The sequence below is a fragment of the Lynx rufus genome, unplaced genomic scaffold (genome assembly GCF_022079265.1).
Source record: "Lynx rufus isolate CCGP_SWC_20201006 ecotype Redwood Valley unplaced genomic scaffold, mLynRuf1.p SCAF_7, whole genome shotgun sequence".
Lineage (NCBI taxonomy): Eukaryota > Metazoa > Chordata > Mammalia > Carnivora > Felidae > Lynx > Lynx rufus.
In genome coordinates this window covers 84,020,620-84,303,109 of record NW_025814889.1, presented here as the reverse complement: position 1 = coordinate 84,303,109, position 282,490 = coordinate 84,020,620, and the positions used below count along the sequence as shown (strand labels likewise).

General features: G+C 46.9%; 11 protein-coding genes and 1 pseudogene across 22 annotated transcripts; 7 read left to right on the top strand and 5 right to left on the bottom strand.

Annotated features, from left to right (window-relative positions):
- Window positions 1-71,291: 71,291 nt before the first annotated feature.
- ATP23 (ATP23 metallopeptidase and ATP synthase assembly factor homolog) lies at window positions 71,292-84,660 on the bottom strand. Of its 8 annotated transcripts, none has more exons than XM_047066525.1 (8): window positions 84,292-84,335; window positions 80,573-80,618; window positions 80,321-80,418; window positions 79,809-79,890; window positions 76,369-76,551; window positions 75,827-75,964; window positions 74,153-74,236; window positions 71,292-71,744 (listed from the first exon to the last, which is right to left on the bottom strand). In XM_047066525.1, the coding sequence occupies exons 6-8, from the start codon at window positions 75,923-75,925 to the stop codon at window positions 71,541-71,543; spliced, it is 387 nt and encodes a 128-aa protein (XP_046922481.1). In that variant the 5' UTR covers window positions 75,926-75,964; window positions 76,369-76,551; window positions 79,809-79,890; window positions 80,321-80,418; window positions 80,573-80,618; window positions 84,292-84,335; the 3' UTR covers window positions 71,292-71,540. The 8 variants fall into 8 exon arrangements, with proteins under 8 accessions (XP_046922481.1, XP_046922483.1, XP_046922486.1 ...); XM_047066527.1 differs by lacking the exon at window positions 76,369-76,551 and adding an exon at window positions 76,088-76,338; XM_047066530.1 differs by lacking the exons at window positions 76,369-76,551; window positions 80,321-80,418 and having other exon boundaries at window positions 84,292-84,660.
- Window positions 84,661-142,140: 57,480 nt separating this feature from the next.
- LOC124501945 (tigger transposable element-derived protein 1-like) lies at window positions 142,141-143,883 on the top strand (annotated as a pseudogene).
- Window positions 143,884-171,455: 27,572 nt separating this feature from the next.
- On the top strand, window positions 171,456-195,580 carry CTDSP2 (CTD small phosphatase 2). The gene is made up of 8 exons (XM_047067342.1): window positions 171,456-172,044; window positions 185,882-186,030; window positions 187,888-187,926; window positions 188,345-188,446; window positions 189,050-189,106; window positions 191,104-191,196; window positions 191,353-191,538; window positions 191,738-195,580. Exons 1-8 carry the CDS (start codon window positions 171,981-171,983, stop codon window positions 191,861-191,863), a joined length of 816 nt encoding a protein of 271 aa, XP_046923298.1. The 5' UTR covers window positions 171,456-171,980; the 3' UTR covers window positions 191,864-195,580.
- An 889-nt stretch (window positions 195,581-196,469) lies between these two features.
- AVIL (advillin) lies at window positions 196,470-216,060 on the top strand. Its single transcript, XM_047067341.1, has 20 exons — window positions 196,470-196,576; window positions 198,926-199,010; window positions 200,327-200,401; window positions 201,093-201,289; window positions 202,751-202,859; window positions 202,939-203,049; window positions 203,316-203,518; window positions 203,983-204,061; window positions 204,168-204,266; window positions 204,959-205,112; window positions 205,216-205,316; window positions 205,815-205,952; window positions 206,059-206,217; window positions 207,248-207,427; window positions 208,987-209,132; window positions 209,271-209,415; window positions 210,809-210,997; window positions 211,654-211,722; window positions 213,910-214,026; window positions 215,645-216,060. The coding sequence occupies exons 2-20, from the start codon at window positions 198,945-198,947 to the stop codon at window positions 215,756-215,758; spliced, it is 2,451 nt and encodes an 816-aa protein (XP_046923297.1). The 5' UTR covers window positions 196,470-196,576; window positions 198,926-198,944; the 3' UTR covers window positions 215,759-216,060.
- A 1,031-nt stretch (window positions 216,061-217,091) lies between these two features.
- Window positions 217,092-229,420, bottom strand: TSFM (Ts translation elongation factor, mitochondrial). Its single transcript, XM_047066499.1, has 6 exons — window positions 229,343-229,420; window positions 228,894-229,067; window positions 228,161-228,289; window positions 224,730-224,852; window positions 219,990-220,077; window positions 217,092-217,669 (listed from the first exon to the last, which is right to left on the bottom strand). The coding sequence occupies exons 1-6, from the start codon at window positions 229,397-229,399 to the stop codon at window positions 217,263-217,265; spliced, it is 978 nt and encodes a 325-aa protein (XP_046922455.1). The 5' UTR covers window positions 229,400-229,420; the 3' UTR covers window positions 217,092-217,262.
- Window positions 229,421-231,093: 1,673 nt separating this feature from the next.
- On the bottom strand, window positions 231,094-237,504 carry EEF1AKMT3 (EEF1A lysine methyltransferase 3). Its single transcript, XM_047066197.1, has 3 exons — window positions 237,247-237,504; window positions 237,014-237,125; window positions 231,094-231,849 (listed from the first exon to the last, which is right to left on the bottom strand). The coding sequence occupies exons 1-3, from the start codon at window positions 237,421-237,423 to the stop codon at window positions 231,458-231,460; spliced, it is 681 nt and encodes a 226-aa protein (XP_046922153.1). The 5' UTR covers window positions 237,424-237,504; the 3' UTR covers window positions 231,094-231,457.
- A 531-nt stretch (window positions 237,505-238,035) lies between these two features.
- Window positions 238,036-241,323, top strand: METTL1 (methyltransferase 1, tRNA methylguanosine). The gene is made up of 6 exons (XM_047066540.1): window positions 238,036-238,156; window positions 238,875-239,038; window positions 240,006-240,190; window positions 240,281-240,394; window positions 240,554-240,655; window positions 240,819-241,323. Exons 1-6 carry the CDS (start codon window positions 238,044-238,046, stop codon window positions 240,972-240,974), a joined length of 834 nt encoding a protein of 277 aa, XP_046922496.1. The 5' UTR covers window positions 238,036-238,043; the 3' UTR covers window positions 240,975-241,323.
- A 1,144-nt stretch (window positions 241,324-242,467) lies between these two features.
- LOC124501071 (25-hydroxyvitamin D-1 alpha hydroxylase, mitochondrial) lies at window positions 242,468-246,336 on the top strand. Its single transcript, XM_047065010.1, has 9 exons — window positions 242,468-242,662; window positions 243,320-243,510; window positions 244,018-244,220; window positions 244,301-244,501; window positions 244,587-244,759; window positions 244,966-245,138; window positions 245,345-245,423; window positions 245,708-245,905; window positions 246,223-246,336. The coding sequence occupies exons 1-9, from the start codon at window positions 242,468-242,470 to the stop codon at window positions 246,334-246,336; spliced, it is 1,527 nt and encodes a 508-aa protein (XP_046920966.1).
- A 3,704-nt stretch (window positions 246,337-250,040) lies between these two features.
- MARCHF9 (membrane associated ring-CH-type finger 9) lies at window positions 250,041-254,308 on the bottom strand. Its single transcript, XM_047067072.1, has 4 exons — window positions 253,510-254,308; window positions 252,326-252,481; window positions 251,162-251,354; window positions 250,041-250,899 (listed from the first exon to the last, which is right to left on the bottom strand). Exons 1-4 carry the CDS (start codon window positions 253,864-253,866, stop codon window positions 250,565-250,567), a joined length of 1,041 nt encoding a protein of 346 aa, XP_046923028.1. The 5' UTR covers window positions 253,867-254,308; the 3' UTR covers window positions 250,041-250,564.
- Window positions 254,309-257,007: 2,699 nt separating this feature from the next.
- CDK4 (cyclin dependent kinase 4) lies at window positions 257,008-259,723 on the top strand. 2 transcript variants are annotated; one of them, XM_047065147.1, is made up of 8 exons: window positions 257,008-257,197; window positions 257,647-257,883; window positions 258,042-258,177; window positions 258,295-258,474; window positions 258,597-258,706; window positions 258,960-259,010; window positions 259,147-259,282; window positions 259,552-259,723. In XM_047065147.1, the coding sequence occupies exons 2-8, from the start codon at window positions 257,666-257,668 to the stop codon at window positions 259,642-259,644; spliced, it is 924 nt and encodes a 307-aa protein (XP_046921103.1). In that variant the 5' UTR covers window positions 257,008-257,197; window positions 257,647-257,665; the 3' UTR covers window positions 259,645-259,723. The 2 variants fall into 2 exon arrangements, with proteins under 2 accessions (XP_046921103.1, XP_046921104.1); XM_047065148.1 differs by having other exon boundaries at window positions 257,012-257,197; window positions 258,295-258,462.
- Window positions 259,724-260,168: 445 nt separating this feature from the next.
- On the bottom strand, window positions 260,169-263,580 carry TSPAN31 (tetraspanin 31). Of its 2 annotated transcripts, XM_047065149.1 has the most exons (6): window positions 262,717-263,571; window positions 262,050-262,217; window positions 261,689-261,769; window positions 261,240-261,371; window positions 260,804-260,917; window positions 260,169-260,691 (listed from the first exon to the last, which is right to left on the bottom strand). In XM_047065149.1, the coding sequence occupies exons 1-6, from the start codon at window positions 262,777-262,779 to the stop codon at window positions 260,617-260,619; spliced, it is 633 nt and encodes a 210-aa protein (XP_046921105.1). In that variant the 5' UTR covers window positions 262,780-263,571; the 3' UTR covers window positions 260,169-260,616. The 2 variants fall into 2 exon arrangements, with proteins under 2 accessions (XP_046921105.1, XP_046921106.1); XM_047065150.1 differs by lacking the exon at window positions 260,804-260,917 and having other exon boundaries at window positions 262,717-263,580.
- A 1,993-nt stretch (window positions 263,581-265,573) lies between these two features.
- AGAP2 (ArfGAP with GTPase domain, ankyrin repeat and PH domain 2) lies at window positions 265,574-281,193 on the top strand. Of its 3 annotated transcripts, none has more exons than XM_047065146.1 (18): window positions 265,574-265,828; window positions 272,410-272,468; window positions 273,067-273,154; window positions 273,338-273,423; window positions 273,571-273,718; window positions 274,742-274,876; window positions 275,203-275,312; window positions 275,953-276,111; window positions 276,273-276,359; window positions 276,447-276,551; window positions 276,996-277,158; window positions 277,338-277,457; window positions 278,180-278,308; window positions 279,505-279,653; window positions 279,758-279,848; window positions 279,955-280,177; window positions 280,299-280,554; window positions 280,719-281,193. In XM_047065146.1, the coding sequence occupies exons 1-18, from the start codon at window positions 265,669-265,671 to the stop codon at window positions 280,959-280,961; spliced, it is 2,511 nt and encodes an 836-aa protein (XP_046921102.1). In that variant the 5' UTR covers window positions 265,574-265,668; the 3' UTR covers window positions 280,962-281,193. The 3 variants fall into 3 exon arrangements, with proteins under 3 accessions (XP_046921102.1, XP_046921101.1, XP_046921100.1); XM_047065145.1 differs by lacking the exon at window positions 265,574-265,828 and adding an exon at window positions 269,505-270,715 and having other exon boundaries at window positions 280,299-280,544; window positions 280,763-281,193; XM_047065144.1 differs by lacking the exon at window positions 265,574-265,828 and adding an exon at window positions 269,505-270,715.
- The last annotated feature ends 1,297 nt before the right edge of the window (window positions 281,194-282,490 follow it).

Here is a 282,490-nt window from a genome sequence, read left to right as displayed (position 1 = left end):
GACAGCGTAGAGCCTGCTTGGGATTCTCTCTCTGTCTCTCTCTATCTCAGTCTCTCTCTCTCTCTGCCCCTCCTCTGTTATCTCTCTCTCTCTCTTTCTCTCTCTCTCTCAAAAATGAATAAATAAACTTAAAAAAGAAGATAGAGAACAAATTGAGGGTTGACAGAGGGAGGTAGGTGGGGGTGGGCTAGATGGGTGATGGGTATTAAGGAGGGCACTTGTTATGATGAGCACTAGGGGTTGTATGTAAGTGATCACTAAATTCTACTCCTGAAACCAATCTTGCACTGAATGTTAACTAATTAGAATTTAAATAAAAATTGGGGGGAAAAAAGAATACAAAAACAGTAATTCAAAGGGATACATACACCTCTACATTTATAGCAGCATTTTTTTTAAGTTTACTTATTTATTTTGAGAGAGAGAGAAAGAAAGCGCAAGTTGGGGAGGGGAAGAGAGAAAGAGAATCCCAAGAAGGCTCCGCACTATCAGCTCAGAGACAGATGCAGGGTTCTAACTCATGGACCATGAGATCATGACCTGAGCCAAAGTTGGACACTTAACTGACAGACACCCAGGTGCCCCAGCAGCATTATTTACAATAGCCAAGCTATGGAAGCAATCCAAGTGTCCATCCATAGATGAATGGATAAAGAAAATGTGATTGATACACACACACACACACACACACACACACACACACACAATGGTATATTATTCAGCCATAAAAAGAATGAAATCTTGCCATTTGCAACGACATGGATGGAGCTAGAGAGTATAATGCTAATAAGTGAAGTAAGTCCATCAGAGAAAGACAAACTCCATATGAGTTCACTCTTATGTACAATTTAAGAAACAAAACAAGCAAAGGGAAAAAATAAGAAAGACAGGAATAAAACAAGAAATAGATTCTTAAATATAGAGAACAACCTGATGGTTACCAGAGTGAAGAGAGTAAAGAGGGGATCAGTAAAATACATCATGGGGATTAAGGAGTGCACTTTTTGTGACGAACAAAGGGTGATGTGTGGAATTGTTGAATTACTATATTGTACACCTGAAACTAACATAATGCTGTATGTTAACAAACTGGAATTAAAATAAAAACTCTTTTAAAAACAAAAATTCCCCCTTCCCCAGATCTCTCCCATCCTCGAAGGCTCATAGAAATGCCTGAGTCCCATGTCCTTGGATGACCTTATTATACAGATCATTTTGAGTTTCCCTTAATTTCTAGTGAATAATTCATTTTAAAACTTTGGTAACTATTATTAATGACAAACTACTTGCAACACACCTCACAACAGACATATATCAATTGAGAACTGCTTCTCCAGGTGAGGGTTACTGAAATTAGTTAAAAATATTAATGTGGGGCACCTGGGTGGCTCAGCTGGTTAAGCATCTGACTTTGGCTCAGGTCACGATCTCGCGGTTTGTGAGTTGAAGCCCCGCGTCAGGCTCTGTGCTGACAGCCTAGAGCCTGCCTCAGATTCTGTGTCTCCCTCTCTCTCTGCCCCTCCCCCACTTGTGCTCTGTCTCTCTCTGTCTCTCAAGAATAAATAAATGTAAAAAAAAAAAAACATTTTTTTTTAAATTATTGATGCAAGGGGCTCCTGGGCGGCTCATTAGGTTGAGGATCCAACTCTAAGTTTTGGCTCAGGTCATGATCTCATGGTTCATAGGATCAAGCCCCGAGTCAGACTCTGCACTGACAGCAAGGAACCTGGTTGGTATTCTGTCTCTCCCTCTCTCTCTGCCCCTACCCTGCTCACATGTGAGTGTACACGCTTGCTCTCTCTCTCTCTATTGTAAAAATAAACTTTCAAAAAATATATTGATACGAAATGACAGCTATGAGAATTTGCAGTAACCTAACCTATCCTATCATCTATAATCAGTTATATGTTATATTTTATAATTCACAAAAAAAATTTTCTACTTCATTACTTATGTTTGCTTTTCCATGATCCAAAGTGTTTAAAAGGACAGCATGTTTTAGAAATGGTTTATTACATTTTCTCCTCTCAAATATTCTTCATGTAGCTGCTCATGGTCATTTTGAATATCATAAATTAACTGCCACCAAGCTTTTATGAAATGGTTTTCAATAATGCGAGATTTATGAAGCGTCTTGTGTTGAAACAAGTTTCCATTTTTTTCTGCATGTAGCATAATTAAGATTGAAATATTATGTTTGTTCACCAGCATGCGTACTCCTGTACAGTTCATATTTGTGACTATTTCCTGGAATAATTAGATGGAAAGTAAATAAAATTAAAGATCCTTACTATAAATGTTTACCCTCAAGATACACTGTCCATATTAAATTGTCTGTAGATCAGGTGCTCATCTCAATGGACAACCAACAGATGGAGTGCTCTGTTTGTCACATTATTTTGGAGCTTCTAAATGTGCCTGGTGGGAATTCCATTACTTGCACCAGCTGTACAGGTGACCTCCTTGCCTCCCACTTGCCAGATTCAGAATATATGAGGCGGTTTCAAGCATGATTTTAAAATACAACATATGCAAATATGGCCATACTTGACATATTTACTCTGGTGCAAAAAAAAAAAAATCTGTCCTTTCTGCTTTAAATCCTGGAATTATGAGATGTATGGTTTTCCATCTTCAAAATCTTTCTGCAAAAAATGGTATTTAATGAACTTCTGCATTGGGAGAAATTTCTAAGTCTTTTTTTAATGCATACAGAAGGGAAATATGGTTTCTCTTCTGTGGGAACACTGTATAAAGAGTATTATTTTCTTATCAAATGGAATTAAATGATTAAAAGATAGAATTTGAGAGACATCTGGAAGGTACGCCCAACCCGGAAATATCTTCCTTCCCAAGACCTGACAGTTCTCCCTCAATGATACATTATTTGCAGTTCATCAGTCTCTGTCCAGGTGCCCATTTTATAAAATGCAAAACAGAGGAACCAAGATTGAAATCCAGTTTCATTTGCTACAGTGGTCTTGCAACTTTCCCCTCAAATCTACTGCTTCCCTTGAAGAATAACCACTAAGAAAGTTCAATTGACCCTTGAAAAACACAGAGGTTACAGGTGCCAATGCCCTCACACAGTCAAACATTCATGTGTAACTCTGACTCCCCCAAACTTAAATACGAATAGCCCACTGTTGACCAGAGCCTTACCAATAATATAAACAATCAATTAATACATATTTTGTGTGTTGTATGAAATATACTGTATTTTTACAATAAAGTAACCTAAAGAAAATGTTATTAAGAAAACCATAAGACAAAATACATTTACAGCACTGTAGTGTATTAAAAAAATCTGAAAAAAAAGTCAACCCACACAGTGGAAGGAGTAACTGTGAAGGAGTTTTCTTCCTAAGTGAGAAGGAAAAACTCAGTACATGAAAACACGGAGAACAAAGAGGTGAGGACATAGGGAACGGGGAAAGGGGAGAGGGGAAAGGGGAGAGGGGAAAGGGGAAAGGGGGAAGGGGACAGGTAAGGAAACTGGGAATAACATCTACCATCAAAGGAATAACATCTACTTCAGTTTGCTTCAATTGGCCATAACCTGAGTTTAACTTCCAGTAAGAACTCCGTCTACGATATCATCTAGCAGTAAGCTATTCCACCTTAAAGACCTTCTGTCTGAAATTCCACTTCAATGGTCCCTGTTTATATAAGGTATTACAACATGGCAGATTGGACTGAATTAGAAATGGAAACATCCAGCTATTTTCATTTGCTGCCTTATTGAGTGCATTGTAAAATAACATTTCAAAATATTGCAGTGGCAGTGAGCACCCCTAGTACCAGATTGCATACCATTTCCCACTAAAAGGTAAATAGCTCCTTGAATAAATGACTCATTCCATGTCTGGGGCCAAAGATGCATGAAGATGAGTCTGGGACACCCTTTGAAAAGGAGGTTTTCGACAGTAAATGAATTCACATCAAAGGGAAATAGGACCCACTAAAGAAGTCCCCACTGGTCTAAAAGAAATCAAAAAGAACAATAACTACAATGGGTTGAAACACATCAGTGCTATAAAGCATTAGAACACATATAAATGTTACGGAGAAATAAAAAGGAGGAGGAAACCATTCTTGGTTAAAATAAATTGGGCACTGGGTATTGTATGTGAGTATTGAATCACTAAATTCTACATCTCAAATTGATATGACACTATATGTTAACCAACTGGAATTTAAATAAAAACTTAAGAAAATAAATAAATACATACATACATAAGTACATAAATACATACATACGTACATAAATAGAATTAGCAGGTATATGATCAAATGCATTGTTTGGTTGTCGCTGAGATCCTGTGTCAAACAAACCAACTGCAAGAAACCATGGGGGCAGCTCGTGTATGGACTGGGCACACATGACATGAAGGAATTACCGTTAATCTTATTGAGTGTGATGAACGCTCGGTGGCTACGTATAAACAATACAACAAAACAAAACAGAACTTACCAGAGATGCAAACGGAATTATTTTCAGGTAAAATTCCTGATTTCAGGAATTTGCTTTAAAATATTTTAGCAAAAGGGGAGCCTAGGCGGCTCAGTGGGTTAAGCGTCTGACTCTTGATTTAGGCTCAGACGGCGATCTCGCAGTTCGTGGGATCAAGCCCTTGGTCGGGCACCGCACTGACAGGATGGAGCCTGCTTGGGATTCTTTCTCCCCCTCTCTCTCTCTGCCTCTTCCTGCTCACTCGTTCTCTCTCTAAAAAATAAATACATAAATAAAAATAAAAGTGGAGTAAAAGAAATAGATCAAACAAATTTGACCAACTCTTTATATTTATTGAATCCAGTGATAGACGGATGGAGGTGGATTTACTGTGCCCTTACCTTTTATTTAAAAGCTATATATTTAAATTTTTAATTTTACTTAATTTATCTTTAAAATTAAATTATTTTAAATGTATTAAAGTGTGCCTAAAATTTTAAATTTTATGTAAGGCTTTTTCTTCATTGCATTATTATACCTATATCTACCTGACACCAAAATAACGAGTTGAGATGAAAAAGGCATTGTGGTAGCCAGCCTTCAAGATGACTACTACTGGGGAGAGTAATTAAGATGACAGAGCAGTAATGGAGGCCCTGAGCTTGTCTCCTCCCTGAAATGCAGCTAGATCAGCACCAAGCCATTTTGAGCACCTAGGAAATTGATCTAAGGATTAACACAACAATCTTCAGAACTTGAGCCCCAGAACTCAGCAGGTATACGGTGCAGAGGGGTGAACTGGGGGGAGAGAAAAATCACAGAAGGTAAGGAGCTGTTTTTGTGGAGAGAGAAGAAAGAAAAAGGGGGGGAAATGAAGTGCCTCAGGACTGTGCAAGGAAAGCACTCCCCCAAAAGCAGATGGAAAGAGAGTGAAAATGCTCACAGGGACTGAACAAGAAATCGGTTCCCCCAAAAACATTGATGGGAAGAAAGGAGAGGGTTTCAATACCACCAGGATTCTATAAACAGTAGAGTGCAGTGTCTGAAGTCTCAGAGCTCAGTGCTCCCCAGGAACAGGCAGTGGGGTCTGAGGGTGTCACACAGGAAGAAGTGGTTCCCCTGCTTGAAGTGCATTTGGTAGAGGCCATATGGCCTCCACAGGGGCAAAGGTCCCACATTTGGTCCTGCTGAGCAGCCACATTTGCTTGTACTGGGCCAAAGACACCAGAGTGCCAGGGCGCCTGGGCGGCTCAGTCGGTTAAGCGTCCGACTTCGGCTCAGGTCATGATCTCACAGTTTGTGGGTTCGAGCCCCACATCGGGCTCTGTGCTGACAGCTCGGAGCCTGGAGCCTGCTTCGGATTCTGTGTCTCCCTCTCTCTCTGCTCCTCCCCCACTCATGCTCTGTCTCTCTCTCTCTCCTTCAAAAATAAATAAAAACATCAAAGACACCAGAGTGTTATGAAACCTGGCACCAGCTGTGCGTTGTGATTTGCCATAATCTCTGTACCTCTGCCATCGCACGAATGTTTTCTGGGGCAAGCCGGTACCCTTCCGTTGCTCAGCGAGACCCTCCCCCAGAGAGTCAGTGGGGGTCCAGGCCACGGGGTCCTCTGAAGTGTGGGGTTTTGAAACACAACCCCATCTGAGAGAAAACTCTGGAGGGAGGTGCCGGCTGGCAGGCAGACAGCTTGGACATGGAGAGGGTAGAGGTGATGAGTGGACGGAGGCTTGAGACAAAGGAGGGGAGCTTGATTGTGGATCGGTGAAAGGGCAAAGTTCCTGTGCCAGAGACTGGGGAGCTGGGTGAAGCCATTTCTGCCTCTCCTGCACATGATCCACCCCAGTAAGCTAAGCAGTGCCACCTAGTGAAGAACAGAGCTATTACACCAACTCTGCCCAAGTGCACCCTCCAAACACATCCCCTCTAAGACCAGCACTGGTACAGACTCCAGAGGGCTTCATAGTTCCAGTGCTAGGGGAAACTGGATATAACTTCATTCGGGTTTCATTCTGTTTGCTGGTGCATTTATTTGTTCATTTCCTTTGCTTCTGTTTTTGCTTAAATTGTTTTCTTTTTTCTTTCTTTTCGTCCTCTTGCTGGGATACAGGAAGAAAAATTTTATTTTGATTTCTTTAATTTTTTATTTGATTTCATTTTCTTTTCTTTTATTATACACATTTTTTCATTTTTAAATTTTTTTCTTACCCTTTTTTTTCTTCTTCTCTTTCCCTTTTTTCCCTATTCTATCAAGCTTTTTTCAACAAACAGACCAAAACACACCTAGGATCTAGCTTCCTTTATTTGATTTTTTGTTTTGTTCTTCATTTTTATTTGTTATTTTATTAATTTTTTTCTTCCTCCAAAATTACAAAATGAAGGAATTCACCCCAAAAGAAGGAGCAAGAAGAAATGACAGTCAGGGGCTTAATGAAGACAGATAAAAGCAAAATGTCTGAACTAGAATTTAGAACCACGGTAATAGGAACACTAGCCAGGGTTGAAAAAAGTATAGAATCCTTTTCTGCAGAAATAAAAGAAGTAAAACCCAGTCAGGATGAAATTTAAAATGCTATAACCAAGATGCAATTTCAAATGGATGCCACGATGGCGAGAATGAATGAGCAGCGAATCAGCAATATAGAAGACAAAACTATGGGGAATTAAGCGGAAAAAAAGGAGAGAAACAAAAGCAAAAGATTACAATTCATGACTGAGAGAACTCAGTGACTTATTAAAAAGGAATAACATCAGAATGATAGGAGTCCCAAAAGATGAAGAAACAGAAAAAGGGACAAAGGTTTATATGAGCAAATTATAGCAGAAAATTTTCCTAATCTGGGGAAGGACCCAGACATCAAAATCCCAGCACAGAGGGGCACCTGGGTGGCTCAGTCAGTTAAGCATCCAGCTTTTGCTCAGGTCATGATCTCATGGTTTGTGAGTTTGAGTCCCGCATCGGGCTCTGTGCTGACAACTCAGAGCCTGCTTTGGATTCTCTGTCTCCCTCTCTTTCAGCCCTTCCCCCACTCGCACTCTCTCTTTCTCTCTCTCTAAAAAATAAGCATTAAAAATTCAAAATAAAAAATCCAAGCATAGAGATTTCCCATTAGATTCAACAAAAACCATTATGAAGGCATATCATAGTCAAATTCACAAAATACACAAAGAAAGAATTATAAAAGCAGCAAGGGGATAAAAGTCCTTAACCTATAAGGGAAGACAGATCAGTTTTGCAGCAGACCTATCCACAGAAACTTGGCAGGCCAGAAAGGAGTGGTGGGATATATTCAACATGCTGAAACAGAAAAATATGTAGCAAAGAATTCTTTATCCAGCAAGGCTGTCATTCAAAATGGAAGGAGAGATAAAGAATTTCCCAGACAAACAAAAGCTAAAGGAGTTTGTGACCACTAAACCAGTGCAGCAAGAAATTTTAAGGTGGACTCTTTGATGGAGAAAAGACAAAACAAAACAAAAACAAAAACAAAAACAACAAAGACTAGAAAGGACCAGAGAACATCACCAGAAACACCAACTCTACAAGCAATACAATGGCACTAAATTCAGTTTTTCAGTACTTGCTTTAAATATCAATGGACTAAATGCTCCTATCAAAAGACATAGGGTATCAGAATGGAAAAGAAAACAAGACCCATCTATACGCCGCTTACAAGAGACTCATTTTAGACCTAGACACACCTGCAGATTGAAAGTAAGGGGATGAAGAACCATCTATCATGCTAATGGTCATCAAAAGAAAGCTGGAGTAGCCATACTAATATCAGACAAACTAAATTTTAAAATAAAGACTGTAACAAGGGATGAAGAAGGGCATTATATCATAATTAAGGGGTCTATCCACCAAGAAGATCTAACAATTGTAAAAATTTATGCCTCCAATGTGAAATATACAAATATATAAATCAATTAATCACAAACATACAGAAACTCATTGATAATAATGCCATAATAGTAGGCAACACCCCACTTACAACAATGGACAAATCATCTAGGCAGAAAGTCAAGGAAACAATGGCTTTGAATAACACACTGGACCAAATGGACTTAACAGATATATTCGGGACATTTCATCCTAAAGCAGTAGAATACACATTCTTCTCAAGTGCACATGGAACATTCTCCAGAATAGATCACATACGATGGAGGAGCCAAGATGGCAGAACAGCATGGAAGTTTTTGTGTGTCTCGCGTCCATTAAATACAGCCAGACCAATACTAAACCATTATGCACACCTAGAAAACTGATTGGAGGATTAACACAACAATCTGCACAACCTGAACCACAGAATTCAGCAGGTACGCGGTGCGGAGAGGTGACTTGGGGAGTGAGAAGCCATGGGAATGGAGGTGCTTTTGTGGACAGAGAGAGGACAGAGACAGGGAGAGGGGACAGAATACGGAAAAAACACTCCTCCCCAAAAGCAGCTGGAGAGAAAGTGGAAAATTGGAAACAGCTGCAGGGACTAAACTAAAAAGGGAGAAAGGAGAGGGTTTAAATTCCATTAAGACTGTAAACAAGGGGAACTCAAAGGCTGCAACTCCACAGCTTGATACCTGGTGGTGCTCTGGTGGGACAGGTGAATCCCCAGGAACAGAGTGGTGACCAGGAGGTTCTCGGGCCACACAGGAAAAAGCGGTTCCACTGCTGGAAGAACATTTGGTAGAGACTGTTGAAGCCACCTGGTCCCAGCAGACCCCAGAAAACGGCCACATTTGCTGGTGCTGAAACAAGGTCGTTAAGGGTGAAGCCTGGTGCCAGATGTGTGTTGTGATTTTCCATAATCCCTGAAAAGCTGCTGCTACACTGTCTCGCGAACTTTTTCTGGGGCGGGCTGGCACCTGGCTGCAGTCTCGGGGCACCGGCAGCAGCAGGGTCCAGCGGGCGTTCCTCGGTGCAGCCGAGGCCATTGCTCATTTGGCTGTTGCTCGGTGAGACCCTCCCGCAGAGGGGTGGAGCGGGTCAAAGCCGCAGTCCTTCGGAAGTAAGGGGCTGGGGAAAACAGCCGCATCTGAGACAAAACTTGGGAGAGAGGTACCGCCTGGGGCCTGGTCACGGAGAGTGGAAAAGCAGGCAGTGGATGAGAGCTGAAGAAGGAGGACCGGTGCGTGACTGCTGATCTGGGAGAACAGACTGGGTGGCTGGGTGGCGTCATTTTTTGTTTTTCCACCGCTCCCGCGCATGCGCATACACACCTACAAACACCACAACACTCCACCCCAGTAGGCTAGCAGCGCCATCTAGTGGAGAACGGAGCCGTTACACTGAGCCCTGCCCAACTGGGCCAACCTTGCTCTTCCAGAACACAAATCTCACTGCCTACTTAGTTTATGGACTATAAAGCGCTTCATAGTCTAACTTTTAGGGGAAAACGAAATAATTTCAGTCCTATTTCAATCTGTTAGCAGGTCTACCTATTCAATTTTCTTTCTTTTTTTTTTTCTTTTCTTTTTTTTTCTTTTTCATGTCTTTTCTTTTTCTTGAATACAGAATAGATCACATACTAGGTCACAGATCAGCCCTCAACAAATACAAAAAGATCAAGATCATACCTTGCATATTTTCAGACCACAATGCTATGAAACTCCAAATCAACCACAAGAAAAAATTTGGAAAGACCATGAATACTTGGAGATTAAAGAACATCCTACTAAATAATGAATGGGTTAACCAAGAAATTAAATTTAAAAGTACATGGAAGCCAATGAAATGAAAACACGACAGCCCAAAACCTCTTGGATGCAACAAAGGTGGTCATAAGAGAGAAGTATATAGCAATCCAGTCCTTCCTAAAAAAAGAAGAAATGTCTCAAAATACACAACCTAATCTTACACCTAAAAGAGCTGGAAAAATAGCAGCAAATAAAACCCAAAGCCAGCAGAAGAAGGGAAATAATAAAGATTACAGCAGGAATTAATGATATCAAAATAAAAAAAAAAAGAACAGATCGATGAAACCAGAAGCTAGTTCTTTGAAAGAATTAATAAAGTTTATAAAACCCTAGCCAGATTGATCAAAAATAAAAAGGAAAGGACACAAATAAATAAAATCACTAATGAAAGAGGAGAGATCACAACCAACACCACAGAAATACAAACAGTAATAAGAGAATATTATGAGCAATTATATGCCAACAAATTGGGCAATCTGGAAGAAATGGACAAATTCCTAGAAACATATAAACTACCAAAACTGAAACAGAAAGAGATGGAAAATTTGAACAGATCCATAACCAGTAAACAAATCGAATTAGTAATCAAAAATCTCCCAACAAACAAGAGTCCAGGGCCAGACAGCTTTCCAGAGGAATCTTACCAAACATTTAAAGGAGAGTTAATACCCATTCTTTTGAATCTATTCCAAAAATAGAAATGGAAGGAAAACTTCCAAACTCATTCTACAAGGCCAGCATTACCTTGATTCTGAAACCAGACAAACACCCCACTAAAAAGGAGAACTACAGAGCAATTTCCCTAATGAACCTGGATGCAAAAATTCTCAACAAGATACTAGCTAACCAGATCCAATAATACATTAAAAGAATTATTCACCACAATCAAGTGGTATTTATTCCTGGGCTGCAGGGCTGGTTCAATATCAGCAAAACAATCAACATGATACATCACATTACTAAAAAAAAAAAAAGGATAAGAACCACATGTAGAGAAAGCATTTGACAAAATACAGCATCTTTCTTTTTTTTTTTTTCAGCGTTTATTTATTTATTTTTTTTTTTTTTTTGGGACAGAGAGAGACAGAGCATGAATGGGGGAGGGTCAGAGAGAGAGGGAGACACAGAATCGGAAACAGGCTCCAGGCTCTGAGCCATCAGCCCAGAGCCCGACGCGGGGCTCGAACTCCCGGACCGCGAGATCGTGACCTGGCTGAAGTCGGACGCTTAACCGACTGCGCCACCCAGGCGCCCCAATACAGCATCTTTCTTGATAAAAACCCTCAAAAAAGTAGCGATAGAGGATCATACCTCAAGATCATAAAAACCATATATGAAAGACCCACCACTAATATTATCCTCAATGGGGAAAAACTGAGAGCTTTCCCCTAAGGTCAGGCACACTACAAGGATGTCCATTCTCACCAAAGTTATTCAGCCTTGTGTTGGAAGCCCTAGCCTCACCAGTCAGACAACACAAAGAAATAAAAGGCATCCAAACCAGCAAGAAGGAAGTCAAACTTTCACTCTTGGCAGACGTCATGATACTCTATGTGGAAAACCCAAAGACTCCACCAAAACACTGCTACAACTGATACATGAATTCAGTCAAGTCGCAGGATAGAAAATCAATGTACAGAAATCTGTTGCATTCCTATACACCAATAATGAAGCAACAGAAAGAGAAATCAAGGAATCGATCCCATTTACAATTGCACCAAAAACCATAAAATACCTAGGGATAAACCTAACCAAAGAGGTGAAAAACCTATACCCTCTACACACTGAAAACTATAGAAAGCTTATGAAAGAAATTGAAGAAGACACAAAAAATGGAAAAACATTCCATGCTCACGGATTGATTGGAAGAACAAATATCGTTAAAATGTTGATACTACCCAAAGCGATCTACATATTCAATGCAATCCCTATCAAAATAACACAAGCATTCTTCACAGGGCTAGAACAAAAAATCTCAAAATTTGTATGGAACCAGAAAAGACCCCGAATAACCAGAGCAATCCTGAAAAAGAAAACCAAAGCTGGAGACATCACAATTCCAGACTTCAAGCTGTATTACAATGCTCTAATCATCAAGACAGTATGGTACTGGCACAAAAACAGACACATAGATCAATGCAACACAATAGAGAAATGGACCCCAGAAATGGACCCACAAACATATCGCCAACTAATATTTGACAAAGCAGGAAAGAATATTCAATGGAAAAAAGACAGTCTCTTCAGCAAATGATGTTGGGGAAATTGGACAGCAACATGCAGAAGAATGAACCTGGACCACTTTCTGACACCACACGCAAAAATAAACTCAAAATGGATGAAAGGCCTAAACATAACACAGGAAGCCTCAAAATCCTAGAGGAGAAAACAGGCAACAACCTCTTTGACCTCAGCCACAGCAACTTCTTACTTGACATGTCTCCGGAAGCAAGGGAAAGAAAAGCAGAAATTAATTACTGGGACCTCATCAAGATAAAAAGGTTCTGCACAGTGGAAGAAACAATCAGCAAAACTAAAAGGCAACCCACAGAATGGGAGAAGACATTTTCAAATGACATATCAGATAAAGGGTTAGTATCCAAAATCTATAAAGAACTTATCAAACTCAACACCCAAAAAAAAAACAATCCAGTGAAGAAATGGGCAGAAGACATGACTAGACACTTTTCCAAAGAATACATCCAGATGGCTAACAGACACATGAAAAAATGCTCAATATCACTCATCATCAGAGAAATACAAATCAAAACCACAATGAGATACCACCTCACACCTGTCAGAACGGCTAAAATGAACAACTCAGGTAAACAACAGATGTTGGTGAGGATGCAGAGAAAGAGAAACCCTTTTGCACTGCTGGTGAGGATGCAGCCACTCTGGAAAACAGTACTGAGATTCCTCAAAAAACTAAAATTAGAACTACCTTACAACTCAACAATTGCCTACGAGGTATTTATCCAAAGGATACAGGAGTGCTGATTCGAAGGGGCACATGCACCCCAATGTTTATAGCAGCACTATCAACAATAGCCAAATTATGGGAAGAGCCCAAATGTCCATCAACTGATGAATGGATAAAGAAGATGTACACACACATACACACGCACACACACGCACACACACAATGGAATATTACTTGGTGATAAAAAAAAATGAAATGTTGCCATTTGCAACAAGGCGGATGGAACTAGAGTGATTTATGCTAAGTGAAATAAGTCAGTCAGAGAAAGACAAATACCATATGATTTCACTCGTATGTGGAATTTAAGAAACAAAACATGTGAACATAAGGGAAAGGAAGCAAAAATAATATAAAAACAGAGAGGGAGACAAACCATAAAATACTCTTAAATACAGAGAACAAACTGAGGGTTGCTGGTGGGGTGTTGGGTGGGGATGGGCTAAGTGGGTGATGGGCATTAGGGAGGACATTGTTGGGATGAAGACTGGGCGTATATGTAAGTGATGAATCACTAAATTCTGTTCCTGAAATTTAAAAAAAATTTTATTTAATTAAAAAAAAAAGATGACTACTATTGATCTTTGCTCCTGATAGTCACAGTCCTGCACAGTCCCCTTCCGTATTGTTTCAGGATTGATCTGGGTGACTAACAGAATCCAGTGGGAGTGGTGATATGTGGTTTCTAATGCTAAATAATAAGACATGCATGCTGCTGCTTTGCTCTCTTGGATCACACACTCTGGGGGAAGTCGACAGCCATGTAATGGTGATATTGAAGCAGCTCCATGGAGAGGTCTACGTGGCAAGGTACTGAGACTTCCTGCCAGCAGCCAACACCACCTGCCAGCTATATGACTGAGCCCTCTTAGAAACAGATCTTCCAGTCCCAGGTAAGCCTTTGATAACTGAAATACTAGCCAACATCTTTACTACAGCCTCATGAGAGACTCCAAGCCAGAACAGCCCAGTTAAGCCACTCTGGATTAGTCAGAACTCAATCAGAGAAGCAGAACCAGTAGGCAATATATGGATTTATTACAAAGAATTAGCTTACGAAATTGTGAGGGCTGGCTTAGCAAGTCTGAAGTCCATAGAGCAGGCAATCAGGAAGGAAAGATCACAAGCAGGCTGGAACCCCAGGGACAAAGACCAAAGCTGTTGTTCACAGGCAGTCAGGAAGAGATTACAAGCGAGCAAAGCAAGCAAGGTGGAACTCCATAGACACAGACAGAAGCTGTCTCTCTCTCTCTCTCTCTCCCTGTCAATCTCTGTCTCCACTCACCTACCACCCTCGGGCCTAAACCCTCTTCGAAGGCCTTCCGGTTGTTTAAGTCATGCTACCACAGAAAACCTCCCTGTCAACTGGATAAATTACGACTACCCAAGATAATCTTCCTTACTAAAAGTCAACAACTGATTAGGGTCTTTAATTACACCTGCAAAATCTTTTCCCAACAGCACCAAAATTACTGTTTGATTGCACAGCGGGAGAAGGTATGTGCGTGATGAGATGGCTTCCACTGCTCCTCCACCCTGGAGCTCTCACAAGACACCACTCTTGTCACCGACCCTATCTGGAAACATACTAGAAAGGAAATTCTAAGGAATAGAGTTTATCCTAGCCAAGTGGATATACCCCAAATGCCTGACCCATAGAAACTGTAAAAGATAATAAACGTCTGTCATTGTTTTAAGCCTTTGGGTCTTAGGTAATTTGTTACACAGCAGTAGAGGACATACACGTTTGATTGAACTGATTATCTGGGATCAAGTATAACAACTAATGGAAGCTGTTGCCTGAGGTCACTTGAGTTTTATTAGATTTGTACTTAAATTCAAATAGTGTCTGTGAGTATATAATACATACGTGTAGGTGTGACTGGAGATGCTTATCTTTTTTAAATTTTTTTTAATGTTTATTAATTTTTGAGAGAGAGAGAGAGAGCACATGAGCAGAAGAGGGGCAGAGAAAGAGGGAGACACAGAATCCAAAGCAGGCTCCAGGCTCTGAGCTGTCAGCACAGAACCCAATATGGGGTTTGAACTCAGAAACTGTGAGATCATGACCTGAGCCAAAGTTGGATGTTTAACCAACTGAGCCACTCCGGCACCCCTGGAGCATGCTTATCTATGGGTGTTGTTGGTTTAGATACAACCTTCATCAGAATCACACTAGCAGAATGACAAAGTACAGGAAGACATCTTGAGTCTCTCCAAATATCTCATGAATCTTAGAAACTTGCTGGGGAATAGAGTAAAAAGACATACAAAAGTCAATTAACCCAATCTCTCTGACCCACAAAGTCACAGTCTAAAATGATCCTATACTTTAGGTGTGGTATGAAAGAGGACAGATTTTACAGTCAGATTCACCCAGATTCTTGTCCCAACTCCATCTCTTATCAGTTATGTGACCTTATCCACTTTATATAATCTTCTTGCTGTAGACTAAATTGTGTTTCACCAAAATTCGTATGCTGAAGCCCTAACCCTTAGTATCTTAGGATGGAGCTGTATTTGAAAATAGGAACTTTAAAGAGATGATTAAGGTTAAGTGAGGTAACAGGGTAGGACCTAATCCAATATAACTAATGTCTTTATAAGAAAGAAAAACTACATTGGAAAGACTATTTGAGGACACAGCAAAAAGACAGCCATCTGCAAACTAAGGAGAACGGCCTCAAGAGAAATGAAACCTGCCAATAACTTGACCTTGGACTTCCAGTCTCCAGAACTGTAAGAAAATTTATTTCTCTTCTTCAAGCCACCCAGTCTGTGGTATTTTGTTATGGCAGCCCTAACAAACTACTGCACTCCCTGAGTCTCAAATCCTGCATGTATAAAATTAGAATATCTATAGCTCCCAGAGTCTCGCCCTACCTTTAGGTGCCAGAGCCTCTGGGGGCTTACAAACAGATAAGAATGTTTGGCCAAGAACAATCTTAGATTTTATTAAAGGAATGAGGTCCGGAGTTGGGAGTCAGGTCACGTTCCAATTCACACTTGACTCAGGTTTTATAAGCCAGACTGTTACCATATTTTCCCAGTCTTCTCTGAGAAAACACACCCTCCAAATAGCCCACATAACAAAATGGGAAGGAAAAGAGATTGTTGGGGCTACCTTGTCCTCGGGCTGTATTTGCTCTGATAGTCCATAATTCAAGAGAACTAACATGCGTTCTCCATTGTTCTTTGAAGAAGGCACTTACCTGTCTTTTTCAAATTAGTGAACCTGGTTCCTATCAGAGAAATGAGAAAAGGAGGAGAAGCTGTTTGTTAGGAAAGAGGGTTTGCTAAAGAAACTACCCGGAGCAGGAAGATATCACGAATAGCCATTCTGAGAATACCTGGACATTCACAGTCACAGAAAACCATTCTGCTGCCATCCTTAGGGGAAACTGGGAAAAGCAAAAGGACAAAATTCCCATCTGTCAGGTCCACTTTCAATTCTAGCTTTGTATTAAAATTCCTCATGATTAATAACCATTTAATATTAACAGCCGCCTAATAGCTCAGAAGGTTATTGTAAGGATTATAACAATAACTTATAAGGCACCGAAAATATAAGAGATGCTCAATAAATGCTCAGTGCCTTCTTCCCTCAGTGCACCAAAGTCAGTTCCTTGTGCAGGTTTTTATATCCGTCCACCTTCTCCTATATGTCCCAACAACACACACATATACACACACATACACAAACACACACGTGCGCACACACACACGCCTTAGCCTGGTGTTTTTGAAGAACACAAATAAAAGAAGCCTCCACCAGGAAATTCTATGAGGTAAGGGATTTTGTCATTTCCCCACAGAGGAACTCACCAGAATTTGTCTTCTTTCCTGAGAGACCCAAATGGCTCTGCCTCTAGGGTCTAAGCCTTGGATTATACAGCCGTCTTCCCTCCGTGATTTAACCCCCTTCAGTCCCAACGTGAGCAAAGCGTCCCCCAGCACCAGGCCTGAGCTGCACGCCCGGGTCCATGACAATTTGGTTTATCCCTCTGTGGTCTACTTCACAATGCCTCTTTAGCAACAGAGAAGCCATTACGCCTGGGTTCAAATCATAAGGTTCAAACCCAAAATGACTTTAACATTTGTTCCTTTCAGGGACCTGCTTTACAGAGTTTTATAAACACAGTTTATATTGGGCAGGACCTCAGAGTCCATATCTCTTCCCTTTTTTCTCCTGGCCAGGAAGAGGTTTGGGAACAATATATATTTGTTCAGCCCAGGAAAGAAAGGGGGAGTGGAAATGTATTTATGTCACTTAAAAAAAAAAAAAAAAAAAAAAAAAAAAAAAAAACACCTTTAAACCCAGCACTCAGTACACAGAGAGATGCCTCCAGAAACTGAAAAGGGATAAACCTGAGCACATTTAATATTAGAATCTGGCAAACGGTTCTAAAGGTTGGTTTCCAAATCGCTGTCCTAGGATCATTTCTTTCTCTCAGCACACGGATACCAGGGAGCCAGTGGACCAAAGAAGGTGGATGGATAATTGGGCAACAGCACAACTCATTTCTCAGTTGGCAACCTTTTAAAGCCTTTTAAATCCCGAACAGCAACTGGCCTTTCCATTCCTCCTTTCCTCCTTCTGGCTGATGCCTGCAACAGACTTTGCTGCCTCTGTTTTGATGGGCCTGAAAACTGTCCTCTGCCTCTATCAGGAAAAATACCTGACACAAACCATCTGAACATAAACAACAAGCCATTTAGTAGCACAGAATGTTCCCTGGTATCCAAGCTTCTGCCTAATGGTAAAATCCTGTTTTTCGCTTGGGCTGCAATAAGGGAAGTTGTTCGTCTTGTGAAAGATGGTGAAATAAAACAGTCCTTCTATTTGGTCAGCAAGTGTACAAAGAGAACAGAATCTATAACCCTCCAACAGTTCAGCACTGGGGAAAGGCAGAACTATGGTACGACACAAACCAAGTAGAAACTGCCAAGATCATAAGGATTTACAGCAAGCACTTTGAAGAGCTGTTTTTGAGGGAGCAAATCTCCCCAGTGACACTGAAATGAAAAAATTGGTATTTAAAACATTCATTCTCAACTCTGACTGCACATTAGAATCAATCACCTGGGGAGATTTTTTTTTTTAATAGAAATGCCTGGGTCCCACCCCCAGGGATTTTGCACTTTAAAAAAAAAAAAAAAAAAAACTTCACCAGGAATTCTGATGTGCACCCAGGATTGAGAATCACTGACTTGCAATGGTGAAAAAGCTTATAAACAAAGACTGGAGATCAGAAGCCTGGTTTCAGAAAAAAATATCTGAGGTCCTTGTCCAGTACAGCATCCAACTGAGCCAAAACTGAGTGCAAAGTCTAGTTCCTCACTACTCAAAACAGTGCTTAGACCAGCAGCGAAGGCATCATCTGGGAGCTTGTTAGAAATGGAGATTCTCTTGGGGCACCTGAGCGGCTCTGTCAGTTAAGCATGTGACTCTTGATTTCAGGTCACGATCTCGTAATTAGTGAGATGGAGCCCAATGTTGGGCTCTGTGCTGACATCACGAAGCCTGCTTAGGATTCTCTCTCTCCCTCTTTCTCTCTCTCCCTCTCTCTCTCTCTCTCTCTCTCTCTCTCTCTCTGTCTGTCTCTCTCTGCCCCTACACTGCTCATGCTCATTCGTTCACTCTCTCTCTAAAATAAACAAACATTTTTGAAAAAGATTCTCTCTTTCCTTCTGCCCTATCCCCAGCTCACCCTTTCTCTCTCTAAAGAAAAAAAAAAGGAGATTCTCAGCCCCACTCCAACCCTGCTTCATCAGAATCTGCATTTCAGCAAGCTACTTTCAGGTAATAAATTCACTCCTTAAAGTTTGAGAAACAGTGGTCTTGCTGTTTGTGGAACTGACAAGTTAGTGATCCTTCCAGAGACTTGTTTTCATAAAGTGACAGGAAGCAAGAATGGGAAGTTTGCCTTGTTTGTTTTGTTTGTGGTTTGCTTAAATTTGCTAAAGAATAAGGCTTTGGATACATGGGTGTTCGAAGAAAAAGGAGACAAGGACAATGGATGAAGTGGTGTTCTAAGCCCCAGCAGGAAAATAATGATGATGGTGATGATGATGATGATGAAGTCAGCAAGTAAAGGAGTGCTTTTCCTAGAAGACTCAGTGAGAACCTGGTAACAGGGGGGTGCATTTCCAGAACCCAGAGGACAAATCAAGATAGGGGAAGGAGAAATCTCCCCACTACTGTCCACACCCAGCACTGTGCCGACACAGCCAGGATTGCTGGGTTGGAAGCACTGACAGCAGCCTTGGTGCATACACTGGCATTTTCAAGATCTGTATCATCCTCAGAGGCAATGGTAAGGCTCCTTGTCAAGGCAGCACCAGTACCAATGAAATGACTAGAATTGTTCCTGAGTCTATGTGCCTGGCACATGGCAGGCATTCAACAAATATCTGTTGAATGGATAGGTGGATGTGAGACACGATCAGGAGACTTCAGGAATAACTGGAGGGAGAGAATCTGCAGGGAGACTATGTACTGCAGAAACGGAGATGGCACAAAGAACCATCAAAGTGTAAAGATGAATTTATGTGACCTCATTTGTACCCACAGACAGTGCAGTGTGTCCTCATGAGGTCCAAATCAAAGAATTCCCAGGTGGTGTCATAACGAGAGATTCCTGGAGAAGGTGGACACTCACCTGACCATCACTGCCAAAATCATGGTCTCTAAAACTTGTTATTCTGAAAATTGGTAAAGAAAAAAATAAGAATAAAGCATTTATTCTTCCTCCTTACTCTCCACGTGCAAGTAGCCAAATAGTTGATGAAAGTTCTTAGTAAGAAAATCCCAGTGTTAGAAAAACTAGCTACCCACAGGCAAAAGAATGAAGTTGGACCCCTATCTTACACTACTCATAAAAATAACTCAAGATGGATTAAAGACTTAAATATAAGACCTGAGATCATAAAGCCCCTAAAAGAAAGCATGGGGGAAAAGTCTTTGAAATCAGTCTTGGCAATAATCTTTTGGATATAACACCATAAGCACAAGCAACAAAAGCAAAACTAAACAGGTGGGGCTACAACAAACTAAAAAGCTTCTGCACAGCCAAAGAAACCATCAACAAAATGAAAAGGCAACCTACATAATGGGAGAAGATATTTGTAAACCATATATCTGTTAAGGAGTTAATGCCCAGTATATGTATAAGGAACTCCTACAACTCAATAGCAAAAAACAATCCAATTTTCAAATGGGAGAAAGACCTGAATAGACATTTTTCTTTTTAAAAAAAAATTTTTTTAATGTTTATTTATGTTTGAGAGACAGAGAGACAGAGTGTGAGCGGGTGAGGGGCAGAGAGAGAGGGAGACACAGAATCTGAAGCAGGCTCCAGGCTCCAAGCTGTCAGCACAGAGCCTGATGCAGGGCTCGAACCCACGAACTGTGAGATCATGACCCAAGTCAGATCCAAGTGAAGATCCAAGTGAAGTCAGACGCTTAACCAACTGAGCCACCCAGGCGCCCCCTGAATAGACATTTTTCAAATGAAGATACACGAATGGACAACAGGTACGTGAAAAGGCATTCAACATCACTCATCATCAGGTAAATGCAAATCAAAACCACAATGAGATATCACTTCGCATCTTTTAGAATGGCTAACATCAAAAAGATAAGAGATAACAAATGCTGGCAAGGATGTGAAGAAAAGGGAACCCTGTGCACTGTTACTGGGAATGCAAACTGGTGCAGCCACTATGGAAAACAGTATGGAGGTTCCTCAAGAAATTAAAAGTAGAACTACCATATGACCCAGCAGTCCCACTTCTGGGTATTAATCCAAAGGGGGAAAAAATCAATATCTCAAAGAGACATCAGCACTCCTATGGTCATAACAGCATTATTCATAATAGTCAGGGCAGGGAAAAAACCTAAGTGTCCTTCAATGGATAAATGAATATAATATGGTGTGTGTACGTGTGTGTGTATACAGAAATGCATATACATACATTGGAATATATATATATATACATACAGTGGAATACTCTTCAGCCTTGGAGAAAAAAAGAAATCTTGCCATTTGCAACAACACAGATGAAAAGTGAAGGCATTACGCTAAGTGAAATAAGTCACAGAAAGACAAATAATACATGCTCTCACATATGTGTGGAATATTAAAAAAAAAAAAAAAGGAAAAAGAACTCATAGAAACAGAAAGTAGACTGGTGGTTGCCAGGAGCAGGTAGAAGGGGAGAAAGTGGTCAAAGGGTCAAATTTCCACTTCTAAGATGAAAATGTTCTGGGGATCTACAGTGACTATAGTTAACAATATTGTGCTAATTACTTGAAAGTTGATAAAAGGGAGATATTAAAAGTTCTCACCACACACACACACACACACACACACACACACACACACAATGGCAGCTATGTGAGCTGACAGGTGTGTTTAACCTTATTTTGGTAATCATTTCACAATAAATACGTATATTAAATCATCTTGTTGTACACTTAAACTTACACAGTGGAAAAGCCAATTGTATCTCAAGCCAACTGAGAAAAAAAGAAAATCTCAGCTAATAGGTAATAAAAGTAACAGAATGTCACCACTTGGAAACTCCTACTGAAATGAAGAATTTAAGCCAGGAGTTCTGAAGCTTGACTGCATTTGGGAATCACCTTTGGCAGCTTTAAACATAGTGATGATTACTGGATCCCATCCCCAGAGATGCTGCTTTAATTTGCCTCATGGGGGGCCTAGCAATGACAATGCGGAGGGTTAAAATCTCCTCACATGATTCTAATGAGCAGCCACGGTTGAGACTATTGATGCAGGGATTGAGCATCAGTGTCCATTGGAACAATCAAATAGAAAAGCTGGTCTACAATAAATGGATCAGGTGGATAACAACTGAAACCACCGGTCAATCCCGCCACCATAAAAAGATGTGATGCAGGGGTGCCTGGGTGGCTCAGTCAGTTGAGCATCAGACTTCAGCTCAGGTCATTATCTCACGGCTCGTGAGTTCAAGCTCCGCATCGGGCTCTGTGCTGACAGCTCAGAGCCTGGAGCCTGCTTGGGATTTTGTGTCTCCCTGTCTCTCTGCCCCTTCGCCCAACCTCATACTCTCTCTCTCTCTCAAAAGTAAATAAATATTAAAAATATTTTAATTTAAAAAAAGATGTGATGCAAATAGAAGTACCCAACACTACCTATGAAGTGTACTTGTCAAAAAATCAGTCTGAATCTGATCAAGCCTCTCAATTTAACTATCACAAGAAATGTAAGAGACTTGAGGGAAATATAGGACACCCTCAGGATCCAATAAGCATAACCCAGAATGTGGAAAAGTCTACAGGACAAATAATCCACTCTTTCCAACAAATAAACTATAAGAAAATAATAAAGGACAGGGAACGTATAGATTAAAAGAGTCAAAAAGACATATTAACCAATGCAACAAGTGGACCTCATTTGGATTTTGATTTAAATACACAACAGTTAAAAGAACTATGAGACAATCAAAGAAGTCTGAATATTGCTAGATATTTGATGATATTAAGACATTTATGTTAAGTGTTTAGGTCAGTAACTTTGTCTATAAAGGGCCAGATAGTGTTTTAGGCTTTGTGGGTCTATAGTCTGCTGCAACCATTCAACTATGTCATCGTAGCCTGGAAACAGCCCAAAACAACACATAACAAACAGCGGTGGCTGTATTCCAGTAAAAGATTATTTACAAAAACAGGCAACAAGATGGATTTTGTCAACCACTGTTTTAGAGCTATATTCAGAAGAGCTTATAGATGAAAGTATGTGATGGATGGAATTTGCCTCTAAACCTTCCACTGGAAACGAGGGGGCTGTGAGCGAGCAGTATAAATGAAACAAGGTTGGTCATGTGCTGATAATTAGCTGAGGACAGGTAACAGGGGAGTTCATTACACCAGTGGTTCTCAAAGTGTGGTCCCTAGACCATCAGTGTCAGCATCAGCTGGAAACTTGTTATAAATGCCAATTTCAGGCTCCACCTAAGACTTACTGAATCAGAAACTCTGGGGGTGGATCCCAGCCATCCATCTTAACAAGCCCTCCAGGTGATGCTAATGCACACTAACGTTATTCTCTCTCTCTTTGTACTCTCCTATCTGTTTGAAATTTTGCATAGTAATAAGTTTTTTTCATCAGATTCCCAAAGTGGCCATACGAGATAAGCAGTCCCTTTTAGGAAATATCAATTGCTTTAGATAGAGTATGATACATTGCTGAAGCAGGGGAATTTAAAAATTCAAATGAAGCAACCTCTTTTGAAATGCTCATCAGATCTATCACCTAACTCAAAACAAATGACTAGCACACACGTATTTTGGTATAGTCCTAGGCTTTTTTTTTTTAAGTGTTATTATTAAAAGTTAACCCACTAAAAGTTTACTTTATATGTACTATCAGCTAAACATCTTCATCAGTTTTTCAGGGAAAAAATAAATTATTTGATCTGGAAACACCTCTATTATCAAGATCAGGAGCATATCATTTTTCAATACGTATAAATATCATATCATTATGTCATATACCTAAAACTAATGTCATATGTCAATTATATCTTCATAAAAAAGAATATATTTTTCTAATATCTATTTTAGTTTCTTATCAGATATTATTTTCCAGGTTTTGTGACATTTTAACATTGATTTACAGTATTTCTTATGATCGTGTCTTGAATTAATTTGAATTGAAAATGTGACAAATTTCTCAACCTCATCACCAGCAGATTTTTTTTTTAACCTTGTCATCAGTAAATAGTCCGCTATTGTTTTGGAAATTATGTAGAGCATTTCTCCATTATTCTTTAAAATTTATGCTAGCTATTATAGAATGAAGAGGCTCTCTGTGTGGCAAAACAGTCTGTAATTTACTGTTCTGTTGCATAAATTCACTACATATTTTCATTCCTCTGTAACTGAGCCCTTCTTGGCCAGCCCCTACGTAGATCAATTACTATTTCCAAAACTACTAACGGGGACAAGGAATCTAGAGGAGACATCCAAAACATAATATGTTGTATAAATAATGTAACATGAGCAGAGGTTACACCATTTCTATTTCTTGATTTGATTTGCCTAAATACCTTTAGTCTATCAGAATTGAAATATGCTACTGAAAGGTGTTATTTTTATGTTACATATTCAGGGTCTTAAAAAGCATATTTCCTACAGAATAACTGATCCAGGCATATTGTAGCCAACCTGTATAAGATACAGATCCTCCAGGATACTAGGAAGATGGCGGCGTAGGAGGACGCTGGGCTCACCGCGCGTCCTGCTGATCACTTAGATTCCACCTACACCTGCCTAAATAACCCAGAAAACCGCCAGAGGATTAGCAGAACAGAGTCACCGGACCCAAGTGCAGACGAGAGGCCCACGGAAGAGGGTAGGAAGGGCGGCGAGGCGGTGCGCGCTCCACGGACTGGCGGGAGGGAGCCGGGGCGGAGGGGCGGCTCGCCGGCCAAGCAGAGCCCCCGAGTCCGGCTTGCAAAAGCGGAGGGGCCTGACGGACTGTGTTCCGACAGCAAGCGCGACTTAGCGTCTGGGAGGTTATAAGTTAACAGCTCTGCTCAGAAAGCGGGAAGGCTGGAGGACAAAGGGAGGGTGAGCTGCGGAGCCCCCGGACGACAGAGCTCAGTTTGGCGGGGAACAAAGGCGCTCTCCAGCGCCATCTCCCCCGCCCATCCCCCAGCCAAAATCCCGAAGGGAACCGGCTCCGGCCAGGGAAATTGCTCGCTCCGCTCGAACACCCAACTCTGTGCTTCTGCGGAGCCAAACCTCCGGCAGCGATCTGACTCCCTCCGGCTGCACAGGGCCCCTCCTGAAGTGGATCACCTAAGGAGAAGCGAGCTAAGCCTGCCCCCCCTGCCGCCGTGCACCTTGCCTTCCCACCCCAGCTAATACGCCAGATCCCCAGCATCACAAGCCTGGCAGTGTGCAAGTAGCCCAGACGGGCCACGCCACCCCACAGTGAATCCCGCCCCTAGGAGAGGGGAAGAGAAGGCACACACCAGTCTGACTGTGGCCCCAGCGGTGGGCTGGGGGCAGACATCAGGTCGGACTGCGGCCCCGCCCACCAACTCCAGTTATACACCACAGCACAGGGGAAGTGCCCTGCAGGCCCTCACCACACCAGGGACTATCCAAAATGACCAAGCGGAAGAATTCCCCCCAGAAGAATCTCCAGGAAATAACAACAGCTAATGAGCTGATCAAAAAGGATTTAAATAATATAACAGAAAGTGAATTTAGAATAATAGTCATAAAATTAATCGCTGGGCTGGAAAACAGCATACAGGACAGCAGAGAATCTCTTGCTACAGACATCAGGGGACTAATGAACAGTCACGAGGAGCTGAAAAACGCTTTAAAGGAAATGGAAAACAAAATGCAAACCGCCACAGCTCGGATGGAAGAGGCAGAGGAGAGAATAGGTGAACTAGAAGATAAAGTTATGGAAAAAGAGGAAGCTGAGAAAAAGAGAGATAAAAAAATCCAGGAGTATGAGGGGAAAATTAGAGAACTAAGTGATACACTAAAAAGAAATAATTTACGCATAATTGGTATCCCAGAGGAGGAAGAGAGAGGGAAAGGTGCTGAAGGGGTACTTGAAGAAATAATAGCTGAGAACTTCCCTGAACTGGGGAAGGAAAAAGGCATTGAAATCCAAGAGGCACAGAGAACTCCCTTCAGACGTAACTTGAATCGATCTTCTGCACGACATATCATAGTGAAACTGGCAAAATACAAGGATAAAGAGAAAATTCTGAAAGCAGCAAGGGGTAAACGTGCCCTCACATATAAAGGGAGACCTATAAGACTCGTGACTGATCTCTCTTTTGAAACTTGGCAGGCCAGAAAGAATTGGCACGAGATTTTTAGGGTGCTAGACAGCAAAAATATGCAGCCAAGAATCCTTTATCCAGCAAGTCTGTCATTTAGAATAGAAGGAGAGATAAAGGTCTTCCCAAACAAACAAAAACTGAAGGAATTTGTCACCACTAAACCAGCCCTACAAGAGATCCTAAGGGGGACCCTGTGAGACAAAGTACCAGAGACATCACTACAAGCATAAAACATACAGACATCACAATGACTCTAAACCCGTATCTTTCTATAATAACACTGAATGTAAATGGATTAAATGCGCCAACCAAAAGACATAGGGTATCAGAATGGATAAAAAAACAAGACCCATCTATTTGCTGTCTACAAGAGACTCATTTTAGACCTGAGGACACCTTTAGATTGAGAGTGAGGGGATGGAGAACTATTTATCATGCTACTGGAAGCCAGAAGAAAGCTGGAGTAGCCATACTTATATCAGACAAACTAGACTTTAAATTAAAGGCTGTAACAAGAGATGAAGAAGGACATTATATAATAGTTACAGGGTCTATCCATCAGGAAGAGCTAACAATTATAAATGTCTATGCGCCGAATACCGGAGCCCCCAAATATATAAAACAATTACTCATAAACATAAGCAACCTTATTGATAAGAATGTGGTAATTGCTGGGGACTTTAACACCCCACTTACAGAAATGGATAGATCATCTAGACACACGGTCAATAAAGAAACAAGGGCCCTGAATGAGACACTGGATCAGATGGACTTGACAGATATATTTAGAACTCTGCATCCCAAAGCAACAGAATATACTTTCTTCTCGAGTGCACATGGAACATTCTCCAAGATAGATCATATACTGGGTCACAAATCAGCCCTTCATAAGTTTACAAGAATTGAAATTATACCATGCATACTTTCAGACCACAATGCTATGAAGCTTGAAGTCAACCACAGGAAAAAGTCTGGAAAACCTCCAAAAGCATGGAGGTTAAAGAACACCCTACTCACGAATGAGTGGGTCAACCAGGCAATTAGAGAAGAAATCAAAAAATATATGGAAACAAACGAAAATGAAAATACAACAATCCAAACGCTTTGGGACGCAGCGAAGGCAGTCCTGAGAGGAAAATACATCGCAATCCAGGCCTATCTCAAGAAACAAGAAAAATCCCAAATACAAAATCTAACAGCACACCTAAAGGAAATAGAAGCAGAACAGCAAAGGCAGCCTAAACCCAGCAGAAGAAGAGAAATAATAAAGATCAGAGCAGAAATAAACAATATAGAATCTAAAAAAACTGTAGAGCAGATCAACGAAACCAAGAGTTGGTTTTTTGAAAAAATAAACAAAATTGACAAACCTCTAGCCAGGCTTCTCAAAAAGAAAAGGGAGATGACCCAAATAGATAAACTCATGAATGAAAATGGAATTATTACAACCAATCCCTCAGAGATACAAACAATTATCAGGGAATACTATGAAAAATTATATGCCAACAAATTGGACAACCTGGAAGAAATGGACAAATTCCTGAACACCCACACTCTTCCAAAACTCAATCAGGAGGAAATAGAAAGCTTGAACAGACCCATAACCAGCGAAGAAATTGAATCGGTTATCAAAAATCTCCCAACAAATAAGAGTCCAGGACCAGATGGCTTCCCAGGGGAGTTCTACCAGACGTTTAAAGCAGAGATAATACCTATCCTTCTCAAGCTATTCCAAGAAATAGAAAGGGAAGGAAAACTTCCAGACTCATTCTATGAAGCCAGTATGACTTTGATTCCTAAACCAGACAGAGACCCAGTAAAAAAAGAGAACTACAGGCCAATATCCCTGATGAATATGGATGCCAAAATTCTCAATAAGATACTAGCAAATCGAATTCAACAGCATATAAAAAGAATTATTCACCATGATCAAGTGGGATTCATTCCTGGGATGCAGGGCTGGTTCAACATTCGCAAATCAATCAACGTGATACATCACATTAACAAAAAAAAAGAGAAGAACCATATGATCCTGTCAATCGATGCAGAAAAGGCCTTTGATAAAATCCAGCACCCTTTCTTAATAAAAACCCTTGAGAAAGTCGGGATAGAAGGAACATACTTAAAGATCATAAAAGCCATTTATGAAAAGCCCACAGCTAACATCATCCTCAACGGGGAAAAACTGAGAGCTTTTTCCCTGAGATCAGGAACACGACAGGGATGCCCACTCTCACCGTTGTTATTTAACATAGTGCTGGAAGTTCTAGCATCAGCAATCAGACAACAAAAGGAAATCAAAGGCATCAAAATTGGCAAAGATGAAGTCAAGCTTTCGCTTTTTGCAGATGACATGATATTATACATGGAAAATCCGATAGACTCCACCAAAAGTCTGCTAGAACTGATACATGAATTCAGCAAAGTTGCAGGATACAAAATCAATGTACAGAAATCAGTTGCATTCTTATACACTAACAATGAAGCAACAGAAAGACAAATAAAGAAACTGATCCCATTCACAATTGCACCAAAAAGCATAAAATACCTAGGAATAAATCTAACCAAAGATGTAAAGGATCTGTATGCTGAAAATTATAGAAAGCTTATGAAGGTAATTGAAGAAGATTTAAAGAAATGGAAAGACATTCCCTGCTCATGGATTGGAAAAATAAATATTGTCAAAATGTCAATACTACCCAAAGCTATCTACACATTCAATGCAATCCCAATCAAAATTGCACCAGCATTCTTCTCGAAACTAGAACAAGCAATCCTAAAATTCATATGGAACCACAAAAGGCCCCGAATAGCCAAAGGAATTTTGAAGAAGAAGACCAAAGCAGGAGGCATCACAATCCCAGACTTCAGCCTCTACTACAAAGCTGTCATCATCAAGACAGCATGGTATTGGCACAAAAACAGACACACAGACCAATGGAATAGAATAGAAACCCCAGAACTAGACCCACAAACATATGGCCAACTCATCTTTGACAAAGCAGGAAAGAACATCCAATGGAAAAAAGACAGCCTCTTTAACAAATGGTGCTGGGAGAACTGGACAGCAACATGCAGAAGGTTGAAACTAGACCACTTTCTCACACCATTTACAAAAATAAACTCAAAATGGATAAAGGACCTAAATGTGAGACAGGAAACCATCAGAACCTTAGAGGAGAAAGCAGGAAAAGACCTCTCTGACCTCAGCCGTAGCAATCTCTTACTCGACACATCCCCAAAGGCAAGGGAATTAAAAGCAAAAGTGAATTACTGGGACCTTATGAAGATAAAAAGCTTCTGCACAGCAAAGGAAACAACCAACAAAACTAAAAGACAACCAACAGAATGGGAAAAGATATTTGCAAATGACATATCGGACAAAGGGCTAGTATCTAAAATCTATAAAGAGCTCACCAAACTCCACACCCGAAAAACAAATAACCCAGTGAAGAAATGGGCAGAAAACATGAATAGACACTTCTCTAAAGAAGACATCCAGATGGCCAACAGGCACATGAAAAGATGTTCAGCGTCGCTCCATATCAGGGAAATACAAATCAAAACCACACTCAGGTATCACCTCACGCCAGTCAGAGTGGCCAAAATGAACAAATCAGGAGACTATAGATGCTGGAGAGGATGTGGAGAAACGGGAACTCTCTTGCACTGTTGGTGGGAATGCAAATTGGTGCAGCCGCTCTGGAAAACAGTGTGGAGGTTCCTCAGAAAATTAAAAATAGACCTACCCTATGACCCAGCAATAGCACTGCTAGGAATCTACCCAAGGGATACAGGAGTACTGATGCATAGGGGCACTTGTACCCCAATGTTCATAGCAGCACTCTCAACAATAGCCAAATTATGGAAAGAGCCTAAATGTCCATCAACTGATGAATGGATAAAGAAATTGTGGTTTATATACACAATGGAATACTACGTGGCAATGAGAAAAAATGAAATATGGCCTTTTGTAGCAACGTGGATGGAACTGGAGAGTGTGATGCTAAGTGAAATAAGCCATACAGAGAAAGACAGATACCATATGGTTTCACTCTTATGTGGATCCTGAGAAACTCAACAGGAACCCATGGGGGAGGGGAAGGGAGAAAAAAAAAAAAGACGTTAGAGTGGGAGAGAGCCAAAGCATAAGAGACTGTTAAAAACTGAGAACAAACTGAGGGTTGATGGGGGGTGGGAGGGAGGGGCGGGTGGGTGATGGGTATTGAGGAGGGCACCTTTTGGGATGAGCACTGGGTGTTGTATGGAAACCAATTTGTCAATAAACTTCATAAAAAAAAAAAAAAAGATACAGATCCTCCCTTAATGATAAAGTAAATTATTTTATCATCTAAGATTGGTTTGGCTGCAAGACATAGAAACTGCCTGGTTAATTTAAGTAGAAAAGAAAGAATATATGGCAAGGACATGGGGTAACTCACAAAATGGCACAGACTCTGGAAGGGCAGAGACTAGAGCAACCCCAGGGAAAAACAGAAGCATGAACAATGGTCAGTTCAGGGAGGCTGAAGAGATAAATAGTGCCAGCCACGTGTGGTCTTTATATCATCCCTCTTATGGACATAAACGCCTTCTAGCCACCTGGCTTAGGTCGGGAGTCATCAGGTCCCTGATTGAGAGTCCTATCAAAGCAAAACTGGGGTGCTGTTAAGAAGGGAGATAGCTGATGGGAGGCAAAAATGATCAATTTCCACTGAAATTAATTTTAAAACATTGGCAAAATACCACTTAAAAGCATATTAACTATAGGAATCCCTCATTTGAGAAGTACAGACTGCCAAAAAAGTTGTCCATAACACAAAGGCTAGCATCTCTTTAATTCTGTTCATATCATTGAACATAAACACACACACACACACACACACACACACACACACACACACATCCACCCAAAAGTGTAAATAAAAATTATAATAAGGTACATAAGTCTGAGTCATATTCAGCCTAATTATATAAGGGGTTCATTCATTCATGTGTCCACAAGTATTTAGACATTATTCTAGATACTAAGGATACAGCACTGCTAAAAAAAATGTTTTTACAGCTTGCCTCATGGAACTTATACTTTCAGTCAGAGAGAAACGAGACGAAACAAATAAGTAAATTATGTAGCATCTTAGGAGGTGCTACAGAGAAAAATAAATGAGAGAAGGGTGATAGGGGAGAGGGAGTGCCAGGTCAAGGTTGCAAATTTAAAGAGTAATTAGGGAAGGCCTCACTGAGGTGACAATGAAGCAAAGACTTATAGGAGAGAGGAAGTAAGTCAGGCAGGTATCTGGAGGAAAATCTTCCAGGAAGAAGGAGCGGTGGGTTCAAGGCATTGAGGCAGGTGTGTACCTGGGGTGTTGAAGGATCATGAAGAGGCCAGTGTGCCTGGAGTCCCTGAAGTGAGCAATGGGAGAGGGGTCGAAAGTGAGGTCAGAGGGTGGTCAGGTCATGACAGGCCTTGTTGGCCATGTGAAACCTTTGACTTTTTCTCTAAGTGAGGTAGGAAAACCACACTACAGAGAATTAATTCCTCACCTAAGAATTCACTTTCCCTTGAATCATCTTTCTAGTCTAAAATCTATTAAATATCAAGACCATCTCTTCTCCCCTGGCTCTCAAGGCCTATCTGTACATTTCCTGGATGACTAAAGATTTCTGCAATATCCAGGCATTGTCTAACTCCCAGAACATTACTACTTAGCTGTATCAGTCGGTGTCCAACCAGGAGATAAGAAATGATACAGTAATTTTAACAAGGAAGTTCAACTATAACAGAAGATTCAATAATTGGGTGTAAGCTTGTAAGAAGTAAAGAAAACTCTAAAGAATATAAGAATTGCAGATCTAAGGAGCAGTTACTACCCCTGGAGCTGAGATAGAGTGCCCAAGGAAGAGCTCCCCTCCTCCCAGGACTGAGATCCATACCTTATTGGAGACAGCACCATCACACCTCACTGGAGAGAGAGTAGTGGCTGAGATGCCATTACTGATGGAACTTGCTGGAAATCCACCCTCTGGATTGCACGAGAAAGCCATTGACAAGGAGGTACGATGCTTGGAATTTGCTGCAAAGCTGCCCAAGGGGCCACCAGAGGAAAGCTGCTAGATACTGGATGCTGTTGGTTGCCAGGCACTGCAGGGGCCAAGCCCTGGAGAAGCCATTCACTAAAGGAGCCGGATGCTGGAGACCCCATACACTGCAGGCAGCAAGAGGTGAACAAAGCTGTGCCTCGCACTGCCAGCCTAAGAGGTAGAAGTTACACACAGAGCAGGAGTTTGCCAAGAGAACACATCGGGACCAGGACCAAAACAAAACTTTTTCCTCCAGTATCCCTCCAGCCCCTCCTACCAGCAAAGCTAACATCATGCCAGCTGGCAAAGAAGCATTTCAAGGGCCCAACTCTATTTTCATAGAGCAGACAGTAATGGACGGACTTGAAGTTGAGAGGCAATACATTTATAACTGGCATGCCAGCTTTTCTTATTTGGATGCAATATGCTCAGCATAAACTGTTGATGAACCGCAATATGATACTTTAACAAGTGTTGCTACTTTCTAATGCAAGATACACTTCTACCCAAAAATAAATAAATAAATAAATAAATAAATAAATAAATAAATAAATAAATAAATACGGGGCGCCTGGGTGGCGCAGTCGGTTAAGCGTCCGACTTCAGCCAGGTCACGATCTCGCGGTCCGTGAGTTCGAGCCCCGCGTCGGGCTCTGGGCTGATGGCTCGGAGCCTGGAGCCTGTTTCCGATTCTGTGTCTCCCTCTCTCTCTGCCCCTCCCCTGTTCATGCTCTGTCTCTCTCTGTCCCAAAAATAAAATAAAAAAAAAATTAAAAAAAAAAAAACGTTGAAAAAATAAATAAATAAATAAATAAATAATAAAATAAAATCCAAAGCCATGCCTAAGTGTGAAGCTCCAGGTTCTAAAAAATGAGATACGGTCTATCCATTCTGAAAATTCTACACTTAGAAAATAAGAGAATATCTATTTAAGGCACTGAAGAGTCCCCTTGTTAAATAATGCCCAGTGCATGCCTGGGTGCATGCCGTTCTATATAATCACAAATTTAATTGATTTCATTCCACTTTAAATGCTTGCCTCTTAGTGTTTGCCTTTGTTTTTTCTTCCTGAGGTAAGTACACAATTGTTGTCTTCTTCTACTTGGATGCGTTAGGAATGAATGGCCCAGTAAGATACATCATGATGAGGGGCGCCTGGGTGGCGCAGTCGGTTAAGCGTCCGACTTCAGCCAGGTCACGATCTCGCGGTCTGTGAGTTCGAGCCCCGCGTCAGGCTCTGGGCTGATGGCTCAGAGCCTGGAGCCTGTTTCCGATTCTGTGTCTCCCTCTCTCTCTGCCCCTCCCCCGTTCATGCTCTGTCTCTCTCTGTCCCAAAAATAAATAAACGTTGAAAAAAAAAAAAAAATTTTAAATAAAAAAAAAAAAAAAAAAGATACATCATGATGAAAAGAACATGGGCTCCCTATCAGACAGACCTGGTCTTAAATTCTGACTCCAATGCATTCTGGGTGTGTGGCCTTCAGTAGATCACTTAATCTCTATGAGCTTCAGTTTCCTCATCTCTAATTGGGACAATAGCACCTACCTTTCAGGGCTTGGAAAGACTATCTGGAGCACCTAGTAGATAACCTGCCCCCAGAGAAGTACCTATTTTAAAAGATGGCCTGGATCTGTGAATTTCATTGCTCTTTTATCTGTTAGGAATTTTATTCAACTGTCCATGGTGAAAATTGTAAGCATGCCAAGTTAATTCAAACTTTCATTCCAAAGACAGCCACAGAAGCATAAAATAAAATCTTGTAAAATGTTCCACTAACTACCATAGAATTTCTAAACAATATTCCAGTGTTGTTGGGGAAAAAAAAAAAAAAAAACATTAATTGGCACAGACATCAAAGGTTAATAGAGATCCTCCAAAACGTAGGCTGTCCCCCTTGCTGTTTCTTCCTGATTTCTGTCGTTCTTTATAACGAGATATCATTTTTTAAGTATAATTTTCTTTCCTCTTGAAAGTGTCTTGTTATGATAATTCTATTCTCAAATTCAAAAGTTCAAATAACTACTCATAGGAAAAGGAAACATGCATTTACACAGAATGCAGCTGTTGATGACAGTTTACCAAACGGAATGAGATGCTACACTAAAGGACCGTGAAAGTAAGTCTCCAACATGAGATCTGTACACTTCAGTTAGAAACACCAAGGTGACCTCAGACTCAAGGTTCCCATCACAATAAACAAATTTCTAGAACTTTCACGTAGTTTAATCTCACTTTCTTTTTTTTTTTTTCATCGTTTATTTATTTTTGGGACAGAGAGAGACAGAGCATGAACGGGGCAGGGGCAGAGAGAGAGGGAGACACAGAATCGGAAACAGGCTCCAGGCTCCGAGCCATCAGCCCAGAGCCCGACGCGGGGCTCGAACTCACGGACCGCGAGATCGTGACCTGGCTGAAGTCGGACGCTTAACCGACTGCGCCACCCAGGCGCCCCTAATCTCACTTTCTAAAAACCACCACGAACTTTCTAGACCATACGTTCCTTCGGTTAATTGCCTATCGCCAATGTTTTTCATATTCAAATTACCACCTGATGCCAAATATATTTTTCTACTTTTTAAAGTAGATGCAGCAAGAGGACTCTGAAGTTTCCGGTAAGCCCATTGAATTTTCAATACAAGATCAGACAAACAAGAATATAATGGAACCCAGGTGTTAGACTAATTACTAATTTAACCATAAATGAAGGAAAGGGATGTATTAATCCTTGATGCAAGTTGTCGTGTTAATACAGAATCCATCATAATGAAGTAATGACCTCCCTGGGCTCAGAGGTTGACTGTATGAATGGCACTGTATTCACCGAATGTTAATAAGTTGTGTGTGTGGCAGCAGGTAAGCAGGAGATGGCAGAAAGAAGCCATTGTGGTAGCTACACAATTACAATGGACGTCGTGTCTTGGGTAACGAACAGGATTCACATCACATCTTACCGGTCACAGCGCAATTTTTCTAGCTCTGTTTATAGTAATCTGTGGGATTATTTGACAGCAAGATGACATTTTGACTTTGGAACAGGTTTTTCTCATAGAAAGCACAATTACCCACTGATCTTGTAATACTCAATTAGGACACAGCCATGCTGGGCAATTTAGATTTTTTTTTTATTAAACATACAAATAATGGACATGTTGTTCATTAGCACATGAGATTCTTCAGTCTCCGCACATAGCCTTCTTGGTCTAAGTGTCTTGGTCATAGGCAATAGATGCAATCGAAAATTTTTAATTCCCTATTATTTAAATTAGAAGTTTCAAATTTTTAAATATCGAAGAGTCCCAGCAGCTGAAACTCATATCTGTGATGGATCAGATCGTTACTGTATGCAGAGACTGTGTTTCAAGGAACATTATTTGGCTCATATTCTATCTAAACCCATTTAACCAAAAAATCCATATTGTAAAGGAATTTTATTATAGTGTAAAATGTAATACGCTAGAAATATGTATGAATTCTTATGAGTCCAGTTGTTTTATTTAAACTCACTGAGGCGTCAGTAATGCACCACACTGAGGATGTAAGGGAGAGAAAATCTCCTTTTGTAACCCTTCTAGGTTTTGCCAAGTTCAGAAAAGGAATTCTTTCTCTGGAGAGTGTGTGTGTGCTGTGTGTGTATGCATTCACATGCATTCATATTTGTCCACATTTAGCCATCTCTCAATTAACTGCATGTGAAATGGCCAAGTTTTTATCCTTCACTGATTTCTCCTGCCATCACTCAGAACCACCTTCCTTTTTCCTCAAAGTGTGTTCAGGAGAAATCAGTCCGTTTTAACACCAGCCCAACAAAAACATAATTGAATGGAAGAGAAGTCTGAAATAATGATTCGTCACATGTCATAATCAAATAAATTAAGCATCAATGATGTGCTTAAAATCACAAAAAATAAGATAAATGTATTTTCTTTCTGTGGTATTAATGATATTTAAAATATACTCAAAACATTGGAAACTGTATTCTTCAGTGAACATGTCATTAGTCAAAAGCAAAGAAAATCACACTAACTTCTTGATGTGATATTATCTGATTGCCAGAGATTAGCAGAAATACAGTCGTCCCCCCCTTATCTGTGGGAGATATGTCCCAAGACCCCCAGTGGATGCCTGAAACCACAGATAGTACTTAACCCTCTATGTACTATATTTTTTCCTATACATAGATACCTCTGGGAAAGTTTAATTTATAAACTATAACACGGAGATTAACAATAACTAATAATAGGGGCGCCTGAGTGGCTCAGTCGGTTGGGCATCCGACTTCGGCTCAGTGAGTTTGAGCCCCGCACTGGGCTCTGTGCTGACAGCTCAGAACCTGAAGCCTGCTTCGGATTCTGTGTCCCCCTCTCTCTCTGCCCCTCCTCTGCTCATGCTCTGCCTCTCTCTGTCTCAAAAATAAATAAACATTAAAAAAATTGTTTTAAAAACAATAACTAATAATAAAATACAATTATAACAATATACCGTAATAATATATCTCTCTCTCAAAATATCTTCTCATACTATACTAATGCTTCTTCCTGTGATGATGTGAGATAAAATGCCTACGTGATGAGATGAAATGAGATGATGTAGGCATGCCACATAGCGTTGGACTTCTATTCACCTCCAACAGTATGTCAGAAGGATCATCTGCTTCCAGATGGTGATGGACCTCAGGTAACTGAGACCACAGAAAGCAAAACCACAGACAAGGGGGGACTACTATAGCAACTTCTGCAATTTTCATCTGTACTATGAGATAATGTAACTACCTCACAAGGTTTATTGTGAAGATTTAATTAAATAAAGCAGGGATCAGCAATCCACGGACCATGAGCCAAATCTGGTCAACCACCAATTTTTTTATAGCCCACCACATAAGAATGATTTTTACATTTTTAAATGATTTTTTTAAAGCAAAAGAACAAAAATATTTCATGACATGTGAAAATTATGTAACATTCAAATTCCCGAGTCGATAAACACAGTGATATTGGAACACAACTACACTCATTCATTTCTGTATTGTCTGCTTTTGTACTTGTATGACTGCTTTCACACTACTACAGCAGGGTTGAGTAACTCAAGCAGAACCTGCATATGACCTTCAACACCTAAACTACTTACCGTCTGGCCCCTAGCAGAAGAAACATGTTGACCTCTGAAATAAGCATGAAACTCATTTAGCACAATGCCAAGCATGTAGTAGGGGCTCAATAAATGGTATTCATTTATGTAAGTACAGCCAAGTGCTATTCATGACTACAATATTGTAATATGGAGAGACCCACCAGTCCACATTGGGCCACGAAAAGGCTTTCTCCATCGCTCCCCACTTCCCCAGGACTTACCTCCATGCACCCTCTGTTCTGCAGGCATCTTCTGGGTGCCTCATCTGCAGCTTTCAATGCTGGTTTAGAATATTGCTCAGAAACTTTCCCTTCCTCCTCCACCATCCCCATGGATGGAGTATACTCTGGGAATGGCCAAATAACTTGCTTGGAATGGAATATGAGCAGATGTATCATGCTCTACTGGAGTCCTCATTTTCAGAATATTCATTCTAGACCTCAGTTACAAGCAAAAGTCATTAGAATTAGAAACAATCCACTAACAAACTGGCCACCTATAAAATTAGTCCCCGCTTCAAACTTTCCTAGCCACCGGGGTCATTCCTGCCCATCAGATCAGAACCTTAATCTTCCCTCTCAAATGAAACAATGTTTCTGCATGATTGGACCCAAATCAACCCAGCTAGCCTAGATATTCCCAGCCCAAGCAGTTGTCGAGGTTCCATTTTTGGTCTACACAATACTGAAATGGATGATTCACAAATATTAAGCCTCAGTAAAATTTATTCTTTCTGCCAGCCACATGGAAAAGAAAAGTTTTGGTGTGAACATAAAATGCAGTCATTTGGGGTTACAGCTCATTTTTCCATGAGATCAGCTTCAGATTTACGTCTAGACTAGATTGTTTCCAAACTCATAGGTTTAAAAGTGAGGAAAGAGAGAAATTGGATTTATAGTCATTTCAGCAGTAAAAGGTCTATTGACCACCTTGACACCCTATCTTAAGACCCCTAATATCTCAGCCAGTAGGTAATTTCGAAGGGGAAAAAAATGGATGAATGTATTATCATTTATTGGCCCACTGAGGATTTGAGCTAGGTAAAATATCTTCCAGGAGGAAGCCTCAAACATCATTCCAGTGAGTTTCTTACTGGGCAGAGCATATGCTTCTCGCCATCATTCTCTAATAACGTAAAGAAAGGATTCGTGTCATCAAAGAAGAACAGGAATCCTGCTAACAAAGGGCATTACCCCTGAAGATTCCACACCAGTAGAATTTTTGGCTCAATTATGTAATAAAAGAATCCAAATGCTTTTCTCCTAACACAATCCACTCTGACCAGACTTCCTTCATTCCTGGTTCATCATTTTAAAAATGTTTTTAACTTTACAAAAAATGTCTTCGTTTTTAAAAACTTCTTATGTAAATATTCAAATCCAATTCAAGTCCTGTTTTAAATTTACCTCTTGGGGAGAGGAGGACCTACTTCTTTGCCAAGGGCACTTTGGTTGCTATTTTCTATTTACAAGAGAGCGTATATTTCCATGTTTTAGCAGTTAGTCAGGCATAAATGAATAAATTAGCATTTACCTACATTTAAATCTTATAACCTAAACTATTGGACAGCTGACTCTAATTGATTTATTATTGCTCGGAGTTATTGTGTGCCAGCTGAAGCCAAGTGTTAAGTAAAGGACAAGTTACTAACAAAAAAAATGATGCCTCAGTGCCCTGGTTTTTGAGTTCAGAAGTCTTCCTGTGGTCCATGATTGAGGACTGGGTGAGTCTATTTGGCATGCACAGTCCATTTCAACCACCTATCTGAGACTTTGGGCTTCCATAGATTGTGAGATTGGGTTTTGACTCTAGTTTATCTCATTATCCAAAGGCCAGATACACTCAGGTACATTTAGCCAGTACCCAGAAATCTCGGTGATATTTCTGAGAGTAAAACCCATCATCTATCACATTGCCCCCTCCACCTGTGAGCACAACCCCAGCAACCTAAATATTTATGTGCTTTGATAGACATCGCCCATCCTCATCCATATATAGTTCTATTTTTTTCTTACTAGATTTCAGAAGATTACACCTCCCAGCCTTCTTGTAGTTAGAAGGGGCCATATGACTGGTTCTGGCCAGTAAAAAGTGAGTAGTGATTTGTGTCACTTTTAGATTGAGGAGGTGACATGACATTATACAGTTGTTTGGACTTTCCCCAGTCTCTCTCTCTTGCCCAGCTGGAACAGAAACATTCCAGATGGTGGAGCTGCTGTCGGACTGGCCCCTGAGTGACTATATGGGCAGAGGTCCACCACCATGCTATCCCACATTCTGTGTCCCACCACCTGACCACTCAAATTAGATGTGCAGCTTAAGAAAGAAAGGAAGCTTTATGGGGTAGGCTACTGAGATTTGGGGCCAATATGTCCCTGTAGCATGGCATAGCATATCCTGACTAACATGGTAGCAGTTGTCTCAATTCAGTGATGTATATCTCAGAGGAATTCCTTCTGCATGACTTCTATGTCATTGTTGCTTGATTCTCATGGAAGAAGTCACCTTCACTTACTCCCTCCCACTCAAGACCTGAGATTGACTTGAAAAGATAAATAGGATTTGGAAAGGTGAAGAAAGGGAGGAGAGCACCCCACACCAGAGAAACAGGTTGAGATATTCCGATCATTGCAGAAAATAGTATGACTTAAGAAACATATTTCTTTGGTGAAAATGATTGATGAAAATGAAAGATGCGGGGCGCCTGGGTGGCGCAGTCGGTTAAGCGTCCGACTTCAGCCAGGTCACGATCTCGCGGTCCGCGAGTTCGAGCCCCACGTCAGGCTCTGGGCTGATGGCTCAGAGCCTGGAGCCTGTTTCCGATTCTGTGTCTCCCTCTCTCTCTGCCCCTCCCCCGTTCATGCTCTGTCTCTCTCTGTCCCAAAAATAAATAAACGTTGAAAAAAAAAAAATTTAAAAAAAAAAAAAAAAAAAAGAAAATGAAAGATGCTCGATTTCAACTTGGCCCTCCCTTAGTGGGTGGGGGAGTGAACAAGCACAAACCACAGGTGAGGCTCTCCATGGAGTTGTTAATTAGAAATAATTCCGCCCTTCCCACCTGTGACTATGTCAAGCCAGCTTCTTGAATATTTGTGTGAATGCATAGCCCCCAAAGGGACTTGGGCTTGACCAAGAAAGTCAGTTTCCCACTTGAATTGACCTGTCCATGGGTCCCTACCACGAAAATTTCTGACAATTTTGAAAGTGGAACAGAAAAAGCTGATATCTTCAGTAGTGGTTACTGGAGGAGGAGGGAGTGTTAGGGAGGAGTTAATGTACCTTTGCGATTTTTATAATGTCTGCATTATGTGGGTGTATGTGGTGGTTTGGTGTGAACATATGTGTCATGAGAAATATCACTTATACTTACCACTGTCCTGAGAAGAATAATAGCAAAAAGACAGCATAACTTCTGAATTCCCTTAGGGAAAAGGTTACTCAATATAAGATTTTTTTTAAGTAGAAAATGTTAGATTAGCTAGAAATGTAGAATATAGAAATATAGAAATACATCATTCTTTAACACTCTAGTACATTCCCAACACTACTGAAAGCACCTGATATGAATTCCTCATAACAACCATGTGAGGTAGGAGCAATTACCTTTATTTTATAAATTGAGGCCCAGAGTGGTTAAATAAGATCTCACAGCCTACAAGCGGTGGAACCAGGATTTCAATACAGCAGTCTGACTCCACAGCTCAGGCTGGTGTGAATCTCAATACATACCTACTCTGAGTTTGATTAATACATATGTTATTCCCAGAATTCATGATCCCCAAAGACCACCAGGGAGCCGAGTCCGATGCAAAAGCAAAGAGCCTTTATTCGAGCTAGCTCGAGCTCAATCCCCTACCTGCACCAACGCAGCAGTGAGATGCCGGAGAGAGAGCGAGCGAGTTTCAAAAGCACAAAGGTTTTATAGGGATCTAGGGGCAGTTGGTGGGGTGATGGTCGTGGCCTTAGCCGATTAGGTGGGGAAGGCCCAGAGTCCTGTTGCGCAGGTTACCGGGGGTGGTTTGAACGGGAAGTTTGAACGGGTGAGCTGGAAGTTACTCAAGGGGAGGAGGCATGGCCTGAGGTTTGAGCGGGAATTTCTTTCTGTGGTTTTCCCAGAAAGGGGGCCATGTCGGGGACATAGTCACTCAAGATGGAGGACACAGAACAAAATGGAGTTGGCCGGCCTAGGTCCGCTCTTTCACATACAAACAATCGAGTTTCCAGTTGCTAACATGAGAACTCTGGAAATCATCCTCCATGGGCTATGGCCAGCTTCTCGCCATCAGGCAAAGTTCTGAGTCCTCCAACTCACTGAAGGCTTCTGCTATTTCTATCATGTGTTGAATATTTTGGAGGAAAAGTAAAGTGGTTTGGTTTTTTTTTTAATGATTAACAATCTTTATTTAATCCTCTTGAAAATGTTTTTATCGTGAAATTTTCAAGCACCCAGAAAAGTAGAGGAATAGTACAGTGAACTCCTATACACCAACCATCATCTACCTCCTCACAATCCATTTACCCCCTTGAGTCCCCACACACACACCCAATTCTGGCTTCTGCCTCTGCCATGCCATTGTACTCAGTGACCCAATGACCTCCTTGAATCACAATCCAAAGGATGTTTTCCAACTTGTTTCATTCTTTACGAACTTTATCTGTGCTAGGTATAGCCCTGAGCACTTTTTATACGCCATTTCATCTACTCTTCAAGACAATATTGAGGTAGGTACTATTATGATCCCCATTTTCTTTTTTTTTTTTTTTTTTTTAATTTTTTTTTTCAACGTTTTTTACTTATTTTGGGGACAGAGAGAGACAGAGTGTGAACGGGGGAGGGGCAGAGAGAGAGGAAGACACAGAATTGGAAACAGGCTCCAGGCTCTGAGCCATCAGCCCAGAGCCCGACGCGGGGCTCGAACTCACGGACCGCGAGATCGTGACCTGGCTGAAGTCGGACGCTTAACCGACTGCGCCACCCAGGCGCCCCTGATCCCCATTTTCAAAATGAGGAAACAGACTGGCAAACATTCTTCATTTTGAGGAAAGAAAATGAGGTTTAGAGAGAGTAAGTCAACTTGACGTGGATCACACACCTAGTAAGGGGTAGAACCCGGACTGGAAATGAGGTCTGTCTGACTCGGAAACTACCAGCATACACTGCATCTCTTTCCTCTCTGGCTTTCAGTACATCACTCTCTCCTGGAGTTACTTATCTCCTCACCCTCCTTCTCTGTTTCCTTTACGGGCTTCTCTTCTTTTATCTTCTAATGCCAGTGGGCCCTATGATGTTGCCCTCAATGCTCTTCTCTCTTATACTCACTCCATCTGACGGACCTCACTCATGTCTAATGCTTCAGTTGTTACTATATGCCAATGACCTCCCATCTGTGATTCTGGCTTGAACTTCTTGCAGTTTCCAGTTCCAACATTCTCACTCCGTCACCTCTTGACATCACCTCCTGTCTGTGTCAGAGGAGCCCCCACCTTAGTATGTCCATTCACCGTCTTACCCTTGAAATCTACTTCTCCTCCTATGGTTGCTGTCGTTCAGCTGTCCACCAAATCCTATATATTCTGTCTCCAAAATGTTTTATGAATCTGTCCCCTTCTCTCTGCCCCTGTCAGTTCAGGTCCACACCACTTTTTTCCTTGGACTATGGCAAATAGTTGATTATTGCCCACCTTGCATCCTCCAATTCATTTTCCAAAAATTTTTCAGATTGATTTTTTTAATACAAATTTTATCACATTTCCTTCTTAAAATGCTTCAAACAATTTCTCTTAACCTTCCGGATAAAACCCAAATTCCTTATTATGGCCTACAAGATCCTTTGTAGTCTAGTCTAGTCCTAGAAGACTTGTTGGAATTGTATCTCATCACTACTCATTTGCACTCAATTCTTTAGCCATGTTGTATCTCTCTGAAATTATTCTTAAGTGTTTATCATCGATTATATTTTCATTTCTTCTACATGTCTAAAATGTTCTTCTACTCATTCCCTTCCCCGCCCCTTACCACCATACAGCATACACAAGCTTACATATTTTCTACTTAGCTAATTCTAACTCACTTGTCAAGATCTATCTCAAGAGTCATCTTCAAGGGCTTCTCTGACCACCCTCTCTCCACCCCAGTCCATGTTTCAGACCCCTCCCTCATGTTCCCATGGCACTCCGGATTTTGGTTGCAAAATTTGTAAGTTACCAACTCAATATCCTTTCCCCCTTCTTCCTTACTAACAGAAGTCCAATTCTGTTTAGTGTACAATGTGTCCAGTTAAAAATACTCATTGCCCCAGACTCCTTTGAGCAAAGAGAGATCCTGTGACCTACTTTGGTCAATGATATGTCAGTAGAATTCTGTTGGGTGTGGCTTCCAGAAAGCTACAGTTTTCCTAATAAAAACAGATGGACTTAGTGGGCACAGCCCTTGCCATTTACCCTTTCCCTGTCTTCCTGCCCAGAACAGGATCAGAGCACCTAGAAATAGAACAATCATCTTGTATCTGTGAGGATGAAAGCCAGACACAGAGGATGGGAGATCAGGAGGTTGGATAGAGCCTGATATTGCATGGCTTCCTTGAGCATTTGGACCGGCCCTGGATTGCCTTTCTCTAGACTTGCTGTTACAAAAGAAAAATAAACTCCATTAGATGAAACCACTACTGTTGGGTATCTGTTGTGTGTGGTCCAACACGGTTCTGGCTGATAAACTCTCTCTTTTTCTTATCACGTATCAGGTTTAATTGTTTGCAGTTGCCTATTGTCTCAGTCCACCAGCAGATAATAAGATTTATGAAAAAAAGTGGGCTTTTTTATCAGCACAGAAGCCTCTTCTGCCTTATCTCGCATCCACTTGGCCCTCTTTTTAGTCTGGCTTTGGCCATGGCAACCAGCAGACGAAAGCTGAAAGTGCATTCTCTTAACTTTTTTTTTAATTTTTTTTAATGTTTTTGATTTCAATTTTGAATTTGATTTTGAGAGAAAGAGACAGAGCGTCAGCAGGGGAGGGGCGGAGAGAGAGGGAGACACAGAATTTGAAGCAGGCTCCAGGCTCTGAGCTGTCAACACAGAGCCCGACACAGGGCTCGAACTCACAAGCCAGTGAGATCGTGACCTGAGCCGAAGTCGGACACTTAACCAACTGAGCCCCTCTCTTCACTTTCTATTGGGGGTTCTTTGCTTCTGCTAGATGACACCAAGAATCACTGAGCCATTCTGATTCTTACACAGAAGTGGAAGAAGTTAATACCGCCAAAGATGATCTTTATTCAAGGGATTGAATATTGGCCAATTCCATATTTCAAGTGGGCAATTTTGAGGGACATCCTACACCATCCTCAGGGGGATTCCAGTGGGGCTGGGCCCTAGTTACCCACATTGATAAGCCAGCTCAGTATCATTTAGTTTCTTTCCCTATTTCATTATTTCCATTTCCCACTCTTGTTTATTTCCCAAAATAAAACTTCCTACCAGTAAGGCCTTGTCAGTCTCTGCTTTTGGAGGGAATGGTAGCAAAGGCAACTGTGACTTTGTATCTCACCAGCACTTAGTGTTCTTCCCAGTTCTCAACAAATATTTGTTTGTTGATGCATAACTGAATGAATGGACTTCTTTTCCAATTATGCTTCTTTATTAAAACGGCTTTTTATTTCATTAAATAAATGAAGGAGAGTTAAGTTTCTGACTTCAGCTTAGGTCACAATCTTACGGTTTGTGAGTTCGAGCCCAGCATCAGGTTCTGCATTGGTGGTGCAGAGCCTGCTTGGGATTTTCTCCCTCTCTACCCTTTCCCCATTTGCATGCTGTCTCTCTCCCTCTCTCTTTCTCTTTCTCTCTCGCTCTCCCCCCCTCAAAATAAGTAAATAAACTTTTAAAAAATTATAATCATTTGAAAAGTTAGTAGTGAAGATTAATAGCTCCTAGCTCCTACATAAAATACTAGCCACAGAGGGGAGAAACATAACAGCAGCGTCTATCCAGATTTCAACCAGTAAGGATCCCTGAATTACCAATATGACATTCATTGTCCCAAACACAATGACACTTAGGCACTAAGCCTTGGCTTGTTGATGACTGGAACATTAAAGCTAATAAAAGTCTTAAAATATTATAAAAATTTAAAGATTTTGTCAGGAAATCCCCAACAGCTATGACTATACAATCATGTTTTCCCCAACAATGTAACTCCAGTCCCAAAATAAATCTTCATATCTAAAACAGCTATAATAGAATATGCCAACCAATAATTTTATATTATCACACAATCAGAAGAGAAGTAACTAGTTTTTAGGATAATAAAAAAATGTTAGTCATAAAGCATTATTAGAAAATATGGGGCAACATTCTGCTACCATGGGCTTTGTTTTTAGATCGATGATTTAATAAAAATTCATGTGTCCCTTTCTGTTTATTTTTAAAAAGAGATAAAAACCTACCACAGTAAAATGCCTCTAGGTCTATGCATGGTGCTTCAGAAATAAAAAAAAAAAAATTATTATCAAAGGATGACTATAGCCTCAGCTCATCCAAAGAGCTCCTCCTACTGTTTTTTCAAAATATAAAAGGAGTCTGAAGAGAGGAACTTTCGTTGAAGAAGCAGACCATGACAAAATCAAGGAGCAGGAACCAAGAGAGTTAACACTCCCGAGTCAGAGCTGGGTGCCTGGTGCCCGGAGCAAGATGAACCAAAGGCCAGACTGACACCAAACAGCTTCCCGAGATTCTCAGGTCTCTCCTTCCCCACAAACTGCCTTGTCCAGGAACTGTGCTTACTTGCAACTTTATAGGGGCTTTCTGGCAATAATAGCTTAACTCACAAACATCAGCTCTACTCTGGCAGTAGCTTCAAATAGAGTCGTGGGTGAGAATTTTTTTTTTTTAATGTTTATTTTTGAGAGAGCGCAAGCAGGGGGAGAAAAAGAGGGGACAGAGAATCCCAAGAGGGCTCTGCACTGAGGGCAGAGAGCCTGATGCGGGGCTCAAACTCACGAACCCTTGAGATCATGACCCGAGCTGAAGTTGGACACTCAACGACTGAGACACCCAGGTGCCCCTGGGAGAGAATTTTTTAACAAGGCACCCCTTCTCATTGTCTCCAAACACTCCTTCAAGGGCAGTCTCTTTGCACACAAATCATCTTGGAAAGGAAACGAAAGATTTAACTCAGGCATAAAGCAATTATTTTTAAAACGAGTGGTTAGTAATAAGTTTCTAATTTAACTTAGAATTAATTTTTAATTAATTCTAATGACTTAATTAATCTCTGACATTTTTGGTGAACGGGTAGTAGATGTTGTTTTTCAATTCATGGACATGAGGACACACACCCGAACTACAAAGAGTATATTACAATGTGCAGAAAATAATAAAGGCTGGAAGGCTACACACTGAATTTAACATCGGTATGTGTGGGGAGGTGAGGAACTGGGGAAGAGAAAGAGTGGGGACTCTTTCTTCTTACTTAATATCATCCTCTCTGTCCCTCAAAAGTAAATAAACATTAAAAAAAATTTTTTTTAAAAAAGGGGCGCCTGGGTGGCTCAGTCGGTTGAGCGTCCGACTTCGACTCAAGTCATGATCTCACGGCTCGTGGGTTAGAGCCCCGCGTCGGCTCTGTGCTGACAGCTCAGAGCCTGGAGCCTGTTTCCGATTCTGTGTCTCCCTCTCTTTCTCTCTGCCCTCTCCCGCTCATGCTGTCTCTCTCTGTCTCTTAAAAATAAATAAACATGAAAAATAATTTTAAATATCATCCTCTGTTGTTTGGATCTTTTACAAAAAGAATGTTTTTATGTGTCATTTCTGAAATTCTATTTTTTTAAAGATCACTTACAATAATATTACTATCTGTGATATACTTACCCTTCTAGGCAGTGATCCATGTTCTCTGGTCACTTTTTCAGTCATTCCACACTAGCTCCCTTAAGGCACCAGCCCCCAAATCAGCCACTGCAGGGACTTCAAAGACCATTCTTGCAAAAGCAGGCATCTATGGACTGCTGATTACATGCCAGGCATTGTCCCAGAACTTTATCAGAACTATTTAATGTAATCTTCACCCACATTTGGCAGTACTAGGATTATAGCCATTCCTCAAAGGAGGAAACCAGGAACAGGGAGATTAAGTAAATTGCCCAAGACCATTCAGCTGATATAGATGGAGCTGAAATTCAAATGCAAACAATTTGGCTTCAAGCCACACCCCTGATAACTATGCTATTTTATCTCCCTAAAAATGAAAACACTTCCCCGTCTCTGAGGGTTTACAATCTAGTTCGGGAGAACTGGAGTAACCAATCAGAATGCTATGTGCTAAATGGTCTGATGAAGGTATGCACTAAGGGAAATAAAGGAAGAAAATTTGAGTGTGGTTCAAAGGAATGGGGAAAGTCAAGAAAGGTTCCCCAGGGGTGCCTGAATGACTAGTCAGTTGAGCGTCCGACTTCAGCTCAGGTCATGATCTCACAGCTCGTGAGTTCGAGCCCCCCGTTGGGCTCTGTGCTGGCAGCTCGGAGCCTGGAGCCTGCTTCAGATTCTGTGTCTCCCTCTCTCTCTCTGCCCCTCCCCCCTCCTCTCTCTCTCTCTCTCTCAAAAATAAATAAAAACACTAAAAATCAAAAGAAAAAAAAAAAAAAAGAGAAAGGTACCCAGAGGAAGCCTCCAGCCAAACCAAAAGCTTGTGTCACCACAGAGCTAAGGGAGGGGAGAGTCATGAACATCCACTGTGCACCTGCTGTTTACTAGGCAATTGGTGAGTGTTTCACGCAGAACATCTCATTCTGCCCCCATAATATGTGGTATTATCCACATTTTATGAATCAAGAGACTGATGCCCAAAAAGTAAAATAGCTTGCTTAAAACTGAACCAGACCCAAGATATGAACCTTTATCTGTCTAACTCAGAAGCCCATGCTCTTTCTACTCACTACCACCATCCCCCCCACACACACACAATAGAGGAAAAAAGGGAGAAATGGCATGCAAAGAGAATGTATAGACATACATTAAAAACATCCTGACATGGGGCACCTGGGTGGCTCAGTCGGTTGAGCGTCCGACCTTGGCTCAGGTCATGGTCTCGCTGTCTGTGAGTTCGAGCCCCGTGTAGGGCTCTATGCTGACAGCTCAGAGCCTGGAGCCTGCTTCGGATTCTGTGTCTCCTGCTCTCTCTGCCCCTCCCCTGCTCATGTTCTGTGTCTCTGTCAAAAATAAATAAACATTAAAATAAAAAACCATCCTGACATGATAAACCTCCATGCTCTCAGAAACCAAAGCCATCCAACCATAGAAGGAACTCTCTTATAAGATGAAATTCTATCCCCAGAAAGGTTTATGCAAACGTTGACATCTGTCTGCCCATTGAGGAAGGTTCAAGGTGAAAGTTTAGACTACCTGACCTTTAGGGGCCCTTAAATCTAGAGATAATAATATTCCATAGGCTAACTGGGTTTCTGCAGTAACACAGATACGCAGAAGCCACATGTGGCCCTAGAATGGAGTGCTGCTTAGGATTGGTTCTGTGTCTGAGACAACATGGTCAGTTCTTTGAAAAAATAGATTGAGTCTCACCTTCTCTGTCATCCTGATCAAAGGCCTCACTCTTCTCAAGGTCATGCATAACCTTTAAGACACGAATTGAAGTGACCATTTCTCTTCTCTGTTCTCATCTCAACGTATTTCTCAGCAATGTTACACACCTCCTTCCTAAAACACTTTTTTCTTTTGGTTTCCATAACATTCGTTGCTCCAGCTCTCCACCTACTGTGCTGGCTACTCTTTCTCTCTCCATCTCTTTTGCTGGCTCCTCCTTCTCTTCCCAACCTCTGGATTGATGTAACCTAGGATGCAGTTCTGGACCATCTTCTCTTGGATCTACACTCTCTCCTAAGGTCAGCTAGTCCAGTCCCTGGTCTTCAAATAACCATCCATATGCAAATGATGCCCTCAGTTACTTACACCTTCAGCTCTGACATATCTGACATCATTGTGTTTTCATGTCCAATAAACATGTGAAACTAACCACATTCAAATCAAACTGTAAATGTCCCAGCCCCCTAAAATTCTTCTTTCCCATCTCAGTAGATTGCTCAGGACAAATACCTCTTCCCCTCAATCCTCACATCTAATCTATCAATATATCCTATTATTTCCACCTCCAAAGTATATTTTGGAATCAACCACTTCCCTGCATTTCCACTATTTCCACTTTAGTCCAAAGATCCTGGACTTAACCTGAACTGGCCCAAATTGTCTTCCTGCTGCCACTCCTGCTCCCATTGTGATTCTCTTCATGGTAGCTAGAAAATTTCTTCTGACTCAACAGTTTCTGAACGACACATAGAATAAAATCCAAACTCTTCACTAGGGTCTTACAAGATCCCACAGAGCCCGTGCCTGCCAGCCTCTCCTTCCTCATTTTCCATTCTCCCACCCTTGCTCATTAGGCTCTAGCCATAACAGCTCCTTCCAGTGCCTTGAACATGCCAAGTTTGCTGCTGCCTCAGGGCCTTTGCATTTGCCATTTCCAGTGCTCGAGATGCTCTTCTCCCTCACCTTCTTATAATTGACTCCATCTTATTGAAGAACATTCCCTCAGAGATGCCTTTTCTTATCCACACCCCTCACTCTCAACCACATCACCCTATTTGATTTTCTTCATAGACTCTATGTAAACTTATTTATTGTCTTAGTCCCACTGGACAGTAAACTCTAAGAGAGCCAGAATTTCGTCCATCCTGTTCATCATTCCCAGTGCCCAGAATGATGTCTAGCACAAAATATGTACTCAATAAATATATGTTGAAGAAACAAATATTAGTATTGGAAAGAGGTTTTTGGTTCATTGAATCTAGTGAAGATTTTATCCCATAATTGGAGTTACAGGTGTTAAAAACTTGTCATAGACAAGTGATTACAAAATCCTGCATCGCTCAAGTTGACCTAACACGTTTACAACAGACTTACTAGTGGTGCTGGGAGGAATTGCAGCCAGTAACCCTGAGGCTCAATTCCTTTTGTTTTGCATCTTCAATTTCTTAATGTAGGAAAAAGAGTTTAAACGATGAATTGACCTGTTTCTTTCTTTCTGGCACAGTGTACTTCTGTGAAACACAGAGACATCAAGGCAGAAAGCCTGAAAATGGTGCCAATTTGGACCAAGACATGAATTATGCTATTTATATTGTCAGATAAGTGTCTTGTTCCCCTAGGAAACTATCCAGAGTAATGTCGTGAGCCACTTCCAATGTCATATGGAAAACACCCACGTGGACATTCTCTGCAATTCCTAGTGAGTTCATAGTTCCATTGTAAGCACGTTTCCAGAAGCGTCCACCAGTTTTCAATAGTAAAGTAAATCTCATAAGGAGGATAAGGATTAGGTGTTATCAATATAAACAGAAAATAATCATTCTTAATCATGACTGCATTATGTGAAAAAAATGATTTCCTTTCATTGGATTTTTGGTTTAAACCGTTCTACTGAAATTGGCTTCTGAAAAGTTGTCTCAGGTAACTTATTTACAGTCATGATGTGGAAAAACACAATTTGCCACCAGTATCCTATTATTTCTACACTGCTCAGTTATTTGTGACCTGAATAAATAAGGCCCACTGGTCTAATAGGATGAGAAGGCTGCTAAGATATGTAGAAGCTAATATAAAACCCCCTGTCTCTTCTCTCCAAGAAGATGAGCTCCGTTAGATGAAGGTCATGATAGTCATAGGTCATAGGTCATGATACTTCGCAAAGCAGGGCTGTGTGCCCAGGGTCTTTCCATGCCGAGCCCTGCTTCAAAGGGGCACGTAGGGTGAAGTCATGGGACTGGCTTACATCAGGTGACTCAAAAGGAAAAATCTACTTTTTGTTTTGGCACCTGAATGCCTCAGGAAAATATATTTCAAGATGGAATTATCTAGATTATGTTTCATCATTTTCACGTTTCCTTTTGCATATCTAATCACAACTGAATATTTCATTTCCAATTCCTCTATTAGTGGTGCAACTATGAACAGATTTCATTTTCCCTGTTGGTAGTATGCCACATTGCTTGATAAGGCTTTAAAAGATTCTTAAAGAAAGGGTGCCAGAATCAGGTGAAATATCACATCTCTAGAGAAGAAAGGCTACAGGTTACTCTGGCTTAGTGAGGACTTCCCAGCCATCAAAATTACTGACAAACACCTGCAATTCTTTGTTCTTCAAACTCCAAATCCTTCGGCCAATCCCCTGATATAGATAATCCACATCCTTCATTTGCTCCTGTTCATCTAACAAATGACATGAAGATATGATGCACCGATGAGATGAAATTGAGTGTGTGTGCACTTGCGTGTGAAAAGGAGAACATCTGTTTTCCCAGGCTGTGTCAAAGATGTACGATTCTTAATGACTTCTATCTAGGATTTACTTGTGATCAAATGTTTAAATTTCTCATCTTCTGAGCATCTGAGCCATACTAAATTAATGGAAGAAAAAGGTAATTGTTCACTAGGGGAACAAAACAGAATGCCACATTAAGAAATCGTTGGAAACTCTGGTAGCCACTAGGGCCATCCTCCTCTAAAAATGGGAGAAATAAGGTCACAGGAATTAAAGTTACATTCCCATTCAAACTAACAGCATTTTCACCTCCTCATCTGAACAGTAAAGTCTTTTACAACAGGGTCTGTGTCATAGCTCTGGGTCCTAACCCAATGCCCTACAAACAGAAGGAGCTGAATACTTGTTTGGGGATCATGATAATAATAATGAACCAATTTCCGTAATTCCTACTATGAAACATAGTCTTTCTATGTAGTCATCAGACCCGTGTTTCCCAAAATGTGTGCCACAGGAGGTACAGCATGTCTTGCAATATTGGGGGCGTTCTATTAAAAATGGAGGGAGAGAAGGCTCATTAGCCAATTAAGATTAAGAAACCTGAGTTGTACAAGGTTAAATGTTTCACTGCCACATAATTTCTTAAGAAATTTTAGAACATTTTTCTGCATTGTGAAACTCTAAAAAATAATTAAGGTTTGCAACATTTTGCAAAAATTGTTTAATAAGGAAAACGAGAAACCTTGAAGGGCACCAGCGTCTTTCAGAACAAAGTTTGGGAAATGCTGCCTTAGACAAATGTTACAAGAATACGCTGTTTGCAAGAAGCGTGTCCGTGCCCTTTCCCACAACTTCAGTGGGTTTTGTTTTTGTTTTTGTTTTTATTTGTAAACAGATGAAAAGAATACCTACCTCATAGGGTTGTCATGAGATTGAAATGAAATCAAACACATAAACTGCCACGCCTAGCACAAAGCAGGCCTGCAATGAATGTTCGTTCTCTGCCTGTGGGGCAGTACTGTGGGAAAAATAAAAGTGTCCTGAATTTCACTAGACCCATACACACTCTTGAGGACAGAACTATAGCACATGACGCTCCAGTCTTTGGTTCAAGAATCAAGTCAGGCCAGCCATGGCCATCTCCCACCCAAATGGGATTTTTACTTTCTTCACTTAGTAAAACTCCACCTGCCAGTGCCTTTGCTAAATTAGACCTGTGATCTCTCCCACAATCACATATACTTGCAAAGACCCCAGCATTCTGACCTAAACCAGAAGTATAGTGTTCCAGTTTCCAAGATGGGCTAAGTACACATCTTAGCCAAGCATCTTGGGCAGAAGAAATATATCATTTAGGGCAACGCAAGAGCTGAACAGCACCCCAGAACTGTGTTTAGTTTCTAATCTGTTTTAGCAACACTGCATGGTGAAGTTGACTATAATAAATATTTCAATAAAATCTAAGTTGCGAAACGCTTTGCAAAAAGGAGACTTTTGTGACTCAAAATCCATCAGTGATACGTTAGCACCCTCTGCTGGCTAGATTTTCCAACAGCTCAGGTTGTTCAATACTGCTTTTCTTTTTCTTTCTCTTGTTTTTTTGTTTTTGTTTTCTTCTAAGAACATGCAGTGTTTCACTCTGATTCCTTTTTTTTTACACATAAATTGGTTAAAAACAGATATCAGTAGAATGGCAATCAGAATGCATGGAATTATTTTGAATTATTATCTTGTGTTTCATATATATATATATATATATACATATATATATATATATATAATGTATTACCAAGTTAGCTAACATACAGTGTATACAGTGTGTGTTTGACTTCAGGAGTACGTTCCCATGATACATCACTTCATACAACACCTAGCGCTAATCTCTTGTGTTTCATTCCTCACCTCAAAGAAGTGTTTTGGTCAAAAGAAGAAATTTCCTGTTGAGCTGTAATCAGGGAGCGTGTTTAAATCATAAAATATTCCATAAAAGGCATTTTGCACAGGGATTCTGCTAGCACAGAATATAGGTTCCAATTTTTACTCATTATAGATTTAATGTACTCCTCATTTTACATGGCCTGTTTCTGAGGGTTGCCAGATCTAGCAAATAAAAGTATGTTCCATGTACTTGCATGGGACATACTCATGCTAAACTCTTATACTAAAAAAATACTAAATTATTGAGCAAAAAAGCATCCATTGTTAATTTGAAATTCAAATTTAACGGGGTTTCCTGTATTTTTTTCTGGCAAACTTACCTATTTTCACATGTACTCCGAATTTCATAATTGAAATTCTTTTCTCTTGTGACATTCAGCGTTTGCCTTACCAAAATAATGAATAAAAGCAAAACATCTCTTTCTCTGTTTTCTATTCCCTCACATTTTGTGAGACACCGATTAGTTTTAATTAAAGCTTAAAGCAAAAGGGATGCTCAGGTGGCTCAGTCAGTTGAGCATCTGACTGGATATTGGCTCAAGTTGTGATCTCTCTGTCTTGGGATGGAGCCCCCTGTTGGGCTCCACACTCTGCGTGGGGCCTGCTTGGGATTCTGCCTCTCTTTCTCGCTCTGCTCTTTAAAAAAAAAAAAAAAAAGCTTAAAGCAAAAGATTGAATTAGGGTCATCTAGGCATGAGATTAAAAGCATTTTTTTCTTTTAAAAGTGTTATTGAATTAACGAATGGATTGAATGAGAGAAATCCTGAATTCCTAGGCTTCTTTTATGCAGCAACAAAGTTACTATACAAAATATGTGAAATGTTTTGTTTTGTTTTCAGAATGGTAAATTTGAAAATAAGGGCACCTAGCTGCCTCACGATCCTAAGGCAGTGAATCCCAAGCCTGCGGGGTAGAGTAGCCTGTGGAAGTTTTATTTATTTATTTTGTTTTTAGTTTATTTTTGAGACAGAGGATGAACGGGGAAGGGTCAGAGAGAGAGGGAGACAGAGAGAGGGTGACATAGAATCGGAAGCAGGCTCCAGGTTCCAAGCCATCAGCCCAGAGCCCGACGCGGGGCTCGAACTCGCGGAGCGCGAGATGGTGACCCGAGCTGACGTCGGACGTTCAACCGACGGAGCTACGCAGGCGCCCCGCCTGAGGGAGTTTTAAAACTCAAGGATAGGGGCGCCTGGGTGGCGCAGTCGGTTAAGCGTCCGACTTCAGCCAGGTCACGATCTCGCGGTCCGTGAGTTCGAGCCCCGCGTCGGGCTCTGGGCTGATGGCTCAGAGCCTGGAGCCTGTTTCTGATTCTGTGTCTCCCTCTCTCTCTGCCCCTCCCCCGTTCATGCTCTGTCTCTCTCTGTCCCAAAAATGAATAAACGTTGAAAAAAAATTAAAAAAAAAAAAAAAAACTCAAGGATACTTGGGCTCCACCTCCAGGCCAATTAAATCAGATTCCCTGAGGTTGGAATCCCAAAGAATCTAAGGGCTTGAAAGCAGCCCACGCAATTTTAATATGCAGCCAGGGTGGCCACCCACTGTCCTGGGGCCATCAGGTCCCTTCGGGGAATGCTTCTTGCTTTTGTTGTGCCTGTGAATCAATAGAGATTGATTTAGTAAAATCTGGGCATTTCTAACTAGCTTCCTACTGATGCGGTTACTGCTAGGCAAAGGACCACACTTTAAGCAGCAAGAGTTTAGGAGAGGCCAAAAAAGAAAAGGCAGTTTGTTTCAAGATGGAATTGTATGTGTGAATTGAAGATGCAGATTACAAAATTTTTTAAAAGAAAGAAAAATTAAAAGAGAAAGAAAATGCAGATTACTTACAACCACATTGCTGTAATGATAACTGCCATAGAAATGACAGAGGGAGGGACAGTGAAAGGAAACCTTATCCTAATCGTTCTGCAATGGGTTACTGTATCATCTTCATTATCTTACTGTTTCTGTCACAATATCCCTCACAGGCCAAATGGAGCTAATATTTGCTCCCCAGCTACTTCTTCAGAAACGGTATGAGATTCGCATTAGATCATTTTATGTGCAGCATCTCAAATATGCAGTAATTTAAAGCATACACACTTAGATCATATTAGCATTTAGCTCATAGTTCATTTCCATCAGACCTTTTTTAACCATTTTAGTCTGTTGGAGCTTAAAGCAGCAATATGCAGATTGTTCAACCATGTGAAACTGATCAAATGAACCCTTGAAAGCGTAATTGGTAAATCTCCTCATGTGCTTTTGAAAAATTAATCAAGACAGGTTTGGTGAACCTTTGCTGAAAGAGTCTCTTTAGGACAAATGACTTGGCTCCCAATGTATTGTCATAAAGGAAAATTCCAGCTGCAAATCCCAAGGTGACCCATATATCTCGCTTGGATGGAGCGTAATGACTTCTTAAGCACTGCAAATAATTCTGCTGGTTTAAAATCAATTTGGTTAATACAATTAAATGAAACTATTTGATCCTTCAGGTTCAAAAACCATCAGTTTGACTCATACATTAATATTTTAATATGGAAACAGCCACCATAATCTTCCAATGCCTTCTAATAATGTTCTATAGAGATATGTTGTAGAAAACAGTACACATAGTGTTGTCTTTAAAAATCTCTCCAAAAAATAAATAAATAAATAAATAAATAAATAAAAATAAAAATAAAAATCTCTCCAGAATTAGTCGTGAGAATCGGTTTTAAAATATTATTCCTCAAGTACTCATAAAGCAATCAAAGCTAATCCCTGTCTAATGCCTTTTTGCATGTGCTCATCAGAGAAGGCAGAGGAGCCACAAATGGTGCCTCAGTTTCCACTAGATGGCCACTCTCCCCATCCCACCACCGACAAAGGTGCAAGACCTACTCAGAACACACATGAATAGTCAATGATATTTTCAGTTCTCATTTTAAATTTTTTTAATGTTTATTTATTTTTGAGAGAGAGAGAGAGAGACAGAGCACAAGCAGGGGAGGGGGAGAGAGAGAGGGAGACACAGAATCCGAAGCAGGCTCTGGGCTCTGAGCTGTCAGCACAGAGCCCGACATGGAGCTTGAACTCACGAACAGTGAAATCATGACCAGAGCCGAAGTTGGGAGCTTAACCAACTAAGCCATCTAGGCGCCCCCAGTTCTCATTTTAATGATTCAGTCAAGGGGATATAGCACAGGTGACCACTCCTCCTCTTGGAATAATCTTCTATTTTTCTTATAGGACACCACCCTTTCTGGTCTCTTTGACCACATTTTCTCTATCTCTTCCTTCTCTGACAAAACCTTAAATGCTGATATATCCAGTTTCTAATCCTCTGCTATCTTCCCTTCCCATTTACTTATCCCCTCTCTCTTTATGGCTTCAACCATCACCCATAAGGTGATTACTCCCTCTGTAATTCCAGGCCTGGCCTCTCCTCCAAGGTCTAGATCCATGCTGTTCAATAGGGGAGGTACTAGGTACAGGTGGCTAACAAACTTAATTAAAATTAAACAAAATTTGAGATGTCTGGACATCTCAGTCGGTTGAGTGTCCAACTTCAGCTCAGGTCATGATCTCATGGTTCATGAGTTTGAGCCCCACATCAGGCTCACTGCTGTCAGTGCAGAGCCTGCTTGAATCCTCTGTCCCCCTTGCTGTCCCTCCCCCCCCTCATGCCCCGCACAGGCTCACAACCTCGTTAGTTCTCTCTCTCAAAAATGAATACAAATTTATAAAAATAAAAATAAAATTAAACAAAATTTGAAATTCCACTCCTCAGCCCCACTGGCCACATTTCAATACTCAGCCACATATGTCTAGCATGTACCACATGAGGTAGTTCAGATAAAGAACATTTCCATCGGCACAGAAAGTTCTACTGGACAGCGACACCTAGATAACAACAGCTAGTCATACATGTGCGGACACTCTTCCAAGTCTTTTGTATATCAACTAATTTAATCCTCACATCAAACTTCTGAGGTACTTACAGTAGTCAAAATTATACAGACAGGAAGCAGAATGTCGGTTGCTGGGGGTGATCAGGAGGTGGAGATTGGGGAGTTATTGTTTAATGAGCATAGAGTTTCAGTTCTGCAAGATGAAAATAGTTCTGGAGATGGAGGGTGGTGATGTTGGCACAACAATACGAATGTACTGGATGCCACTGAACCCTATGCTTAAAAATGGTTACGATGCGATTTTTTTTAAATGTTTGTTTGTTTATAGAGACACAGAGAGATAAAGAGATACACCATGAGTAAGGGAGGGACAGAGAGAGAGAGGGAGAGAGAGAATCCCAAGTAGGTTCCATGAATAACGCAGAGCCTGACACAGGGCTCAATCTCACAACAGTGAGATCATGATCTGAGCCAAAGTCAAGAGTTGGATGCTTAACGTACTGAGCCACCCAGGTGCCCCAAGATGGTGAATTTTCTGTGTATGGTAGCACAATAAGAACGAATGAACAGCACAAATACAGCACGCACTTTAGCTTTGGAAATGAGTATTTGGGACTCCTCATGATCACAGATAACGTGTGCCAGCACTAAGACTACTGAAAGAGAATACAGTTAAAATGGGAACTTTAAGGTAGACAGTTTAAGAAAAAAAAAAGTGGGTTTGGAGCGATGGCTTGAAAAGTGAAACTGATTTGATGGAAATAAATTTATCATATATTTCACAACATCCAGGCTAATATTATTTGTTCAAACTTCTAACAAAGACTCATTGGTTATTTGACGTAACAATTTTGAAAAAATTAGGAAGAATAACAAATGTGTGTTTTTGGTTTTTTTTTAGATTCCACATATACGTGAGATCATACAGTATGTGTCTATCTCTGATTTATTTCACTTAGCATAATGCCCTCAAGGCGCATCCATGTTGTTGCAAATTGCAAGATTTCATCCTCTACGGCTGAATAATATGCATATGTGTGTGTGTATGTGTATACCAATACAGTCCCAATGTAGACCAATTTACCTTCCCACCAACAGTGCACAAGACTTCCCTGTTCCCCACATCCTAACTAGTACTTGCTATTTCTTGCCTTTTCGACAATAGCCTTTCTGACAGGTGTGAGATGATAGCTCATTGCGGTTTTTATTTGTTTTTCCCTGATTGTGAGTGATGTTGAGCAACTTTTCATGTGTCGGTTGGCCATCTGCATGTCTTCTTTGGAAAAGTGTCTATTCATGTCTTCTGCCCATTTTTTAATCTGATTGTGGCTTTTTGCTGTTGAGTTGTATGAGGTCTTTACATATTTTGAATGTTAACTCCTTACCAGATATATGATTTACCAATATTTTCTCTCACTCAGGTTGCCTTTTCACTTTGTTGATGGCTTCTTTTTCGTTTGATAAACGTCATATTTGTCAATCTCCTAAGTGAAAAGTAGTATGTCATGGTTTACACATTTCTCATTATGAGAAAGGTCACATAAGTCTTATGCTTTGACAGGCACCCATATGTATTTTGTATTCATGTCATTTGTTCATTTTTCTGTTGAGTTGTTCTTTATGTAGATGTAAAAACTGTATAGTCATCATTTTATTGTGAATGATATCAAATCTTTGACGACATATTGTTGAAAATAGTCTTTTATTTAGCTTTTTTTTTGAAGATTTAAAAAATGCCATTAAGTATGCAATATCATCTTTTATGGTTTCATGATTTTTATGTTGCTTTAGCCTTTCCCATTCTAAGATGATAAAAAATTCTCCCATGTTCTGGTATTTTTATGGCTTTCTTTCCTATTAACATCTTTGATATCTCTGGGATTTATTTTGGTATAGGAATGATATAGGGATTTAACTCAATTTTTTCCAGATGTCTCTATTTCCCCAAAACCATTTACAGAATATGTCATTCTTCCCCACTGTTTACCTTTTTGATTTGACACTGAAGTCACATAGTGTCTCCTCTTTCTGGGAACTGGGTGTGAGTTTCCTTGGGAACCAGGTACTTTGTTCAACATTATCCCATTCCATAGGCCTTCTCCCATCACCCCTGCTCCATTCTAAGGCCTTCACACAAAGGGTCTCTCCTTGTCTGGAAATTTCCTCTCCCCACCCTCTTCACACTCCAGGTATCAGTTATACGGCACTTTCTCAAGCTGGGTGCCATTTGGGTGCCCCAAATCACCCCATATTTTTTCCTCTTTGGTGCAGCTGTTCCCCACAATGATAAAAGTCCAAACTGTGTTGGTTATGTCAGTGTCCCTACTGTCCACATCAGTACATAATAAACAGTGAATGGTTGATAAATATTTACTGAATGAATGCAATGTTTATTTTTTCCCCTCAGATTCATTCTCTTCCTCATTCAGTGGTTGCAGAATGAGGGGCAGATGTGATTCCCTCGGTGAACCCTGAGTCCAGCCGCTTGGCTTTTCTGAGGCTCCTCGGGGCCTCCTACTAATAAACAATCACTCCAGCAGCCTGCCTGACCCCCTCCAGACATGTCTGGCTTTGACCTTACAGATCCAGATATGGAAGGTGCATATAGCTTTGGCCTTTGCACTGGGGCTCTGTGACTTACTAATTTTCAGAAAGAGAAGCACATGGCAGGAGACTTTTCTTGACTTAGTTTGATTTTTTCTTCCCTCTTTTTTTAACCACGTTGGATATGAGGCAATATGAATGCAGTTAGCACTCAGAGAAGTTGCCACTAACCACTTAGGGAGGTTGCATGATTATATTTTTTTCCTTTTAACTTAGCTTTGGTAACTGTTGAATGAACACTATTGTCCTTATAAAATCCCATATATTCTACTTGGTGGTTTCTACACAACCAGATTCTGCTGTTGGGGATTCTAACTCTCCCATTATAAAAGTTAGAAGTAGAAATCAGCAGGGAAGAGAAAGAAGAAAGAGAAAAATACAGGTTATTAGCAGAATGGTTGGCTCTTGCTTCTCAAATACTTTAAATTCAGAAAAAATTTAAAAATTCAAGTGCAACATTATCATCAACATAAATTAACATTTAATTAATTATACACTCAGGGTATTTCTCTGAAGTGAGTTTAATTAGCAAATAACTAGGTTTGGTAAATGTTGGCTGGATATCTCTATCCCCTTGAGAAGGGGAGGTTGAATAGTTGAAATAGCATGGCCTGACTGCTGCAGACTAAGATTGTCCTGATTCATTCTTCGGTCCACCCTTCCTTCTCTCTCCCAAGGGCAGAAATGAAAAAGAACAATGGTTTCCTAATTGTTTAGCAAAGACTGTGTGATTATACCTGTTCTCACATAGCTTTTTGTAAAAAAGAAAGATATTGTATTTAGAATTCAGTGCCTACTAATCTTTCTAATTCATTTCCTCCTTTAAAAAGACTCAAATACAGAGAACAAACTGAGGGTTCCTGGAGGGGAGGTGGGGTGGGGAGTTAAATGGGTGATGAGCATTAAGAAGGGCACATTTAGGGATGAGCACTGGCTGTCATATGTAAGAGATGAATCACTGGGTTCTACTCCTGAAACCAAGACTACACTGTATGTTAACTTGAATTTAAATTTTTTTAAAAATCCCATCTATAAAAAGAAAGAAAGATTTTATCATTAAAAATTTTAAACAGTTACTAAGTACACAAAATAGTATAATGAATATCCTTGGATCCATCACTCAGGTTTAACAATTATCAACATTCTGCGCTTTTGTTTAATCTATACCTCCACCTACCCTCCACCTGCCCAAATATTAACTGTACACCTTTGACATTGGATATATCTATGTAGCCCACATCAAAATGAAAATATAGAACATTCCTATCACCCCAGAAAATTACTTGTGTTTTCCCAGTCAATTCTTTGTCCTTTCCCCAATCCTCCAGGCAACCACCATTCTGATTTTGTTTTCAAAAACATATTAGTTTTTGCCTGTTCAATAATTTCATATAGAATCACCATATATGTACTATTCTGTATCGTATGCTTCTTTTAATTAGCAAAATGTCTATGAGCACCATTCACCTTATTACATGTATCAATAATTTATTCCTTTTTATTGCTGTTCCATGGTATGAATATATCACAATTTACTTATTCATTCCCTTATTGAGGGACAATTGGTTGTTTCCAGTTTTTAAGTATTGTAAATAAGGTTGCTAACATTCTTGTGCAAGTCTTTTGGTGGATTTGTTTTCATTTCCCTTAAGTAAAATACTTAGCATAGAACAGGTGAGTCAAAAGATAGGTAAATGTTTAGCTTTATAAGAAACTGCCAAACCTCTTTCCAAAGTGACAGTGCTATTTTACATTCCTATCAGTAGTATATGAGAGTTCTGTTTGCTTCACATCCTAACAAATACTGTCAGCAGCCAATTAAAGTTTTGCTTTTCTAGGGGGTATGTTGTGGTTTCTCATTGTGGTTTCAATTTCCTTTTTTTTTTTTTTTTTTGATGACTAATGCTATTAGACATTTTTCGCAAATTTTTTGGCCAATTATGTATCTTCTTTTGGAAAATGTTCAAGTGTTTTGTCTACCTTTTTACCTGGTTGTTTGTCTTTTTATCACTGAGTTAGAGAAAGTCTTTATATTTTCACACAAGGGTCCCTTGTCAGATAAGTGAATGTTTTTTTCCAGTCTGGTGTTTGCCTATTCATTTTCTTAATATTTTTCAATGGGCAGAAGTCTTTAATTTTGAATGAAGTCTAATTTCGCAACCAGAAACATTTTATCATTTTTACTTCCTATGTCTTTAGCCCAGTTTGATCCAATTTGAGTTAATTTTTGTATACAGTGGTAGGTAAAGTTCCAGTCATTAGTTTGCATGTAGATATCTAGGTTTCTCAAGACCAAAAGGTCATCTTTTCCCCCATTAAATGGTTTTGGCACTCTTATCAAGAATCATTTGAGCATATATGCAAGGGTTTATTTCTGGGGTCCCTATCCTTATCTTATCCCGTTGATCTATAAGACCTCAGTTTTGTTTGTTTTTTACAAGATTGTTTTGGCTATTCAGGTTCCCTTCAGATTCCATATGAATTTTAAGATAAGTTTTTCTACTTCTTGCAAAAAAAAAAAAAGTCATTGGAATGTTTTTAGACATTACTCTGAAGCTGTAGATCACTTTGGGTAGTATTGATATCTTAACAGTATTAAGTTTTTCCAATCCATGAACATGGGATGCATTTCCATTTAGTTATGTCTTCTTTAGTGTCTTTATGATCTGTTGTGTTCATTGTACAAGTCTTTTACCTGATGAAGTCAGTTCCTGAGTATTTTATTCTTTTTTATACTACTGTAAATGAAATTATATCTTTAATTTCCTTTTCAGATTGCTCAGTCTCAGTGTATAGAAATGCACCTGATTTTTGTGTGTTAACTTTATATCCTGCTACTTTGAGGAATTTATAACCTCTAATTGTGTGTGTGTGTGTGTGTGTGTGTGTGTGTAATCTTGAGGGTTTTGAATATTCAAGATCATATCATCTGCAAACAAAGATAAAAAATAATTTTACTTCTCCCTTTTCAGTTTGGATGCCTTTTATTTCTTTTTCTTGCCTATTGCTCTGGTGAAGATTTCCAACAATATGTTGAATAGAAGTAAGAAAAGCAAGCATCCTTGCCTTGTCCCTGACCATAAGCGAAAAGTGTTTTGTCTGAGTATGATGTTCACTGTGGGCTTTCCATATAAAGCTTTTTATTATGTTGAAGTTTTTATTTTCTACTCCTACTTTGTTGAATGTTTTTATTCTGAAAGAGTGTTGAATTTTGTCAAATGCTCTTTCTTCATCAATTGAGATGACCACGTGGATTTTTTCCCTTTATTACATCGATGAATTTTCACATGTTGAACTATCCTGGCACTCCAGAAATAAATCTCACTTGGTCATGGTATGTATTCCTTTTAATATGCTGCTGAATTCAGTTTGCTGAATTCAATATTCAGTTTTCTTTTCATCAATATTCATAAGGGATTTGGGGCTGTATTTCTCTTTTCTTGTTGTGCTTTTGTCTGACTTTGGTAGCAGGGTAATTCTGGCCTCAGAGTAAGTTGGGGAGCATACCCTCTTCTTAAGTTTTTTGGAAAAGTCTGAGAAGGATTGGTAGTAGTTCTTCTTTAAATGTTTGGTAGTGAGAGACTAAGAGAAAAATTACCAGGCGTACTCACAACTGCAAAGAAAAGACCCTACCTATTCTGTCTGTAAATCCAAACCCCCACAACCCCTATAATTTGACATGGGAAATTACTAATTTAGAGACTCATGAAGTCTACAACAGAACCCTAGGAACTGCCCCATTAAATACCTGGTGGCCAGATTTATATTTTAATTTAGAAAAAATTAGTCCATTAAAAGAAATGGAAGGAGGTAAATGGAGGCAACTGCAAAGGAGGTTATCAATAAGTAGAAATGGATTTTATGCATGTCCGGGATTTAGGACGGGGGCGATGAAGCACACATGTGGAGGGTTTAAAAACCTCTATTGCACAGCCTGGAGTTGTGTCACCTCCAATGATGGGGAATGGAAGTGGGAAGTAAAACCCCAATTTATTGAAATGTCCTATGTCCAACCATGTACCCGCACCAGGTATGATGAAAACTGTAAACTTATTCGTGTAAGATTTACAGAGGAGGGGAAAAAGGACAGGCGGTGGGTCTTAGGACTCACTTGGGGACTCTACTTATATCAATATCCCCTCTTTGAGACTGCCATTCAAATAAAATTAAAAGTCTCCCCTCTTGTACAACCGGTGGGGCCAAATCAGGTATTAGGAAAAAAAAGAAAAAAAAGAGACGAGCCTATCCCCAGGCAGATCCCCACTACTCCCTCCAGCAGGACCCCCGTCCTTATCCCAGGAGTAAAAGCACAAGCTGTCCAAAGAAATCAGAACCCAGAAGGTATAGACTCCCTATGGAAATTGCTAACAGCAGCGTATGAGGCCTTAAACCGATCGGACCCTGAGGCAACAAGGGCCTGCTGGCTATGTTATGATATAAAACCCCCCTTCTACGAAGCCATAGGTCTAGCTGCCCCTTTTTCACAGTCAGGAGAAGAGTCGCCAGCAGCTTGCAAGTGGAATCAAAAGGGCCCCAGTCTCACACTGCAAGCGGTCACTGGCAATGGGACTTGTATAGGAAAGGTCCCCTCTAGCCATATCCAGCTCTGTGCCCCGACTAATTACTCTATGGGTGAATCTAAATGGATAATTCCAGCTCCTGACAGTTGGTGGATTTGTCCTAAGACAGGGCTCACCCCATGTGTTAGCAGGGATGTTTTTAATTTGTCACCCGAATATTGTGTCATGATATTAATATTTCCAAGGGTTATTTACCACCGAGAAAATGTTGTATATGATCTGTGGACAGAAGGGACGGAAGCAAGAGAGTCAATAAGAACAAAACGGGAACCCTTTACGACCATAACCTTGGCCACCTTATTTGGCCTCGGTGCCATAGGGGCACGAACAGGGATCTCATCACTAGCCATCCAGCACCCAGGGTTCAATAGCCTAAGGGCAGCCATTGATGAGGATATAGCCAGACTTGAGGACTCAATCTCGCACCTCGAAAAATCTCTGACCTCCCTTTCTGAAGTGGTCCTGCAGAACTGAAGGGGGCTAGATCTAGTCTTCCTCCAACAGGGAGGTTTATGTGCAGCCTTAAGAGAAGAATGTTGTTTTTATGCTGACCACACCGGAGTAGTCCGAGAGTCCATGGCTAAAGTTAGAGAAGGCCTGGCCAAACGGAAGCGTGAACGAGAACAACAAGGCTGGTTTGAGTCTTGGTTCAATCAGTCCCCATGGCTAGCCACCCTGCTTTCTGCTCTAGCTGGACCCCTTATACTCCTCCTTCTCCTCCTCACCCTCGGTCCTTATATTATTAATAAACTAGTTGCCTTTATCAGAGACCGAGTTAACACGATCCAACTGATGGTCCTTAGGACCCAATACCAACCCGTCATTACCGAAACATTTGAGTCAGACACATAAGATCCAAGATTGGCTCTTAAGGCACCAAAGAGAGGGGGAATGAGAGACTAAGAGAAAAATTACCAGGCGTACTCACAACTGCAAAGAAAAGACCACCCCCCACCCCCCCACCCCCCGCCATTCCCGAAACCAGCCAGGGCGTGCCCGGTTGTAGTCTGACCTAAAGGTGGGAACCGATCAAGTTCTGCTGAGTGGTTTGAAATAAAGGTGGGAAGCAATTTAGTTCTGCTGAGCGTTCAAATTTAAATGTCGACCAATAACAGCTCTGTAACCTCAAAAAAAATCCCTAACTTGTTTGTGCCTGTCTATAAAAGAAGCTGCAAGATCCTTGCTCGGGGCATCTTAGCGTCACCCGCAACGAGTGCGCGGAGGACCGGGTTCGAACCTGCAATAAACGACCCTTGCCGCTTGGCTTTGACTCTGGACTCTGGTGGTTTGTTTTCGGGGGGGGTCTCTCGAATCGGGGCATATCAGTAGAATTCATTGGTGTTTGGTAGAACAATTCAATGGTGTTTGGTAGAATTCATTTGGTAGAATTCATCATGTCCAGAGCTTTTCTTTGAAGATTTTTGATTCAATCCCAGGGAAATTAGAAAATACCTTGAATAATAGAAATTAGAAAATACCTTGAATTGAATCGAATTTTCAATTCAATCCTTACTAGTTTTAGGTCTAATCAGATGTTCTATTCTCCATGGGTTAGTGTTGTATTTCTAGGAATTTGTCCATTTCATCTAGGTGATCCAATTTGTGTGTGTACATTTGTCCACAGTACTCTCTTATAATCTTTTTTATTTCTGTAGTTTGGTAGCAATGTTCCCATTTTCTGATTTTCATGACTTGAAGTCTCCCTTTTTTTCTTAGTCCATCTAGGTTTGTCAATTTTGTTGATCTTTTGGTTTTATTAATTTTCTCTACTGGTTTTCTATTCTCTACTTCACTGGTCTCTGCTCTTATGTTTATTATTTCCTTCCATCTGCTAGCTTTGGGACTAGTTTGTTCTTTTTCTCGTCCCTTAAGTTGTGAAGTTAGGTTGCTGATTCGAGATTTTTCTTGTTTTTTTTAATTTTTCTTATTCTTTATTTATTTTTGAGAGAGAGAGAGACAGCAAGACAGAGTGTGAGTGGGTGAAGAACAGAGAGAGAGGGAGATACAGAATCCAAAGCAGGATCCAGATTTTGAGCTGTCAGCACAGAGCCTGGCGTGGGGCTTGAACTCATGAACTGCAAGATCATGACCTGAGCGGAAGTTGGATGCTTAACCAGCTGAGCCACCCAGGCACCCCGGTTTCTTGTTTTTTAACATAAGCATTTATAGCTATAAATTTTCCCTTTAGCACTGCTTTTGCCATATCCTATAATTTTTGGTACCTTGTGGTTTTGTTTTCATCTTAGGTATTTTCTAATTTCCCTGGGATTTCTTTGATCGATTGTGTGTGTTCTTTAATTTCCACAAACTTGTAAATTTTCAATTGTCCTTGTTATTGATTACTAACTTTCATCCCTTTGTGGTCAAAGAAGGTACTTTGTATGATATCTTTTTAAATATATTGATATATTAGTTTGTGGCTTAACATATAGTCTATCTTGGAAAATGTCCCATGTGCACTTGAGAAGAATATGTATGCTGTTGTTGGTTAGGGTGTTCTGTATATATCTGTTAGATCCAGCTGGTTTATTTTGTTGTTCAAGAGATCTATTTACTTGTTTATCTTTGGTCTGATTGTTCTATCCATTATTGAAAGTGGGGTAATCAACTTTCCTAGTTATTATTGTAGAATTGTCTATTTCTCCATTCAATTTTGTCCCTTTCACTTCACATATTTTGATGGGCTGTTATTAGGTGTGTAAATGTTGTATCTTCTTGCTCTATTGAAGCTTGTATTAATATACAATATCCTTCTATGTCTCTTGTACACTTTTTTGATTTAAAGTCTATTTTGTCTGAAGCACCTGGATGGCTCAGTCAGTTAAGCGTCCAAATCTTGATTTTTGGCTCAGGTCATGATCTCATTGTTCATAGGATCAAGCCCCACATCAGACTCTTCACTAACAGTGTGAAGCCTGCTTGGGATTCTCTCTTTCTCTGTCCCTCCCCAACTCATGTGCTCTGTCATACTCTCTCTCTCAAAATAAATAAACTTTAAAATTAAAAAAAAAAACTCTGTCTTTATCCCTTTCATTTGTTGCTGTCACAGAATTACATATTTTTTAATGTGTGCTGTTTTGTTTTGTTTTTTTGAGAGAGACAGATAGAGCATAAATGGGGAAGGGGTCAAGAGAGAGAGGGAGACACAGAATCCAAAGCAGGTTCCAGTCTCCTAGCTGTCAGCACAAAGCCCAACGTAGAGGTCAAACCCACAAACCGCAAGATCATGACCCAAGCCAGTGTTGGACGTCTAACCGACTGAACCAGCCAGGTGCCCCCAGAATTACATATTTATACATTGTATGCCCCAAAACATAAACTACTAATTTTTTAATGTATTGGTCTCTAAAATTATATAAAAAAGAAAATGTGGAGTTACAAACCATTATTTCTTCAAACATTCTCTCTGCCCCCTTCTCTCTCTTCTCCTTTTGGGACTCCCACAATGCATATGTTGGCCAACTTGATGGCATCCCTCAGGTCCCTTAGGCTCTGTTCCATTTTCTGCAATCTTTTTTCTTTCTGTTCCTTAGACTCAATAATTTTCATTTTCTTCAAGTTTCCTAATTCTTTCTCCTGCCTGCTCAAATCTGCCTCTGAACCCCTCGAGTGGATTTTTGTTATTTGTTATCATACTTTCCAGGTCTCTTTGGTTTCCTTTAAGTTTTCTCTCTCTTTATTGATATTTCCATTTTGTTCATATATCATTTCTTGATTTTCTGCACATTTGTCTTTAGGTCTCTGAGCATCTTTAAGACAGTTGTTTTAAAATCTTTGTCTAATAGCCAAATTATGGAAAGAACCTAAATGTCCATCAACTGATGAATGGATAAAGAAATTGTGGTTTATATACACAATGGAGTACTACGTGGCAATGAGAAAGAATGAAATATGGCCCTTTGTAGCAACGTGGATGGAACTGGAGAGTGTGATGCTAAGTGAAATGAGCCATACAGAGAAAGACAGATACCATATGGTTCCACTCTTATGTGGATCCTGAGAAACTTAACAGGAACCCATGGGGCATGGGAAGGAAAAAAAAAAAAAAAAAAAAGAGGTTAGATTGGAAGAGAGCCAAAGCATAAGAGACTCTTAAACTGAGAACAAACTGAGGGTTGATGGGGGGTAGGAGGGAGGGGAGGGTGGGTGATGGGTATCGAGGAGGGCACCTTTTGGGATGAGCACTGGGTGTTGTACGGAAACCAATTTGACAATAAACTTCATATATTGAAAAAAATAAAAATAAAAAATATAAATAAAATCTTTGTCTAGTAAGGGGTGCCTGGGTGGCTCAGTCGGTTGAGCGAACGACTTCGGCTCAGGTCACGATCTCGCGGTCCGTGAGTTCAAGCCCCGCGTCGGGCTCTGTGCTGACAGCTCAGAGCCTGGAGCCTCTTTCAGATTCTGTGTCTCCCTCTCTCTGACCCTCCCCCGTTCATGCTCTGTCTCACTCTGTCTCAAAAATAAACGTTAAAAAAAATTTTTTTTTAATCAAATCTTTGTCTAGTAAATCCACCATCAGGTGTTTTTCAGGGGAAGTAGAAACTTTATTCATTTATTTTTCCCTTTGAATGGGCCACACTTTCCTATGTATACCTTATGTATCACTTGTATGCCTTGTGATTTGGAGGGTTTGAAAACTGGACATTTGCCTCTAATAATGTGGTAACTCTGAAAATCACATTCTCCTCCTTCCCCAGAGTTAGCTATTGTTTTGAGTCCCAGTTTTTGGTTTTGCTCTTAATTGTAGGCTGTCTCTCTGCCAAGGATCAGCCTGAGGTGTAAACTTGGGTCTTCTTGGGTTTTTCTGAGCCAGCACCATTTCCTGGGCATGCCTGGTGACTTTCTAATTCCCCCTGTATATGACATTATTTTTGAATGGTCTTAGTTTCAGTGTCTGGTTCCCAAATGGGGAAAGTGAGGGGCAAAAAAGAAAGGCGCCAGCCCCTTTAATGACGCTAGAAGTCACTTCAGCCAAATGGGAAGCAGTTGGCATTGGCAAAAATGGGGGGGGGGGGATGCAACAATGCCACCACCTCTTTGAACCTCTGTGTTCAGAAGCAGCGATCAGAGCAGGTCCCAAATATACAGAAGACAGGGTCCTTTTTGCCCACCCTAACTCCACAATCTGTGTACAAGCTACTCCAGGAACACATACATAGCTGCCTGATGGGAGCATATATAGAATGGTGGGAAATGGGTAGCTACTACTAGGCTAAGAGCTGAAATTTATCGAAATTAACTGCAATTTACCACCAAAGCCTTTTCTTGAAAGTTAGGAGCCTTTGGAGTTGAGATCCAAAATATTTATATAAGATTCTGCCAGTGCAACTTTGTCTAGGTGGGAAGACAGATTTCTGTTGTTTCCTACTCTGTTATCTTCCCAGAATCCTCAAACCTTGTTCTAATATTTAATAAGTTCTTAAGCTTGAGTATCACTTTATAACTTTAAATTTTAACTCTAAAGAAGTAATGCTAACTTCATTGTCTTTAAATCCTTGATTAGCCACATCTACACACAGGCATCACTCTTTCAGCCTGGACACAGGCCAAGAGATGTTTGCCAGGGACAAGTGGAAGATGCAGCTCCGATAGATAAGATGACCAGTTTTCTGAATCTAAAACTCAGACATAAAGGGGCGCCTGGGTGGTTCAGTCATTTAAGCGTCTTGATTTCGGCTCAGGTCATGATCTCAGTTTGTGGGTTTGAGCCCCACATCAGGCTCCGTGCTGACACAGAGCAGAGCCTGCTTGGGATTCCCTCTCCCCACTCTCTCTGTCCCACCCCTGCTCATGATTTCTCCCTCTCAAAATAAACTTTAAAAAATTTTTAATTAAAAAACAAAAATAATAAAACTCAAACATAGGACTTGACAAAACATTTGAGAATGATTACATGAAAAATCTTATAAATACATAAAAATTAAATTCAATTAAATTATAAATTTAATGCATTGTCTTTACAAAAGAAGAGTCTAATCAGGGCTGTCCCCAGAAAATTAAGACATAGGGTCCCAACATACATGTTGAAAGAACAGGGAGAAGGGAAGCATTGATCATTGAATGAAATCATTCCCAACTTTCATTCCTTACATACTTTGATCATGCTAATATCTCAGTAAATGTCCTGTAATGAAATCAGTATATTTTTCTTTACATTTAATGTAAATACCAACAGTAGTCACCTATCAACTTCGTACAAGAGCACACTTCACAGGTTTCATAATCAAATTTTATTTTTTTAATGTTTATTCATTTTTGAGAGAGAGACAGCATGAGCAGTGGAGGGGCAGAGAGAGGAGGACAGAGGATCCAAATATAGGCTCTGCACTGACAGCAGAGAGTCTGATGCGGGGCTCAAACTCATGAACCATGAGATCATGACCTGAGCCAAAGTCAGTTGCTTAACCAACTGAGCTACCCTGGTGCCCCCATAATCAAATTTTAAAATAACCACATGTAGGGGCGCCTGGGTGGCGCAGTCGGTTAAGCGTCCGACTTCAGCCAGGTCACGATCTCGCGGTCCGTGAGTTCGAGCCCCCCGTCGAGCCCCGCGTCGGGCTCTGGGCTGAGGGCTCAGAGCCTGGAACCTGTTTCCGATTCTGTGTCTCCCTCTCTCTCTGCCCCTCCCCCGTTCATGCTCTGTCTCTCTCTGTCCCAAAAATAAATAAACGTTGAAAAAAAAAAATTAAAAAAAAAAAAAATAACCACATGTAATAAAAACAAATCACAATTTTTTTAAAAATTCAAATAATAAAAAAACGCAAGTACAACATAGAGAATACAAGAATGTAATTTATTTGCCTTATTTACCAAATGGCTAACTGTAAAGTTACAATTTTTGCCTTGGAGTTTAAGGCAGTTTCACTTTTACCACAGCCACTTTTTCTGAACATACGCTAGAATCAGCATCTTCTGTGTTTTAAATGTATTTAATTGATCATTTACATTTCATATATTTGTCCACTTGAGAACAATATTTTCTTCATGATCACAGAAGCTCCATAACATAAAATGTCATTGTCTTCATATATTTGAGTAATACCGATCACGGTTTTGAAAGTCTCTATGAGCATATCTTGCATAAGTCTTGTTATGTGGGATCCTTCCAAAAGGTTCATGGTCATTGAAACAAGACTCGAAAACTTCATCAACGGCCTTTTGAGCTACTTCTTTGCTGATATTCCTAACAGCCAGGATAGAAAGAATGGCTCTGTCTCGCACACAAGTCTAAGGAGAAAGAAAAGTATGTGGCTTTAATTTTATATGAAAATTTAATCATAAAATAATATTTTATATAGTGTCTAACCACATCAGAATTAATTCCCTTTCATATTATTTTATAAATTTATGTCATTCTAAAGAAGAAACATTGGAGTGCTTGGGTGGCTCAGTCTGTTGAATGTCCAACTCTTGATTTCAGTTCAGGTCATGATCCCAGGACTGTGGGATCGAGTCCTGCATTGGGCTCCGTGCTAAGAGTAGAACCTGATTAAGATTCTCTCTCTCTCTCCCTCTGCCCCTCACCCTTGCTTGCACTGTCACTCTCTCTCTAAAATAATAAAATAAAATAAAATAGAAAAAAAGAAAGTGGAAACATAATTCTTAAATTATGGAATATGTTAAACTCAGTCTAAAATTATTTAGGTATAAGTAAGACCTCCTCCATTTTTTTCATCATTTCCAGTAATATAACCAGACGTCATTCTCTGAAGTTTCAGGCAGTCCAACAAACAGTCAGTCCCAATTTGCAAATATCAAAACAAAACAAAACTCTATAAATAAGGTTCTGGTTGGATTTTTAATAAAATTTAAATAGATTTAAAACATACTTTACTTCTATGTCTCTCTCCTCTACTTTTCAGATGGCCCATACTAGATAACTCTTCCTTCAAGAGGGGCGCTCTCCCATGGAGGCAAGAGGAAACCACACATGCACACACAAAATTTAAAGGCGTCTTAATTTTTCAGGGGGGAAAAAAAAATCAAACAACTTTTTTTTTTCCTGAGCGTTCTTTGCAATGGGTACCTAAGAAAATAATTTATCTAATGTTACACAGTAATAGGCTAGAATTTCTCAGTACCCTAAATATGTTAGGTCCTGCCATTCCAATTCTTAGAGACTTTTAAATCAATTTATTTCTCCACTAGGCCCAAACTAAAGCTCAAAATAATAGCATTTAACCTTTTCATGAAAAATAACCAAATACTGGTTCTTATGGCTGTGCATCCTGTCAATCATTCACTTTCTATGTGTGTTCCCTATTTTATTTCACCCTGGTTAGCGTGCCTGAGCCAGAGATGCTCACTAGTATGAAAATATAAATCAGTGCTTTTGACCTAAATTACACTAACCAACGATCTTAAAAATACACTCCAGGCAGAAAGGAAGAAGAAAGAGAGGAAGAACCACCTGGAGCTATGACAACAATTGCCAGAAAGAGGAAATTTCTCCCTTCCAGGAAGAAAAAGGATGGTAAAAACTTATCTCCTGGAGCTACAGTTTTGGAAGACACATGTATAGACCACAGGTCAGGTTTAATTCTTCTCAAAATATATTTCTATTAAAACTACAATTTCAGGGGCACCTGGGTGGCTCAGTCGGTTAAGTGTCTGACTCTTGATTTCGGCTCAGGTCATGATGTCACAGTAAGATCGAGCCCCATGTTGGACTCTTCACTGACAGCACAGAACCTACTTGGGATTCTCTTCTCCCTCTCGATCTGCCCCTCCCCTGCTCACTCCTGCACACACACACACGTGCTCTCTCTCACGCTCTCTCTCTCTCTCTCTCTCAGGGAGGGTAGCAGGGTCCTGCTACCTCCATATATTTTCCATCCTGTTGCTAGTTCTATTCATTTTCTGCTGCTGCTACCCAAGGAAAAAAGAGAGACTTATCATAATCAAGTCTGTGCCAGTTCAAAGCTCTGTTATCACATCGTCAGGCCTGGAAAGGGGCGCTACCAGCCGTAATCTGTGCGGCAGGGCAGTCTCTGTCAAAAGGTATTACTTTTTGACTCAAGAATACTGTGGTCATTTCAAAATTTAAGTCCAGTACTGCTTGGATAGAAGTAAGACAGGCTGTGATTTCACGTCCATTCTTTATCTCCCCCCCTTCCAAAAGTACCCCAAGAACAAGATTGTAGTTCTTTTCACTATTAAAACCTCTCACTTAGTCACACAGCTCACCCATAATTACAAAGTAGAACTAGGGGCGCCTGGATGGCTCAGTCGGTTAAGCATCCACCTTCGGCTCCGGTCACGATCTCCCAATTCATGGGTTTGAGCCCTGCATCGGGTTCTGTGCTGATGGCTCAGAGCCTGGAGTTCACTTCAGATTCTGTGTCCTACCTCCCTCTCTGCCCCTCCCCCTCTTGCACTCTGTCTCTCTCTGTCTCTCTGTCTCTCTCTCTCTCAAAAATAAACACTTAAAAATTTTTTTAAACAAAAAATAATAATAATAAAATAAAAAATAGAACTAAATTCCATCTGTTTGCCTTACACAGTATGTATTTTGTATTCTTTCCATATAAGTAGTTCTTTCAAATTTCAAATGCTAAATGTACTTCTCATTTCTTTATTCATCATTTCCATTCATAGCACTCTGGAGGGTAAGCGATTTCATATGTTAGCTTTACCTGATGGTGTTGTTTTAATCCAAAATGCAACCTGAATATTTCATTCACAAGTGAGCAGTCTCCACTAAGGTTAGCAGCTCGAACCTATCACAAAGACAGGTGAACAAAAGGAAAATAAGTGCTCATGCTCTATAAAAATTGTAAGAGAATCTAACATTAGCATGTTTTTCTGAGAATAGACTTTTAAAGAGCAGATATCTATGAGCTATGCTAGACAATGCAGAATAAATGGGCTGGCGGGGGGCGGGGGGAGGTCAATCATTTAGCAAAGGGAATTTTCAAAACTTTATACAATAACCTTATTGAAAGAACTAATTTCTTTTGGAACCAAAAGTCAGAAAGTTGGACGTCAGAGTTAAAGTCCACGCTTTCTACAAGATATATTTCTATATATTACCAAAAGGACTTCAAGAAAGCATGCTTTCAAAGATCTACAAAGTGAATTTCAATGTGAGCATAAAATTGAATACATCAGTATCTAAGACTCTTTGAGAATATGAACCTCCTACCGCTAGCCCAAAACACCGCAACTCTCTTGGAACCTCCCTTAAGCCTGTGTAAATTCATGCCTTCCTCCAGGGCATCAGCTGTCCTATGAAAAATTAAGTTCTTGAAACTTAAGTTTTTAATTTTTCAAAGAATCAAGAACATTCTACACCTGTCATGCTATGAGCATGACAGCCTGAAGTTAGGGCATATTTTCTAATTTACTATATTTTTAAGGTAAAATGTAGCTTCAATAGATGAAACAGTCTTCTAACTACCGACATAGATGCTACAGCCAACCTGGCCACATTTTTGCCAAAGCACTGCAGCCAGAAATAGCCCACTTCTTGTTACTTCTACAATACCATGGCCTCGTTCCTCTGAGGAGTTCGAGGCACCTAACACACTTGAACTGGCTCACAGGCATTCATTCTCATAACACCCAAGAGAGAGACTTATTAAAAACTCAGGTTTCAGTGTACTCTCCAAATAATATGAGTTGTAATTAGATGCAATGGGGCTGCTTATTCATTTCAAGGGAGAGAGAAAATAATCTGAGTTATAAAGCATCAGCTTGAAATGTATATTCGTTTTTTTAACTTCTCAGCACACTGCACTCTTCAATTAATGAAATGCAAGTATTAAATACATACGTCTAAGAGCATAAATATATCGCGCTTCTGAGAACAATCCAATGTGCTTAATACTAAAAAAAACTTCTTATGTTGTATTTTTGAGACTAAATGTTTTACTCTCAGGCAAGCAAAGAGCTTTACCTAGAGGAGGGAGCACAAACCCGTTAAGAACTCGGGTTGTAATTCTGCCTCTGCCACTTCTGAACCCATGGATCTAAAAAATGCCTCGCTTTTGACATATATAAAATGGGGATGGTAGCATCTACCTCAATGGACTGTGGTGAACAAAGTAAGAATCCACAGAAGGAAAAATAGTTTATAATTATCAAGTCACCACTAGTATAAAATTTAAAGGTTATAATTCAGACAATTCTAAAAAGATGCTTAAAATGTCTCGTGTCTCAAAATTGTGTTCAGTCGTTAAAAACGGAAACCTAAGAATGGCATGGAGCCACGACAATAAGAAAAGGAATATGTTTAAGTAAATTATGCTTCAATAAAATATCCAAACTCAGAGTGCTCCAGGGGGAAGATCTTTTACGATAAGACTCACCTCCGAGCAGGCCAAATGTCTGACATCGGTGAACCAGTGGACGTGAGCACGACAGTGATCAAACGCATGAATGAGCTCATGGGTGACCACTCTGTTCATATGGGCCTGATTACCGATGTTGTTCTGGCATAACACAATCTAGGAGGCAACAAAATAAGGGAAGTTCCATATTTATAATATCCGCTCTCTTTTTGTAAATCCCATCTTCTCACCAGCTGGGCAGAGCCTTCACCCACCCTACTCCCTCAACCCTACACCTACCTACTGATCACGGTCTGGCTCTAATGTACCCGTTCCATTAAGCCTTCCCAGTGACCAACTTCTCCCTCTTCTCTCTCAACTACAGCAGCACTTAAATGCCATCCTCGGTGAGCTGGTGGACTCCACAGCACCATATTAGGAGCGGGCTTTGGAATGCAGCAGACAGGTTCAAACTCCAGCCCCACTCCTTACTAACTCGGTGACCTTGGGCACGTTTCTTAACCTCTGTCTCTGTGCCTCAGTTTCCTCAACTATAAAAAGGAGATCATGAGAGTACCTACCTCAGAGAATTGTGAGAATTAAATGAGAATATATGTAAACTGCTTCTTATCAAGTTTCTGAATGAGCAATGAATCAACAATGAATGACCACCACTGTCTCAGTCTACTAGAATTGCCAGGAAAAATCCTCAGAAAGACCTTCAGAAAGAAGTGCAAAAAGCCAACAGCACACTGAGCAGGACCCTATAAGAATAATAAAGACATGAGGGATCCTAGTAATAATAGTTACCATTTATTGTGTACTTACTATGTACTATGTTCCAGACACTGAGATATGTGCCATTCATCCAACATGAATGATATATACATTCATCCAACATTCATCCTTCAACTAATATTTATTGAGATCTACTACTTATAATTTATAACTAAAATTTATAATATATACTAATGGCCCTAGAAATTAATCAAACAGTTGCCAAAATGTTAAATACGTGCAGTGACAGGTGTCATGAAGAAAAACCCAAGATGTCATGAATGCATACAATGAGAATGCCTGACTTGGTCTGGAGGATTGGGAAAGGCTTCTCTGCAGAAGGAATGTTTAAATGAGGATCTCAGGGATGACTAGGAGTTAAATTTGAGGGTGGGAAGGAAGCCTGCCAGACGGAGCAACCTGTGCAAAGGAGAGGAGCACTTAAGGAACAGAACGAGAGGCTGGAAGCAGGCCCGTATTGCTGAAGCACAGAGCTGCAGGTGACAGGCATGAGATAAGGCTGGTGAGGTCCGCTAGAGCCAGATCACTCTGTATCCTGAGAACAGTGGGAAGTCACTGAAAGGGAGTAGTGAGACAGGGAGGTGCTTTTGTTTGTTTTTATCCTTTGACTCCAGTTGTAAAAATAAGCAGATGACCAAACTGGGTGCCGAGAGACTGGTTGAAGGCTAATGAGGTATTCTAGGCAAGAGATAATGGTACCTGAGCAGGGACAGTAAGATCCCCCCCCCCCAAAATAAAATATTTAGGAAGCAAATTGGACAAAAGTTAGTGATAGAATATGGGAAGGGAATCAGAGGTACAAGGATGATCTCTACATTTCTAGCTTGGGTAACAGGATAGATGGTGGTACCATTCACTGAGATATGCAAAACTACAACAACACCAGGTTGGGTGGGGATAGGGGATGGTATAAATCATCAGTTTGGACTCGAACAAATTTGTGAGGTCTCGGGTGCCTTTAAGACATCCAAGTGTAGGTACTAAGTGGGCATCTGGATATACAGATGTAAAGTTCAAAAGAGAGCTCTGACCTAGGAAAAGAAATGAGATCCCCTTGGCAGAGTACAGAGGAAGAAAAGAAGGGGATCTAACACTGAGGATTAAGAGACTTCACGTGTAACAGCTGGTAGAGGGAGGTGAGCTAGCAGAGGGTCATATACTGGAAACCAGGGGAAGAAAGTGTCTGACATTACCTGCTAAAGCCAAGTGTATGCATATTATATGACCCAGTAATTCTGTTCCTAGGCATAGACACAGGAGTGACTTTTGCACATGTGCACCAGGAGAAGATGTGAAAAATATCCACAGCAGTATTGTTCTTAATAACAAAGTTGGAAACAATAAATACGGTAAACTGCAGTATAGACATACAGAGGAACACTATACAACAGCCAAACTACACAAACCAGAGGTGTGTACAACAACATGGAAGAATCTCAGGACGCTCAACAAAAGAATTGTTCCGGGAAACTACTGCATGATTTCATAAAACTACAAAGTATCACACAGAACTCAAAATATTCCCTGTATAAAACTTAAAAGCCAGGCAACTAAATAACACATTGTTTGTACACAGAGATGGTAAAACTATTCAGAACAGCAGGGAATGATTATCACAAAAGTCAGAGTAAGAAAGGGAGACGAAATGTGATCCAAGAGGGGCACACAATCTTCTGAAATCCTGGCAATGTGCTATTTCTCAAATCTGGTGGCAGTTACACGGGTGCTCATTTTATTACTGTGACCAAAAGCATACGTATAGGTTTCTTGCTCTTCTGTGTGAATGAGACACTTCACAATACAAATTATAACTTAAAAAAAATAAAAGGAGTGCCCAACTATGCTCAACACTACTGAGAAGTAAGATACAAGTTCAAAATGTCCACTCTATTTAACCCCAAGGCGGGGGGGGGGGGGGGGATGAATTTACCAAGACCCACTTTGAGAGCTATTAGGGGTTGTTATTATCAGTTTACAAATGAGGAAACTGAGCATAAGGCAAACAGCTTGCCCAAGCCCCACAGCCAATAAGCAGGGGAACTGGATTTGAACTCAATTCTACCAGACTCCAAGACCCAGACCTCTCACTCCTATGCTGTTTTTTTTTTTTCCTCATGATTACTGTGAAACAGCTATAAATAACCAAAATATATATATAATTCCCCAGGAGGAAACAAGTAAGTATTGTTAAACAGGGTGATATGTTCAAGATGGGAGGTGTTACTTATAAAACCTTCATCTACCCTCATCACATGAGGGTAATATAATTCTTCTACCAACTCCAAGATACTGTCAAAACTCTCCAATTACTTAAAACTAATAATATTTATTGAATGCTTACTGTGCTTACTATGCTAAGCACCTTCCATGAGGTATCGCATTTAATTCTAATAACTGTTCTATGAGACAGATATAATCATTAGCCATATTTTCCAAATGAGAAACCTTATGCCCCTAATCAAAAATGTTCAAAGGTATATCACTTCTCACCAGGTACAGGTGAAACTCTTTAAGCATTCAAAGCCTCCCACCATACAGCTTACCTTTCTTTCCAACCCTATTTCCCCATATTCCCCACACAGTCTTGCCCTAGAAATTAATCAAACAGTTGCCAAAATGTTTAAATACGTGCAGTGACAGGTGTCATGAAGAAAAATCCAAGATGTCATGAATGCATACAATGAGAATGCCTGACTTGGTCTGGAGGATTGGGAAAGGCTTCTCTGCAGAAGGAATGTTTAAATGAGGATCTCAGGGATGACTAGGAGTTAAATTTGAGGGTGGGGAAGGGAGCCTGCCAGACAGAGCAACCTGTGCAAAGGAGACAGTTGCTACACTAGACAACATGCCATTCCCTAAATATACTTTGTCCTTTCCCAATACACCACCTTTGCTCACGATACCCCTTCCGTGGGCAATAGTCTTTGTCTTCTTTGTCCCTGAAGAAGCTTTATATGCTCTAGCTGAATCTGTTGGTATTTTTCATTCATATCACAGTCCCATTGTGGTAACTACACCCACGTAAAATAGTTTAACCTCCCTCAAATTTTTATCATTCTGTGTTCGTGGCTCATCTCCCTTAGGAAAGCATAAGCTCCTTAAGAGTAAGAACCATAAGATTCAGTTTTTGAATCGTACACAAAGTCTACCAAACAGAACGCCCAGCATGTGGAAGGTGCTTAGCAAACATCAGGAAAGAGAACAACTTGGCAAAAATACCTACCTGAGATGTTGAAGCATCAAAACCTCCACTGACATTTCCATCACAGTCTTCACAAGAAAAGTGTCTTTCTTTGTTAACAGCACTAAAAGGCAAGAATGGATTAAAGAAACAATGCGCAAAAGCAGTGTGCAAGTGGTGCGAGGGAAACAGCCCTGGGCAAGGAGTCGGGAGCCCCATATCATCAAGCCCTTTCAAAACTAACACCTTCAAGACTCAGTTGTCTCATCTGTAAAATAAGGAAATCATCCCTGCAAAATCTATCCTAGTTCAACTCCCATGACGAGGTTCCATCAAGCATCCGGTCAACTGATTAAGGCCACATTGGAAGTATGCTGGAGTTGCTATCCTTGGGCCAGACTGTGAAGAAGTGGACCTCAGATGTCACTTTCTCTAATTTCCTCAAGGTTCAACAACACCCAGAAGGCTCCTACATAACAAGCCGAGATTTCTTCTCCATGAAGGACGATGCTGAGGCTGGTAAAGCGGGAAAGCCAGGTTTGGTAATTACTTACAAGACTTTAAGTGTGGTCTTTACTAAATACCGGAGGTGAACGGTAGAGCCAGAGATTTAGAGTTAGGGCGGAAGATGTCTGAAGAGAGCCAGACCTGTCTGGAAAGAATGCAGAATCACCAACACCTACCATATGGAAAAGGCTTTGTGGCCAGAAGTGAAAAACTGTCAGAAGTTGCAGTTTGGGGTGTTTTTTGTTTGTTTGTTTTTAGCAGCCGGAATACAGACGACCACTTTAAATAGATTTACTTACCAACCTGAGTGCTTCATGGCATCAAGTAGAAGTTTGACGTAGGGATCTAGAAAGATATTTGATTCAATTAGGTATGCTAATCAGGAAAAAAGAGCACCAATTAAATTCTCCAAAAAGCAGTATAGGATATTATGAAAGAGTAAGTCATGGGCCGCCTGGGTGGCTCAGTCGGTTAAGCATCTGACTTTGGCTCAGGTCATGATCTCATGGTTTGTGGGTTCGAGCCCCGCATCGGGCTCTGTGCTGACAGCTCGGAGCCCGGAGCCTGCTTCGGATTCTGTGTCTTCCTCTCTCTGTCCCTCCCCTGCTCACATTGTCTTGCTGTCTCTCAAAAATAAGTAAAAAACATTAAAAAAAAAAAGAAAAGTAAGCCACAAATCTTAATGAAGTAATACTACCTTAAAACTGGTAAAAGATGGATATGAAAAGACAAGCTTAAATTAACATAAAAATAAGTCCTTAATGAAATAAAACTGTGACACAAATACCAAGATGGATACTACTAAACATCTCAAATGATATCAAACATGCTTGTAAAGCCCATGTTTAGTTACATGATCGAAAACATTGTATTAAAGCATATACCAAAAGAATGAGGGAATTTGGGGCCTCTCCGTAGAAATGAACTGCGGCACAGCATCCAGATGAGAGGAAGGGAGTAAGTGGCTCATTGGCGTCTTTCCTGATCAGACCGCAGGGTAACAGTGTCCCATTCTAAGTAGCACACTCTAAACAGGACCTGCCAACTTCAGCTCTTCCCCGGGGGAAGGCAACTAGAACAGTACAGGACTATGCTCAGTAAGAAGCAAGAAAGGAGTTGTGGGTGTGGAGGTGGAAGGGAGAATAAAAATCTTAACTCGGACGACAATGGCCTCAAGTATCTGAAGGGCTGCCGTGTGGGAATAGATGCAGATAATATTTGTTCAGAGAGCAGAACAGGGACCAAAGAGTAGAAGTTACAGTATGAGAAAGGATTTCCCAACAATTAAAGCTGTGACTACAATATACAGGTAGCCACAAGGAGCCTCGAAGAACTGGTAACCTGTTCCAGCAGAGGTGTATAAACTCCCTAGTCAGTGATGGCACAGTGGTTTTCCAGTGTAGTGTGCGAAGGCCTAGATAACTCCTGGGGGACCTTCCACTGCTTTTTTTTAAATTATTTTTTTAACATTTTTCATTCTTTTGAGAGACAGAGAGAGACACAGCGTAAGTGGAGGAGGGGCAGAGAGAGAGAGGGAGACACAGAATCCAAAGCAGGCGCCAGGCTCTGAGCTGTCAACACAGAGCCCAACGTGGGGTTTGAACTCACGGACCACGAGATCATGACCTGGGCTGCAGTCAGATGCTCAACCAACTGAGCCACCCAGGGGCCCCAGGACCTTCCACCTCTAAGCATCTATTAGCCTGCAATAATTACGGGAAAGTAAAACAAACCCAAATGCCTCTAATATCAACTTTCCACATAGGGGTCTTATCTCAGCACACAAATGCACTGCATACCATATGACATAGGCAAAAAATTAGAAAACGAAACCAAGGTTTTTTTTTAAGTGCTGAAAGGAAAAACAAGTGAGTAAAAGAAAAGTAGGGAGATGAAAAAGACAGATATAGCTTACTACTTTAACTGCCCCCTCTTAAGAGTATGAACAGTAAAACAATTATTAGTAATAAGTGTTTTTAGTGTATATCAGGCGTCAAGAACCATATTAAGTGTTTTATTATTCAAGCAACTAAGAGAGTTTTACAAAGTTGAAGTGGGTCCCAAAGTCTATAGTACTCTTACTAAAATAATAATAGATTATTATTATTATTATTATTATTATTATTATTATTGCAGGGAGCACAGTGGTTCAGACAGGACCTGCAGTATTTAGAATGGATTTGCTTTAAAAAAAAAAAAAAAAAGAGCGTTGGGTGTTAGATGTAAGTGATGAATCACTAAATTCTACTCCTGAAATCATCATTACACTATATGTTAACTAACTTGGATTTAAATTTAAAAGAGAGAGCGAGAGCGCGAGAGAGAACAAAGATCTCCCTTGAGGCCGGGTCCCAGGTTTAGGATTGTAAAGCTGTAAATTGATGCTTTAATACCACTGACACTTCTCCCAGCATCCCTCCAGGGGTTCTTGCTAATTGAGACTTGCTAATTCCTACTGGGGTTCATGCTCAGCTCGCCACCCTCCTCACATCCTTTCTCTACATCGCCTCCACTGTTTGTCTCTTCCACTGTAAGCACAGTTAGCCATTACTCAGCTCCTGATATGGTCGCAATCTACCTTCATAAAATCCATTCCTCACAACAACCCTAAAAGAGGTATTTTTATCCCTACCCTTCCCTTTTTGTGTGTGCAGATAAGGATAAAGGAGATCAGAGAGTTAAGTCAGTCTTCCACACCTGATAAGGAGAGGGACCAGATCTGAACCTATATCCAACTCTGCAGCCCAGGTCTTTCTACGGTGTTCCACTTTCAACCTCTAAAATGCACCGTCCAGGGGCGCCTGGGTGGCGCAGTCGGTTAAGCGTCCGACTTCAGCCAGGTCACGATCTCCCGGTCCGTGGGTTCGAGCCCCGCGTCGGGCTCTGGGCTGATGGCTCAGAGCCTGAAGCCTGTTTCCGATTCTGTGTCTCCCTCTCTCTCTGCCCCTCCCCCGTTCATGCTCTGTCTCTCTCTGTCCCAAAAATAAATAAACGTTGAAAAAAATATATTAAAAAAAATAAAAATAAAATAAAAATAAAATAAAATGCACCGTCCAGACCCTTACTCATCTTTGTATTTCCCCACACCAGAACTTAGGAGGCATTGGATACATATTTCCAAGTGAATACAACCTCATCATTCCCATTAGCCCCTTTCCCCTCCCCCCTCCCTGGATTCCCTAACATGCGGATAAACTCAAGAAGGCTGGAAAATCTCTAGGTGGTTGGCTTTTGAACTGTGATTGGCCAGCTATGAAATAGTAACCTTGCTTTCGGACAAGTAGGTTTAAGACTTCGATTTTCTAAATGTATCTGAAGTAAACTTAGGAAGTCCATGTCAATGTAAAGGAGTTAAGAAATCTCTAGTGTAATGTCCCTGGGGCTGGAGAAATTGGTCAGTTGTGTCCCTATTTAACCCACAGCAGTGATCCTTGACTCTTTGGGGGTACGTGGCCTCTTCCAGAATATGATGAAGTTAGAACTCTCTCCCAGAAAAATGCACTCAGATGCATGCACACGATTTCGTAGTCCATTTCAGAGGTTTCTACGCTGGGAAGCTCATCCATGCATGAAGGTTAAGAACCCCTTCCAACGAAGGTAGTTTGCAAAACTGTTTTTGCCCTGCCGGCAGTAATGCCTTAATTAACGAGTCTCTTTAAAACTCTGCTTCGCCCACACGCTGAAGTCCCCATACTGCTGCATAATTTACATGAGAAATCAGAGGATCTATCAGACCCGTGAGTGTGACTGAAAAGGGCAAACTCCTATCCAACTCCTTCCTCAATCCACAAGCAAGAGTAGGGCTGAAAGGCCCCAACACCACCTCTGATAGGGAAACTGAGGCCCAAACCCCACCACCACCACCACCCCGCCCCCACGAGGCCGAATCTGTCCGGATTCTGCGCAGAGGTGCCTGAACCCTGCTCATGCCACACCTGGGGGTGAACCCAGAGACCCCTGCCCTCTGGGTCGCAGACACCACCCCGCCGACCCCCGGCCTCCGGGTCACGGTTCCTACTTGTCTGCAGCGTCTTCAGGAGCATAAGCTGGCACTTCTGGTTGTTGGTGAAGAAGCTGGAAAGGAACCCTTGCTGGGGATTCCCCTGAGCCAGCCGCTCGGGGAAGACCTGGCACGCGACGTGTTGCTGCTGCATTTGTTCCCCCGCAGCAGAACCGGGCCCGCTCTCGTCCGGAGCTCCAGCCATGCCGCCCGCAGACTTCGCCGCTGCTTCCTCCTGCCTCGGGCGGCCGGGTGTGAGACCCGGGGAAGGCAACCTCCTTCCCGCCAACCGGGCCGCCCAGATCCTCCTTGTGCCCGGCCGAACCGGCCCCAGGCAGGGTGACCGCCACACACAGTATCTGAGGACTTTGCGGCTGCTGGGCCTCCGAGCCCAGCAAGGGACGCTGGGCGGGGCGAGAGGCGCGGGGAGGGGCGGGGCTAGAGACCAGGCGAGGGGCGGGGCCAGAGGCGCGGGAGGGACGAGAAGGGGCGGGAAGAGGCGGGAAGGGGCGGGGCTAGATGCCCAGGGAGGAGAGGGGGCCGAGAGGGTTCGGAGCTCTGGATCGCCTACAGGCCGAAAGACTCGGGCCTGGCAAGCGCCCTTGCAGGCGTCTCGGACACTGCTGTGGGCTTCGCTGCTCCCCCTAGGCTTGGTTGGCCCGTCCTCTTAAGCGTGGTTATGCAGCCCGCCTCCTTGTGGACACGCCTTCCTCGGTACTGGCCACTAAATCCCTTCAAGCTCCGAAGGTCTCAGGCACCGTCCCAGTCCCTTGCCTTTTCCAACCAGCAGACCAATTGCAGTCTGGCCCACCTGTCTCCTGACATCCCAAGCCATATTGAAAGCAGTACTTCTCAGAAACGTTTAAAAGCTGCAATTATAATGACTGGCCATCTCAAAATCCTCAAAATATGGGGCACAACTACTTTTTTTCTGTCTCACCTGGGCCCATTCATCCACCCCACTCTCTTGCCACCCCAAATAACTTTCTGATAACATAACACAACCAGTTTCCTTCCATCTCCAAGCCTTAACTCACTTCCATCTATTAAGCCCTTTTCCTCAGTCCTTATGATCCAGGTCGTGATCAAATCTACCCACTCTGCAAGGTATTCCCAGATATCTTAATCAAAATTATTCTCTCCTGGTCTCCCAGCGTATCAAGTACTTTGCATCTGTTATCATTTTCATCACAACTTGTCGGGTTTTAACTAATTTGTGTTTCTCTTTTTCCACTAAATTACCCAGTTCAACTCACATATTTCTTCAGCACCTACTATGATGGACCAAGCATAATGGCAGAGACTGAGAAGGCAATAATAAGAGAATTGATGAGGTTGAAGAGGAGCATATGGTTTATGTGAGAAACACATTGAAATTATTCGTGTTCAAGAGACCTTGAGGATTATAAAGAGTACTTTATGTGTCATGAGTGCTTCATAAATATCTAGATTGAGTGCAAATCGAAACCACAATGAGATATCACCTCACACCTCTCAGAATGTCTATTATCTAAAAGACAAGAAATAACAAGTGTTGATGAATATGTGGAAAATTGGGAACCCTTGTGCACTGTTAATGGAAATGTAAATTGGTGAAGCCGCTGTGAAAAACAGCCTGGAGAACCCTCAAAAAATTAAAAATAGAACCAACATATATGATCCAGCAATTCCACTTCTGGGTATTTAGCCGAAGAAAACAGAAACACTAACTTGAAATGATATATGCACCCCATGTTCACTGCAGCATGGTTTACAATAGCCAAAATATGGAAGCAACCTAAGTGTCCGTTGAAGAATGAGTGAAGAAATAGCGGTATAAATACACAACGGAATATTGTCCAGTCAAAAAATAAAAAGAACGAAATCTTGCCATTTGCAACAACATGGATGGACTGCGAGGACATTATGCTAAGGGAAATAAGTCAGACACAGAGAGACAAATACCATGATTTCTCTCAGATATGCAAACTAAAAAAACAAAAACAAAAGCCCACAAGTTCAAGGATACAGAGAACAGGTTGGTAGTTGCCAGAGGTGGGAGTAGAGAATGGGAGATCCAGGTGAAAGAGGTCAAAAGGTAAAAAGAAAAAAAAAATCATAGAAAGATAAAAATGAAATGTATGTAGAATAAATGACAGCAAAAGCCATGTGGGTTAAACAGTGTTCTACTGGCTTTGTATTGATTGGGAAGTGGTAAAAGTACTAATTTGTAGATTTATTTAGTCAAGGATACATGTTGTAATTACAAGGAAAACCATGAAGAAATAGCATAAAAGGGCAAAACGAATGGGCTAATAGAGGGGGGAAATGAAAAACACACAAATTGGATGGGTTGCTAGGATTATTCATTCATCTGAAATACGAAAACATGAACACCTCCTAAATACAGATTGCTAAAGCTATAATACTTTTTTAAGCCACTTTATTGAGCTCACCTTAAATTCATTATTTCTAATCTTGACTACAACCCTGCAAAATAAGTGTTATTATCACTATTTTGCTGATAAAGAAAGTGGGCTCAGCAATATTGAATAATTTATCCAGGACCACACAACCAACTTTCAATCTAGTTAGGGAGCTACCACATAAACATATAGAAAACTACGCCATTACAAGTTATTGTAATGAGTCTGCAATACTAAGGAAAGTCTAGAGAAGATGGGGCCTGAGATGGACCATAGCCTGTAAGCATGTGAAATACTATGGGAAATCCTATCCAGCTACATGAATAAGGAAAAAAATGCAGATTAAAAGCTGTAACTTTCCCCTACCAAATTAGCAAATATTTTTTTCAATATTCATCACTGAAGGCAACAAAGAAGGAAAACTAGAAAAAAATTACACCAAAACATGATCAGTAGATGCCTAGATATTGGGATATTTTTATTATATTCTGAATTTTCCTAGTGTCCCACAATAAGCACGTATTACCTTTACAATCAGAAAAGTAAACTTTAAAGAACTGGGTAGGCTTTGGATGCCGTGTGTGTACCTTCATCACTTTACAGTATAAAGACAGAGTGGAATGGGAAGGTGTTGTGGGCGAGATAAGGAAGTGCAAACACAAAGGACTAATTTAAGAAAGAGAAAAGTAATTATCACAAAGAAATGAGAACATGAGCAAAGAGTTAGCTACAAGGATTTTCATTTCTCCATTGCAGCACCAAACAAGAGCAAAAAGGACAGAAACTGTTTCAGTGTCCAAGAGATACAATGGAATACGTGAAACCATATTGTTGTAGTGTCCTTTTAAACATATTCAGAAAAGTTAAGTTACAAAACAGCATAAACGCGATCCCATTTTGAAATTTCATTTACTGTATCTGTGGCAAGAGTCTGGAAGGCTACCCCAGTGTTTATTTCTCTGTGGCTGAGACGTGGGTGTTTTGTTTTGGGGCTTCTCTTCGTTTTCTAAAGCAAAAATAGTTGCTTTTCACTTGTAAGTTGTTTAAGCATGTCACAGCAACACGTGAAGTTGCATATCATTTTAAAGTGTGTTCCATCTTTCAGCTTTTTAATAAGGTTTAATCCATTTATCTAGGGCCCACAAAAATGGGATGGCTTTACAGCCTTTCCTAAGCTCTCCAGTCATTTTGAATGTTGGGAAAGAACAAAACATCCCCCCCCACCCCGCCCCCCCAGCCCCCCAAGCCCCCCAGCCCTCCGCAGAAAAACGCCTCTTCGCCAGCAGTCACAGGAGACTGACAGGCATCTACTTCCGGAAGGAGTCAGCCCTCCGAACCAGAAGAGAATGAGAGAAGGCGCGCAGCATTCTGGGACGACCTACAGACGCCGGGTTAGGCGGGGCGAGGGTTGTTGGCTGTTGCCAGGGCAACTGGAAGCGATTGGCGGTTATCCGCGGTTTGAAGCTGTTAGGCAGTAGAGTCCGGGATGCTCAGAGGTCATTTGGGATCAGCATGAGGGGCATGAGGGCCTTTCTAAGACAAGACTGTCCTCTCAGGAGGTCATCCAGTCGTGCCCGCGCCGGGGACACCTGCCCCCCCGGGAGGGGGGGGGGAGGAGGGGGCTCTGGGTCACGCCCTCCTGGAGAAGAAAGTAAGTGTGGCCCAGTGGCTCGTGTCACTTCTCTAAGTTTTTTTCTTCCTTGTAGAAAATTTAAGTTGATAATAACAATATTACATTGCAATGTGTTCTAATATCAAAGTAAATTGTTTTCAGGTGAGTAAAAAGAAAAAAGGCACCCGTCCTCCCCACTACCTAGAAGTGACTTCAATTTGTCAGGTATTACCTATCACTGTTTTCTCAGCCCAAATGTTTTTTACACAGTTGAGTTTATTTGGGGAAAATCATCTTGTACCCTGCTTTTTCATAAATATGCATAGGATGTAATCGTTGTTAAAATCTTAGCAACAGAGAAGGCTTTTGAAGACCTGAATGTAAATCTTGTTTTGTAGTGAATTGAAGAGACAAGAGATGAAGCGGACGCAGCACGTGAAGACAATTCTTTCAAGAAGTTTGGCTGTAAAGGAAAAGATAAAGGTCAGTAGCCAGAGAAGAATGGCAAGGAAAAGAAAAAATTTAGGATTTTTCTTTAAGAAGAGGAGACGTAGTGGTGTTTATTAGTACAAGAGAAAAAAAAAAAAAAACTAGTAGTCAGAGGTTAAAGATACTGCCAACAAAGAGAAAACTGATTGAATGATTCTGTAAAGAAATAGGAGGAGATAAGATCCACACATCAAGTACATAAATAGCTTAGGAAATGGAACCTGGTAGGAAGATGTCAAAGGGGGTTGTGGATGTTTATAATTTAAAATCTATTATAAGTTGGCAAGAGTAATGAAGATATATCAAAATACATATATATGGCAAATAATATGTATACTCAGTCACATTAGTAATATTATAAATGGAATATTAAATGCTTATTACATTGGCAAAGATTGGGGAGCCTGGGTGGTTCAGTTGCTTGAGCATCCAACTTTGGCTCAGGTCATGATCTCACAGTTGCTGAGTTTGAGCCCACATCAGGCTCCCAGTCTGCTTCAGATCCTCTGTCCCCCTCACTCTCTGCCCCTCCCCTGCTCACACTCGCTCTCTCCAAAATGAATAAACATTTTTTAAAAAAGAGTATGCAGAAAAAAAATTGGCAAAGATTAAAAAGAAAATAATATATGTGTTGGGCAAGGGCTCAGTTAAATAGGCACCCCCCCAGGCATTTTAGGACTCTGTATCCTTAAAACGTATATATACTTTGACTAAGGAAGTGTACTTCTAGGAAGTTCTCAAAAGGAAGTAATCAAAACTGCACACATACTAAGCTGGATGGAGTTCATTTCAGCTTGTCCACCAATGAAAGATAGGCGAAATGCATTATACCCATACTTCTTAGACATGGATAACATGGTTGCAAATAAGAGAAGTTCACTTATGTTAGTTTCCTTAAAAGCATCTTCAGGTTTTATGGGGCGCCTGGGTGGCTCAGTCAGTTAATCGTCCAACTTCGGCTCAGGTCATGATCTCACAGTTCATGGGTTTGAGCCCCACATCTGGCTCTATGCTGACAGCTCAGAGCCTGGAGCCTGCTTTGAATCCTGTGTCGCCCTCTCTCTCTGCCCCTCCCCTGCTGGCACTTTCTCTCTCTCTCTCTCTCTCTCTCACTCTCTCAAAAATGAATAAACATTGAAAGAAAAAAAGAGCATCTTCAGGTTTTATAGGAAGGGAATGTAGAGTTGCAATCCGATTGACTACCCTGATACATAATCAGTGGGATGCCTTGAACCGTTAAAAATTATTTAGAAGACTATTTAGTGATAAGAAAAGATATGTAAAGTACATTGTTAAGAGAGAAAAGTGGGTTATGAAAGCAGCGATATGTAGGTTCTTACCACATGGTGGGTTTTTCTGTTTTTTGCTATTCTGCTCTCTGCTTATCTGTATTCCACATGACAAATATATTTTTTTCAGGACATATAAAATGTTGCTCTTTTATTTTTTCTAATGTTTATTTTTGAGAGAGAGAGAGAGACAGAGTGGGAGCTGGGGAAGGGCAGAGAGAGAGGGAGACACAGGATCCGAAGCAGGCTCCAGGCTCTGAGCTGTCAGCACAGTGCCCAATGTGGGGGCTCAAACTCATGAACTGTGAGATCATGACCCGAGCTGAAGTCAGACGCTTTACTGACTGAGACACCCAGGCGCCCCATAATGTTGCTCTTTTAAAGGTGTGACTAACTTTGTAAGTGAGGAAGGAAGTTGGGGAAGTGCTCTCCCGATGACTTTGAAATAGATGATGGCTCTCTGTGAAATAGAAGATCAAAAGAAATTTGATACTCTAACAACCTGAGAGAACTATTTTTTAAATGTATCTTATAGATGCATATAATTTATCAATGCCCCCACCAGTCTCAGAAAAGATTGAGTGTGCTCAGAAAGAGATATATGCTATAATAGGAGAAAAATGATAGGAAAAGGTAAAAAGTTATTGGAAAACAAAGAAAATAAAGGCAAGGGTATGTTAATACCCCCAAAATAATCATGCCAAAAGGTCCTATGTAATTGGTAGAGGCATGCTACCACAAATTAGTCTGAGGTCCCTAGCAACTAAAGCAAAACATAGTTCTAAGTTTCACATGGTCTGTAAGATTTTTTTTTAAGTTGTTTAAGAGAAGTAAGGGCGCCTGGGTGGCTCAGTCGGCTAAGCGTCCGACTTTGGCTCAGGTCATGATCTCGCGGTCCGTGAGTTCGAGCCCCACGTCAAGCTCTGTGCTGACAGCTCGGAGCCTGGAGCCTGCTTCGGATTCTGTGTCTCCCTCTCTCTGACCTTCCCCCATTCATGCTGTGTCTCTCTCTGTCTCAAAAATAAATAAACGTTAGGGGCGCCTGGGTGGCTCAGTCGGCTAAGCGTCCGACTTCAGCTCAGGTCACGATCTCACAGTTCGTGGGTTTGAGCCCCGCGTCGGGCTCTGTGCTGACAGCTCAGAGCCTGGAGCCTGTTTCAGATTCTGTGTCTCCCTCTCTCTCTCTGACCCACCCCATTCATGCCCTATCTCTCTGTCTCAAAAATAAATAAACGTTAAAAAAAATTTTTTTTAAAAGACAGAAGTATAGTTTGGTACAGAAACCTGAGAAAAATTCTTCCCTAGGTCCTGGTAAGGGAATAATATGAGATTCCTCTATTACTATTGTGTTTATTCTATTTTTATAGAATTTAGCAACATCTCAGAAAGGTTATATTCCTATTTATTAACTCAGTAATTACAAGCTCTTATTAAGTACAGTGAGAAATATAAACACATGTAAGACAAAGTTTCTGCCCTCATTTATTGTGAAAGAATAACTATAACATAATTGCATATTTATGATATTTAATGAAAAACTAGTAAGATGAATAGTATGATGAATACCAGAATAACTAACATGAGGAACTATAAATCAAGGCAATGTTTGAAGCAAAAAAGTGAGATGGGATTCCTGCAATACACAGAAAGGCTTTCAACCAGTGGGATCACGTTTAACCTTTTGTAAAAGGGGATGGTACTCCCCTTTTACAAAAGAGGAAACAGGTTTACAGAGATCAGATAAATTGTCCAGGGTCACATAGCTGGTAAAGACAAGAGCCAGGATTTCAAGCCAATTCTGTCCCTTGAAAACCACCTTAACTACTACACTGTATGGGAGAGATAGCATTCAAATAGACTTTAAAGGGTAGAAAAGCTATGTCAGGCAGAGTTTGGGGAAAGATAATCTAGGTGAGAGGACAGCACTAAACAAATCAAAAAGGTTGGAATGCCTAGGGTATGTTTTGGATAACACACAAACACCCCAGGAAAATGAGAGATATATAGGTAAGCACTAGAAGAAAAAGACTAGGAAGGTTGGGACAGATATTTTAATTTTTGAGAATTAGTTTACCTGTAGTTTACCTGATAAAGGACTCAGGCCTCAGGGCCTGATAAAGCAAGAGTTTTAAGCCCAGAGACCTTGAACCTGAAAATTCTATGTGAGGGCTCTGGATGGGGAATTCAAGGGACACTAGGTCTAGATTAAGGACTCACCCCACCCAGGTGAGGAAGGCGTCTAATGGCAAATAATAGAATCCTGTTACACATTAGCTGTATAACATTGGTCAGGTAATATAAGATCTTTGGGCCTCAATTCTTTATCTCTTAGAGAGAGGAGGAGGAAGGAGACTGTTAGACAAGATGATCTCTTAATACCTCTTCTAGCACTAACATCCGGTGATCACATAGGCCAGAGATTGCACACTCACATGCCTAAACTAAGGATTAAGATTTCATAAATGAGTAAATGAATTTGATGTAAGAAGAATAAGGAATGGTAGAGATTAGCGGTAGTTTAGATGTCTCATCTAAAACTCCAGGCAATTCTTGCATGAGTGAAGAGTCCGTGTTGCCAGATTTTCAAATTTTTTCCGAGATACAAGAACACCGTATTTGTAAAATATTATACAGGACAAATAAAACTGGCCGGCTAGATACAGTCCCATGGGTCACTAATTTTCAACCTCTGCTACAGATAAAAGGCCCTAAACAAGAATGGTAAGTGTTTGAATGAAAAGAACTAAATATGAGGAAAGAGGAAAGAATCAAAGAGAATAATACCAATTTTTCCCCTAGGTAAGAAGGAGGAGGTGGTAACTAAATACTAAATACTAATAAATGCTAAAATCATCAGAAGGTTTGGAGAGAGTAGGTGCTTGACTCTGAGGTTTTTTTAGCACAGGACAAACTTCTTGGTCATGGGTGTCCACTGCACATGAATCTAATTCAGCTGTTGAGTTTGAGAAATCTGTGGGATCATCTGGGCAAAGGGTGCAGGAAATGTAAGGGAGAGAGGATAAAACAGGAGTTAAAGGGGCGCCTGGGTGGCGCAGTCGGTTAAGCGTCCGACTTCAGCCAGGTCACGATCTCGCGGTCTGTGAGTTCGAGCCCCGCGTCAGGCTCTGGGCTGACGGCTCAGAGCCTGGAGCCTGTTTCCGATTCTGTGTCTCCCTCTGTCTCTGCCCCTCCCCCGTTCATGCTCTGTCTCTCTCTGTCCCAAAAATAAATAAACATTGAAAAAAAAAAAAACAGGAGTTAAAGATGTAAGATTCATTCCCTCAAAGTTTTATTAAACATGTAGCACAATATGTATTTGTTATTTCTTTTTTTTTTATTTTTTTTAACGTTTATTTATTTTTGAGACAGAGAGAGACAGAGCATGAATGGGGGAGGGTCAGAGAGAGGGAGACACAGAATCCGAAGCAGGCTCCAGGCTCCGAGCTGTCAGCACAGAGCCCGACGCGGGGCTCAAACTCATGGACCGCGAGATCATGACCTGAGCTGAAGTCGGCTAGTTAACCGACTGAGCCACCCAGGGGCCCCTGTATTTGTTATTTCTTAAGACTATAAATTCTGTGAGGGCAGAAACCAAATATGTTTTTTCCACCCCTTATCCAGCACCTAGCACAATATATAATAGGTGCTTAATGTATGTTGAACAAACAGATTGATAAATACACCATGTGTTTCACTAGCATCCTGAGACACAGGGTTGAATTCAAAAATGTTCTCAAAGAAGCTTATAGGCGGGGCGCCTGGGTGGCGCAGTCGGTTAAGCGTCCGACTTCAGCCAGGTCACGATCTCGCGGTCCGTGAGTTCGAGCCCCGCGTCGGGCTCTGGGCTGATGGCTCAGAGCCTGGAGCCTGTTTCCGATTCTGTGTCTCCCTCTCTCTCTGCCCCTCCCCCGTTCATGCTCTGTCTCTCTCTGTCCCAAAAATAAATAAACATTGAAAAAAAAATTTAAAAAAAAAAAAAAAAAAGCTTATAGGCTAGAAAGTAAGTCAAGTCTTATATTTAATTAATTAATCTAAGTTTGAAAGTAGTACCATTTTTAAAAAAAAGTTACCATGGGATTCAGAGAAAAAGATTTTTAGAAGTTACACTGGGCTCTCATAATGGATAGTTAAGATCAGATCATGCAGATGTTGGAAAGAACTAATCAAAAGCATCTAAATTGAAGGTGCATATTTTTCTTCTGAAAGTAGTGTTTGTGACTGCCAAGATAGTGAATAGATAAACAGTTTGAAGCCAAAACCTTGGGAATCACCCAAATGTAAAGAAGGTAAGGAAGAAGAACCAACAGAGTAAACACGGAAGAAGTCATCAGAAAACTAAGAGAGGCATCAGGAGAATGAGTTACATAGGAACCAAAAATCCACATTTCAAGCAAGACGGGTCAATCAGTATTTGTCAAATACTATAGAAACAGCAAGCCATGGAGGAGGATCAAAGGCCATTGGATGTAGTGATTAAGGAAATCATCAATGACTTCCAACTAAACAGTGTCTTTATAGTTGACCAATGATTAGAAGGGAGAGGAGCATGAAAGACCATAGAATTCAGAGGCTTTTGATTTGCTTAGGGAGGGAGGGAATGGAGTTACTTAACAGGGGGAAAATCTAGAAAAGGACTGAGTTGCAAAAAAAAAAAAAAAAGGATAAATTCATGAACCAAGACTTTGGAGGATCTAAACAGTAATGAGATCAAGAAAAGAGAGAAGAGTCATTGTCAAGAATCAGCATTATAATTCTAACAAATATTAATAACAGAGATAATATTTTCCTTAATCTCTCAACATATTTTCCTAAGTAGTTACTTGGTTTCTTTTTACCCTTATGGCCCCAAAGTAACTTTTGATATGCTGAAAATAGTCTTAAAACTTTAACTTTGTAACGTTTCTCTTTTTTTAATTTTTAAAGTTTATTTATTTAGAGAGAGGGGGTTGGGGGAGAGGCAGAGAAAGAGAGAGAGACCCAAGCAGTCTCTGCACTGTCAGTGACGAGCCAGACGCAGGGCTTGAACTCACGAACCATGAGATCATGACCTGAGTGGAAACCAAGAGTCAGATGCTTAACCAACTGAGCCACCCAATCGCACCTCAACTTTGTACTATTTCTTAATGCTTCCTTAAAATCCTCTTTTTATAAGTAAGTAGGTATTATAGTACATTATTCCTGCATTTTTTTTTTGTTGTTATTCCACATCCCTTCAAGAAACCACTTCTCCCCAGCTGTAGCTTGTGTAGTTCAAGTGGAACTGATTCCCAACTCCCCACCCTGCCCCTCCTCCTATACTTGATCCAGATCTGGCCAATGACAACCATCACTGACACTTTCACTAACCCTATAAGGAAAAAGACTCTCTTCCTCTGATATTGCAGGTGCTGAAGACCATATAAGCATGGAGTAGACAGGCCACCTTTGCTACTACATGGAAGCTTATTTAAAATTGAAGCTTAAAAAGCCAACCTGGAAGATAGAAACCAAATCCTGATGACATTATTTGAGCCCAGGGATCCAAACATGCCCAAAGACTATTTTGCCACTGGACTTTTCAGTTAAATGAGCCAATAAACTCTCTTTTATGCTTAAACTTGTGTTTTATCTGGACTTTTGTCATTTACTACTGAAAACATCCTAATACAGGTATATTTCATTAAATCAACATTATTTCTGTTTCCTCTATGCCTTATTTTAAATTTTTTACTCTATAATGTACTTTGTAGGGGCGCCTGGGTGGCGCAGTCGGTTAAGCGTCCGACTTCAGCCAGGTCACGATCTCGCGGTCCGTGGGTTTGAGCCCCGCGTTGGGCTCTGGGCTGATGGCTCAGAGCCTGGAGCCTGTTTCCGATTCTGTGTCTCTCTCTCAGCCCCTCCCCCGTTCATGCTCTGTCTCTCTCTGTCCCAAAAATAAATAAAAAACGTTGAAAAAAAATTTTTATAATGTACTTTGTAATAATACTCCACAGCTCTCACTAAATTAATAAATTTAGTACAATCCCAATCTTAATCCCAATAGTATTTCAAGAGCTTTTTGTTGTTGTTGTTTGCCTGTTGTTGTTCTGCCTAGGCAGAATTACTCCAAAGTTCACTGAGAGAAAAAACACTAAAATACCAAAAAAATAGGGGGATATAATCAGATACTGAAACATAAAAAAATAATAATAAACATAGGGTGGTAATAGAGCATGAGCAAACAGCCATGTAACAGAATCCAAAGGCTGAGTATAATAGGAGTATTTGCCATATTTAATATATGGTAAATCAAGTAAAGGTTAATTTGATAAAGTATTTAATATTTAAGGACAATGAGCTAGATTTGGGGGAGAAAAATAACTAGATCTTTACCTTATTCATCATTCCAGAATAAATTCCAAATAGATTTGTGACTTAAATGTGAAAATTGAAGCCAGATTCTCAATATATATTGGTTGGCATATTACTGGCACAATCTTTAGCATTATCTGCTAAATTTTTAAATATTAATACCTTTTGACACAACTTTTCAATTCTAGAAATTTATCCGGTAGAAACAAAATGTATATATAAATGGATAATAGAGCACTGGAATATCAAAAATATTACCCACATGTGGAATAATTAAGTTATGGAGTATCTATATCATGCAATCTCAGAGGGGCAATATCACAACCAAGGAGATGAAAATTGGTTCTTGGCAGGAGGTGGGGGACAAAAAAAACCCTATTTTTTATGCATAAAGCACAGATATGCCTGACATATGTAGATATACAGTATATATGTGGTATTGAAATTTCATGGAGGGAATGATTAAGAAAAAAATGTATAAACAGGCTTCTTGGGAAAATAATGGGGGGGAAGACTGAAAAAAAACTCATTTATATAATTCATTACTATGCAACTGTAAAAAAGAATGAGGTAGATGTATATTGACAAAAGAGGATGCCCAAGATGCATGAGGTTTTAAAAAAACAAAAACTGTAGATAGTCTTGTGGTCAGAAAGGGCTTCTTAAACGTGACTCCAAAGCCCAAAACTATTAAACTTTAGGTTAAACTACACAAAATTAAAAATTATTGCATGGTAAAAACCCTGCCCACCCACCCCCCCTACACACACACACACACACACACACACCTACACGCACATTAATAGTTAAAGTTGAAACAACAACCCAAGAGAAAATATTTGCAAAATACATGACACAAGCGTATGTTATTAATATACAAAGATCTCTTACATGTCAATAAAAAGGTTTAACACCCTAACCACACCTGGTACAGAACATGAACAAGCAAATCACACACACACACAAACACACACACCAAATAAGCATAGAAAAATATTTTTATTCTTGCTAGTTAAGAATATAAATAATCTCGGGGCGCCTGGGTGGCGCAGTCGGTTAAGCGTCCGACTTCAGCCAGGTCACGATCTCGCGGTCCGTGAGTTCGAGCCCCGCGTCAGGCTCTGGGCTGATGGCTCAGAGCCTGGAGCCTGCTTCCGATTCTGTGTCTCCCTCTCTCTCTGCCCCTCCCCCATTCATGCTCTGTCTCTCTCTGTCCCCAAAATAAATAAACATTAAAAAAAATTTTTTTTAAAAAAATAAAAAAAAAGAATATAAATAATCTCAACAATGAGATAACATGTTTTCATTGGATTAGCCAAGTTTACAAAAGGTGCTATTAGCAGAGATAGGAGATAGGGCTCTGTCAGAGTATAAAGAGGGTCAGCCCTTCTGAATTACAGTTTGGCAACCTGTATCAAAATGTTAAATATGCATACCTTTGAATCAGCAATGATACTTCTAAGAATATATCCAAAGGTGGTTATCAAACCAGAAAAGATACATGTGCAAGAATGTTTATTACAACATTGGTTAAAAATTGAGACCAACTTAAAGTTTTATAAATAAGAGTCTAAATGTACTTTTGAGTGAAAGGACCTTGTTACAAAGTATCATGTTCATTTTTTTATGTTTGTTTATTTTTGAGAGAGAGAGAAAGAGTAGCCAGAATATGGTCTGGAAAGGGAGGCATCAACTCTGGGTGGAGTGTGCCCCCTGGGAAGTCTATGGACTTCTCACCATCTACAGGGGTACAGCTAGAGGAGGGTCAGAGCAGGGGCCCCTTGCCTGGGTCCGAGGACAATACTGCAGTAGAATTTCCCATAGTCTTGGATTTGCTGATCACATCCCCAAGATATTATTAAACACATTTCTTTGGGAGTGCCTGGGTGGCTCAGTCGTTAAGCTTCCGACTTCAGCTCAGGTCATGATCTCACGGTTCTTGAGTTCGAGCCCAACGTCAAGTCTCTGTGCTGACAGCTCAGAGCCTGGAGGCTGCTTCAGATTCTGTGTCCCCCTCTCTCTCTGCCCCTCCCCTGCTGGTACCCTGTCTCTATCTCTCTCTAAAATAAAAAAACATTAAACACACACACACACACACATTTCTTTGTTCCCTCTATTTCCTGTGAATTGATACTTAAATCTAGGAGCACAATCAGATTCAGGTCCAATGTCTTTGGCAAGAATATTTTATAGGTGAGTGGTGTGTACATACATCAGGAGATCATGACCTGAGCAGAAATCGAGAGTCGACACTTAACCAACTGAGCCACCCAGGTGCCCCTGGTCTTTGACACAATGCTCTAAGTCTTTGCTAACTTCCTTGCTTTCTAAATGACAAGTTGTTCCAGACTCATCTTCAACATTTCCTGCAGCAGACCTGGAATCAGCCACTTCTCCAAGGAACACTGGTTCTTTTCAATGGGAAATGGTATTTTAGAGGCCACAATCTGGTAAGGGTGTTTATTGCTACTGGGTGGTTGGTTTATGGTTTCTAGACCTTTCTAGTGGGTGGAGCTAAGAAATGTGGTGTTCTAAAGATATAACACAGGGGCGCCTGGGTGGCGCAGTCGGTTAAGCGTCCGACTTCAGCCAGGTCACGATCTCACGGTCTGTGAGTTCGAGCCCCGCGTCGGGCTCTGGGCTGATGGCCCAGAGCCTGGAGCCTGTTTCCGATTCTGTGTCTCCCTCTCTCTCTGCCCCTCCCCCGTTCATGCTCTGTCTCGCTCTGTCCCAAAAATAAATAAAAAACGTTTAAAAAAAAAAAAAAAGATATAACACATATGTCCAATTCAAAATCAGAACTACCTTCATCAGTCTCACATCTGTATCTCCTTTTCCCCATGCCTAAAATCCACATAATTACTCATTTGCTTTATCCCACCATGTAAAAACAACTCTCAGAATACAGTCTTGGCACTCCAACCACAATATGATTAACTGAAAGCAGTTTGGGGTTTTTGTTGTTGTTTTGGGGGTATGGGAGCCTTTCTGTAAGTCTTTTTGGCATTAGGGTATATTTCAATAAGGATGTGTAGTATATTACTGTGTTTTAAAGTCACTTAGAGAGGGTCCACATGTGTGGTTATGCCACCAACTCAATACAGTTAGGTTAATTTGTTTAATCTTGATTTTAGTTTTTAGAGATTGCATTTTTAATGTAGCTTTGTTTTACAACTCATATAAAATATTTACGTGGTTCTAAAGTCAAGTCTATAAAACAAGAACTATCAGAGAAAAATCTAGCTTCTACCCCGTCCTTCCTGTCTTACCCTTCCCTCACTATGTAAATAACCATTTATTTTTATTATTTATCCTTCCATGTTTTTAGATACATAAGCAATTATAATCTCCTTTTAAAAATAAGTTATAGCATACTGTGCACTCAATTCACGCATTGACAGTGTACAATTTAATGATTTTTAGTATATTCACAAAGTTATAAAACATCACCACAAGTTTGGAACATTTTCATAACCCCAAGACACCCTTTATGCCTAGTCACCCCTTATCAATCCCCCAATCCTCCCTAGCTTTAGGCAACCACTAATCTACTCTCTGTCTCTATAGACTTGCCTATTCTGAATATTTCATATAAATGGAATGCTATGATACGTGGTCTTTGTGTCTGGCTTTTTTTATTTACAAAATGTTTCCAAGACTCATTCATGTTGTATATGTAGCAGTACTTCATTGCTTTCTATTGCCAAATATATTCCATTATATGGGTGTAACACATATTATTTATCCATTCATCAGTTGGTAGACATTTGGGTTGTTTCCTTTTTGTGGCTATTGTGAATAATGCTGCTATGAACATTTGTGTACAAGTTATTGTGTAGGGTAGACTTACATTTTCATTTCTCTTGAGTGGTAGCTGGGTCATATAGTATCTCCATGTTTAACTTTTTTTAAAAAATTTTTCATGTTTATTTGTTTTTGAGAGAGAGATACACAGTGTGGGTGGGGGAGGGGGAGAGAGAGAGGGAGACACAGAATCCGAAGCAGGCTCCAGGCTCTGAACTGTCAGCACAGCGCCCCACACAGGGCTCAAACCCATGAACCGCGAGATCGTGACCTGAGCTGAAGTCCAACGGTTAACTGACTGAGCCACTCAGGTGCCCCATCCATGTTTAACATTTTGAAGAGCTGTCAAACAGTTTTTCAAAGCAGCTGCACCATTTTACATCCACCCCCAGCAATGTGACTTCCAATTTCTCCACATTCTTGCCACCACTTTTTACTGTCCATCTTTTTTATAATAGCCATCTTAGTGGGAGTGAGGTAATATCTCATTGTGGGTTTGATTTGCATTTCCCTAATACTAATGATGTAGAGCATCTTTTCATGTGCTTATTTGCCATTTGTATATCTTCTTAGAGAAATAATCTGTTAAAATCCTTCACCCATGTATCAATTGGGTTGTCTTTCAGCTGTTATTTTTTTTTAATGTTTATTTATTATTTTTGAGAGAGAGACAGAGTGTGAGCAGGGGACGGGCAGAGAAAGAGGGAGACACAGAATCCGAAGCAGACTCCAGGCTCTGAGCTGTCAGCGCAGAGCCCGATGCAGGGCTCAAATCCACAAATGAGATCATGACCTGAGCCAAAGTTGGACGTTTAACCAACTGAGCCACCCAGGCACCCCAGTTCTTTTTTATTCTATATGATTATCCATTTGATGTACAGTTCAGTTCCTTTATTTCTGTTTGTATTCAGTTTTAGGATTTCTCCCCAAACTTGTTGATTTTACTTTATTTTATAAATATGTTAGATATTTACATGGTTCCAAAAGTCAAAGCTATACACAAATGCTTATCCAGAGAAGTGTCATTCTCTCCTGTAGGCAAATGTCATTAGTTTCCGGTTTGTTCTTCCAATGTATATTTTAGTAAAAATGAACAGATATATGTATATTATTTCCCCTTATTTCTTACCCAGAAAGTAGCGTATGATATATATTCTCTTTTGCTCTTTACTTTTCTCACTGAGCAGTAAATCCTGAAAATCACTCCATAAAAGCTGCCTAGTACTTTATTATGTGTACATGACTTTATTGTGTATTCAGTCTCCTATGTATACAGATTTAGATAATCTCCAACACTTTTCAGTTACAAATACATTGCTCTGTATAATCCACATGTGTAGTTTGGTACTATTTGGAGATATTTCTTCAGGATAAATTCCTGCAGAATTTGGTAAAAGGGTAAATTCACAGATATTACCAAATTCTCTCCTGTAGGGATTATATCATTTGGCAATCATTCCAGCAATAGATGAGAATTCCTGTTTTTCCACAACCTAACCAAGAGAGTTCACAGCTTTTTTAAACCACTGGTAATATTTAAAAAAAAATACAGTCATAACCATCATTCATGCCTATATTTCCTGAAATTGGTGCTTTTCCCAAAAGAATTTTAGGTGGAAGTCCATAGAACTATAAGCACCCTTCACGTTTATGGTTTTCATTATGTGGATTTTCTATTTGGACTTTGCTGCCCTCCCCCCTTTTTTGGCAGCTATGCTTTGGAACAATGTGTTTGAGGACTTGAAAAAAGCACGGTGCATCCCTAAAACCTGTAGCTGGTCTGTCACCCAGGAGCAGGCTGCAGCAGAAATATTATGCCCTGGGGATAACCAAATTTATATCCATGCACCTCTGTCATTATCATTGTCTTAAAGACTGGTGTTGTGTTTATCTTCCCCCCAGAGTGTATCTTCGTTTCATTCACATATTTTCATCCCACAAGAAAAAAATTTTCTGCCTTTGTTAACTTTAGCACAAAGAAACAAGGAAAAGCTAAACCTCTGGGTGTGAAACTAAACATCACGAAGAGATGTATGCAAGGAGAAGACAGCAGATACCAGAAGCTCAACGATATCGTGTGAATAGAGGGCACATGCCTTTAGCCCTCACTTTGTTCTTACCATCGTCAGAATCCCAGGCAGGAAAGAGCACATGGGCCAAGATTGTGTAACCAGCCCTATAGCACAGCTTCCCTTTAAAGGAATCAAGCAACTCACCAATGTGTTCCTCTTCCACCTCCTCAAAGCCCACTTGCCTGGCTGGCTGTCAAGGTTGGGCCTCCAAGCCATCAACCCATGGAGAGTGGAAAAAAACCACCCTACTAACTCTAACACTTCATCCAACCACATTTCCCCACTTATACTACATGTCTACTCTTTCCTTTGCTCATTCTCTCTTACCCTTCACCCCTCCTTCCCGTGGCCACTTCACTGACCATCCACGAGTACTTCAACAAGTCCTTCGTAGTCCTCTCCTTCCCCAGCCTGACAGAGGCTGCATGGCATATTAGAAACAGCACGGGCTTTGGACTATAAAAGGGTAGGTTTGACTCTTGGCTCTGTATTAATGAGCTTTATGACCTTGAACACATTATCATGAGACTTCTAGGCCTTAGATTCCTTGTTTTCTATCCATCTTCTAATCTGTGCTTCCTCACTTTTAAAAATAAATGATTTTAGGGGCGCCTGGGTGGCTCAGTTGGCTAAGCGTCCAACTTCAGCTCAGGTCATGATCTTGTGGTTCATGAGTTTGAGCCCTGTGTCGGGCTCTGTGCTGACAGCTCAGAGCCTGGAGCCTGCTTCAGATTCTGTGTCTCCCTCTCTCTCTGCCCCTCCCCTGCTCAGGCTCTGTCTCTCTTTCTCTCAAAAATAAATAAACATGAAAAAATTTTTAATTAAAATTAAAAAAATAAAAATGAAATAAAGGATTGTAAAAGTCTTTTCCAATACTAAAATTCTGTTTTTAATAGGAAAAAATAAACAGATGTATATTAAAGGCCTATTATGTACAGAAAAGGTCACATATTTCTTTAGGTCAACCAGATTAAATTAAAACCTACTGAAAAATAATCTTTAGGTATTCTTTTTCTTCCTTCACACATTATTGCCAATGGTGTCACTGTATATATGATCAAAGGGAGTAGTGAGTGACAATCATTCCTGTACATAACAGCCTTGGAGGCTTTTTTCATATATGTGTATATATGTGTAATTAAATAATATTTATGCCTCAAAAATTCTATTTCAATGCTTCCTAAATCTCTAAAACTGTACTAATATGGTCACCACTAGTCATGTGTGGCCACTAAGAACTTGAAATGTGGCTAGTCTGAATTAAGAATGTGCTCTAAGTATAATCTCCACTCTAGATTTCTATGACTTAATTTGACAAAAAAAAATGTCATTGACATTTTTATATCGATTACATGTTGAAATAATGATATTTTTGATATATTAGATTATATAAAATATATCATTAAAATTAATTTTACCTTTTCCTTTTACCTTTTTTGATACGGTTATTGGAATTTCCTAAATGGCTCACATTATATTCCCATTGAACAACACTGCTCTAAACAAATGAGATGCCTACATAACATTAATCATCTCTAAGACAAGATTATCACTAACTTGTAGTAAATTTAATTTACTAAGGAATATGGGAGCTTTTTCCTGTGCATAGTCTCTGGGGAGTAAAATCAATACCCGCTCTTAGTGACTTGTGCATTTTAATTTTTGGAGTGATCCTCAGATCACTAGATATCAGCCACTGTCTGGTAAAGACTGTCATACTCAACAGTGTGGCCTCATCCCAAGGAGTCAGTAAAAGATCGGGCTGGGGTGATCACAGCTAGATCAGCTTCACTGTCTAGGAAATTCGTATCATTACAACTGAATTAGTTCAGTGCAACCCAGCCAAGTGCTTTCCTGGCTACCGTGACAGCCTTGGTGGGAGATGACCAAGCTATCACTAGGAAGCCTCCTTTTACCCTGCTCATCTCTTCTGAACATTGCCACCTGCAAAGGTTCTGAACCTGGGCCCACAAGATGTGCTTTGGTGCCTTCATGAACTGCTCGAAATTGTATTCGGTTGCATGTGTACTTGAATTCTTTTAGATAGATCTGTAGCCTTCATCAGGTTCTCAAAGGGCGAGTTGTATGACTGTTCAAAAAATGAAGGACCACTGACATACGAAATTAAGTAGCGTCCTACCTGTTGTATTCGTTTCCCAATGCTGCAGTAACAAATTGCCATCAACTTAGTGACTTAAAACGAATCTATGATCTTCTAGCTCTGTAGATCAGAAGTCTGACACGGTCTCACCAGGCTAAAATCAAGACAGGGCTTCATTCCTTTCTGGAGGCTCTGGGGCAACTCATTTCCTTGTTCATTCAGGCTGTTGGAAGAATTCAGTTTCTTGCAGTTGTAGCAGTAAGGTCCTCATTTCCTTGCTGGCTGTCATCTGAGTGCTGTTCCTCACTCTAGAGGCTGCCCACATTCCTTGGCTCATGGCCTCCTTCTTCTGTCTTCAAAGCCAAGTTTGAGGCCTTCTGAAGCTTCAAGTCTCCCCTGTCTCTTCTCCAGCCACATCTCTCTGACTCATTTTCCTGCCTTTCTCTTCCACTTTTAAAGGCTCATGTGATTATGATGTGATCACATTAGGCCCATCTGGATAATCCAGGATAATCTCCCTATTTTAAAGTTCATAATCTTAATTTCCTCTGCAAAGTCTTTTTTACTATATACTTTAACATATTCACAGATGCCAGGGATCAGGGGGCCACTATTCTACCCACCACACCTTTCCACCTGCATTTCTGCTACTTGCTCCATTCTGAGCACAGCCCCTATGCAAGGTGTCCCTCAGCAAAAAGTGTGTGAGGCCGTATTTGTCCTCAACAGCTTCCTCGGTCTTCCTTCAGTTACTCATTAGTAAAGTGCCACCCAGTACCCCCACTTAAAGACTCAACATACTTGGGCCCCAACAGCACCCCGCTTCTCCTGCTCCTCAGGCCAGACTCTACCTCCATTTCTCTACCTTTACTCCTTTTTAAAAAAAATTAAGTTCCACAGTTACCATCTGGAAGGGATCTAATAAAATAAGTCACTCTAAACTGTTAAAGACTGATAAGTAATAACCCTTCTCTAATAATATTAGAGTAAAACATTTATATATAAATATATATATTTGAAAAAATTTATTAAAACTTATGGAAAATTTGTTACTAAATTTCTGGGAATTGCAAGTCAGCTATACCCAAGGCTTATTATATCTACTCACACACGTCTTCTGTTTTCCTATTGTCATCAATCAACTCCATTCACTAGGTTGTATCGTGGGGACCATCATCCACCCCTCTCCCTTCTAAGGGATTCATCCTTTGTTCCAGACCTTCAACACCAGCTAGCTCACAGGCCTTCGAGAGAATATCAGTCTGCCTATCATTAAACTTACAGACAACCACGGAGGGAGGGTGCACTACACAGGGAAAGGTCTGGCTTTCTTGGCCTAGACCACCTTCAACTGTCTCCTTTGTTAAGGAAATCTGCCCTAGATATTTCCTCATAGCATCCTTGGCCTTTAGAGAAATAACCAAATGTAAAACGGTATTAGGAATAATTGCCCTCATCAATATCAATGATTTTTTCATATTTAGTTTAAGACAAGATTTAGCAGCCAATCTAAAAAGTCATAGAAAAATAAAAATTATTCAGATAGTGAAGCATGGGGTTCTTCCATTCCAAGCTCCTTCTTTCTCCCTCTCTCTCCCTCTCCCCTGCCTCTCTTTCTCACGAGCACACAACCATTTCTTCGATGGGTGGTTGCAATAAAGAAAATTCAAAGAGTAAAACTGTTGCTGATAGACTGTTTCATTTTCAAAACTCAGAGTTGCCAGGTATCCCTTTCCTTAAACCATGTCCTTGACTCTGGAGACAAGATGTCGAGGGCTTTTCAAGCACAACACCTACTCATCAGCTACAGTCCACCATGGTGGAAAGGGGGACACCACATTTTAACATGGTGGTTTTGATGTGGGGCATTTTTTCAATAAGACCTGAAAAATAAAACATCATTTCTCCCCATACTCTGTCTCTAATCCCTTCATTTTTTTTCATCAGGTAGTGTGTAGAATCCATATCCTTCTTTTGATCCTTCTATCTCAACTCTGATCTCCACCCCATCCCTCAACCCACGCTGTAGTCACCTCCAAAGGTGATTCACGGGGAGACTAACAAAGCTGCAGCCGCAGGACCCATCACTTTCAGGGCTCTGGGAGTTACTGGGAGTTGTAGAGGGATCTTGGTGGGAGGTGAAGCCAGGTGGCAATTGGGAAGGATTTCTGTGTGAAATTCTGGAAAATTGCCTAAAAATATATCAGAAGAAAGTATCTGAATCTCCAAAGCATCAATAGTTCGTTGCAATTCGTTTCGTCACCCTAAATAAGTATCTAAACGGGCAACTTTGTAATTCGTTTCGTCACCCTAAATAAGTATCTAAACGGGCAACTTTGTACATAATTTTGCATGCTTTTCTCTTAAAGGGCCCCCCCAAATTGTAAACACTTCAGCCCCACAAAACCTGGTTCTGTGTCTGTTCACCTCATCACAGCTCCTCATGGCATCCCAGGTCTCAACCCACTCTTCATTCCCAACCCCCACCAACCCTCCCTCAACCGAGGGACCTGCAAGGGTGAGAAGCCAATTTAAATACTATTTCTACCACTTAGTACCTTTGTGGCCCTGAGTGAGACATTTAAGCTCGATGAACTTCATATTCCTCACCTGTAAAAGGTGGATAATAATAATACCTATCTTGAAGGGTTATTTTTGAGGATCAGCAATAATGAGTGAAAAGTGCCTATCGTCTTGCTCCACAGTGGACACTGAATTTACAGCACCTAAGACTTTCAACTGCTGTAGCTTATGAAGATGAGGAACACAAACTGTACTCAAGTCAGGCAAATTCCATGAAGACTAGTCCTTACACATACTTGGCATGACGTATACATCATCAAGCTCTTAGCACAATGTTGCTTTAGGTTTGACCCCCAGGCTGGTCCAATCCTGGTTCTCATCCTCTGATAGTCCCCAGATATACCTCTTTGTTCTTTTCTGCAGACACCCAAACTGCATCAGAGGACTGCTCCTCCCAGCGTCTCTCCAATCCTTTACGTCTAGCTTGGAAAAAACATACTCATTTTGCTGCTGCCCCCATGTCTTAGTATGTTGGGCTGCTATAACAAAATACCATAGACTGAGTAGCTCATCAACAATAGAAACTTATTGCTCACCGTTCTGGAAGCTGGGAAGTATAAGAACAAGGCACCAGCATGGTAGGGCAAGGGCCCTCTTCCTGATTCACAGCCAGCACTTTCCATGGTGCCCCCACATGATGGAAGGGGCTAGGGATCTTTCTGGAGCCCCTTTCATAAGGTACTAATCTGGTTCATGAGGGCTCCATTCTCATGGCCTAAGCACCTCCCAAAGACTCAACTTACTATTACATCAAGCATTAAGATTTTGACATACGAACTTCGAGGTACACATATTCAGACCATAATACCCCCACTTAAGCCACTTCCTAAGGGCTTTTGTATGCGCAACTATTCCTCAATATTCATGCAGCATCTGTATATATACAGGACATTTTATGGCGCTCTTGGGAGAAAACAAGGAAAATAAGACCTTTCTACCTTAACAGGCCTAGAGAAATAAAACTGATTCAAAATCACTGCAAAAGAACAGAGAATATATTAGCAGCTATAGAAGTTCAGAAAAGTAAGGCAATTTGTCTGGCCTTGAAGAATTAGGGAAAGTTGAATGAAGGACAGTTCAGTCTTGACCCTAAAGGATGGAAAGAATTCTGGTGGCAATACGGAGGGACGGGAAATGTGTTTCAATGTATCTGAGTCTGGCTTAGTGGAAATGTAGGCAAGTTCTGACAAATAAAGCTGAAAGAGGAGTTGGGATCAGATTTTAGGGCCCTGAATGCCAGGCTAGCAAATTATTATGCAGGCAGTGGGGAGCCCGAGGAGGAGGGGATGAAGAAAGGGACAACAAACGATTGTGATGAGAAAAAGCCATCAGAGCGGTGCATTAACCAAGGCAGTGAGATCACAGTCGTGAGCCGGGTTGGAAGCGAGAGCCTGGCAGCGGGGGCCCATTTCCACTACAACCGCAGCCAGCCTCTGTTTACGGAACGAGACTCTAGGGATTTAGCTCTTGCAAGAAAAAACTTCACTGAACACTAAGAAGAGCATTGAATAAATAAACACTCAGCAAGAAAACACAAGAGTCGTTAAAAAAAAAAAAAAAATCCAGGCAGCCTAGGTTTCTGATGCTGTTAGAGGAGACTCTAGCCCATACTTTGCTATCCCCTTCCCTGTCCTCTATGCCTTGTCCCCCTGCTAGTTTCCCTTCCACCTCTTGCCTAGCTTCTCTTCTCCCCCTTCCCAGCACCCCACTGCTCACCAGAGTCCTTCGCTCTCTCAATCACACACTCTTCCAAGTACTCTCTGGGTTACTTTCATTCAGTCTTGTGATCCTAAACCCAAACTCATGTATCCATATGCCTGCTTGACATCCACCTGGAAGTCTCACAGACTCCACTACGTCCTTTACCCTTCCCTCACAATCTGCTTCACCCAGACTCCAAGCCAAAACCCTGGGTTGCCATCCTAGATTCTTCCCTTTCTCTCACTTCCTCTACCAATTCTATATCCTAAATAACAAACGCTCGTAAGAGACTACTATGAACAATTATATGCTAACAAATTGGACAACCTATAAGAAATGGATAGATTACTAAAAAAAAAAAAATACAAATTTCCAAGACTAAATCATAAAGAAACAGAAAACCTAAACAGACCAATTGCTAGTAGAAAGATTGAATCAGGGGGCGCCTAGGTGGCGCAGTCGGTTAAGCGTCCGACTTCAGCCAGGTCACGATCTCGCGGTCCGGGAGTTCAAGCCCCGCGTCGGGCTCTGGGCTGATGGCTCGGAGCCTGTTTCCGATTCTGTGTCTCCCTCTCTCTCTGACCCTCCCCCATTCATGCTCTGTCTCTCTCTGTCCGAAAAATAAATAAACGTTGAAAAAAAAAATTTTTTTAAAAGATTGAATCAGTAATCAAAAACCTCGCAACAAACAGGGGCACCTGGTGGCTCAGTCAGTTAAGCTCCGACTTCGGCTCAGGTCACCATCTCGCAATCCATGAGTTCGAGCCCCGTGTCAGGCTCTGTGCTGACAGCTCAGAGCCTGGAGCCTGTTTCAGATTCTGTGTCTCCCTGTCTCTCTGACCCTCCCCCATCCATGCTCTGCCTCTCTCTGTCTCAAAAATAAATAAACGTTAAGGGGGAAAAAAAAACCTTACAACAAACAAAAATCAAAGGCCAGGGTCACCTGGGTGGCCCTGGGTCGGTTAAGCGTCTAACTCTTGGTTTGGCTCAGGTCATGATCTCACGGTTCATGAGATCAAGCCCCGCACTGACAGCACAGAGCCTGTTTGGGATTCTCTCCCACCGCCCCGCCCCTCCCCTGCTTGTGCTCTCGCTCTCTCTCAAAATAAATAAACAAAAATAAAAGTTTAAAAAAAAAGTCCAAGACCGGATAAGTTCACTGGTGAATTCTACCAAAGAATTCACACCAATCTTTCTCAAACTCTTCCAAAAAATAGAAGACAAAGGAACACTTCTAAACTCGTTTTATGAGGCCAGCATTACCTTAATACCAAAAACAATAAAGGCACTACAAGAAAAGAAAATTATAGGTCAATATTCCTTATGAATATAGATACGAATATCCTCAACAAAATATTAGCAAACCAAATTCACACATTAAAAGGATCACATAATCATGATCAAGTGGGAGGCAAGAATGGTTCAACCTCTGTTAATCAATTGATGTGATATACCACAGTAACAAAATGAAGGATAAAAATCATACGATCATCTTAATAGATCCAGAAAAGGCATTTGACAAAATTCAAATAAAAGTTTTATTCATGATAAAAACTCATAACCAAGTGGGTATAGAGATAATAAACTTCAACATAATAAAGACTATCTATGACAAGCCCACAGCTAACATTATGCTCAATGGTGAAAAGCTGAAACCTTTTCCTCTAAGATCAGGAACAAGACAAAGATGTCCCTCTTGCCACTTTTATTCAGCATAGTACTGGAAGTCCTAGCCAGAGCAATTAAGCAAGAAAAAGAAATAAAAGGCCTCCAAATCAGAAAGGAAGAAGTAAAACTGTATTTGAAGTTGGCATGATATTCTATATAGAAAACCCTAAAGACTCCACCAAAAAAAACAAAAAACAAAAAACAAAACAAAACTCTTAGAACTAATAAATTCAGTAAAGTGGCAGAATACAAAATCAATATACAAAAATCAGTTGTGTTTCTATACACTAATAACAAACCATAAGAAAAGAAAATTAAGAAAAAATCCCATTTGCAATTGCATCAAAAAGAACAAAATACCTATACATAAATTTAATCAAAAAGAAAAAGATCTGTATGTTGAAAGATGTAAGACACCAATGAAAGAAATTGAAGAAGACACAAATAAATGGAAAGGTATTCTGTGTTATGGAATGGAAGAATATCATTAAAATGTCCATACTACCCAAAGCCATCTACAGATACAATGCAACCCCTATCAAAATTCCAACGGCATTTTTCACAAATAGAAAAAAAATCCTAAAATTTGTATGGACCCACAAAAGACCCTGAATAGCCAAAGCAATCCTGAAAAGGAAGAACAAAGCTGAAGCACCATGCTTCCTGGTTTCAAGACATAGTATAAAGTACATAGTGATCAAAACAGTATAGTATTGGCATAAGATCAGACACATAGATCAATGCAACAGAATAGAGAATCCAGAAATAAACTCATGCATACATGGTCAAGTAATTTATGATAAAAGAACCAAGACTATACAATGGGGAAAGGACAGTCTCTTTAATAAATGGTGTTGAGGGGCACCTGGACAGCTCAGTCCGTTAAGCATCCCACTCTTGATTTCTGCTCAGGTCATCATGTCACGCTTTGTGAATTCAAGCCCCGTGACGGGCTCTGTGCTGACAGCGCAGAGCCAGCTTGGGATTCTCTCTCCCTGTCTCTCTGCCTCTCTCTCTCTCTCAGATAAATAAACTTTAAAAAATTAATGGTGTTGAGAAAACCGGACAGCCACATGCCAAAGAATGAAACTGGACCCCTATTTTATACCATACACAAAAAATCATTTCAAAATGGATTAAAAACTTGTATGTAAAACCCGAAACTACAAAAATCCTAAAAGAAAGCATAGAGGGTAAACTTCTTGACATTAGTTTTGGCAATGATTTCTTTGGATTTGACAACAAAAGCAACGACATAAAAAGCAAAAATAATCCAAATGGGACTACATCAAACTAAAAAACTTCTACAAAGAAAACCATCAATGACATAAAAAAAAAAAAGCATCCTATGGAATGAGAGAAAATATCTGCAAACCATATATCTAATAAGGGATTGATATCCAAAATATATAAAGAGTTCATATAACTGAGTAACAAAAAGAAATTTTTTTTTGTATTAAAGGTCAGAGAAACTGAATAGACATTTTTCCAGGGAAGATATATTCATGGCCAACAGGTACAGGAAAAGATGCTCAACATCACTAATCAGGAAAATGCCAATCAAAACCACAATGAGGTATCACCTCACACTTGTTAGAATGGCTATCATCAAAAAGACAAGCGCTAACAAGTGCTGGTGTGGACGTGGAGTAAAGGGAACACGTGCACTGCTGGTGAGAACACAAAGTGGTGCAGCCACTATGGAAAACAGGGTGGAGGTTCCTCAAAAAATTAAAAATAGAACTACCATGTGATCCAGCAATTGCACTTCTGGGTATATATCTGAAGGAAACGAAATCATGATCTCAAAGATATCTCTGCACCCCCATGATCATTGCAACATGATTCACAATAGCCAAGGCATGGAAACAGCCTAAGTGAATGGGTGAATGGATAAAGACATTGTCACACACACACACACACACACACACACACACACACACATTGTGGAATATAATGTAGCCATAAAAAGAAGAAAATCCTGTTATTTGCAACCACACAGATGGACTTTGAGGGCATTATATACTAAGACAAAGACAAATATCATGTAATCGCACTTATATGTGGAATCTAAAGAAAACCAAACTCCTAAAAACAAAGATTAGATTGGTGGTTGCCAGAGGTGGAAAGATGAGGGGTGGGGGATTAGGTAAAAGTGATCAAAAGGTACAAATTTCCAGTCATAAGATAAGTGAGTTCTGGGGGTATAATGTACAGCATGATTGTAGTTAACAATACTGTATTGTATATTTGAAAGTGGCTAAAAGGGTAGATCTTAAAAGTTATCATCACAAGAAAAAATTTTGAAACTACGGGAGGTGATGGATGTTAACTAGACTTCTTGTGGTAACGATTTCACAGCATATACATATACCAAATCATCGTGTTGTACACTTTCATACAAAGGTTTGTGTCAATTATATTGCAATAAAACTGGAATAAATAAAAATATAAATAATAACTAGTGCTCAAGTCCATTCCTTTCTTGCTGTTCCCATCTCCACGGTCTTAGGCATTCATCATTGTTCACTGAATTACTCTAGTAGCCTGCTAATTAGTTCTCTGCCTCCTTCTCACTGCTGCTCAAGTTATTTTAAAAACATAAATCTGATCCTATAACCCTGCTGCTTCCAGTGGCCCTCCACCTTACCCTCCTTCATCTCTTACAGCATAACATTCACATTCCTTAGTGTTAATATCTGCCCACCACATAACCTCTTCACCTTCGTCTCTCACCACTCCCCACCACCATCATTCATTCATTCACTCATTCATTCATTCAAGGATTTATGGAGCAACTACGGTGCCCCTCACACCATATGCTACAAGCATATTTGCAGTAGCTGGACACCCAGTACAATCCCACCTTCCTGCATGGGCTTTCCAACTGCCTGGGCCTCCCTTTTCTATCTCCACCGTCACCCAGCCTACCCGAAAAACTCCCTATTCTGCAAGATCGGCTGCTACTTCCTGTCTTTCAAGCCCTCACTGACCTCCAAGTAGAGGTGACCGTTTTGCATCTGTCCTCAGAGCACGCATGCTCTTCCACTGTTATTGCACACTGGATGGCATTTGCTTGTTTATTTACTGCCTTTACCATTACACTTGTAACCCTTAAGGACAAGGCTTATTCATCTTCAGTCCCTAACAGCACTGGTATAGAGGCTGATGGTAAAAATTAAATAAAAATTTGTTGGCTGATGTATAAAATATTTTCCAGCTTTAAAATTCTGCGATTCAGGCACAGGCTAAAGATCAAAAATTTAATAACTGAGAAGATGTCATATATTCACACCCCATTTCACACAGAATTGTAAATTTGGATTTTCTGCTGGCAACAAGCGGCAACCACAGATCCCATGCCAGTGCTGGTACTACTACTAGTTCACCTCTGAGCCCCATCTGCCTCCTGGGTGTTAAGTAAACTGTTAACTTCCTTCCTTCCTGATCTGTATCTTTATTTCTGTAATCCTAAACAAGGCAGGGAAAGGATTCCTAGGGTGTCACACCACCTCTGGCCACGAGAGGGCAACAGAAGACCCAGTTTGTGTTAAAACCTTTTGGCCACCAGAGGGACCCCAAACACCAGTTTAATGGAAGCAAAGATTTCATTTAGATCAGGTGCACTTTGATTTAGATCAGTTTTCTTTTATTCCCTCTTCTTGAAAAGTAAAATCACACCCACAGGTGACTAGCCAAAACCCTGGAAATTGTCTAGAGCTATTTGTAACTTTGCTTCGAAGGAGGTAATACAGAAAAAACAGGAGCACCGCTAAGAATTTTTTTTTTACGGTTAGAAAGAGAGGTCCACTTCAAGCCCAAGAAAAGAACCAGTGATTTGGTTCAAGCCCAGTGATTTGGCTGTGGATTGAGGATTTAGGTGGATCCAAAGAATTATCATTAATTTTTTTAGGTGTGTTAATGGGGTTTTGGTTAAGAAAATAAAAAATATAATTGAAAGCAAAAGAAGAAGAAGAAGAAGAAAAGAAAAGAAAAGAAAAGAAAAGAAAAGAAAAGAAAAGAAAAGAAAACTAAGTTGGGTTAGTTGGGTGGATCCTAACCATGATCATCGGATCATATTCTTGAAAGCCTGGTATTGTCATCATGGTGCAAACAACCAAAACGAGAGTGTCTGTGGATGAAGACGGTCCTTGCAGGAGACAGTTTTGCTGGGCCAAGAAAACACTGAACCCAGGTCCTGCTACCTGGCCCCTGGCAGACCAGCATGCAGAAAGCAAATGCCTCAAACCTGCTCAGGGGAAGCTGCTTTATCTTGAAGGGCAGCAAACTGAGGAGAGGGATTCTTCGTGTTGGTTTTGGACAGACCTCTGGGATTTATGTTCTCCACAAATGCTTTCAGGCCCTCCCGTGAAAGACGGGTGGTAGTTATTTACTGCAGGTAAGAAATTTCCAGTAAAAATCCTGATTCACACCCAGACGGTACGAAAAGACTGCATTAGGGGTACGTGGTGCTTTCACTCAGGAGAGCTGAGCCGGAGAGACTGTCCAGGGAGCTTCACCTTTATTTTAATTTTGTAGCCCCCGGAAGGAACAATTCCATGCCCTGCTTTTCTTCTTCACCGATTGTTGCTGTTTCTCCTGTGCTAAAAGAAAACTGCTTATAGGGAGGCTGATTATAGAAGGTGTTTTTCACCAAAAAATAAATGTTAGAGCCCAATCATCCACAAAATGTATGTGACATTCCCTGACTCCCCCTGTCTTAAGTCAGCCCCCATATTACTTGGTCACAGTGTCCTTCACAACACTTGGGACAGTTAGTATGTCATTTGGTTTTTTACTAGACCTTAGGCTCCATGAGGGCAGGACCTGGGTCTATCCTGTTCACTCTCTCAGCTCTTAGCAAAATGGCACAAAGCAGGCATTTAGTAAATAGTTGTTGAATGAACGAATGAGTGAAGAGAAAGTTTAGCATCATTTAAATTGCACCAAATACAAGGTGGGGGGGTGTGGGTAACAGAATCCTGGCTGGTTTCTATGTTGAACATATTTTAGGAGTGAACAGGACTATTAAGACTATTGCTCTTTTTCAACAGAATCCAATTATAATTACTGTTCATTTACCTGTGTTCTCCTGGAAAGACTACTTAAGCCAATTACTAACGTTAAAACATAGAAATGTGACATTTCACTGTTGAGATGGCAATCTATTTAAAATATGTCCCAATTTTACTCTCTTGTTAGAAGGTTCTGACAAATGTCTTGATAAAAAACTAAGTCCTCCCCTAATTGAGCCTAATCATGGAAAAACCATTCATATCTGCAGAGCTGAGCCAGTGCCGAACTGAGTTCCAACTTGGCCACTTACAGCCGTGTGACCTGGAGCAAGGTAGCCTTCTGGAGCTTCCTCTTCCCCACCTAATAATGTTTCCCCCGGGACTGTGCCTGGCATATGCTGGACCCTCAGAACTATTCAATTTCCCTACTTTCCCCAAGTAGGAGGAGCCAAGAGGAGCCACACTACCCAAGACACCTCAGACTTACTCAGCCAGGCATTACTAACATTCAGCTTAAGAAACGAGACTACAGGGGATCCTGGGTGGCTCAGTCGGTTAAGCATCCGACTCTTGACTTCAGCTCAGGTCCTGATCTCACAGGCCCAGGATTGAGCCCGAGTTGGGCTCTGCACTGGGCTAGGACCCTGCTTGGGATTCTCTCTCCCTCTCTCTCTGCCCCTCCCCCACTTGTGCTTACTCGTTCTCTCTCACACAAGAAAGAAAGAAAGAAAGAAAGAAAGAAAGAAAGAAAGAGAAAGAAAGGAACAAGACTACAGGCCACACCACAATTGCCCTGACTTCCTCTGCAGTCTCCTTTTTTCTTTTATTTTGTTTTTAATGTTTATTTATTTTTGAGACAGGGAGAGACAGAGCACGAGTGGGGGAGGGGCAGAGAGAGGGGAAGACACAGAATCCGAAGCAGGCTTCAGGCTCTCAGCTGTCAGCACAGAGCCCGACGCGGGACTCGAACCCACGAACCGTGAGGTCATGACCTGAGCTGAAGTCGGTCGCCTAACCGACTGAGCCACCTGGGCGCCCCTCCAGTCTCCATTTTTATTATACTTCAACATCAGATGGACGCCCACAGTGCACAAACACACTCTCTACCCCAGTACTCCCTACCTAACAGAACTGCGCTGACTCCCCTCAACCCCCACAAAGTCTCCAATAACAGCTTTTTACTTCATTGCTCAATATGGCCAAGGGTTCAAGGGCCAAAGAGGATAAATGTGTTATGCAGGCCCAAGGTTTCCCTAATCCTGTCTTCAATGGGCTGCAGTTAAGGGATAAACATATGGCATATAGTCACACACTTGGCAGAACAGAGGCAAATTTCTTTAACATTCAGAAACTCCTAGAAATTGATTTGGAAAGTCAATGAAGAAAAAGCAAACTACCCAATAGGAAAATGAAGAATAAAACCAGAAAAAGAATGCAAAAGGCCAGTAACCCTGTAACAATAGACTTACCCGTAATTAAGACATCAAAACAGTGAGGCACCAAAGAAAAATGAAAAAGAAAGAGAGAAAGAGAGAGAGAGAGAGAGAGAGAATGAACCAAAACAAACAAACAAAAAAGATACACCATTTTCACCTATCAGATTAACAAAAAGTTAAACCGGTAATATCCAGTGTCGGCAGAAGCATGGTCATATGCACTATTGACAGAAGTAGAAATTGGGCAATTAACAATATTGAAAATTTAGGGGCACCTGGGTGGCTCAGTCGATTAAGCATCCGACTGAGGTGTGAGATCAGACCATGATCTCACGGTTCCTGAGCTCAAGCCCCACATTGGGCTCCACCCACTGACAGTGCTGAGCCTGCTTGGGATTCTCTCCCTCTCTCTCTGCCCCTCCCAGCTCACACGCTCTCTCTTTCTCAAAATAAATAAATAAAAATTTTTAAAAAAAACAATATTGAAAATTTAAATGCAAAATTCACTCACATTAAGTCAACTTCTGTTAATCAAAAGGCACCCATTTAAAAGGTGAAAAGACAATCAGGACAATACCAAGCGTTGGTGGGCATGTGGAGTAACTTAAGGCAGGTTAAGAGTGTAAAAACACTTTGAAGAACAACTTCTTTCAAAATCATCGAAGATACTCTCTCTGCCCCTATTCCTATCCCAAGAATCAGTCATTCCCTCTTAGGCAAATAAATACCCTAGAGAAATCCCCACATGCTTACAACAGAGAGATATACACAAGAATGTTCATAGCAAGGGCACCTGGCTGGCTCAGGCAGAAGAGCATGCAACCCTTGATCTCCGGGTTGTGAGTTCGAGCCCCCTGCTGGGTGTAGAGATTACTTAAAAATAAACTCTTTCAAAAAAAAATTCATAGTAACATTGTAATAGAAAAAAAAAAAACAACTCATACAACCTTAATGTCCATTAGCCCTAAAATGGATACCTAAATTGTGTTAAATTCATATAATTTGAAGTTATTCAGTACTGAAAAGAAATTAACTCAGAAATGGTATCTACATGAAAGAATGTCAGAAATATAATACTGAGAAGAAAATGCAAGTCTCAGAAGAATACATTCAGCAAAGTACCATTTATGTAAAATGCAAAAACATTCTAATCATCACATAAGAATGATAAATATCAAATTCAGGATCCTGGCATCCTTCAGGTGGAATGGGGGGCCAGTGTTGGACAAAGGAGTATTTACCTGTGTTGATAATACTGTTTTTTAAGCTGTTTGTTTTTTTTTTTTTTCAACGTTTATTTATTTTTGGGACAGAGAGAGACAGAGCATGAACAGGGGAGGGGCAGAGAGAGAGGGAGACACAGAATCGGAAACAGGCTCCAGGCTCTGAGCCATCAGCCCAGAGCCCGACGCGGGGCTCGAACTCACGGACCGCGAGATCGTGACCTGGCTGAAGTCGGACGCTTAACCGACTGCGCCACCCAGGCGCCCCATTTTAAGCTGTTTTTATTCCTTATGTCTTTTTCTTTGTGTGTGCTTTAAGTAGTGCAGAATAAAAATTTTAAAAATATAATGTCTAGGGAGCCTGGGTGGCTCAGTCTGTTAAGCATCTGACTTCAGCTCAGGTCATGATCTCAAGGTTCGTGAGTTTGAGCCCCACATCGGGCTCTCTGCTGTCAGTACAGAGCCTGCTTCAGATCCTCTGTCCCCCCTCCCCGCCCCTCCCCCACTGGTTCTCTGCCTCTGTCTCTGTCTCTCCCAAAATAAATAAATAAACTTAATTTTTTTTTTTTAAGTTAACATCTATATACTTTCACCTAATTCCACTGCTAGGAGTTTACCTTACATGTATATTCGCATATGCACAAGTGTGTAACAATATATACAAAGATGCTTTTGGGGCAGCTTATAAGGGGAAAAAACAGAAGCAATATAATATGGGAATATTATATACAATATTCAAGGAAAAACCAGAGCTAGACAATCATTAAAAAGAATGAGACAGGCCTATATGTCAAGATACATATTTAAGTGGGAAAAAATGTAGGACTAGACCATTTGTGGAAAAATATTAGATTAGATGCACACACACGTACATATATGTATAACAAAAAATTTGGGAGTCACGAGAAACCATTAACTTCAATCATCTAAGGGGAATAAGAACGGGTAATGAGAAGAGACTTCTACTTTTCATTTTATACCCTTCAGGGTGATTTGCATTTCTGTTCTCACCATTAGTGTGTATTATCTTTATAACGTGAATAAATAAGTAAATCAGCGGAAAAAATAAATAACAGCATAAGATTAGGATGCTGGTTTACCAAGATTGTAAAGGCAAAAATCCAATGAAATTCTTTTAATCATTTTTTTTTAATGCTTTTCTCTTGAGGACTTGATATCATGCAAAGAAATGAGTCCTAAAGACGGCTGTTTTGCACAGGACAATAACCAGTGCTGTCCTACTCACCTCCCCCATACACACCTTCTCCACCTTCTTCTCCCTGCCTCCCCGGCTCAAAATCACCAATGCACGTAGAGTAAACTCCGCGGCCCTTTCACAGTTCTACATAACTGACTGCAGAGCATGTTGCCAATATTTGCTTTATTTCGAATCAACATTCTAAAAAGCATAAACTGGCTTTTGTTTTACCTCAAACAGTTTGCTTTCCAAGAAACACATCCAAAAAGAGAAAATAGAACCCAAAGCACATTAGCAGAGCAGGCCAGCATACCCCAGCCGAGGTGGTTCCGAGCCCTGGTGACATCGGGTGTTCCTGTTGGTGTCAGACCAGAGACGGCACACCTGGCCCTCTGCCTTGGAGCAGCGGCACCGGTCCTGCCTAGCTGTTCACACCCCCCTCCCTAGGCCGAAACATGGGCAGAGCGGGCTGCTGGCCTCACCACCAGCACGCCCAGGGGTCCGCGAAGCCTTCTAGGGCTCGGGCCTGGCCTCTGAAGTCAAGACGCTGAAAAGGAAGAGAAAGAAGCTGAGTGTGGAGACAGCGGTTCTGGGTGCTTCTGGGTTCCCCAAGAAGCAAAGTCCTATTTCCTAGGCTGGCCTAGGGGCCAGGAGTGGGAGCAGAGCCAAGCACCTGAGACTCGGAACCTCCCTGCTCCACTGAATGCAGAACTCTGTTTTGTGCATCTATTTGACCACCAGGTAAAATTTACTTCCAAAAAGAAGAGTGCTAAAAATAAAAGTTTGGAAGTCTTTGACATAGACTGATGCACAGGTGGTTCTCCAACATAACAAAACTTGCTACAACCATTCTTCTTCTGTAGGTGGGGGGAGGGGCTGATAATACCTGTCCTCCAGAACCTTGCAGGGTCTCTGGAAAGATCAAATGAGGTAATAGCCATCTTCAGCTAAAAGGCCCTTAGGAAACAAATTTATTATTTCCTTCCTTTATTAATGGAGCGTATATCCGGTTCAAATAATTAGTCACGCAAGCAAGGCTGTGTTTCTTCTAGAAGGAAAAGGAGAAGCAGCAGCAGTAGAAGGAGAAGGACAAGGTGGGAAAGGAGGAGGAGCTGAAGGGGAGTTAAAAGAAGAAAAACAACAGCAGCAACAACAGCTCAGATATAATTTTTAAAGGGAGAATTATACTATGTTCAAAGTGCCTGCCACTTCAAGGAAATGAGGGAGGGGGTGAGGAGGGAAGCAAGTGTGGAGAGAAAGGGCACTTGCATTGAATGTGCCCAGTACTGTGCAGTGTGTGAGATGCTTCGTTTAATCCAAACAAAATATGATGCAAGTGTTGTTATCCCCATTTTACAGATCAGAAAACTAAGGTTCAGAGAGCATGAAAACCAACTTAACCAAGTCCATGCAGAGCAGAACGACTACTCAGGCAGGTTAGCCTGCTTCCACAGCGCACGTTCCCTCCACAGCCTTACCACTGGCTCCTCCTTCCAAACGTGGGTGTTCCCTGGCCCTGTTTCTCTTTCTCCCTTTCTGTTAGCTTCCTTTCAGATCTGTAGTATCTCTTTCATCTTTTGGGTTATTTCCTCTGTGCTGATCCTCTGTCCTGATTTCCAGCCCCCTGGACAGTTCCCAGTTAAGATCCCACTGTCCTTACAAACTCTCTGAAAGGAGCTCCTCACCTCCCGCTTACACACCCTCTCCACCTTCTTCTCCCTGCCTCCCCAGCTCAAAATCGCCATCACCTTTGATCACTTCTCTCCTCCCCAAATACACAATCACTCAATTACCTCCACTCCTTCTTCCAAACATCTCCTACCTCTCACTTTTCATTTCTACTTTTCCCCTTAACATCCTAGCACTGTGAACCTTGTGTCTGCCTCCTTTCTACAGAAGCCTCCAGCCGGTGCCGTCAGTGCTCCCAGTTTATGCTGTGCACTGCTGCCAGAAGCATCGAACCACCTACCTGCCCTGCACTGTCGCCAGATCCCACACTGCCTTCGTCAAATCAAATCTACACAGCCCTGCACTCCAGACTGCCTGCATCTGGCCCCTGGGGCTTTCTGGCCTCATGCCCCGCTCCCCCACTCCCCATTTCCTCGGTTTAGCAAAAGGATTGCTCACTGCACAACAGCCCCCCCCCCAACACCATGCTCCTTTCCTTCCTGCCCCACCTGAGGCCTCCAGGTCCCCCAAAGGCTGCCCCCCTTCTCCCTCCTGCCCTCTCCCGCCCTCCCTGGAAGCCTGCAGGACTCATTATCTGTACTGTGCAAGGGTAGTAATTATGTACCGCCTGGAACTCTTCTATTTAGCCTGGAACAGGCATTGAAATGGTCCAGTGCTATTTAATCTCCCCCAAGTCTGTATCTCATCACCCAAACTGTACAAGCCACTTGAAGGTGAAGACTAATAGGTCTTGGTTTCTCCCTACATGCCTAGTACTTAGACAGTAGGTGCCGAATACCTGTGTTTTTTCTTCCCACATATGCTGGCCTCAAACACATAGCCAGGGCTGGTGAGAATAAGCGTCAGCCTTGGAAGCCTGATTTTGGCCACCACAGATCTCCCACAAGCCAATTTCACCTTAACCCCTCGGCTCGGGATCCCTCACAGGCATCCAGGGCATCAGCCACTCTCAGGACCCTCTGGGCCCCAGAGAGGTGCCTGACCGACATCGCCAACCCGGCTCTGCCTGCTCCTTCGGTGATCGAATTTCCAGGTCCTTCCTTGGTTTCCAGCTAAAAGGACACATCCCCGGGTGGTGATGGGGGAGGGGGGCCCTAAACCCTGAGCCCTGGCACCCTCGTGGGTGAAACCACCTCCAGCGGCAGCTCGGAGGCCGGCAGAAGCCCCCCGGGGCACCGGCCCCGGGGAGAGAAAGAAGACACTGCACCTTTAAGTCTGCAGCCGGCGGAGAAAAACAAGCTGTGATTTATATAAGCGGGAAAATCATGTGATTTGCGGGAACGCTCCCTCCTCCCCCGGCCCCCTCCCCGCGTCGCCTCCAGCCCATCCCAGAGGGGCCCGGCCGCGGGGCTCGGCGGGAGGGAGCGGGCCCCGGCGCCCGAGGCCTCCCTCCCCGGCGCCCCCTTCCCTTCCCGCGGCGCTGCGCTGCGCGGGGGCCCCAGACGCCCGGGTCGGGCGGCGTTCGGCCTGGCGCGGCCGGTCACGTTCGGCAGGGCGGGCGGGAGGCGCCCCCCCCCCCCCCCCCCCGGCCCGGCCCGGCCCCCCGCCGCCGCCCGAGCGTCCCCTCCCCCGGGCCGCCTCGGCCTGCCGCCCGCGGGCCAGAGTGTGCCTGGAGAAACTGAGGCTTCTCCCCCAACTTCTCGCGGAGGGAGAAAAGCCGGGGCCCCCATAGACGCGCTCCTATGCGCCCCCCCTCCCCGGAACACCCAGCAGAGGGGAGAGCCATTTAAGAAATAATCTGGTTTGGGAAGGCAGGATGAAAATCAGCCATTTCTGGAACTGAGAGGCGGTTGCGTTTAGCCCAGAGGACCTGGCTTTCGGGGGCGGGGGTGGGGGGGGGTGGGAAACCCAATGTGGCCATTTCAGACGGAGCCAAGGAAAATAAATACTAGATTTCGAGCCCCGAAGAACCAGCACAGATCTTTTAAATATTAGAGGGAGGGTGGTGTCGCTACAAGGAGCCCACGCCCACGCCGAGTTAACTCTGACAGTTTCTGAACGAAAGGAAACGTTTAGATCCTCCTGAGGATGCAGAAACGGTTGGGTGGGCAAGTCTTGAAGAGGTCATCTCAGCCATCCCCCTGTCTCTGGAAGACCGCACCAAGCCCTTCCAGGAAGTGCTTACAGTGGGAGGGGGTTCACTATCACTTCCAAAAACAAGCCCAAGAGAAGCTGGGGGGCTTTTGGAGGGAGACAACTGGGAGGAGAGGTAAGATCTCTCTCAGTGCCAGAACCAGGAGGATGGGCTCTGAAATCGCCGGAGGAAGGCAACCCATAGCCTCTCGGAATAACCAATTCCAGGGATTAATCCTTGTCAGAGATAAGGGGGTTGCTAATGCATCATCTTGCTGTGACCTCGGCCATGGCCAGCAGAGCTTGGAGAATTTCATCCACCCTCTGCATCCCAGAGCCAGGTGGGCCCTGAGAGATCATCCTGGCCTTCCTCCAGTCCCCCCACCCCCACCCCACCATCCTGCCGAAGTGGAGAGTCTTTATGCTGAGACCGTTTCCAGAACAGTGCCTCAATGCCCTGTCACACCAGCCCTAAGAAGATCCTTCCTGAAAGGGAAGGCACAAGTTAAGCCAATATTCTCCGTTAGTCTTTAAATCCCGAAGAAGAAAAATATAAGGTGACTTGAGGGTTCAAGAGAATAGCAGTCGGTGAGTTCATCCTTTCAGTTATTCAGTGCATGCCTTCTGTGCTCCTGGCCCTGAGCTGGGCACCGGGGGTACAGTGGGAACAAGACAGACACCACGGCTGCCCTGAGCGCTGCCTCTCTGCTCTCCCACTCTGCCTCCCAGGAAGAGCTTCCTCTCCTCCACCAGCATATGTACGTCCCCTCCCCAGCCCACACCCAGCATGTGTTGCCCCCAATTCCAGCTGCATATGTCTCCCGTGTCTGCCAAGAGCCTCTTCTATCAGAAGGCGCTAACTCTCTGGTGATTGGGTGGTGGGTGTAAGAAGTAACCCAAAGGCCTCTCCAGAAAATGAGATCGAAGTTGGCGGCCTCCTGGGCCCCTCCCAAAATTTATAATTCAGTTCAGGCCCCACCTCATTCAGTGCCACTTGCTTTCTCTCTCTCTTTGCTCTTTTTCTAATATGCTGGCTGCCCCCATCCAGGGCCGCTCTTCCCTAAGCTTCCGGTGCCCGGGGCCTGTGCATCTCAGAGCCTGCCCTGACCAGCCCAGGTGCCATCTTCCTAGGGGGCAGCTCACCACAGAGGGCCTGAGCCCTCCAGCCCTGCACAGACACCTATCCAAGTGAGGCTCCGTGAGGAGGGTGCTCAGAGGGTCACCCTTAACCACAGGCCTCTCGACCTTGCCCTTATGACCCTCCCAGACCACACCAGCCCCTGCCTTAGTCCAGTCTTTTCCTGAGTTTTCCTGTTTCTGGCTTCCCTCAGCCATTCACAAGCACAGCCTGATAACGTGCAAAGGGAAACCTGGCAATAAGCCTGTGGTGAATGAACATTTTAGATGAACAAACAGAAATCATGGCTCCAAACTGAAAACACCCTGGAAGCCGCAAACTCTGTTACTTTCAAAGAAGCCAAGTCAGACCTCCGAATTTTCTTTAAAAGGCACCAAGGAGTGCAACGAGTAAATAGGTGGAATCCGCTCATCTCGAATGCTCTTTCAGGAAACGGGGGCCTCAGAAGAGAAAAGGCATCCCAGCCCCTGCCAAATTCCATTCTGTTTCAAATTAGCCTTCCAGCAAAATGAGGGGGCTATCCTAGCCAGTCCCTAAGATCCTCCTAGCACCGAAGCTCTGAGGCTCTACCATTGCCCTAAACAACTTTTTCGAACACTCCACGTTCTCCTGAGCAGAAAATGCATGTGTGCTCCAGGCCTGGGTCCACAGCTGAAGCTCAGAATTTAGCTTTCACTGCAGCTTTTTCAGGCCGGTTTCCTCTTTCTTCTTTCCCTGAAAAGGCCTCTGGTCTTTCCCAAGCCGCCAGAGGAGAAGGGAGCACACAGCTCCCCCAGAGCAGAGGGGCCCGCCAGAGGGAAAGCTGGCCCGGCCCCAGCGCAGGCTGGCCTCTGACTCTGCAGGGACATTCCTCCCTCCCAACGGGCAGGGAACTTCTGGAACTTCTAAAGAGCGTAGCCTCTGGCCAGCCCAGGCCCCATGGCATCCCGCACCGTAGTTTACGAGCTTTTAGTGGCAACTAACACATTTGGCAAACATTCCTCCAGTGTGAGCCAAGCCGGGCCCTTTTCCCCAGGACCCACTGATGAAGGGTTACTGGGCTGGGTTAAAAATGAGGTCCGGCCAGACAAGCCCTGAGCCTTGGTTCTCTGGGCCAAGACTGGAGAGGACCAGAGGGAGATGTCCTCGGTCGGCCTCGCCGCCACCGCACAGGCTGGTCCCAAGATCTCAGGGCGCATCACTAATTCCAGGCAGGGCTCCACCCCAGCCCACACTCAGCCCAGGACCTGGTCAGGAAAACTCCAAGCGTTCCCGGCAACCTGCTTGCCATGCCAGGCTCCTCTGGGGTCTCTGGGTGGGAGCGGACGGGCCCTCTCACCCGGCTCCTGGTATGTCTAGGAGGTCCAGAAGGCACCCACCTCCATCAGAGCTGGTCGGAGCCCCAGCTCTCTGCCCTCGGACGATTTTCAAGAGAATGGTGTTCTGAAAGCTCAAGCCATGTTGTGGGCTTGGCTTCGGTTCTAGCTCCGTCTCTATCTCTCAAGAAGCAGTACCCTTCCCCCATGAATATGGAAATCCTGGAGGCAGTGAGTGAACTGAGGGACCTCAGAGAGCCTCGGCCTCCCAAGTGACCCGGCTATGCCCCGGCTAGATCTTGCCGCTCCGTCCCCAAGAGAAGAAGTCCCACGTCCACCCTTCCTTCAGGCTGTCTACCTCGCATGCCTGCACGTAATATTCAGGAAAATGACTTGAGCCCCGTCCCACCAACTGTGGGGACCCCATCATTGTGTCCCCCCAACCTCACAGCCTCTCTCGCCTCTGGCGCCTACCACCATCTCTGTGCCCACGGTTCGCAGCGGGCTTATGCTTCCTCTGGTGCCCTCTGGCTCTGGTTCCCTGCCTTGTCCTCTCCCCTCCATCTACATCTCACCTCCTGCAGCCGCTGTCCCTCCCTCTCAGCTCTGTCCCTTGCTCCTATTCCCCCAGCTGCCCCTGGGCCCACAAAAGGCTAATGGGCACAGAAGCAGACATTCACTTAAAGTTTGGGGTAATGGACCCCTCCATTACCATTAGAATCCAGGAATAGGCAGTACTCTTTTTTTTTTTTTCTTAGAGAATGTATGTGAGCAGGGGAGGGCAGAGAGAAATGGGAGAGAAAATCTTAAACAGGCTCCATTTAAGCCACCCAGGTGCCCCTAGACATTACTCCCCTAAAACTTCATCAAGCCTTCTCCCGCCTCAAGACAGTTCCCTTTTTCCCATGACCCAACTTTTAGCCCATCTCCTCCAGCCTTTCTCTTCTCCAGGTGCTTCCCAAATTCCAAGTTCCTGTGGTTCTCTTGCAGAACCATTTGCCTTGCCCTCAGCATGGTCAGAGGGCCACGCTGCTCTCACGGGGGCGGCTTCCCCATCAGGGTCCATCATGCCATAAACCTCAAAACAGAGGCATCTACCTCCAGGGGGAACGCCACCCCTTCCCTGGAGTGACAAAGCACAGCACTCTGTCTTCTATGTAACACTTTCTTCCTATCCACCCGCCACCACCGCCCCCTTGCATCTGGTACCCCTGACAGTCAAGAAATCCACCCCAAACCACTCCCGTTCTCTCTCTCTCTCTCCCTGTCTTGTTTTCTTGTTTTTGTTTTTTTCAGTCCTCAATGGGCACAGAGCGCTGCTAACCAGCGCCTCTGTTATCATTGAAAGTGATGATCCAATTAAAAATAAGCAGGATTGGGGCGCCTGGGTGGCGCAGTCGGTTAAGCGTCCGACTTCAGCCAGGTCACGATCTCGCGGTCCGGGAGTTCGAGCCCCGCGTCAGGCTCTGGGCTGATGGCTCAGAGCCTGGAGCCTGTTTCCGATTCTGTGTCTCCCTCTCTCTCTGCCCCTCCCCCGTTCATGCTCTGTCTCTCTCTGTCCCAAAAATAAAATAAACGTTGAAAAAAAAAATTAAAGAAAAAAAAAATAAGCAGGATGGACGCAAAAAGGCAAACACTATATGAGATGTGCCTTGAGTAGTCAAATTCCTAAAGACAGAAAGTAGAATAGCGGTTGCCAGGGGCTGGGGAGAGGGGAGAACGGGCGTTAGCGTTTGGTGGGTATGGATGGAGCTTCGGGTTTTTTGTTTGTTTAAGTTTTATTTATTTATTTTGAGAGAGCCAGAGACAGCGCGAGTAGGGGAGGGGCAGAGAGAGAGGATCCCAGGCAGGCTCCGCCCCATCAGTGCAGATCCTGATGCTGGGCTTGAACTCACCAAACAGCGAGATTATGACCTGAGCCGAAACCAAGAGGCAGACGCTTAACCTACTGAGCCACCCAGGCGCCCCTGGAGCTTCAGTTCGAGAAGATGAAAAAGGTTTTGAAGATGGATGGTGGCAGTGGCTGCACAACAATGTGGATGTACTTAATACACAACCAAACCACACACAAAATGGTAAATTTTATGTTAAGTATGTTTTACCACAATAAAAAAGTAACGTCAACAACATTCACTCTGACGTCACCCAAAAGAGATTTGCAGTTAATTCAACAAATGGGGGCTTTTCCCTCCACCTCCCTGGGACCACAGCAGCTCTGGGAACCCCTGTCCCAGCACTCCAAAGCTAAGGGAGCACCCTCGCCTACTCTCAGACTCCGTGGTCAGTCACCTCTGCTGACCCTGACCATCTTACTGTAGGCATATGCTCCCTTTTCAACGTGGGGGGGAAATAGAACCACAAAGGGGTCGCCAATGGAACAGGAGCCTTTGGACCTTGGTTCTAAAGCTAGTTCAGTCATTCATGAGCTGTGCACCCTTGGGCAAGGTATTTAACCTATGTCAATATCCTTTTAAAGAAAACGGAGAAGACAATAGGCAGCCCCGGGTGAGGTCATGGACGTGAACACACTTCGAGAAGTGTGTGCAAGCTGGTTTCATCCTCTCTCACTTCACTTTGTCAGACTAAAAACATCTCAAAGAAGGAAGGTGCTACCTAAAAGTGAGGAGGTAGACACAAATAACCCACAAAATACAACCTAAAATAATGCTTTGATCTTCAGTCAACGTCCCCAAATCATCCTCCTCATCCAACATGTAGTAAAGCAAATCCTTCAGAGGCTGTCCTCTGCCACAAAAACCCACTTTTGTTGAGATACTTATTTTCCCCAGGATTAGCTTTGATTCAGAGCCAGCCTCCAGCCTTGCCCACAGGATGTGCACAGCTTTGCCTTGATGAAGCGTGAAGCGGGGCAGCTGAGGCAGGGGGTATAAGAGAAGCCGGGGAGAAGAGGTGTACCCCATGAGCACACAATCAAAAATGGCACCTTCTAATAGTATTTGGAACACGCTACCACATTGACATGACCATCAGAAGGCTGGTGGAAAGGTGGCCAAAGAAGGTGGTCCAAAGGTGGACTCAGCTGGCCAAGTTGGCCATCTGTCAGTCTGACCACCAGCTGGTTTCCCTGCTGCTAGAGCCCCACCAGCCCTGACTCTGCTGGCACAGCATGTAAGAGGTAGAACTTCCTTCTTTCCTCCTTCCTTCCTTCCTTTCTTTCTTTCTTAAAGATTTTATTTTTTTAAGTAATCTCTACATCCAACATGGGGGCTTGAACCCACAACTCTGAGATCAAGAGTCACATGCTCCACCTACTAAACCAGCCAGGAGCTCCAAGCGCTTCTTTCTAATATCTCCCTCCCTCCCACCCTTAGGTCTAAGGAGGAAGCTCAGGTCACCCATGGCCCAGGTAAGTCCACATCGGCCCTTCCCTTTCTACCCCTTTGCCACCCTACCACATCACAGACCTCTCTGGCCTTTCTCTCAGCCTCCCCTTCCCTTTGGGAGACATGACTGGCCCCTTCCCACCTCCCATGGAACATTCCGAAGGGAGAGGTCCCGGGACTCCCAGTGTTTGGCCCCGGCAATGCCTCGGGACCATCTCGTGTGCTTCTCGGGGACCCAGCTCAGCCCAGATGGAAGTCATCTGGTTAAGGCTTCATACTGATTTCACCAATAATTACGTTATGCTTATCCACACCCATTCCCACATCACCTCCTCCCGAGTCCCCTTCCCACTCACTCAGGCGGTGCCAAGAAGTGAAAATGGAAGCAGGCCTGAAGGAACCCCGGGCAGGCAATCTGGGGACACAACCAGGGCCCAAGGCTCAGACCACATACAACTTCGGGCTGCCGACCTCGTCCAGCCCAGCCTCCTGCACAGCCGCTGCGGAATCTGTGATGTAACATCGAGAAGCTAGCTCTTCCCTTCACGCCCAGGAAGGGGGATGCGGAGATTTCCAGGGACACCCACTCCCTCCAGAGTGACCTGTTTGCCTTCCCTCCCCTGGGCCTTATGGGTGCTCTGCCCTGGGGAGCCTGTCCTTGCTGCTGCCCCAGAGCCCTCATCCCACAGCCGGCCAGAGGCACCTGCGGGTCACCCCACCAGAGATCCGAGGACCCCGAGGGGAGGAGAACGGTTGTGAGGCTCTCGGAATGTCACTATGAATTCCAAAATGTTCTTCTTTCCTATTTTCGGGCTTTTCAGTTTTCTTACTACCCAGACAGAGCCGACCAAGGGGACTTTGATCCCACTTTGATCCCAGGGCACCTGGTAGAATAAACTGTTACTGCAAATAAGGCCTCCTCTCCACCCTTCCTCTCAAAGGTGGCCTGTTCAAGGGCAAGCCGCCCCACAAGAACCTGACCACACCTTCCTGGGAGCTCAGAGCAGCCGGGTGGGGAGCAGGGAGAGGGGAGCTGAGCAGTCACTAGGCCGGGAGCTCTCTGGAAGGGGGGGGGGCCTCAAGAACCCCCCCACCTCCCTGCAAAAGCTAGAGTGGTTCCTCGCAAGAAACCGTGAAGTGCCAACAACGTGACATGTCTGAGCCGCCAGCCTCCTCTCAACTCCTCACTGGAGGCTGCGGGTGGCAGGAGGGGGGCGCAGCTCTGCCCCCAAGAGGCGGGCCCTGGCGCACCCCGGCCTTCTCACAGGGGGCTCCGAGGAACCGCAGCTCCGGCTGCCCCAGCCTTTGCGCCCCACAAAAGCACCCTCTGTCACTGCCTCCCCGAGAACAGGCCTCCTCCTCCTGCTCCCCACTCTCTCCCACTCCCCCCACTGCGCACACGCACTTCCTACAGGAGCAGATTCCAAGCTGAGTTAATGTCGGATACTGTCTCCCGACAACATGCTGGAACAAAGGCTGCACATGACTAACCGCGTTGGGGTGCTTGTCAGGCTTAGGCGCGCGTAATTATAGGGAGGGCAGATCCACTCTGCGCAGCCACACCTGGCCGTACAGTAAACAGCACTTCTTCCTGTCGAGCTGGGGGGAGCTGAGAGACAGGGAGGCGACAAACCACAATTTGAATCATTTGGAGAGAGGCTATAAATATAATAATGAGTCATTTGTAAAATATAATTTCATCCAAAAGCCTGGAAAAAAAAATGGGAAAGAAGTTCTTCTGCTATTTCAGGCTAAATTGTTCGAGGGTGTTCTGCCAGAACCTGGGGAGGGGACCCAGCTGCCCACCAAGAGCTAGGCTGGGCTTCGGATCCGGGCCTTCCCGAGCCCTCTCCCCGGCAGACACCCCCTTCCCCAGTTCCCTCATAATATTCTGGGATTGGAATGCTCGCCATTCAAAGCTCGCTCTCTCTCTCTCTCTCTCTCTGTCTCTCAGAGAGCTGATAAGAATCATGGACTAGCATACTAGCATCCGGGCTGTGCAGCTGAGAACAGTTTAGGGCACTCGCTATTGTTTTTGGCAAACTCTTCCCCAGCCTTGGGCCCTAACAGCCTTTCGTGCACAGAGTGGCTTTTCCAGTGTGGCTCCAAGGTCTCTTCCAGAATACCGGGAAGCCTCAGTTCCAGCCCTAAGCCCCTGCTGCTGTGGGAGGAAAGGAAGAGCCTATACAAAGCTTGGTCCCGGGTTAGCGGGCTGAAGTCACTCATCTGGACCCAGGTCACCACTGCTGTTCGGGGGACTTTTGAGGACAGTGAGGTCCGGAGCTAGACTTTCTTAAGTTCAGTTACAACTGGGCCACGTACTACCTGTGTGACCTTAAGTAATTTACTTATCCTCTCTGGGCTGTTACCTCATCTATTAGATGGGGGTTTTTTTAATTATTTTTTTGAAGATTTATTTGATTTTCAGAGACAGTGTGTGAGCAGGGAAGAGGGGCAGAGGGAAAGAGAAAAAGAGAGAGAGAGAGAGAGAGAGAGAGAGAGAGAGAGAGAATCTTAAGCAGGCTCCACACTCAGTGCAGAGCCTGACACGGGGCTAAATCCCACAACTGACCGTGAGATCGTAACCTGAGCCAAACTCAAGAGTTAGACGCTCATCTGACTGAGCCACTCAGGCGCCCCAAGATGGGTTTAATAACAGTACCTTCCTCAAAGGATTGTTGAGGAGATGAAATGAATGAATACGTAAAACACTTAGAAGAGGGCCTGGCCTAGTAAGCACTCAGTAACGTTAGCTGATAAGATTCTTGTCGTTTCTCCTCGAGCACTTGGTGCAACAATGACCCACAGGACAGAGGCACCGTGGCATACATGGTAGATCCAAGTGACCATGGATAAACCAGGGTTAGGTCCCCTGGCTTGTCCGTCAGCCATTTCGTCACCTCAGCTTGCTTGTTGACCTGAGCAGACTCCTTAATCTCTGCAGCCCGAACCTCCCCTTAGCCCTCCTTTCTCGAAGTTTTGCCTCAGAACTGAACTGCGGCCGGCACCAAAGAGAGGAGGGTAGCATTCTACCCAACGTTTAGAGCCTGGGGTCAACCAGCACTTTGAAGCCCCTGAGTGCACACTGAGCTCTAATGCCTGCCTCTCTTCTCTTCCCTGTCTCTCCTTCCCTCTTTTCTTTCCTCTTCTTCTCACTAGGTCTCCGCTTCTTGGTCTTCTACCCCCAGGCAGAGCTGGGCAGGCGGGGGGGGGGGGGCGGTGTGGATGAGGTTAGGGTGCTCAGAGCCTCTGTCTCACCCCACACTGCCAGGTCCTTGCCCCTTGTTGCTGACAGTGGCCTTGACAACCCTCAGGACTTCCTCCTCCCACCCCCCAGGTGGTCCCTACACCCAGAGAAGCCAGAAGACGCCTCCAGAAATAGTCCCCATGTCAATATTCTGCCTTCTCCTGCTTCGGAAACCGGGGCACCACAGCCAGCCCTAGCCCGCAGATAAGAGAGGATACTTATGCAGCAGGAAACTGCCGGATGACTCCCCCTCACTAAGAGGGCATGCCTTTACCCTTGCTGTCCCCACCCTCTGGAGCATCCCCACCCTGCCTCCTCTCTTGGCCTAGGTAATGTTTTTTTCCTCCGATAATGCCTTCATACACCTGTCAGTGTTCACATTCCCCTGAATGCCTTATAATTTTCCCTTCTTTGTCAGTATTAGGGATCTCAACAAGAGCCACGTGCTGTGACTAACTGATAGGTCTCCAGTCCCTAGCAGTCCATACTCCCCCATCATGTAAATGCCAGTCTTTCTCATTCATTCTGTCTGTCTTTGCAAGTTTGTTTGTTGGTTGGTTTTTGAGGGAAAAAATCTGATGGTTTATCCTATAGAATGTCCCAAGTCTGAATTTTTTTTTTTTTTTTTTTTTTTACTAAAACAAAGTGGTCACTTCAATTTTTTTCTGTCCCTTCTATATCCTGTAAATTGGTAGTTAGATCTCGAGGCCAGATTCAGCTTTGACTATTATGACTTCTTTTTGGTTTTTGTTTTGGTTTTTTGTCAAGGTTACTTCACATAGGTGAAGCATGTCTCTATCGATGTTTATGATATCTGGTTGTCTCTCTTTTTGTCGTCTTGTCAGCCATTGTTCATGATTGTCTAGATCCATTACTCAGTAGGGGTTTCAAAATTGTGGTATTCTAATTATATTATTCCTTTTTCATTTATTAGATGAAACACCTCATTTCTAGTGCTGTTCATTGTCTTGCGTAGATCCAGACTTCTTTCTAGCATAATTTTCCTTCTGTTTGAAGGATTTTGTCAACATGTTGCATGGTGCAAGTCTGCTGATGATTAACTCTTTCGCATTTTGCCTGAAAAAGCTTTCATTTCGCTTTGAGTTTTGAAAGATATTTTTGTTGGGTATAGAATTCTAGGGTGACATTTTTTTCTTTCAGTACTTCAAAGATATTGCTCCATTGACACTTGCCTTTTATTGTTTTTAAAAGAAGTGTGCTGTCATTTTTACCTTTGTCCCTTTATTTTTTTTTATTTTTTTTTAAATTTTTTTTTCAACGTTTATTTATTTTTGGGACAGAGAGAGACAGAGCATGAATGGGGGAGGGTCAGAGAGAGAGGGAGACACAGAATCGGAAACAGGCTCCAGGCTCTGAGCCGTCAGCACAGAGCCCGACGCGGGGCTCGAACTCACGGACCGCGAGATCGTGACCTGGCTGAAGTCGGACGCTTAACCGACTGCGCCACCCAGGCGCCCCACCTTTGTCCCTTTATATGTAGTGTCTTATCTTTTTTTCCTCTGGAAAAAATATCTTGTAAGATATTCTATTTAGCATTGCTTTTAAGCAGTTTGGCTATGATGTGCCTTTGTATAATTCAGTTTCTTATGTAAGGCATTCATTGACCTTCTTGGATCTGTGGGGTTATACTTTTCATCAAATTTGGAATATAGGGATGCGTGAGTGACTCAGTCAGTTAAGTGTCTGACTCTTGATTCCAGTTCAGATCATGAGCTCACAGTTCATGGGATGAGCCCCACATTGGGCTCTTCATTGGCAGCGTAGAGACTGCTTAGGATTCTCTCTCCCTCTCTCTCTCTCTCTCTCTCTCTCTGGCCCTCCCCCACTCTCATGCACACGCACGCGCGCGCACACACACACACACACACACACACTCCCTCTCTCTCAAAATAAATAAACTTTTTAAAAAACTGGAATATATTTGGCCATTATTTTTTTTTAAATATTTTCTGCCCTCCTTCTTTTTCTGGGACTCCAATTACACATATGTTAAGTCCCAGAAGTTTTCTCGCAGATCACTGATGTTCTGTTCTTTTTTTTCCCTCAGTCTTTTTTTCCCCTATGTTTCATATTGGATAGTCTTTACAACTATATCTTCAGGGTCACTAATGTTTTTTTCTTCAGTGTCTAATTGATGTTAATCCCATCCAAGGTATTTTTGCACTTCATACTGTGTTTTTCATCTCTAGAAGCTTGATTTGGATCTTTATTATATCTTCCATGCTTTTACTTAACATGCTTAATCTTCCTTTTACTTTCTTGAACATTATATGTCTTTGTCTACTAATGTCCTTATTCTAACACCTGTGTCAATCTGACTCTGCTTCCATTGATTGATTTCTTTTCTTTGTTATAGGTCACATTATCCTAATTATTTGCATACCTGGTGATTTTGGACTGAATGAGAGTCACCATGAATTTTACCTTGTTAGGTCCTGGACATTTTTGTATTCCTATAAATATTCCTGAGCTTTGTTCTGGGACACAGTTAAGTTACCTGAAAACAGTTTGATACTTTTGAGGTTTGTTTTTAAGTTTTCTTAGTTGGGACCAGAACATTTATTAGTCTAGAGCTAATTCTGGCTAACTACTAGGTAATCACTTTCTGAGTACTCTGTCTGATGTTTTGTGATGTATGAGGTTTGCCGTTATGGCTCGTGGAAACATAAACTATTCTTTGCCTTGTGTGAGCTCCAAAGAGTATTTCCTCTGCTCCTTTTTCATGGTTGTTTCCCTAGACTTGGGTGGTTTCCTCACACACATATTCTGATCAGTACTCAAGGGAACCCTCTGCAGAGCTCTGGATATCTGTTTCTGTCTCTTTCTCTATTTCTGTCTCCTCTCCTCTCCTCTCCTTCTTCCCTCTCCACATCTCACTCTTCTATGGTAGTCTGCCCTGAAAGCACTAGCTTCCTTGGCCTCCCTAGACCGCCTGGTCCATCTCCTCTACTCAGAGAGACTTTGAACTCCACCTGGGTTCCTCCTCTTTGTGCTGCATGCTGGGAACTCTCTCAAGGCAATAGGTTGAAGCAACCACAGGGCTCACCTTAGTTGTCTTCCCTCTCTTGAGGATCATTGTCCTGCACTCTCTGATGTCCAAAACCTTTGCTTCATATAGTTTGTATAATTGTTCATTGCTTCAGGTGGTAGGGTAAATTCTATCCCTGTTATTCCATCTTGGCCCGAAACTGAAGTTGGCCTGGTTAACTTCTACTTAAGTTGACATACTTAGCCCAGGACCCTACTACCAGAAGATTTCCCTATACCCCACCATCATCTCCACCACTCCAAGCTGTGTGTCCTTCCTTAGTGAGCTACATATCTTTGTATCCTCCCTGGAGCTGAATTAAATATTTAGGAGGATGAATAAAAAGAACTCTATGGTCACTGGGCAATCACCAGCTAGAACTAAACAACAATATGACCATACTCATAACTTCTGTCTGCTGTTAGACTTGCCATAAACAGTGGGCATTAACCCTGACAGCTGTCCTCTGGGCACTTCTCTCTTCCTGAGCTGAACTGGCAGCGTCCAGAACACTCCCAAGAATGCGGTTTTAAATATCCTGACCTTGACAATCCCAAGGCCTTTGATGGTGTGTGGAATTGAGACACATGAGTCACCCAGGGTGCCAGAAAAGTATAATTGCTTCACTGAGGCTCTCAGAACCCTCCCTGTCCTGAGGTGTGGTGGAGGAAGAAAATAAACACGGAGAAGCCTAGTAAACACTCTCTCCAACGTTTGACACATTCCTCACCCCGAAGATGTATCCAAAACTCTCTGCCTCCATAAGAGGCACTGACAGAGGATCCCAGGCATATTCATCGCCAACTCAGTGTCTGGATATGGCTGCCCCAGTAGGTGCAAAGTAAGATCAAGCAGACTCAAGGAGCAGGGAAGCAGGAACCCAGCAGGAACCCAGTCTCTGGAAGCACAGTCTACATGCTGCCCAAATCTTGGCTCTGAAAACCCACACTTTTCAGGTCTAGTAGACAGGGCTCTGCCAAACTCCCATTCTGTGCCCTACACAGTGCTAGATACTATGAGGACAAAAGAAGTCCTGCTGCCTGTCCTTGAGGAATTTGACATTTCCCTAAATGCAGTGTCTCCCAGAGTAGGGTTCCCTTATCACCTACATGTGAACCATCAGGGACATTTGTTAATAATGCTTATTCCTGAGCCCAATCCCAGATAAAAGGAGTCATATTTGGTGGAAGGGGGGGGAACAAAGCCCCAAAATTTATACTTCTTTTTTTTCTTTGTTTTTGAGTGGGGAAGAAGGGCAGAGGGAGAGAGAGAGTCCCAAGCAGGCTCCATGCTCAGCACGGAGACCGACACAGGGCTCAATCCCATGACCCTGGGATCATGACCTGAGCCGAAAACAAGAGTCGGATGCTCAACTGACCGAGCCACCCAGGCGCCCCTAAAATTGATACTTTAAATAAAATTCTTATGTCAATAAAAAGTGTGAGAATTATTGCTTTAATGTTTTATTTCTATGAAGGTTGATTCACTGTGTTTAAGGACCTAAGAGTTGAAAAGTCTCTAGCCACTGTCATCTGGGCTTAGAGTTTCTTTGGCACTGTAATTCCCTTGGTAGGCTTCTAGTCTATTTGCTTCTGGTGTATTCTATGAGCTAATATATAAAACCAGAGATCTTGTTGAGACTATCCTGGGTCTGGAGTCTGGTATGGGCATTTCTTCTCTAAGCAACAGGCTTTGGTGCTCTTCCTGACACTCAACCTTACGCTTAATCTTGAACCTTATCTTAGAACAACTGTGTCTTGAACCGTATCTTAGGCACCTTAAGTCTGGTCCTTACCTGTAGGCTATATCCCACGTACATCTCTGGTGGGATTGAGAGCTCCCTTTGTCTTGGAGGTAGTAAAAAACAGTAGGTGCTTAAGAAAGGGCTAGGGAACAGAATTAATTGTATCCCAGTCTTATCTCATGCAATGTATTCTCCCCTCCCTGTTTCTGCTTATAGTAACATCACTTGGGACAAAGTTTTTGGGATTTTCCAGTCCTGCAAGTTTACAGAATCCCAGCTATAGCCACAGTAGGCACATGATCTGCATCCCAAGATATCATAACTAGCTATATCAGATTACCAATTCTTAGACTGGTATATCAGATTACCAATTTCTCAACCCAAGATAAAGGGGTTCTTACGCCCCTCATCTTACCTCTTTGGTTGAATCAATTCCATCTTGGGGGTCCTGCCTCTTGAAACCCCTCCCCACTCATGGTACTAATTTCTGTCCTAGTTAAGACTCTTTAGGTTGCAGTAAACACAAATCCAACTCAATGGGCATAAGCAGTCAAGAGAATTTATTGGCTCACCTAGCTCTAAAGTCCTGAGGAAGAGCTGGCTTTGAACAAGGCTTGATCCAAGACTCCACACAATATCACCAAGGACTCAGTTTCCCCCCTTTGCCATGCAGGCTTTCATGGTTGGTTTCATCACCATATTTCACCTCGTGGCCTTCCGGCAGCTCCAGGTTCTCCCCCTGCAGTCGTAAAGTGGCTCCAGCAATTCCAGACTCACATACTCATACTAGTAACTGCTTTACAAGTCCTAAGACTCATAGTCTCCCATTCATTTAAAATGGGTCAAGTGCCCATCCCTGAGCTAGTTACTCTGGCCAATATGCTGAGTAGCAAAGGGATAGTTGGGGATAAGAGTCCATCCTACCTGAATCCCTTGGTTGGGAATAAGTGAAATCCTCTAAAGCAGGCATAGAGAACAGCTACTGAGTAGACAACAAACAGGGAGTTTAGAAGCCACATGTCGAGGGAAACAGACACCTAAGTGTTCTGATCAAAATGAAGGATTGTAACAGAAATGAGGATAACATTAGCCAGCAGAATAAAAAGAACGTGCACCTAAGTCTGCCTGGATACATGTAGAAAGGTTTCTTAAAGGAGGAATAGAAGCTTTCCAGATAGATAGGGAGGCAAAGGATGAAGGAGGGCATGTGACACAGAGAAAAAAGCATGCACGAGGATATGGAGGCTGAGAAAGTCAGGCACATTCAGGGCACACCACGTCCTGCTGGAGAATAAAGGGGGAGGGGGTGTCTCGGATACAAAGAAATACCAGTGGATGGAGCTAGGCAAGAGGACAGGTAGGCAAGTGCTAAGCCCCGTGACCACACTTTGGGTTTACAAAGTTACCAGGTAGGTCATAGGGAGCTTCTAAAGAGATTTTTTTTTAATGTTTTATACTTTTTTTAAAACACATGTTTTTAATGGGTATTTATTTTTGAGAGAGAGAGAGAGAGAGAGAGCAGGAGAGGGGCAGAGAGAGAGGGAGACACAGAATCCGAAGCAGGCTCCAGTCTCCGAGCTGTCAGCACAGAACCCGACACGGGGCCTGAACTCACGGATGGTGAGATCAGACCTGAGCCGAAGCTGATCAGACCTTAACAGACTGAGCCACTCAGGCGCCCCAAAGAGATTTTTTTTTATGTTTATTTATTTTGAGGGGGGGAAGGGGCAGAGAAAAAGGGAACAGAGGATCAGAAGTGGGCTCTGTGCTGACAGCAGACAGCCTGATGCAGGGCTCAAACTCACGACCCGTGAGATCATGACCTGTTTCATGACCGGAGATCATGACCTGAGCCGAAGTCAGATGCTTAACCAACTGAGCCACCCAGGTGCAACTCCCCCCAACCTTTTTTTTTTTTTTTTAAGAGATTTGAACAGAAGAATGGCATGAAACTTTTGTTTGAGGACACGAATTCTGGCCACAGAGTGCACCACATGTTGGAGAGGTGCAAGATCCCAGAGCTGGTCCTACCTATTTCCCCATCTCAGTGAATGGCACCATCACTCTCCATCCATGGCAGTCGCTAGTGTTGTCCACTTAACATGTCCAGTCCCCCCACTGCAGATCACATGGTAGGACTGCATTTACCAGCCCCCTTGAAATGAGGAGAGGCCACGTGATTTGTCTGGGCTAAAGAACACTGAATGCTAATTTTAAGGGATTTGCCACATCCCCTTTTGCTGACTCAAGTGACTGTGGAAACATGTACTGAGACCCGGGCTCTGTCACGCTGCTCCTTGCTAACAAGAAACTCCTTTAACGATCTGTGATGGATACACAGCAAGAATGAGAAGTCAACCTTTGTGACATTAAGCTACCAAGACTGGGGACTTGTTTTTTGCTACAACATAATGTATCCCATGCTAACCGATGCACCGCCCATTTGCCAAGCCAGAAACCTGGGCCTCATCAGATTTCCCCTGGGCCCTCGTTTCGCACCCCCATGTCCTTCCGAGTCTTCCTCTAAATATCTCCCCAATGCATCCATTTCTCTCCATCTCCACTGCCCCTGCCCTGGTCCAGCACGTCATCCCCTCTTGCCCTGTCAACTGTCACCTTCTCACAACTGCTTTCTGTTCCTCAAATCTTGCGTGAACCGCTTATTTTTTCCTAGATTTACACCAAAGTGATCTCACTAAAACTCTGATTCAATCCCAACACCCTCCTGCTCTAAATCCTTCAGGATTCCCACTTCCATTGAATAAAGTCAACACTTGTTAATAAGGCTTGCCAGATTCTGCATGATTTGGCCGCTGTTTACCTCCGATCTCTGTCTGTTCTCTTGCTCCTCCACGCTCTGAATGCCGACCTCCCTCCAGTGTCTTACATTTGCTCTGCTCTTCTTGAGTGTTCACACTTGCTTTTCCCTTTGTCTGAACCCTCTAAGCTTGGCTAATTCCCCCTCACTCCTCAGATTCCAGCTTAGTTATCACGTCTTCCTGAAAGCTTGCCCTGAGCTTCCGGTACCGAGTTAGGTACCCTCCTGCTTGCCCTGAGCTTCCGGTACCGAGTTAGGTACCCTCCTGTGCACTCCTTCATGCTGACAGCACCTTGAACTTTTTCATAGTACATCACTTATCTGGTATCACTGGTACTTAATAAAAGGTAAGTAGGTCACCACCACGGTCCTCAAGAAATGACCATCTGGAGGCGCCTGGGTGGCTCAGTCGGTTGAGCGTCCAACTTCAGCTCGGGTCATGATCTCGCAGTTCATGAGTTCGAGCCCCGCATTGGGCTCTGTGCTGACAGCTCGGAGCCTGGAGCCTGCTTCGGATTCTGTGTCTCCCTCTCTCTGCTTCTCCGTTCATGCTCTGTCTCTCTCTGTCTCTCAAAAATGAATAAACGTTAAAAAAAAATTGTTTCAAAGAAATAACCATCCGTTCTAAGGGGGTGACGGCAGAGGCAAACGGAGAGGGTGATAAGGGAAGCATTTAGAATGACTCCTAGGTTCCAGGACTGGGTAAGAGAGAGAGGCCAGAGCCACGGTAAGGAGTTCAGATCCTATCGTGGAGGTGGCAGGAGCTGCAGCAGACAACTCTGGGGGCCCCACACTATGTGTCCACGGCCCATCTCGGATTGGGCCGCAGCTGCAGCAGACAGCCCCCCGTGCACCGACAGCAGCCCTCCTCGGTGGCCACCGCATGTCTGGCTTTGCGTCCCATGAAGCCCGGTGAGCTCCCTCAGCCAGCATGCAGAGTGGCCCCAAAGTGCAGGAGGTTAATGCTCCCAGCACAACCCTTCAGAAATGGGGGTGAAAGTTCATTGAATAGACGTCCTAGCCTCCTGTTCTTCTGAGCAACAATTTGAGATACATTCCACCCAGTTCCTCAGGACTGTGATTAGCCAGCTTGAGCCCCAGTTGCCCCCAGTGGTGACCTGCTCAGTAACACACTCTTCATGGCTTTTGCTTCTTCCTGCCTCCCTCTCCTTGCTCCCCATCACACCCGATAAACTCCCCGAACCCACATCCAAACCTTAGCTCCTGCCCTCATCCCACACAGCAGCCACTGAAGATGTTCTGACAGAGGAAACAAGAGGAGAAGCAGGTTGAAGGGAAGCTGCCGGCATGTTGACCACCATGTTCATTGTGAGGCACCCATGGGACCACAGGGATACGACCTCTGCTAAGCATATGGGAGCTTTCTGCCTTTATTCCCCACTGATTCCTATCTCTCTCTCTCTCTCTCTCTCTCTCTCTCTCTCTCTGACATGCTTCCCAGGCACAGTACTTCCCTGGTTTTCCTCCTACGTTCCTGGCTACTATTTTCAGTTTCCTTTGTAAAATTAACTTGATGGTGTTGAGGTGGGTGATGGGCACATAAGTGGTTGTGGCAGTATTTTAAACTTTTGGGTGTTCAACACTTTCCAGAACCACTTTTAAAGGATACCTTTCTTCTTAAGTTTATTTATTTATTTATTTATTTATTTATTTTGAGAAAGAGAGAGAGCGGGAAAGGGCCAGAGAGAGGGAGGGAGGGAGAGAATCCCAAGCAGGCTCTGCACTGTCAGCACAGAGCCCAACGCAGGGCTCGAACTCACGAACCGTGAGACCATGACCTGAGCCGAAATCAAGAGTCACACGCTTAACAGACCGAGCCACCCAGGTGCCTCAAGGATGACTTTTTATGTAGTTTCTCTTCAGTGGCAAGATCTCTTCTCCATCTTCCCCAGTTGTTCTCAAGTGTGTGCAGAAGTATACATAAGCATCACCTGGGGATTTTATCATAAATCAAAGCTCACCTTGCTGTACTTGCCCTGGCCCCTGCCATTTTTCTGATCTTATCTCACACCATGCGACCTTGTGCTGACATGGCTCCAGCCATGCTGCCCTTCCTTCTCATCCTCAAGCACACTAATAAGTTTATGACCTTTGCACTTGCACAACTACAGATGACAGATGCCATGACAGGCATACCTCATTTTATTGCACTTTGCTTCACGGCACTTTGAGGATACTGTGTTTTTTTTACAAATTCAAGGTTTGTGGCAGCCCTGCATCGAGCAAGTCTGTTGGTGCCATTTTTCCACTTCGTGTCTCTATGTCACATTTTGGGGATTCTCGCAATACTTCATACTTCTCCAATATTATTATGTTTGCCATGGTAGTCCGTGATCGGTGACCTTTGATGTTACTACCGTAACTGTTTCGAGGTGCCACAAACTGCACCCATAGAAGATGGCAAACCTAATCAGTAAATGTTGTGTATGTGTTCTGACTGCTCCACTGACCGGCTGTTCTCCTGTCTCTCTCTCTCTCTCCCTCTTCTTCTCCCTGTGGCGCAATGATATTGAAATTAGACCAATGAATAGCCCTACAGTGGCCTCTAAGCGGTCAAGTGAAAGGAAGAGTTCCATGTCTCTCACTTTACATCAAAAGCTAGAAATGATCAAAGTTAGCGAGGAAGGCATGTCAAAAGCCAAGACAGGCTGAAAGCTAGGCCTCTTGCACCAGTTAGCCAAGGTGTGAATGCAAAAGGAAAAGTCCCTGAAAGAAATTAAGTGCCACTCCAGTGAATATGTGAACAATAAAAGTGCGAAACAGCCCGCTTGCTGATGTGGAGAAAGTTTTGCAACTTGGATAGAAGATCAAACCAACCCCCACGTTCCCTTAAGCCAAAGCCTAATCCAGAGCAAGGGCCTAAGTCTCTTCAGTTCCGTGAAGGCTGAGAGAGGTGAGGAAGCTGCAGAAGAAAAGTCTGAAGCCAGCAGAGGTTGGGTCATAGGGTTTAAGGAAAGGAGCCACCTCCATAACATAAAAGTACAAGGTGAATCAGGAAGTGACGACGTAGAAACTGTGGCCAGTTACCCAGAAGATCTAACTAAGATCGTTAATGAAGGTGGCTACACTAAACATCAGATTTTCAATGTAGATGAAACAGCCTTTATAAGAAGATGTTTTCTAGCACTTTCATAGCTAGAGAGGAGAAGTCAGTGCCAAAGTTTCAAAGGACAGACTATCTCCTTAGGGCTAATGCAATTAGTGACTTGTAGGTGAAGCCAGTGCTCACTGACCATTCTGAAAATCCTAGGGCCCTAAAGAATTGTGCTGAGTCTACTCTGCACATAATGCTGCTCTGTGAATGGAACAACAGCACCCGGGTGCCAGCACATCTGTTTTACAACATGCTTTATTGAGTATTTTAAGCCCACTGCTGAGACCTACTTCTCAGAAAAAAAAGATTCCTTTCAAAATATTACAATTTGTTGACAATGGGTCTGGTCACCCAAGAGCTCTGATGGAGATGTCCAACGAGATTAATGTTGTTTTCATGCCTGGTAACACAATATCCATTCAGCAGCCCATGGACCAAGGAGTGATTTTTGATTTTCAAGTCTTATTACTTAAGAAATACATCTTGAAAGGCTACAGCTGCCATAGATAGTGATTCATCTGATGGATCTGGACCAAGCAAATTGAAAATCTTCTGGAAAGGATTAAGCATTCTAGATGCCATTAAGAACATTTGTGATTCATGGGAGGAGGTCAAAATATCAACATTCACAGGAGTTTGGGAGACGCCAACGCTCAAGGATGACTTTGAGGGGCTCCAGCCCTCAGTGGAGGAAGTCACTGCAGATGTGGTGGAAATATCAAGAGCTGGAATGAGAAGTGGAGTCTGAAGATGGGACCGAATGGCTGCAATCTCATGGTAAAGCTTTCCCAGCTGAGGAGTTGCTTCCTATGGATGAGCAAAGAGTTTCTTGACATGGACTCTACTCCTGGTGAAGACACTGTGAAGACTGCCAACAAGACAAGAAGAGACCTAGAATCTTACATAAACTTGGCTGATCAAGCAGCAGCAGGGTTTGAGAGGACCGACTCAAGTTTTACAAGAGGTCTCCCGGAGGTAAAATGCTGTCAAGCAGCATCGCATGCTACAGAGAAATCATTCGTGAAAGGAAGAGTCAGGTGATGCCACAAATCTTATTATTGTCTCACTTTAAGAAATTTCCACAGTCATCCTAACCTTCAGTACCCACCACCCTGATCAGTCAGCAGCCACCAACATCAAAGCAAGGCCCCTCACCAGCAAAAAGCTTATGACTTGCCAAAAGCTCAGCTGATAGTTGGCATTTTTTAGCCATAAAGTATTTTTTAATTAAGGTAAGCACACGGGTCTTTTTTAGACATGTTATTGCACACTTAATTGACTACAGTGTAGTGTAAACACAACCCTCATATGTATTGGGAAACCAAAAAATTCATTCGATGCACTTTATTGTGATATTCCCTCTATTGCAATATTCCTTTTATTAAGGTGGTGTTGAACCAAGACTGCAATATCTCCAAGGTATGCCTGTACATGATCTCAGTTCAGATGCCATTCCCTTAAGCAGTCACTGTAAAATAGTACACACACACACACACATTCAAGCTCTGTCACATCGACATGTTTTATTGTCTGCATAACACTTATCCCTGTCCAAAATCATCTGACTTATTTATTTGAATTTTGTTCACTAGCTCCACATTGTCTAGCACTCCTAGGTGAGTTTGTTTACTGCTTTATCCCAACTTCTGGCATATTCAAACCACTCAAAAAATATTTGTTGGATAGATGAATAGATACAAGCCTGCAGAACCAGGAGAGAAAGCCGGGGGGGGGTGGGGGTAGGGGTGGATTTGGGAGCTGGCATCACAGCAGTAACAGTTGAAACCATTTCATGAATCAATTTGCCCAGTGAGAGTGGGTAGAAGAAGTGGGGAAGACCAGAATAGAATTCAGGAGATCTCATCTACAGAGTGGAAAAAGGAAAAGAAGCCTGGGAAGGAAATAAAAAAGACATGGCCGGAGAGGCTGCAGAGAAGCATTAGACGGAGACCTATCCTAGAAACCAGGACAGAAGAGAAAGTTGAGGAGCAGAAAGTGGAGGACGACACAGCAGAGAAGGAATTGGATGTGCCCATTGGCCTCTGGTCACCGAGAAGTCACCGGTGAACATCCAGTTCCAGTATAATTAGGGGCAATTGGCAACCAATGAAAGTCATTAGATAACTGCCCTTGCCTCCTGCCATTTGGAGGGACAATTCTGACGTCCCTCAGTGGGTCCCCAGCAGGATTGAGCCCCCGTGGAACAAGCTCAGAAGTACACCCTTTATTGGTTTGTCTTCCTTTCCCATTTCATCCTCTCTACTTTCTCTCCCCTGCTCCCTGGGGTCCCCTCCCACATAAACTACTAGCATTCGAGTCCTCTCTCGGTCTCTGCTTTCAGGGAGATCCAAATTAGGACAGACTAGTTGCACCTCTCATCTCTCTTTCTGTTTTTCAGGGATGGAACGAGATTTCCCCCTATAACTCATCATCTGGAACCAGCCCGTGTGCCCGTGTGTACACTAATCATAACCACAAGGGAAGGGGATTATTATGACTGCCTTAGACCAGTATTGATCCATTGCCTGGGGCTGGGCATACCATCCATTGAGAACACCAAGCCAGATTCTGGCTTCACCTCCAAACCATGGTGAGTATATGGGGGCCCCTTCACAAGAAAGGGGCATCTTAATCTCTGTGCGTACTCCACCTATACCAACCACAACCATGGACGGTTGGGCATTCAGTTCATGCCTCTGCTCTGCAGGACTCCATGCCAAGTGCTGGGGACCAGAATGCAAAGACCATAAAACAGAACTCCTTACCCGAAGGGCTGTATCATCCAAACACGTTACATGCACAGGACGATAATGCCAAAGTACAGAGAATAGCGCGGTTGATTCTAAATCAGAGAGGGAAGAATTATTAGTCAGGGCAGACTGGGTTATGCTGGAGAAACAAATAACCCCTCAGATTTATTTATTCCACACTACGTAGCCCTCAAGGTGGACAGGAGGTTCTAATCCATGGCATCATGCTCAAGCCAGAACCCAGCCTGATGGAGCAGCTGATATCTAGATATTGCTGAGCCAGAGGGAAAGAAAGCTCCAGAGGGTTTTGAATTAGCAATTGAATTCTTGGCCCAGGAATGAAATGTATGACTTCCACTTATAACTCATTGGCTGAAACTGGTCACATGGCCCCATCCAACTTCAGAAAGCCAGGAAGTGAGATTCTACCAGAAGATATGCCAGAAGGCAGAGAGGCAGAGATATCTGGTGAACAGTGTAAAAACTCCCAGAAAGCATGAAGACAAATGACATTTGAACTGAGCTTTGAAAAATATTTTAGTCTTCAATAAATGAAGTTAGGGGCAAGGGAGAGGCCCTGCCAAATAGAGAGCCATAGAAGAGAAGTCACAGAGGCCTGACCAGTGTGACCAAAGCCAGGCTTCGTGAGGGCACAAGGACTGGGCCAGAACTGGAACGAGGCAGGAAGGCCGAGTTTACACTGTGAGAGGCTTTGAATATCATCATAATAAGGATTTTACACTTTAATAGACGATTGGCAATAGGGAGCTACCAAAAGGTTGTTAAGCGAGTAGGTAACCTGATGTGATTTGTGTTTTAGGAAGATAACTTGGTGGCAGAATGGGAAGGAGACGGGAAGGGAGAGAGACCAAAGTCTGGGAGGCGATAGGAGGCTGTCATAACAGACAGTCCAGGCAAGGATAACGCGGCAAGAGCCGAGGGCGGGGCTGGGAGGATGCCGAGGAAGAAACAGATGGGAGAAGATACTTCCCTTCTAGAAAGGATCACTGCCTTTTTTTTTTTTAATGAAAATATTCAAACACATACAAGAGTACAGGAAATAGTTTAACAAACCCCCATCTACCGTCACCCAGCTCTAATCGTTCTCTGCACATGGCCAATGTCGCTTCATCAATGCCCCAGACCCTGCTTCCCTCCACTACATGGGATTAAAGCAAATCCCAATCGCCAGAAATCTGTAATTTCTTCTGTATGTGTTCTAAAAGATAAATACTCTTGGGGTTCAGTCAGTCGAGTGTTCGACTTCAGCTCATGTCATTCGCAGCTCGTGAGGCTCGTGAGTTCGAGCCCCACATCGGGCTCTGTGTAGACAGTTCAGAGCCTGGAGCCTACTTCAGATTCTATGTCCCTCTCTCTCTCTCTCTCTGCCCCTCCCCTACTCATACTCTCTCTCTCTCTCTCTGTCAAAAATAAATAAGCATTAAAATTTTTTCAATAAAAAAGGTAAACAATACTTTTTTAACCATAACCACAATATCATTATCACACCTAAAAAATTAACAACAATTCCTTAACATTATCAAATATCCAGCCATTCACATAATTTCCTTAATGGTCTCTTATTTTTTCCCAGTTGGTTTGCTTGAATCAGGATCCAAATGGGGTCCACACATTCCATGTGGTTCTCCCTCTTTCTCTCTCTTGTCACTTACTAGTTGAAGATTCTGGATCGTCTTTCCTCTGGAATTTCCCAAATTCTAGATTTTACCAATGGTATCCCCCTGCTATCATCTGACATGTTTGTCTTCCTCCTGCATTTCCTGTGAACTGCCTGGATCTGAAACTTCCCTTCTTTGAACAGAAACAGAGAGAGGACAAGGGAGGGGGAAGGTGGCCATTATTTATACACCATCTACTATATGCCAGGCACTGTGTGAATTTTTTTTTTTTTAAATAGGCTCCACATCCAGCGTGGAGCCCAACATAGGGCTTGAACCCACAACCTGAGATCAAGACCGGAGCTGAGATCAAGAGTTGGATGCTTGGGGCACCTGGGTGGCTCAGTCGGCTAAGCATCCAACTTCAGTTCAGGTCATGCTCTCGTGGTTCATGAGTTTGAGCCCCACATCGGGCTCTGTGCTGACCGCTCAGAGCCTGGAGCCTGCTTTGGATTCCGTGTCTCTTTCTCTATCTGCCTCTCACTCACTCACACTCTCTCTCTCGCAAATAAATAAACATTAATTTTTTTTAACGTTTATTTATTTTTGAGACAGAGAGAGACAGAGCATGAACGGGGGAGGGTCACAGAGAGGGAGACACAGAATCCGAAATAGGCTCCAGGCTCTGAGCTGTCAGCACAGAGCCTAACGCGGGGCTCAAACTCACAGACCGTGAGATCATGACCTGAGCTGAAGTCAGACGCTTAACCGACCGAGCCACCCAGGCACCCCTCAAATAAATAAACATTAAAAAAAAATTTTTTTTTAAGTTATATGCTTAACTACACCATGCAGGCACCCCTGTGTGGATTCTTTATAAAAATTATCTCATCTAATACTCACCACAACTCTTTGATGTGAGTGCTTATTATCACTGTGTTGTCAGATGAGGAAACCAGGATCAAGGAGGTTAAGCAACCTACCCATGTTCACCAAGCCAGAAAATGGGAGAGCTGGGGTTGGAACATGGTTCTGTCTGACCCCAAAGGACCTTCCCTTTCCACTGCTCCACGGAGGAGAAGGGACTTAACCCATGAGGGGCAATGCCAAGAAGGAAGCCTCGCTATTCTGACTCCAGTGACAACTTCACTATTAATAATAGACATTGCGGGGCACCTGGGAGGCTTAGTCGGTTGAGAGCCCCACTTCGGCTCAGGTCATGATCTCACGGTTCGTGGGTTTGAGCCCCGCATGGGGCTCTGTGCTGACAGCTCAGAGCCTGGAGCCTGCTTCCGATTCTGTGTCTCCCTCTCTCTCTGCTCCTCCCCTGCTCATGCTGTCTCTCTCTCTCTCTCTCTTTCTCTCTCTCTCTCTCTCTCTCTTTCTCTCAAAAATAAATAAACATTAAAAAAATTTTTTTTAAATAATAGACGTTGCAACTTCATATGTTACATACCTTACATACATCACAAGGAGAATAAATGATGCATCGTTATCCCCATTTTACAGGTGGGGAAACCAAAGTCCCAAAAGAGTAAGCGGTTTTCCCTGGGGACTACAGCTGATGCACAGAGCCGGGATGTACCCCCATCCCGGGATGTATCCCCCATCCCGGGATGCACACCCCCGGGATGCCCTCGTGTGATGGCAGAGCCCATGCCTTGCACCACTGCCCTCCGTGGCCTCTCCTAGTGGATGGCTCCAATCTTCCTGGTGGCCATGGGGGGATGGAACTGGGTACAGAAATGGGAGTTAGCAGGCTGGCTTCTCTGGCTGAAGTCTGGAAAATGAGCTCTCGCTGTTGGCCCAGAGTGGATCTACTTCTTTCTACCACATTCCCCAACCGAAGACTGCATATACTCAGCTCAGAGCAGTGAGATGGTGGGGGAGGGCCAGCCCACGCCCAGCCCCATCAATCTTGGTGGCATGGACTCCCTCCTAGAGCTTTCTCAAGAGGCCGCACTCCCTGCTGCCACGGGGCAAGAATCCAGGAGGACCCCACTCAAAGGGGAGACAGAGGCAACGCTCCCCACATTAGGAAGCCCTTCTTCCTCAGAGCCGCGTGGACAATCGCAGAGAAAAACCAGGACATTTCCCCCCTACCAGGATATTTTGTATGCTTTGCACTTGCTGCTGTGTTTCCTTCATCTAAAAGCTCTAAAATTTCAAATAAAAAGGTACAATGAAAGCAGCAGCAGGATAAATAGCCCCAGTGATCTGAGCCGAAACCCTGGAAGCTTTATTCACATCTTTAGAAAAACTCTGAAGGCTCCTAGTAGCAGCTGCAGTACAAAGCCTCACACTTTAATTCTAAGGCTGCCAGAAATAGGTCTGTCAGGCCTGAAATATCACTGCATTTCATTACTCTTAAATGTGCATTACCATCTCTGCCTCATTACCAGCTGGGGGGGGGCGGTGTATTCTCCAGACCAGCTCCAGAGAGAACCTGGGGCCTGTGGGGAAGGGGAGAGTGCTGAGGTGGGGCCAGAACATGGGGATGGGAGGGGAGCCGGGAAAGCTCACCAGGACGGGGACTAGAGGGAGGCCCACAGAAGTGGGGGATCCTGTTATTAGCATGTCCCCAACAGGCAGGCACTCAGGAGAGTCTGATGTCACCAGCTTGGGCGGTGAAGCCAGGAGGAGACGGGGGAAGAGGCAGGACGGCTGAGGTGGCGGTGAGGACAGTCCAGGAGCAAAGAATGGGGCCTGAAGAAGCCGTGGCTAAAGGGCACGGAGGCCTTCATTGCCTGGCGTCAGGTAGGAACCAGTCAAAGGCAAATTAGGCCGGCAAGACCTGGGGAGTCTAGAATCACAGGCACAAAGCAGCCAGTGAAAAATCCTGGAGGGAGCCGGTGCTGGAGGGTTGGAAGTTTGGAGCCCGGAGCAATCTGCATGTTTATAATAAAACTGACACTCAGGGCAGCGCTGAATAATTCAGTAGGCGCTGTGATCTCCTTACAGTGCGTGTCCCTGGGGTACAAAGGGAAGGGGCTGGCTCGCCCAGGCCGGCTGCCTTCGCCTGGCTCTCTGAAAGGGCGTGACAGATGGGCCAGTGCTGGCCACCACCCAGTCACGCTTTGCACGGTGATTGGTTTTCAAAGGAGGACAGGGTTTGTGAATGGAGCCAGCTTGTTGCTTGCTGCCTTCAAATGGACGCTGCTGGGTCGCGTGGCCAGCTTGGGCCCCCTTGTGAATGGGGCATCGCCAGTGGGTGGTGAACAAGCCAGAGGTGACTCCCCATTCCCTCCCCCTGTCACTGCCGAGGCTGGAGGCTGAGGCGAGGGGAAGGGGGAAAAGTGCCCCTGACCCTTCTCTCTGCTGACAGGTTTAACCCTCCGTTAAACCATCCTCCTCTGTGCTAGCCCTGTTACCAGTTAGAATCAAATTTGGCTGCATAAACCAAAAAAAAAAAAAAAAAAAAATTAAAACAAGATGGAAGTTTATTCTTCTCTCGCCTAAAGAAATCTGAAGATAATCAGCACAGACCTAGTTTGTGGGTTCCAAAACCATCAGAGACCCAGGCCTCTTTCATCTCCCTACTCTGCCATCTTTAGTCCTTACACGCCACTCCTGGCCCAACATGGCTGCTCACACTCCAGCATCATGTCCACATTCCAGCCATCAGGAAAAAAGATGGGAAGAAGGAGCCCGGGGAACATGCCAGCCATCTTTTGCAATTTCCCTGAAGCTGCCACACCAAAGCTCACGCTTAATAGACCACGACTTAGATGGTTACACCTAGGTGCAAGAGAGGCTGGGAAATGTATCGTTTGCTTTCTATGGCCATGTGTTTGTCGGCAGACTGTTCTCCACGGTTCTATTCCATTTCTTTATGTCTTAGAAGTGAAACACTGACTGTCCTTTGTTCCCGACTATCATTTCCAGGATAGTGAACACCCATAGAAGGTATATAGTGCCTTCCTCCAGAGCAAAGGACAGGCATGCTGCCCATTCTAAAAGATTTCATTTCCCCAAGTTTGCCTTCCTCTCCTGAAATGCAACCCACGTGTGTCCAGGCATCACCTGGCCCTCTTTGTGAGGCCCTGTGGGAATTGACACTGACCCTGTTCTACTGCTATTGCTGTGAACAATAACATGTCCTCATATGTCTACATACATACATATATATGTAGAGATATACATGTGTATATATATATATGTATATATACACACACACACACACACACACCTGCCAGCAGCTATGACATGGGCCAATTTGTTAGCTTATAAATAGGATAAAATTGTAGATATTCATAATTTTTGACAGTGCCCAGTTAAGAATCAAGGTTTCTGCAGGGATGGTTACTAAAACTCTGCCACAAGTCCTTTCCTAGCTACTTGAACTGTCCACATAGGTGCTTGGTTTTGTTTCGTTTTTTAATTATTTATTTAAGTAATCTCTATACCCATTGTGGGGTTTGAACTCACAACCCCGAGACCAAGAGTCACATGCTGCTCTTTACTGAGCCAGCCAAGCACCCCCACAGTGGTGTTTTCAGATGCCTCTGGCCCTTCCACAACCAGAGGGAGCAGTCTTCAGGTGAACTTCAGCCACTTCCAGAATTCCAGCAGCTCCTGAAATGCCCAAAGACAGGGGAGCCGCTGCACCTGCTAACCTCCTCAGCTCTGAGTGTTCGCTCGGGGCCCCGTGGACCACCTGGTCCCATCTAGTCAGTGCCCAGATTAGGGGAGGGTGCTGAGGCCTCCTCTGGCTTCTGAATCCGGAATGACTCGGTTCCCCGAACCAAACCGCTCCCCTTCTCATTCCCCACCCCATCTTCTCCAGACCCTCTCCTCCCCACTCCCCACTTCTCCACCAATGTCTCCCAGGCCAGTTCCCCCTAGAAATACAACCCTCACTTGCCTGTTCTGCAACTGCCTTCCTGCCCTAAGACCGTCCTCTGGGTGAGCAGGCTGGGGCCCAGCCACACCACGTGCGCAATACCCATCCTCGCCCCTTCTCAGGATGCTCATGCGTGTGTAGAGAAAACAACTCTAGCTCACTCCACTTGCCCCTCAGTCTCTCTCCTCTTCATCCTCCAAATCAGAACTCCAAAGTCACCCTATCTCCTCTTACCCGTGACCCCACTCCACTATCCAATCACCAGGCCCTGCCTCTGAGTTTCTCTGGTGTCTGTCCCCTCTGCCCCAACCCCACCGCCCTGTTTCAGACCCCATTACTTCTCGCCTGGAGCCCAGGCTCCCCCATCGGCTGAACACAGTTTAAACTCCTTTCTGTGGAACCTAAGACCTGACCAGTCTACTTACCCGGCACCATCTCCCTCCCGCCATCTCCCACACGCCCCCAAGTCCCAGCCACACTGGGCCACCCTCCAGTTCCCCTAAATGCTCTGCTCTCAGATGTGCCTGCACTTTCACACCTGGTTTCCCTTCTGCTGGGAGAGCCCTCCTTCTCTCTTCTCCCTGCCCCCTTCCTGGGCACTTACCACTTCCTATCCATCTTTCAAGACCCAACTCAAGCATGACTTCAGGAGCTGTCCCAATGTTCCTCCACAGCCCAAACAAGCGGGCTCTGCCCCTTTGTACTGCCACACAAGTGTGTACCCACATTATCTCTATTAAAGGCTGTCCCCTGATTATTCGTTCACATTACCTGCCTCTTCCTCCACACGGTAAGACCTTGGAGAGCAAGGATCAGAATTGTTCGTCTTTGTGACCCAAACAGGCTCAATAAATCCTCGCCAATTGAATAAGCAGGTTGTCCCTTACTTCACTCATCTCCACTCAATCCCAAGGCTAGCTCAATGGTGCGCTGTGAGCAAGTAACATCGCCCGAAATAGAAGTTGCTTCCCTGAGGATTTCAGGTTGGAGGATGATTCCAGAATGGAGTAAACAGAGAGTGAGGCAGGGGAGACGTGAATGGGGTTTGTCCCTTATGAAGATGAAGGAATGGGTGCCAGGTGATGAGGGGCACAGAGAAGAGTCAGGTCCCAAAGGAAATGCAGACCTGGGTCAGATCACCCGCAACGTCATATCCATCCCATTTCCAGTATAGGCATAGTGGGGGTACCAGGGCAGGGAGGGGAGACCCAGTGTCGGCCTCGGGGTCTGGATTCGTACCAGATGCTACCAGAACCAGTGAGCAGACCCAGGAGCGATCCCTTGATATCACTCTCAGGAGATCCAGGGCTCAAGGTGTTTCCCAGGCCCCCAGGACAGGAAGCTCAGTCTAGTGCCAGGGGCACCGCCTCCTGCGTCACTGCCAATGACGGAGACTTTACACAGTGAGATCTGGATTACATATTAAAAGGCTTCCAGCCCTAAATGCAAGGAGATATCCCAGATCGGTCTCGGAACGGAAAAAAAGATACGAGTGGAAAAACAGGAAATCCAAATAAAGGGTGTCGTTTGGTTAATAGTATTGCACCAATGTTATTTCTCCATTTTGACAAATGTACCACAGTGACGTGACCTAAGATATTAACTTTGGGGGAAGCTGGGTGAGGAGTATGTGGAGACTCTCTATACTGTGTTTTCAACTTTTCTGTAAGTCTAAAATTATTCCAAATTAACTAAAAGAAAACACACAGAGCCTTTAAAACCTTTAGCTCAAGATTTAAAAGGCAGGAAGAGGGGCGCCTGGGTGGCGCAGTCGGTTAAGCGTCCGACTTCAGCCAGGTCACGATCTCGCGGTCCGGGAGTTCGATCTCGCAGTCCGGGAGTTCGAGCCCCGCGTTGGGCTCTGGGCTGATGGCTCAGAGCCTGGAGCCTGTTTCCGATTCTGTGTCTCCCTCTCTCTCTGCCCCTCCCCCGTTCATGCTCTGTCTCTCTCTATCCCAAAAATAAATAAATGTTGAAAAAAAAAAAAGGCAGGAAGAGAAGGAAAGCATAAGTTTAAAAGTAAGGTAAAAGAGCAAAAGGAATTCTTAGGAATCTGAAGACCTTGACTATGGTCATTCATCCACTCAACAAATATTTATTGAGCATCTATTATGGGCCAAGCATTGTTTTCAGAGCCAAAGATAACCGCAGTAAACAAATGGCCAAATCCCTGCCCTCCTGGAGTTTATATTTTAGTGGGTAGACAGCTTGATATTGTCTAATCCCACTCCACCCTCCTGGCCCCAGCACTCAGCTCCTGAGTGGAGCCAAGTGCGGCCAGTTCCCGGGCCCATGAGGGTGCAGGAAGGTCAGGAGACCTGAGGAGGCTCCAGCGAAGGTGCTCCCCGTTGGCCTGACTCCTTCTTGGCTCCTGACTAGACATGGAACTACATGCCTGGGCTTTCCAGTTCCTGAAATAAGGGAAAGAGTAAGAAATCAACTTTATCCCTCCAGAGATACGTTGAAGTTCACTAGGCATGAGAGTGTATTTCAAGTGCCTGTATTAATATGATTGCTGTAAATATTTACATTCCGGCCAAGAACTGGGTTAGGAGCTCTCTTCTGTAGTTACTACAAACCCTCCTCCTTCCGCCGTCAAAGAATCCTCAGAAGGTGGAGCAGAACATCGAAGCAAACTTTGCATGCTCACCCCGCGCGGGCCACCAGACCGGGCGGGCAGCGGGGACCGCCAGCTCCACGATCAAGGCCAGGGTCAGGCCCACTCCCCCACCGGGCGCTCGGGCAATCCGGCCACGGCCGCGGGGAGCTCGGCGCGGCACCCCGGCCTCGCCCCCCGCCCCGCGGCGGCCTCGGCTCCCAGGGCAGGGAGTCGAGGCTGCGCCGCGCTGCGCTCGCAACCGACCCGCGCGCTTGGGGTGCCGCCGGAGGAACCGAGGCCCGGGCCGCGCCCCTCCTGGCCCCGGCCCAGCCGCCCTCGGAGGGAAAGTTGTTGCTCAACCCTGAGGAATGCGGAGCCACAGCGGCGGCGGGAGGAAGCGGCGGGAGATTACGACGACAGCCGCCGGGGACCGCGCCGGGGCGGCGCGCGGCGAACTTCGCCCGAACATAAACAGCGGCCCAGGCCCGGGAAGCGGCGCCGCCCGAGGCCCCCGCGGACCCGCAGCCTGGAGGTGACAACCACGCGGGGAGGGGGGGGGGAAGACGGCCAAAGCCAGCACACCCCCCCCCACCCCCCGCCCGGCCGTTCGGGAATGCGGGGCAGAGGCAAGGCCCAAGGACCAGGCAAGAACCGCCCACCGAAAACTCCCGGGCGGCAAGGATTTTTGTCTTTTCTGTTCACGATTAATCTCCCACGCCAAAGAGTGCCTTGTGAACATAGTAGGCCCTCAACAAACGTTTCCGAAAAGAGTGGCCTAACCCCACCCCCACCCCTGGCCTCAGTTTCCTCCCAGGTACAAGGAAAGGTTTGATCTCCGAGGCCCCTGGCAACTCTGAAACTCTAGGATGCTGAGATTAAATCCCATGTGTACTGCTGTGGTTTTGCTTTTAGTTTTGCAGGGACATTTTTAGTGCTACCCTTTATGATGTGCCAGGAGTGAATTTGACACCAGATGGCTTTTTTTTTTTTTTTTAAATAAGAAAGAAGACAAAGGGAGGGAGAAAAATATTTTCCAACTGGCAGTGCTGACAGCATTTTGGAAGAAAATCCAGGGAGGCAAAGAGGAGCTGTTTCAGCTTGATTTTTTCCTCCTCCGGCACACTCTGCCCCCCTGGCCTCCACCATAAATGGGGTAGATCATACTGGAGCTTTTTATAGACAGGCAAAGGGAACGTCATCACAGGAAACTCCACCCCGACTTGGGAGTTGCTTTGTCCTCCCTGGCTCTCAGGGAGGACTGGCCCCAGAGCCACAGGGTTATGGATTCCAGCTATAGGGAGGCTCCGACTAAAGGCGGACTCTGGTGCTAATTAGAAGAACAGACAGACACCTGGCAAATCAAAAGTTAGCGCTCCCTGCCTGGGGAACATGAGGGAAAAAATAGCCAAAATGGCAGTGTCTTTCCCGGAATTCCTCTTCTCTTGGATCCCAAAGCCCTCTCTTCGCGTTGCTCAGAATGGCCTCTAGCTCAGTTCTTAATGTTGTGGCAAGAAGGGAAATTCCTAGAATAAGCCAATTTGGCAGCGAGCACAATGGCGTCAACTCGGGATGCTTCAGTCGGACTGCTGGGGTTCAGATCTTGGCTGCATCACTTACTAGTTGTTTGACCAGGACAGGTGACTCTACCTCTCTGTAAAGTGGAATAAAGTCCTCACATTGTAGGGCTGTTGTGTGGATATAATCAGATAATACAAGAAAAATGCTAGTGGTCTGCCTCTTCGACATACCGATATGGTAAGCAGTCAACATTTTCCTTATTTGTTCAGCTACAGGACCCCAAAACTAGGACCTTGTGCCGAGTAAGCCCACTGTGGCAATGTCACCTCTAGGCGAAAGAGTCCTAGTCTAGCTGACTGGCCCTTCCTCCTCCTCCTTCACATCCCCAGGAGACTGGAGGAAGGCATCACAGAATGAGCAGAAGTCATGTGTCGGGCTCTAACTTGAATTACTCTTAAAGGGGTCTGGGAGGTTCAGTAAGACACAGGCGACCCTTAGCCCTAGGGGAAGAAGGGACCCGTGGGCCAGGAGAGGGCTATTGGTGCTAGGTTGGGAGGTTGTGACCAAAGCAGTGACCAATGCAGTGAGAACGGCTTGTAATGGCCACCCATGGTCTCTAACCCTGTGGGGTGTCCTTGGATTTTTTTGCAGATAATTGTTTCAGATGCAGTACTCTTGAATCCTTGACCAGTAAGCTCCTTGAGGTCGGGTCTTATCTTTGTATCCACCCTACACAAACTCTGAGCAGAAGCCACACAAAAAGCCAACACTCTGAAGGTGCTTACTGATTTGGTTGAGCTGGGTTTTTTTGGACCGAATGTTTGTGTCACCACAAGATTCATATGTTGAGATCCTAACCCCCAACGTGATGGTATTAAGAAGTTGGGCCTTTGGGAGAAGTGATGAGGCCATGAGGCCTCATGAATGGAATGGAATGCTCTTATAAAAGAGACCCCAGAGCTCTCTTGTTCCTTCTTCCATGTGAGGACACGGCCAGAAGACAGCCATCTATGAACCAGGAAGCAAGACCTCACGACACACTGAAGCTGCCAGCACCTTGATCTTGGACTTCCCAGCCTGCAGAACTGTGAGAAATATATTTCTCACCTAGTCTGTGGCATTCTGTTATAGCAGCCTACATCAAGACATGTTAAAACAGGGGAACAGGTTGGAACTCCAGACTGGATGGGCAAGGGGAGACAGGAAGTAGCTGGGCACTCAGACACCAGAGGGTCATCTGCTGGCCCCAAGTGTCTTTCCTTCAACCCACAGGCTCTCCCTCCAAATACTCCATTCAAACTTTTCCAGCCTCTAGAAAGTCAATGACACTTAGCCTGTCCTGCCAGAGGGAGGTCTCCAGCTACTCTGTCACCCCTGGCCTGCCTGAGCCTCCAAGGCCAGCTTTGTTACCACCTCTTTCCCTTTCTGGAATGAGCACTGGACTCCCAGCCAGGACAGAGCCAACTTCTGCCCTGAGACATTTTGGGGGAATCTCCGTGTTGTTATTCACATGGCTGGCTCATTCTCCCTTTGGGTCTCTCAGAGGGGACTTCCTTGACTACCGTCTATCAAAATTAACCACTCCCCTAAAATGACCTTCCATGATCTTACCCTGTTTATTTTGTTACTTGCATGCTCAATGTCTCCCCAACCCAGCCAGACTGAAAGTTCCAGGGAGGAGGGATCTTGTCTTCTGTCATCATTATATCTTCGCCCCCTTCACAGTGCCTGGTATACAGCAAGTGTCTACTTAATGAGTGGTGAGCTCCTCCCCGAGTTTTCCCCTTCTCGCTAGCATTTTCAGTCAATTATTATCTATGAGGTAATTCTTGTGTCTCCAAAAGATGCATCAGCCTCCTTTATTTTGAAATCTTATTAATGCTACCCTTTCAGCCGTCAGCTTATTTTCCCCTCCATCGCCCCACCAACCACCCACAGAAGATACTTGGCATTTATGTGATAGTTTCAACCTCTTGGTTGAAAGCAATAGAAAACCAACTAAATGTGGCTTAAACAATCAGCAAGTATATCATTTTTTTTAAATTTTTTAAAATGTGTATTTATTTTTGAGAGAGAGAGAGAGCAGAGGAGAGGCAGAGAGAGAGGGAGACACAGAACCTGAAGCAGACTCCAGACTGAGCTGTCAGCACAGAGCCCGACACGGGGCTCGAACCCACAAACCGTGACATGGTGACCTGAGCTGAAGCCGGAGGCTTAATGGACTGAGCCACCCAGGTGCCCCAGAGTATATCATTTTTCAGAGGCAAAGAGGGTTAATTCCGCCTTCAATAAAGTCGAGGCTCCACTCAAACTTCCAGGCAGCTTGTGACTGTGTCAGGATCCCTGGCCTAGTGGGCTTCCCCTGTGTCTCATTGGCTAGAGTAGCATCACATGTCTGGGCCTGAACCAGTTGCTGGCCAAGAGGCAGAAACACCCTGACTGGCTGCTTAGACTTATCAGCATTCCTCTCCTGTGGCCTGGATAGAGGACAGGTACTTTCAGGAATAAAATCAAAGCGTACCAGCACAGGACAAAAGGCAGGGAGTGCCGTCGCATCCATGAGCTGTCTGATAACCTTCCAATCAATTGTTTTCCTGCTTAAGTTAGCCAGCGTTAGTTTCTGCGGCCTGTAACCACAGAATTCTGGGGCAGCTGCAGATCTGGGGTTATGCGGTGAGGAGTGACAGGAGCAGCAAGCACGGCTAGGACAGCACATGTCCATGAGATGGAAGATGTGAAACAGCCCTAAAACCCGAGAAAATGTCTGGTGGGTTTTGAAAGCTAGGTTGTCAGAGCTCAGAGTCAGAGGCTGTATGTTTCAGGTGACCTCACTATGACTGTACCCCGAGGCTCTGTGACCTGGGGAAGGTGCTGCAGTACCTTCAGTAGTTCAGTGAAGCACCTTCTCTTTTAAAGTGAGCACCCTCCCGTTTAAAAAACTTTTTTTTTTTTAATGTTTATTTATTTCCAAGACAGGGAGAGAGACAGAGTGTAAAGCGGGGGAGAGCCAGGGAGAGAGAGGGAGACACAGAATCCGAAGCAGGCTCCAGACTCTGAGCTGTCAGCACGGAGCCCGACGCGGGGGGTCGAACTCACGAACCACGAGATCATGACCTGAGCCAAAGTCGGACGCTCAACCGACTGAGCCACCCAGGTGCCCTGACCACTCTCCCTTTTTAAAATTCTATCCTTCCTTGGTGTGCAGGGGGCCATGCATCTAGATGACCGGCCTCTCCCACCCGTTGCCTTCCCTTCAGAAGACTTGAGCGAGTGCACTGCCCTTTCCCCCACCTCCTCTTTCGCTCTCTGCGCAGACATGGCGGACAGACATGCTGCTCTGTGCTTCTGTTCTTGAGCAGCAATCCCCCCTCTGGACATAAGACTCCTTCATCACTCAGACCTGCCCCACCCTCCAATCTGAGAGTCAGACCTTCCTGCTGGGACCTTAAAACTCCTTCCCTTCCTCCTGTCCATTCCCTCCTCCCACCGTCCCCACCACTGAGCCTGCTTTGAAGAACTTGGTCCAGTTCCTGGCACACAACCAACATCTGACTAGTGGTTGTCCATCTCGTCTTATCCTCTTCTGCCTCACGGTGAATAGTCTGCCTCAAAGCCAGCCCCTTTGCTGCCCCTTTATCTGCTTCTAGAATGTCCCCCACCCTTCTCACTCTCTTCTTCTGAGCTCAGGCTTACTCCCCACTGCTCACTACCTCCATCCTTGTTCCATGCTGTTCTCACCACTGATTCTCACTGTCTCACCTCAGCTAGACCTCCCTGGGGCCCAGTCATCCTTGTCATCTCTGGGAGGTGTCCAGTCAAGTTCCTGAAGCAGCTCTCCTAAGCTCCTGAACCTCCTCTCCTCTCCCTGCTCGCCCTTCTCCTACAAATAACCCACGCCCTCTTTGTCAGCAGGAGCAAGAGTGTTGGGCACAGACATCACTATTATCTACCTCAAGAAGACACTCAGACTTCTGGTCACAAGATGGCGGAGTAAAGCTCTTTCCATCACCTTTTTCCTTCAAAAATCACCACCTGGGGCACCTGGGTGGCTCAGTTGATTAAGCATCGGACTTCAGCTCAGGTCATGATCTCACGGTTCATGGGTTCGAGCCCTGCGTCAGGCTCTGTGCTGACAGCTCAGAGCCTGGAGCCTGCTTCAGATTCAGTGTTTCCTTCTCTCTGTGCCCCTCCCCTGCTGGCTCTCTCTCTCTCTCCTTCTCTCTCTCTCTCTCTCAAAAATAAATAAACATTTAAAAAAAGTTTTAAATCTTAAAAAAAAAAATCACCCCCCCAAATGACAAGGAGAATAAGAAATAGAAATCCAAACTCCATCTTTAACTAAAGTAGGAGACATTTAAAATCCTGGACCACATCGTATGAAAACAGTAAGTAGATGGGAAAGTGACAAATGACTAAGAAAGGCAGGCCCAAAACATCCAGAGTCATATACCTATAAGAAGCAAGCCAACTCTTCCCCCAGAACCCTAGAGAAGCTCGGGAATTGGAAGTTGCAGGTAAACTAGACGACAGGGGTCCAAAACCTGGGGGCCTGTTCCAAGGTCTATTTAAAGAGCAATTCGATAGGAAAGTCAGCTGTACCCAACACAACCAAAGGACTTATTGTGTCCCCTTCCCCACTCACGCAGGAAACAGGAAGATGGATCCTGGAGAAACTGAACTTTCCTGGGGGAGGAGGTGGAGAAGGAGTGGGAACAAACACTGAGCGAAAGTCAGCATTCTGAATTGTGTTCCTCAGCCTGCTCGCCACATGCCGCTCCTCACTTCCAACGCTACACCCAGCTCTAGGACTCCGGGCAGGTGGTGGGCTTCCAGCTGGAGACTAGACTCAAGGACCTTTCCAGAAAAAACCAAGCTTGAGCCATCGATACTGACCTTTGGGGCTCCCCAGTGAAAGAGTCCAGCCAGCCACCTAACTGCCCTACCGTAAGCCCACACGGAGCACTTCCAGATCCATCCAGTGCCTCCTTCTCAAATACGAAAGGACGGCCGAGGCAGACCAGACATGTGTGGAAAGGCTCCAGTGAGATACAAATCAAAACAGCAGAAAATGGGAAATCAGAGGAAACTGAGACAATATAGAGAGAAGAACAAATTAATATTCTCGGAGAGAGGGTACTGCACGTATCAAGAGAACCAAGAACAGGAAACCACGCAAAAAAGAAAAGAAGAGAAAAACCAGGGAACATGAAAGCACTCTTGAAAATTAAAAGAAAAGAAAAGGGTTCGTGACAACATACTTAGTAAATGGATTGGAATATAGCATGGAGGGGCGCCTGGGTGGCGCAGTCGGTTAAGCGTCCGACTTCAGCCAGGTCACCATCTCGCGGTCCGGGAGTTCGAGCCCCGCGTCGGGCTCTGGGCTGATGGCTCAGAGCCTGGAGCCTGTTTCTGATTCTGTGTCTCCCTCTCTCTCTGCCCCTCCCCCGTTCATGCTCTGTCTCTCTCTGTCCCCAAAATAAATAAACGTTGAAAAAAAAAAATTTAAAGAATATAGCATGGAGGAAATCTCCCAGAAAATAGAAAAAAGAGATGGCCAATAAGAGAGAAATAATAAGAAAATCAGAGGATCAATCCAAGAGGTCCAGTATCCAAACAGCAGGAGTTACAGACATTCCAAAGAAATAACAAAGAAATTCCCAGAACTAAAAGGCCTACCCTGTTAAAACAGAGGTTCTTAAACTTTAATATGCACAAAAATACCTGGAGGGATTGTTAAAACCCAGATTATACATATCACATATCATATATAAGTATATATTAATATATGATACTAATATAAAATATATAAACTATTCAGCCAATTCAACACAGAGAGAAGGAAATCTTGCCATTTGGGACAACAGGGATGCACTCTGAGAGCATTATGCTAAGTAAAATAAGTCAGACAGAGAAAGACACATACTGTATGATCTCACTTGCATGTGGAATCTAAACAACAAACAAAACACCAAGCTTAGAGACACAGAGAACAGACTGGTGGTTGCCAGAGGCAGGGGGTGGAGGTGAACAAAGTGGGGAAAGGGAGTCAAGAGAGACAAACTTCCAGTTGTAAAATAAATAAGTTGCAGGGACACAATGTGCAGCATGGTGACTACAGTTAATAATACTGTATTGTATATTCGAAAGCTGCTAAGAGAGTAGATCTTAAGAGTTCATATCATAAGAGGAAAATGTGTAACTATGTAAGGTGGCAAATGTTAACTAGACGTATTGGGGTGATCATTTTGCAGCATATACAAATATCAGATCATTACGTTGTACGCCTGAAACTAATACAATGTTCTATGTCGGTCATCTCTCAATAAAACAACAACAGCACAGGTTGCTGGGACCTAACCAGAGTTTCTATTCACTAGATGGGGGGTGGGGCTCACAAGGTGCATAGCTAACATGTTCCCTCCCACGTGTGGTATTGATGCTGCTGGTCTGGGGACCACACTTTGAAAACCACTGTTCCATTAAAAATGCCTATCAAGTGCCATGAAACATGACCCATGTCAATACATCACGATGTTTTCGTTTTTGTTTTTAAGTTTGTTTGTTTGTTTATTTGGAGGGAGACAGAAACAGTGTGAGTGGGGGAGGGGCAGAGAAAGAGAGAGAGAGGAAGAGAGAGAATCCCAAGCAGGCTACTCCTGCCAGCACAGAGCCCGAAGTGGGGCCCGAACCCACGAAACCATGAAATCATGACCTGAGCGGAAACCAAGAGCCGGAGGCTTAACCAAATGAGCCACCCAGGTGCCCCTGTGATGTTTTAATGTATCAGGGATGAAAGAGAAAATCTGAGAAGGCAGGGTGGGGGAGGGAGATGAATTCAAAGTCTCAGGAATCAAAATAACCTGAGTCTTCTCAAATGCAACATTTTACTGATTTATTTTTTAATTCTTTTTCAACTGCAACATTTAGAAACTGCAAGACAAAGGAGCAAGGCCTTCAAAATTCTGATGGAAAACGATTTTCAACCTAAAATTCTATACCCAGCCAAAAATATTAATCAAAAGTGAGGGTGAGTAAAACCATTTGACGTATGCAAAAGGCTCTGAAATGTTATACCTCCCAGGCACTCTCTCAAGAAGCTACTGGAATATCTGGAAGATGTGTTTAATCCAAACAAGGAAGTAAACAGAGAAAGAGAAAGACATTGAGTCCCTGAAAGAGGAAAAGGGCAAAGGGAAGTCCGAGGGTGACAGATGTGCCACAGACCTGGAGAGCAATGCATCCAGAGAGAAGCGGAAGGATGGCGTGCCCCAGGACAAATGTCTCCAAGGAAAAACAAAACAGAACCGGTAAGATTATATGACAGCCTTGGCCATATGCAAAATTGTACTGAGAAGGCGTTTCACAGAACTGTTGAAGGGTGTGGGAAGACAGAGCCAGAGATTCAAAGAAAACCACGCAAAGAAAAAAATGAGGCAATTAACTCCAGGAAAAACAAAAAAGTTGTACAAGAAAGGAAATGTAAACACAGCATACAACAAAAAGTGATATTAGAAGAGGAAATGTAACCAGAATACTTGCCTCAAAAGTAAATAATATCTACAAACTCAATAATGAAATCACTGAACATGGATTTAACCATAAATTATGATATAAACATAAAGGGGGTGGGGTGGGAGCAGGGGAAGAGGAGACTCTAAGAGAATCAAAATCCTCATCTACCAAAACAAGAAGTCAACAAATTAGATAGATGAATCCAGAATGGCAGTGCGTATATTATTTAGAAATAAGGAAGGAAATACCAGAAGAAACAGCTAAAACAGTTGACAGTGGTTGCCCCTAGGCGTAGGATAAAAATTGGGAAAAAGGCCAGGGGACTTCTGTTTTCGTTACAGCCCTTTAGAACTATTTGATTTTTAAAGCTATGTGTACGTAGTATCTTGATAAAAATAAATATTGATTTCAGAAAGCAACTATAAAAGGAGGGCGTCACATCCTCCCGTACAGTATTCCTGCAGCACCCCGTGTGGACTCCAAGGACCATCTTCGCGGGTGGCATTATTTACCAGCTCAGCCCTCCTCCTCTCCCAGATGCAATCTCTCCACCTCCTCCTGTTCTGTCAGCCATCACCCAAGTGGCTGGCTGTATGCCAACCCTACTTAACCGGCAATTTCCAGAATGTGCCTCTGGGACTTTGCATGCGCTGTGCCTTCTACCTGGAAGGCTATTCTTTCCTTCCCTACTCTCAGCCCAACAGATTAAAGATGGTTTATGCTTCAGGCCTCGGTTTAGATAACACTTTCTCTTTAGGGAGCCTCCTCCCCCACCTAATCTGGGTGAAGTGCTCCTCTTCTACACAACCCTGCTCCTACGATGCTCTCAGCTCCAGAGAATGCCCCTCTCTTGCCTACCTTTCCCACTGGACTGTAAGCTCTATGGGGACAGGAATCCTGTCTTACTCACAGTAGCCCCAGGACGGATTGCTGATTATGCAAGTCAATGATTTTGCAAATGATTGAATACATGACTCACATTTAGTAAGGGCTCAGTAAATAGTCGAATGAGTGAATTAATGATTCAAAAAATGCAGCCCTCTCCCTCCACCCGAAATATGCCTCCCTTCTGCCATGTCCACTCTACCATCTACTCTCCTTCCTACAAGGTCATACGTCTCCAGCAGGTTGGCTGTGGCCAGCGCCTCACCTTCCAATCCACTCACTCCCCTCTCAACCTCAAAAGAAGCCAAGGTGCCTTGGTGTGACCAGGGTCAGCTCCAGTACAGGGCTTTCTATCTGAGTTGGCACGAGAATGGAGTGAACAGTTTAGGGACTATCTGCCCAGCCCATAAGGAAAGCCATCCCCTCTTAGTTTCCCTGTCCCCGGAACCAAAGGACAGCTCTCAGAGATCTGGAACCCAGGCTAACCAGAGGGAACGGTGAGCTCTTGACTTCGGCCTGCCTAACAAGGATAGAGAGTGCCCTAAACTCGGCGACTGGCTCGACCCAGCCTTCCTGCCTCCCTGTCCACTTTGCAGGCCAAGAGCTGAGACTCTAGCCCTTTGAGCTGGCTTCCCTTGGCGATTGCCTGCTAGTGTCTTCCAGTAGTAAAGGTATGCGGCCAATGCCTGGGGTGCAGGGAGGGCTGGAGGTAAGAAACCTGAGTGCTCAGTGTGGCCCAGACACACAGTACACGCTGGAGGGTAAAAACCCGCCGTGCATCACTCACCGGGCTCTAGAAGCCAAAGCAAATCTGGCCTACGCTAGGTCCAGGGAGAAGGGAACAGAATCTGCAGCACTGGAAAGCCTCTAGGTCGCCGGGTTAGGGGCGTCCTGCCGCCCCACCCCCACTGCGCCACGTGACCTCAAAGGGCCGCCCGGGGTTTGGAATGTGGCGACCCTAGCTGTGCCCCCAGAGGGGCCGGCCGAGGGGCGGTGGAGGGAGGGGCGGTCCCCGGGCCGGAACGAGTGGAGGGGTGGGGGTGGGGCGCAGGAGGGGCCCCTTCTTTCCTTTCCCCACCGCGCCAGGCTGGCCTGGGCGGGGGGGGGGGGGGGGGGGGCGAGTCGGGGGAGCAGCGAGGGAAGGAGGAGGTTTGGCTTCGTCTAGGGAACCTGTAAATGCGGGCCGAGAAACTCGATCTGCTTCAGTCCCTTCCCTATTTAGGAGGTCTGGAGCCAGGCGATCCGTGGCTGCTGGGGGCGCAGGTCACGTGGCCACCTAGGACTGAGTGGTGGGGAAGGATGGGGGGAGGCTGTGCTCGGGAAGAACCTGGATTGAAGGAGGCGAGTGTCCAGGCTTGGCCGGCCCGCCCCCACCCCAAAGAGTACCATTTGTCTTTATTTTACACTCTTGCACACTGACCGTGGGGTGGGGAGGCCTAGGGTCTGCCCTGCGGCAGGTCCGCCCACCCAACGAGCCCTTTTCCACTGCCTGGGCCAGGTGTGTCTGTCAGTCTCACTAAGCCTCCAGTTTTCAAAGCCCGGGGCAAATAGGACTCCGAAGTCCTAGGCTCTTGTACCTGTGCTGGCGGTTAGGCTCCCGGACTCCATTCCGGGTCCGGGACTCCCACTTCCTGGGTGGTAGAGAAAGCGCCTAGGAGGCTGGCACCCTGCCTCCCCGCCTTCCTGGCTTAGTGCCCCAGGAGATAAGCAGTGCCCAAGGAGGAAGATGCCTACTGGCACTGGTTTGCCACCTAGCTCACTGTGGGCCAGGCTCGGTGAGAATCATTAGGAGTGTAGAGGGAAAAAAAAAGACAGTACCTGCCCTCAAGGAACTTATACTGGAGGGGATGGGGGTGGGGGTGGGGGGACAATCCAGGATACCAGAATGGAAATATAGGAGCACAGAGAAGCATCTAGGACAGAACTGGGAGGATTTGGGGAAGCAAGGCATCTAGGCAGAGAGAGCTACCCATGCAAAGGTATGGGGCAAAAGGTGTCACAAGTGTTTAGTTCCTCTGGACACAAGCACGAGTGGGTGTGTGGAAGGTGTAGGAGATGGGGTAGGAAAGCCACCAGGAGCCAGATCTTGAAGACCATTTGGAAGTGGCTTGTAGACAGGATGAGATTTGCATCTTCTAGCAGTGCTAGGGTTCAAATTTGGAACCGAGAGAGTTTGATTAGGAGCCTGTTGTCAGCCACGCTTGAGGTACCAGCAGGGAATGTAAGGAAGGCCTGGGGGGCCTGGTGGCTCAGTCGGTTAAGTGTCGAACTTCAGCTCAGGTCATGATCTTATAGTCAGTGGGTTGAAGCCCCGTGTCGGGCTCTGTGCTGACAGCTCAGAACCTGGAGCCTGCTTTGGATTCTGTGTCTCCCTCTCTCTCTGTCAAAAATAAATAAACGTTAAAAAAAAAAAACTTTTTTGGGGCGCCTGGGTGGCTCAGTCGGTTGAGCATCCGACTTCAGCTCAGGTCATCATCTCGCGGTCCATGGGTTCGAGCCCCACATCGGGCTCTGTGTGGACAGCTCAGAGCCCGGAGCCTGCTTTAGATTCCGTCTCCCTCTCTCTCTGCCCCTCCCCTGCTCATGCTCTGTCTCTGTCTCAAGAATAAATAAAAGCATTAAAAAAAATTTAAAAAAAAACTTTTTTAATGTTTATTTATTATTGAGAGACAGAGAGAGGCAGAACATGAGCATGGGAGGGGCAGAGAGAGGGGGAGACGCAGAATCCAAAGCAGGCTCCAGGCTCTGAACTGTCAGTACAGAGCCCAATGTGGGGCTCGAACTCACAAAGTGTGAGATCATGACTTGAGCCGAAGGCTCGAACTCACAAAGTGTGAGATCATGACTTGAGCCGAAGTCGGACACTCAACCAACTGAGCCACCCAGGCACCCTAAAAAAATTTTTTAAACGAATCCTGACAAATACTTGGGAAGGGAAGAGTCACTGGTCCTCAGGACTGATTGGCGGGGACATGAATCGGGAGGAAGAGGCGTGGGTGACGTCAGGTTTCTGGCTCGGGGAACTGGGCAGATGCAGAAGGAACAGTTCTGGAGGAAAGGTGGATGATGGTGAGAGTAATATTAAGCACTTCTAGTGTTTCAGGCACTAACACTTCACATATCATCTCATTTAATTTTCACAATGACCTATGAAGTAGGTACAACTGTTAGCCGCATTTTAATATGAGGAAGGTAGTCAAAAGTTTAAGTAACTACGTGGTAGGGTTGGGATGTGAGCATGCCAGCACCTTGCAGAATTCATCTTCCCAAATCTGAAGCCCCAGTGAGGAGTCCCAGGTTACTTTGCAGAGAAGCTATGCCCACTACCATTAGCTCCTCCCCAGCCCCCAGTACCTGGTACCCCCACCAACTGTTCAGTCACGGTAACTGGTTCTCCTTCCTTCATCCCAACCCACCCCACGTCCCCCTCGGGACTTTGCCCTGAGCAGCCAGGAAAGGACTAAACAAGCCTTGCGACTGACCAGAGGGCACAGGGCTCTCAAACTCTGGTGCCGAGACCCCACCTTCCTAGTTACAACACAAAACGGAACTGAGACTCTGCGGGAACAGAGAAAACAAGAAAATGGATGTGTTCCGTTTGTAATAAAAATAAACATTTTTTTTCAATGGAACATTTCGGTGACATCAGAAGGTCATGAAAGGTCTTCCTTGGCCCAAGCTTGTGTTTATTTTCTGTGGTGAAGGGGGCAGGGTTCTGAAGCAGCAGGCATCTCCCTGAGAGGAGGCCCCTCCAGCTCTGTGTCCCTTTCCCAAACCTTGGCTCAGGAACACCCAGTCCAGGCCACCAGACAGGGACGGACAGGGACAGCCGCTCCTTGGAGCCCCACCCTCACCACGCCACTGTTCTGGCACTTGCTGGTGGTTGGGGGTGGGGGTGCTTCTGTTTTCACACTGCCTCTCACCAGCCCTCCCGGTGAGGTATAGGGATGGGACAGGTAGGTGAGCTTTCTCTTGGGAGAGGTGTGAGGCCCAGAGAGCCCTGGCTTCAACCCTCAACCTTGAACCTAATTAAATAACCTACCCAAAGTCACATAGTCAGCAACTGGCCTAGAGGCAAGAGGTTATTGAAGAGGCTGTTTTAGGCAGAAGTGGGAATGTCCACTTACCCCTCACTTCCCCCACCCCCTTAACAGAGAGCTTTCTGGAGTGGAGACCTATACTCTGGGGGCAGATCAATAAGAGTCCCATGGCCTATCCGTGTTTGGGGTTCCAGGCTCCGGTAAAGCTGGCACTGCCTTTTAGTTTCTGGAGGCACAAAGGTTCCCAGCAGGCCTCTAGGAGACCTTCCCTCATCTATCCCTTCCCCCTCCTCTGGCTTCTATTTGCACCCTTGTGCCTCTCTCTAGTCTTGGAAGGGTTTCTGTTTTCTTATATATAAACCTTTCCTTGACCTCATAACAATGGCTACCTGAGCACCATATCCTCTGCATCTATTAGGGACAGTTCAACAGTACACAGAGAAGGCATCTACAACAGACAGAAAATGACAGCAGTGTTGTGCCAACCAAAAGTCACAACCTGGTAGTGGGTCATGAAATCAAATTAGTGGGTCACGGACAGTACCTTAAAAACATGAAATAGAATAGAAAACATCACAGTGCACATACACAGCATGGGTAAATACTGTCCCGTGAAAATTGTTTTAGTTATCTTGCAGTATAAAATGTGCTTCTTGCCGTGGGTCTCTGAACCCCTGTCCAAAAGAACACGGGTTAAGACATAGAGTAAAGACTCATACAGCAAACACATAAGGCTGCCTGCTCTGTGGCAGGTACTATGCTAGGTACAAGAGACACACTAATAAATAATACATTATTCATTAGTCTCAATTAATCTCAATCCATCTTCTGGTTGGGAAGCCAATAAGCAAACTGCCAGTTGCAAGACAAAATGTTAAGTGCTCGGAGTATGTAGGAAGCTGTAAAACCCTGATGTGAGAGTGGGTATCTGGGAGGACTTCCCAGAGGAGGTGATATAATTAGAGTTCTTAGCAAGAAAAGACAGTGACTAGGTTCTAGTATTTCCTCCATTCTACACATAGGAAATTATAAAAAAAGAAAAAAGAAAAAAAGAGTTTAGAGTTGCCTCCTCCTACTAAGCTTGTGAAAGACCTTGGGTAAGTCAATTAACCTTTCCAGACCCTGTTTCCTCCTCTACAACATGGGCATAAAACTGCTCTGTCAACCTCAAAGACATGAGAGATTAAAAGAGGCAGTGTCTGTGTAAGTACTTTATAAACTATAAATGAGGGAGGGATTGTCTCTACCGATGAGCAAATTGAAGTCTAGAGAGATGTAGTGTCCTGTCCACCACTACAGAGGTGGGGGTAGCAGGTCCCTCTGAATCCTCAATTCTCCCCTCCTCCCTGCACTCTCCCTCCTCCCATCAACCGAACTAACTTGCAAAGATGTAGGGGGCAGGGCCCAAAAAGGCCCCATCATAACCTAACTAATGAAGATTTACCTTCGAGAATCCTATTGGTTTAGTGATCTTTTAATAATGATGGGAGATAAATACACAAGAACGCCTCCCTTTCCCCTTCCGTTAACAAATTAAGATCTACCCAAACTCAGTTTTTAAAGTTACATAAGCATCATTCAGATCTTCTGTAACAGCTCTCATTTTGGAAAAACAGCATTTCCATTAAAATAGTGTTATATAAAAAGGTTTTGTCAATGTGTGTGTAGGAACAGAAGAAACAGGCCCACACGAGCACTATTAAGGTACACAGGCTGATACACATCACAACCACACCTGTCCTCATGAAGGAGGGCCTGTGGGGGTCAGGTATTTGATGGTACCTGGAGAGTTCAGATATGACCTACTTGTCCTCCACCTCCTAGTGAGACCTGGTGTAAGTTGGGCAATGGGAACTGCAGAGGGAAGGCCATCAGCTGCTCCCAGCTGCCAGAGACCAGAGAAGTCCTTACCTTCTGGAAGCCCCTTCCTTGGTCGGTGAGTTCCATTAAATCAGGTACTATTAGGGTTCGAATAGCTCATAAGTCACCCAGTGCAATCTCACCCTACATCACTCCTGCCAGTGTTGAATGGTTCCCTTCCTCCCAAGGCAGCCCACATCACCTGTGGACAGATGTAGCTCACTGGGAAGGATCTAATACGGAGTTAAAACTTGCCCTTCTGGAGCCTCTTGGGAACAAGTGTGTGTGTGTGTGTGTGTGTGTGTGTGTGTGTGTGTGTGTCCCTCACCTACAGCCTTGAAAGTCCAGGAGCCATAGCCAAGGGAGGGTGTCTGAGGCCTAAGAGCAAAGAGGGAGGGCAGCATTGAGGTCACTGAGCAAAAGCTCTTCCCTTAGAGACCTCTATCCATCTAAACTGAGGCTGGGACTACCGGGTTAGGTGGTGGTGGGGGGAGGAGAGTAAGCCCTGAATGGGAATGAGTGAGGGGCTTTGAGCAAAGCCCTGCAACTCATGTCTCATTTGAAGTGGGGGGGGGGGGGGGCTGAGACCGTCCCGAGATCAGTTCCAGTTCTGATATTCTGGGATCCTGAGTCCGCCTCCCCCTCACCGCCCCCCCCAACACATCCCTTTCGGGATTCAATGGTTGTACTCTTTTATGTGAAACTGGGGGTTCACGATTCGAGGGCCAAGCAGGAAGTAAGAAAACTGCCCCGAACCCTCCCATCCTGACCCAACCTGGGTTAGGCTTCGCGGCTTGCCCTGGTTACCCGAGAAGAGATGCACAGACGTGAACACACAAGCACCGAGTAGGGAAACGTGAGCTTTGGAGTGTCCTTTTAAGTAGTTGGGAAGGGGGTGTGGCCGAGGAGACTGGGAGGCCGCAGCAGGGCGAGGGGGGGAGTGGCCCGGGGGCGTGGCCGCAACGACTGGAATGTTGTTGGGTCCTCGCACCGCATAGTAAGGAGGGGCCACGCCCCTTTTCTCCAAGAGGGCCAATTGGAGCGCCGGAGCGGTTTCAAGTCTCCCCCGCCAGCCTGCCCGCCCGCCACCCCACCCCCCTCGGGGATTCGCTTTTTCCGTAACAAAATAGCAAAGCTCCGGATGTTCCGCAGCCCCAGCAGCTCACAGGTGAAGGGTCCTGGGGCCTAGGACGGTGCTCCGGAGCGGCAGGCACTGGCCGGCGGTGGAGAGGCCGGGTCCGGAGCCAGGAGGCGCGCGGGGGTGGGCGCTGCAGCCGCGGGTTGTTTATCCGGAGTACGGAGGGGAGGGGGGAGCCTGGAAACCGCCCCGTGTCCCATTTCCTCCTCTTGTTTTCGCTCCGGATTCTCCATGTTGGACCCAAACTGAGGAGCCCGGAGCTGCTGCCGGGGGATCGGGGCCGGGGGCAACCGGGGAGCCGCTGCCCGGGCCGCCCGCCCTGCGTACAGGCCGCCTCCCTTCCCGGCCCAGGGAGGGAACGAGAGCAGGGATGTGAACAGCTGTGGGAGTCCGAGTCTCGGGAGCCGGAGCCGGAGCGGGCCCCCGCCCAGGCCCCCCAGCCCAGCCCAGCCTGCGCGCCCGCCGGTCCTCCCGCCCAGCCAGCCCGGGCCCGCGGGATTGTTAGATGGAACACGGCTCCATCATCACCCAGGCGCGGAGGGAAGACGCCCTGGTGCTCACCAAGCAAGGTAGGGGCAGCAACTTCCCAAAACTTTGCGTCGCCCCCGGGCGGGTGGGGGGCTAGCACAAGCCCCGAACCCGAGTCCCGGCCCCTGACCTCCCGGGGATCAGAGCCTTAGATTCCGACCAGACGGGTCCCTAGTCCATCCGCCCCCGCGTCTCTGTCCGCACTCAGACCCCCATGGGGGCGGTGCGGGGCCCGGGCTCCCGGCGCCCGAGGGGGAGGGGCGTCATCCGCGCAGCTGTCACCCCGTCCTGCACCCCCTCCCCCCGTATAGAGAGACTGAGGAGTAGCGCTCGAAGCGCGAGTCACCAGCGTCCGTCCCCTCCTGAGTTGGGAGGTGGGGTCGTCACTTTCCCGCACGACGGCGCGCAGCCGCCCCAGAACGGCGGGGAGAGGGGTGGGAAGGGGGACGGAGGGGTCCCGAGCTGGAATGGAGCCGGAACTGGAGTCCACCACTTCCCAGCGGCTCCCTAAGGCCGAGGTCGCGGTGGCCGCGGGCGGTGACGGCGTCCTGCGGGACTTGGGACCAAGTTCACCGCCTGGGGGCGGGGGCGGCCGCGGTGGGGGAGGGGCCGAGCCTGCGGGACCTACTGGCCCGCCCGCGGCCCTGCGCTGGGCCCGGGACCTCGGCGGCGCGGCGCTCCGGCTGGGCTGCCTCCTGCCGCGTTTGCTGAGCCTACGAGCCCGACCCCGAGGCCCGGCCAGAGCCCCTCCCTGCCCCGGTGCGCTTCCCCGGGGCCGCCGCTGCACACACAGAGCCGCGTTTGTTTAGCCCGGGAGCGGTGTCCCTGGTTACATAATTCGCCGGATGGCATCAGACCCGGCGTGTTTCTGAATCGCGCAGCGAAAAAGTGCGAGTTCTCCGTGGGCAGCAGCTCGCGGCCCCCGCCTTCCTGAGGGTCAGGTGCAGACGCGAGGGGGTCGCGGGCCCTCTCTGGGGTGGTCTTGGCGATCGGAGCGGGGTAAGGCCTCGGCCTCTCCCGAGGGCGGGGAAAGGTCGGGCCGAGGGTGGAATCTCTTAGTTCGGTGACTGGAAGCCCCGAAACTCTTTTTCCCCTCCCCCACGTTCCTCCTGGAGCCTTGAGGAATGTGTCTAAAATAGTGGACAGAATTTCTGCCAGGAGTAAGGACTAGCGTCTGTTTTGGGGGGTGTTTGTTTTTTTGTGGGTTTTTTTTGTTTTTGTTTTTTTTCTGGAGAACTTCCCGGACTGAGGCCACCTGGCCCTGAGACTGGGGAAAGCACGCTCTTGGTACCAAATCTGAAGCGTTCCTGCCCTTCCTCCGACCCCCCCAGAACAGGACGTGCAGGGCCAGTACTGCAATTGAACGTATCCAGGCCTAGACCCTGGTGGGTGGCCAGCTGTGGTGCCTCGGTGTCGCCTACATCCCCCCTATTTGGAAACATTAGTCAGCAGGTCACTTATTCCTGGGGTTCACAGTCCCAAGGAGCTCCCCTAACTTGCCTAGGGGCAAGGGCTGCTAGTGTCAGCCTTTCCCTATTTCCTGGAGTGGAAGGGATTGGGGAGGGGGCACTGTGTGCTTCCTGAATTTCTGGCCTTCTTTAAATTAAGCTTGCCCTGGGGAGGGGGAGAGCTTTGCCTGTTCAGATCCCAACCCCAGAAAAACCCCTGCCTCCCTCTGCCCTGCTCTCCTGGCTGCATCACTAACTAGGCTATGTGACCCCAGGGGCAACTTCACCTCTGCTGGCCGCCCAGCTGTGCTGAGGCCTGAAGAGCGGAGTCTTTCTGGGTTGAGAACTTGACTCCTGCCTGGTCCCAGTCTCATCCCAGGAGGTAGCCATAAGTGAAGAGCTTAGGCGTGGAAGGATTCCATAGGAATCCTTCTGTGTTAATGACACTTGGGAAGAACCACCCTGTGCTTCCCTGCTCTGGTCCTTCTCTTGTAGAGGCTCTAGAGGGTGCCTTCCTGGTGAGGGAATCACACCAGGAGTGAGACAGAGCAGGACTGCTGAAGGGGCATCTTACATATCAGCTGGCCCTTTCAGCCACAAGGGCCTGTGTTGGGGAACAGAATAGATGACAGCAGGAAGCGGAGCAGCTGGCTTCTGTACAGTGTTGGGTTGCTGATGTTGGTTGGATTTTCTTGGAGTTACGTTTTTTGTTTTCCTTTTTGTGTGTGGTTTGTCCTTCAGACTTATCCCTGGAGGAATCTGAATTCCCAAGCCGGCAACCATGGGTCTTTCTCCATGTAATTGGACTGCATTCCAGAGAAGACATACTATTTTCCTGGGCTGCCTGGGCACCCAGCAACCAGCAAGCCAACTTTCTGAGTCTCTCCTTATTTACAAATCCTGCATCCCTTTTTTCTTTTAAGTGGGGGTGGGGAGAAGATGTTTTAATTCTCTCCTTTATGAGTTCCTTGCCCCTTTTCTGCCAGCATCCCATCTCTGTGCCCTCCTGCCTCCTTTGAAAAAAAGGGGAGGGGGTGTGATGCAGTTTATTAATAAGTAAATTTCTAGGAGAAAATTAAATTGCTCTCAGCTTGGGTGGCTTTTTAGTGAGGTGGTTTGCCATTACAGGATTTTAGGTTTGTGTGTGTGTGTGTGTGTGTGTGTGTGTGTGTGTGTGTGTGTTTCCTTTTTAGCATTCTGTTCTTGGAGCTTTAGGGCTGGCTGGGTGTGTTGATGATTCAAAAGTAATTACAGCAAGGGAAGTAGAAAAAAGTTACTGAAAGCATTGATGATAAAAGGACCAAAATTGGATCATCTTCCCAGCCAGATGGGTGAAATGGCTTCCTGGTACAGCAGGGACAGGGTTGTGTGTAACATCAAAAGTAAAAAGGAAAAGTTAATACGAGTTTGGCCAGAGAACAGCCATTTATTACAGCCCCATACGAGAGTGCAGGCCCCGCTGCTGGGAGGTTGTGCCATGGGGTTTTAGAGTTAGATGGGGGAAAAGCCCAGGAAACAGGACCAAACTTGTCACCTCTCCGCGTAAGAGGAGGGAGTGGAGGCAGCCTCTTCCAGGGCTCAAAGTGACCCACAGTTGGGGGGGGGGGCAGGGGGGAATCAGGTCCTTTTTTTGTTTTCCATGAGACCTAATGACCCTTCCTCTCAGGGAGAGTGTGGGGATTGTCTTCTCACATGAGAAACTGCACGGGTTCTGGTAGCTGACCATCCCCCAGAATCAGGACGGTGGCACATTTTTCTATCTCCTGCTTTCTCCCCATAAGGAGGAAATTCTGCCCTATTCTCTCATGAAAAAGCGCAAACGCTTCTCATGTCGGAGGCAGGCCCTTCACTTGAAAAGCTCAGAACAAATGTCGTTGGGGCTTTCTTCCTCAGTTTGCTCTTTGTGGTCCGGGGTGCATGTGTCCCCATCCACTCTCAGTCTTGGCCTCTTTGAGGCTCTGAGGCTCCCTGCAAGACTCCTTTGGAGTTTTTCCTCCATCTTGGAGTGGGATAGGGGCCTGTGTGGTGACTTAAAGATTGTGTTTGTTCCCTCTGGAATAGCCCAGGAGAGTGCTAACTCCGCAACCAAGTTTGTAAATTTTTAACATCCTGAGGCTGGGAGTTTGCCATTCTGCTGCTGCTTTTGACTGGCATAGCTCTCTGTGGAGAAGGACTTCGGAATTGCTGTGAAACACCCTTCAGAGATGGCACGGGTGGTGGTGTTTCTGTCTCCTCCCTTCTCCGCTATAGGGGTCTTACCGAAACTGGCAGTGGAGATGCTGTTTCGTCCTCTGTGGGAATGGCCACATCTTTTATGATCGTGGGCTTTGTCAACATGGTGAATACTGTAGAAGTCACGTTTCTAGCCAAGGTGGATTGATGCTCCCAGCCCCTCGGTGGAGAATTAAATAATAGCAGTATTTATAAAAAAGGAAAAGGAAAGACAGACAATATGCAAAAGTATACATATCTATATGCAAATGTATATCCCTGCCTCTTCCTCGTCAGCTTTCTTCCTGCTAACTTTTGGGTCATTTAGGAATAGTGTCTTTTATTCCCATCTTGGGAAGTTTGCTTGTTGTGTTGGGTGAAATGGGAAGGGGTGGAGGGCAGGGGCAGCAAGGTGTTCATTGTTACTTCAAAGAATTGTTGGGGCGCCTGGGTGGCTCAGTTGGCTAAGCGTCCAACTTCAGTTCAGGTCATGATCTCACAGTTAGTGGGTTTGAGCCCTGCGTTGGGCTCTGTGCTGGCAGCTCAGAGCCTGGAGCCTGCTTCAGACTCTGTGTCTGCCTCTCTGTCTGCCCCTCCCCTGCTCTCACACACTATGTCAAGAATAAACAAACATTTTTTTTTTTTAATTAAAAAAAAAAAAAAAGAATTGTTCCAGAAGCAGAGTTCCCTGCTTCAGGCCTGGGTGCACATCCCTGCTTTTCTTATTCACAGTGAGACTTAACAAATCACTTTAGTGTTCTGAGTGACTTATCTGTGAAATAGGAATATTGATATTTATACTTCTGTAATGCCTAGTACTTAAGAGATGATTGATAAACATTAATGTCCTTCTTTTTTACACAGCCAGACCACTACTCATTCCTCCTCCCATTCCCCCAAGGACAGAGTGCAAACAGCACAGGGTCATGTGGGTTTTATTGTTAAAGACAGGTGGCTGGGGGTCAGAGGGGACACTGATGTGGGGGCTTGGGCCTTCTGGAAGAATCAACCTCTGAGGCTTGCAAACAGCCTTGCTGCATAGACCCCTTCTTTGTGCCTGTGTGACTTGGAATGGGATTTTATCTGCACTAATGCGAGTAGCGTGTGCCTTAGGGCATCTGCCGCTCTGCCTGGCGTCTGGGCATCTGGGGATGGGAGGCCAGGGAGCCATGCCCCTCCTGTGAAGAGTTTCTGAAGTCCAAGCCTTCTGAGCAGTTGCTCAGCCTCTCAGAAATGTATATAATCAACACTTAGGACAACTCTGTGCTGCGTTGTAGGAGGGTTAATGGACGCAGTGAGATTCACATTTCTTTTAGGGAATTCTAGTAACAAGGAGAGAAATAAAAACTGGGATTTCGGAAAGAAATAGATGCTCTTAAGCTGTGTCTTTGCTGCTGTGGTTTGGGGGTACAGCATTGAGAAAGCACAAAAAGCAGCCTTAAATTGCTTTTCATCCTATCTCAGGCCAGCCTGCTCGCAAAGCACAGAATTAACTCACTTGTCTTGGGGTCATGGGATTGGGTGTGGCCCTGACATAATTCCCTCCCTCTTCTGAAATGGAGGCATAGTTCCCAACTGGGAACTATAGATGAGCTTATTAACGTGCAACTCTTATGAAGGAACCAGTAGAAATCAAAGTGGAGACATTGACTTAGAACTAGAAGCCTCTCTGGACCAGAAACCAACTAGAACAGAGTTTCTTTGTCCAGCAAAGGGCCCAGCCCTTTCAGGTCTGTGTGCCTGCATCAGGTCTGTTATTACAGAATGAGTACTCCAGGGAGCACCCAGCCTCCCTCTAGGCAGTCGGTGTGTATGTCCTGTTTTATTGGTCACCTCTTCTAGGGGTCAGCCCTGAACCTGATCTCTGAGTACATCTCCTGACAGTTGCCTTCCCTTTCCAGGTGCCCCTAGTCCTTCTTTTGCCCCCTAAAATTGAGACTTTGCTCATACTCTGTCTTTACTCTATACCTACTCTTGTTTCTTGAGGAACGAATAGCTTTTGCATCCTGTAGAATTTGCTCTTCCCCACCCGCACCGTTCTCAGGGAACAAGTGTAGCCCCATTCCCAGTGAGAGCCAGGCAGATTCATGGGAAGGCTCAAATGGCACAACACAGGCTGTGGGAGCGCCTTCCCAGTGTGGTGAGTCCCAGCTCCTCTGTTTCCATAGCAGAATGGGGTTGGGGCCCCTCCTTCACAGGAACAGGGGTCTGCAAAAAGAGATAGCAGGCTTTTTGACTCCGTGATAGAGCAAGTACTCCTAGAGAGGAAAACTAGACCCCGCTGGTACAAGTCCTCTGAGATAGCAGAGACACTGAGCCAGTGAGACATGGTGGGAAGAGGGACCAAGGGGCCGCTGGCTGAATCATCCTCCAGTCCTGGAAGGGTTAGTCAAGGACCACTGGCAACCTTTAGGTATTGTCCCTCAGCCAGGGACACACATCAGGATCTCCTGTGACACTTACTAAAAATATAGACCCCACCTGGGTCCTGCCGAATCAGAGCATGAGCAGGTGGGCCAGGCATGTGTGTGTTCCAAATGCTCCCTATGATTCTGACAAGTGTCCCTGGAGAAGAGCCAGGTAAACACAGCAATGGCCCCAACTGCCTGCTTAGCCCTGAGCAGGAAGAGTCTCCCGGAGGGATCCAGTTTTGCTGTTTGTTAAAGATCCGGTGGCTCGTAAAGGGGAATCCTAAAGTTTTCTGAGTGTGAAGGGACAGAGTAATGATCCCAGATGAGATTTATAGAGCACTTACCATGGACCAGACACTGTTCCTGGCTTTTTATATCTAGCATCTCATTTAATCCTCACAATGACTTGGGAGATGAGAGATGGGAATTATCTCTACTTCACAGATGAGGAAAACTCCGCTGAGAGCTGAAGCACCTTGTCCAAGGACACATGGCTAGTGAGTGTCAGCCAGGACCCTGACTCCAGAGTCAAGCCTTAACCATGACCCGCACTGCCTCTCATTTATTTGCATTGTGCATTCCACTTTCTAAAAGCACAAGCTTCAGGTAATCTGAAGCCACCTTGTAAGGGACCCTGTAGTGTCGACCTTTTCCCATTGACCTGTGAGGAAACTGAGCCACAGAGAGGTTGCGCCTCAGGCAAGACCACAAAGCTGGTTGAGAAGCCGAAGTGGGGCGGGGTTTCTTGACTTCTAGCTCAGTGCTTTCTCAGTTGGACACACCTATACCGGTTGGCTGATCCCAGGTGAAGCGGAGGGGTGTGGTAGGAGCAGGTGAGTTTCCCTGGAGGCGGACAGACTCCCTGGCAGTCCTTCCCTGGCAGACTCCTTCCAGTCTTTCTGCAGAGGCCAAGCGACTAGAGGAAGGAAGGAACTGGTTGGTCAACCTCAGTGAGTGAGTGTGTGTGTGTATGTGAGAGAGAGAGAGAGACTGATTGTTTTTTGTGGAGTCCCCTGGAAGGCCACTTCCCAGGCTTGGCCCTGTCACTACCTCTGTGTGACCTCTGGGATGAGAAGAAATCTCTATGGTCTGTGTCAGTGGGAACATTTTGAGATCGAGATTAGGATATGAAAGTGCCTTACCCTGAACGACTAGCAGCTGACACTAGAGCCAGGCCACACCCCAGGCTCCTTATAATTCTCACAGCTCGGTGGAATAGGTAGTTAGTTCCCATCTACAGATGAAGAGACTGAGGCCCAAGGCCACATACCTTATATGTGGTAGAGCCAGGATGTAAACCCAAGTCCGTGGCCCTTTGGGTAACCACTGTCTTCTTCACCCGTCGGAGGAGAGGTGGTTGAGGGTCCCTCGTTTTATCCTGTGCCTTCACTGCTCTTCGTCTCGCTCATGCGTATGTCACGGAAAGCGGGCTTACGGAGCTGGGGGGGAAAGAGGCACCGGGTTCTTCGGGGCCTTCCACCAAATCCAGCATTCCAGGAGTCGGCCAGAGCGCCAAGACCAGGGCTGAAACAGCCACCAAGGTGTTTCTGTCCTGCTAGGCAGATTTCTCTTAGCTTCCCAGCCTCCCGCAGGGGCCTGCTCAGCACCTCCACGGGGAGAGAGAGGCTCAAGGTGGGCAAAGGTGGTTTCCAGGCCCCCACGATGACATCTCTGCCCTAGTTGGCGTGCGTGGGGCGAGGCCTCCGGCAGAGGCAGGGGCAGAATCCAGCTCTCTGGGTTCTCCCGGATGGTATCTCTTGTCTGTCTCAGCTGCCACTGTGGGCCATCGCTCGCTTGTCCACTGAGAGCCCTCTGGTGTGCGGCTGGGGGCTGAGCCTTCCGCTGACACCTATGTGAGGAAACGGCTTCTTCGGCCCTAGTCCAGGACCTGCTGCTGCTTCTGGGAACCCCAGCCCCACCCCAGTGTGGTTTTAAAGTATGTTAGAGCTGCCTAGGTGGGTGTCTTGGCCATGACTTGTATAAAGGTTGCTTGATAGAGTATCTTGATCATGTTTGAGAAGTTACCAGGAATCCTCTGCTCCCAAGACGGTCTTTCTTGAGGGAGGTCCCTAAAATTGAGGCCCTGTGTTGAGATCGTTGACCAGATTGTTGGGGGGGAAGAGGCAGGGGGAAGGGCAGGAGGTGAATAGCTAGTGACCTGTGACCCCCACCCTACAGGTGGCATTAAAGACCCGGGACTGAAAAAAGCTCTTCTTTCTTAGAAGAAACGGAGATACAAGGAGCTGTCCCACTCAGAGAAGGGGACTAACAGAGACACCACATGAATAAATCAGCCTGGATGCGGGAGAGCAGGGAGGGCACCAGCATAGAACATGCTGGTGTGAGCTAAAGAGCCTGGCTAAAACTACTTTTTTTTTTTTTTTTTTAGCCTTTATTTATTTTTGAGACAGAGAGAGACAGAGCATGAACGGGGGAGGGTCAGAGAGGGGGAGACACAGAATCTGAAACAGGCTCCAGGCTCTGAGCTGTCAGCACAGAGCCCGACGCGGGGCTCAAACCCACAGACCGCGAGATCACGACCTGAGCTGAAGTCAGACTCTTAACTGACTGAGCCACCCAGGTGCCCCTAAAACTACTTTTAAAAGTCCATGCCATCACAGTCGCAGTTGCTCTTTGGAACTTCGGGAGCTGGTGCTGAGTTGCGTGAAGCCCTGCCTGCCTTGTCACCTGCAGAAAACAGTGTCAGCAATTGACATTGTGAAAACTGGTATACCTTCCCCATTGTTTCCAGTCTTTTCTGTGTGGGGGATGTCTAGGCATCTCTCAGCCTCTTGTTCCCCTGCCGACTCACCTGCTGGTCCAAGGAGCCCTTCCGTCCACCTGGCACTTCAGGGCCTATCCCCAGCCAAGGCCCAGGAGCCCCTTGCTGTGGACCTGGGAGGACTCCTCTCCATGGGGAGCCCCAATCAGACGTGTCTTGGCTGCAGGGCCCAGGCAGCTGGCCAAGAAGGGCCGGAAATGCTCCAAATACTCTCCTTCCTCCAATAGCTAAGGGGAGGGAGGCCCCTCAGAGAGGCCATTTTATAGTGATAGCCAGACTAAATCCTTTGCTTATGGGGGGATGGGAAATGGTGGGGAAGGAAGTACTTCTGAGGGAACCAAGAAAGCATCCTTCTACGTGAATGGGCTTGTTAAAACCCGATTGCCTGAGAGCTTGCCTTCTGCCGACTCCTAGGCGGATGTGTGAGGAGTTCCTTTGCTGGGACACGAAGCTGTGTTGTTGGCAACGGTGATATCTGAACCTGACCTTCAGAAGAGGGTTATAAATAGTGTTGTCCTGGCAAAGCCAATCTTCATCTGTGTGTGTGTGTGCGTGTATGTGTGCGTGCGCGTGTGTGTGCGCACAGACCTGTACATGCACAAGCTTCTTAAGAGGCAGAGGCAAATAGCGTCCCCATCTGGTGCTTCTTGGGGGCAGCGGTGGTAGACAGACGGAGAGAGGGCACTGTTTATTTCAAGTGGAGCAGCCTCACCTGCTTTCCTGTTATTTGTAGAATATTAGCCAGGGTGTTTGCAAGCTGGGAAACAACTTTTGTAGTGGATTTGGAAGAAGGTAGGGGCTGTTTAGACTTCGTGAAACCTGCTCATGATCAGAGTCCTTTGGCACCTCGCTCACAAATCTCCTCTGGAGCTTCAGCCACATGCTGGGAGCGGGAGGGCCCTGGTCCCCTGTTGTCGGTCTCCCGCAGTGAGGTCACACAGTGTTGCTCACTGGTGGTCATCTCCCTTTAGATGATTAAAACGAGCACAGCATTGAGTTGTAGAGTTTGCGCGGCGGCACGTTGCCGTGCGAAGGGCAGGTTTTGTTTCTCCCTTCACTCAGGAGGGAGGTCTTGGTGTTATCCCAGGTAGTGGATGAGGAAACCGAGGGTCAAAGAGGCTGTACGTCAGAGTCAGTAACTGGCAGGGTCTGGCCTCCAGCCCAGGCGATACTCGGAGCGGGGGTCCCTGCCATACCCCACCTTCTTTTCACACCCTGCCTTGGCAGGAAGCCTTGCACCAGTGAACTGGAGGAGTGGCTTGGCTTCCCTGTTCTCAGCCACCTGCTCGCTTTCTTCTTAAGCCAGAGGTCCCCTCATTAGGTCTGTGCTGGTCCTCTCCGACGCTCAGGCCCACACCAGATGTTTGGAGCAGGGAGAGCAGATGCGGGTCGGTGGCCGGGCAGGAGAGGAAGGCTGGGTGTCCACAAAGCAGGTAGCAGGAGGAATGAACGAGGGAGAGCAGCTAGTTAGGGGGCTCCATGGCACCCCCTGGAATCCTGCCCTCCCTGTTTGGGAGACCGTGTGCAATGAAATCCCCAGGGACCTGGAAGTCCTCTCGTGTCCCATGTTCCCGGCCCCGGAAGGGGGTTTAGGGGCCCCTGGCCGTCAGGGGCATAATACTGAGTGCCGGCTGAAAGGAGCCTCTGAAAGACTCTTTGACACAAGTTTCAGATCCCACTCTGATGAGTGTTCCCCCTTACCATTAAACCCACTGAACAAAGCAGGTCTCGGGCCAGAGGCCCTGTCTCCAGCCCTTACCCTTCTCCCTCCGCCATTGTCCTCTTGATTTCCCAGAGGTATCTGTCAGAGCAGGTGCAGGACTGGGATGGGGGTGAAGCAAGCCCTGGGGTGGAATCCCAGAGCCTTGCACCTTTCATGGCCTGCCCAAGAGGACAGTGAAGGAGGGGGGTGGGCCCCAAACTAATCCTTTACCATCCTAGCCTAGAGAGGAGTAGAACAAACAAGCGTCCCTGCTGTCATATGAATAAATGTACACGATGCCCCCTGTCAGGGGCCCTGTGGGGTAGTGGGTAAGAGCTCTGGCTCTGGGTTAGCAGATCTAGGTTCAATGGCTCTGCTCTCATACTACCTGTGTAACCTGGAGTAGTTGCTTAACCTCTCTGCTTCAGTCTTGCTTCTGTAAAACGGGGCATTAGTGCCTACAAATGGGTTTGTAGTGAGGATTAAATGAAGTAATGGTGTCAAGTGTCCTAAGAGAGGGCTGGCACGTCATCAGTTCGTGGTAAACATGACTGAGGCACGGAACGACGAACAGGATTGCCTCAGGTGCTCCGCTCCTCCAGTGCCTGCCTCACTGTCCTCACATAGAGAATGCTTTTCTGTTTCTAAGTCTTCCGGGTTGTTGCAAACCAGCAAAGGCATCCACGGGGCCGGGCTCCGTAGTAGTGACACCCAGGGCCCTGGAGTTCCCGCAGTTGTTCGCTGAGCCAGTCACAGTTACTGAGTACCTGCTGTGCAGAGCTCCAGAGGCTGGTGAATGCTCTTGACCAAGGCCATTACAGGCCCCATCAGGAAGCAGCCATGTTGAGGGGAGGCTAAAGAAGCCCTGATAGATTCTCGGAGGCAGTGTTGGTAAATATAAGAAGGACAGACAGCCTGGAGAAGGATTGAGGGAAGTAGGGCCCCAACAGAGGGGCATGCGGGGTATTGACCTTGCTGCTGTGGGCCTGGGATACCCTCCCCAGGCGCCACAGCTCTGTGCTCTGCTCCAGGCGCCTGCCCCCAAGGTCAAGGCATTTGTGGTCCCTGAGGCCCAGGGGCTGCCTGGTCACATTGTGTTTTTGAGAAGACCTTCATCCCCTGCTGAGTCCAGATGAAGCTGAGGAGCCCTGCCCCCCACCCCACCAAGCTCTGCGTCTAAGGCCCAAGCGCCTCTGCCTGTTGGGCCTCCCGCAGTGGGCACCGGCCGGGCCTCTCTGTGGCCCCAGCCAGCTGCCCCTTTCACCCCCCTGCCTCTTAAGATTACTCAGCCTTCACATCGTCTGTCACTAAGATGCTGACTGCGTTCTTGACGGCCTCTCTTCAGGAAAGGCTCGGGCTGTGTGGCCTTTTAAGAAAGGCTCCGTGCCCGGGTTAAGCCTCTGAATGTGGTTCTGCGTGAAGAAACCATAAACCAAAGGAAAAGTGATGGTTCAGCTTTGGTCTTGGAGCTTTGTGTCAGCGTCTGTTGGAGTCCCCGGGCTCGGAATTGAATGTGGGCCATACAGGCAGGTGGAGAAGCCGCCCTTGCCCTCTGATTCCTGCATAGATTATTAAGAGTAGGAAAAAGTCCAAGGAGCCGCGCATCCTGCTCTTTAGTACTGGGCTCTGCTCTGAGGTTTGTCTCTTTGATACAGGGGCGTTGGTGGGGGCGTGGTGAGGGGGCCCCAGTGCAACTTCTTCCTTTTATCACAGAATCCCCAGTCCCTGGAAATCTTGCTTTTTCCACTGGGGCCAAGAGCTCAAGAGTGATCCCCGGGTATGTAGGCGAATTGCCAGGGAGGCCTGATCACTTACTGGAAGGTTTCTAATGATCATACCAGTGTCAGGGGGTCTGGCCTCACCCAGGGAGGGAGAACGAGCTCTGAAGGGCAGAGATGCCAGCCTGCACCTGCAGGAAGCCCCTCTGCTTCTGTTGAGTCGGAGGGAGTAGATTGGCCGGGCAGTGCTGGCTGCCACTTGACTGACTGCTGTTCAGCGGCCATTTCCTCACCCTGGGTCATGAGGAATAGAGTTTGGTTTTCTCTCCTCTGCAGGGTTCCAGGGGGCCGCAACTGGATATTAAATGGCTGTCCCACCGCCTCTCTGCAAGGGCCTCTGTGCTCTGACGACTAACCCCTACCTTGCTTTGGGGTGGGCCCCACCTGCTTACCTCCCCCTTCCCTTCATAAAGGGAACAGCCAGAGGAGGGTTGTCCTTGGTGCCACATTCTGTTTGCCTTTTTAACCCCCCACAAAGACAAGCGTTTCCAGATTCATTTTGTTTCCTGCACTGTAGTTTGCCCCATGCTTTATGGTGAAGTGGGCTGGGTTTAATCCTCAGCCCCTCCCGCCTAGGTGGAGACCTGTGGCTGGGGACCAGTCTGGCAGCAGTTATGTGGCGCCACCTCCTGGCCACAGGACCCACCGTGTCTTCCTACACTTGCTGCACAGTTGCCAGAACAGTTCCTGTAAAAGCAAGAGGCACTGGAAAGATACCCTGAAGTCCATTTCTGGTTGATCCTGTAATGCCCATAGCTTTTTGTATCAGCTTGGCTTTTCTGGGGCTGCCTTGCTGAGCATCCTGTTAACATGGCTTTGTATATCCAAAGTCTGAGTTACAAAGGCTAGACTGACGGGGCAACTCTGGTCTAGAAGCAAGGCCGTTAGCTTAGAACGCGACACCAGGTGTGTTTCCCAGGGGTCAGCGTGCCTGTGCTTACGGATCAGGCCTCGTGCCTTTGAGGGGAGAGCAGCAGGGACAGTGGCTGGGGCAGTGAAGGAGGAGCACAACTTCTTCCTTGGGCTGCAGCTGTTCTGTTTTCTAGCCTGTTGTTTCCAGTCTGGCCTCAGTCCTGCCGCCACTGACCCAGCTTCTAGGGAAGCTGACCCTGAACAGAACCACAGCTCCACTGACTTGCAGGGGCCTAGGTTTCTCCCTCGTGTAGAACGGCTAGTTCTGCGAACTGGGGTTGGTCGAGGAGGATTTTTGCGCTGGTGAATTTTACTTCTGAGGGTTCCTTCAGTGTGCCACTTCCAGAGTGCAGGACACCTGGACTCGATACCTGGTGCCCCTCCCGACCAGAGAGTGAAGACCGAATCCTCTGCAGCTCATTTCCTAAACCAGAGAGTGGGGATTCCTGCTGCCTTTGCTTTAGAGAACCGTCAGAATAAGCGTGTGTGTTTCAGTGTTGACTGTATTTGGTGATCTGCCCAGCACGTGGCTTGTGCCCTGGTGGGGCTTCCGGACTGGAGGGGATACGGGCACGGGGCCACCTGTGGACAGAGTCACCCGGTAGCTAATGCCTCATCGTTCCCTCTGCCCTAGGCCTGGTCTCCAAGTCATCTCCTAAGAAACCTCGTGGACGGAACATCTTCAAGGCCTTTTTCTGCTGTTTTCGCGCCCAGCATGTTGGCCAGTCCAGCTCCTCCACTGAGCTCTCCGCATACAAGGAGGAAGCCAACACCATTGCTAAGGTAGCTAGATCAGGGTGGTGGGACGCCAGCAAGGAGGGGACTGCTAGTGGGGGCCCCTGCAGCCGTGGCATGTGGGCAAAGGTAGTCCTCCCTGAAGTCTCAAAGACCTCTGGCTCAGAGTCCCCTCCTCTGGCTTTCCTAGAGTGGCCCATTTTCTTTCTCCTGGCTTCCATTTGCAATGTGGGCCATGCAGATATCCCTGTGGTTTCTGAGAGCCCCTCTGGTCCAGATCCTCCCATGTTCCAGGAACCATACAAGGCGCTTTGCATATACTGTCTCATGTGGTGCAACCGGCAGCCCGGCAGGGAGGGTCACAGGCTCTTCCCACTTACACACCTGGAAACAGAGATCCAGAGGGTCTGTGTAGCCCCTGAAGAGTTAGTGGTTAATAAACAGTAAGTAGTATCAGAGTGCAAGCCCCCATCTCTCTGGCTGTGACACCTGTGTTTGTTGTTGTTGTTTACTATGCAAAGCTGTCTTCCAAGTTACTTGACTTCTTGAAATTCTGCCACACTCCAGCACTCTCACCTGTCTTGGGGGGACATTGGGAAATTTATGGGTGTCTTTGAGCCTCCCAGTGAACAGAAGGTATGTCTGGCATTTCAAGGGTGGGCACAGCCCTGACCAAAAACCCATCTGCCCCCAATGCCATTGGTTACTTCTTTCCGAAATAACCAAGGTCTAGCTGTCCGATTCCTCTCTCAAAACCAGGCTGAAGACATGCATCAGTGCATTACTCAGTAGGCGGAAGTGCACTTAAATAAAGTGCAACGTGACAGTATTACTTAGCAATTGATTCCTACAAAGTTCACAGTAACACGGAAAAAGTATTGAGTCGCAACATTAAGTCTAAAAGCAGAATGTGAAATTACATATTATGGGGGGAAGGGCTGCTAAAACAGACTTGAAGGAAATACACTAAAATGCCAACGTGGATTTTTTCTAAATGCTAGGATTTTAATGTTTCCTCAAGGTATCACGTTTTACAGTCATAACAACATTTCTATTATTAGCAAAAGGCCAGGGAAGCCTTTCTGACCTTTCTGTACTCCACCCCCCCTCACGTTTCAGGACCCACAGTGTGGGCTCACGTTGGCATACTTGATGTATCCTAGGGGCTCGGCGCCCTCCCCGCACTGTGTGTCACCCCCAGAAGAGAGTATAGAAAACACATGTTCTCAAAGAGAAGCCTGGGTGCCAGGACTCACAAAGACGCTGAACCACCACAGTGAGGAGTTCCGATTTTGGTTGTGTCTGATTCCCGTGTCCCTGCATCAGCCACTGAGTTCCCTGTCCCTCGGTTTGTCCAACTGAGACACTGCCTTCTCCATCCTTCATCAGACCTGATGTTGAAAGGCAGCTCTGGCCTTTCCCCTTTCCTGTGCAGCTCTTAAGAAAAGTCACTTTTGGGGCACCTGACTGACTTAGTGGCAGAGCATGTGACTCTTGACCTCAGGGTCATGAATTCAAGCCCCACGTTGGGTATAGAGCTTACTTTAAAAAAAAAAAAAAAAAAGAGGTGCGCCTGGGTGGCTCAGTGGGTCAAGCGTCTGACTCTTAATTTCGGCTCAGGTCATGATCTCACCGTTGGGAGACTGAGCCCCCAGTAGGACTCTGTGCTGGGCGCAGAGTCTGCTTAAGATTCTCTCTCTGCCCCTCCCCCTACTCGTGCACACGCTTGTTCTCTCAGAATAAATGGAAAGAGAAGGAAAGAAAAGTCACTTTTGTTATGCCCTACGTTCCAGGGGGCTGGGAACTTGGGAAGAATTTTACCCACCAGGCCTGAGGCGGAAGCAGTGGGCTTCAGGTAGGACAGCATTGGCCGGTCGGTACTGACTGCTTCCTTTCCTCCCACAGTCGGATCTGCTCCACTGTCTCCAGTACCAGTTTTATCAGGTATGGGAATCTGACAGGTACATGCCCAAAAGCCCCAGACCCTGTGATCACATTGGGTGACGCCCTTATTCCTCAGTGCCTGGCTGGCCCCACCCCGGGAAGCCATTTGTCCCAGATATTTGCTGAGGGCCTACTCTGCAAAGACATTAGCTTTTGGGGGGGACAGCTGACATCCGTCCCACAGCCGCCCTGGCCTGCATCTCAGTGTCCAGATCATTCCATAGTCCGGTGGGAGGCTGGAGCCGACCAGCCGACTCCATCTCTTTGTGTACCTCTTGGCCTTCGAACGGCACCTCTTCTGGGTCGAACTCGGGGGTCTTCTGTGTTCTCGATGAGCCTGGTTCTTCCCAGAGTTCTGCTGAAGAGAACACTTGGGCTTTCCTGGTGGCAGACCTCGGCAGCCTGGCTCTGGTTTCAGATCCCGGGGACCTGCCTGCTCCCAGAGGTGACAGAGGAAGACCAAGGAAGGATCTGCGTGGTCATCGACTTGGATGAAACCCTTGTGCATAGCTCCTTTAAGGTAACTCCGTATCTGGAGTCCTCCCTACGCCCATCTCGGGCTGTCTTGCCTGTCTAACTGAAGGTGCTCGGAGGCAGCATAAAGTTGATGAGCCAGGGGAGCTGGGTGGGGGATGGGGGCTCTGCCATTTTGGCCACACTGGCATCACACACATTCGGGGGCCACACGGAAGAATGTTGAATAGGAATCCCTGCTCCACCCAGTCACTGCCAACGGGCTTTGTCTGTCACACAGCCCGGAGAACCACCAGGGCTCTGTACAGGGCAGGCCTATATAAGAGGGTTTGAATCAGCCTCGGAACTTGCCCCCCTCCATTTTGTCAGGATGTTCGTTAACTGAAGAAGGTCCTGAAATTCTGTCAGCTCTGGTAAAATTGGGGGTGGTGGCAGTAAGGAAAACCTGGAGGGGATACTGTGCGTGCTTCTTAGTAGGGTGGTGGGAGGAGCTTCCTGGAGTCTCTGAGACCTGTTTCTCCCCGCCCCTCCCAGGGGACAGCGCAGTGGTGCTGTGGCAGGGACCGTGTGCTCACGCATGTGGGGGTGTGGCCGAGGCTTTTTGTCTCCTTCGTACCATGCTGACCTCATTAACTTTTCTGCTTTCCAGCCAATCAACAACGCCGATTTCATAGTGCCTGTCGAGATTGAGGGGACCACTCACCAGGTGAGCTGCCTGCCAGGCCACAGCCAGCCTACAGGCCTCGGGGCCTCCACCCCTCTGGTGTGCTCCGTCACTGGTCCCTCTCCTGCAACTTCATCCTCCTTTCTGTATCGGAACCTCTCACACTCCAGGCTTTCTGATCTTAAAAAAAAAAAATCCGCTTCTCCTCCATCCCCATCCAGCTGTCATCTTTTTTTGCTTTGAAGCCAAGCTGTTTAAAATTAAAGTATCATTTAATAATAGTAATAGCTGTGATCTACTGAATACCACCTCCTGGCCAATGTGGCCAGTGCTATTAAACGAGGATACTTCCTCTAATCCTGAAGAGGTGGTGTCTCTGCCTGTTAACAGGCAAGGAAGCCAGTACTAGCTGTTTCCTGTTCTCCCCGGGCCCACCCACTCCTCCTGGCTAAGGAATTTCTTCCTCCCCAGCTCTGGCTTCTCCACTTCCCTCTGTGAAGCTTTTCTACTCCCCCTCCCCTTGGGTCCCTACACTGGATTCTCTCCCGGTAAATGTTATTCAAAGAGCACTTAAATCCAAGTAAGCTTAGGCTCTGGCCCTGCATAGCCTGCTCAGTCCAGGATCATGAGGTGTTGATAGCGAAAAAGCTTTTACTCCAAATCCTTGCCCAGAAGGTCTGCTTGCGCGTCAGGAAGCACCAGGAACAACACCCGGGTTGCCCTGATACCTGCTCACATGGCCTGGTCAAATAGAAGACTTATGTGTAGAGAAGGAGGGGATTGAGGCTTCCCTGCCAAGTCACCACTGTCCTCTGTCCCTTAGAGGCTTTCATCCCTAACACCACCTCTGCCCTTGGACTGGTCAGCCTCTGCCCAGCTACCCTTTACAGTCCATTTGCACATGTGGAGATGTACAAAACCCACAGAGACCAGACAAAGGCATATTTGCAAACGGGCAGATACGCACTGTGAACTCCTGATTAACAAGGAGCAGCATGAATCGTGAAAAACAGCTGAGATTAAAATTGGCGCGTGGCTACCTGCAGAAGAGGGGCAAGGGGATGCCAGGCTTGATAAATAGCCAGGAAGAGGGAGGGACTTGTTGAAGATTGAAGAAACGGCAAATCCAGGGGAACCTAGTTGTGGCTGCTCGGAGCCGAGGGTTCCTGTGGCAAAGCCACCAGCGGTGTGGTGAGTCATTGGCCGTTCGGGCCACCTCCAAGGAGGGAGAGTCATGGCAGGCACGCGCTCGTTGAGCAGGGAGTGCCGTGGATAACAAGAGCATTGAAGGAATGGTTCTGGTAGCATCGAGGCTAGGGGAGAGGGAGATCCCGGAGGCAGGGAAGCGGTAGATGCAGAGCGATGAGGTACATGTGGCCCATGAGCCTTTCAGGCTGAAACGTGCAAAATGATGAAAGGTGGGCATGAGCGTTCGGGGCGGCTGGCTGGAGCAAGCACAGACAGGTGTGGGGCTTGAGCAAGACGCAGAGCATCTGACCTGGTCACTGACGGAGAGAAGTCCCTTCTCCCTGGTGCATTTCAGAGAAGCTGTGTGAGGGCGTGTGGTTTCAGCCTTGGTTTCCACCAAGGCTCGCGTGATGGTGACCTGGCCAGAGTGTCCCGCCAGAGCCAAGGACAGGAAGCTCCCACAGAGGCTGTGGCTGGATTCAAGTAATCCAGGATAGGCTGTTTCCGTCTGTGAGGCCTATTCTTGATTACTTGTTTCTGGAGGCAGCTGATGGTTCGCCGCCCGAAACAGAGATGGCTTCTGGGACAGAGGCGCGTGCATTTCTTCCTGAGCTGGGTCAAGGTTGGGCCGTTAAGCCCGCAGAAGCCGGGTGAGGAGGTGATACAGTGCCCTTGTGTGGGGGGGGGCAGAAGGTTTCCAGCCAGGTGTCCCCAGAGGTTGGGGCGGAGGGGCCGGACCAGGAATGGTGTGAACCTGCCTGCCGGTCTTTGTGGACGTGGTGATGCTGACGGATGAGCAGTGCTTCACCCTCACGGGGCTGCCTCCAACAAGCTTCTCTGCTTTTCCTCAGGTATATGTGCTCAAGAGGCCTTACGTGGATGAGTTCCTGAGACGAATGGGGGAGCTCTTTGAATGTGTTCTCTTCACTGCCAGCCTGGCCAAGGTACCTGAGGGCAGGAGGGAAGTCAGGCGCCAAGAGCGGCTGTGGCAGCCACAGGGCGGGGGTGTCCCACAGCCCCTTGCTGGGCCACGGGAAGCCACGGTGGTAGGGGCAGGGGGAGCCAGGACTGCATCTGAGCAAAAGCACCTTCTCTTCTAGTATGCCGACCCAGTGACGGACCTGCTGGACAGGTGCGGAGTGTTCCGGGCCCGCCTGTTCCGGGAGTCCTGTGTGTTCCACCAAGGCTGCTATGTCAAGGACCTCAGCCGCCTGGGAAGGGATCTGAGGAAAACCCTCATTCTGGACAACTCTCCTGCTTCTTACATCTTCCACCCAGAAAACGCAGTGAGTGGTCCGGACACAGCCACACCACAGGGACTGGGGAGCCCCAGTCCCGGGCAGAGGGGAGAGGGAGTGGGCATCGGAAGCCCGGGCTTCTCCAGAGGAGCATGGCACCCAGGTGTACCCAGCCAGCTTCCTGGGGCTTTGGGGCAAGGGAGGGAGGAACTGGCAGGAGATTTACACTGCCTCTTCCCTGCCCTAGGTGCCCGTGCAGTCTTGGTTTGATGACATGGCAGACACTGAGTTGCTGAACCTAATCCCAATCTTTGAGGAGTTGAGCGGAGCAGAGGATGTCTACACCAGCCTCGGGCAGCTGCGGGCCCCTTAGCCTTCCCTGTTTCCGAGCAATGGCCATCCCAGTAGGGGACTTTCCTACACTGTGCCTTTATGACCAGCCTGACAGAGCGGAAGCTGGAGCATCTCACCAAACGGGGCCTGGGAATAGAAGTGGTTGGAAAGAGCTTTAGGACAGGATAGATGCCAAGCGGGCACGTCCCAGACCGACGGCACCTAGAGCTTCCTGCTCCCTGAGTTGGGCTCCCAGATGTGAGTGTGTGTGTGTCTGTGTCTGTGTGTGTCTGTGTGTATATGTGTGTCTCCCCTTGAACTGCGGCCCCGGGATATAAGTGCTTCATGTTGAGGGAGAAACTGAAAGATGAAGACTCCCGGAGTTAGTCTGTCTCCTGTCCCGTCACCCTGGGAGCCGCTGAGCTCGATAGGGATGAAGACGATTGAAGGCTTTTGCTGCCAAACCCAGCGCCTTTCCTCAGTGTTGTAAGGCTCGTGCCAAGGAGAAAGGGAGTCCAAGGCTGCCGTCGGGTGTCCCAGGCACACACCTTTCTGAAACCTTTCTCCAGCCAACTTTCTGCATACAGAAAGACAACGTTTCTGGAAAGATGAAAGCTTGTTTCCAGAACCGGTAGCCCCAGTGGCCATCACGTCCTGTGGTCCGAGGGCTGCGCTCGCCTCCAGCCAAGTGCCTGGCACGGGCCCTTTCTGTGTCTCCCCAAGGCTCGGGCTCCGGGCCTGCCTTCCTCACCACCCAGCCATAGTCTTGAACCTGTGGGGAAGGAGGTCTTCTCCCTGCCCTGGAAGAGGACAGATAACTGATTTCCGTTCTTCCGACTCTGTTTTAAAATTCTCTTTCTAAACATGGAGTGTTGGGCCTGTTTTGTTTGTGACAGAGCTGCAGCCCTGGGCCTGTGATGAATGTGGGAGGCTCTGGGGGTGCAGGGAGGAGGAAGACCCCCCCCCCAAGCATGAATGTGTGTGTCCCCTTGGCTTGTAGATCAGCTGAGTATGGGACTGTGTCCCTAAGTCTGTGCTTCAGGGATTCTCTGCTGGTGCTGGTGCGAGGGCTTGTGTTCCAAAGTCCGGGAAGGGCGCTCCCCGCCCGGCCCCTCCTACTTCTTGGGCAGGGCTCTTTCCCGTTGTGTCTTCCCCTGGGCCTGGCCTGTGCCTCTCTCCGTCTACTCCTGTCTTCCTCCCTCCTGGCTGTTGCTTTTTTTCCTCCGGGGCCTCAGAGGCACTCCTGCTTTCCCTGGGCTGAGGGGAACGGGTGTTGTCGTCATTTCATTTGCCAGCATAATGCACGTGCCGCTTGCTTCTCGCATCAGGTGTGAGTGAGCCCTTGACACACCTGCACTTTGCTCCTCCCCCTTCCCTCCCCCCCCTCCCCCCGGCTTTCAGACTTTCTCAGTAGTGAATGCTTTAAAAGACAAAAAATAGCCACAAAATGGATGTTTCCTGAGGATGGAAAACAAAAGGGGAAGGAAGTACTGCTGGAATTGGGAGCACAAGGGGTTCCCCTCAGGAGCTGAGCCCCACCTCAGCATCACTGCCTTAATCATGGCCTCCCCTCCCTTCTCCTTCTAGGGCAGGAGGGAGTTCCTCTCCCCTCCCCAGTTCTGTTTTCCCTGGAGGCAGGTGTCACAGAGCCTTTGTGAGTTGCTTCAGGTGTGAGGACACCACCCCCGCCCCCCCCCCCCCCACTCAGGACTCCTAGCCCTGTTACCCTTTGCAGTGTCCACACTGGATCCACACTGGGTCCGGCCTGAGGAATTGACGAGTTTTGAGCAAAGCGGGCGGTAGGGCAGCAGCTTGGTGTCCTGAGTGGCACTGGGCTGACAAGCGTCTTTCTCCAGCATTGTGTGTTACCACCTCCCCTCCTCGTCCCGAGGCCAAAGGGCCTGGTCTTTCCCTTTGGTGTCACAGAAGTGGAACAGAGGTCCCCAAAGCTCGTGTGGCCCTTCCCGCCAGTATTCTTCTCCGGGGCCCCCGGGGTCCTGCAAGCAGGGGAAGAGGGCTCTGGTGCTAGCCAGGGAGGGGTACCTCCTGAAGGAAGATGGGAGCTTCTGATTCTAAGGCCCTGGCTCGGCCTCTACCCTAATGCCTTGGGGTGTCTCTCCCAAGCCCCACCCTAAGTGTTAGCCCCTGGGCCACATCTGCCATCTGGGCCCAACCAAGCTTTTCTGACTAAATAAGCAATAAGAGGCTCTAAGCTGATCCAGTTCTTAGGTCCCTCTCTGCCCTCCTTTGCGTCTCCGTGTTTCTCCAGGTGAAGGAAGAGCCTGTGCCTCCCCCTTTCCTACTAGGCCTATCCAAATGCCCCGAGTGTGACTCATGACCAGAGCCCCCGGTTAGCTTGGTGAGGGGTGTCCCTGCTGCTTCTATGTGAAGCCCCGCCCACCTGCAGTTCCTCAACAGAAATACCATATTCCCACTGTCCCCTTTCTCCTGCCGTCTGCAGAGAAGCAGCTCAGCCAAATAAGCCTAAACAGGGTCCGTCCGTGTGGACCAGAGCCAACCTGAAGTCCTTTGCTGTCTGGCTTCCAGTTCCACAGTGTGTTAGGGGCAAGTGATGATTGCAAAACTCGCTCCTTAGAGGAATCAGGCCAGACTCCATTTTGGAGGAGGGCAGGATTGGGAGGGAGCCAGTTCAGCCCAGGATGTGTTCTGGGGCTTCCCAGCAGCCCTTCCTGTCCGAGACTGTCTTCAAGAGGCAGTCGGCCTCTGTGCCTGGTCAGCGCCCGTCCAAGCCATGCCAGGAACCTGCCCAACTGCCAGGGTCAGTTCTTTAAGGTGCCTCTTCAGGGACACACTGTGTCTCTCTGATTGGGCTTCTAAATCAAAAGCCTGATGTTCGTGTCCCTCTCATAGGGGGAGCTTTGGACACAGGACCAGTCTGGAAACGGTCAAGGTAAGAGTTGTCACTCTGCACATTGTAGAGGGGACGCTCTGTAGGCCCAGGGGTCCCTTACTATAAAGAGGTTGAGTACATTTGCCTTCAGTTAACCTGGGACCTTCCGTTTAGTTCCTCCTGCCTCCCAAAGATTTTGACCATTTTGTAAATGTATAAACTCACCTCTATAAACAGTGGCCCAGAAGCATCTTTGTGCTAAAAGCATGGGAAGTGTAGAAAGGCAGTCATTCCCTGGAAAATGGATCCCATTTAAATCTGCTCCCCCTACCCTGTTCCTGAGGCCTCCTTCAGTAGGGCAGCCCCCAGGGAAGGCTGTCCTCCCTCCCATTCCCAGCCAGGCCAAGTGTCTGTGGAAGGTAAGCCTATTTCCTCCCTTCAGGTCTTCAATCGGTTACCACTCTGTTCCTCAGTCATTTTTTGTAAAATGGAGTTCGTTTTATCCTTCTCTTTTTTAAAATGCCAATAAATATTTGCATTCGAGCAGGGGAGGGAAGGCGGAGGTCTGACTCACTGTCCCGTGCCCGCCGTAGGGGTCGGCCCCAGAGCAGACCCTCTTTAAGCCCCTTGAGCTTTGCGTATAGTATCCCAAGTTTGACACATTCCAGGTCATGCCACTTTCCCCCTCAAGATGCCATTTGGAGGGCAGGGCGTCTGCTTCCCACTGTGACTGGGCTATGGGACTCTGACTACCTTGCTTACAGATTCATGGTTTGATAAATTTGTTGTATTCAAAAACTTGAAATGTAGGACGCCATTAAGTGTCTGTTTATATTTTTGGAATATTTGTATTACTTACAATTAATTAATAAAAGCGGGTTTTAAAAAACCCATCCAGGAATGGGAGCTGCTTCTTGACCTTGCTGTTATTCATTTGGGCACTTAGCAGGCACACTCATCTTGCCTTGCAGCCCCTTCTGTCACGACGAAGCTGGCGCACCCAGGCTGGCCAAGCGGCTGCCTCCGGCTGGGAGACCAGCTGCAGACTCAGCACTGGGCTTCTGCTCAAGGTTACAGAAGTCGGGCTGCATTAGTTCTTTCTTGGCCCCTGTTTGGAACCAACTCCATTGCCATCCAGGTGCTTAATAATCATACACTTGGTGTCCTATCGACTTCTGAGGGCGAACCGGAAGCCCCGAGGGACTGGGAGTCCTCACTCTCCCATGTCCCTTACTGATGCTCCCAAAGCAGGATCCCTAGAACTTGGGAGTCCAGCATGGTTCTTGGCACATAATAGGCACTCCAATAATGTTTGGACCCCAAAGGAGACCGTAAGGAGCAAAACAGGATGACCTGATCGCCCCTCTCCTAGACTTCCCTCCCTCTGAGAAATGCCCAGAAGCTTCTCGGGGAGGCATTTGCTAGCCTGGACATCACAGGCACTCAGGGGGCAGCTCTGGCCCCTGCCTCCTGTCATCAGCATAATGCATCCATATCTACAATATGGCGAATTTCATATCCTCCCACCCTCTTCCCTGCATTATTGATGGGCGATGCACTTTAAAAAAAAAAAAATCAATTAGATCAGGGCGTGGAGCTGGAGTTAAAAGAGAAAAGAAGCCTTTAAAAGTCTGCACTTCTTTCTGCTGTTTTGAATAGGAACAGATAAAGCTTCCCCTCTGGTTTGAATAAGTCAAGCCCAGGGCTAGGTTGGCGGTGATTGGCCAGGACTGGGAAAATGAGGTTAAGATGCAAACACAAGCAAATATAAGGCAGTGGTCTGTGCAGCCATTACTAGGCTAAGGCAGCGGAACCTGGCACCTTCTGCTTTGGGTTGGTTCTCCGGAACTGCTGCTACTTTCTCGCCAGAAAACCAGGAAGACCGGTGGGGGAGAAGGCAAGGTAAGGTCTATTTGGTGTGTGGGTGTCCATCAGCAGAGCAATCCTACTGAGCAAGGAAGAAACGAAGGGAAGAGGAGATCGACATTTCTGTGCCTTTGTCTTCTTGGATGAGGCTTTTAAAGGATTAAACCAGGAGTTTGTAACGAGTTGTGCAAACTTCCTGCTGCGAAGTTAAGGCCCTTGTTAGAAACCACTGAACAGATAGAGCACTGTTTTCAAAAGCTGGGAAGTGTGGAGACTTACCCCTTTCACACGTCTCTTGGAAAGGCGGCGTGGGCCAAGGCGGAGGTTAGAACTGCTTCCTCTGCTTGGGCTCCGTTCACAGGGGGATCTGTGAGAGTTAAGGGCCGCTGGCTTTTAGCCTGGGCCTCCAAAACTGCACCCCACCCCAAGGGTTTCTGCAGGGGCCTCAAAAGTCCTGAATTAATAAGGACTTGGAGAAGAGGGAGGGAGAGATTGAGCTTTGGGGGACTTTGATGCCACAGCTGCCATCAACTTTTCTGGGTGTCCCAGGGAGGCAGGAAGTCCCTTCCTTGCGCATGTCCTCTCCTTAAGTGGGGGGACCTTGGCCCAGTGAGCTCCTTCCCTGTTGCTAAGTCCCTGCTGGGAAACAGGACTGCTTTTGGCCTCTCAGACTCACAGCCCTGATGAATGCCGATTCTACCAGGTGGAAGCTTGACTATTTTCAACGAATGAATTCACTGGCCCTTGTCCCCTTCCCCTATTTGGGTCATGGCGTTTGCCTTTAATGAATGAAATCTAGGGTCTGAAGAGAACTTGAACAAATATTTCCTGGCAGTTCTGAGCAGCACCAGGTAGGGTGGGGCAGCACAAGTTATCCAATGAAATCCTCAGACGCCGGCTGCTCCGGGTCTGTGCCCTGCTTTAGTCTTGCTCCAGCAGTACACAAAGGGAGTCTGGGTTTTTTGTTGTTTTTTGTTTTTGTTTCTTTTGCGCTTTTTGCCAAAGTCCACACACTACATAATGGCACGAGCTCTCCAAACCTGGCTTCATCCACCAAGGCTCAAGGATAGAATGGGCAGACATGCTCTTAACAAGCACAGTATGCCTCCAAGTAGCAAAACTCCATACGGCCCTTTCTGGGTGGGTTGTTTCATGTTTTGTTTTTTGTTTCTGTTTTTATTTTGTTGGGTTTTTTTGTTGTTGTTTTGGTTTGGTTTTTTTGCTTCTGTAAATCCATCAAGCACATCTTTTCTCCTTTGCCTCTTGAGAGCATTCATCAGTTATCCGTATCGGAATGCAAGCTCCTTGAGAGCAAGAACCAGACAACAGGCAGGCATTTTATTTATACAAAGCCCCTACGTGACCATGCATGTGTGTAAGTACTTGATAACCCTGGACACGCCCTGAATACAGATGGTGGGGCACCGGACTTCTCTTCACCACTTCCTCCCTCTCCCCACCCTGCCTCGTGGGCAGCCACTGAACCACTGGCTCCTGTGGATCTGTGTGAGAGGGGGAAGGAGAGCATCAGCCCCCAGGAAGACCTGGCCACCCAGCCTTTCCCTGCTGGCTCCCGGAACTCTGTCCCCCCTCTCCCCGCCCAGGCTCTGCCATTTTACTTTCCCTCTTCTTCGAGGCCCAGGGAACATCTTAGTCATCAGACAAAAAGCAAGACAAGCTGTTCAAGTTTTAGGATAGTTTACTTAGAAAAGTCTGGAAAGTAAAAGCCCAATGAGAAAGAGAGTTGACCCCGCAGAGGACCTGGCAAGCAGGACCTCTGGAAAGAGCTGGAAGGAATGAGTGAGAGAAGGCAGCCCAGCTTGGAAATATTCCGGCGTAAGCTTTTCTCCCTGTGAGCCACTGAAGGAAGGTGCATTTAGGAAGGGTTACACGACATCGAAGTGACTAAAAAGCACAGGCTTTAGGGTCAGATACGGATTTCGCTCTAGTGTGTGACCCTAGGCAAATTATTTAACCTCTCTGAACCTCAACTTGCCTGCAATGTAAGATAAAATATACTCCGTTTATGAGAATTAAGTGACATAACGTGAGCCAACACGTTGGCTTGACATATTTATGATCCCTTCAGTAAATGACCGTGACTCTGACCAGAGCTCTTGACAAGGGAAGTGGCAAGGGGGGAGCAGACCTTCTGGGTGGGGACCCCCCAGACCAGCCAGGCTTCCCTGGAGAACTCCGATGAGTCATCTCCCCCTTCCCCCCCGCCCCCCCCCCCCCCCGTCGCCGTGGAGCCGCAGGGCGCACCACAAGGACGTGGCAGGATGGCTGATGAGAAGCTAGGAAATGACCTAGGAGAAAAGCTGGGTGGGTGCGTGCCCCCCCGTGAGGGGCCTCGTCTCCCCTGCTCACTCTGTGCCGTGGCAGCCTTGCGAAGACCAGCACCATGTCTCTGAGCGGCGCCTTCAGGGCCGTGGGCAACGAGCCTGGGATCATCACCTGGCGGATCGAGGTGAGCTGGGCCAGAGGCACACCTTCCTCCCCGTACCGCGGGGCACGCTCTGGCGGCCCTCTGGCACTCCCGAGCCTCCCGTCTTTGGGAACAGCAAGGGGCGGCTTCGGAGCCACCTTTTCCTATCCTTGACCCCTCCTGGGTGCTCAAAGCAGGTGGCGGCAGGTGGAAGAAACGCTTTTAGCCCTGGAGAGCAGGGCCCCAAGCAAAAATAAGCTTGCCCTTTATCCTGACATCTGCTCCGTGAGTCTGCACTTCCCGTAAAGGCCCTGGGGCGATGGGTGGGGCCTGGGCCCACCCGGGAGACCTGTGACTCCTGGCTGCTTCTGTGGGAAAACCAGAACCTGTCTTCCACAGGGCACTTTGGCTCCTGCCAAGTGGTAGGGGAGGTAGGGGGCGTGGTGGTTGCCTCTGGCGGGGGGGGGGGGGGGGGGGGGGGGTGTATGCCTCTCCCGCCCAGCTCCAGCTCCAACAGTCTGTAGCTGGGAACAGCCCTGGCCCCAGGGCATCTCCACCTGCCAGATGCAAAGACCCCCTCCCCGTGCTCCCACGTCCCTGCTCCGAGCCCAGAGAGGGGCTGCTGCAGAAAACCCAAAGCACTTAAGGCTACCTGTTCGTTTCAATTTAGGTACTAAATGTTACCAAAAGTATGGTCTATTTAGCATTTTTACATTTGACACGCACATTTTACATAGAACACACACAAGTATGACTCAGGTTTACCTCACTTGGTGAGAGTGATGGAAATGCACGTGTGAGGCCAGGTGCGTGGCTCTCCTGGGGCAAGCCATACGTGCAGGTGGCAGCTCAGGCCCCCACCCCAGGCTGCAATACAGAACACCAGGCATGGAGCCCCTTTGCACCTGCTGGCACTCGCCTCCCACAGCCCCATGGTGTCCCCACGTCCCGTTTGCAGACCTTGGCCAGCACTGGGCGGTCGGGGCTGGAGAACAGTGCTAGAGGCACCTGGAGCGGCTGCTCCGAGGTGGGATTTCACTTGGCTTATATCCAGCTCTTTTGCCTGCAAAGCCTGCAAAGGCTCCTCACAGTGTAGTGAGACGAGACCATGCAGGTGGTGGGGAGGAGGACGGGGTGAAGACGGGGACCCAGATTCAGAGCTGGGACCATGCAGGCAGAGCCGAGCAAAAGCGAGGGGGGCGGCCCCGCTGATCCTGTGGCCGGCCGCTATGCCCCGTAGGATCAGTGGTGACATCTCCCCTACCTCTCCCCTGCCACATGTGCCAAAAGATGGAGAGGAGAGGGAGGCTGGAGGGGTGGGGTAGATTGCAGACTACTCACACCCCTTGTCCTTCCAGAAACTGGAGCTGGCGCTGGTGCCCCTGAGTGCCCATGGCAACTTCTATGAGGGGGACTGCTACGTCATCCTCTCGGTGAGCACCATCTCCTTCTTCCCAAGAACTTCTCCCCTGAGAGCCAGTTCCCGGGTTCCGCTGAGATCTGCTGCTGACGCTAATCAGGTCCCTGGTATCCGTCTTGGTCTTTCCTCAGTGTTTTACAGAACAGGCCTCCAGCTTGAGTCTCAAAGGCCGTTCTTAGGGGATGGAGCCCTCAGTCTGAACCTCAGCGGGTAGCCCGCAAGCATCACTTCTCCCTCCCGGGGCTCAGACCCCACATTAAAGTGGTGTGGAGGAAGGCCAGGTAAATACAAGGCCGTGCCTCAAAGTGCTCGTTCTAGTTGAGGAAACAATATCCCACAAGAACGATGCCAACAGAGCCACGCAGATGGACAGACCAGTGCTGTGCCAGCTGTGTAAGGGCAGGGGGGCAGCAAGGTAAGTCTGCCCCCTGCCTTGGAAAGGATCCTCACTGGTCTCCATGTAGTTTGAGAACAGTAAGCTGTCAACTTGCCCCGAAGGTGGGAGGAATGTGGGCTGCTGGAGCTTGGGCCACACAGCAGGTCTGCACAGAGGCCACTGCCGCAAGGGAGAGAGGCCCCGAGCCCCCCTAGGGCGGGACACGAGCCACCTTATGCTGTGTCCCTCCTACACCGGAGGGGCCAGCGGCAGAGCAGGGGCGGGGTGGGTGAGCCGGCCCCCGACCCGATCTCTCTGGACATCCCAGACACGAAGAGTGGGCAGCCTCCTCTCCCAGGACATCCACTTCTGGATCGGGAAGGACTCCTCCCAGGATGAGCAGAGCTGCGCGGCCATCTACACTACACAGCTGGACGACTACCTGGGAGGCAGCCCTGTGCAGCACCGAGAGGTCCAGTACCATGAGTCTGACACCTTCCACGGCTACTTCAAGCAGGGCATCGTGTGAGTAGTTACGCCAGAGCAAGGACATAAGTGGCAGCTTACCCAACAGGAAACCACAAAGGCCAATAAATACGTGAAGGGTCCAAGAAATGCAAATCAAAACAAAGCTATCACTTCCACCTGTCGGAGAAGGCCGGATCAGAGGGCCGGGTGGTGGCAAGCGGTGGCAAGGCCGTGGGGAAATAGGAGCCCTCGTGCCGCCCTGGCGGGGGGACCGCCATAGCGTTCTGGAGAGCAGTCTGCTCCGCGGAGGCAAATCCCACTTCTGGAGGCATGACTCAGAGGACTTCTCATATACCCGGGTCTGCAAGAGCTCGTGAGCCAGAATGTCCACAGCAGTGTCATTAGTGGTGGCAGGAAGCTGTAGGCCAGGTAGAGTGCCCACCCCTGGGAGATTGGAGAGGAGAAATACTCCAGGGCTCCAAGGAGCACTGTGTGGCAGCTGGAGACAATGGGTCAGACACACACCTAATGTGTGGGCGGGTCTTACATCCATGGTGCTCCTGAACAAAGACACAGACTTGAACTACGTGACAATGCCAGTTTCTGTTTTTAAAAAATATACGCCCACCAAACAACAGGACACACTTATCACGATGAAAAGAAAAAGATAGTTGTTCCACTGTTGGAAGGGATGCCTGTGGGAGGGAGAGGAATGGGCGAGCATAGGCAGATAAAAGGGAATACATAAATACTGAAAACGAGCGAGGGGTCTTGTAAAGGACAGTGCTGATAATGTCCCATGAACGGAGGAGTTTAACTCCAAACTTTGCACTTGAGATCAAAAACAACAAGAGGAATTCAAACGAGCTGGAGAAATCTGAGGCTGGTCCAAGGCTCGCCTCTTGCAGGCTGACAGTCCCCACTGACTGGGGACCTGCTGGGCACAGAGCACCACAAGGTGTCACCAGGGAGCCCAAAGACAAACCTTCTGCTCCGGGGTGGCTTTCTGCATGCCCTTCAGGTGCAGGACCCTGGGATGGAGGCCGGGTTGGGACAAACACCAGGGATAGGAGGGCTGATTCCTGGAGAGAGGGTTTGTCTTAAGGCCTGAGTGTCATTGATGCTTCTGCTGCTCCCCGACTTGTGCCCCTTTCTTTGTCACACGTTGATCTTCAGACAGTTGCTAGAACAAAGCAAGTTCATGCCACAGGGTCTTCCGCACTGACGATGAACCCTCTGGAACTCTTGCCCTCTGTCTGGCGGGTTCCTATCCCTCTTAATACATTAGCTTGATTGCCATTCCTTTAGAGAAGACTGCCCTGACCACTCTGTCAAAAAGTCTGTCACTCAGTCTACTTCTGTGGCAGCCATGACCACCACTCATGTTTACCTGCTTATGTCCTGTTGTCGCCCCTACAGGCAGAGGCCGCAGCTGTGTAGTTTACAACGGTCCCCCCAGTACCCGGCACGTGGCAGGTGCTCGGTAAATAACTGGCTGTTATTTGGATATTCCCACAGCTACAAGAAGGGGGGTGTGGCCTCCGGGATGAAGCATGTGGAGACCAACACCTATGACGTGAAGCGGCTGCTACACGTGAAGGGGAAAAGAAACATCAGGGCCACCGAGGTAAGTCCTCCCCACCGTCTGTCTGCTCCACCTGGCGCCTAAGAATTCCTCCTGAACAATGTCTGCTTCCCATCTGCAGGTGGAAATGAGCTGGGACAGTTTTAACCAAGGTGATGTCTTCTTGCTGGACCTTGGGAAGGTCATCATCCAATGGAATGGCCCAGAGAGCAACAGCGGAGAGCGCCTGAAGGTGTGGTTCATGGGGCTTGCAGTCTCTCAGTTGCCTTTTCCTTTTTCTTTCTTCCACTGGCTCTTCCCTTGAGATGCAAGACAGACCTCTGCCTTTGAGTAGAATCTGTTTCAGAGACAGGCCAAGTGCGTGAGTCTGTGACTCACTCCAGGGTCCTAAGCATCAGAATAACCCCTATGTCTGGGACCCGGGTTGCTCCTCCCAAAGCCAGCAGGTGCAGAAGGGGCCCTGGTGGGGCTAACTGCTTCCTTGGGCTTCTTTGATAGGCTATGCTTCTGGCAAAGGATATTCGGGACAGAGAGCGAGGGGGCCGTGCTGAAATAGGTGTGATCGAGGGAGACAAGGAGGCAGCGAGTCCGGAGCTGATGAAGGTCCTTCAGGACACCCTCGGCCAACGCTCCATTATCAAGCCTGCAGTCCCCGATGAGATCATAGATCAGCAGCAGAAATCAAACATCATGTTGTATCAGTGAGTAACTAAACCTACATGCTGGCTGGAAGCCAGGGTAGGGGAAGATGTCTCCTGGAAAACCAAGCTACCTGTGCTTGGCTCCTCATTTTGGGTACAGGCGTCTGGCTTTCTTTTAACCCTTTTCATATGCAGCTTCTAGACGGACCTCAGTGTTCCCCACCCAAGGAGGCAGCTACTGTCTATTCTTGTCAGCAACCCTTCCTCGTCTCTTGAGGAAGGTCTTCCTTTACTTGAGTCTATACATGCCCCGGGAGGTGGAGGAGATAATGTTTGGGAGAGAGATGCACAGCAGTCTTCTAGAGAACAGAATCCATTACATTCTTGTCTGCATTTAAGCCACCCCTGTCATAAGAAGTCAAAATTTATCCAGAAACTCCACACTAAAAGCCAGCAAAAATACCAAATTGACTACAAACGCTTTGTAGAAGAGAAGGCACAGGCTAATTTCTCCCCTTTTCCAGTGTCTCAGACTCAGCTGGGCAGCTGGCGGTCACAGAGGTAGCAACAAGACCACTGGTCCAGGACTTACTGAACCATGATGTAAGTAGAGCTTGGGTGGGCTTGGCGTCTGGGGCCAGCCCTGGCTTTAGAGATCTTCCTTATGTTCCTCAGTGGCAGTAACCACTTTTATCCCCTACTGCTTCAGGACTGCTACATCTTAGACCAAAGTGGGACCAAGATCTACGTGTGGAAAGGAAGAGGGGCCACAAAGATTGAGAAACAGACAGCCATGTCTAAAGCCCTGGTAGGAGCCACAGGCGTATGGTATTGTCCCCAAAATTCTGGTAGTAACACTTCAGACATGTAGCCATATTCGGAACCGGGGCATAGAACATCACAGTCACGTATGTGAACTTCAGTCTGATAGACAAACTGGGATTCAAATCCAGGTTTGCTCTACATCTCCGGTATATTCGGAGGATTCTGAGGGTTCCGAGGATTAAATAACATTTGCAAAGCACTTAGAACAGTACCTGGCCCCTACCCCTGCTCAGAACACGGCTGCTGTTATCGAAGGGGATGTCCCATCACGCTTGACAGCCCTGTCTTCAAGAAGCTTAGGAAGCCATGCAGGCCCATGCAGATGAGCCCAGCAGGATGCACTTACAAAGCAGTAAACGAGCAAACGAATTTGACACGAAATCAGTGGAGTACGTGAGTGCTGCAAGAACATAGTATAGATGATCTTGCAAAAAATAAAATAAAAAATTAGTCATAATCATGACAGCCCAATCAAGAGATACTGGGACTGTTCCCTCTGTCCTTCCCTTGAGGCAGGTAACTTGGCCACTACACATAAGTGAGTTAGGATTTGATTCTGACTCCCAGCAGGGAGCAATCCTATCAACTGGCTTCAAAGGGGTGAGTGAGCAGCCGAGCAAAGAACCCAGTGTATTCCCTGATTGACCTGCCTTCCGGGGCTGGGGGTGTCTGCAGAGCTTCATCCAGATGAAGGGCTACCCCAGCAGCACCAACGTGGAGACCGTCAACGACGGTGCCGAGTCGGCCATGTTTAAGCAGTTGTTCCAGAAGTGGTCAGTGAAGGACCAGACCACCGGCCTGGGGAAAACATTTGGCATTGGCAAAATCGGTGAGGCTGCTCCTCAGATCGCCTTCTCACGGCCGGGACTCTCTAGAAAGGCAGCCACGGGTGCCGTTCACTCACTCGGCTTCTCCCAACCCCTTCTCTGCAGCTAAAGTTTTCCAGGAGAAATTTGATGTGACCCTGCTGCACGCCAAGCCGGAGGTGGCTGCCCAGGAAAGAATGGTCGATGATGGCAATGGAAAAGTTGAGGTGAGTCAGTGATTCACGCCTCGGGGGGGGGGGGCAGGGGGGGCGGCAGGCGGCACTGGCCCTCCTGGCTGTCCTGCTGGAGAGGAGGGAGCAGGTGATTCCGTGTCTGCTTTGACACCCCTCTGGCACCTCAGAAGCAGTCTCTAAGAGGTGTCTGAGTCTGCAAAGCTTTCCCACAGTGCCTCAGGGACGTGAAAGGCTGACAGCCCAGTGTGCTCTCAATAACTCACCTGGCAGATAGATTCAAATCATCCCCGAGCCGTGATGGGGCGCACCTGAGCGGGAATGATCCGGTTCTCCTCGGGATTTGGATCCTGCAAGTGTGATAAGCCCTCACGGCGAGGAAAGAAGAACCAGGGAGGGAAGGTGTACTTTTCAGTGGACGTTAGTGTCTTTCCTGCCGCGTTCTCTGCTGAGCACGGCCCAATCCCTTCCGGCAGCTGTCCCTTACGAACAGGAGCCCCATCCCTGGGAAATTGTGTCTCCTTCTGCACCCAGGTCTGGAGAATTGAAAACCTGGAGCTGGTCCCTGTGGAGCATCAGTGGTATGGCTTCTTTTATGGGGGAGACTGCTATCTGGTCCTCTACACGTACGAGGTGAATGGGAAGCCACATTACGTCTTGTACATCTGGCAGGTAGGCCTGAAGCAGGCTCTTAGCTCTGGCTGCTGATGCTTCCTCTGGCCCCTGAGTGGGGGCAAGGGGTGGCGGGGACCCATTTCTCCCCCTCTAACCACCGCAGGGCCGCCACGCCTCAAAGGATGAGCTGGCAGCCTCGGCATACCAGGCCGTGGAGGTGGATCAGGAGTTTGCTGGGGCCCCTGTGCAGGTTCGAGTTACCATGGGGAAGGAGCCACGCCACTTCATGGCCATCTTCAAAGGGAAGCTCGTTATCTTTGAGGTGAGACCCTCAGATAAGATTACACCATGAGCAGGAATGCCCAGAACTCGCAGGTCAGCAGGAGGCTACCGAATCGGAGAGGAGGGAGGGAGACCAGGGCTTGGGGCAGACACAGACAAGAAGCGGGTTAATCTCGGGGCACCTGGGCGGCTCAGCACAGTTCATGAGTTTGAGCCCCACGCCGGGCTCAGCACTGGCAATGAATGCATGGAGCCTACCTGGGATTCCCTCTCTCCCTCTCTCTCTGCCCCTTCCCCGCTCGTGTTCTCTCTCCCTCCCTCTCCTCTCTCTCTCTCTCTCTTTCTCAAAAATAAATAAACATTTTTTACAAAGAAGAAGAAGGGGAAGAGGGTTAATCTCTCCAAGCCATTCAGGTGAATCCCAACTGCCTAGGACTTTAAGTCCAAACCACTGCCCAATTAATGTTCAAGGTCCTTCATGATCTGACCCATATTACCTCTGCAGGTGTATTACCCTCAGCTCCCTAACCTACACACTTCACTCTAGTGAGGTGAGTCTCCTCATGAGACCTCACGTGTGCCACGTGTCCAGCCCCGCCATGTCCAACCCTCCCTCCCCCACTGGATGTGCCCTTTCGAACTCAAGTCCCACTTCCTCCATGAAGCTCTGGCCGAAGCAACACCAGGAATGTGTAATGTCATTTGCTTGATATCACACAAGCCTGTGGTCAAGTCCTAGCCTTGTCATTTATTAACCAGATTGCTAAGCCTCAGTTTTCCCATCTGTACTACAGGATAATCATACCTACTTCACATGGTTATTCTGAGGTTCCGTGAAATAATGTAGGTGAGGTGCTAACCACAGAGCCTAACAGACAATAAAAGTCTCAGAGTGGGAGCTAATATTATTGGCTCCATGATGCCAGTTCACCTGACCTCTTCCAGTGTGCATGGCAGCTCCCCGTGGGCAAAAGCAGTGTTGAATCCATCCACAGTGTCTACAACGGCGACCCCAGAGCTCCGCTCACGTGGGGCTCCAGAGAACCAGATTCTGCTCTTCTCCTCTCTAGGGTGGGACTTCCAGAAAGGGAAACGCTGAGCCCGACCCTCCAGTGAGGCTCTTCCGGATTCAAGGAAATGACAAATCCAACACCAAAGCGGTGGAGGTTCCAGCCTTGGCCTCCTCCCTAAACTCCAATGATGTCTTTCTGCTGCGGGCCCAAGCAGAACACTACCTGTGGTACGGCAAGGTAAGACAAGACGTCTGGCCCCAGTGGACACACCGGCCCCTGGGAGCCCTGCCCTGGGCCCTCCCTCCCGTCAGCGAGGCCAGAGGAACTAAACAGTAGGCCGGAGCAGTCCTCAAGAAGATGAGCCTTTCCCTAAAGGATCTTCAAAGAGTGTGAGTGTTTCTTGCAATTAGAAACTCACTGACCACATTGCTCACACCCAGGAGACACTCCATAAGCTTCTACACAGACGGAGGCTGGATAAGCCAATCTTTCCACACCGGTCTGGTGGAATGTAACAGGACAGGCATGAACACTGAGCAAAAGCGCTAGAACTGCGATTCTGTCCATTCAGATCGCATCTACGTTAAAAAGCACTAACACTTACAAAAGAGAACGGAGCTGGGAAAGATGCTCAATGCCACACTCACCGGGGAAGGGCAAGTGAAAACCACAGAGATGCTACTGTACAGCTAGGAGAGTGGCTAAAAAAAAAAGGAAAAAAAAAAAAGCAGACAATGTCAAGTGCAGATGAGGGCACAGAGCAACAGGAACTCGTGGGCATTGCTGGTGGCAGTGCAAATACAGCCTTTGGGAAACAATTTGACGGTTAATCTTATAAAACACACACATACGATCCGGCAGCCCCACGCCCGGTTTTACCCATGTGAGATAATAAAACTACCTTCACACAAATATGCATAGCACCTTTATTCACTGGCACCCAAAATTGGAAGCAACTCAACTAGAAAATGAAAACAGCGGTATATTCATACTACTATTCATAGTAGAATACCTCTCGGCAACGCAGAGAAAAGCTGTTGATACTCACGACAAAGCTGAATCTCAAATGCGCTGTGCTAAGGAAGCCAGCCTCAAAGGCTACACAGTGCGTGATTCCGTGTATAACATTCTGGAAAAGGCAACAGTGTAGTGATGGAGAACAGACCGACGGTTGCCGGAGGTTAGGGACGTGGGGAGCATCCGACCACAGAGGGGTAGTCCGAGGGAATTTTTGGCGGGGCTGAGGCAAATGTTCTAGACCTTCCGTTTTGATGGTGGTAACGTGATTCTGTGTGTTTGTCAAGGCTCATAGAAGTGTACACCAAAAAGAGTGAATTTTCTTGAATGAGTAACTTTTCAAATTTAAGTTTTTTTCTCTTAAAAAAGAATCCGAAGTCGGTGCTAAAATTCCAAGTGAAGCCAAAACCAAGGGGGCTCTTGCCGACTTCTGTGTGGGTTTCAGAGTCCAGTCCTGCTCTCTGCCACCATACTGCTTTCCTCTCCCCCGCCCCTCCTCTCCCAGCACTAGAACAAACCTCTCTCCCCCTCCTGAGGCGCTGTGGCTTTGGTAGCTGATCCCAGGACACTCTCAGTGTGGCTTCGCCCCCTACATCATCGCATCTATGTACGACTAACCCCTGTGATCTCCTCACCCAGCACTAGAACAAACCTCTCTCCCCCTCCTGAGGCGCTGTGGCTTTGGTAGCTGATCCCAGGACACTCTCAGTGTGGCTTCGCCCCCTACATCATCGCATCTATGTACGACTAACCCCTGTGCTCTCCTCACCCCCACTCAGGGATCTAGTGGGGATGAGCGGGCAATGGCCAAGGAGCTGGCTGGCCTTCTCTGCGAGGGCACCGAGGACACTGTGGCCGAGGGCCAGGAGCCGGCTGAGTTCTGGGACCTGCTGGGAGGCAAGACTGCCTACGCCAATGACAAAAGGTAGGGGAACACAGCGCCCCCTCGTCTGGGCTCCCCCTGGCGCCCAGGCTTGGGAACTGCACAAACTCTAGGATGCCTTTCCGTTTTAAAAACCTGATTTCCACGTCGCTCAGTTCCTCTGAATGGACTGTATTGCAGACTACAGCAGGAAATCCTAGACGCGCAGCCCCGTCTCTTTGAGTGTTCCAATAAGACAGGGCGGTTCGTTGTCACTGAGATCACAGACTTCACCCAGGATGACCTGAACCCAGGTGATGTGATGCTCCTGGATACCTGGGACCAGGTAAGACGCAGCCAGAGAACGAGTGGCAGAGATCCCCACAGTTGAGGCTATTTTTTGTGTAGTGCCTCCCCTGTCAAGGATAAACCCAGGGTAGCTCTGGCCCACCCTCGAGTCAACCAAACATTCGTCAAGGGTAACCAAAGGAAGAGCCCACTCTTTGCCAGGGATGGAGAAATCAGAAGGTTGTTTAGAACTGCCGCCTTGGGGATTTTCCCACTTTGCCCTGGGAAAATCAGGCCATCTTATCGTCAGGCGCTCCTTTCTCTTCCGCCAACAGGCTCCACACTCGGAGATATGGGCCTGTTAGGGAATATAGGGCTGTAAAGGGGATATCTTCGGGGCAACCCCTCCCTGACATTCAGCTCAGCACACATACTCAGCCCCTCCTTCATGCCAGTCCCTGCGGTGGGTGTAGTGTCACCAAGGTGAAGGGCCCCTGCTCTCAGAGTTTACAGACCGATGGAGGAACTGGACATAGAAACATCCTTTTGCTATGATGGGGGTGTGAGGTGCCGCGGGAGCACAAATTAGGGGCACGCAACACCGTTTAGGGGCTCAGAGAAGACTCCTTAGAAGAGATGGCTCCCAGGCTGAATCTCCAAGGACAAGTAGGCTCGGTAGAGAGGTAGAGGGAACATCCTGGGCAAAGGAAACAGCACAAGTAAAAGCAAGGCACGGAAGAGTCTAATACACAGGGAACTACCATCGATATCCCATCAAGCCATAGAGTTAAGGAGTTAGAGATGAAGCTAAGAAGTAGATTACCTGCTGTACCCACCAGGCCCAGTTTGAATTTCATCCTGGAAAGCTACTGAAATTTAGGCAGGTGAGTGACATGGTCACTGTGCTTTCAACAGATCATTCTGGAAAGTAGGAGAGGAGGGATGGCGGCGGAGGGGGACGGGGCAACAGAACACTGCACACTGGGAAGCCAGTTAGGAGAGTATTGTAACAGTCAAGTAAGAGCCACCATAAGCTGCACGGGGGCAGTGGGATGGTGACAGATTTGCCAAATGCCGGATACAGGGGCATCTGGGATGACTCCCGGGGCACTGCCCGAGGTGACCCGATGGATGCCATTCACCAAGAGTGGAGACACAGACCCAAGTCTAGAAGAAAAGAGCCGCCTTTGGGGGTGTTGTAGCTGAGGTGCTCAGAGACCACGATGAGGGGGGGTCCTGCAAGAAGTTGGGTTCAGGAAGCTGAAGCTTAACGAGATCTAGGAGACACATGCGCCATTAGAATTCTGGGAAAACTTTTCTCTCTGCTGAACAAATCAAGCTGGGAAAGTTCTCTGAGGCTGTGACTTGCTGAGGGGGCAAGATAGGGCAGGGTATATGGTCTGGTACCTTGTCCTTGATATAAGCACATGAATGTTCCACCTCTCCAACAGGTATTCTTGTGGATCGGGGCTGAGGCCAATGCCACAGAGAGGGAGAGAGCCCTCACAACGGCCGCGGAGTATCTGCACACTCACCCCAGTGGCCGAGACGCTGACACACCGATCCTGATCATTAAACAGGGGTTTGAGCCTCCCACCTTCACAGGATGGTTCTTGGCCTGGGACTCGCATATGTGGAGTGTAAGAACAGAGAGCATGGGCGAGATATGCCTACCGCCTGGGAGCTGAGCGCTGGTAGCTCAGGGGGAAAGTGGGGTCCCGACTTAAGGGCTGAGTAAATCCAGGACCACATTCCCCCCGCCCCCTCCCCACTCCCTGCTTTTTACTTTCCTTCTCTTTTCCACCCACCAGGGCAGTAAGTCCAGTTAGGGAAATTCACAGCTTGTCTCAGGAATAAGCAGTGCGTGGAGGTAATAGTTTATAACGTTTATCCACACACATCACCTTTTTGAGGTTCACAGCCACCCTGACAGCTGGGGCATTTGTAACCTGTTTCCCATGTTATGAATGAGGAGGCTTAGAGGAGAGGGGTTTTGTCTAAAGTCACTATTAACCAATAGGAAGAAGCCAGGATTTCTGACTCCTAGCCTACCTCTCTGTCTTCAGTCTCATACAGAGGATTAGGAAACACCAGCAAAGAGCGCAGATCATGTTTAAGTACCTTCCAGCCTGGCCTTGACCAGAAGGGGGGATTTTCATCTGTGCTCCCCCCCCCCCACAATGTCTTTTGATTCCCTGATTCTTTCACCTGTTTGCTCTCCTTGAGGGTACAGCCTAGGCCTGAGGCGTCACTCCCCACAGAAACAGCACCGCGTCCTGTTTTGTATCTGTTTCAGGCAGGGAAATCATATGAACAGTTAAAAGAAGAGCTGGGAGACACTGCTGCTATCACAAGAATCACCGCGGTGAGTTGGGTTTACTCTTGGAGAAGCAAGCAGAGCCCGAGAGAAACCGCAAATGCTACAGACGTCATGTGGGCAAAACCCTATCTCGTCCTTCTTAGTATCGCTCTAGTGGTCCATTTTGATTTAAGATTGTTGGGGTGTTTTTTAAGTTTATTTATTTTGAGAGAGCATGAGGATGCAAGCGGGAGAGAGGCAGAAAGAGGGAGACACAATTCCAAACAGTTTCTGCACTGTAAGCACAGAACCCAAAGTAGAACTCGAACCCACAAACCCAAGAGATCACAACCTGAGAGGAAATCAAGAGTCAGACGCTTAACTGACTGAACCACCCAGGTGCCCCCAGATTTAGGATTGTTTTAATCAACAGAAAAGCAGGTCTCAAAACCAAGTCCCTCATTTTACTGCCTTCCAGAATTTAGAAGAGACTTGCTTTAAAAAAAACAAACATTTTTATTCATTTATTTTTTTTAATGCTTGTTTATTTTTGAGAGAGAGCAACACACACAGAATGCGAGTGGGGCAGGGGCAGAGAGAGAGAGGGAGACACAGAATCCAAAGCAGGCTTGAACTCACAAACTGTGAGATCATGACCTGAGCCGAAGCCGGACGCTCAACCGACTGAGCCACCCAGGCACCCCTTTAATGCTTAGTTATTTTGAGAGAGAGAAAGAGCACAAGGCAGGGAGGGGCAGAAAGCGAGGGAGACACAGAGTCGGAAGCAGGCTCCAGGCTCTGACCTGTCAGCACAGAGCCCGGCAAGGGGTTCAAACTCAAAAGTTGTGAGATCACGACCTGATCCAAAGTCGGGACACTTAACTGACTGAGCCACCCAGGCGCCTCCCCCCCACCAAAAAAAAAAAAAAAAAAAAAGCCGAACATATTTTTAAATATAAATACAAGGAATTATGACCTATGAACTACCTGGTATTATGAACCAAATTTTTTGTCCTCCAAAATACATAGGTTGAACTCCTAACCCCTAACGTGATGGTACTGGGAGGTGGGGCCTTTAGGAGGTAATTAGGTCATGAGGGCGGGGCCTTCATGAATACGATTAGTGCCCTTAAAGGAAGAGCTATGAGGGCTTGCTCTCTGCTCTCTGCCATGTGAGGATACAATGGGAAGATGCCACCTGCAAGCCAGGAATCAGCCTCTTGCCTGACCTAGGATTTGCAGGCATCTTGGTCTTGGACTTCCTAGCCTCCACAACGGTGAGAAATAAATGTTTGCTGTTTAAGCTAAACAACAAACAAAACGAAAACGACAAAAACAAAAACTAATTTTATTATTCAAGTCTGTTATTCAGGACAGATTACACTGACTGGTGGTATTTTTCATAAACAATAAGCTTTTAACCTACGTGATATGCTTACCGATTTCTGACAGTCAGGTCCACAGAAACTCAGGCCATTACCCCCGTTTTAATGGCTACAGGAAGTGGAGCCTCTGGCCAGGAATCCAACATTTCTTTAACATCAGGATGAGTACATGGTACCAGGTGTCCAAACCATCTGCAATTCTATCCTTTGTGCTCTACAAACTCAAGATTCCAAAACTGATGGTGATGTAGTATCTTTAAAATAGATGTAGGAATAGTATGACTTCAGGGCTCCTGGGTGGCTCAGTCAGTTAAGCGTCCTGACGTTGCTTCAGGTCATGATCTCATGACTCATGAGTTCGAGCCCCGCATCGGGCTGTGTGCTGGCAGCTCAGAGACTGAAGCCTGCTTCGGATTCTGTCTCCCTCTCTCTCTGCCCCTCTCCCGCTCGCATCCTGTGTATGTGTGTCTCTCTCTCAAAAATAAATAAACTTTAAAAAAAAAAAAAAGAATAGTATGACTTCAATTGAGAGTCATTTAAAGGCTGGAAATGTAGAACTTAAATACAAGTGCCAAAAGAAGGTATGTGATCACAGTATTTAAATGAGATGTAGGCACAGCGTTTATGCCAAAATGGCTATACAGGATTTACCCTAGACTTAGTTTTCCCCAGAAGGACCCCAAAATCTGAATATTTCAGCTTCCCAGATGATTCTGACATGCAGTCAGCTTTAGGGACCATTGTTCTAAAAGGTGATCACAAAGGGTGCAGTGGTATAAGCCGAAATATTAAATGTTATACATACAGAACTTCAGTTGCACAGAACCTGAACAGTCTTTTATCCCGTCTACGTTCTTACCTTGCCCAGGACATGAGGAACGCAACCCTCTCCCTGAATTCTGAGCCAAAATATTACCCTATAGAAGTTCTGTTGAAAAATCAAAATCAGGAGCTGCCCGAGGATGTGAACCCTGCCAAAAAGGAGGTAAGTAGCTAAAGGAGCTGCGTCTAATGTGAGTGGAGCTCTCCATGAGGAAAGCACCTGTCTCAATCTACGGCCTAGGAGGACAGCTCTGGCACATTGTAGGCCCCTCAACAGACATCTGAGCTACCCAGTAGCTCAAGACAATACCCCAGGCTCCTTTTTTTTTTTTTTCATCACCTCTCACAGCAACCCATCAGCTAGCCTCTGCCCCCTCCCCTCCATCTCTCTGCTGTCCAGCCATCATGGACGACTGCAATAGTCCCCCAACTGATTTCCACCCTCGTCCCTACGATCAGTTCCCCACATTAACAGCCAATAGGCTTTTAACACAGGTAACACTGTTCTGCTCGAAACACCTCACGTGGCTTCCCACTGCAATTAGAACAGAATCCAAAATCCCTTCTGTGGCCTCCAAGGCTCTACACAGCCTGGCCCCTGCCCACCTCTCTGATTTCACCTCATCGACCACTGCCTTCTTCACTTCCCACCCCCTCCGGCCTGTGGCTCCCTTTCTGTCTCAAACCTGCTCATCCCAGCCTTCGAGCCTTTACACTTGCTACTGCTCCCACCCAAAACTACTTTCTTCTCTCAGATCCTCACAGAGCCAGCTCCTCCACACTGTTTAGGCCTCAGCTTCAGTGACCACCCCCGGAAAGGCCTTCCCTGACCGCCCCGTCAAATACTGCTTAAGAGCAAGCTCCTTGTCTGTCTCATTCGCCACCACATTCTCCGCTTTTCAGCACCTGTAACAGTTCCTGCCACAAACAGGCCCTCTTTAAGTTTTGGCTGAATGAATGAACACGTTGAATTAATTAACTCATTTTCCCCTTGAAGGAGTTGATTTGGGAAGGGCCTCTGGGTTTCCCCCAATGTCTTACCCAACCAACTCTTAAGTATCTGAACTACAACTTTCTTGAAAACAGAGGCCGTACCTTCATTCAGACAGAAAATATTCAGTAAGCATCAATAAATAAACTTTAGGAGAATTTTATGCGCTCAACAAGATCCACTTGATCATGCATTTGGAAATGTCTGGTTAGGGATGCCTGCGTGGCTCAGTCGGTTGAGCGTCCGACTCGATTTCGGCTCAGGTCATGATCTGTGGTTCGTGGGATTGAGACCTACGTCGGGCTCTGTGCTGACAGTGAGGAGCCTGCTTGGGATTCTCTCCCCCCCGCCCCCTGCTCCTCCCCTGCTCACACACACGTGCACACGCTCTCAAAAATAAATATTAAAAAAAAAAATGAAAATGTCTGGATAAAAATGGTAGATAAGGGTATGAAGCACGGAAAACCATCACTCAATTCAGTTCTCCATTCAGCCAAAACCTAATGTCTAGAATTCATCATATATAACCCATTCTTGTTCTTCTGGAAAAAAACTGGTGCCGGGTGGGACCATGAGAGCAGCAAATCCAGTCAGCTTCTCCTCGGGCCAAAATGAGACCCCACAACCTAAGAACTCTTCAATGAGTAATTTAAGTCTATTACGGACTTTCTGAAAACTTCACTCTCTTTCCCGCTTCAAAGACACTCTCTGGCTCTACCCTCCCCACTTCTGCTGGCATTGATAGGTGCCATGTTTTCCTTCTAACCGGAGACTCTGTTTTCTCTCTTAGAATTACCTCTCTGAACAGGACTTTATTTCTGTGTTTGGCATCACAAGAGGGCAATTTGCTGCTCTGCCTGGCTGGAAGCAGCTCCAAATGAAGAAAGAAAAGGGGCTTTTCTAAGGCAAGAAGCTATATGCCTACTGCAAGACCACAGAAGAGAGCAGAGCGTGCCAATATCAGGAAAAGAATTTACCTGCCAATTTTTGCCTAATAGCCAGCTCCTTAAGTCAGATGCAAATCACAGCATGTTCTCCATTTTTCTCATCCCTGCATTCCTTGTTATATACCTAAAATGTTAAATACTCAGTTTTCGATTTTTGTGGCCTTCCGGTGTCCCAGCAGAAAGCACTAAACCTGCATCATGAATCCACTGAAGTCAAAGTAAGAGAAAAAAAAACCCAAAGTTTAAAGCGTTTAATAATGGGGCAAGGACGCACATTGGTTTTAAATGTTAAGATCAGGGGGCACCTGGGTGGCTCAGACGGTTAAGCGTCAGATTCTTGATTTCAGCTCAGGTCATGATCTCATAGTTCGTGAGCTGGAGCCCAAAGTCGGGCTCTGTGCTGACAGCGTGGAGCCTGCTTAGAATTCTCTCTCTCCCTGTCTGCCCCTCCCTCCCTCGCTTGTGCGTGCTCTAATAAGTAAACTTTAAAATAAATAAATTTTAAGATCCGTATTTCCGAAATCAGTTTAACCCACCAATCACCGAAGTTATTTGCATATATACCCCAAGTCAAAATCCAAATGCCCAGATCTGTATGTGCCAGAGATTTTTAACTTTTCAAGTAAAGATATCTGTATGAGAAAATAGTTCTTTTCAGTATTTGGGGTTTGCCTCTTACGGTGATTATTTTGTTATGTTGGGAGAAATGTCTCAGCCCTCGGGTATAGAGGCACTGCTGAGTGAGTTCTCGGGATAACTGGACCACTGTACGTCCTGTTTCTGGCACAAGAATGCCAAAATCCACCTTCCAGCTGTCCAGGAAACCTCCGTCCCCACCCATCTACACTCCCATTATCCAAAAGACAAATAGAGCCATGTGGTACTGATTTTAGTAATGAGGCCAGCCCAGCATGTATACCACTGCAGAGAGCCTTCAAAGCACGCTACAGACATCAACAAAATGAACCACATTTTCCAGACAACTACAAGTTTGAGTCAACAATTCCCCAGGAATCCATGTGGCAGAAGTAATGTAACTGGGGAAGTTCCAGGATAGAAGCACAGTCTAAAGCAGAACAAGAGTCCCAGGTCACAGAAGCAGTAAGATAAACGGAGTCAGACATTTTAGGGATAACGCTGGGGGAAGCAGCAGCATGACTACACCTGCCTGTCCCCGCAGACACTGTCGGTCACCTCAATAAAGCCCACCTGTTGTTTTCTACAACTTCCCACAAGTAAGGACAGAAAAGCTAAAGTCAGCATTATGCAAACAAGGAAAAGATTCTGCTCTCATTATTATGTAATTTTATTTAATAACTTTACCCTTTGAGTATATCGCTTCATTATAAATGCAAATGAAAAACAAATTCTGGGTTTGAAGACGCTCAGGAAATAACTTCTCTTCAGACCGATGTCCGGAGCTAAGAATAAGCATTTCCTCCCGGGCCAAGTCTCTGGAACCTATTCAGCTTCTGCTGCCTCTTCACCTTCCCCACATTCAAACCGCACAAAGTCTACTACAGACACCCCTTGAGGCTGCACGTACTGTCCCAATGTGATGGAGGGATCCAGCAAGTATGGCTGAGACAACATCTTGGTTTCCGCCTCTCCCCCAGGCTCATCATCCAAAGAGCCGACAGAGAGAGGGGCCATGCCCACCACATGCTGCCCGAGGCGGCGGCCAAGGTCTTCGAGGTTTGCTCTCCGCTCAGATGTCTCGCAGATGACCAGGGCCCCGTACTTCCCCAGCACCAGGTTGTGGGGCGAGGGGCTGTGCATTGCTCCGTGGACATAAGAGCCAACATAGAACCCAGCTGGCACCTTCACCCATGCAGCTCGTTTAAGGGTCATGTTTTCTCCCAGTTTCCCTATAAGAAAGCAAAAGCAGATAACACACTTCCAGGAGATAATGACTGTGGTCGTACCAAAATATGCATAGAGATGGTCAAGTCTGGAAGACAGTCCTCTGCACGCATACTGTGGAAATGCTTGAAGATGGAAAGATACCATCTGCAGTTGAAAGAGGAAAAGGTGTGTAGGTGGGTGGGGGTGGGAGAAATAGAGAACACCTTTATGGAGCACCAACTATGTGCCACCATGGGATTTAAAAACACAGGCTAGGGTGTCACACAGTTCTGCCTCTTACCGGCTATATGACCTTAGGCAACCCACTTAAGGACATAACCCCATTTACTAATTTATCAAGCCTTGGTTTCCTCCTCTGTAAGATGGAGAGGACACTGCTTAAGATAACCGGAAAGCAAGGTTCTTAGGAGAAATACACAAAGTAACATATGTAAAAGCACATAACTACAGTATCTAGCACGCAGTGACACTCAAATGCGGGCTATTGTTACTACCTTAAACTTAGGCTTAGAGACCTCAAGCTACCCGCCCAAGGTCACACGGCGAGCTGGAAGTAAAACTCACATCTCAGTCCAAAGCAAGTAAGAGTTTTCTTCCTCCCCAAATTACCATCCCTTCTGAAAATCACCGTTAACTGACACAGACAACTCTTCGTCATCGTCCACTGTATCAGGAAAAAGTCCACAACTCTAAAAGCCCCAGAAAATCCAAAACCCCAAGTCATCAGATAGTTTCAACTTCCTCCTATCAGAAACAAAAAGGCAACATTTTCAGAGTTGTTTTTAAGAACCAAAAACGGGGCATCCAGATTGTTCAGTTGGTTAAGCATCCAACTCCTGGTTTCAGCTCAGGTCATGGTTTCACAGTTCGTGAGTTTGAGCCCCACGTCAGGCTCTGCGCTGGCAGCATGGAGCCTGCTTGGGATTCTCTTTCTCCCTCTCTCTCTTTCTGCCCCTCCCCCACCCCCATCTCTCTCAAAATAAAAAAAGAACTTTTAAAAAACTTATTAACAAACAAAAAAAAACAAACAAACATGATTCCAGTTTTCCCTGTCTCTAACAGAAATTCAAATAAGCTAAAAGGTAGGAAGGAGCAGAAGACCCCAAAAGGGATTTGGGTATATATCCCTGCATTAGCCATAGTTCTATCTAAGAGTCTTCAAGGGGGGAGTATCCAGAAATCAATCTTAAAACTACTTAAAACTACTCAAAGCATCTCAGAGCGCCTGGGTGGCTCAGTTGGTTAAGTGTCCAACTTCGGCTCAGGTCATGATCTCATGGTTGTGAGTTCGAGCCCCACATCTGTGCTGACAGCTCAGAGCCTGGAGCCTGCTTCAGATTCTGTGTCTCCCTCTCTCTGTCCCAGCCCTGCTCATGCTCTCTCTCAAAAATAAACATTAAAAAAAAAAAAAAAAAAAACTACTCAAAGCAGCCAAACAACAGTTAATTCTCAGAAATTGACATGGCTGAAACACCCAGTTCTTCCAGAATTTCTTAATAAGTCTCATTCACAGCTGTCTGCCTGGTTTCTCATCTATGACTCACTGAATTATACATACTTCAAGATAACCTGATAAAAACAGAATTGATGCCTTGACTGGAAACGTCGGATGAGTAGTAAATTCCCAGCAAGCTCAACCCCATCCCTACTTCCCTGCTTCCATCAAGGACATGTAGAAAGAAAGCAAAATCCCCACCCGTTCTGGCACAATGACCCAGATGTGGTGCCTGCAGCCAGTGGGTTCTGAGAGAACGTACCTTCACAAATTCAGGATCAGATTGTTCTAAAAAAGAGATGAAATTCCTACACACGACACCCCAAAATATTCCTGGATCCCTCCATAAAGAAGGTGAGATGACTTCTGATGTACTGTTTCTCCCACAGTGTAGAGAGAGAAGTAGTCAACTGGAAGGTGCCAAAGGCCATCCCTGCCTGAAGACATGCTTATTAGTTTGGTCAGTAAAGTGAGGCCTGCAGTGCCGAAAATGATTGTGATTAGCAGCAAATAGCCAAAAAACTAAAATTTTTGCATACAAAGCTAAATTCTTTTAAAGGAATTTAAAAATTCTGACCACACTGGGACCCCGAGGTAACAAATGGCTGGAGCTTGGTAATGGTCTCGTTCAGCAGAGCATGAGCTTTTCAGGGAGCCTACAGCTCACTAATATCTACCACACAACACGACCCACTTCCCACATTCATAGTATCTGACCCATGTAGGCACATGAGTTTGTGATTCTTGATCTGGGTGTGGAGAATACCGAAGATACCATGAGCTCCAGTTCTCAACTTCCAGCTTCCACAATGCTTACAAATACTTACCAATTGCTAAGGCTAGCTGATCCTTGAGAGAGCCTTCTGTCTCAGGCCCAGCGGGAAGTTCAGAGAGCTCGGAGGAATTCAAGAAGCCCTTAGCGCATAAAGAAAATGAATGAATCAGTTCTGTCCTATTTAAATGATCAAGAGTCTAGGCAAAAATAGCATATTTCTCAAAAAATGATTTAAGACAACTACGTACAAATGAATGTTTTCAATAAGCCAAAGATGTAACAGTTCCATTTTTATAAATATTTTATTCTATCACTGCACCACCCCAATTCCATCCCAATCCCATCCTCTGGCCTAACTTTTTAAATTGTAATTTCCTAGATACCAAGAACAGTATTTTCTTTTTTTTTTTTTTTAATTTTTTTTCAATGTTTTTATTTATTTTTGGGACAGAGAGAGACAGAGCATGAACGGGGGAGGGGCAGAGAGAGAGGGAGACACAGAATCGGAAACAGGCTCCAGGCTCTGAGCCATCAGCCCAGAGCCCGACGCGGGGCTCGAACTCACGGACCGCGAGATCGTGACCTGGCTGAAGTCGGACGCTTAACCGAGGCGCCCCAAGAACAGTATTTTCAAACAATCATAAAACGTTAAAGCTCAAAGACTGGTTGAATAAACCACGGCACGGCCACATGGTGGAAAACCATGCTGCTGGGAGAAAGGAAAAAGGAAAGAAAGATCTGCAAAGGCTGCTATGGATTATTTCCAGGATACAGTATTAAGTGAAAAAAGCAATTTAAAAGAGCACATGTACAGTATACCACCATTTGTATAAGAAAGTAGTATTTATATAAATATGCTGAGTTTTGCAAAAAAAGGTAAAGGAAAACCAAAAACCAATGAAACTGGTTATCTACAGGAGCGGACAAGAATATGGTACAAAGGAGAGAAGTAGCGAGAGATCTGTGTGTGTGCATTACAGTTTTAACTTTCAGAATCTTGTGAATGTTTTACATATTTGAAAACAAAATTAGATTAAAGAGAATTCTGAGGTAAAACCGAAACTGACTAAACAGAAACCTAAGACTAACTATATTTCAAACAAATAACGTAACTTCACAGAAAGGGGAAAAAAAACTAATCCAAGTAACTTTCAGAATAGTCCTTTGACCACATAAGTGTAAAGACAAAAAAAAGAAGATCAAAGAAATCTTGAACTCCTTAATAGGTTTGTTATTTGCAGTGGTCAGGTATAGAAACTCTAAAGCAATTTAGTGTGTATTATACCAATGGGTAAACAAGTAAACATACTGAAGTTGCTAAGAGCCAAGTGTACTAACTGTGAGAGAAGAAAGATACAAATATAGAATGGGGGAAGGAAAGGAAGAACCCTGTGATGCAGGATTAGGATACACACGGACACACACAGACACACACACACACTCTCTCTCTCTCCCTGGATCTGTCTGCTGAAAGAACATAGCAGCAATGACATCTCAGTCGAAATAAGCATATGTAATGACCAGATCTTGGTTTCTAAAAACTATTCCCCCATTAAAAAGGATCAGGACTCCTTGGAGAAGTGGCCAATTCCACGGGTGGGGCAAGGAAAGTATGACATAGGCCCAAAGTATCTTGTTATGCCACAAAGTAAGGAAATATTCAGAAAATAATGAGCACATATTCAAACGGTCAGTACAGCCAGCTTGCACTGGCCAAATCCAGGGATAATTTGAGCATCAAACTAAATAATGGATCATATAATGAATTACGACATATTGTATAAAATAATCCATGCATTGATGCTAGTACTAAGTAAATCACTAAACACAGGGAGAAGTCGTTCTTACAGTAGAATGCCAACTGATAAAACTAATACATGTAAAAGAAGCTGTAAGAGTTAAAAATATAACCATTATGCAACTATCATAGTAATAAATGACCCTGACATGGGGCGCATGGGCGGCTCAGTCAGTTAAATGTCCGACTTCTGCTCAGGTCATGATCTCACGGTTCGTGGGTTTGAGCCCCACGTCAGGCTCTGTGCTGACAGCTTGGAGCCTGGAGCCTGCTTCCGATTCTGTGTCTCCCTCTCTCTCTGCCCCTCCCCCATTCACACTCTCTCTCAAAAAAAGATAAAATAAAAACATTAAAAAAAAATTTTTTTTTAATAAATTAAATAACTGACCCTGACAAGAGTCAGTGGATGCTAATACTTTCAGGTAAGTTTTTTGGGGAACTGGACATTTACATAGTCTCAAAGAATCTCCCACACAGATTACTTGTTAATTACAAAGAGGGACAGAATAACTTTACACCCTAACCAAGAAGAGATCAAAATTAACATCAATAATGGGACCAACAGTCATTACATGCTTTCTGATATGATATTCTGAGAAAAATTCAGGATAACTTATTAAATATTCATGCCAAGGGGCACCTGGGTGGCTCAGTCAGTTAAGTGTCCAACTTGGGCTCAGGTTGTGATCTCAGAGTTTGTGAGTTCAAGCCCCGCATCGGGCTCTGTGCTGACAGCTCAGAGCCTGAAGCCTGCTTCGGATTCTGTGTCTCCCTCTCTCTCTGCCCCTTTCCCACTCACGTTCTGTGTCTCTCTCTCTCTCAAAAATAAATAAGCATTTAATATTCATGCTAAAAATCTATACTCTATGAAGAAACACCAGACAAACCCAAACTGAAGATTATTCTGCAGTACTGTCCTAAACCCTTCAAAAATGTCAATGGGGGCACCTGGCTGGCTCAGTCAGAAGAGCATGTTAACTCTTGATCTTGGGGTTGTAAGTTCAAGACCCACCGTGGATGTGGAGATTATTTAAAAATAGAATCTTTTAAGAAAAAAAGGTCAATGTAATGAAAGACAAAGAAAGGCTGAGGAACAAAGAAAGGAGACTAAACAGACATACAACTAATTGCAATACATTTAATTCCAACTGTACCGCACTGTCCTGGAACAGAAAAAAAATTGCTAGCTGGCAAAATATGAATGTTATCATATATTATGTAAATAAAAATACTGTATCAATGTTTAAATTCCTAAATGTGATTACTAATTGTGGTTACATAGACGAATGTCATTTTCAGGAGACAATGTGTTCAAGGGGAAAAGGGTCTTGATGTCTGCAACATACTTGCAAAAAGTTTTAAAATATTGATGGGACTCCTGGCTGGCTCAGTCAGTTGAGCATATGACTCTTAATCTTGGGGTTGTGAGTTTGAGCCCCACATTCACTGTAGAGATTATTTAAAAATAAAATCTTAAAAATAAAATCAAATAAAATAGTCATAATAATAATAATATGTATATAAAGAGTAATAAAGCAGGGTGCCTGGGTGGCTCAGTTGGTTGAGTGTCTGACTCTTGATTTTGGCTCAGGTCATGATCTCATGATTTATGATTCTGCTCTGACAGCGTGGAGTCTGCTTGAGATTCTCTCTCTCCTCTCTCTCTGCTCCTCCCTTGTGCGTGCACTCTCTCTCACTCAAATAAATAAGCTTGAAAAAAAAAGTGATAAAGCAAATGAGTCAAAATGTTAATAAATGGTGAATCTACATAAAAATACAAGTAGCTTATTATAAAACACTGGCAACTTTTCTGTAAGTCCGAATGTTTTTCAAAACTAAAGTTAAAAATGGGTTGTCTGGGTAGCTCAATCAGTTGAGCATCCCACTTTGGCTCTGGTCATGATCTCATGGTTCTTGAGTTTGAGCCCTGCATCAGGTTCTCTGCTGTCAGCTCAGAGCCCACTTCGGATCCTCTGTTCCCCTCTCTCTCTGCACCTTCCTCTGTTCACGCTCTCATTCTCAAAAATAAACATTCAAAGGGCGGGGGGGGGGGGGCACCTGGGTTGCTCAATCAGTTAAGCATCCAACTCTTGGTTTCAGCTCAGGTCATGATCTCATGGTTCGTGAGCTTCAGGTTCTCTCTGTCCCTCTCTCCCTGCCCCTTCCCTGTGCACACTCTCTCTCCCTCTCAAAAATAAATACACTTAAAAAAAAATTAGAACTTGTAGCTCAAGTGGCTCATCTACTCAATACTCAATAATCACCACATGGTTTTCCATATAATGACTATTTAATGCCAGTAACAATTAACAGTTACTATGAGCTCTCAAGAGAAGGATAAATAGGAGGAAAAAGGTAGTACTAAACATAAAAAACTATTTTGAGCAGTTGGTTTGTTTTTGCCTTAATAGTAAGGATGAACCAAAGGTAGACTGATATAATTCCATCCTGATCCTCTTTGGACAAGAATATGCCTATTCTCCTAAATTGTGCCTTCTCCAATACCTGTATTTAGAAATCCTCTCTAGGCCAATTGTAAGTATAGTTATTTATTTAAACAGTCTTCATTATTTAAGTTACCAGAACCAATTTTGTGTTTTCGGAATACAAAGCTTCCCCTGACTTGACAGACTCTGCCCCACTGGCATTCATTCATTCAACACAGATTTAATGAGCCCGAACCAAATGCTGGGCCCACTCCTCTTTCACCAGACACACACAGTAGTGAAAAGACAAGTTCTCACATTCTGTTGGGAAAGGCAATATATAAATAAATAAAAACACAGTATGTAAATATGTAACAAAAAATTTTAAATGAAGCAAAATAAGGGAATAGAGCAACAGGAGGAACGATACTCCTCTCCAAAGAGAGAACATTTAAGCAGGGACAGGAAGCAAGGAAGGGACCCATGAGAACGTCTGAAAAAAGAGAACAGCAAAGACCCGAAGGGGTGTGTGTGCAAACCCAGCATGTTGACAGTCCCCACAACTCACTTTACTGTATGTGGAGAGCTGATCCTTTAGGTTCTGACAATGCAACAGGGTGCCCAGGGCTACTTGCTGGACCAACTGCTGAAATTTTATATTTCTGGAAACAAAATCTGTCTCACAGTTTACCTGTGGGAACAAAGTTATATGGCTGTGTAAGCTGTTCACTGATGGTTTCCCAAAGTGCCTTAAGATTGCAGAGTAAACCAAGGTACTGCAGAACAAGCTGCAGGCTCAACAAGACAGAAATAAATCACCCCAGAATTTAATTTTTTTTCTCTGACTTATTTCACCCAGCATAATACCCTCCAGTTCCATCCAGTTCCATTTCCATCTTGCAAATGGCAAGATTTCATTCTTTTTCATTGTCGAGTAATATTCCATTTTGTGTACGTATGCACGCACACACACACACACACACACACACACACACACACACACATCTTCTTTATCCATTCATCAGTCGATGGACATTTAATGACCCCAGAATTTTAAAGCTGCAGTTCCTCTCCTAGCTTGAAGTCAGAAACTGAATGAAGCGGTTCCTGCTCTGCCAGTGAATTAGCAATGACCCACACATTCAAAAGATGGTTCCATGGTGTCCCCAAAGGATTCATTACGAGTTCACTACTTGCCTGTGGCTGTAGGCCTTCATCACCTCATTCTCCAGCCTCCTCCAACACCAAACCACTTTGGCTGTCAGTGTGCTTATCTCCTTTTCTCGCTCTATACTAATCCCCATCTGATTCTTCGCCAATTAAGGCCCCTAAACCTCCTCTAAAACAGCTACTTGGGCCGCCTGGTTGGCTCAGTCAGTTAAGTGTCCAACTTTGGTTCAGGTCATGATCTCATAGCTCGTGAGTATGAGCCCCACATCGGGCTTTCTGTTGTCAGTACACAGCCTGCTTCTGATCCTCTGTCTCCCTCTCTCTCTTCCCCTCCTCCACATGCTCTCTCTCTCAAAAATAAATGAACATTAAAAACAAACAAAAAAAACCCAGCTACTTGCTATCCATCAACTAATTAATATAAATTCCTGGCTTTAAAATCTGTTCCAGGAAACAATCCATGAAAAGGTATAAGGCTACAGGAGACTCACATTCAGAAGCACAGGTTTGCCCCACTATCCAAAAGTAGTGTTCCTATAAAACCTTTCGTAAGGTAAAATGGCACAAAGCGGAAAAATCAATTACCATTCATTTATATGGAAATGGATGCACAAAATAAATGCACATAAAGCACAGATGCTCACAAAGATCAAAGCTGTGGTGGCTGGAAGCTGAGTATAGTTCATGGGGGAAGAAGTTTGGCGGGGCAACTCTCACTGCTACAGTATCCCCTGCCTCTTTAATGGCTCAGTGCAAATCCAACACTGAATGCTATTCTCACTTTTTGCCCTTTTTCATAAAAGTGAAAGTACTCTTTAGATTTCCTTTGGTTAACAAAAAACAAAAACAGGTACAAATACAGGTCTTTTGTAAAAGCAGGGTGTGTAACACAAGCTTTTGAAAACTGGGAGATATCTATAATATTCTTGACTGCTGGGCCTTTAATTGTCAACACACCTGTGCATTTCTACACTTATGTGAATTCACAGTAACTGTGGTCTCACCAGTTTATTTTCCTTTTAAGGTTACTTATTTGAGAGAGAGAGAGAAAGAGAGAGAGAGCACACAGATGCATGTGGGGGAGGGGCAGTGAAAGAGAGAGAGAAAATCTCAAGCAGGCTCTGCTCCGTCAGTGTGGAGCCCGACTTGGGGCTTGAACCCACAAGATCATTGAGATCATGACCTGAGTTGAAATCGAGTCAGATGCTTAACCGACTGAGCCACGCAGGTGCCCCACAACAGTTTAATTCCAGCAACCTTTTAGATCTCTTCTTTAAGAATGCAAAGTATCTGGACTTCAAGCTGTATTACAAAGCTGTAATCATCAATACAGTATGGTACCGGCACAAAATCAGACACTCAGATCAATGGAACAGAATAGAGAACCCAGAAATGGACCCATAATCATATGGCAAGCTAATCTTTGAAAAAACAGGAAAGAATATCCAATGAAATAAAGAAAGTCTCTTCAGCAAATGGTGCTGGGAAAACTGGACAGCAACCTGCAGAAAAATGAACCTAGACCACTTTCTTACACCATACACAAAAATAAACTCAAAATGGATGAAAGACCTAAAGGTAAAACAGGAAGCCATCAAAACCCTCAAGGAGAAAGCAGGCAAAAATCTCTTTGATCTTGGCCGCAGCATCTTTTTACTCAACACATCTCCAGAGGCAAGGGAAACAAAAGCAAAAATGAACTTCTGGGACATCATCGAAATAAAAGGCTTCTGCACAGCAAAGGAAACAATCAGCAAAACTAAAAGGCAACTGGCAGAATGGAAGAAGATATTTGCAAACAACATATCAGATAAAGGGTTAGTATCCAAAATCTATAAAGAACTTATCAAACTCAACACCTAAAAACAAATAATCCAGTGAAGAAATGGGCAAAAGACATGAATAGGCACTTCTCCAAAGAAGACATCCAGATGGCCAACCGACACACGAAAAAATGCTCAACATCATCACTCATCATCAGGGAAATACAAATCAAAACCACACTGAGATACCATCTCACACCTGTCAGAATAGCTGACATTAAAAATTCAGACAACAACACATGTTGGTGAGGATGCGGAGAAAGAGGATCTCTTTTGCATTGCTGGTGGGAATGCAAGCTAGTACAGCCACTCTGGAAAACAGCATGGAGGTTCCTCAAAAAACTAAAACTAGAACTACTCTACGACCCAGCAATTGCACTACTATTTATCCGAGGGATACAGGTATGCTGTTTCGAAGGGACACATGCACCCCCAAGTTTATAGCAGCACTATCGACAGTAACCAAATTATGGAAAGAGCCCAAATGTCCATCGATGGATGAATGGATAAAGAAGATGTGGTATATATATATATATACATACAAGAAAGTATTACTCGGTAATCAAAAAGAACAAAATCTTGCCATCTGCAAGTACGTGGATGGAACTAGAGGGTATTATGCTAAGCGAAATTAGCCACTCAGAGGAAGACAAATATCATATGACTTCACTCATATGAGGACTTTAAGACACAGAACAGATGAACACAAGGGAAGGGAAGCAAAAATAATACAAAAACAGGGAGGGGGACAAAACATAAGAGACTCTTAAATATGGAGAACAGAGGGTTACTAGAGGGGTCATGGGAGGGCGGATGGGCTATGTGGGCAAGGGGCATTAAGGAATCTACTCCTGAAATCACTGTTGCACTGTATGCTAACTAACTTGGATGTAAATTAGAAAAACAAAACAATATAAAATAATAAAAAAAGAATGCAAAGTATCTACCACAAAGCTTCACACCCAAGAGGTAAGTGCTCCTGGTCTCTGGAATTCGGACAACTCACCTCTACTAATACAGTTGTGTTTCCTTCCTGAAGTAGCCCAATCAGACCTTCTTTAGTTTTTCTGCCGTGGAGTTTGGCAGCTCTGCTCCAGCCTTCCTTCTGGGCCTGCTTGTGGAGCCAGCTCTCTGCCTATAAATTGAAAACAGGGCAGATGACGGAGTCACAGAATTTAGAACTGAAAGGGGCTCTACAGTACGTTCAGGTTCCCTGATTCTTTCTGCTTCTCTTCAATCCTATAACGGAAACTAAAGTAGTCTTTCATTTACTGGCAGCCTACCGACTGCCAAATACCAGCACCAGCGCCTGGTGCTCTGGATAAATTTAATCTTCACAACAACCCTATGGAGCAGACAATAGCATTTTTATTATACAGACAAGAACAATGCAACTCTGAAAGACTAAGTAAGGTGTCCAAGATCACGGTTTAAGTCCTGGTGGGTCTGACTCCCAAAGCCCACACAAGCCCTGTCGGCTCCAAGCAGCAGGAAACAGCACAGCAGTCGTGCTTGGAATACGGATTGTTAACCGTGGGATCCTGAGCTCATTGCTTCTAGGGCCAAAACACAGTAAAAGGGTGAGGTTGTCATTTTAAGCCAGAATCCTATCTAGAGCTGTGCCGTTACGGGTCACTGGGCAGCAGGTCTGATTTACTGCTCCCTGGAAGCACCTCTCTGAGACACTGAGGTCAGGCCCTACTACCCCTCCCCGCTCCCCTCGTCCCCCTCCCCCACACCTGTTTGAGATCCCCGCTACAAGCCTCCAGAGCTTTCTTGCAGTTCACAAAAGAGTAGCCTGTTTTTCGTCGCAGCTTCAGGAGAAGTTCCTTGCTGGAGGCCGAGGAAGCCAACCTGGGCCCAGTGTGAAATGTGTGCCTGGGCTGAGACGACTGAAGCTGAAGGGGCCCCGCCTGCAGGGGTGAGAAGAAAGGTATTTGAAGCAGGAAGCAGCCAGCAGCTCCGGGAGGCCGAAAGCACGTCAGCAGGGACGCCACCTTAGGAGAGACTGGGGCTCGGGGGGGTGGGGAAAGGCAGCCAACCGGGGACTGGACCGCGAAGAAACACTGAGGTCGGAGGAAGGATGGGACGGAGTCGAACGGGGGGACAGAGGAAGGGAAGGGTGCGTTCCAAGCGCACGGGAGATGTGCAAGGAGAGCGGGACGGTGCCGAGGCCAAGACCCCTCACCGGGCAGGTCCCGGCCCGCGCGACCAGGCAGAGGCGCAACGACCGCAGCAGCGACATCGCTCTGGCCCCCGAGCACACTTCCGGCGGCCGGCGCAGCGGGGAGGCCACAGGCCTACGGCGTGGCGGCGGGACCAAACTTCTCCACCTCAACGCGACAAGCGAGGGCAGCGCCACCTGCTGACCGGGGGTGGGCACGCTCGTCAACTCGGCTTCACTTTCCGCAACTGCATTTCACGAGGAAATTACCGCGCCCCCCCCGCCCCCCGCCCTCGGTGAAAATAACGCAAACCGTGAGACAAAGTCGTCGCAAAATAACAATCCAAGACATGTGGCAACACTTTATGCTTCTTTATTTCCATTCATCTTTCACAGTCATTATATATTTAAGACACGACAAACTGCAAGGTAGGCGGGTGGGTTCAGAAATTTGGCCAAGGTGGCCTAGGGAGGAGGTAGGGGTGGAGTGCCTTCAACAAACCCTGTGAATGCTTGTTGAATGAGCAAAATAGTTGTTGAACATCTACCATATGCCGCGAGGTGTGCTACGCTTCACGGAATTAGAGAGGAGTAAACCCCAGCCCTACCCTCCAAGGTAATCTAATGGCGAGAAAATAGGGAACCGGTACCAATGACCACCCAAGACATACCCATAAGAGGAACAGTGACAGGGTCTCTAGAGAGAAAGAAATCACATCCAAACAAGAGGCTCAGTAAAATCTTTTTTCAGGAAAGAGGCTAAGAGTAATAAAGATTTTGACAGGTAGAAATAGCCCTTCCAAGCAGGGAATCATCAAAAAGAATGAAGAAAGCAGGGAGTTTGGGTGTGGATTTAGGGAACAGAGTAGACATCTGTAATTTGCCCAGGGGTTGCAGTACACGTTGGAAACCAGTTGAAAATGCAATGGAAGGGTGGTTTGGGTCACACAGGATAGACTGAGCACCAAGCCAAGGCGCTTATTCTTGCTGTAGGCAGCAGAAGCCAGTCACAGCTGATTTTGGAAGATCACAAGAGTTTGATAAATGGCTTGAAGGGGAGAGAATGAAGGCCAGGAGGCCGGAGGAGGTGTTATGTGGCCCAAGGAGCATGTAAAGAGAGCCCCAAGCAGAGGGAGAGAATACCGCAGCAGGGAGAGAATACAGGTGAAGACAAAACATGCTGGGAAGGAAGGACCGACAGCACTTGGAAACCTAAAGAAAAATCAAAGTTGAGAAGAACCTAGTACTTAGTGGTCAGGGCTCTAGCTCGAAAATAGATGAAAGAAGCTAGAGTCCAAAGGACAACTTTGCTGCCTATCCCTGGCTTCAGGGCAGGGAGGACTTGACCCAGTTAGGGCCATGGTCCCACCAGACTCTAGAAGCAAGAAGTGGCTGGTCTGAGGCTTCTTCCTTCCTAGCCCCCACCCCCACCCCAGCAAAAGCCAGAGTTCTTTGGATGCAGAAATGATCTTCTTTCCCTTTAAAAGAAATTCCATTAGAATCTGGAATCCAGGGGCGCCTGGGTGGCGCAGTCGGTTAAGCGTCCGACTTCAGCCAGGTCACGATCTCGCGGTCCGTGAGTTCGAGCCCCGCGTCAGGCTCTGGGCTGATGGCTCAGAGCCTGGAGCCTGTTTCCGATTCTGTGTCTCCCTCTCTCTCTGCCCCTCCCCCGTTCATGCTCTGTCTCTCTCTGTCCCAAAAATAAATAAACGTTGGAAAAAAAAATTAAAAAAAAAAAAAAAAAAAAAAAAAAGAAAAAAAAAAAGAATCTGGAATCCATCCTCCTGGAGCAGGACCAGAAAGGTTCAGTGACAGTCTCTCTGCAGCCACTGCTCTCACCTCCCATTTGCCTCCCCTGCCCCTAGAAATCCTGGACACCCTCCTATCTTCCTCCTCTGAGAACAAGAGCTGGGGACTTCCTTTGTGCTCTAACCCAGTGCTGTTAGGGCTCTGAGACTCCTAGCAAGCAGGCACCTTCCTGCGCTTGCCTAAGAGCATCGGGGCGGGGGGGGGGGGGACAAAAAAGGAGGAAAGAGAGAGGCGAGGGAAACCCATACTTTTCTTCCTTGTGTTTATGGCTTTGGAGATATGGCAGTTTCTTTCTTAGGACAAGGGGTTCAGAGGAACAGAAGGGTGATGTCAAGCAGGTCTTGGTTCCCTGTGCCTGGCCCTATAGATGTTGACATTTTCATCCTCATCCCGCTGGGCCAGCTCCAGTTGGAAATGCTGGGGGAGGAGATGCTGAAAGAAGCTCTCTGTCCCGTGCTCCTCTCTCATCTTGGAGGCCAGATAGATGGTGCCATGGGGCCCGCATAGGTGCTGAAGGGTGCCCAGCAGCAGCGGGAAGGTGGGCTCCAGGTACACGATATCGGCCCCCAGCACCAGGTCATAGTCTCCGGGGAAGACATGCTGGTCAATCCCCCAGGACAAGGCGCGGACCTGGGCCCGGCCTCCAGCCGGCACATTGGCCTGGACGTTGCCCCGGATCTGCTCTAGGGCCAGGGGCAGGTCAGTGATGGTAACATCCCCCCCTGAGAGAGAGGAAGGAGGAGAAATGCAAGTCAGAGGGACCAGTCGAGGGGTCTTGGCTCCTGCCCAGAAGATCCAGAGACCTCAGGGCCTAGAGGACAGTGTCTTGACAGCCCAAAGTGAACATTTTGGCTTTTAGTTACCCTCACCTCCATCTCACCCACTGCCGTTCTCATTACATTCTATAACATCAGCGTTCCCTCTGAGCTAATCTTCAACCTCTCTGCCCAACACACAACAATCAGCTGTCAGCAGAAGACTGGGCAGGACCAAGCTGGACATGGGCTGCGCACCCAGCCTCTACTGACCGAAACCAAACTTCATGGGTCGGGAAAACTTCCCAGAAGACATGACCTCAGCAAGCCTTAAAGAACAAGTAGGAGTTAGTTAGTCAGGTGGAGCCTTCCAAGCAGAGAACAGAAAGTACAAAGGCCTGGTGGTGAGAGGCATGCATATTCAAGGAAGGCTGAATCTTAGGGCATGTGGAAGGGAGGAGAAAAGTGTCAAGACAAGAGAATAATGACGACATGCTGAAGAGACTCAGGCTTGATCCCGAGGGTGGTGGGTTTTATAGGTAGAGGCAGAGAGTGAAGATAATCAGATTAGCACTTCAGAAAGCTTCATTCATGCAAGAAATACAGGTATCGAGCACCTACTAAGTTCTGGCAGTATAGAGGTGAGCAAGATAAAACCTCAGCCTTCCTTGGGCTTTATTTCAGAGTTTTTGAGTTTTATGTTACACTAGGTACTGCAAAACTAATCATGATCATGATGACTGTTACAGAACAGGAAGTACTAAGGATTCCTTTCTTCGTTATTATTTGTTAGGTGCCTATATGCCAGGTGCTGAGAATACAGCAGTGAACCAATCAGCCAAGAATCCCTCCGCTCATGGGAATTATGGTCTAGTGGCAAAAAGTGGACAATGAACGAAACAAGTAAAAGGAATGACACTATACATCAAATGGTAATAGGCGCTATGGTGAAGCGTTAAGCAGAGAAGGGGGAGAACTGCTTATGGGAGGGGGCAGGGAGTGTGATTTTAAATTGAGTGGTTAGGAAAAGCCTCACTACACACATTATGTTTGGGCAAAGACCTGAAGGAAATGATGGAGCAAACCATGTGGACCTCTCAGGCTAAAATGTACCAAATGAGGGACTGGCAAGGGCAAAGACCTTGCACCAGAAGTGTGTCCACAGGAAGGCCAGTGGCTGGAGCAGAGTAGGTGAGGAGAAAAGCATGGGCCAGATCCTCACCAGGGCCTTGTAAGGAGGCTGTGAGAAATTTGGCATTTACTGAGACAGGAAGCTATTGGAGAATTTTAAGTGGAAGAATGGCATAAACTGACTTCAGCTTTAAAAGGATCACTCTGGGGGTGCCCGGGTGGCTCAGTTGGTTAAGCATCCAACATCAGCTCAGGTCATGATCTCACGGTCCATGAGTTCAAGCCCTGCATCAGGCTCTGAACTGTCAGCACAGATTGAACCTGTTTCAGATTGTGTCTCCCTCTCTCTCTCTCTCTCTTTGCCCCTCCCCTGCTTATGCTATCTCTCTCTCAAAAAAGAAATAAGCATTAAAAATAAATATCTTTTAAAAGGATCACTCTAGCTGCTATGATGAGAAAGGACCACAGAGGGGTAAGGCCAGAACCAGAGACGAGTTAGGAGGCAGCTACAGTGACCCAGGTGAGAGGTGATGGTGGTTTAAACCAGGGCAGTAGCAACATCTAAGAAGTGGTCAGATCCTGAATGATTTTGAAGGTACAGTCAACAGGATTTGCTGACATATTGGATACGAAATACTACAGAGAGAGAGACAGAAGTTGAGGACGGGTCCAAGATGTTTGACCTGACTGGCTAGAAGACCGAATTGCTATGTACTCAGAGAAGGAAGGCTGTAGGAGGAGCAGGACCAGACATGAAGATCATGGGTTCCTTTCTGAACACACTAAGCATGAGATGCCCCCCGCAGACAACCACGTGAAGATATCAGTAGGCAGGAGGTTCCATAAACAAGTCTGGAGATGGAAAGGAGGGAATTATAGAGTCATCAGCATAAAAAGGTTATTTAAACCCATGAGGTGATGGGATTGCTCAGGAGTGAGTGTAGACTGAAAACAGAAGGGGTCAAAGGACTGCTCCTGAGCCCTGGGACACTCAAACTTCCATTTGTCAAGATAAAAAGAAACCAAAGGAGATTGGAAAAGAGTGCCAGTGAGGTAAGCAGAAGGCAGAGGTGTGGTACTCTAGAAACAAAAGGAAGCATCTCAAGGAGGAAGGGCAGTCATATGCTGCAAAGTCAAGTAAGGTGGTTTCATGGCCGACTCTGGTTGGAAATAAAGTTGGAAATGAAACTCACAACCTTGACTCCTGCAACTGGGGGTGGAAGTGTGGAACAGATGGAGGGAAGAATAGTAAGACAAGTACTACAGACAATGACAAGTAACTCTTTTGAGGAGTTTTGTTGTAAGCAGAACAGAGAAATGAGGTGGTAACTGAAGGAATATGGACAACCAACAGTTTCCTTCTGAGATAGGAGAAAATATACCATATAGATAGATAGATAGATAGATAGATAGATAGATAGATGCGTATGCATGCATAGACACACACACATAGAATGTTCCAGAGACAAGGAAAAACTGATAATGCAGCGGGACTGGGAGTGGGGAGGAGGTTTGCTGGAACAATGTCTTTGAGCAGATGAGAAGGTTCGGGGTCTTGTGAGAAGTGGAGGGCTTGACCTTAACTAGGGGCACAATGTGTTCATCCATGGTAACAGGGGAGAAGGCAACCCTTAAAAAAGATATAGACAGGTGAGGAGACGTTGTGATAAGAACATGTGGACATTTTCTATGAGAAAATAGAAGCAATCAGAAGAGAGGGGCAAGAAAGTCATCAGCTGAGGGTGAAGACGGGGGAGGAGGCATTGGCAGGTTTGAAGGCGAAAAGGTAAGCAACAGATGTTTAGAGGAGTGGACGAATAAGTGGACAAGGGAAGTGTAATAGACTAGCTGGGTGGCAGGTAAGGACTCACCTGAGGTTAGTAACAATAAATTTAAAATGAAACCAGTCAGCACAGTTGTGTATACGCTAGGAGGGCCCACCTTAGCCTGGAGATGGGGATATCAAAGAGGCCTTCCCTTGGAAGGGATGTTTGAGCTGAGCATTGAAGGATGAGTATGAATTAACCAGGTGATCCAAGCACTGCAGACAGAGAGTAGTCTGTGTGAAGGCTCCAAGGATGGGAACATCATGATAGACTTGAGGCACAGACAGAAGGCCAAGATGTAGCACGAAGAGTACAAGAAGGGAGGGAGGGCACAAAAAGAGTCCAGAGAGGGAGGCAGGACCTTGGAGGCCATGCTACAGGTGTTGGTTTGATCTTGAAAGAACAAGAAGTCATTGAAAGATGGAGGTGAAAGGTAAGTACAACTGCATTCTTGAAGAGATCACTCTGACTGCTGGGTAGAGTGGGCAGAGGTCTAGGTGGGGGCAAGGATTCAAAGCAGAAAGACAAGTTTGACTAAATGTAGTAATCCAGGCAAGTGACGGTGGAGGCATGGACTGAGGAACCATCAGTGTCGATGGAAAAACATGAGGTTCAAGAGGCTTTTAGGACATAAAATCAGTAGGAGTTGAGTAATGGATATGGGGGTGAGAAAAAGGGGCATGTATGTCAAAGGTGATGTCTCGGTTTCCCACTGGGGAGATGATGGTTTGATTAACTGGGATGGGGAAGCCTGGGTTCAGGAAGATCACAAGATCTAATTTAGGCATGCTGAACTTCCCAGGGGAAAGCTGGAAGACACTTGTGAAAACCCAGGGAAGTGGCCTGAACTAGAGATGGGAGGAAGAGGAGCAGACAGTAGGGGAAGTATTAAGGACATATGACCCCCAGGATTGACTGATTGCAGGGATGTGAGCAGGAGAGGGCAAGGGACAAGATGACACCCGGATTTCTTACTTGGCAGCTGAATCAGGGGCAAAGGAGGTGAAGCCAGTCTTCGAGCATATAGAAACAGGTGTTCCCATCCATATTCCACACTTTTCTCCCATTTTAGCATAACTGCACACCTCTCGTCTGCTCATCCGTTGTGGAAAATTGCTTTTAACTCTCCCTTGGTTCTTTCTGAGCCTGCTGTGTTCACACTGTTCACCTTCTCATTGGACAGAGCTTTCCCTTGATGAATTCCCAGGGAGTCAAGGGAGACATAGCCAGAGCATGTCCACTGGCTCTGTGCATACATCACCATAATTCCAGTACTGGAACATCTTCCTCTACCTTCCCCACTAGACCATAAGCTCTTCAGGAACAGGAAATCTGTCTTACTCACTGTTGTATCCCAATACCTGGCATGATTCTTGGAACATAGAAGACTCCAAGTACATACTGATTGAGTGAAGAGAAGAATGAATGCCTGCCTCTGGGAAGACCTCCCTGAACGTGACCTAGTTGTATTCCCATGAACGAAGACATTTGCATTGACATCATAAGTGTTTTAAATGAGTGTGTTGGGTGTGAGGTTTTGCCTGTCCGTTAGATAATAAATTAAGGAAATGTTTCCTTTGTAGTTTCGGGTTCTTGACAAAAGTGAGGCAAAACTTCCCTTCCCTTTTCCTTTCCCAAGTCTGTGGTGCCTAATTCCTACCCCACTTCCCACAAAACACACCCTAACGCTCAGAAACTCAAGCTTATTTCTCTCAAGCAGTCAAAGCCTTACAAATCTAAAATATATTCATGATAAAATTATAAAGCACTCCTGAGGTTTAATACATGCAGATTCCTCCCCCTACAGAGTCCCCCCCCCACATATGCATTTTGACAAAAACCGCAAAGGCGGTTTTAAGTGACAGCATTGTCCACGAAAGCACAAAGAGCAAAAAGGTGGAAACAACTCCTTCCTCTAAAGCCTGCCCGATTTTTATTTCCGGCCCCCAAATCAACTACCCTGGGTGCTTTCTCTGGCACACAGAAAGATGCGCGCGCGCACACACACACACACATACACACACACACACACATACACACACACACACACACACAGTGTGTTAAAAAGAGACTGATCTGGTTGCAAACCACTCCCTTCTCCCAAGAATCCAGGGAGTGACTATTCCTCCACCACCCAGTCCCCGCCACTCCCTCCTGCCACGAAGTTCACGCACCCTGCAGCGCAGCCAAGATCCCCACGATGCCCGTCCCCGCGCCCAGTTCGATCACTTTCTTGCCTCGGAAATCCACATTTTGACTTTCGAAATAGTTGCACAGGCTCAGAGCCTACGGGGGAAAAAAGGGGAGAGAGAAAAAAAACTGTCGCGGGGACGGCTCCATATGGGAGAGGGGGAGTCGGGGATCTGGACCTCCCCGGGACCCTCGTCCAGAGCCGCCCACTCCTCACCGCGTCCCACACTCGCGCGGCCACTCCAAGGCGGGAGCCGAAGTTCTGTGTGATGCTCAGCACGTGCCCACAGAAAGAGAACCTGCTCTTCTCCGAGTAAGAGTCGGCAAAGAGCCCCACCTCCCGCGGGAACACGGATTCGGACTCTGATTCAGGATCTGCGCGGGGGTCCGCCATCTGGCCGAGAGAGTGCGCGGACACCGCGTCCAGCTCTGGGATCCCGGATCTGAGGCGGGGTAGGGGTTGGGGGCTGCGGGTCCACTCGGCTTCTCCGTGGCACCGAGCCCCGCCTCCCCGAGTCCGCCCTCCCTCCTGCACTTTGACTTCCTGGAGGTGGGATGAGGAGCTGCCCCTCCCGCTCCGGTCCCCAGCAGACACCCGACGGGGCCCACGTCGAACCACAGGGGGCAAGCCCTGGCGGACTGGTCCGACACCCGGGTACGGGGTGGGGGCGGTGGAGCGAGGATCAATTCTGTAGGAAGCGGGGTCCTGGGACCCCTCTCACTTGCGGGGTGCTTAGGTGCCTGCAACTAGGATGGTAACCCAGACCACGCAGAAGCGGACTAAGCAAAGAGGCAGGGTGCCAAGTCAAGCCTTGCCAGTCCAGCGGGAGATCGGTGCCTCAAAGGCGCCCTCGGGCTCTGACCCCCTCCGGCCCTCCGCGCCGAGGGCCACCGAATTCACTCTGGGTCTTTAAAAGGCGGGGTCTGCTCACAACCTGCCTGACTGCGTCATTATCGTGCGACTCGGGCCTTGGTCTCCACGTGGGTTCAGTGGAGTAACTCGGAGCGGGGATCATGGCGGGAGCCGAGACTGGGGACGCGGCAGGAGCCGAGGCCCCGCAGCCCCAGAAGCGTTACTATCGGCAACGTGCTCACTCCAACCCCATGGCAGACCACACGCTGCGGTAGTGAGTGAGGCGGACGGGAGGCAAAGGAGGGAGGAATGCTCGCAGCAGCCCGCAGCAGCCGGGAAAAACTATTGTGCTGGAACGGTCAGCGGGGTCTCAGACAAGGGATAATCGGCAGAGTGACGTCAGCTTTAGGGGTGGGACGCGGAGATTTGGCGGGGGCGGAGTTGGAGGGTTGGGAGGGGGCGTGGCTTCTGGCCGTAGTCTCAGTGGCGGTGCCAAGTCTGGGGAGAGAAAGTTAACTTGCGGAGACTGGACTGATGCAGGCAGAATAGCGTTTCCATCTTTCGGTTTCGTTGATCGGATTTAATAAAAAGACAAACATATACATGAATCCCGCCCACCCCTTACTCTGTCCTCTTACCACAAAGCACACAAAAAAGAGTAAGGTCCCGGTGCCTTAGTCAGTCTCCGGGGGAAGGGGAACTTGTGCCCCAGAAAGGAGAGCTGCCTGACCGGAGTCACATCAACTCCTAGAAGTGGAGATGGACAGGTCAGCAATCATGAGCCTCATGATGGGCCTATGATTCACACTGGGGGTTAAGGGTGGTTTCCATTGTGTCTCCTAGAGACCACAGGGCCCACTGTTAACAGAATTTTTGAGAAATGCTCTTCCCATTTACCTCCCACCCTTACATATTCGCCCACACACATGTAGTACCACTTCTGCAGTGGCATGACCCACCTTCTCATGTCTCTCCTGTCTTCTCTCCAATAGCCCTGTGAAGCCAGAGGATATGGACTGGTCTGAGCTATACCCAGAGTTCTTCGCTCCACTGACTCAAAATAAGAGCCATGATGACCCAAAGGATAAGAATGAAGAGAGAGCTCCGGCCCAAGTAGAGTTTGCAGACATAGGCTGTGGCTATGGTGGCCTGTTAGGTAACATTCTGGCCTTTTCTCTAGGGCGAGGAGAGGCAATGCCTGGGTTCTGCTACCTCAGCAGGTTTGGTGGGGGCCATAGTTGGCCTTTCCCCTTCGGACCAGACACCAGTGCTGTGACATCAGTGTGGAGAGCCTCTACCTTCCCTGTACTCGGGGTCTGTGGCCTTTGCCCTGGAGAAGGGAGGGTGTTGTCTCAAATGCTTCTTAGAACTTGGGTTGTTGTCCTGTCTGGCCCCACCCCAGCCTCACTCCCTACTTGAGCCACTTCACCTGCAAGGTGCCGGGTCAGTGAGCTGGTCAGCACAAGCGTCAGAGATTAGTCACTGTGGCCAGTGATCCTGAACTGTCTTTCTCAGGGATTCCACCACTCTTCCTCCCCTCCCCCCTTCTTCACCAGAACTCATTCTTCCCTACTCCCATGTTTTCAGGTTACTCTTGTATTGTCTGTATCGTCCCAGTCGTGCATGCCAGGCCACTTCTCTATTTTTATTTTTAATGTTTATTTATTTATTTTGAGAGAGAGACAGTGTGAGCAGAGGAGGGAGAGAAAGACACAGAATCCAAAACAGGCTCCAGGCTCTGTGTCTCAGAGCCTGACGCTAGGCTCGAACCCATGAACCGTGAGATCATTACCTGAGCCAAAGTTGGATGCTTAACCGACTGAGCCACCCAGGCACCCCTATTTTTAGTTCCTCCCATAGAGGTAACAGCGTGACAGAGAGAGGAAAAGCATGGTACTTGGTGGCAGAAAACCTTGGTTCAAGTTCCAATTCTGCCTCTTCTTAGCTCTAAGACCTTGGGCATTTCTGACCCTCAGTTTTGTCATCTTCACAATTTACCACAGAGTGTTATGAGGATTAAATGAGACAGTGTGTGAAAACCCTGCACATGTATGAGGTGTAGGAAAACCAGTGTATGAAAACCAGTATGAGGTTGACGATTCCATTCTTATTTCTGTGCCCAGTGGAACTATCACCATTGTTCCCAGACACACTGATTCTGGGTCTGGAGATCCGGGTGAAAGTCTCAGACTATGTACAGGACCGGATTCGGGCCCTACGAGCAGCTCCTGGAGGTGGCTTCCAGAACATCGCCTGTCTCCGTAGCAATGCCATGAAACATCTTCCTAACTTCTTCCGCAAGGGCCAGGTGGGGAGGGGCCCCCATGGGTTAGGTTGGTAGGCAGGTGAGGCACGGAGGCCAGGTTTTCAACCCTGTCGATGCATGTCTGTCTCACAGCTGACAAAGATGTTCTTCCTCTTCCCTGACCCACATTTCAAGCGGACGAAGCACAAGTGGCGAATCATCAGTCCCACACTGCTGGCAGAATATGCCTACGTGCTTAGAGTCGGGGTGAGTCGGGAGTAGGAGGGAGGGTGGGGTGAGTGGCCTATTCAGAGACCTTCCACTAAGGATTCAGTGGGGGTGCATGTAGGACTCACACCACCTCTCCCATCAGCTCCCCGCTCAATTGCATGCAGCCCCCTGTCTAGAGTGATTTTGCCTGTGCAGGGGCTGGTGTATACCATAACGGATGTGCTGGAGCTACACGACTGGATGTGCACCCATTTTGAAAGGCACCCCCTGTTTGAGCGTGTGCCTCTGGAGGAACTGGTAAGTAGGGGGCCTAAAGGAAATGGCAAAGATGCAGGCCTTTTCCAGAGTGGTTCTGTAGTCTTTGAACCCAGCTCAGTGCCAGGGGGATGAGATAGGAGTCTCAGGGCCAGGGGCAACCTGAAAGGTGGGCAAGGATTTATTGGATTCTTCCTTTTCCCAGACTGAAGACCCCATTGTGGGACACCTGGGCACCTCAACCGAAGAGGGAAAGAAAGTCTTACGCAATGGAGGCAAGAATTTCCCAGCCATCTTCCGAAGAATACAGGATCCCACCCTCCAGGCAGTGACTCCTAATCCCCCCTCTCTTGGCCACTGACTGCTTACCTTGCCTTAGCTTGACCCCTGGACCTTCCGAGCTGAGACTGCCAGGACCAAGAGGCGACAGTCTTTCAAAGAAGTTGGGAAACTGCCCAGGGCAGAAACCTGGGATTCACAACTACCCCTGACCTCACCTTGTTGCCCCTCTACCACCAGCAGAAAGCAAAAGAAACTGACTAGGAAGGTCAAAAGACCTTGAACCAGAAGGGATGTTTGGATGGATGTGGGGTCTTGCTCTCCCTTAGCACTTCCTTCTCCTTCTGGGATCTCTCCTTCTCAGCTGGAGTGATGAATGGAATTCTCCACTGTCCATCTAAACTGCTTGCTAGACTCAGATCGCCTGTCCACTTGTGTTACTTTGCAGTCCTGGGGATAACATGTATACGTGTGTTGCTATTTCTCAGGAAAGACCAGAGCGTGTGTCACGTGCCTTCTCCCATTCCCCTATCCTCTCCCTGCCTGAGTCTTGACCCAAGGAATCTGCTGCCTTTATTGTTGCTGTCTCAGGAGAGTCAGGGCAGGGGGCACAGAGACCCTCTCCTTTTTCATGTTGACCTTCGGTTCCAGAACTTCAGAGCTAACTGACTGGCACAGATCCCAGTAGAGGCAGGGTGGGGGAGTGAGGAGCAGAGAACTAAACTATGCTGGCTTCTGAGGCTAAAAGTGAAAATCAGTTGCTGACTAGAAATCCCCCCCAAAGAGGACTGAGTCAGCTGGAGGTTCAGAGCAAACACTTAGCCCTTGCTCCATCCAGGAGCCCAGAGAAATCTCTGAAGTTTTCTAACTTGCAAAAGTTCCTTTGTTTCTGCTCATCAAGCCCCAGACTCCCATGGCTGGAAGGACGGAGTTTGTTGACCTAAAACACCACCCCCTTCCTCCTGAGGAACAAAGATGAAGGCTCCTGGAGCCACTTTAACCCATTAACTCACCCACCCTCTGCCCAGAGTCAGGTATGGGAGGGGGGGAGGGAGAGATGTGGTAGTGTGGGAAAGTTCTGCTTATATCCAGAGAAGGTGCAGCCCCAGAAGCCAAGACTATGGAGACAGCTACAGTAGTCCGGAAGGAGCTGGAGGATGGGGAATTCCTGAGGATGGGCCCAAGGGGGCCTGGCTCCCTGGGGAAGTGGGAATACTAGGGGCTGACCCTGTACCTCGGTATCCTAAACCTCACCAAATAGCCTTTCCCAAGAAGAGATCTTCAGGCTGATGGGTTGGGGCACCAGCCCAGAAGGGGAAACTAAGGCAGGCCTCACCTCCCAAGAGGGTCATTGCAACATGAGACCCAAGAGAGCTGCCAGGCAACTCCAGCCCCGCCTACTGTTCCTGGGTATTAATCCCCAATCCCCAGCTTGACCACTCGGGAGGAGATTGGCTGAGGAGCTTGAAGAGGGGGCGTCACCACTATCCCTCCCAAAGCTTAAATAGGGGTTCAAGCAAGAAAGCTAGGTGCTTGGGAAAAGTGCTCTCTTTCACGGGCTCCCTGAACCAGACCATGATCCAGACTCTCAAGCTCGCCTCCAGAATGTTCCATCGCGTCCACCGTGCTCCCAAGCTGAGCGCCTCACTGGGTTCCAGAGGCTCCGACTCCGCGCCCAGGAGCTTGGCGGACATCCCAGGCCCATCCACGCCCGTCTTCCTTGCTGAACTTTTCTGCAAGGGAGGTCTGTCGCGGCTACATGAGCTGCAGGTAGAGGGGGGACGTTGTTCCTGGAAATTAATGCTGGAGAAATTGGCTTTGACAACGCTAGAAAGGACAGACTAGTGCAGAAAGTAGGAAGAGGTCCAGTGAGAACGGATGCCCATGAACTATAGAGAAATTGGGGCTGCCGGCAGTGGCTCGACCTACTCGGAGTCCATCCCTATACCCAGCAGAAGAGTGCGCTCAAAAAGCGCCTTCTTGTTCTGTAGAAGTTGGGGCCGAGTTAAGCCCAGAACAAGTGCTCGGGAGGCAGAAACGCACAGTACCTTAGCCGCGTTTCCAGCTTAAAGCTACAGGCGCTCCTATTCAGTCGCTGGGGGCTCGTCCCGAGGTAGTCCACGTGAGGAACCTTTGGGATCTCTCCGCCTCGGTTTACCCCGGGCGACCTAAGAGAGAACCTGAATGTCCGTCCGCTTTGTGCAAAGTTCCTCCGTCTTGCCCATCACACTCAAACTTCCTAGGGATGTGAAGCGAGGAAAAGAGAAGGAGGAGAGGTTTGAAGCGTCAGGGCTACATACCAGCTGGGAGCTCGTGAAGAGACTGAAGCTCCCCCTTGCACAGCCCAGCGAACACCCTTGGAGTTGGTACGGACCGAGCTGGATGCCGGCGGCCCACGTCTCCAGTGTCCGCCTCCCCTTCTCCCAGGTGCAGGGCGTCGCGCGCTTCGGTCCCGTGTGGTTGGCCAGCTTCGGGAAGGTGCGCACTGTGTACGTGGCGGCCCCTACACTCATCGAGCAGCTCTTGCGACAGGAGGGTCCCCGGCCCGAGCGCTGCAGTTTCTCACCCTGGGCAGAGCACCGTCGCCGCCGCCAGCGGGCTTGCGGACTGCTCACCGCGTGAGTCCTCTCGGGCCTCAAAGCCCAAACGTCCTGCTGCGCCCCTCTCCTGTGGCTGGTCTGGAGACAGTCTGTCTCGGGTGTGGAGGGAGGTCGGCCTTTTCCCTCAACCTTCTGGTAAATGGGGCTTCCCGCCCCTGCCATTTTCCCTCAAGCTCAGGTAAAGCCCCGCCCTTGCCCCACCGCCCATCTCTTTGTCTTTTGAAGCCAAAATCCCGGGAATCCGCCGAAGGGGCGAAGGTACCAGGACCAAGGTGGAATGTCAGATTCTGTGACTCAAGTTACCCAGGAATCCAGGCCCCTCCGGGGCAGGAAATGAGTAACGAAGTAGGGGAATGGAAAGCGGGCACAGGCAGGGGCAGGTTTTGGTACCCCAGGGGGAGCGGCGGCAGTCTCTTTCTGGCCACCCCGGCCGAACACGCTCCATCTTCGCTGCAGCCAGCTCCGTCCGGCCACCCACATACACCCCCATCCGCTCTGATGCGCCCCCTCTCTGCACACCCGTAGGGAAGGCGAAGAATGGCAGAGGCTCCGCAGCCTCCTGGCCCCGCTGCTCCTCCGGCCTCAAGCTGCCGCCCGCTACGCCGGAACCCTAGACGACGTGGTCCATGACCTTGTGCGGCGTCTTCGCCGCCAGCGGGGACGCGGCGCTGGGCCGCCCGCTCTGGTTCGGGATGTGGCAGGAGAGTTTTACAAGTTTGGACTAGAAGGTGAGTCCCAAGGCAGGGGCAAGTGTAGGAGGCACCCGCCTGGGTTTCTCAGTGCCCTGACAGCGCCCCCTCGCGCCCAGGGATAGCCGCCGTGCTCCTGGGTTCACGCCTGGGCTGCCTGGAGGCCGAAGTGCCTCCAGACACAGAGACCTTCATCCGCGCGGTGGGATCGGTATTTGTGTCCACGCTGCTGACCGTGGCGATGCCTAGCTGGCTTCACCGCCTCGTGCCCGGACCCTGGGGCCGCCTCTGCCGAGACTGGGACCACATGTTTGCATTTGGTAAGGCATGGAAATGAAGTGAGGATAGGGGAACATAAAGCTGTTCGGGGATGGTGAGGCATCCCTGTACCTTCTCCCCACACAGCCCAGCAGCACGTGGAGCGGCGAGAGGCCGAGGTAGCCTTGAGGAGCAAGGGAAAGCCTGAGGAGGACGTGGGATCTGGGGCACACCTGACCTACTTCCTGTTCCGGGAAGAGTTGCCTGCCCCGTCCATCCTGGGCAATGTGACAGAGCTGCTACTGGCCGGAGTGGACACAGTGAGGTTCTCCTCCCTGTTGAGAGCCCAACTTCCAGAGCTTATCCTCTCCAGTTTCAGGGGCCACCCTGCTGCTGCAGGGGATCCACTATGGCCCTTTAGGCCAGCTTGGCTTAACACCTCCTGAGCTCCAGACTACCTCATATTCTGCCCTCTTCACTGGGTCTCCACTCTTAACGCCTCTGATGCTCTCACCTGTCCTCTCAGGTATCCAATACACTCTCCTGGGCTCTATATGAACTCTCTCGGCACCCGGAAGTCCAGACAGCACTCTACTCTGAGATCACAGCTGCCCTGGGCCCTGGCTCCAATGCCCATCCTTCAGCTACTGCTCTATCCCAGCTGCCCCTGCTGAAGGCAGTGGTCAAGGAAGTGCTAAGGTGAGGGAACAGGAGAGGAGGAGCTAGAGAAAATGCTGGGAAGGCCTGGGGAAGCAGATAGTGAGTGGGAGTAGGGAGAGAGAGCAGAGGAAAATGGTGCTCTACTCCCGGCCAAGAATGGGTTTGGACGTTGTGGGCTGAGGGATGAGAGGGAGGCTACAAGTCCTGGCCTCACCTTGCTGTTTCCCTCTGGCTCTGCAATCCAGACTATACCCTGTGGTACCTGGAAATTCCCGTGTCCCAGACAAAGACATTTGTGTGGGTGACTATATTATCCCCAAAAATGTGAGTAGAGCCTATGGATCCCTTTTGCTAAGCCATCCCCTCACTCTCTTGGGCCCTGTCCTCTTCTCAAACATTCCACATAAGCCCTTCACCCTCCCTTTGGCCTGAATGCCTCTCTCTAGGATAAAATGGGACAGTGGAGAAATCATTCCAAAAGTAGCCCCAGAAAACTTCACCATAACCAACCAGAGCCTGCCTTTGCTCCAATCCATGTATCCTCTTTTCCATGTCCCTCCCTGCATTCATGGGCCCAAACTGACAAGTTTATGTTCCTTTCCCACCAGACGCTGGTCACACTGTGTCATTATGCCACTTCAAGGGATCCTGCCCAGTTCCCAGAGCCAAATTCTTTTCGTCCAGCTCGCTGGCTGGGGGAAGGTCCAGCCCCCCACCCATTCGCATCTCTTCCCTTTGGCTTTGGCAAACGCAGCTGCATGGGGAGACGCCTCGCAGAGCTTGAACTGCAAATGGCTTTGGCTCAGGTGAGTGATCTAGACATGAGAGACTCTAACCCTCTAAAGCCATGAACTCTTCTGACAAGCATAGCAAAATATATGATTTGGTAAACGTAGTCCTCCTAAATATCGCAATCCTGTTATAGGTCTAGAAGGTGAGCAAAGGTATTTAGACTATCTTTTTCCCTGCCATAATCCCTTACCCTCATTAACCAAGAAATTCTCTACTGACCACAGGTGCCATTTCATCATTGACCAACCTAACACTAATAATGCCCTTTACCAATCAAACCCACCATTGTAGACCCCTCCCATAGTGATAGCCTTCTTCCTCCCCTTTCCAGATCTTGACCCACTTTGAGGTGCAGCCTGAGCCCGGTGCTGCCCCAGTCAGACCCATGACCCGGACAGTCCTGGTACCGGAGAGGAGCATTAACCTACAGTTTGTGGACAGATAGTCCTGTGGATGGAGGCTGTCATCATCACGCTTTCTCTCATTGCAGGGATCTATCAGGCACAAGACCAAGAGATATGTATTCCCCCTGAAACCTGTCTATCTGACTAGACTGGTTAAAGGGATCATAGCAAACTGTTTGAGGCAGCCCTGACCAAGGTGTGAAGTAGGCATTGGCCTCACCCATCAGGCCCTGAGAAAACCATGATCCTTGTGTCTGCTCATCCTTTCTTCTGGTCATATCATAGGTACCCTTCAAGGGCCAACTCAAATTTTAACTAATAATGTTGGGTGGCCTGGGGAAGGACTCAACCACTGCCCTTTTGGGGCTTCTACAGTGTTTAGGAGCTGCTGGCTAAGCACTTATCACCACGTGAGCTAAGTGATTGTGCATCTGGTCTGCACCTGGCTCCTTGCATGTGAGATCTTTGAGAGGAAGAATGAGACCTTATTCAGTCTTTATATCCCCTGCCAAGGCCTATCCCTGATTGGGTGGCTCCATACAGGTTCTCATATTGAATCTGGACCATGTGGCAGAAGGGATAAGCAGCTTATCAGGCTCTGTCTACTCTCTTCCTTCCTCATCTTGCCCCTACCAAGGAGAGTGTGCCCTCACCTGGTTTATGATGTTTTAAAACTCTCCTTGACTCTCTAATCACTATTAGGAGTTGGCTTGTCCCACCATTTAGTTCCCAGACAGAGACGTCTTTGGGCCTGTACCTGCCTACACCTTCCTATCATATGTGGAATTTTTTAATATTCATAGTTTTGAAATAAAAGAATCGAATGTTTCATCCTTGACTTTTGATTTACTTCTCTTCCACAAGTCCTTCTACTTCCTACAAGTCCTAGAGGCAAGGCCCTCAACCAAATCCCCTACTATGATTTCTCTGGTCCTGGGAGTGACCTCCATAACAATGGGAGGTCTAGATACCTGGGAGAGTGGTTTGCATCACAAACCCAACACGTTTCTGTCTGTACAGGGAATAGCTAAGTCTGGCTCCCTAGAAGAGATTTAAGGGGGTGGTGGTGAAAAGTACCTGCAAGGGCTAGGCTATAAAAGTGGGTTGGGGAGCACAGGATTTGCAGAGATGGCCAGAGGCAACTGACTCTGGTGGAAGTACTTTTGGAACCTGGACTGCCAGGACTGGAGGATGTCTGCCCTTTCTGGAAAAGTTGCTCCAAGCTAATTTCCTTCAGAGAAAGACAGGGATACATGCACAGAAGTGAATTCAGACAGGATGAAACCTGAGTGTGGGGGTGGCCAGAAGCCCTGGGGCACTGAGGCAGAAGGGGGGTGGGCAGAAGGAGCCTCTGTTTCCCTGAATCAGCATTCTCTGCCCCCCCCCCCCCCAGAGGCTGGGCACAGTTCTCCCCTTGTGATGTATACAGATTAACTCATCTTCCATACAAATAAATCTCTCAGCACACTCCCAGCAGCCCCTCTGTAGCCTAGATTCCCCTCCCCATGTCAAGACTTGCCCCCCTTCTTCCTGCTCCTCTCCATTCCGATTAGCTGGATAGAGATGGAGATTTCACTTCACACTTCCTCCTCCTCCCCTACCACATCGGCCCCCTGCCCTAGACATGGCTACCTGACCACAGACATTGTCTGCTACTGGGCCTTCTGGGGGTATCCATTTTTGTAAGATCTACAGAGGGGCACAATATACCCAAGGCACTGTGCAGAGACTAAGGTTTGTGTGCCTTTACTGCCCCTCCTCTCAACTCTCTATTGTATTCTCCATCTCCACCCCCACTCCTCTATCACTAAGCTTAACTTGAACCTAAGTGACCTGATTTTTAGCAGATCTGAGCTTTGAGGGAGAATAAAGCCCAGCTTCCTCTCACACCCTGTCCCCTGCCTGGAATCAGTGATGAGAACTCTGTACACCCACACTCCTCATTGGGCAAGTAGGACTGCTCACTTGAGGGCAGCAGTCCCATGACCCCTTTCCTAGACTAGAGTCTCTTTAAGTTGGAAAAAAGGAAGGAGAGAGGACCATACTGGTTGCTGGTCCCAACCCCCATACCAAGCAAGACCTCCAATGGTACTGAAAGGGAGGGAAACATACTGTCTCAACTGACCTAATTTTAGGACCCAGAGTGAAACTGGAGAGAGTGTATTTGTGTGTATATGTTCTTTGGTGTGTCTAAGTTTCCAAGGAGGGCCATCATCATGAACAGCCCAGGTTTGGCACAAGAAACCCCACCTATGTCATACCTACCTGTCATATTTGCCAGGATAGGTACTAGTAGTCACTCTGATTTGCTGTCTTCCTTCTGGTCCCCACCAGCTATTTTGTGAATAGCAAATCAGCAAAGTCTGACCCTTCTGTCTTCCCAGGTGAAGAATGTGGAGGGTTATCTCTCTAGGCAAACAATTTCCCACTGGAAAAATCGGCCTCTGTCCCCTCTCTTTGATCTCTCTCCCTCTCTTTTGTTAGAAGAGATATACTCCAGTACTTCCAGATGACTCAAACCTGCCTTTAGCTTCAGTTCCTCCATTCCCAGGAGAGTCTGGGTGCCAGCACCATGGACAGCAGCCAACACCCCACCCCTCCCCCCACCCCCCTTTTACAGAAGGATGGAGAAGACCATTTCCAAGGCAAGGATGTGACCTTTAGTAGACCTTTAGTAGAGAAGCATTTCCCCAAAAAACATCCCCAGGAAGGAGGCAAAACAGAATCTTCCTGAGGAAAGGACCAATAATAGGAAAGGCGTCTGGATCTGACTTAACAATGTATGAAGTAATTATTTTAATTGCTGATGAATAGTTCACTTAAAAGACACCATCATTCATATAATACACAGCCCCAAGGCCTCAGGAGAAAGGGAGGAGGCCTCAGGCTGACCCACATTTTAACCAGTCCTTCCCAAACCTTTTCTCTATAAACAACAGCTCTCTATGCTGCTGCCTTCAAGCGCAATACCTTCCAGTTAATACCACTAGCTGGGGCACGGGATCAGACCTGTGACCCTGAACTTCCATAGGAATAGCTTAAGCTGGGGTTGGAGATTCATAACATTGGGACATTCTGTCTGTCTCACTCCAAATGAGTCCAAATTCATTTCATGCCACTTCTCTGGGTGAGCACATTACCTGGGAAGGACCAATAGAACCCACAAGATCCCCAGAAGAAGAAGGACAGCTCCATCCTTCCCCAGTCCCCAATGTTTAGGGGGTTGGGGAGCTCTCATTCTTGCAAATAACCACCATCCTTCACACTTGCGTATCTATTTCCCCTCATATTTCCGTATCTATTATGACACTCAACACGTATTTCCAAGGCTCTGTGCAACCCCAGATGAAAAAACACATTTTGGAATTTGTTAACCAGCTACTATTTGAAATAAATGGACCATCAGCTAGTCTAGAAATCTTTTTATGCCATCACTAATTTTCTTTGTGATGGCATTCAACCTGTCCCTCATTTATCCTCATTCCAACCCTATGAGGTAGACAGGAAAACCACGGCGGAGAGATTTTTTTTCTGGATCATACAACTTGCAGGTGGCAGGCCCACCCCTTAGGTCCCTCTGAGCACTGCCACCTAGCAGCCAATGTGAATTATTCACCAACAAGTGGGAGTTACAGCTCCAACTCAGAACCCACTGCTGCACTGGGGATTCACAACCTCTGCAGAGAAACCTCCCCACACCTCCCAACCCTCCAGAAAAGCCCCAGATGAGAAAGGAGTCTCCACGTGCATATAAATGATTCTTTATGCCCTCCCCCCATGCAATGGGGGGTGGAGCAGGGGGAGGTCCCTCCCGCCCTCATGCAGGGAACGGGAGGTCAATGTATACTAGTCTTATTGCCAGCTGCCCTGTGGCCATGGGGTGGGGAATGGGGCGTCTACAACCCCTTTCTTCTGGCATTGGTCCCCCTTCACCAAGTCACTATGGTGGAGCTGGGGGGGCTGGAGGCCCTAGGAGCTGAGGTAAGGACGGTTCTCTAGGGAAGAAAAGATGCTCTTCCCACCTGCCCACTGGTTGCCCCAGGATAAGCGTGAGGAACTATCAGTGGGGGCTGGAATGTCATCCAGGTGTCTCTACCCAATGGGCAGTAGAGGCCAGACAATGTCTCCAGCTTGAGGCTGCCCACAGAGATCCTCAGTGGTGGGGGCAGTGCACCCCAAGCACCTTGTCCAGGTGGTACCTCCAGCAGCCATGACAGCTTATCTCTGGCCGATGCACTGATGCAAGATCCCCGCTCCTGGAGTTCAATTTCAGACAGTGGTGACCCTCATGACAACCTCTCGGCCAGAATGGGAACTGGAACGGGCATCTGGCGGCCGCAGCTGTCCAAGGAGGTGCAGGATTGTGTAACCACAGCGCTGAGGCAAGAGCGTCCGCATGCGCTGGGCAGCCGGGGGGCGGCTGGTGGCCCCAGAGGGGGGGCCCGTCCTTGAGGTCCTGGGGCCCGGCTTCCCTGCCGTCCCTCCCCCTGTGTCTCCTCCTATGTCCTTGGTCTTGTCATAATTCAGGACCTTCCACTGCTGGTTCACTGCCTGCCAGCGCTTGAAGATGCGGTAGACAGAGGAGCCTTCGTGCACAATGAGGCCTGAGCGAAAGGGAGAAGAGATCCAGGGTCACCGGCTGCCCAGACCTAGGCCAGGGGTACTTAAGCAAATATAGGCCAGAGTGAGGAGATAGGGTATGCAAAAGACCTGAAGAGGCAGGGAAGGGAGGGGCACCAAGATAGCCCTAAAGGCTCCCAGTGGTAGAAAATTGTGGCTATGGAGCTAAGGGAATGGGCAGGGAAAGTTAAGTGTGTGAGTTGGAGGAAACCACTGAGTAGGTAAGGGGGAGAGGGGTGCCCTCACCTATGCAGACGACATCCATGAAGCCATACATGCCGTAGCAGATCTGAAAGAGCAGATCTTGCCGTTGCCACTTGGCTGAAGGGCTGAGTGAGGACCAGATGAGCCAGGAGATGCTGGCAACGAGGAAGAGAGAGCCCAGAACTATGGCTGCAATCTGGACCTTCTCGATGACCGTCAGGGAGATGGCCTGCCACTGTGTGAGAAAAAGGGCTCCAAAAAGTCACAGAAAGAAAAAGAGGGCCAGGTGGTGAGTGGCCCTGAAGAGGAAGATGCTCCAGAGCCTTCCTGAAACCCTTCAGGCAGGATTAACAATCTGTCTCCTGTGTGTCCTGATCAAACCTCGTATGGGATACTTTTCACACCGTCTGAGACCACTTGTCTGCCTTATGTTAGAAAGACAGGATCAGGCAAGTGCTCTGAACCCAGACCATTTAGGTTTGAATTCCAAATCCTAACTCCATCTCTTACTGGCTGAGTAACTTTGGGCAAGTTTTTAAATATCTCTGTGCATCGGTGTTCTCATCTCTAAAATGGGGAAAGTAAGGGGCGCCTGGGTGGCTCAGTCGGTTAAGCATCCAACTTGAGCTCAGGTCATGATCTCACGGTTGGTGAGTTCAAGCCCCACGTCATGCTCTGTACTGACAGCTCAGAGCCTGGAGCCTGCTTCGGATTCTGTGTCTCCCTCTCTCTCTCTCTCTCTCTCTCTCTCTCTCTCTCTCTCCCCCTCCCTGCTGGTGCTCTGTCTCTCTTTCTCTCAAAAATGAACAAACGCTAAAACGAACTTTTTTAAATAATAAAAAGATAAAATGGGGATAATAATGGCAGATAACTAATAGGATTATTATGAAGATTAAATGAGTTGCTACACACCAACAGTGTGACACATAGAACACACTACACGTCTGCTATCATCATCACCTTCGGCATTATCGTCTTTTGCCTTTTCGTTGTCCCAGTGCCTAGGACAGTGCCTGGAATACACATGGTTCCCGATAAATGTGAATAAACGAAGGAAGGACTTACAGACAGACGGGAGATTATGGTAATGGTGGGTAGGGGTGCTTTGAGGAAAAAGTAAGCGGTTAAAATAGGCTCCCTGGAGAGTCCCTAATTCTGCTGCTGAAAGCCCTTGCCCCCTCTGGAAGTTCCTTCCTAGCATCTCACCTGCAGTGGGTTCTTGGTGCTGATTGCCAGGACCTGGTACTTGAAGTAGCAGAGCTCACAGCTCCAGGAGCCCCTCTCACTGATCCAGCGAATGAGGCAGGGCTGGTGTGTGCAGCGCACTGAGCCGTCGCAGCGGCAGGGGCTCAGGAGCTCCCCCTGGAGGAAGAGTGAGGAGGGTCCGGTCAGCTGTCTCCACCCGACCCCACTCCTCTCCAATCCAAGAGAGGGAAACCTCTCCAGGTCAGTCATTCTCCAACCTTAAAAAAATTCAGGCCTCTCACCCAAAACAGGGCAAGAAGGCTGAGGCCTCCGAGAAAAAAGAAAAAAGTTAGAGCTCAGGGTAAACTTCCCTGCCCAAATAGATGAAGAACGAACCGAAATGGGGCTAGGAGAGGGCTGAGTTTTCTCCTTTCCTAAAATTTGGGGAGGGTGCTCTTTATTAAGGCTTCCCAGACGGAAAGCTACCCCTTAGGTTCCAGAGAGGCAGGAGGGTCAGAGCTTCTGATCCATGCCTTCCTCCTCCATCCCTTCGCTGTAAAGTGTTTCACAGATGTGGTACAGACTGGGATGAGTTATCGTCTTCAGTTTCCAAGTATCAAAAGGGGGAGAGTTCCTGGGAGTGGGAATATGTTCCCCCTTAATCAAGGAATCATTTCTCATAACAAAGGTTCACCCCCCCCCCGTCCCCGCACCATCCCAGGACAACTTTGTCCATAGCATTTGAACAAAGAGTACTCTTTGGAATGAGATGGAAAGTTATGGAATGGGAAGAAGAAAAGTGCCCCACGGAGAGAAATATTGAATGAGGCAAGGGCACCGGCTGGGCCCCTCCCTTCAAGGGGGGAATACAAGCACTCTGCCAACCTCCGAGAATAGGCCCCTCGGCCTACAGAGACCCTGGGGTGAGAGAAGTGGGACAGAAAGGCTGTCCCTGTTAGTGGGTGTGAGGGATTTTGAGTCCTCCCATGAGAAAGCCCCACCCTTTCCCGGGAGCCTCTGACCCCCCTCCACCCCAAACGTGCGCTCGGGGCCTCTCCAGTCAGCCCCCCAACCTCACCCAGTACCCACTCTGGGTCCTGGGTCCCGCCCAGCCTCCTCAGGCCCCGCCCCCTGTTCGTGGTCCGCCCGGGCGCCCCAGGTACGCGCCCCCACCCCTCCCGCCCGGCCGGGTGCCCAGGCCTGACCTGCTCCGGGCCCTGGAAGCAGATTCGGCACTGGGGGGTTCGGAGCCCGCTGTCCAGGCTGCTGCTGAGCGACAGGGCGTCCAGCGCGCCCGGGGGCGGCGGCGGCGGCGCGGGCGGCGGCGGGGGTCCGGCCCGCGGCTCCTTGTCGCCGGCCAGGCCCCGGGCCCGCGGCTCCGACCCGTAGTACTCCTCTTCGTCGCCGTCGCCGTCCCGGGTCGAGCAGCCGGCGAAGGGCGCCCAGCCGCAGCCGCCTCCCCCGCCCCCCCGGGGCTGCGGCTCGGCCCGGGGCCGCCCCCCGCCCGTCAGCACCAGCAGCTTCAGCTCGTTCAGGAACATGCGGAGCCGAGACTTGAGCATCGTCCGGGCGCCGGGGGGGCGGGAGGCGGCGTGCAAGGGGGGCTCTCGGGCGGCGGGGGGAAGGGAGAGGACAAGGCCGGGAAGGGGGCGCGCGCAGGAGAGCCGAGCCGGGCCGGGGTCTTCGGGGCCTGAGAGCGCAGTTCACTGCTGCCACAGCCGGGGTTCCGGGGCTTTCGGGGCCGAGAGGGCTGGCGGCCCGGGGGCGGCGGGGCGGGCAGCCATGGCCGGGGCAGGGGGCGGGGAGGGGGGCTCAAGGTGCCGCGCCCCGCGGGTCCGGGTCTGGAGCGGGCCGGGCTCCCGGGGTTACGCGCCCCGGGCCTCCTGCGGCGGGGCCGCCCCCCATCGCCGTCCAGCTGGCTCCAGCCCCGCTCGGGTTCCCGGCTCCGGCTCGGCTCGGCCCGTGCGCTCGGCGGTGGCAAATGGCGGCTCCTTCCGGCGGCGGCGGCGGCGGAGACCCCCCCGGAGCGGCGGGCGGGCGGGGCGGGCGGGGCGGGAGCCGGGGAGCCGGTGAGGGATGGAGGGAGGGGCGGGGCGGGGAGCGGGAGAGAAGTGGCCGCGGCTGCGCATCCCCGCCCTGCCCCGCACGAGCAGGTGTCCCCAGAGGCGGGGGCGAGTGTGCGAGCCCGGGGGAGGGTGGAGGGAGGGGAGTGGCCAAGGAAGGGGAGTGTGCACACGGGTAGGAGAATAGGTGTGTTAATGGGGGTCGGGTGCTGGTGAGCGAGTGAGGAAGCAAGGTGAGTGGTCAAAGACGCAGGTGCACCCGGGAGGGAGAAGCTTGTGCAAGATAGGAGTGTGCAAAGAAAGAGCTATGCAAGTGTCTGAGGTGTGAGGAAGGTGAACAAGAGATGGACTCAAGCAATAAACACTTTTACACAAAAGACGGGAGTGTGCATGGTGTGGGGCAGTGGAAAACATATTAGTAAGAGATGCATTTGGATGGTATGAGAAACAGAAGTGTGTAATTGTAACGTGTGTGAGGAGGTGAGTGAGGAAGAGAGACAAGAGTACTAAAGGGATTAAAGTGTCTTTCTGGTACTCTCCTGCCCCACAACACTACACTGAAGTGAATACTACAAGCGCAGGCGCGCGCGCGCGCTCGCGCGCGCACACACACACACACACACAGCTCTTTGCTTTTGCTTTTATGGAGGCCTTGACCCTGAGAACCAGTTCTACCCTCTCATCACATCATTTCTGCTTTACACTTACATCTCCCCTCTCCAACGCTGAGGGAAAAGGGATTCCAGGGGAGCCCATTGGGTCAAACGCACTGGAAAAAAAATTAATTAGCAAAAGAGTAATTAACAGGAGAAGAGAGGGTATGGAACCAGAGACAGACTGCCAAACTAAGTCTCCTCAATAAAAGTGATTAAGGAGAGTAATGCTTTTATGAAGCATTCAAATGCTTTGCATGGATGAATGCATGAATCAGAAAGGGGGCTGGAACCCAAGGCAACCTAGAGGATGACTTCTATTCTAAAGACAGTAAGCTGTGGAAGGTGAAGCTGAAGTGGACCCTGCCGGCGTAGGAAAGAAATTCGACACACTCAGAGACACTTTGTCTGCCAGAAGGTTTATGAACCAACCAGTCCCGGCAAGGTAGCCAATAAAACATTCCCCTCCGAAGCCCCTTACCCAATTCAGACCTTGAGGACTTTCTTTCCTGTGTCCCAGCTGCCCTTGCCAGCAAGGGCCCAGAGCTACAACTACCAGAATGCAAAGAGGGGGAATCTGTACTGACCTGTATTCCATTTTGCCCTGGAGCATAGTTTATATTCATCTCAAGCCTGAACTCTTACATCCTCTGCAGGATGGTTGAGGAGAATAGAAGTTAAGATGGAAAGAGTGGCAAACAGTTATAAAATGGTTTCAGATTTTAGACAATTTCTCACAAATGAGACACTGATCCCTTCCCTCCTTATTCCCATTCCCCTGAAGAGTTAGGAGATAAATAAGGAAGTTAGAGCCAGTAAGACAAGGAAAGTCAGAGAAACCTGTCTGTTGTCTACCTAGGTGTCTGCGAATAGAGGCCATTTGGAAAAGTTTGTGTTCTGGGTGGGAGCAAGGGCTAAGAAAACTTGCATTGGGGAAAAGAGAGAAGCAGAATGACCCCAAACAAGGAGTCACAAGGTTTGTAGACAAGCACAAATCATTCTCATGCAATGCAGTGGTCTAAGGTGGTGGTAGTGGTGACTCCTTCACACATGCCCACTGCTGTATCTATATAAAATGTATAAAATGTATACATATGTATACAAATATACAAACACATATATATCCTAGCATCTTAGTGCTAGAAAGAACCTTAAAGGTTAAACATTCCTGTCTCTTGCTCATTGATAACTTATCTGCCAGAAAGCACTCCCAATTTTAACACTTCCAAGAAAGGGTAGAAGTTGGGAGGAGAGGAGGGCATTACCTTGCCACTCTTCCTGTTGGATCACTGCATTAATCTGTCTTCCATCAATTATTTAACCCTAGTTTTGCCCTCGGATGGGTATTGTCTACTCTGTTTTATACGACCACACTGTTGGCTACATCTTTACAGACAGCCTCATCATTACTTTAAAGGGCTAGTGACTGAGACACCAAAAAAACCCACACACAAACAAAAACCCTGCATACACACACAGGAAGCAAGCACTCAGTAAAAATTTGTTGAATGAGTGAATGAATGAAACAAAGCCGCAAATGGGAGTATGTTTTACGTTGGCTTCAAAGCAGAAAGGCGACCGCGCCACGTCTCGCCCCCTCCCCGCCAGACCACCATATAGTGAGATGTGCAGTGAGACTGGAGAAGTGCTCAGGCTCGGCCTGCAGCCCTGAGTTGGGATCTGGGTGGCCCAGGTTGCCATGGCACCGCATTGGACTCCACCCTCTCTTGTCTTCCTCTCACCCTCCCCCCCGCCAGGGTCTGGCAGTCAGTCACGTGCCCTGCCGCGTAACCACACCTCTGCTCCTCAGAGCTAAGTCAAGCGGTCACGTGTGATAGCAACAGATCACGTGGCTGCCATTGCTCCTCCGCCCCTTTCTCCTCCCCGCCCCCTTCCCGGTCAAAGCCTCTCCTGGCTGCTCCTCTGCGCATGAGTGTCTCGTACGTGCCCCGAACGTCCGGCGTTCGCCCCGCCCCTCCAGTTTCCGCGCGCCTCTTTGGCAGCTGGTCACATGGTGAGGGTGGGGGTAAGGGGGCCGCTCTAGCTTGCGGGCTGTGTCTATGGTCGGGCCCGTAGCGTCCAGCTGCACCGGACAGAGCTCGAGTGTATGGCGCCTCAGGATCTGGCTCCGGGGCCCCGATAACGGGCCGCCCCCGCAGCTCCCGGCACGGAGTGAGGTAAGTATAGACCCTTCCCAGGAATGGGGACCATTTGCGTCCTGCACGGCTTCCTACCCGAGCAAGTTATGGAAGGATGGCTCGAGGGCGGGAAGTGGGGCAGGGTGTAATTTGTTCCTTTGTGGTCATATGGAGGTGTCATTTTAGGGACTGGATGTCGGATCTTCGACGCAGGGGGTGTGTCGTGTGAGATCAACCTTGTGCGGGGCGCGATGGTCTGTCCCAAAGGAAGAGGAATTTTCTATTTTAGGGCTTCACGTGGCTGGAGGGGTTGGAGTTAGGGTCATTGTGTTACCTGAGGGGCCAGCCTCGTGGAAGATTGGGGAAGGGACGGGATGCTGATGTGGTGTCTTTGTAATGTCTTTTGTGGGAGTCACTTTATTGCTGCAGGCTTACACCATCTGAACTTTGGAAGGGATTTTCAGTGGCAGGAGTCTCTGTGATTGTAGGGTCTCCTCTGATCTGAGAATGGCTACTCCTCGATATGAGCCAGTGGCCGAGATTGGTGTTGGTGCTTATGGAACCGTGTACAAGGCCCGTGATCCCCACAGTGGCCACTTTGTGGCCCTCAAGAGTGTGAGAGTCCCTAACGGAGGAGGTGCTAGCGGGGGCCTTCCCATCAGCACAGTTCGTGAGGTGGCCTTACTGAGGCGGCTGGAGGCTTTTGAACATCCCAATGTTGTCCGGTAAGAAGAGGTGGAGGGTTGGGAGTGGGTAGTAAAGGGGAAAAGGTAACCTAAAGGTGGGGAGTGATGGTCAGAAGGGAAGTGGGGACCCTGAGGAAATAGGGGAGGCCATCGGGTACAAAGGGATTGATCAGTGAGTGACCATTTGTTTTGGCCAGGCTGATGGATGTCTGTGCCACTGCCCGAACTGACCGAGAGACCAAAGTGACCCTGGTGTTTGAGCATGTGGACCAAGACCTAAGGACATATCTGGACAAGGCACCCCCACCAGGCTTGCCAGTGGAGACTATCAAGGTGGGTAGGGTGGGTAGACACTGAGAGGTACATCGAGACCTTTGTGGTAGAACCTGTTGTGATTTCAGGTATGGTGTCTAGTTTCCAGTTCCTGTGTGTTTCCCCCTTCCAAACTAGGATCTGATGCGCCAGTTTCTAAGAGGCCTAGATTTCCTCCATGCCAACTGCATTGTTCATCGAGATCTGAAGCCAGAGAACATTCTGGTGACAAGTGGTGGGACAGTCAAGTTGGCTGACTTTGGCCTGGCCAGAATCTACAGCTATCAGATGGCACTTACACCTGTGGTCAGTAGAAAGGTGGGGGTAGGGGAGTGGCTGACCATAGCAATTGAGAAGTCATGTGTTTTGTGACTTTAATTAACCAGTCGTGGTTCATGGTAACCCATACAATCCTCATCCGCTTTTCTTATTCCCATTAGGTTGTTACACTCTGGTACCGTGCTCCGGAAGTTCTTCTGCAGTCTACGTACGCAACACCTGTGGACATGTGGAGCGTTGGCTGTATCTTCGCAGAGATGTTTCGTCGCAAGTATGAGACCCAAGTATCCTGAACTATCTTGAGTTTCCCAAATCTCTTAGTCATAAACTGCATCCACTCCCTGCCCATTGTTTCACTTAAGTACTCTTGACCATTTTGTCCCTAACCAGGAACTCTCAAATGGCCTGGAATTAGGAACTTCATAGCCCCATATTCTCTATACCCTCTGTTTTGAGCCACTAGCAATAATTATTCCACTACCAGATCTTTGAAAATGACTGCTCCGTGTCCTTTCTCAACTTAGGCCTCTCTTCTGTGGAAACTCTGAAGCTGACCAGTTAGGCAAAATCTTTGAGTAAGTGACCAGCATGGGGGAAAAGAATTTTCCATTCTGAATCTTTCTGCTAAGCCCTGGATGGCGACTGGCTCTGCCCCTGGAAATGGGGGCTGGAGAAGGACCCTCTTGACCAGAGTTCTCCTGCTCCCCATAGCCTGATCGGGCTGCCCCCAGAGGATGACTGGCCCCGAGATGTGTCTCTGCCCCGAGGAGCCTTTTCCCCCAGAGGACCCCGTCCAGTGCAGTCAGTGGTACCTGAGTTGGAGGAGTCTGGAGCACAGCTGCTGCTGGTACTGGGCTTGCGCATGGGCACGGGCACAAGGGGAGGTTGGGGAGGAAAACAGAGCAGTATAAAAGGGACTTAAACTGTCATGGAGACTAAGACTTGGTTGGAGGATGGGCTAGTTCTTAATGTTGCCGTGAATAGGCCATCCAAAAGAGGGATGTAGAGCATACGCCATCCTAGGTATTATTGGGGGTGAGCAAAAGTCTTTTTGTTTTATTTCATTTTATTTTTTTTTGTCTTCACGGTCTTTTGATTTTTGCCTCCACTTCTCAGGAGATGCTGACTTTTAACCCACACAAGCGAATCTCTGCCTTCCGAGCCCTGCAGCACTCTTATCTACAAAAGGCAGAAGGTAACCCAGAGTGAGCGGTGGAGTGGCTGCAACAGGACCAAGAGAAGAAAAGCCGTCGTCTCCCTTCCTTTGAACACTTGAGTGGAGAGCCCCCCAACTGAGAAGGCGACCTCAGCTTCATCTCTGAGGCTGTGGAAACTCCTCCCAGCTCTCCAGAGAGTATTTTGCTGCCTTAATGACATTCCCCTCCCATCCCATCCCTCCTTTCGAAGCTTATCCTTCCCCTGCCCCTCCCCCCCCCCGATTTCCATACACCAAGGGGTATCTTCCTTGTTTTCCCCCTTCCTATCTTGATATTGGGATTTTTTTTATACAGGAAAAACAAAACAAAACAAAGAAATACGGTCTTTTTTTTTTTTTAAATATTTCATCTTCTGATGGGCTTTGCCATTTGGGGATTTGGAAAAACCATTTGGAAGATGGAACTTCACTATAGAATCTTGAAAGATTCTCCCCAGGTCAGTCACAGAGCCTATGTAGGCAGTGGAGCCCAACCGGCAAGAGAGAAAAAAAGGCACTTAAGTTGCTTCTTTGAATGTGGAGTTTAAATGGCTTTTATTTTTATATTCACTGAATTCCCCACACTGGGTCCTACTTATTGTAAGAAAGAGTTCTTGATGGTTTTTCCTGGCTGTCCCTGATTTACCCTTGGAGCCAGCCATGCCAAGATGTGTTGAGGTGATCCAGCATGTGGAAGGGAAAAGAGGGGAAACAGAGCCAGGAAGGACTCCAATCCCCATCCCATTTCATGCACTCCTAGGAGCTTCCCATATCCACTTAGAGAGGAAGTTGCTCTTTATTCCTTATAATCTTGCTCCCCCTAAACATGTCAAGGCACACAGCCTGGCTGTTCAGTCATCTTTGGGGGATGTGACAAAGGGCCTTTCCTTTTTCTCAAAAAGGGCTATAGGCCCTAGGTTTTCCCTAAGGGCGGAAAAGCTTAGGGAGAACAAAGAACAGGAGAGCAGTCAGAAGGATCCAGAGTCTCATAGAAAGGCACTGGGGTTAGCTCGAGGATCCTTCTGATTCCGAAATCGCATTGCTAGCCAAACACCAAGGATCTGTAAAAAGCAAAGGGAAAGAGATTATCACCAATTCTGAATCTCTGGAGCTACGACCTACAGGTATAGAGAAAGACTTACAGACACATAAGAGAGAAATGGAGAATGTTACCTCTGTAAAGCTAAAGAAGAGTCCAACACCCCCCAGGATTTTCAGGGCTTCGTCTGAATGCTTAAGAAACTTTTCTCCACACATCTGGCACGTGGAGCTCCGGCTCTTGCAGATCTGAGGGTAAAACGTGTGTGTGTGTGTGTGTGTGTGTGTGTGTGTGTGTGTGTATAGGACGCACAGTTGCTAGGCTGCCCTATCCCAACACTAATGGTGAAGGGCCCCAGAAATTTTTACTAGTTTCTGATTATTCTCCTACAGACTGAAATCTCACTTGACTAATTCTCTACCCTTTGTATCCATCCCTTCCCCCCCCAGCACACAGCAAGAGAGCTGCTAGAGAGAGACAATCCCATTCAAACTCTTAAATCTGCCAATTTGGGCATTGTCCTTAACCAGCTTTCCTACCAACACCGCCCCTCCCCCCAGCACAACTCACTGCAGTGCAGAAAGCATAGTCCTGTTGATACAGGGTTGTGAGGTTGAACAAGCCACAACAATCAAAACTTCTTTCCAGTTCATCCCGGGTCTTGTTGCTCATGACCCACCAAGACGCATTGATGACATCCGTCTGGAGAATATAGGCAGAGGGAAATTATTGGATGCTCCTACATCCTGACCTCAAATACCTCAATTTCCCTATTCCAGCAAAGGGAGTCAACATCCCTCAGAAATAAGGGCTTATTATACAGAAAATGATAAAAATCCACCTCAGGTTTTGGAAAATACTGGAAAATTAGCCAGATTTCCCAGAGGAAGCAAATGGCTCAAGAGTCTGGAAGTGGGCCTACTAAGAGGTCCAGACTTAGGGTTGGGGAGTGGGGGAGAGGGGGAGAGGAGAGGGTAGAGGGAGGAAAAAAGCAAGTACTTGAAAGGGCATCCACTTACCTGTTTGCTTCGGTTAATAGCAAGACATGAGCAAGAGATCCCAAACTGGAAGATGAAGACCAAACCGAGGATGATCATGTACTGAGAGGAAGAGTTACAGGAAAAACAAACAAACAAAAAAAGGCCTAGATTCCTTTATGTTGCACCTACAATAACCATCTGATCTCACCTGTTCGCAGAACTTCTATAACCACGTTAGTTGAAGACAATAAAATCAGCTCTGGTTTCATAAAGTATGGTATAAGGCAGGGCAAGGAGACACGTCCCCAAGATCATTCAAGTCTACCCTTTCCAACATTCCTCCTAGCGGATTCAGCCCTCCCCAAAGCCCGGATGCTCCCATCACTTAAGGTCAGGATACAAAGAATAGCAGTACTTGGTGGTGGTTGACAGCACCCACCAGTCCAGCCACCGCGATGAGAAGAAGGAAGACTCCCACAGCAATGACTCCTCCGATGATGTGGATGCTGGACACCAGACCCAGGCCCTTACCCCAAGCAGCCACTCCAATGAGCAACAAGCCTACCAGCTACAGGAAACAGAGCACGTTACATCTCAAAAGAATTCTAGCGTGCAGCACAGCCAAAAGCCTTAAAGGGAGTCTTGGACAAAGAAGAACTGGGCTTGCGTGAACGAAGGAGAGGAGGTGTATGCTCCCACTGGAGATCAGAATGACTGGGACAGGGGTGGGGGCAGCAGGCAGAGAGTCTATGCATATAAAAAGGAACCTGTAGTTTCATCCATTACTTCTATTTTGAGAGAAACAAATTCACAGGAGGGAGGGATTGGCCTTTATACCCACAGCCTTCAGTTCATTCCCCCCACCCCCAGACAAAACCTCAGATCACCGGAAGTCTCCCCTCTTCCCACGGAAGTCCCCTGGAATTCCCTCTTCGCCGGAAGTTCCCGGGAATTTTCCCGGAACCCCCAGTACACCCCTCTTCCCACCGGAAGTCCCCTAGAGATTCTTCCCACTCCTCTTTCCGCCCTGAAGCTTCTCCCCCCACTCCCCCCCTCCAAAACCTCACCATGTAGACCACGTTCAGCGCGCACAGCGCATTCTTGGAGCAGGCAAAGCCACCGCAAACCATCTCCCCAGCTTTGGGGACCCAAGTGGTCCCAAGGACTTGGGGGGAGGGTCTTGGGGACCGTCTTCTTGGACCCCGACAGCTTCTGTCTCTTTAAATCGAGTCCAGCCAAACCCAATTCTCTGCGCCTGCACCGTCCCACCCCTGCCTCTGGATTGGAGAAACTCGGGACTAATCCAGGACGCCGATGGCCTGAATGCCAATCAGTCTGCATTGCGTCACTAATCCGCCTGCGGGCCCCTCCTTTAGGTTCTTTATTGGCTGAAACTTAAAACTGGGGGTAGGGCTTCCATAGATTCTCATAGGGACCCGAGCCTAAACTTCAAAACCCCGGATTGAAAGCGGAGCTTTCTGTGGCCGCAGCTGGAAGAGGGCTAATGCGAGGAAGGAGGCCCAGGAGAAACCCAGTGGAAGAGCGAGGAGGTGCGGCTTGGAGGGCAGGGCCCAAGGGCTCCTCCCCTCGAGGGAGCGCCCTTCCCCGCCCCTTTCCCCTTGTCCTGCAGTGATCTCATGATGACGCCATTGTTGGTTGTTATTGCATCACACTCGAGAACACTCAGAGGAGCAAAACATCGAGCTATTTAGCCCGGCCACAGAAGCCCTGGGTTCGGCACAGCAACATCCAGCAAATCGTCACGCGTTTGCAGGTGTGTCCACTAGTACACATATCCTCTTCCATATCTCCTCGTAGCTGGGTGTGAATATGCTATAAATGCAGTGTGCAAAACAGCCGCCTCGGGCCAGAACATTTCTGTAGTGACAAAGCCACAAGGGCAGACATGAGTGTACTCGGTGTCTTCAGAACACATGCCTGATCCATGGCTTGCAAAAAAAAAAAAAAAAAAAGCCAAAGGGAGGGGTCTGGAATATGAATAAATATGAGAGGAAGGAGGAGTCTCCACATTTTCACTCTGAAGGTGGGCATAGAGGTTGATCAATATGCTTATTATTGAATAAATGCTTTTCATGGAGATGAGAAAAGGCATAATTCTTCTTTTCCAAGAGAAACAGTGGTAATGGGAACACAAACGAAAAACCTCCCTTCAACCCCACGGGATGATTTCAGTTTGTATGTACTTAGATTCTAGGACTGCATGAGCAGTAAATCTTAACTGCTACAGTCAGATTGCACGGGTTCCAATTTTGCCACTTACTGGCTGTGTAACCTTTGGCCCATTACTTAAGCTCTCTCTGCACGTTTCCTCATCTGTAAATGGGGATAAATAACAATACACCTGTCTCTTGGGTTGTTAGGAGAATTGAATGAGTTAATATATGCAGAATGCTTATGACATTACCTGGCATATAGTAAACACTCAATGTTCGCTATTATAATCAGGCTGTTTTATAAGTTCCAGTAGGTAACCCCAACTCTGATTCCCTTGTCTCTATCTATACAATAAAGAATCCATAGTTATAATCTGCTATCCTTCACAAATTAATGTCAAGAAAGTATGCAGGCGTGGGGCGCCTGGGTGGCGCAGTTGGTTGGGCGTCCGACTTCAGCCAGGTCACGATCTCGCGGTCCGTGAGTTCGAGCCCCGCGTCAGGCTCTGGGCTGATGGCTCGGAGCCTGGAGCCTGTTTCCGATTCTGTGTCTCCCTCTCTCTCTGCCCCTCCCCCGTTCATGCTCTGTCTCTCTCTGTCCCAAAAATAAATAAAAAACGTTGAAAAAAAATTAAAAAAAAAAAAAGAAGGTATGCAGGCGAAGAGACATTTGGCAGGGCCAGAAAGGTTTGAGTCCTGAAGCAAAGCGATTAGATCAAACTAGCCACTGTTTTCTCTCAATATCTCCCCTGTGTCTTCATTCTGTTCTTCAGTTCCTCATCCACCCTCTTCTCTTTCAGGTCCTACATCAAGGGCAAGACAGTGGTATTAGGGATAAGGGAAACTGACTAGCAAGCATCTTGGTTGGGGGGTATAGTGAAAAGAGTATTGGAGTTATAATCAGAAGACCTAGACCCATGGGGAGCCTGGCTGGCTCAGTCAGTGGAACGTGCGGTGCTTGATCTCAGGGCCATGAGTTCGAGCCCCATGTTGGGTGTAGAGATTACTTAAAAATAAAAACTTGAAAAAAGAAGGAGACCTAGACCCACAGATTTGTTTCACCTCACACTGGCCTCTCAGAGCTTCGATTTCCTTTCCTGCACCCCTGGGGCCTGTCATGAAGACAACATATTTGAAAGTGCGTCGTAAACTATTAAGTGTTATAGATAATTATTATGAAAGTAATTGAGCAGAGAGCCTGGTGGTTTTGTCTGGTTAGAATTACTGTTCTCCTCCATAACCTGTTCTCCCCATAACTACTTGGCCTTTTAAAAGCTGCTTACCGTGGGGTGGCTGACTAAGGAAGGGTTATGGAGCAAACTGTAGGTATGCAAGCTCTTTGGATGTGTGGCGTGGGCGGTGGGTACAATCCTAAGCTGGAATGCAGGGCTGTAAGAGTGAGACCGAGTGTGTATGCGTTCCTGTCAGAGTTTGAGACTGAACACAAATCTGTTGGTCACCAAGAGTTTGGGATTGCACCCGGGGCCTGGCTTGCCACATTCTCCTAGCACCAACACCCATCTTAATTAGCTACCTCCCACAGGAGGCCCTAGGATCCTTGTTAAGGTCTCTCCATCCACCTGGCTGGGGGAATCATAGCAGGGGCTGGCTGGCAAAGTTGATGAGCCAACGCTAGAGGGGGTGGGAGGTGCAGGAGGTAGTGCTGTCCCGGGCTGTGGGTTTGAAACTCACCAGTCAGGAAGTGAGGCCGACAGACGGAAGGGCGGGCAGGAGCGGTGAGCTCTGAGGCACAGCAGAAGGGGCCTTCTGGGGTTTGGGGACTACAGGGCCATGGGCTTCAGGACCAGAAGTTGCTGTTAGCCTGGCAAGACAGGTCTGGGCAACATGCATGCCCAGAGGCAGTTGGCTGTTGCTGCAGTGAGAGCAGAAGTCAGACGACACGAGGTGGCCAAGCAGTCTCTAAGCCGCCTCAGGAAGCTGGCAGAGAGGGTGGGCGACCCTGAACTTCGAAACAGCATCCAGGCCTCACTGGACAGTGTGCGAGGTAAGAGAAGGGTTAGCTCCAAACTTGGGTGTCTCGGGGACCAGCAGGGGGATAGAAGGGCTTGCTGTGTCACACGTCACTTCCCAATCAGCCACTTCCTAGTCCTCTAGATGGAGCTGGGACTCGGGGGAAGAATACATTTGGACACGATGGAAAAAGATATGGGAGGTGTCATTCTCCTTCTTTCCCCAATTCTGATCCTTCTCCCAGGGGATCAAAATACAAGTCACTGCTGAGCTGACCTTCTTGGCAATGGAGAAGTGGGTGAGCATGGGGAAGAGAGGCTGTGACAGACCCATGGTATACTTGGACCCTGCCTGGGGAGTCCAGGGCAGGAAGCAGTGTGGGGCAGGAGGTTCTGGGACTGGATAATGTGTCCATTCCCAGGACCCACAAAGGATCGGTGACCTCTTGTTCTCCAGCTGTAGAGAGAAACACACACACATTGAAAATACACCACGCAGAGAATCTCAGGCCCCCAGGCACACACTGCCACTCCTACTACATGCTTTGCACAGCTAAAGTGCAAAGAAGTCCCCAGGACTCTTTTCGGTCCCCTCTCTTCCCTATGCCCCTGTTCCTGTCCTCCCCACCACCCCCAGCACACACACCTTCCGCTCTACCTCCTTAGTGCCATTAGAACAAGTGATGACAACACAGGGAGGAAGTGCTGCCATGGCAACACCATCCGCCACATCCTCCTGCCCACCCCAACCTTCAATCCTGTGGTGGGGCCCCAGCAGGAACAGCTACTCCATATCCACAAGGTCCCACCACTAGGGAACTGGTGGAACTGAAAGTGGTCTCCAGCCTGTTGTCATCCCATTTACCTCTGAGGTGGCAAAGAATGACAAAAGCCAGCTATGTTGTCCGTGAAAGGTGTCTGGGAAGAGCACATCCTTCATCATATCCTGGTCTCTCCCAGCTGCTCCATTCTTAGCTGCCTACTTGGGGTGGAGGTGGGGGGTCAAGAGGCCATTCTTTCCATCAGGGATACCTCCTGCCGGACTTCTCTGACTGCAGAGGCCACCAGACCATAACTTGGAGAAGGAACATTTGATTCGGGTTCCTCAGGGGACAGTCTGATCCCCTTCCCGTTGGCTTTCTGAGGCTAGTGCCCCTCTCATCTCCTGTCCCCCCCCCCCACCCTTTGCTGAGAACAACTACTGGCAGGTGCCTTACCTACAGCCTCAGTGGTGGAAAGACCACATGGAGGGAGTGGCCCCATGGGGCCTCCCAGGGGAGGAACTCCAAGCCCCATCCCAGTAGAAAAGAAAGAGGGGGAGGAAAAAGGTTTAGTCCAGGTAGAGAAGCTCCACTTAGCTCTGGAGAAGGAGGGAGTGAGGAGGGGTGGAGGCTGAAATCTCCCAGAAGACTCCGCTCTTCATTAGCGAGTTGTTCAACTCCTCTAAGAGTCAGGATTCTGTTCCCACTGAACATAAAGGAAAACTGAGGCCACCAAAGGAAAGAAGGAAAAATTAAGGCAGAATCAACAAAACTCCCTCACCCTCTCTTTCAGAAAATTCAGAAAAGGCTACTGAAGAGTCTCCTGTCCTGGGAATGGTGTCATCCCAGGGTGGGGTGGAGAGAGGGGGTGCTGACCTCAGGACTGGACCCAAGAGGGATTGGGTACAGGTCTCAGGGAGAACAAAGGGCATCCAGCATCCTGGTACCGCCCCCCCCCTCACCCCCTACCAGGCCAAGCACGCTGTCGGCTCCTGCCTCCTAGAGCCGCCCACGCCAGCACTTATTATAGTCTCAGCTGCGTCAGGAGGGTGGGACGCCAAATTAGGGGAACACTGAGACTCCCCGAGTCGGGGGGGGGTGAGGGGGGTGAAGGGGAGTGGGTTTGGGGGGTGTCTCCAAGCCTGTGGGAAGGCCTCCCACCACTCAGGCCCATCCCTGCCAAGTCTCACTCAGCCTCTGTTCCCCATGGGCCTAACGCCTTCAGCCTTCTCCCCAGGGTAGAGGACAGTGAGTCGAACTCCAGGGTCCCTGGAAGGGTGGTAGACACAAAGCCGACAGACGTTTTCCATTCTATCTCCTCTTTAACCTTCTAAAAGAGCTCCACCTTGAAAACCTCAGGAGACTGAATGGGAACCCAAAAGATGCCGCCTCCCACCTCAACTGAAGGGGTCCTTGTATTCAGGGGTGCTAAAAACCTCACATGTGGGTAATCAGGTTTGAGGATGGTGCCTTCCTTAACCCCAGTCCCCTGGCAGATCCCCCCCACCCGCCATACACACCGATTCTCCTCTCTGCTTATCCCCGCTGATTCTGAGGCACTCTTGGAGCTACGGTTGCTATGGAGACTGGATGCATTTTGGTATGGGGGGTGTCAATCTGTAGACATATTCCTTCTCCTTCCACCTCAAGCTGGAGCCTTTGACTCACTTTTTGGCCTGGGGTCCTGGAGCCCTTAGATCTCTCCCCTCCTAAGGCACCCCCCTCCTTCCTACCCTGCTAAATTCCATGTTTGTCCCCATCCCCAGGGAACACTTTACAAGTTCACTTTGGGACAGTTGGGCTCAAGTCGTGGCCCGACCAATGCATCGCCGTGCGGAGGGTGGGGGTGGGCGAGGCGGCTGGGTGATGGGGAAAGGAACAGCGTGCAGTTACCTGGGGGGAGACAAGGGGTGCTGGGAAAGGGATTTCAGGCCTCCCCATTTCCCTACTTCAACCTCCCCCAAATTGGCAGTGACCCCCTAAATTCGCTCCGTTTCCCCCTCGGACCGTCCACCCACGAACTGATTTTTTACCCTGGTCCCTAAATGACACACCCAACAGTCGCGCTCCCTAACCGTGGTGTGCTAGGGGAGGGGGCTAGATTGTTGGAGTAGGTGAGTCCAAGTTCTAGGAAATCCAGCCCAGGATTTGGGAGGGAAATCCAGTCCTGGATTTTGTACCGCCTTCTCAGACAGCGGAGCTGGTGGAGAGAAGGTTGGGGGGGAGATAGGGTGGGGGGGGCGGGGGGCCGCCTCCTCCTCAATGTGAGGGGAGCGCCCGGACACAGCGCGCATCCGGACCGAGCCGAGCCCCGGCGAGCCCCCCGGACCCTTCGCCGGGATCTCACGCCCCTTCCTTCCCAGACCCCAGACCCGTGGGTTCCCACCCCCTAAGGCTTCCCTCCTTCCTCCCCCGCCGGCGCCTGTATCTCCATCCCCAGCATCCTCCCCGCGCCCCTGCGAATCCCCCGCACGACCAGCCCATTAGCTTCCCACCTTCCTACAGACCCCCCTCCCCGACCCCCATCCCCGGCCCCTGTCCCCTGAGTCCCCATTCCCCGCCCCTGCCTCCCCCGCAGCGGCTCTTCTTCTTCCCCAGCCTCGGGTCCCCCTTTTCTGCCCCCTTTTCCTCCCTCTCCCCTATTTGCCCCCACTACTGTCCTCCCCGCCCTCCTCCGCCCATCTCGGCGCCCCCACCCAGGCCGGGGTGTAAGGTCCGGCGCGCCTCCCTGGAGCAGCACCAAGGTCCCGGGGCTCCAACGGGGTGGGGGCGCAGGGCGGGGAGCATGGGGAGGGGGCGCCCCGTGTGATGGGAGGGGGGCGCAAGCGGAGGCGGCGGAGGCGGCGGCGACAGCGGAGCCGGGCTGGGGGCTCAGCGGGGTCCGGGGGCTGGGGGCAGCGAGCAGGGCGGCCCCATGGCCGGGCCCCCCTGAGGCAGTCCGGGGGAGTCCCCTCCCCTCCCCAGCTCGGGGGTCTCGGGGCCCCATGAGCCGGGGCGCGGGCGCTCTTCAGCGCCGGACAACGACCTACCTCATCTCGCTGACCCTGGTCAAGCTCGAGTCGGTGCCTCCGCCGCCGCCTTCTCCGTCTGCGGCCGCAGCCGGCGCCCCCGGGACCAGAGGTGCCGAGACCGGGGATCCTGGCAGCCCCCGAGGCGCGGAGGAGCCGGGCAAGAAGCGGCACGAGCGTCTCTTCCACCGGCAGGATGCGCTGTGGATCAGCACGAGCAGCGCGGGCGCCGGGGGCGCCGAGCCCCCCGCCCTGTCCCCGGCTCCGGCCAGTCCGGCCCGCCCCGTCTCCCCCGCTCCCGGCCGCCGCCTCTCCCTTTGGGCCGCCCCTCCGGGGCCCCCGCTCTCCGGGGGGCTGAGCCCTGACCCCAAGCCCGGGGGCGCCCCCGCCTCCCGGCGCCCCTTGCTCAGCAGCCCGAGCTGGGGGGGGCCGGAACCTGAAGGCCGGGCTGGCGGCGGCGTCCCAGGCTCGTCCTCCCCGCACCCGGGCACCGGCAGTCGGAGGCTCAAGGTGGCGCCTCCTCCGCCGGCTCCCAAGCCTTGCAAGACCGTGACCACGAGTGGCGCCAAAGCCGGCGGGGGCAAGGGCGCGGGTAGCCGCCTGTCATGGCCCGAAAGCGAAGGCAAGCCCAGGGTCAAGGGGTCAAAGAGCAGCGCGGGGACTGGAGCTTCTGCCGCCGCCGCTACCACCGCCGCCGCGGCCACCGCCGCCGCCGGGGGAGGGGGAGCGGCAGCCACGACCTCTGGTGGGGTCGGGGCTGGGTCCGGAGCCCGAGGGAAGCTGTCCCCTCGGAAAGGCAAGAGTAAGACCTTGGACAACAGTGACTTGCACCCGGGACCGCCTGCTGGTTCTCCTCCTCCGCTAACCCTCCCAGCAACCCCGGCTCCAGCCGCTGCTGTCACCGCCGCCTCCGCGCAGCCCACTGGGCCTGCACCTCCAATCACTCTAGAGCCTCCAGCTCCAGGGCTGAAACGGGGCCGGGAGGGGGGCCGAGCATCCACTCGAGATCGCAAGATGCTCAAGTTTATCAGCGGCATCTTCACCAAGAGCACAGGGGGGCCTCCTGGCTCCGGGCCCCCTCCCGGACCCCCGGGCCTGTCTTCTGGCAGCGGGTCCAGGGAGCTGCTGGGCGCAGAGCTCCGCGCCTCCCCTAGTGAGTAGGACCAGGGCCTGAGAACAGGGAGGGGAGGGCATGTGGAATGCTCAGCTTGGGGTGGAGGAGAGGTGTGCAGGGTTGACCTAAGGAAGCTTCTCTCTTGGGTGGGGGGATGAACCTAATTCACTCCACTTCCAAAGACTAAGGGGTCCTGAAAGGAGGTGGGTAGCTACCTTGTGCGACCTGAGAGATGCCTTGATTTCAGAGGGACTCAGAAAGCCTCAGAGTTTTTTGGGAAAATAATGCCCTTGGTCGGAGTGACTGTAGGAAATCGCTCGCAGAGAAGGCTCAGACCCCACTTCCAGTCTCAGCTGGACTCTGGGAGCGTGGGAACAGAGCTTTGCCTTGCCCGGAGGGATATTGAAGGGGAAGGGAATAAAGCAGCCTCAGTTTCTCTTGAGCGCTTGGGGCAGGTGGCAGGAGAGTGACCTTGCAGGCAGCTGCTCGCCAGGGATAGGTCTTCCCTGGGCTGAGACCAGGCTAGTGAGGCAGCAGGGAGGGACTCTAGTTTCTTTCCGTGCAGTGAAGGTGGATTGGGCAGTACGGGAGTGCGGGAGTGCGTGGGGGCTGGAACGTGATGAATACTTGAACATGAAGTGAGAGGGGGCGGATGGGAGGCCTCACTTCCCACAGCCCATCCTGTCCCCAGAGCTGCGTTGAAACCCCCAGGGGGCTGCCCTGGAGTGACTCAGGGGGACGGAACTGCTGCAAAGGCAATTTTTACCCCCCAGAGACTTGGGAGGGGGTACCGAGAAGGTACTGGTTTTTTTCGGGGGGAGGGTGTCTTTATTTATTTATTTTTATTTTTATTTTTTTTCTGGAAGAAACAGGCTAGGGACTCTTGGTGCGGCTCACACTCCCCGGAGGGGAGGCGGGTTCGGGAGCGGGGGCGGCCCCCGAGGTTTGGCTCTGGAGCGGGTGGGAGCAGATGGCTCCGGATCCCAGAGTTCCCGCCGCAGCTGCGGCGCCCCGGGAACGTCCGGCCAGTGTCAGGCGCGGGGGCTGGACCGGCGGGCGGAAGGAGCATCGTACCCCCGCCCCCAGGCCTGTGGCTTCTCCCGGCCAGGAAACTGAGCCCTTCCCCACACTTCTTTCAGAGGGTGCTTGTGGGGAAGGTGTGGGAGAGGGAAGCATAGACAAATCCAAGCTCCACTGCTCGGGCTGGGCTGTAGGAAGCGGTCTGGGCCACCATGCTGTTGACCTTGAAAAGGGGGAGGGATATCCCTCAGTTTCTCTCTTGTGAAGTGGAGATTGAGGAAGACCCACTCCCTTCCATGTCCCAGCCCCACCTCCCAGGATCTGCCCGGGAATCCAAGTCAGGCCGGCAGGGAGGAGACCCTCTTCCGTGCTTCCACAGGGAAAAACCCACCACTGTCAGAACCCTGGTCCCCCATCTGGGGCAGGGACTTACGTTTGGGGATGTGCTTTAAGGGAGATGCCAACTGAAGTATTTTTGTCTAGCTGGCTCCGTTGCTAAGCAACCACTGAGCGGCAGCAACAGCTGTGGGGAGAGCAGCGGCTAGGATGGGAGGACTGGGGACCACTCTCAAACCTAGCCTTTCTACATAGTTCTCTGGCCCAGCCAGAGTCCTGGGGGTTAAGGGAAGCTGAAAAAGGAGGAGGGGTGGCTGAGGGGTGGGGATGCTCCTGGGCCTGCAACATCCTCTCTTATGGCTCCTTTCCTATTACAGAAGCTGTGGTCAATAGCCAGGAATGGACTTTGAGCCGCTCCATTCCTGAACTGCGCCTGGTAGGTAACCGAGTCCCTTAGTCTGTCTGAGGGCCGACATCCCACCCACCTCACTCAAGTCTCTCCCCTTCACCTCTTCCCTTCCCTGTCTCTGTGGGAATGGGGAATAGTTTTCCAGTTCTCCTGAGATCCTGCCTTCGTAGCACTTTCCTGGGGCTTGATCTATCCTTACAACTTTTTCTTCTCTAGTCTCTTTTTTCTTGTTTGTCCACGGTCCTCCTCCAGGCTTCTCCTCATTTCTGGCATCTCCCCTTTAGCTTTTCAGTTCTGTTGCACAGAATTGGGTAAAACTTTCCAACCAGTGTCTAGGGCTGTGACGTGACCACCCCCCCCGCCCCCCCCCCCACACACACACATACACAGTGCTGGGTGGCTGAAAATCTTCAGCCTGTGGTCCACTTTGAGCTTGGGATCCTTTCATACCATGCTCATCTGATCTTCCCGAACGTTCTCACCTGACCCACCATCATCCGGTCCCTGCTGGCTCCTGCTTGGATGATTTAACACTGCCAGTCTTTGAGTTCTCTGGAGCGTTCAGGCCCAAGCATTTGGCCTCCTTTTAATTCTCACCATCTCTACTCCACAATCTTGTTCTCAGGGCGTGCTGGGCGACGCCAGGAGCGGGAAGTCATCGCTCATCCACCGATTCTTGACTGGCTCATACCAGGTGCTGGAGAAGACAGAAAGTGAGTTCTCAGGAGCCATAGGAAGCTAAGGCTTTGGGTCAGGAATCCAGGATCAATGACTAGGCAGCTTTGGAGACCTCTGGAGGAAAGGATGCAGCCATAATAGCTAAAGTACAAGAAGCATGGGGAAGCTTCGTGACCTGTGACCCCTGACCTACTACCACTTTCAACCCTCCTGGACAGGTGAACAACACAAGAAAGAGATGTTGGTGGATGGACAGACTCATCTGGTGTTGATCCGAGAGGAAGCCGGGGCACCTGATGCCAAGGTGAGAGCTAAGGTGTTGGGGTAGGCAGGCTGGCTGGGGTTGGCAGGGGCCGAGAGAGAAAGCTCTAGTTCCCCAGACCTCCCTGGGCATCATGTCCAGAGGAGTGGACTTGTCTGACCCTCCCTTTGCTCCCTCACGCCCCGCAAGTTCTCAGGCTGGGCAGATGCTGTCATTTTGGTCTTCAGCCTGGAGGATGAAAACAGCTTCCAGGCCGTGAGCCGTCTCCATGGGCAGCTGAGCTCCCTTCGGGGGGAAGGACGAGGAGGCCTGGCACTGGCACTGGTGGGGACACAAGGTAAGGAGGGTCTGGGGAAGCATGGCTTTCAGGGGAGTCCTTGAGACGGCTGCTGAAGTGTTGCCCAACATAGGTGAGAGCATGGTGAGGTGTGGAAATGGCCCTGGGACTGCAGTAACCCCCTGGAAGGAGGCTGGTCTCCAAATAAGGGAGCCATTAAACCAAAAAACCAAAGCAAACAAACAAAAACAAAAACAAAACATCCCCAGGTCTGAGCAGAGAAAAGAGGACTCTTAAGGAAGGAAGGGACAGCTATCACAGCAATCTCCATTCCTCTGAGGTGTCACTCACCTTGTGTTCTCACACTGTCATTTCCTGTCACCACCCTGGGAAACAGAAAATCTCAGGCTCCGGTGTGGACAGGAGCCTTCCATCTTTCCCTTGGTTCAGCTGGGTCAGGCGGACACCTTTCAGAGGAACGTATCTAACAAAGAGAAAGCACGAATGAAATGATGGCGAAAATAAAGGGGGCAGAGAATTTTTATAGAATTGTAAAATTCTCACAGAAGTGATTCAGAGGTGCTCAGGTGCCACCATGGCCCCGTACCCACCAGTATTGAGCTGGCAGGACTTTCTGTCTGTAGGCCTATGTTGCAGGGGCCTGTTTCCACCTGCCGCTTGCCTCCTGGTTCCTTGCTGCCGAGGGAACAGTCCACCTGTTGCCCGTGGACATTCAGCCTTTTCCTGGTTCACACACCAGATGACCTCCCACTCAGGTCAGGGCTCACTGGGTTTGCAGGGCAGGGCGATGGTCACTTGTGAGTCTCAGCCACTTCAGACCTTGTCAGGAAACTCTGCTCACCTCTCGAGTATTCTTTGAAGACACGTGCACAGAGCTCACCCAGCCTACTCATACCGCAGCTGGGCTTGTGAGCCGGGCCCCGCATTCGAAGAGGAGGGAATATTCTCTCATAACCTGTCCTTAGTGGGCCCAGCCTGGGACTGGAGCCAAAGGGAGAAGAAAGTAGGAAAAGTGGTGGGAAGGCCCCCTCGTCCGATCCTGCCCCTTTCCTGTCCCCTCAGACAGGATTAGTGCTTCCTCCCCTCGAGTGGTGGGCGATGCCCGGGCCAGGGCTCTGTGCGCGGACATGAAACGCTGCAGCTACTACGAGACATGCGCCACCTACGGGCTCAATGTGGACCGGGTCTTCCAGGAGGGTGAGCACGGTGACTCCCCGGACACGTGGGAAGCCAGGAGCTGAGGGCCTGGGGTATTCTTTGGGCATCGAGGCTGCTCCCAGTGAGTGACGGGAAATTAGCCTGCATGGGAGGGAGGAGGGATCAGAGAGGTCAGAGAAGGTGTGCTTAATACCCACATGGTCTTTCTGGGCTGAATGAGCTGCTCAGGCTACAGGTGGCATGAAGGCCATGGTAAAGTTGGCACCGGTGTTATCTCCTGGGGAGTTCTCAAAACTGGGCAACAGAGGCGGGGGGTCTTGGGTATCTGCCCCGTTCGTGCATCCTTCCTTTCCCCCTTCCTTCAGTGGCCCAGAAGGTGGTAACCTTACGAAAACAGCAACAGCTTCTGGCTGCCTGTAAGTCCCTGCCCAGCTCCCCAAGCCACTCAGCTGCTTCCACTCCTGTAGCTGGACAGGTGAGTTGGGGTTTCAGCGTCCACAGCTGGTAAGATGCAGAGGAGGGGCTGGTGATCCAAGAACAGGTACAGAGGACCTAAGGAGGTGGGGGAGGGGGACAAATGGATATGGCAGTGACACCATTTTTTAAAAAGGGCACTGGGCTGGAAATCAACCAGGTTTGAAACGCTGTAATGTCCTCGAGCACCCATACCTCCCAAGGTTTCAGGAAGATCGTATGGCATGATACTTGCAAAACCTAAGGCACTATGACAGTGAGGAGTTTTATTATTTTTTTTTTTTTAATTTTTTTTTTTCAACGTTTATTTATTTTTGACAGAGAGAGACAGAGCATGAACGGGGGAGGGGCAGAGAGAGAGGGAGACACAGAATCGGAAACAGGCTCCAGGCTCTGAGCCATCAGCCCAGAGCCTGACGCGGGGCTCGAACTCACGGACCGCGAGATCGTGACCTGGCTGAAGTCGGACGCTTAACCGACTGCGCCACCCAGGCGCCCCAGGAGTTTTATTATTAATAATAATACAAGTCAACAGTGATGAGATCAAGGAGTGTCTCAAATCCCTCATAACTAGATGTAACTCTAGCTTGGTGGGGCGGGAGCATCTCAACTGTTCTGCTGACTCCTTCATCGATCCCCAGGCTAGCAATGGGGGCCACACTAGCGACTACTCTTCCTCCCTCCCATCCTCACCCAATGTTGGTCACCGGGAGCTCCGAGCTGAGGCAGCTGCAGTGGCCGGATTGAGCACTCCAGGGTCCCTGCACCGGGCAGCCAAGCGCAGGACCAGCCTTTTTGCGGTATTGGACACGATGACTCCCCCATCCTCCTGTTCCCTGTTCCCTGCCCATCTTCCCTGGTCCCTAGACTCCTCTGTCGGGCCCATTTTCATCGTCTTCCCCATCCTTCCATCAGTGGATCCCTCTATCCGTTCTCTAACTGATGCCAATAACCATTCCAGAATCGTCGGGGCAGTGACTCTGAGAAGCGCAGTTTGGACAGTCGGGGAGAGACAACAGGGAGTGGGCGAGCCATCCCCATCAAACAGGTGGGTGGTCCAGGGGCTGGGGGCAGGTTGGGGCAGGTAGCTGGTCTTGACTGGTTTTCCTCCCACATGTCTCTTTCCGTACTCCAGAGCTTCCTACTGAAGCGAAGTGGCAACTCCTTGAACAAAGAATGGAAGAAGAAATACGTGACCCTGTCCAGTAACGGCTTCCTACTCTACCACCCCAGCATTAATGTGAGTGGCAAAGATTGGCTGGACCACGCTGGCTAGCCTTGGACACCCTTCCGCCTCTACCGGTCTGCGCTCTCACACACGTAAATGTCATTTCTGGGCAAGCCCTGGTCCTGTTCTCTTAAGTTCAGCAGCCATGTGTGAGGCATCCACCGTGCACCCATGCTGGAGATGGGAAAGTAAAGACATCTCCCCAGGAACTTGCAGTTTAGTGGGAGAGCATGGAGGAAGGACCTCCACTGGGTCTGCCATCCAGGGAATACTTTCTGGAGGAGATAGTCGCAGGCCAGATCTGTTGGGCCCATCCCCTAGAAGCTCGTCCCAACACAGGCAGCCCCCAACACGGTGTCCCCTCTCTAGGACCTCTCCAGCCCATACTCTTGGCCACTTCCCAGCAGCACCAAGGACCTCAGCCTTCCCGTACTCTCAACCCCTGTCCCCCTCCAGGATTACATCCACAGTACCCATGGCAAGGAGATGGACTTGCTACGAACGACAGTCAAAGTCCCTGGTAAAAGGCCCCCAAGAGCCATCTCTGCTTTTGGCCCCTCAGCCAGCATCAACGGGTTGGTCAAGGACATGAGCACTGTGCAGATGGGTGAAGGTCCTGGTGAGTGGTTCTCATGACAAAGAAGCAGGAGAGGGGCCAGAGCTGGGGGAGAAGGAGGAGGAAAGTGGGGGCTGGGACTGGGGAAGCGGGAGGGTAGGTGATAAAGAGGGACTACATAAGGAGTGGGGCCCAAAGACAGAGGGGCTCGCTGAAGCTTTATCTTGTTCCCCTTCCTACAGAAGCCACCACTCCCACCCCAAGCCCCAGCCCCAGCCCCAGTTCCTTGCAGCCACCACCAGACCAGACATCCAAGCACCTACTGAAGCCAGACCGGAATTTGGCCCGAGCCCTCAGCACTGGTCAGTGAGGACCCACCCTCCATCCACTGTCTTCCAGATCTGAATGGGATGTGGGTGGGAAATGAACTTGGGGTAGAAGCTGGGAGGCTGGAATCAGTGCATGAGTGGATACACTGAGCATCTGCTGGGTGCCAGGCACCAGCTCAGTCATACTATGATTATCATAGTGGTTAAACACAAGTGGGTTCTAGAGCTAAATTGCCTGAACTTAAATCCTGGCTTGCCACTGGGGCAAGTTGCTTGACCTCTCCATGCCTCAGTTTCCTCATCTGTAAAATGGAGATAATAGATTCTATCTCGGAAGTTGCTTTGAGGCTTAAACAAACTGAGAACGTTGTCCAGCACATAGCCAGCCATCAGTATTTGAAATGTTTGGAGGTATAATATATGTACGTATATATGTGACGAGTAAATGGTAACAAATCATCCTCACAACAACCTTGTCAGGTCAAGATTGTTATCCCCATTCTAGGGATGAAGAAACTGAGGCTCAGAAGATTAAGTGACTTGCTCAAGGTCTCAAGGCCAGTCAGTGGCAGAGCCAGGATCTGAGTGCAGGTCTGACTCTAAACCACTCATCTGCCCACCTCCCCAGGAATGATCAAGGGGGACCTCCTGGAGAGGAGGGGGACCAAAGCTAGTTCAGGGGAGGAGACAGGCTATGGAGAAATCAGGAAATCTGTGGAGGGGGCAACTGAGGTAGCTGTGTCCCCCTCCCTAAGACTGTACCCCATCTGGAGACCTGAGCCCCCTGAGTCGGGAACCCCCTCCTTCTCCCATGGTGAAGAAGCAGAGGAGGAAAAAGTTGACAACACCGTCCAAGACCGAAGGCTCAGCTGGGCAGGCTGAAGGTGAGGCCCTGGTGGGCAGTTCCACTCCCACCCTGGACCCTCACCCCCTACTCCAGATCCCTGGCCTAGCTCCTTCAGGAGGAGGAAAAGTGCCTGAGCTGAGTGCTTGACTATCATAACCACTTTGCACATAACTTAGTAAGAAATGGATGAAGACCACTCAGCTCCTGTCCCTCCTCCCATTCGCCAGACGATGTTCCCAGCCCTGCCACTCCCCATCCCAATGTCCCCCATTAGTCTGTAGCTCCTGTCACCTCTCTTAATGACCCTCTGGTTTCTGTTCCTGCCCTCAACTCCACTTGCCATCCCAGTCCCTGCACCCAGAACCCCCTATGGTCCCCAGTGACTCATCACCTGACTTCAGTGTCCCCCAGTGACTCCTCAGCTCCTGTACTCTGCGCCCACCCAGCCCCTGTTCCCCATAACTTCTCATGGTCACCAAACTCTGCCAACAGCCCTTGACCACAGTGATCCATATTCCTGCCCCCGGTGACCTCCCCAGACCCCTGAGACTCCTCTGGAACCCCAGGACCTCCTTGTCCCAGGCCCATGACTCAGCTTCTGCCCCCTCTCCCTGTGTTCACTCAGATCCCTTCCCTTCCCAGAGACCTGGCTCCTCATTGGTCATGATAACTGGTCCCCAACGCCCTGCTCTCTGCTGGGTGCTCAGACCCAGGTTCCAGATCTGCCTACTCTCATGGCTCTTGGCTTCTGCTCTACTCTGCTCCGGGGCCACTGACTTTAGTTCTGCTTTCTCTCCCCATCTGTCTGTCCTGCTTTGTCTCTGGCACTCTGTCACTATTTCTCTCCATCTCTCCATCTGCCTCTCTTTTTCTCCTTTCTTGGTCTCTTTCTCTGTTCTGCTCTCCATTCTATCTCTATCTCCTTCGCTTCGGGAAACCAGCCAAGCGCAAAATGTGGAAACTAAAATCCTTTGGTAGTTTAAGAAATATTTATAAAGCAGGTAACAAGCGGGGAGCTGGGAGGGGCGCTCAGCTGGGGTGCAGATGGGTGGGGGTGCCCTTGCCTTCCCCTGCATGTGCTCGGGCTTCCTGCTCTCCCCCACCTTCTGCTTCCCCAACCCCTCTGCCCCACTCCCAGGGGCTTGGGATGGACATCAGGGAGGAAGGGTTTGGGGAAGGCAACCCCTGTTTGAACCCTGTCCCTCATGACCCTCATCCCATCCCCCCACCCAGAGGAAAACTTCGAATTCCTGATCGTGTCCAGCACTGGTCAGACGTGGCACTTTGAGGCAGCCAGTTTTGAGGAGCGGGATGCCTGGGTCCAGGCCATCGAAAGTCAGATCCTAGCCAGTCTGCAATGCTGTGAGAGCAGCAAGGTCAAGGTAATGGTCGGGGTGAGGGTTGCGGGAGAGCAGAGATGAGTGTCTCAAGAGTCTGGAGAAGGGCTCAGAGGGAGAGTCAATACAAACCCCAACCCTTTCTGCAGCTACGCACAGACAGCCAAAGTGAAGCGGTGGCCATCCAGGCGATCCGGAACGCCAAGGGCAACTCTACCTGCGTGGACTGCGGGGCCCCCAGTGAGCGCAAGGGGGCAGCGGAGGGGTCTGGGAGGGAATGTGATTCGCTGGAGTTGGCGAATGCTGCCTGTCCGGCCAGAAGCCAACCTCTGCCCTCCCTCCCCAGACCCCACGTGGGCCAGTTTGAACCTGGGCGCACTCATCTGCATCGAGTGTTCTGGCATTCACCGGAACCTGGGCACACACCTGTCCCGAGTTCGTTCTCTGGACTTGGACGATTGGCCTCGGGAGCTGACCCTGGTGCTGACGGCCATTGGCAATGACATGGCCAACCGCGTGTGGGAGAGCGACACGCGGGGCCGCACCAAACCCACGCGGGACTCTTCGCGGTACGTGTGAGGGAAGGAGGTCGCTTAGGGTGTGCGGATCCCGAGAGATTTCGCCGAGGAAGGGGCAGAGGTCCTGGGTGACGGTCCCTCGAGCCCTTCCCGTTCATCCTTGGTCTTGCAGGGAGGAGCGGGAGTCATGGATTCGCGCCAAGTACGAGCAGCTGCTATTCCTGGCGCCGCTGGGCACTCCAGAGGAGCCTCTGGGCCGCCAGCTGTGGGCCGCGGTGCAGGCCCAGGACGTGGCCACCGTTCTCCTGCTTCTGGCCCATGCGCGACACGGGCCCCTCGACACCAGCGTAGAGGACCCGCAGCTCCGCTCCCCCCTTCACCTGGCAGCCGAGCTCGCCCACGTGGTCATCACGCAACTGCTGTTGTGGGTACGTAGGGGTGCTGGGGTGGGGAAAGGGGTCTTTGAGAGCTCCACCTAGGAAACAGCCAGGAGCGGGGGATCCTGGAAGCGGGCCTGGAAATTGTGGGGAGAATGTCTGCGAGTGTAAGCCCTACGGGGACGCTTGGTGACGCGGCCGTTTCTGTCCTCTAGTACGGCGCCGACGTGGCCGCCCGCGACGCACAGGGCCACACGGCGCTGTTCTACGCCCGCCAGGCTGGAAGCCAGCTGTGCGCCGACATCCTTCTCCAGCACGGCTGCCCGGGTGAGGGCGGCAGCACAGCCACCACCCCCAGCGCAGCCACCACCCCCAGCATCACCGCCACGCCCAGCCCCCGCCGCAGGAGCAGCGCCGCCAGCATGGGCCGTGCCGACGCCCCCGTCGCGCTGGTATAGTTGCCCAGCGGGAGAGACACCCCCACTCCCACGCGGGCCGGGCACGACCACACCGGGTGGACCGCTGGACAGATGCACCCACTCACCTCTCTAAACCGCACCCCGCCCCACGGGAGCACTTCTTTCCCCCACGAGGGCACAGCCCCCACGCCTCCCAGAAGACACAAACTCACCTCCCTCTCCCCAAAAAGGCATGGAGACCCCAGCTCAACACGCCCCCTTTCCACCGTTTCCACACTTGGATTGCGCTGGGTCTACCCACTGGGTGTCTGCGGAAGCAGACGCCCTGTCGCGGTACCTGCTGCAGGGAGCTTGGCTATGCCCGCTCGCGCCCCCTAGGGGTGGAGGGGGGAAGACCCAGTCCTGCTTGTGCTCGACAATCCCAAGGCTGGAGCACAAACCCAGGCTGGCTCCTGGGGCGACGCCACGCCAGGGGGAGGGGTTAGTACGCGGGAGGGCTAGCCCCGGGATTTGGGGCCAATACCCGGGCCCCCACCTCTTCCATGCTAATCTCACTGCCCAGTGAAGGGGGAAGGGCAGCGAGGGGCAGGACCCCTGCTGCCCAAGGGGGTAGGGGGGTCCCCAACCCTTTCCGTGAAAGGGACCATGAGGAGTGGAAATCAGGACGTCCCCCCACACCCACCCATGGATGGAAGCTAAAGGGCCGGGGGAGCCAAGAGCTTGGGTCCCTCCTCACTACTATCTTGGGAGGGAGAAGAGAAGGAGCAGAGCGGGCTAAGGGGACTGGGGAGGGACCTTGTAATTTATTGCTTTGTTCCCCAACAAGGGGGCAGGGGCGGGCAGGGGCTCGGGGAGGGCGTTTCCGGGTAGGGGAAGCCAAGGGTGGGCAGAGGGTGGGGTGGGGTGGGGGTGCTCTCGGGTTGTGAGTGTCTGTGACCGTGACTGCGTACCTGTGACTGTGCAGCGCCCGTGGTGATCTGGGGTAGGGGGCACCCCTACAGTGGGACCCCTCCCCCACTATTCTTCCTGTCCAGTCCCTCCCTTCCACTGGAGCAGCTCCAGACCCGTCCCTCAACCCCATGATCCCTCCCAGCCAGGGCTAAGAGGATGTGAGGTGGCTGGGAGGGTTACCAGGCCTCCTTCCCCATCCCCAGAAAGGGGGTGGTGGGGTGGATTTACCTGGCCAAGCCCTGCCTCCTTTAATCAATCCAGCCCTTGGGCCGTCTGTGTCAGTGGTTTCCGGTCTTTTTTCTTTTCTCTCTCTCTCTCTCTCTCTCTCTCTCTCTCTCTCTCTCGGCTAAAATATTTTTCAAAGGACCAGGTAATTTTGGGGAGGGGAGAGGGATGGGGGCAGGGGGAAAGGCCCCCATCTCCTCTGAGGCAGGTGGTGTGAATCTTCTTCAACAGCAATTAAAGAGGAAGTGATTTTGTCTAGGGGTTGAGCTGCTGGTTTGTTCTCTAAGAGGCGGGTCAGGGAACGGTCTTGGTCAAGGTGGGGAACTGGAGGCGGGGAGTGGCCCAGCGGAGGGTGCCTCTGCCGGGGCTCGTGACAGGGCAACATCCAGGCA

What these genes read in the sequence shown, in the direction of transcription:
- LOC124501071 (XM_047065010.1), top strand. Translation starts at nt 242,468, where the DNA reads ATGATCCAGACTCTCAAGCTCGCCTCCAGAATGTTCCATCGCGTCCAC. An exon ending in CGCGGCTACATGAGCTGCAG is followed by an intron (nt 242,663 to 243,319) that starts GTAGAGGGGGGA and finishes CCCTTCTCCCAG; the next exon opens with GTGCAGGGCGTCGCGCGCTT. An exon ending in TGCAAATGGCTTTGGCTCAG is followed by an intron (nt 245,906 to 246,222) that starts GTGAGTGATCTA and finishes TCCCCTTTCCAG; the next exon opens with ATCTTGACCCACTTTGAGGT.
- CDK4 (XM_047065147.1), top strand. Translation starts at nt 257,666, where the DNA reads ATGGCTACTCCTCGATATGAGCCAGTGGCCGAGATTGGTGTTGGTGCT. An exon ending in TGCCAGTGGAGACTATCAAG is followed by an intron (nt 258,178 to 258,294) that starts GTGGGTAGGGTG and finishes CTTCCAAACTAG; the next exon opens with GATCTGATGCGCCAGTTTCT. An exon ending in GCAGAGATGTTTCGTCGCAA is followed by an intron (nt 258,707 to 258,959) that starts GTATGAGACCCA and finishes TTCTCAACTTAG; the next exon opens with GCCTCTCTTCTGTGGAAACT.
- AGAP2 (XM_047065144.1), top strand. Translation starts at nt 269,539, where the DNA reads ATGAGCCGGGGCGCGGGCGCTCTTCAGCGCCGGACAACGACCTACCTC. An exon ending in GCAGGACCAGCCTTTTTGCG is followed by an intron (nt 276,112 to 276,272) that starts GTATTGGACACG and finishes TAACCATTCCAG; the next exon opens with AATCGTCGGGGCAGTGACTC. An exon ending in GTGAGAGCAGCAAGGTCAAG is followed by an intron (nt 279,654 to 279,757) that starts GTAATGGTCGGG and finishes CCCTTTCTGCAG; the next exon opens with CTACGCACAGACAGCCAAAG.
- MARCHF9 (XM_047067072.1), bottom strand. Translation starts at nt 253,866, where the DNA reads ATGCTCAAGTCTCGGCTCCGCATGTTCCTGAACGAGCTGAAGCTGCTG. An exon ending in GCTTCCAGGGCCCGGAGCAG is followed by an intron (nt 252,482 to 253,509) that starts GTCAGGCCTGGG and finishes CTCTTCCTCCAG; the next exon opens with GGGGAGCTCCTGAGCCCCTG. An exon ending in GCACCAAGAACCCACTGCAG is followed by an intron (nt 251,355 to 252,325) that starts GTGAGATGCTAG and finishes TTTCTCACACAG; the next exon opens with TGGCAGGCCATCTCCCTGAC.
- AVIL (XM_047067341.1), top strand. Translation starts at nt 198,945, where the DNA reads ATGTCTCTGAGCGGCGCCTTCAGGGCCGTGGGCAACGAGCCTGGGATC. An exon ending in TCAAACATCATGTTGTATCA is followed by an intron (nt 203,519 to 203,982) that starts GTGAGTAACTAA and finishes CCCCTTTTCCAG; the next exon opens with TGTCTCAGACTCAGCTGGGC. An exon ending in CTATCACAAGAATCACCGCG is followed by an intron (nt 211,723 to 213,909) that starts GTGAGTTGGGTT and finishes TACCTTGCCCAG; the next exon opens with GACATGAGGAACGCAACCCT.
- METTL1 (XM_047066540.1), top strand. Translation starts at nt 238,044, where the DNA reads ATGGCGGGAGCCGAGACTGGGGACGCGGCAGGAGCCGAGGCCCCGCAG. An exon ending in CCTACGTGCTTAGAGTCGGG is followed by an intron (nt 240,395 to 240,553) that starts GTGAGTCGGGAG and finishes TTGCCTGTGCAG; the next exon opens with GGGCTGGTGTATACCATAAC. An exon ending in GTGTGCCTCTGGAGGAACTG is followed by an intron (nt 240,656 to 240,818) that starts GTAAGTAGGGGG and finishes TCCTTTTCCCAG; the next exon opens with ACTGAAGACCCCATTGTGGG.
- TSPAN31 (XM_047065149.1), bottom strand. Translation starts at nt 262,779, where the DNA reads ATGGTTTGCGGTGGCTTTGCCTGCTCCAAGAATGCGCTGTGCGCGCTG. An exon ending in CTATTAACCGAAGCAAACAG is followed by an intron (nt 261,372 to 261,688) that starts GTAAGTGGATGC and finishes TATATTCTCCAG; the next exon opens with ACGGATGTCATCAATGCGTC. An exon ending in ACTATGCTTTCTGCACTGCA is followed by an intron (nt 260,918 to 261,239) that starts GTGAGTTGTGCT and finishes TTTTACCCTCAG; the next exon opens with ATCTGCAAGAGCCGGAGCTC.
- CTDSP2 (XM_047067342.1), top strand. Translation starts at nt 171,981, where the DNA reads ATGGAACACGGCTCCATCATCACCCAGGCGCGGAGGGAAGACGCCCTG. An exon ending in TCCAGTACCAGTTTTATCAG is followed by an intron (nt 187,927 to 188,344) that starts GTATGGGAATCT and finishes CTCTGGTTTCAG; the next exon opens with ATCCCGGGGACCTGCCTGCT. An exon ending in TTGTGCATAGCTCCTTTAAG is followed by an intron (nt 188,447 to 189,049) that starts GTAACTCCGTAT and finishes TCTGCTTTCCAG; the next exon opens with CCAATCAACAACGCCGATTT.
- ATP23 (XM_047066530.1), bottom strand. Translation starts at nt 84,478, where the DNA reads ATGGCTGGAGCTCCGGACGAGAGCGGGCCCGGTTCTGCTGCGGGGGAA. An exon ending in TTGATGCTTCAACATCTCAG is followed by an intron (nt 75,965 to 79,808) that starts GTAGGTATTTTT and finishes GTTGCCTCCTAG; the next exon opens with ATTGTGTTATGCCAGAACAA. An exon ending in GATTAAAACAACACCATCAG is followed by an intron (nt 71,745 to 74,152) that starts GTAAAGCTAACA and finishes CTTTCTCCTTAG; the next exon opens with ACTTGTGTGCGAGACAGAGC.
- TSFM (XM_047066499.1), bottom strand. Translation starts at nt 229,399, where the DNA reads ATGTCGCTGCTGCGGTCGTTGCGCCTCTGCCTGGTCGCGCGGGCCGGG. An exon ending in GTAGCGGGGATCTCAAACAG is followed by an intron (nt 228,290 to 228,893) that starts GTGTGGGGGAGG and finishes TTCAATTTATAG; the next exon opens with GCAGAGAGCTGGCTCCACAA. An exon ending in AGCTCTCCACATACAGTAAA is followed by an intron (nt 220,078 to 224,729) that starts GTGAGTTGTGGG and finishes TTATGCGCTAAG; the next exon opens with GGCTTCTTGAATTCCTCCGA.
- EEF1AKMT3 (XM_047066197.1), bottom strand. Translation starts at nt 237,423, where the DNA reads ATGGCGGACCCCCGCGCAGATCCTGAATCAGAGTCCGAATCCGTGTTC. An exon ending in CCGCGCGAGTGTGGGACGCG is followed by an intron (nt 237,126 to 237,246) that starts GTGAGGAGTGGG and finishes TTTCCCCCGTAG; the next exon opens with GCTCTGAGCCTGTGCAACTA. An exon ending in GATCTTGGCTGCGCTGCAGG is followed by an intron (nt 231,850 to 237,013) that starts GTGCGTGAACTT and finishes CCTCTCTCTCAG; the next exon opens with GGGGGGATGTTACCATCACT.